We start from the raw sequence: 232,115 nt of genomic DNA, 5'->3' as shown, positions 1-232,115 counted from the left end.
GAGAGGAGCCTGGAGAGAGGAGAAGGGGGAGGAGTGACTGGGAGGCGGGAGACCGAGGAGAGGAGGGGGAGAGGGAGGAGGGACGAGGGAGGAGAGGGAGACGGATGGGAAAAAGATGGAGAGGAGGAGAGACAAGGAGAGGGCAGATGAAGGAGGAGGACACGGTGGGGACAGCCTGCCCCACCGGGCCCAGGGAGGATGCTCGGGGCAATCTGCCGAGCCGGGCTGCCCGGCGGAGGCCCCGAGCCTTCGCGTGGCCGCCTGGGGCAAGCGCCTCAGCCGAGCAGCACCTCAGTTTCTTCCTCTGTTTAAAAAAAAATTAGGGGGGGGGGCAGGAGGGGGCTTCGAGGAGCTAATTGTCAACAAGCCTCTAAGCTCTAGTGATCAATAAGAAAAGCTAAGGCCTCTGGGAGTTCCCAGGAAGGATGGATGAGCCCAGTTCCCCCTCCCCCAGGCCCGAAACTTCAGGGTTTGAGATCTGAGCTCCCCCTGCTGCCACAAGGAAGCATTTTCAGACCAATCAAGTCAGCATTTATTAAGTGCCTACTATGTGCCAAGCCGGGAATTGCCCAGTGCAATTGGCCGAGAGAGGAGACAATCGACTGCCCGCCCGAGCTGTGCCCCAGGAGCCAGGCCGGGGAAGCTTCTGGATGGCCAGGCCGCCCGTTAGCAATTCCCCGGACTCCAGCCAACAACTTTCCACAGTGACCTTGGGCACGCCCTTTGGGGGAGGGAGGGGGCAGAAAATGAAAAGGTGAAGGCTGGAGGGCCCACCCAGCTGCCCTCCTAAGATTGGGAAAACAGGCTGGGGGGGGGGCACCCTCCAGCCCCCAGGCCAAGGGCAAATCCTCCTCTGCTTCCTCCAGCGCCAACCATTCCCTGCCTCCAGGGAAGCATTTTGTAAATCTTGGAGCCATAGATAGGGGGAGAAGGGTGGGCCCTTCACAGAAATGAGTGCAGAGCTTTTTACAATCTGCTTGTGAGATGCTAAGTAGGGTCCTATTTTATTATCCCCTTTTACAGAGGAGGAAACTGAGGCACAGAGGGACAGGAACTTGGCCAAGATCACACAGTCAATCTCAAGCAGATTTTCTCTCTACTTTTCCCCATGCTTCTGCTGAAAGCCAGGGCCCCTGAAGCCAGCCAATCAGCTCCAAGTTTCCTCACCTGGGAAATAGGGATCCTACAACCTGAACCACTTCCCTCACTGGGCTGCTGGGAGACACACCTGAATTGGGGCATGTAATGTACTTAGAAACCTTTAGATATTCTTCGGTTTTATGCAAAGTTACAAATGTGACCCACGCCCTCAAATGAGACTCGAGTCCCTTCGGGGCTACCGTTGGGGTGGTAGATGGCTCCCTGGGCCTGGAGTCAAGAAGATACCCATTCCAATCCGGCCTCTGACATTTACTAACTGTGGGACTTAGGCGAGGCATTTCTTGTCTGCCTCAGTTTCTTTATCTGTAAAATGGGAATAGAGCGGTAGCCACTCCCTCCCCCATTGGAGTGGGATCAAATGAGATCATCTTTGGAACATGCTCTCCACACCTGTCATACTAGCTCTTCCCATTATCCAGTGGGAATAATCTTCTTAATGCCTTTCCCTGCCCCCATCTCCACTCAGAAACCAAACTAGGATGACCTTGGCCCTGAGTGCAGGGTCAGGCCTTGACCAAGCTGGCCCCCACCTACCTTGCCAGCCCTAGGATATAATACTCCCCCCTACTTACTGGATTTCAGCTATTCCCTGGTGAGCACCCCCTCGGCTGGCCATGCCCCAAGCTCAGAATGGCTTCTCCAGCCCCCCATCTACCCCACCCCCATCCCCACCTGCTGAAATCCCATTTTGCTCAGCGACAGCCATCTCCCACCTCCCCCCACCCCCAACCCCCAGTTGGAAGTGAGCCCTTGCTGCTCCATTCTGTCGCCATTGTTGTAGTAATGATGGGGATTTGTGGGTAGTTTTTCTCTCCTCACCAGCCTGAAGGTAAGGGCTGGGGTTTGGGGCCCACTGCTTTCCCATTTCCTCATCTCCCCTCCCCCACCTAGTGCCTGGCATATGGTAGGTGCTTAATAAAGGCCTGTTTTCCATCATTGATTCAATTTGAGCAGAATGTAGTCGAAAATGTTACAAACACAAAGAGGCCTTGTGAGTGTTATCAAAAACCTTGTGGGAAGGCCGAGGCCTTCCAGCTGGCACGGTCTAGGATTTGAGCTGTGCTAGGCACCCAGAGGTGTCTAGAGAGGCCCAGAGGGAAGAGAAGACACCGCTCCAAAGTGGAAAAATCATGTGAGCAAACACTGAGGCTCAGGGAGATCCAACAGCCATTTATTAAGCACTGTCCTGGTGTGGGGAGCCCCTTCTGAGTGGCTATCACACTTAGGCAATGGGGGCAAAGGAGAGGTCTGGCTAGAATGGTTTAAGAAGTGTCAAATTGGTGACATCCTTTTCAGGTGAACTTCCTTCCTTAGTTTGTAGATGGGCTGGCACCTGGGAGGAAGAAGGCCAAGGGCTAGCCTTTTAGGCAGGAGTGGGGGGGAGGTGAAACTGTGTTCCCTTTCATCTGTAAAGTGAATCACTCTGAAATTGTGTCCCTTTTTGATCTGCCAAAGAAGAGAGACTGGGGTCTCCTAGAGTCCAGAGAGTCTATGAGAGAGAGCATGTCCTCCTGGCTGGGCTTTTCTAAGGCAAATCACCCCACTGATCTCTTGGGGATGCAGGCCCTTCTCAGGAAATTCCAAATTCCAGAAGCCTTCAAAATGATTTCCATTCCGTTGGAGATCTAGGCCCCAGACTATGGCTTTCTTTGAAACTTGAGCATCAAAACTCCCCATTAAAGAGCAATTCTAAAACTTACTTCTTCCCAGAATTCCAAAGTATCATGCTTTGCCTCTTCAGCATAACTGTCAGGACCCTGCCTGCTGTGAAGACTTTCTCTTCTCAATGCTAGCCTCTGTTTCCCTAAAAGGACTTTGCCACTAGGAAGTCAGTCTTCTAGCAAAGCTGATTTCTCATCCAACAATAAACTTCCATTTATGGAACTCTTTGGGTTCGTGAATTCTTTCATGAAGGACCTGCACTGACAAAAAGGGGATTCCCACAACTCTCTGACTGCCACTAGAACCCCATCAGGAGGATGGCTGTGAAGGCAGCAAGGAGGGATAGGGCAGAAAGAGATCAGGGCTGCTGATGGACAGGACCATAGGTGGGCAATAGGGACCCCAGATCAGGGATGATCCGAGCAGCCTAGGTGAGCCAGTAAGTAATGGCCTTTAACCACCAGAGTTCCTCAGCAGCAAAATGGAGGGCCCAGGACAAAGTAACCCAAAGATGGCACTCCCATAATGAAAGGTGTCTTTCAACTCTCAGCAGGTCATGCTACTTGCATGGGGGAGGGAAGCATTTATGTCGCTTTGACCATGTGCAAGCACTGGGCTGTTGCACTCTTTATAATGATTATTTTGGTGGATCCTCACAACAACCCTCTGAGTTAGGAGCTATGATTGTGCCCATTTTACAGATAAGGAAGTGACTTGGCCACAGTCACAGATCTAATGTGTCTGAGTCTGCCTCTGCCTGATTTCAGGCCTAGAGTTCTATCCACCGTACTCCCTTAGAGAGCTTGTCAAATTCAACTCAGAGTCAATCATTTGGTTGAATAAGTTTTCCCTATTACAAGAGAAGGCTCTTGGGAAAAGGGCACCTAGAAGAAATGACTATGATATAAAAATAAAAGACATCAATAAAACATTTTAAAATAATGCCATAAAGGAAAAGGAAGGAAGACTGTGTTTTTTTACATTTTTTAAAATTAATTTTATAATTGTAATTTTTTGACAGTATATATGCTGCATGGGTAATTTTTTTATAACATTATTCCTTGTACTCTCTCCTGTTCCGAATTTTCCCCTTTCCCTCTACCCCGTCCCCTAGATGACAGGCAATCCCATACATGTTAAATGTGTTACAGTATATCCTAGATACAATATCTGTGTGCAAAACCGAATTTCTTGTTGCACAGGAAGAATTGGATTCAGAAGGTAAAAGTAACCTGGGAAGAAAGACAATAGTGCAAACAGTTTACACTCAATTCCCAGTGTTCCTTCTCTGGGTGTAGCTAATGCTGTCCATCATTGATCAACTGGAACTGAATTAGATCTTCTCTATATTGAATATATCCACTTCCATCAGAATACATCCTCATACAGTATTGTTGTTGAAGTGTATAATGGTCTCCTGGTTCTGCTCGTTTCACTCAGCATCAGTTGATGTCTCTCCAAGCCTCTCTGTATTCCTCCTGCTGGTCATTTCTTACAGAGCAATAATATTCCATAACATTCATATACCATAGTTTACCCAACCATTCTCCAATGGATGGACATCCATTCATTTTCCAGTTTCTAGCCACTACAAAAAGGGCCGCCACAAACATTTTGGCACATACGGGTCCCGTCCCCTTCTTTAGTATTTCCTTGGGGTATAAGCCCAGGAGTAGCACTTCTGGGTCAAAGGGTATGCACAGTTTGATAACTTTTGGGCATAATTCCAGATTGTTCTCCATAGTGGTTGGATTCTTTCACAACTCCACCAACAATGTATATTGTCCCAGTTTTCTCACATCCCCTCCACCATTCATCATTATTTTTTTTCCTGTCATCTGAGCCAATCTGACAAGTGTGTAGTGGTATCTCAGAGTTGTCTTAATTTGCATTTCACTGATCAATAGTAATTTGAAACACTTTCGTATGAGTGGAAATGGTTTCAATTTCCTCATCTGAAAATTGTCTGTTCATATCCTTTGACCATTTATCCATTGGAGAATGGCTTGATTTCTTATAAATTAGAGTCAATTCTCTGTATATTTTGGAGATGAGGCCTTTATCAAAACCTTTAACTGTAAAAATGTTTTCCCAGTTTGTTACTTCCCTTCTAATCTTGTTTGCATTAGTTTTGTTTGTACAAAGGCTTTTAAATTTTTTTGTAATCAAAATTCTCTATTTTGTGATCAATAATGATCTCTAGTTCTTCTTTGGTCACAAATTCCTTCCTCCTTCACAAGTCTGAGAGGTAAACTATCCTATGTTCCTCTAATCTATGATCTCCTTCTTTATGCCTGAATCATGGACCCATTTTGATCTTATCTTGGAAGTGTGGGTCCATATCTAATTTCTGCCATACTAATTTCCAGTTTTCCCAACAGTTTTTTTCAAATAATGAATTTTTATCCCTAATGTTGGTATCTTTGGGTTTGTCAAAGATTAGATTGCTAGTTGTTCACTATTTTGTCCTGTGAACCTAACCTATTCCACTGATCAACTGTCTATTTCTTAGCCAATACCAAATGGTTTTGGTGACCGCTGCTTTATAATATAGTTTTAAATCAGGTACAGCTAGGCCACCTTTGTTTGATTTTTTTTTCATTAATTCCCTTGAAATTCTTGACCTTTTGTTGGAAGACTGTGTTTTAATTACCAAGAGCATCCACTGTCCTTCCCCTCAGTTTTGTTTCTATTTTTTCACTGTTACCTTCATTCTTTCACATCACTCTTTTGGATCTGTATCACTTGCTACTCGGGGAGGGTATCTTAGCCACTAGGGTCCTAATGTAAGTTCAAAAGATAGATTATGCACTGATGTTGTGGGTACCCAAAGAGGAGGAGAGCAGACTATTGGCCATTCAAAGCTACAGGTATATATGCACTCAGGCCAGCGGCAGATCAAGGTGGGAGTATAGGGGGGAACAGAATGAAGGGCTGATCACAAAGGTGACAAGAGGGCACCGACAAGAAAAAAATTCACAGACTTACCCCTGAAAATGCAAAAAAGGGACAAACCAGCTGGGGATGCAGAATGACCCCTGACCTCCACCTGTTCTCATTCTACTCAAAGGGTTTTTACTCCACTATGAAAACATTCCATGCTCAATAAAGTCTAATCTCTACTGGAAAGGTATACACAGAATACAATTGAATTAATAAATGATAATAGGAGCTGGCTCTTTATTTGGAGGGGAAAATAATAAAATAGATAACTTAGCTAACTCGATTTTAAAAAGAAATAAGAAAAGAAAACCAAATTACCAGTATCAAAAATTTTAAAAGTAAATTTGCAAAGAAAAATGAACTAAATTATGAAAAATTAGTTTGCCCAATTATAGTCCAATGAAACTGACAATTAAAATGAAATAGATTAATATTTACAACAATAGAAAACACCCAGATGAACCAAACAAGTAAAGGAAATGGAACAAGATACAAATGAAATCCCAGAGAAAAAAACCCCAGGATCTTACGGATTTACAAGTGAATTCTACCAAAAATTTAAAGAACAATTAATCCCAATATTATATAAACTGTTTGAAAAAATAGGAAAAGAAGAGGTCTCACCAAATTCCTTCTGTGAAATAAAGATGTTCTTGATGCTTAAACCAGGGAGAGTAAAAACAGAGAAAGAAAACTATAGACCAATATCCCTAATGAACATTAATGTAAAAGTTGTAAATAAAATATTACCTAAGATTATACGCTATGGTCAGGTTGGATTCAGACCAGAAATGCAGGGCGAATTCAATATTAGGAAAACTATAAAATATAGCTGACTAAATTAATAACAAGAACAAGAGAACTCATGTGATCATAGCAAACAATGCAGAGCTTTTAACAAGATATAACACTCACTCTTGTTAAAAACATTCAAAAGCATAGAAATAAATGTATTTTTCCTTAATATGACAAGTAGTATCTAAAACCAAGAGCCACAATCATCTGTAGTGGTGAGAAACTAAATCCAATAAGATCAGGAGTAAAGCAAGGACGTCTATTATCACCATTACTAATCAATATAGTGCTAGAAAAGCAAGTTATGGCAATAAGAAAAATAAATTGAGGAAATTAGTATAGGCAAAGAAACAAAATTAGTGCTTTTTGCAGCTGATATGATGATTTTATTTAAAGAAGCCTAGAGCGTCAACTAAAAAACTATTTGAAGCAAGTAACAGATTCGGCAAAGTTGCAGAATATATAATCAACCTACAAAAATCATTTGTTACAAACAAAAGCCAGGAGGGAGAGATAGAGAAAATCCATTTCAAATAACTGCAAACATTTTACAATACTTGAGTATTGTAAATACTTGAGTTTACTTGCCAAGACACATACCAAGTATTATATAGACATAACTACAAACCACTCTTTACACAAATAAAGGCAGATCTAAATAATTTGGAAAATATAAATTGCTCCTCCGTAGGCTGAGCCAATATAAAAAAATTATAATTCTACCTAAATTAATGACTTTTTCAGTTGCATAACTACCTAATCACTGAAGGATTACTTTATAGAGCTAGATAAAAATAACTAAATTCATCTGAAAGAACAAAAGGTGAAAAAAAATCAAAGGAATAAGTAGGGGAAAAAAGTAGAAAGGAAGAAGGCCAACCAGTACCAGATCTCTAATCTAATTAATCTAATCTAGTTAATCTTCAAAGTAGTTCCATAATGGGTGAGAAGAAGAGAAGATGATCAGTAGAATAGATCAGTACACAATCTACAGAAGCAAATAAGCATAAAAGTCTAGTGGTTTATCCCTTGGGGCAAGAACTCATTTTTTTTTTTTTTTTTTTTTTTACCAGATATATGCGTAGGTAGTTTTTCAGCATTGACAATTGCAAAACCTTTTGTTCCACCTTTTCCCTTCCTTCCCCCCACCCCTTGCCCCTGATGGCAGGTTGATCAATACATGTTAAATATGTTAAAGTATAAGTTAAATACAATATATGTAGACATGTCCAAACAGTTATTTTGCTGTACAAAAAGAATCGGACTTGGAAATAGTGTAAAATTAGCCTGTGAAGGAAATCAAAGAAGCAGGTGGACAAAAATAGAGGGATTGGGAATTCTATGTAGTGGTTCATACTCATTTCCCAGAGTTCTTTCGCTGGGTGTAGCCACATCCATCAGAATTGATCATCATATGGATATGTTTTAGCCTTTATGCAGTATATTTCCCTTATTTAAATTTGACATTGCTTAAATGGAAGCTTTGCATTAGACAAGAAGATTAAGTAGAGGTTAATGCTTCCAATCTCATTTTGTTATATAAGTATGATAAAAGTTAAAAAACATGTATTTCCCAGTATATTTACTTTATTATATGACTTTTACCATAATGTCTTAATCTGAAGAAAAAAATACAATATGATTTGATCTGAAAAAAAAAAAAAAGAATTGATCATCATATAGTATTGTTGTTGAAGTATATAATGATTTCCTGGTCCTGCTCATTTCACTCAGCATCAGTTCGCGTAAGTCTTCCAGGCCTCTCTGAAATTATCCTACTGGTCATTTCTTACAGAACAATGTATCAGCATCCCAGAAGAACTCATTTTTCAACAAAACCAGTTGGGAAATAGGAAAATAGACTTTTATTAATAGGGAGAAGAGAAGGGAAAGAGAATAGTTCTAATTTTCATTGGAAAAAAATACAATTTTTTTACAAAGGTGCTCTGGGGCAACTTGATGGTTCAGTAGATAGAGCACTGGCCCTGGAATTAAAAGGACCTGAGTTCAAATATGACCTCAGACATTTAACACTTACTAGCTTGTGTGATGCTGGGCAAGTCACATAACACTAATTGCCTTGCCAAAAAAAAAAAAAAAAAAAAAAAAAAAAAAAAAAAAGGTTCTCTGCATGTATTATGTTTATAAAGCTCCTCTCCAGTATGAAAGTGAACTAAGGTGTGAGGTCTGACTACAGGTTTTCCCACATCTGTTCTCCTTGCTAGGAAGTACCCATTTGTGATTAAGGCCTGAGTTCCCTGTGAAAACTTTTCCACATTCATGAAATTCATGAGGTTTTTCTCCAACAGGATTTTTCTGTTAATCTTTCAGGTAAGAGATCAGCCTGAAGGCTTTCCCACTTACACAGCATGCAGGTTTCTCTCAGAGATTTAGAATTAACTCTAATCTTCTCCTGAAGGCTTTCCCACAGATCATAAAGTATCTCTCCAATGTGAGCCTTCTGACCTTTAATAATGGAAGAGGGTTGCTTTCCCACATTGATTACATTGATAGGGTTTCTTTCCATGGAGGATTGTCCGATATCCACTTGTGAAGGCTTTCCCTACATGCATTGTATTGCTACAGCTGGCCTTCTCCATCACTAGGAGGCCCCCAGAGAAGCAGGTCCTAATGTCATCATCAACAGCTCCACTTTTTTCTCCTTTTATCTAAAGCTTCAGTACACCTTAGCATGGGAGGAAAACTTTCTTTTCAGGGATGTTGCTTACAAATACAGCCATAGAAGTCAGGAAAAAATATAAAGTAAATACATTTGAGTAATCTGTCCTTACAATCTGTCTCCTTTACAGGAACCAGGATGGCATGAAGAAGGATCCAATATTGTAGATAAATAAAAGGTAAACAAGTATAGCTTTCAACACCCAATTAAAGCGCTAGGCCTTTACTTCCCTCCCTGCTCCATTCCCCGTCCTCTATATATCCAGAATGTAGAATGAGAAGAACAATTTAAACAATAATAAAATTATAGAGAAAAACTACTTGGAAAAACTTTAGAACTCCAATCAATGCAATGATAAACAAGGGTTAAAAAGAACAAAGAGGAACCGGATCACTCAGTTCCTGATTTCTAGCGAGGTCAGGTTTAAAAGGAAGAAAAATGGATATATATATTACATACATATTGATATACTGATATATATGCATATATATGTAAGCATGTATTTTTCCCACATGGCCAATGTGGGAATTTGTTTTTCTGTATTATATTGCTGCATATTGAGAGCTTTTTAAAAAAAATTGCTTTGTGGAGGTGAGGATGTAGTAGGAACAACAGATTAAATTTTTAAAAAGAATATATTATGCTAAATTTATTTCAATATAATTTATTGCCGCATAGTGGTATTGCTGTGAATTAAGATTCAGGCACAGAACCACATTGCCAGAGAGAAAGGATGAAAATACACACCACCACTTTACTACTAGAACAAAGTGTTTCAATGCTCTGTCTTGATAAGCTAGGAGTGCTATTGAGATTGCTATTACTAGGAATAAATGTGGAGTATTTTTTTTTATTTAAAAATGTGTTAACTGCACAGGATGAAAGTGGACACCATTTGTATTTTTAAATCATTACATTGCTAAAATTAGTATGCTATATAATAAAAGAAATTATATTTTGAAAGAAAAAAATAAGAATCTAAAATTGGGGTCTAGGTGAAGAAAAGAGAAGAGGAAAGAAAAATTGTGTCAAGTGTAGTACACTGAGCTGAGCTCACTCCTCTCACTATTCTCTTCTTTGTAAAGGAGTGAGGCTGGGGAGAAGGGAAGGGGGAAGTAAGAGATTAGGATGGAGAGAAAGACATCAGTATCAATCATAAGGGTCAATGTGATCAACTCACCCAAAAAATGGAAGAATGGATTAAAAAGCAGAATCTAATACCACATTGTTTAAAAGAAACATACTAGAAACAAAGACTTACTCAGAGTCCAGATAAGGAGCTGGAACAAAATCTGTTATGATCTGGGTGAAAACCTGCCCCCCCAAAAAAAAAGCAAGCATCATAGTAACTATGATCTCAGGCAAGGCAGGTAGACATCTATATCAGCAAGGAGAATGGGGTGGGGAAAAGGGGCTGGCACTTAAACTTTACTTTCATATGAATTGGTCAAAAGAGGGAACAATACACACTCACATTTTGTATAGAAATACATTTCACTGAGCAGGGAAATAGGAAGGAAAGGGGATAAAATTTAAAAAAAATTAGAGAGAAGATAAAGTAAAGTAAAGTAGTCCTAAGTAAAATAAATTCAGAATATACAAAAATTTTGGTAATTTTTAAAGGTGGCAAAGAATAGGAATCTGAGAGGGTATCCATCAATTGGAAAATGGTTAAACAAAGTACGGTACATGAATGTGATGGAATACTATTGGGCTGATGTAAAAAATTTTTTTTTCCTGAAGCTGGGGTTAAGTGACTTGCCCAGGGTCACACAGCTAAGAAGTGTTAAGTGTCTGAGATTAGATTTGAACTCGGATCCTCCTGAATTCAAGGCTAATGCTCTAGCCACTGTGCCACCTAGCTGCCCCTGATGTAAATGTTGAAGGGACTGGTTTCAGAGAAACAAGAAGACTTATAGGAAGAGTGATGATGCAAAGTGAAATAAACAAAACCAGGAGAACATGGCCAACAACAATATTCTTGCCCTTAACTATGTATGCTTGTAGTATGGGGTTTTACTTTCTTTTCATTCTCAATTGGGAGGAAGAAAAGTTGGAGAGACAAGAGAGAAGAAAGATTTGTACTGATTAAATTTTTTTTCAAATTTCAATATTTTATTTTTCCAAATACACATATAGTTCGCAACATTCATTTTTGTAAGATCTTGCAAGATTTGTAAATTTTTTTCTTCTCTCCCTCCTCCCCAAGACATCAATCAGATACAGGTTATACCTATACAATCATTTTGAACATATATCCAAAGATAATGATGAATGTTGGAGGGGATGTGGGAAAACTGGGACACTGATACATTGTTGGTAGAATTGTGAATTGATCCAATCATTCTGGAGAACTACCTGGAACTAGCCCAAAGGGCTATCAAACTGCACATACCTTTGATTCAGCAGTGTCTCTACTGGGCCTAAATCCCAAAGAGATCATAGAAAAGGGAAAAGGATGCACATGTGCAAAAAGGTGGAAAAGAACTAGAAATTGAGTGGATGGCTGTCAGTGGGGAATGGTTGAATAAGTTCTGGTATATAAATATTATAGAATATTATCGTTCCATAAGAAACGAGGATTTCAGAGAGGCCTGGAGAGACTAATGTGAATTGATACTAAGTGAAGTAAGTAGAACCAAGAGAACATATATGGCAACAAGATTATGCAAAGATCAATTCTGATAGAGGACTGTCGGGACTGAATGTGGATCACAACAGCATACTTTCCCTTTTTCGCTGTTGTTTGTTTGCTTTTTGTTTTCTCTCTCATGTTTTTTTTTTTCCTTTTTGATCTGATTTTTCTTGTGCCACATGCTAATTGTGGAAATACATATAGAAGAATTGTACATGCTTAACATGAACTCTCTAGGGGAGGAAGGGAGGGGAAGGGAGGGAGAAAAATTTGGAACACTAGGTTTTGCAAGGGTGAATGTTGAAAACTATCTTTGCATATATTTTGATAATAAAAAGCTCTTATTTTTTTAAAGAAGAAATCTTCCCATATTAGTCATGTTGTAAAAGAAAAATCAGAACAAAACGGAAAACCAACAACAACAACAAAAAATCAAACAAAAACAAAAAGTGAAAATAGTATGCTTTGATCCACATTTAGTGTCCGGAGTTCATTCTCTGGATGAGGACAGCATTTTCTGTCCCACACCTGTTGGAACTGTATTGGATCCCTGCATTGCTGAGAAGTCAGTCCTAATCGATCATCACACAGCCTTACTATTACTGTGTACAATGTTGTCTGGGTTCTGCTCACTCCACTCAGCATCAGCTTGCATAAGTCTTTCCAGGCTTTTTGGAAATCAGCTTGCTCATTTTTTCTTATCGAATAATAGTATTCCATTACTTTCATTCACCATCCCTTATTCAGCCATTCCCCAATCGACGGACATTTATTCATTTTTTCAAATCTTTGCCCCCACGGAAAGAACTCTTACAAACATTGTTTTCCACATGTGGATCTTTTCTTCTCTTTTCTGACCTCTTTGAGATACAGACTTAGTAGGGTCAGTGCTGGATCAAAGGGTATGCACAGAAAAAAACACTTTTTTTTTTTTTTTTTTTTTTTGCTGAAGCAATTGGGGTTAAGTGACTTGCCCAGGGGTCACACAGCTAGAAAGTGTTAAGTGTCTGAGATCAAATTTGAACACAGGTCCTCCTGACTTCAGGGCTGGTGCTCTGTCCACTGTGCCAAAAACCCACAATTTTTTTTCCAAATTCTTTTTTTTTTAATTTTTTTTATTAATTATAGTTTTTATTTACCAGATATATGCACGGGTAATTTTACAGCATTGACAATGGCCAAACTTTTTGTTCCAATTTTTCCCCCCCAAGATGGTAGGTTGACCAATACATGTTCGATATGTTAAAGTATAAATTAAATACAATATATGTATACATGCCCAAACAGTTGTTTTGCTGTACAAAAAGAATCGAACTTTGAAATAGTGTACAATTAGCCTGTAAAGGAAATCCAAAATGCAGGCGGACAAAATTAGAGGGATTGGGAATTCTATGTAGTGGTTCATAGTTATTGCCCAGAATTCTTTCGCTGGGTGTAGCTGGTTCAGTTCCTTACTGCTCTATTGGAACTGATTTGGTTCATCTCATTGTTGAAGAGGGCCACGTCCATCAGAACTGATCATCATATAGTATCATTGTTGAAGTATATATTGATCTCTTGGTTCTGCTCATTTCACTCAGCATCAGTTGATGTCAGTCTCTCCAGGCCTTTCTGAAATCATCCTGTTGGTCATTTCTTACAGAACAATAATATTCCATAATATTCATAGACCACAATTTATTCAGCCATTCTCCAATGGATGGACATCCACTCAGTTTCCAGTTTCTGGCCACTACAACGAGGGCTGCCTCAAACATTTTGACACATACAGGTCCCTTTCCCTTCTTTAAGATCTCTTTGGGATATAAGCCCAGTAGTAACACTTCTGGGTCAAAGAAACCCACAATTTTTAAAAGGAGAAACACAGTCATACCCCCAAAGCTCCCCAAGTCCTGAAATGTCAAGAACAACCGTAGGACTCAATGCTCCAAGGTACCTCAGAAACAGTCTAATACAAGTAAATAACAAGGCTTATTATGCCCATTTTACTTCCCAGTGATGGGAAGTGACTCAGGGTCATACAGATAGTAAGTGGTAGTGCTTGGATTCAAAGGATCAGAAATTCACAACTAGAGTCACCTTTTGATATCATCTTATCCAAAGGCCTCACTTTGCCAATGATGAAACTGAGGAACAAAAAAAGGGGGACTTGCCCAAATGTGAGATTCAAACCCAGGCCTCTGGACTTCAAGTCCAATGCTCTTTCCAGTATTCCCAATCTGTTCTTCTATCACAGTTATGCTAAGAAAATACTCAAGAACATATGAAGGCTCCAGAGCGTTAGAGTAATTTCCCCAGCATCAATTCTGGGAATACATTTCTTGCACTCGTACGGTAAAGTACAAGGAAGAATCTCAATGCTGATCCTCAGTAATTTATTCATGAACAGCTAATGATATAATTATGAATCTAATGGAGCAGAAGAGAAGTGGTATGACACAGAAACAGGACTCAGCTTCCATTCTCTGTAGCACTTACCCCCCAGGCCAGGAAGGGAAGAATGCAAGGATGATTAACCCCTTGTTAGAGGAAGGATACAGGGACCAAGGCTGTGGAGGCTATCTTTTAAGGCCCTCTGCACTCTGGCCTTGTGGGTAAGTAGCACAATGGACAGTGCCTGGACCTGGAGTCAGGAGAACCTGAGTTTGAGTGGGACCTTGGGCGGGTCACTTAACTCTGTTTACCTCAGTTTCCTCATTGTTAAAATGAGCTAGAGCAGGAAATGGCAAGCCACTGCAGTATCTTTGCCAAGAAAACCTCAAATGGGGTTACATTAGAGCCAACCTTGCCAGTCCAGCTCCAATAGCTATACATTTATTCAGGCTGCCTTCCCTACCACCCCCCTCAGTGTTCATCTCCACCCTTATAAGACTCAGCCATCACTTTTTCAAAGGCTTCCTTCCCACTCCCACCCACCCCCTCCTCCAGTTAAAAGTAGTTTCTCAAACCTCCTCAAATTAGGAGCATTAATGTCAAACTCAAAAGCAATGGAGGTCATGAAATTGGAAGTCAAGATCTCAGCAGACCACATATTGACTTAGAAAACCACACATTACCATTTTCTAGGTTCCATTGTATTTTATCTTCTTAAATATTTTCTAATTCCATTTAATATGATCTGACACTGGTGGAGAGGATGTTAAGGGCCCCTGGGTTTGGCATCCCTTCTGGAGAGGACTTTGAGTCCCCTTTTTGCCTCGGTCACCTCTGACCTTTGATCCTGCTTCTCTGTGGATAGTAAACTTACTGAGAGCAGGGCTCTCTCATTCTCACTTTTTCATCGTTGGTACAGAGCGGGCAAGAGTCACTTAATACATCTTTGCTGGACTGTATTGAATTGAGTTCAAGGGTTTTTCCCAGATCTCCCAGCAGGTTAGCTGGCAAAGCTGAGAACTGACCCCAGATCTCATGACTCCAAGTCCATCGTTCTTTTCACCACATCGTGGGCAACTCCTTTCTTTCCTGAACAAAGTCAAACACAAATTCACGGGTGGACAACCGAGACAGATCCGAAAGGCCAGGGCTAGGGATGCCTTTGACTGAAAATAGTCAGTGTGCCGTCATTCTGGCAAGTCACCCCTTCTCATGCTGAATTTAAAAATCAAGGGCTAACAGAGAAAGAACACTGGGAAATGAGTATGGACCACAACATAGCATTTGCACTCTTTCTGTTATTTGCTTGCATTTTTGTTTTTTCTCCTTAGGTTCAACAAGAGAACTGTATATTGTATATATTGTATTTAACATATACTTTAACACATTTAACATGTATGGGACTGCCTGCCATCTGGGTGAGGGGGTGAAGGGAAGGAGGGGAAAAGTTGAAAGAGAAGTTTTTGCAAGGGCCAATATTGAAAAATTACCCATGTATATGTTTTGCATATAAAAAAGCTATAATTTAAAAAAAAATTAAGGGCTAAGCTGGCCTGTGGCAAGAACAATTTATACAGTTTAAATTATTTCACCTTGGAAACTTCACACTAAGAGATGCTCTACAAGTTAGTTGGCTTTGCTTAAAAAGTTTTCTTTGTTTCGGTGTCTCCTCTGACATAGTCACCTCCATCCCTGCTGCAGAACCTCATTATCTCACACCAGGATTATTGCAATGGGGGGGAAAGAATAGGAGCAGGAAGATAGGGAGGGGGAGAGATCTGAAGCTGTCCAAGACTCTCTCCCCTTCCAGGAGTCTCTGTCTGCCTCAGATCTGTCCCCACTCAGTTCCATCCTCCATTTAGCCCCAGAAGTGATTTTTCTCCACAACCCAGGTCTGACAATGTTTACACCTCCTTTACCGGTCCTTCCCTTCATGGGGCAGGGACCAAGAACAAACCAGAATTCTGTTGCTCAGCACATGCAGTGCCTTCCAGCTAGTTGACAAGAGTTGAGCCCCCAAACTGTCTACTGGAGCTCCAAGCAGGGGCAAGTTTGCAGTTCTCTCTCATACAGACCCAAACCAGGATCAGGAGGTTGCAAAGCTCAGACCAAGAAGACAGCAATCAGACTTCTCCTTAAAACATAATTCTTTGAGCATGCTAGAAGTTAACAGGTCTCCAGTCTGAGGCACTCCTGGTATCCCTGAAGAACAAAGTTCTCAATATACAGAGAAAACAGAATTCTAAATAATACCAAGCAAGGTCCAGACTTTCCCATTAAACATGCACAGAACTTGGGCTTAAAACAAAGTTCAAATATAGGGAAAAAGTTGGAAGGATGGGTAAACAAAATAAGATAATTACAAATAAGAGACATTTAGGAGGAAGGGTTATAGTTAACTCATCAAATCCGAATCCCCCACTACCTCAGCTAAAAACTTTGCCTCTTACTCCACTGAAACAATGAAGGCCATTGATGAAGAGCTCCCTCTTCTCTCTTTTCTCATTTCACATCACTGAAATGCCTTCTGCCACTATTTCCTCCTTCATTCTGTCTCCAGTGAAGAGATGGCCCTTATCTTTTCCTAGGCCAGGGGTGGGGAAGATTGGGCTGTACGTGAAATCATTTGCTAAGGCAACCATAGGAGATGATGAGCTAAAAGCCAGAGACAGCCTCCCACTGCTTGAATTCCATAAGCTGATAATTTTGTGTGGTCCACAAATGATGTTGTAGATATCCAAATGGCCTTTGGCTAACAAAAGGTTCCCCACCCGTGGCCTAGGCTAATCACCCTTACAAACCCTCCAGCCCATCCTATATTCATCTTCTCCAACAGATTGCCCTCTCTATCATCCCCACTTGCTAATCTTTAATCACTTCATGTCTACTAGCTGCTTCCCTACCATCTACAACTCCCCCATTCTCAAAAATCTTCACTTGATCCATCCATCCCCATTAATTACAGTTCTAGAGCTCTCTTCCCTTTTGTAGTTAAACTCCTGGAAGCTGTCCATCTACAATTAGTGTCTTCATTTCCTTTCCCTTCATCCTCTTCTTACATCTCTGCAATCTGGTTTCTGCTATCACTGTTCCAATACCAATGCCACTAATGCTACCAATGATGTCTTCATTGATGAATCTAATGGTCTTTTCTCAATATTCATCCTTTTGGCCTGTCTGCAACCTTTGATACTGTCCTCCTCTTCTCCTTGATACCTTCTTCTCTTTAGGTTTCCATGATACTGTTCTCTCTTGCTTTTACTCCAACCTGTCTGACTATTCTTCAGCCTCCTTAACTGGATTTCTCCAGAATGCATCTGCTAACCATAAATGTCTTTTATGGCTCTGCCTTGGTCCCTTTTCTCTTCCTCTATTCTAATTCACTTACTGATCTCACCATCTCCTATGGATTCAAATTATCACCTCTATGCAGATAATTCTCAGATTTATTCATTTAGCCCGAACTTCTCTCCTGACCCCTGTCTCGCACCTCCAACTGCCTCATACACATCTCAAACTGGACATCCTGTAACCATCTTAAATTTATCACAACTAAAATTGAACTCATTATCTTTCTTCTCCCTAAAATTCTATCTTCTTCCTAACTTCTCTATTACTGTTGAGGGATGCCCCCATTCTCCCAGTTCCCCAGTTTATAACCTAGTCTTTCTCAACTCCTCCCTCTGTATCATCCCACTATATCCAGTGTATTGACAATTTCTGTTAACTCTTTATAATGTTTCTCATCTATACCTCTTCTCTCCTCTGACCCTGCCCTCACACTGGAGCAAGGTACTGTCACCCCATGTGTGGACGACTACAATAGCCCAATGGTGCTTTTGCCTACCACAAGTCTCTCCTAACTACAATTCATATTCCCCTCAGCTGTCAAGGAGATCTTTCTAAAGTACACATCAGACATATCTCTCCTTTAGTTAATAAACCTTAGTAACTATTACCTCCAGGATCAAAATATAAAATCCTGTCTTTTTTTTTTAATTTTATTTATAATTTTTTGACAGTATATATGCATGAGTAATTTTTTTATAACATTATCCCTTGTATTCATTTTTCCAAATTTTCCCCTCCCTCCCTCTACTCCCTCCCCTTGATGACAGGCAATCCCATACATTTTACATGTGTTACAGTATAACCTAGATACAATATATGTGTGTAAATACCATTTTCTTGTTGCACATTAAGTTAAAATCCTGTCTTTTAAAGCCCTTCATTACTTATGCTTCATCCTACCATTCCAGGCTTCTTCTACCTTACTTCCCTATTCTATGAACCAGCGACAGACACTGGGCTGCTTCCTGTTCCTCAAATAAGACACTCCATTTTCTGACTGTATTTTCACTGGCTTTCCCTTATGTGTAGAACTCTCTCCTTCCTCATCTTCACATCCAGGCTTGCTTCCTTTTTTTCTTTCTACCCGACTTTCTTCAGTTCTTATGACAAGAAGCATTTTCCAGTTCTCTTTCATGTTAGTGTCTTACTTCTGAGATTATTTCCAATTTCTTTTGTCTATATCTTGGTTCTTTGCATGCTGTCTCTTCCATTAGATTGAGAGCTCTCTGAACAAAAGGACTGTTTTTGCCTTTCTTTGTATCCTCAATGCTTAGCATAGAGCCCAGAACATACTGCACACTTAATAAATGCACATTGAAATACGGAGCCAGGGACTCTGAAGAAGAGAATAACTCCACAATATCTACAAGCAAAGCCTAACCTGGCTATAAACTCAACTAGAATTCTTTTTTTTTTTTAATTTTTTTATAATATTATCCCTTGTATTCATTTTTCCAAATTATCCCCTCCTCCCTCCACTCCCTCCCCTCAATGACAGGCAATCCCATACATTTTACATGTGTTACAATATAACCCAGATACAATATATGTGTGTAAATACCATTTTCTTGTTGCACATTAATTATTAGATTCCGAAGGTATAAGTAACCTGGGTAGACAGACAGTAGTGCTAACAATTTACATTCACTTGCCAGTGTTCCTTCTCTGGGTGTAGTTGTTTCTGTCCATCATTGATCAGCTGGAAGTGAGTTGGATCTTCTTTATTCAACTAGAATTCTTGAAAGAAATGGAACTAGAGCTTAAAAAAACATCAAAAACAAAATGAGATCTGTCCTCTAAGAAAATGATGGAGAATAACTGAGAATACTAAAGGAAGTTGAATTAATAGCTTAGTACAAGCGGTTAAAACAAAACAAAACAAAAACCTTATCCAAGTAACTGACTCCCTGAAAATTAGAATGGACCATAAAAAAGATTTTTTTTAACATTTTTACCAAAAAAAAATGGACCACACAGAAATGTTTGATTCTTTGAGTCAACAAGAAATATTAAAATAGAGCACCAGCTCTGAAGTCAGGAGGACCTGAGTTCAAATCTGCCCTCAGACGCTTAAGGCTTCCTAACTGTATGACCCTGGGCAAGTCACTTAACCCCAAATGTGTCAGGGAAAAAAAAGAAATTAAAATAAACTCAAAAGACTGAAAAATAAAGTACATTATAAGTTACCTCTTCTCCAAAACAACTGATCTGGGAAATAGGTCGAGAAAACACACACACACACACACACACACATATATATATACATGGATAGATATGTATACATGCATAGACATATATACATGTATGTTGCTGTTGTTATTTGTCCTTAGTTTTTGAAAAGGACTGTGATATCAGGAAGGAGATACCATGACTTGCAAGTGAATTGAATTTTAAGTGAGGGAGGGCTGTGCAGAGTCACTGATCTCACTCTCTCCTCCACAGCCAGTTGGGTCCAGTAGCCAAATATATAGCAGGACAACTGGAAATGGCTCCAGATGCAATAGACAGGCTTTGGTCTTTTCCAGGTTTTGGTTTGTCTGAGGCAACACCCAATCCGTGACTAAGGCTAGGTAAAAATGAGGCAAAGAATGGCCTCTTTTATATACAAATGTAAACCCAACATACACACCCACCCCACCCCTATATATATAAACACACACACACACACACACACACACACACACATACCCATACATAAATAAGACTCATTATATTACCTGAAAGCCATGATCAAAAATAAAGCATGGATAACACAGAGCAAGAACTCATGAATGAGAACTGTTCAGACTTATTAGAACCAGACGGTAAAGTGAAAATCCAGCATTCACCTCCTGAAATAAACCACAAAATCAAAACTCCCAGGAATGTTGTAGACCAAATCCAAAGCTTCCAGGTCCAAGAAAAAAATACCACAAGCAGCCAGTAAGAAAGCATTTAAGCTCTGAAGAGCCAGCATTGGGAGCAGTCAACTAGCATTTAGTATCTGCTGTGTGCCAGGGACTGGGCTAAGTGTTGGGAATGGTACATAATATGGTAGCTATCACTTAAAGTATAGGACAGCTTTTAATGTGATATTACAAAAAGCAAAAGAGTTTACAGTGCAGAATAATTTACCCAGCAAAACAGTCAAATGCTGATGAGAGAGAAGAGGATGCATCTTTAATGAGAAAGACTTCCAACTACTTCTGAGGAAAATATCAGAGCTGAGTAGACAATTTACATTCTTTTTTTCTTTAATCATTTTTATTTTGTTAAATGTTTCCCAATTGTATGGAAAAAAAATTTTTTTAAACAATCATCTTTTAAAATTTTGAGTTCCAAATTGTCTCCCTCCTTCCCTGAGAAAGCAAGCAATTTGATTGTAATTATGTATGTGAAATCATACACAACATATTTCCATATTAGCTAAATTGCTATAAAATTTAAAAATTTAAAATAAAAATTAGGAAAGTAAAAAGAAGTATGTTTCAATCAGCAGTTGGAGTTCATTGGTTCTCTCTCCAGAGGTGTATGTCACTTTTCATGGGTCCTTTGGACTTATCTTGGATCATTGTCTTGGACAGAGTACCTTAATGATAGTTGATCATCCTTAAAATATTACTTTTAGTGTGTACAATGTTCTCTTGGTTCTGCTCGCTTCACTTTGTATCAATTCTTGTAAGTCTTCCTACGTTTTTCTAAAACCATTCTGCTCATCATTTCTTTTTTTGGTATATAGTATTTTATTTTTTCCAATCCTAATTTCCAATTCCAATTTTTCCAATTTTTTTTCAATTTTTTCTGATTCTAATGAAAAGATAGTTTTTGAGATTCTTTTTTTAAATAAGATTTTGAGTTCCAAATTTTTTTTGTCTCAATAGTATCTTATTTTTCCAAGTACATATATAGTATTCAACATCCGGGTTTTTTGTTTGTTTGTTTGTTTGTTTTTTTTGTTGTTGTTGTTTTGGTTTTTTGCTGAGGCAACTGAGGTTAAGTGACTTGCCAAGGTCACATAGCTAGGAAGTATTAAATGTCTGAGGACAGATTTGAACTCAGGTGCTCCTGATTTCAGGGCTAGTATTCTAACCACTGCACCATCTAGCTGCCCCCAACATCCATTTTTGTAAGATTTTGTGTTCCAAATTTTTTCTCCCTCACTCCCTTACCTCCCCAGTCCCTAAGACAGCAAGCAACCTGATAGTTAAATGTGGACAATCCTTTTAAACATATTTCCATATTTTAGACATTTTTAATTCAAACACATTAGTACATTATGCCATTTTGTTGTTGTAAAGTTGTGTTTGACACTTCATGACCCATTTGGGGTTTTCTTTGCAAAGATACTAGAGTGGTTTTCCATTTCCTTCTCCAGTTCATTTTACAGAAGAGGAATTTGTTTTGGCAAGGGTCACACAGCTAGTAAATGACTAAGAACTGGATTTTATTTTCCTGAGGCTGGAGTTAAGTGACTTGCCCAGGGTCACACAGCTAGGAAGTGTTAAGTGTCTGAGATCACATTTGAACTCAGGTCCTCCTTAATTCAGGGCTGGTGCTCTATCCATTGCGCCACCTAGCTGCCCCCTAGAACTGGATTTGAAGTCATGAAGATGAATCTTCCTGATTCCAAAGTTAGTGCTCTAGCCATTGGGCCACCTAGCTGACCCTAAATAATGGGACTAGATTTCAACTATCCAAAGATCTTTGAAGTTTTCCCTGACCAAAGCAGAAGAGATAACACATTCCTGGTTTGCTTAACTTTTTTTTTCCCTTCAAAAGACAGAGAAAGGAGGACAGGATGCTATTTCAGATCTGATTCTCATCCACAAGGAGTAGCTGATTGCTGAATTAGAAATCATGGCAACCTTTGGTGGAGGGAAGTGGCTACTCAATCTTAGACTTCTTGATAAGGAAGGAGAGTAAAGTCAGGTGTAGTTCTAATGCACACTAATTTTTTTTTTTTTTTTAGGTCTACATAATTTTTTATTTGGAATTTTTTTCACAGTATATATGCATGAGTAATTTTTATAATATTATCCCTTGTATTCATTTTTTCAAATTATCCCCCCCTCCCTCCATTCTCTCCCCCCGATGACAGGCAATCCCAGACATTTTACATGTGCTACAGTAAAACCTAGATACAATATATGGCACACTAATATTTTTTAGGAGAATTGATTTTGAAGGACCAGAGGAAGGATAAGTAGGATCCCGTGACCTTAAATTCTGAATGAAATCAACAATACAGATAGGTGTAGCAGTGTTCTGTACAATCCTCATTTTCCATGCTTTGTGGGTGGAAATGTTCCCATTTGTTGATGTTCTCAAATTCGTAATAAGAAAAGGAAAAAAGAAGAATTGAAGAACATATGCTCCTCAAAGTCAGGAGACTACATTAAGGTTTCTTCTATTTTTTTTTTCTTTTAACTTTTTTCCTCTATTTCCCTTCACTTAGCACAATACCTGGAATATAATAAGCCATTAAAAGAGGTTTAAGGAACTTAGAGTTAAAGGTCAATCTAGAGGGAGTGTTTTAGGGGAGCACTCCATGGATTTCCCCTTGGACTAGTTCTGTTGAACATTTTTGTCAGTGACTTGGATGAAAAGAGAGTGACCTAACAAGTATGAAGTAGAGCTGGGTATGCATGTGAGAAGGTGGGAGAGAATGATCAGAAAAGTTGAACCTGAAGTGAATGAACAGTTCTCAGAAGCAAAGAAATGAGGGAAAGAAATGAGCCAGGAAAGGGAACAGAAACATGGGGAAGGAGATGAAGTGCTGAGTATTGCGAAGAGCATTTCCACCACCTGCTTATTGAACCTACTCATCTGTAGCCCAAGACTGTTGAACAAAGTTGGAGAGCTATGCTGACCGTCTCCCCCCAAAAAATTATTATCCATTCTCAACTGAGTTCTCACTGCTGCACAACAATCCTTGTATTCTTCCAGATTGATTCTCTTTAGTCTATTCCCTTCAGCATGTGTGGAATGGAGAGCCAAGGTGAAGAACTTACAGGAATGTTTAAATTCTTTTTCTGAATTTTATCTTGTTTTATTATTATTTCTACGTCTCCGTGACCTACATAAGTATGGTGTGTGCTAGCCAATATTTACTTAACCAGAAATGATGACGTTTATCCTCGTTCAGTATTATCAATATTTAGATTATTAAATGCGGTCAATTCAGTAATCTGAAGTTTGAAGGTCTGATGGATGATTCCTCTCAGAACCAGGGAAACTGAAAGCATTCTGTTCTAATCTGTTTTGGGCACCAATGTTTAATATTCAATTAGGGGAGAGGGCACCTATTTCTCAATGCTCCCCAACTTATGATGTAATCCTTTGTAACAGAACCTACAAAAGCTGTAGATCTTTACTAATTCTTTAGCCCTCCTACCAAGAGCTTTCTCTTTACCTGATCTTGTGATAGAATGGCTCAACTTCTGGAGGTTTTAATAAACAACCTTTCTGCTTTCTATGAGTGATGTCTGAGTAGTCATTTTGGGTAAGGATCTTTTACATCGCACACAAGCACTTGTTTCAAACTTCCTCTCTCCTGGAGCCACCTAAACTACCCTTGTCTTGCTCCTCAAAAGAGAACCGGTTATCATTCTTCACTGGAAAATTTGAGACCATTTATCACAAGCTTCCTTTCCTCCCCAGTTCTCTACTTCAAATCATCTTAGTAACATTTCCTATCCTCTCCTTTGCTCCAGGTTTAAAAGTGGCCTTCCATGGACCCACACTTAACACCATATACCAAGATAAGATCAAAATGGGTCCATGATTCAGGCATAAAGAAGGAGATCATAAATAAATTAGAGGAACATAGGATAGTTGACCTCTCAGACTTGTGGAGGAGAAAGGAATTTGTGACCAAAGAAGAACTAGAGATCATTATTGATCACAAAATAGAAAAATTTGATTACAAAAAAATTTAAAAGCCTTTGTACAAACAAAACTAATGCAAACAAGATTAGAAGGGAAGTAACAAACTGGGAAAACATTTTTACAGTTAAAAGTTTTGATAAAGGCCTCATCTCCAAATATCCAGAGAATTGACTCTAATTTATAAGAAATCAAGCCATTCTCCAATGGATAAATGGTCAAAGGATATGAACAGACAGTCTTTAGATGATGAAATTGAAACCATTTCCACTCATATGAAAGAGTGTTCCAAATCACTACTGATCAGAGAAATGCTAATTAAGACAACTCTGAGATACCCCTACACACCTGTCAGAATGGCTAAGATGACAGGAACAAATAATCATGAATGTTGGAGGGCATGTGGGAAAACTGGGACAATATACATTGTTGGTGGAGTTGTGAAAGAATCCGGCCATTCTGGAGAGCAATCTGGAATTATGCCCCAAAAGTTATCAAACTGTGCATACCCTTTGACCCAGCATTGCTGCTATTGGGCTTATATCCCAAAGAAATACTAAAGAAGGGAAAGGGAGCTGTATGTGCCAAAATGTTTGTGGCAGCCCTTTTTGTAGTGGCCAGAAACTGGAAGATGAATGGATGTCCATCCATTGGAGAATGGTTGGGTAAATTATGGTATATGAAGGTTATGGAATATTATTGTTCTGTAAGAAATGACCAGCAGGAGGAATACAGAGAGGCTTGGAGAGACTTACATCAACTGTTGCTGAGTGAAATGAACAGAACCAGAAGACCGCTGTGCACTTCAATGCTGTATGAAGATGTACTCTGATGGAAGTGGATATCTTCAACATAAAGAAGATCCAACTCACTTCCAGTTGATCAATGATGGACAGAAACAACCACACCCAGAGAAGGAACACTGGGAAGTGAATGTAAATTGTTAGCACTACTGTCTATCTACCCAGGTTACTTATACCTTCGGAATCCAATACTTAATGTGCAACAAGAAAATGGTATTTACACCCATATATTGTATCTAGGTTATATTGTAACACATGTAAAATGTTTGGGATTGCCTGTCATCGAGGGGAGGAGGTGGAGGGAGGGAAGGGAAAATTCGGAACAGAAGTGAGTGCAAGGGATAATGTTATAAAAAATTACCCATGCATATGTACTGTCAAAAAAAAAAGGTTATAATTATAAAATAACAATAAATAAAAGAAAAAAAAAGTGGCCTTCCTCCTTAGCGCTTGTACCCCTAAATCCTACAGTCCTCCATTTTTCTCTGGAAGCTCACCCTGTGGATTTTCTTTTTCCTTTTTTTTTTTTTTTTTTTTTTTTTTTAATTTTCAACTCCTCTAATTCATTCATTCCTCCCCAGATGTCTGCAACAATGACCCGATTCTCCTTCCAGACCACCAATAATGAAATCCAATGATCTTGATCTCTCTGCAAGCACTTAACTCTGCTTCCTACTGTCTTTTCGGACTCTCTCGCCCCCTGGATTTCAAGAAAATGATGTGTCCTTGTTTTTATCCTGCCTTCTGAAAGTTTCATTTATGGTTTCTGTTGCAGAATCATCATTCCTATCTGGCCCGCCATCCCCTGACAGTCACCACCCATGGTTGTATGAACCTAAGGGTTCTCCCATGGTCCATTATCAGCTCCCATGGATGTATCTATACAGATGACACCAAAATCCCCATGTCCTGCCCTTATTGATCTCCCCTCTCCAATTCTTCCTCTTCATAGCTGCCAAACAGATGATCTGCAAGCTTATTTTCCTTCTCCAGAACTAAGATGGCTCCTTATTACTTTAGGATAAAAAAGGATTAGGATTATTACTTTAGGATAAAAAAAAAAACCCACAAAGTCCTGTTTGGCATTTCCAATCGCCTTACAAGCAGATCATCTAACTTCTTTTTAGCCCGTGTATTTTTGAGCAAGACGGCACCGTGGCTGAAAGGCTTCCCTTCCTCCCTTCTGCCTCCTAGAACTGTCGGCCCTCTCCCCATACAGCTCAGCTCAGGTCTGGAGATCTTCCATGATTCCCTCGTTTGTTGCCTCCCGCTACAATTACTTTGTATATATTCCGTGTTTACTCTTGAACATTGTATCCTCTCCTCCAGGACTAGATACTAGATAGTAGATACTTAATACTTAAGTACTGAAAAGCAGGGGCTGTTTAATGGAGCTCAAAGCCTAGCACACAGTAGGCACTTGTGAGGCTCGTAAATTGATTTAGTAATTGGGAAATAGCAAAATGAGAGGGGTTCTCGGAACTGGCATTTACAATACAAATAAAATCTCTAGATTAAATTGTAGCCCTAATTCCTGGGCAGCCCTTATAGAACGGAACAAGGTCGTAGGCATGAGAGATGGTTTTTCGCGCTGGAAGGGAACTTAAAATCAGAGTTAGCTCAACCTCATGTTTACAGATGAGGAAAATAAGGCAGAGACAGGGGAGGATAGCAGGCTAGAGGTTGGAGAAGTCGCAGGGGAAGAGGTCAGTATCTCATACTCTGACCCACTCGGAGGCTCAGTTCAAATATTGCCTCTCCCTCCAGGACTCCATCCCCAGCCACTCAACCCATGTTCAAAAGACGCTTCCTCCTCCTCCTCCGGGAAGCCAGCTCAAACACAACCTCGGTTTTCTTTGTGGCGTGGTCCCCTCCGAGGCCGTTCTGGCACATCCCAGAGGCCCAGCCAACTTTTGGCCCAGGCTTCCGGAAGTGGAGAGGAAGTGGGCCGCTCTAGGAGGCCCGGGAGGCCATAGGAATCGATGGTTCTCTCATTGAAGTTGATCTCAAGAATCAGCTCCGCCCCCCCTCCCCTCCCCATGCAGCCTGCGCCTGCGCCTGCCCAGCCAAACCTGGGAGATGCTCGAGGGCAATGCACCTTGGGAGAGAGGAAGGCCAATTAGCATCTTACTGTGGATTTTATAATGGAAAGAGGGGCTTAGGAGCTATGGCGCGCCACGTCTCCATTTCGTAGATGGAGAAACCCTTCTCCAAGGTCACACACTTTAATGATAGAAGTTCCCCGGCGTCCTGAAAAACAGATTCTGGAGGGTTCAAAGGTGACTGGAGCTCAAATGGAATTCACTTTTCTTAATATTAATTTAAAAATCCATGTCCTGGATTTTGTCATTCTCAACATTTTAAATCTGGGAGTCGGAAGCCGTGGAGGTGAACAACTCTCGTCAAAATCAATCTAAGCCTGAAAGGCGAACGTGGGCCATCCTGCCCTGTTTGGTGCTGGGGTATCCTCCTCTGGATTCTGCCCATGCTCCTCCCAAAGGGCCCATTGGGGTAAACTCATCAGTCAGAACTGGCAGCTTTCTGCTGCCCACAGTACCTGGCTTGGGGGGAGGGATCTGTGCACCTTTTTGAAGGTGTGTATACTCAAAACAATCTACTTGAGGAAGGATTCAGGCCCCATTAAGGAGAAGATAATCTTTAGATTTAGTAACAGCTCACATTTATACGGTATGTCACCATTTACAAAACATTTTCCTCACAACAACCCTGTGAGGTGGGTGTTATCTCCAGATGGAGACGGAGGCTCAGAGAGGCAAAGATATTTTCACACAAGCAAGAAAGTGGTTTAGGCCACACTTGAATACAGGTTCATGTATTCTCTGTTGAAGGTTCATTCCACTACACTTCTTTCCAGATCCAGCTGGTTCTACTTGACTTTCCCTCCTCTTGTAGCCTTTTCTTACATACCTGGGCAGCCCAGGTTCCACTTGAGCTCTAAATATCTTTTAGAACTGCCTCGGATTATCTTTTAGAGCTTAAAGCTAAAGTCGAGATCAACGCCAAATCCTTCATTTTATAGAGGGCAAAAACTAAGGGGCCAGGTGGGATTTGCTCAAGACCTCAGGGTGTCGATTACTGAACAAGGGTCCCAGGCCACCAGAGTCCCAGTTCTTTCGCAAGTACTTTAAATATTTGATCCTTAAAAAATGTGAGTACCACATGTATTATGCCCATGGTTGCAGAGAAGGAAACTGAGGCTCAGAGTTTAAGTGACCTGTCCACACTAGCAGGTGGCAGAGGCATGATTTCTCAGGTCGTTCTTTTTATTAAGGGGCGCTACAGTCAGGAGCCTGGGATTCCACAGCCGGCACTTTGTTTTGCTCTCTATAAAATAACATGATTGAGGTATCTCTAAGGTCCCTTCCAGCTTTAAAATTCTATGATTCTATCTCACATCTATCAGTAGTCTTGCCTTTATTAAAAAATCAACCATCGCTAATTAAGCACCTACTATGTGCGAGGTCCTGTGCTCGGCACTAGGAAATACAAAGACACACAATCCAGACCCTACTCAAGGACTTTACAATATTAATGAGGACACAAATACCACAAAAATCATACAAGGGGGAGTGAACCAAGTGCAAAGGCGAAGTGCAAGCACAGTACATGGGGAATCCAAAGCAAAGCTCCCTAAGGGAAGGCTTCTTGGAGGTGGTACAAGTTGGGCCTTAATGGGAGAAGCTTCCTATTTCAGGCCAGGGAACACTCTTCCCCACCTACTACTGTGCTTGGGCATCCTCCCTACCCCTTTACAGCAGGCTCTCCCCAGACTCAGCTCCAGCTGCCCTACTTCCTTCTCCCTTAACCCAAATGAACCCAGATTGTGTGGGCCCACCACTTCTTCTCCACAGATACACATCATCCCGTGCATGTTTAATGCAAAAGTAGATAACCAAATCAAGTCAGGAGTCAAGATTTTAAGCAAAAATTTAAGTGGGGCTGGATGCCTAGAAAAGAGTTCTGGATGTGGGCAACAGAGTGAGTGAGTGAGTTGACTGGGGGGTTATTTCCATCAGGAAGTATTCATGTTTATTGTTAGGATGGAGAGTATTCCAAAGAATGCTCTCCTTTCCCACAAGGACCAGGAGACCTATGAACATTAGTTCTGCTCATCTGGAGAGGAGGAAATCCTTGAGATTGGACTCTGAACTCCACGAGCTCCTGCCTACATATAGCTCCCTACGTTCTAATAAAACAGATCCCTGTGCTCAGAACGGATAGCTATAGAGGGTATCAAACTGTAAAAAAAACGAAACCTAAACCATCATGATGGAAGAGAGGTGCTGAAGAGGATGAAGGGACAGGCCGTGGACTAAAAGAAAGACCCTCCCCCCCAATCTTTACCCTTTGAATTCAGCAGCCCGCACAAATGACAGGTCTAGGAAATTACCAGGGCTGTCCATGCATCCCCTTCCGTTTCAGTTCCTGACCTAAGAGGCCCATTATGAAAGCTAATAAAGCCAGAGGTGACTCTTGGTAAACATGAATTTTCAATCATCTTGTTCCCTCGTTCTCTAATATTGATCAAATGACCTTTATGATCTGCTACGAGAAGAAGTCATAGAGACTGAAGCCCTGTCTTCAAGGTCCCTAGCACGGACAGGGGATAGTAACACCCCGAAAATCAATCTCTGCTGTGAGTCCTCTGATGTCGAATGAGGCTTGAATTTCGACAGAAGACTTTGTCACATTTGTTGCACTCATAGGGCTTTTCTCCACTATGAATTCTCTGGTGCTGAATAAGGTCTGAGTTCTGCCTGAAGGCTTTGCCACATTCATTACATTCATAAGGTTTCTCATCACTATGAATCCTCAGATGCTGAACGAGGTCTGACCGTGTCCTAAAAGCTTTCTCACATTCATTACATTTAAAAGGTTTCTCTCCACTGTGAATCCTATGGTGCTGAATGAGATCGGATCTCTTCCTGAAGGCTTTGCCACACTGATTACATTCATAGGGCTTTTCTCCACTATGAATCCTCTGATGCAAAATGAGATCTGAGCTCTTCCTAAAGGATTTCTTACATTCGTTACATTCAAAAGGTTTCTCCCCACTATGAATTCTGAGATGTGGAACCAGGTCTGAACACCACCTGAAGGCTTTGCCACATTCATTACACTCATAAGGTTTCTCTCCACTATGGATTCTCTGATGTTCAATCAGGCTCGAGCTGCGACTGAAGGCTTTGCCACATTCGTCGCATTCATAGGGTTTCTCACCACTATGAATTTTCTGATGATTAATAAAAGTAGAGATATCTCTGAAGGCCTTCCCACAAGCGTTACATTCATAGGGTTTCTCGCCACTATGAATTCTTTGATGGCGAATAAGGCTAGAGCTGCGACCAAAGACTTTGCCACAATGACTACATTCATAGGGCTTCTCCCCACTATGAACCCTCTGATGCTGGATAAGGTCTGAGCTTTTCCTGAAGGCTTTGCCACAATCATTACACTGGTAAGGTTTTTCTCCACGGTGAATTCTTTGATGTGACACGACATCTGAATACCACCTGAAGGCTTTGCCACATTCACTACAATCATATGGCTTCTCCCCACTATGAATCCTCTGATGCTCAATAAAGTATGAACGCCGGCTAAAGGCTTTGTCACATTCACTACATTCATAGGGCTTTTTTTCACTATTTACATTCTGCTGTGTTAGAAGCTCTGAATCCTGTCCAAAGCTTTTGTCATATAAATCACATCTCTGGGAGCCTTCTCCTATCGTTTCTATATAACTCACAACAGGCGCTGAGCTCAGATCATAACTTTCTTTCCACATGGTAAATTCATGTCCTCCCTCTTCTTTGGGGATACTCTCTTGGGAGAGAGACAGGGGACTGAAACTACTCTCTTGAGCAGGGGAAGACTGACTTAGTCTCATCAGCACTATGCTTTCCTTCTGCTCCTCTAAGGTGTCCTTAGAGTCACAGCCTTCTTCAAATCCGGGGTCTTGAGGAACAGTCCTTTGCAGGCCCGTCCACAACATGCCCTTGAATTCATCTTCTTCGGAAATTTCCTGCTTTGGAACAACTTCCTTGTTTTCCACCTCAATCCCGTAGTCTGAAATGAGAAATAGAAAACATGGATGCCCTTGCCGGGAAAAGAAAACTGTCGATCTGAAAGAGGAAATAGAATGATTCAAATAAAAATGACTCCTGGGTGTCCCTGATACCCTTTGAAACCAGAAGGAAGACGGGGAAGTGGAACATTCAGCAAGCAAATGTCACACGACACAGACAGCAAGGTGGAGAAAGAGAATGAGGGAGAGTCTTTTGAGAAGAAATGGTGTGACCAATGTAGAGAAGGCAGGAAGCAATAACAGAAAAGAAGCGGTGAGCAGGGAGTTAATATGAGTGGGACCAGACTGTCTTGGAGGTTCCTTCCAATTTTATAGTCTGTGAGTCTATAGAGGTGAGAGAGGATGAAAGATTACACATGGAGGATGCTGGACAAGAAGCCATGGTCTGAGGAAAAGGAGAATCACATAGGGAAGAGAAGGCCAGTCAGTCAATTCTTCTTTCTAGGGCACCAACACACCCAGGACTGGGCAGACTAGGGGGAAAAGGGAAAGCTTACCAATGCTGCCTCATTAGAAAGGGAGGGAGGGTTCTACTTCCCTAAGATCCCTTTACACGACTCCCACAACTCACCTGGATAAGCACCATTCAGGATCTCTTTGTCCTCCTCCATCCCTTGAAGATTCTGGACGCACAGCCTTTTACCTGGATCCATCTGGGAGGTCAGATCAGGTTTTGAGACTGGAAATCCTTCTAATGACAGAGGAAACTGGGGGACGATGGTTTGGGCTAAACATGAAGAGTTCTCCCAGAACTCAGTGCTACCACCTAAGTATGTCAGCATGTGGGAGGACACAAAGAAAAAGAAATTATATTAGAAAAGCCCCTGAAGGGAGGAGAACTAGCCTTCCCATGCGGGTTTGGTAAACCTGGATAAGGAGGATAAGGACTGGCCTTTGCTCACGATATAAAGTTCCAGGGACAGGAACATCCCTCAAGGAGTGAACTAGGCAAATTCACTTGGTGCAAACTCACAGTGAGACATGATTCCATACCAAAAAAAGCTTCCCATTTCAGCTTCTGCCCAGGGCAGGCCTGGCTTTTAGGGATAAGACTAGAAATACTCTAACTGCCCAAAGGAAGTATGTGACTCATGGGCCCAAAGTCAATAACCACAGAAAAGGTCATGGTGAGATGAAGGAGCTCATGGGATGAGTTTCTTCTTTATGAAGTCAAAAGAAAAGATGAGGACTTTCTAAAAGGAAAGGGTCCAGAGTGAAGGCAGGTGTAAACTTCTATAATCATGATGTGGAAAAGACAGAATGTTGATATATACTGGGCCACACCAAGAGCAGGTGTCTGCCAGAAGTGCCAACTGAGTGACAGATGGAGACTGCATGGTAGAAGCATGCACCAATTATCCCAGACTACCCTTCAGTGGGGACCGATGCAGGTCAGCACCATTTCTGCAATTTATAGTCTTTGAGAGCTGCCTAGAGCATGGAGAGGGGACGGGACTTGCCCGGAGTGACGCAGCCAACATGGGGTAGAAATGGCACATACACCTAAGCTTCCTGACTTCCCTGAGGCCAGCTCCTTAACCATTGCAACACACTTCCTTGAGTGAGTATTGGCAAACAATATATCCTTACTTTCACCCCTTGCAGTATAGCCCAACTATGAAGGCGGTCCTTTCCTTCCCCAGGGCTATGATAATAATGATCATAATTGAAATACACTTTATGATTTACAAAGAACTTCATTCCCACTATGTCACTTGACCCTCACAGTAAACAATACCAATAGCACTTCCATTTCACAAAGGAGGAAACCAAGGCTCACAGGCTTCAATCATTTCAACTCTCCTCCTCTGATTCCAAGTCCACCTTGCTGGCCTTGTGACATTGGGAAAATCCTTTCCCTCTGAAAAACGAAAGGGCTGGAGTTGGAAGATTACTGAGGTGCCTACCAGTCCGGCTCTGATCTTTCCTACAAAGTAGGATACCCACCCACAACCACCCAAGGCATGAAGTTGGTCCCCTTGAATTCTTACCCTCTGCACTTGAACTTTCTTATCAACAAAGAAAGAGCATAATGGAATGTTACATATATATACCTAATGATAATAGGCAATGCGGAATATAACACACAATAATACACAAAGACTTAGAACTGTAAGGCTCCCCAAGGGTTATCCAGTTTTACAGAGGAGGAAAATAAGTCCAAGAGAGGATCAATAAAAACACAGGTAATATGTTATAGAGCTGGGCTACCATCTTAGCACAGGGCAAAGAATCCAGTATTATTCCTAAATGTCTGTCTTCAAAAAAAAAACTATCTCTTCCCCCACAATATATTTTTAGTGCAATTATTTTTATTTTTGGTCACAAAATGTTATTTTTATTATTGGTCACATATATTTGTGTCCGTATATATGTGTATATATGTGTGTGTGTGTATATGTGTGTATGTATGTGTATATGTGTGTGTGTGTGTGTGTGTGTGTATATATATATATGTAAATACGCATCTACACATACACACACATATAATGTCTTTGGATTTCTAAACACATCTTATATATTATCTCATTTGAAGCTGAATGGCATGGGACAGGCAGCATGTTAAAGTGGGAAAAACAGGGGATCAGAGGACCAGATTTAAACATCAATTCTGAGCTACAGAACCTCTGAAGTCATCAAAATTGTCTAGGTCTCAGTTTCCTCATTGGTAAAATGGAAGACTGGACTAGATGATACTAAGAGCTCAGATCTTAATTAGTGCTAATCATATGAGTAGAGATCGGAGGCAGAGAGTCAAAGTCCAATTACTCCCATTTTATAAATAAGAACTCCAAGGCTCGGTGGGGCCCAAGGACATACAGCAAATGCAAAGCCATGATTACAAGCCACATCTCTTGATTCCAAGGCTAACGGTCATTCCAGTATATCGGACTGACCTTTTCCAGGCGCTATTAGCCAACAATTCTGGTGACTAGCCAACAGTCAGACACGGTTCCTGTGTCTTGCCCTCAAGACAGAAACAAAAAGATTTTGCCTAAATAAGCTGAGTCTTAGATTATAGCTCTAACACAAGTACCCGCTGGTAAATACCTATTTTTGAAAGGGCCTACATCTTTTTCCAATAGATTTAAATCCCATTCTCATCAATATCATTATTAATCATTCATGTGTACGGCACTTTGAGATTTACAAAGCAAGTTCTGTGCATTGATCTCGGCCAGTCCCTCCAACAGCCTGGGAGGGAAGAAAGTTTAAATATGATTGTCTTCATTTTATAGATACAGAAATAAAGGCCCCCCAAAGCAGCTGACTTCCCATGAGCCCTTTGTGGGATGATGAGGAAAGATGAAGTGCCATCTAAGCAGAACAGGTGGCAAAGGAGATAAGGATTTCGAGGTTACCTGAGATTTGGCTGCTGGGGACATGGCTGTCATCTTCAAATGGCCTGCATTCCCCATCTGGGCAGAGGGTGAGAACCTGGGAAGCGAGGAGGGAAGAGCAAAGGAAAAAGGCACACAGATGAGCATAGGCCTGGTTTGTAGCTCCCCAACAAGTCTCGGCATCTATCCCTCTCTCTCCCTTCCTCCCTCACTCACTCACCTGGGCAGGGCTCACATTATTAGAACTCTCCGTCCTCAGGTCCCTGTATGTACTGGACATAAGGCATTTCCCCTCAAACCAGAGTGGAGACCACATCAGGTCTAGAAACTAGAACCCCTCCTGGTAGAGAAGAAACAAATCAGTGATTTGCTCTGGAGACAAGAAAATTCCCAGAGATCCATCCCAACCCTTGTTCTAATGGTTATCGAGCTCCTGCCTGAACTACTATTGAAGTCAAATGGATCGTCTTCCATCTTATAGCTCCTAAATGAAGTTTCTTAATGAGCAAACCTGACAAGGTTACTGCCCCTATGCAAAAGTGCACAGAGGTTCTATATTCCCTCTAGGAGAAAATAGACTTGTTAGCATGGCATCCGAGGGCCTCTACCATCTGACTCCATCCCGTATTTCTAGACTCATTTCACACTACCACCCATCAAGCCAGATCGCGTCACATCCCTTCCCACTTCAATGAAATTGGCCTTGCTGTCCTGCCATGTCTGGAATGGACTTCCTCCTTATTACAGCCTAACGAGCTCATCTCTTTCAAGACTTAAGTTGTAACTCCTTCACAAAGGGTTCACCAACCACACCAAGGGACCTCCTCATTAGATCTGTTAACAAGGCTCACAAGGCTCTTCGTTCTTGTTAGCCAACCAGCCTACCTCCTTTCCTCATTGTACAGATCCCTGACGACATCCCTTATGCTGTTTCTCCCGGGAATTTCTTCGCTGGTCATGGATAAGAGTCTATACTCATGCCCATCATGCACCTCTCCTTTGCCCTCTGAGTATATGACAATTTGAATTCTTCATAGAGTGGTATTCCAGGACTCAGGGCCATATAGCATAACTGAAAAAATATTGGGATTAAAAAGGTGGACATTGTTTTTAGGGAGAAGTTTAGGGCCATTTGAAAGCACTGCAAAATTTCTCATTTCTTTCTGCTGTTCCACTCTGGGCCCAATCGGCCTTTCAGCTATTGTCTGCCCAAGACAGTGCCTGCCTGCCAAAAGTCTTAGAGCAATCGTAAGCTTTAATAGTTTCTAGATAAAAAGCCTTCTCTGTTGGCTCAAACTCATTGGGAAAGAAGGTAGAGAACTTAAGGAGAACAGTCCCACTCCTCACAAAAGCGTAGGTAGCACTACTAGAAAGCCCTTTCTTCACAATCAAGTTGCCTGACACCGAGAGTTGTGATTTCATGCTGACTCCTCCTTCTGGGTTCTGCTCTAGCATAGGCATGTTTATTTTTGGTGGGTAAGTAAGTCTGAAATTTGAAACAAGGCTCCACTCAAAGCCCAGCTTCTCTGGGAAACCTTTCCCAATCACTCTGCTTGTTAATGCCCTCCCTTTGCAACTCCTCTTGCATCTTCTCTTTCTACATCACACATGGTTCCATTACGGTCAATGAGGGCAGGGACTGTTTTTGCCTTTCCTTGTATCCCTAGTACTGTAGCCCAGAAGCTGGAACATAAAAAGCTCTTACTAAAGGAAGGAAGGAAAGAAGACGGGAGGGAGAAAAGGAGATAAGGAAAAGACTTTCCTCACCATTTTGCAAGCATTTCATTCTGTACGACTTCCATTAGAAACAGGCTGAGTGGAGGATGGAGATGGGGAATGGGGGGCACCCTCAACAGTTAACAAGGATGGTGGAAAAAAGGCACTGTCTTTGCAAAAGCCATCATCCTGCATCTGCGTCAGTTCATAAAACCCAGAATTCTCTAAAATCTTTTTATCATTTTTTTTCCAATGAAAGAAAATCTATTATCTTTCCCTCTCACAAAAACAAAAATCCTTATGACATATTTGCATGGTCAAATCAAACCGCCAAACTGGCCATGCATTTAACAGTTATTATTAACAACGTCCTTCTCTTGCTGCAGCCCGTGAGCCCTCCTCCGTCAGGAGAGAGGAAGCAAGCATCAATGTGGGGCCACTGGAAAGGCGACTGGTCTCTGCCTTAATGGGAGTTCTTATGTCTCTCAGAGCTCTTGTTATCATTGAAACTGGTCTCCTGGTTCTGTGCACTGCACTCTGGGGAGGTGTGAGTTAATCTACATTCCCATAACACCAGCAGGGAAAGGAAGTTTCCACACAAACCTAGAGCAGTGTGACTTAAATTTGCCCCAAGATGGATCAGTCCAGCTACCAATGTGGACAAGAAAAATCTAGAAGCAGCTATCTGGATGAAGGTGGGAGCTCCCAAGGTCGCAGAAACTTCTTTTCTATCTTCCCCTGTTATTTAAAGGCCAATTTGCCTAAGCCGTCAGCTTCCAAGTGATCAGATGTGTGGCAGTCACCCGGCCACAGGCAGATCTGCCTTTTCAGGGCATCCGTTACTTGGCAAGATTTCCCACTTTCTCATCTAATCTTTTTACTCCCTTTCCAAAACTTCCCTTATTAGTTATTATTTTTTTTAAATCTTAGTTAATTTTTAAAAATCTAGTCCCTTGCTTTATTTCTCCTAGATATATTCACGTTCTCTTTGAGGGAAATCCATCTCTTCCTTTCAGAGTCTGCTTGCGGCAGCCATGGACTTATCCTTTCTTTTGAGAGGACCTCCATATTTAGGGTAATTGATACTGGTCAGTGTTTTCTATGAAATAAACTCTCCAACTTTAGTTCCTGAGACAAAAGCTTCAGGCCAGGGTCAGGCTATCTCTTGCTGCTCTTTTGGGCAGAGGTCTAAGCTCTGCTTGTCCTCAACCTGGGACTCCTGGGTTCCTGTACCACTCTCCACCCCCTCCTCCCCCATAGGCTCAAATCTTCAGGGCCCTCTCTGTTACATCAGGACAGCACCGGGCACTTTAGGTTTTTGGTCCATGCCCTGCTCTGTTTTCTGCTACTCTATGGAGCTTCTAAGGTCCCTACCAGGAGTTTTCTCACCATTTAGAAGCCTCCTGACCCTTCTGGGTCTTTATCAAGGGAGCCTCTTTGAAAAGCTACACCTCTCACTGGCTGCTCTTTTGGCCTAGACTGGCTAGCTTGGTTTGCCTGAGATGGTGGCGGCTTTGCAGACAGGGCCCTTTCCTATTTCCCACGGGCTGTTGGGTGGCTTTTTGCGAAGTTCTGTTCTAGGGAGCAACAAACGAAATTTCTGTAGTTTCTCATTGGATTTCTTGATCATTATTCAGTCTGAGGCAAATTTCAGGCTTTTACTAGAGTAGGTATATGAGAACAGTGTTATACTTCCACTTAGGCAGCCCTCCTGGTCAGAAGTCACATAATAAGCTTTTTATAAATGTTTAGTAGTTATTGAGTGGAATAGATCCTTATGAATAAAGAAGAATTTGGGGAAGCTTGGGAAGACTATATAAATTAATGCAACGTAAAGAAAGCAAAATTGGGAAAAACAGTGGCTGTGGAATATTAAATATATCACCAAACATGAGTGAGCCACAGACTGGTTTTTGTTGACTGCATTATTTTTTCTTTGTTGAATATTTTTTAAAAGAAAGATAGAGCAGCATAAGAGATATAAATGAAAATAAAGATGATGTGAAAACAAAAGCTATTCATAAGACTTCCTTAAAATTACAAAGATGACCAATTAAAGTTTTCAAATGTGCCTATCATTTGATTTTCAAATGTTAGATGAAAGCTAGACAGCACAGCGCCTGGAGATAGAAGACCAGGAGTTCAAATGTAGCTTCACAAGTTCACTAGCTGTGTGATGCTGGGCAAGGCACTTGTCCTGTCTGCCTCAGTTTCCTCTGAAGTAAGATGGGGATAATAGCAGCACCTACTTCATGCTGTCATGAAGATCAAATGAGTTAATAATTGCAAAACGCTTGGCACCATGCCAGCCACAGAGAAGGTGCCATAACAGAAAATTTAGTTAGAACTATTACCTGTCAGAGTCTTCAAGTAGTGAGTCCAGATGTGGTCGTAACCAAACTTCTGTCCTAAATTACACCACCCTCAAACAACTAAAGCAAAAAATAAATCTCCATGAGAAAAGTCAATGAGACTCCGAGGAGAAGCAGACAGAAACCCTGCGGAGCCACAAATGAGTTATGTCAAATGTGGAATTACAAAGTCACAGAACTGGAGTCTACCCTCAGAAGACATCTGGTCCAAACTGTACTAAGTAAAGACTTCTGGTATTGGGGAAGTCAATTCACTATCTCCTGGACTAGCTCACTGTATTTTTAAACAGTTCAAATTATAATTTTCCTTTATGCCAAGTCAAAATCTGCCCATCTTCCACTTCTGCCCATGGGGGCCAAGTAAAATAAGTCTAAAGCTCTTCCCAGGCCACCACCAGCAGGTTTCTGCTTTTTCACCATTGCCAAAGGGACTTCATGAGAGTAGGCCATGCTCTTGGCCCTTTCCTGACAGGTATCACGGTAGAGAAGGCCCTTGGTTTTAACAGCACCTGTCAGCCTTAGATTCCTACAAAGAGCTCTACATGGGGCCTGGGCCTGGGAAGTGCCATTTGTGGGTCAAAAGGCATACCCAGTTTGGTAAGTTTGAAGGCAGTTAGATTGCTCCTCAGAATGGCTGGGCTGACTCCCAAGTACACCCATTTTCCCACAGTCCTCCATCACAGGTTATTTCCTTTTGTTACATTTTTTGCCAATTTGACAGATGAGAGGTAGAATTTCTATACTTTCTACTTCTCCCTTTTTTAATGATTTGGAGTAATTTTTTCACACAATTGTTGATAGGTTAGATTTCTTTCTTTTAAAAATCGTGTGACCTTTGAGCATTTATCTATTAGGGAACAGCTTCTAGTTTTATAAATTCAAATACTCTTTCTCTTGCATATGAAATCATTAGCCCTCTTCTTACTGGTAGGTGAGAAACCAACAAAGACAGTAACATAAATGCTAGATCCCTAAGGGGGTCCCAGCACTGCAAGAGGGAATAGGTCAGGATTTACAAGTTTTAAGAAGCAGAAACCTTCAAAAAGACCAGGGAACTGCACTGGCTTTCTAACCTACATATAATTACTTTGAGTGATCCTGGATGTTCAACCCTGTCCCCACCAGCATCAGAGTAACTCCCAAGGCTTAAATTATGGAATCAAATGCTGGAAATAGTATTCTGTGCTCTAAGATATGATGAAGGGGGATAGTGTCAGAAACAAAGCTGGAAAGGCTTATAGGAATCGATGCAGAGTGACATGAGCAGAATCAGAACAATTTTCACAATAACAATGCTATAAAGACAACTTTCTAAGACTTTTTCCTATCTATTCCTATTAATAAAATAATATAATATTATAATAATAAATATATATAATAAATAATATATATAAATATATAATAAATAATATATACAATTATATATATTATTATATAATTATATTACATAATAATTATATATAAATATATAATAAATAATATATATAAATATATATAATAAGTAATATAATAAAAATAAAATTCCTATCAATAAAATGACTTATTACAACTCCAAAGGAACTGCTAATCATTTGTGCTCCTCATTTCCTGCCAGAGGGGATGGACTTCAAACTACAAAATGAAACATTTTTGGACATGGACAATATGAAATTTGTTTTGACAATGCATATTTGTTATAAGGATTTTAATTTTTCTTTTAAATGGGAAGAAATGGGGAAGTGAGCATACTATGGTCCTTACTACTGGATAAACTAAGGCTGGTGGTTCTCTTGAGCTTGGGAGTTGTGAGCTTCAGAGGGCAAGACTGATCAAGTACCCAGCCTAAGTTCAGGAACAATACAGTGACCCCCTAGGAGCAGAGGGTCACCAGGCTGGGAGATAGGATTGGCCAACCCAGTTCAAACAGGTTGCTCAGAGTGAGTCCATAAGTGGCTGTACTAGCTTGGATGAAATGGGGAAAACTGGTCTTAAAAGAGAGAAGGGGAGAGAGGAGGGAAAAAGGGAGGAGGAGGTAAGGGACAGAGAGAAAGGGGAGGAAGGATAAGGAAAGAGGAAAGGGAGGGGAAAGGAAGGGGAAAAAGAGGAAGGGAGGGAAGAGAAATGGAGAAATGGGGTACAGTGGAGAAAAGAAAACACATTTTCACTTGAAAAACAAAAGTTAAAAATAGAAACTAATAGCTGTTTTACACCTGTACAAAAGGTCTAGAAAGGTAGGACTTGTTAGGTCACATAAGGTAGAACCAGGACCATACACAAGGTCTCCTAACTCCTGAATGGGGACTCTTTCTTACTCGTTTTATTTACATACATACACAATTGCAGATGTTCTCACTTTATATAAGTGAACTGTACAGTAGCTTTCTTCATAAAGTGATTTTTACAGGAATTTAAATATGGAACAGAGAACAGGAAAAGGAACTTTTAGGGCCAGGAAGGGGGAAGCAGGCCAGACAGGGACACAGACGGAAGAGGACAGACACAGAGTACTGAGGTAATCAGACCAAAGGGAGATAGACACAGATCACTTGGGTGGCTCCTCTCAGCTTGGAGGTCTCAAGTCAATCTTCTACCTCCCCCCAAGGTAGAAATTGTTTCCCTGCCAATCAGTTCTACTTTCACTTGGAGCCTCAGAAATAAGAGAGATCACAGAATTATAAAGTTAACAGTAGTTTGGAGGGAATGCAGATTTAAGTTAGAATTCTTTAGCCAAATTTGCCCAATGCAAATTTCTGTAGAGCACGAAGTGTTCGTGTAGTTTCAGTCAGTCATCACCTCTTATTCATGCGGCAGTTCACACTCCTCAAAAAAAGCAAAGAAGGCATTACAACTGGACTTGTAGCACGATTATGAGGATGAGGGATTGGGTGAATAATTAAGAAATAGGGGTGATGGTAGCAGGAGATCAGATCTCTGTTGGATATAAGGAAAACCCTTTCAACACTTCCTAGAACAAGCTGGCTCAGGAAGCTGGATGTCCTCTTTCCAGAGGACATATATACCTGACATATTTTGATAACTGTGTTCCAGTAAAATTGTATTCTTTTGTATATCTATGTATTTTATTGTATTCCTTTAAAAGTATTCTTCTGTGAAGGGTCCCAGTGGCTTCCCCGGATACCAAAAGGGCCCAAAACACAAAGGGAAAGTGTCCTATGGAAGAGGGAATTTTTCCTCAGCTGCAGACTCCACTTAGGTCTATTCCAACTTGGAATCTCCTCTAAAGGGACATCTAATGGGGTGTCAGCGGGGTGTAGTGGTGGCTAGATCCAAGAAGTAAGCGATCTGGCAGATCTAACTTGGTGAGGGTCGTGTGTGTTGTCCCAGAGGCGGAGTGGCTAAGCCTGTCTCCAGAGGGTTAGCCACCCATTCCAGTATGCCGTGTGCAGGTAACGGGAAATGTTCTGATTGAAGAATGGCCCCCAATAATGACATCTACAGACTCCGGTAAGGTATGCAAAGTGCTTTACAAACATTATTTCATTTGTTCCTCACAACAACCCTGTGAGGTAGGTCCTGATAATAGCATTCTCGGTTTATACATTGAGGTCATGTCATAAAGGGAAGAAGTGCCAGTGCCAGGATTTGCACTCAGTACCGCCAACTTCTCCTAGAGACCATGCTCCTTTACAATGCTGAAACTGCAAATCATAATTACTTCAGGATTTTAAAGGAAGATATGTTTCATAGCAGAAATCTGCTAGGGACTTGCACTTGAAAAGCACTAAGCTAGTTGGTTAGACTCTATCCTCATCAAGACCATCACTTCACATCCCACAATGCTTTGCCTTTTCACAAAAATCACTGAACAAGGCCACTTCTTTACACAATTCACTTAGAAGAATGGCCATGGTCTCAACTCTTAGAAATCACCCATCTCAATCCCTCATTTTGGAAAGTAATTAGGTGAGATTCTAGACTGTTCGGGGCCCTTAGGGGTTGCGGGGGCTCACCAACTGCCACAGAGCTAGTAACTTCTTTCTACCCTGGGCATCCATTAGCTGCACAACTATCCGTAATAAAGGTGAAAGGGTGGCCCAAGCCCCTTCTGGGGAGTGGCGAGGACAGTCAAGCGTTAATTGATGCATCCGATCCTGTCGCTCAAAAGCCACAGGCTCCTACCCTAAAAGTGGCACTCCTCAGCCCCCCCGCCAAGATGTCCAAAAGCAACATGAAATGAAGATCCAGGCCCGAGCCCCCATTTTTTTTTTTTACAAATGGGGAAAGAGAGCGGCCCCCAAGAGTGTACCGGCTTCGAGTGGGTGGGGACGGGGTAAGGGCAGTTGGCTCTCTTGAGTCTCAGTCCTCCCCAGAGGCTGCTTTACACACAGTAGGCGCTTGATAATGACTAGCGGACTGACTGCGTGCCCCGTGCCTCGGCTTCCACGGTTGGACAGGGGAGGGGCAGGTCCGGGCCCGCTCGCACCCCGGCCCACTTGGCCGGGGCCACTATTGCGCATGTGCGGGCCGTAGGTGGGAGGGGAGGGAAAGAAGGCGAGGAGAAGACTGCCATGGGGAAGGCGCCGACCTCCCCCCCGCCACGCGGTTGGCCGGCCGGCCCTGCCCGACGCGGGCGGATGGAAACGGGGGGTGGAGAGAAAGGAGAGCCCTAACACCCAAGGCCCACCGCCCGCCCCTAGGCCCCTAGCACACTTACCCGAGCACCGGGTAGCGCAAAATGGCACCGCCGGAAGTCCGTCCTCCTCCCCCTGACAGCTCCACCTCACCTCCCAGGGCCATTTCCGGTGCCGCTCTAGGACACGGTGGAGGCCTTCGCGTTGGTTCCTGGTTCAAGCCTGTCCCCTAGAGGCCCTTGGCCTACAGTGCAGATTCAACCTCGCTGGCCATGGTACCCAGAGGAACCCGAGGCCCAGAGCCCGGCCCAGGGGCGCCCGCCTAAGCTCATAGATCATTCCTAGAGAAGTGTGAGTGTGACGATCCATAGTCTCGTCCTAGCACAGTGCCTGGCACACAGTAGGCACCATATAAATGCATATTCCCTTCCCTTCCCCTGCTAAAGAAAGAATTCTGAGCTAGCTCCCTTAAAGCTCCTTGCACAGGTGGAGGAGCTCAGTTTGGGGCTTTGCAAAATAGTTGTGTGAGCTGTTTCTGAGCTTCCAGTGAGGACTAATTCATCAGATAAAGCATGTGGTTATGTTGGTTTAAAAAATAACAGGGAATTTTCTTTTGTTCTTGATTAAAGTGTTCCTCCCCGAACTTGGCATTTCTTTGAATCTGGATGCTTCTCCCTCCTCCCAGGGAGCAGCGTGTGATTTTTCCATTTTTCTTTTTCTTAATCTGTCCTTCCCACTATGTCTCTACTCTGCCCATGGAGCAAATCAAAGGGGGGAAAACCCTTAATCATAAAACCTTTAATACAAAGCTGCATAGTCTACCAAAGAGATGCTCTCCTTGGCGGTGTCTGAAAATGGCTGGCTCTTTCTGCATTGCCAGTTCATCACCTCTCTGGCAGGAGTGGAGGCGGGGGAGTGACATGATTCACCTTCAGTCTTCTGGAATCATTTATCACTGCATTAATCAGAGTTCTAAAGAATTTCAAAATTGTTTTTCTTTATAATATTATTATTGTTCTAATTCTGGTCATTTTGCATTTGTTCTTAAAGGCCTTTCATTTATCTCCTAAACTATCAATTTCATTGATTAATTAATATATTAGCATAGCATGTACTCTCCATCTCACTCTCTGGAGATTAGGCATTGACCTTATGGCCATACGATAACTTTTAATTTATTATTGGATTTATTTATTTTTTATTTATTTTTTTTTTTTGCTGAGGCAATTGAGGTTAAGTGACTTGCTCAGGATCACACAGCCAGGACATGTCAAATGTCTGAGACCAGATTTAAGCTCAGGTCCTGGCGCTCTATCCACTGCACCCCTAGCTGCCTCTTAATTTTTTTTTTAATCTGGCTCTTCTACTACTTTCCTTATAAAGAAAATTTTTAAAATCTCAATTCATATCTACATAGTCAAGCAAAACAAGTCTGCACATTAGCCATGTCTGAAAATGTATGTTTTTGAATTGTAAGTTTCAGCACTTCTGTCGGGAAATGAAGTGAACATTTTAATTTCATTCTTTTGGACTTGTGGTTTATTATTTCATGGAGCAGAGTTCTAAAATCTTTTCAAAGTTGCTTTTCTTTATAAGGATATTATTGTATGAAATATTCTAGTACAAACTTCACTCTGCAAGATGAATACAAATATAAAGGTCTTCCTGGTTTCCTCAGAGTACTAGCTAAGATAATAGTGAGTGAGGCTGAGAATTCAATCCAATTCACAAGCAAATCAAGACATCAACTGGGATGCAATTAGTCAGCTTCTAAAATGAAAGACAAACAACAACAGTAATAATAGCTAGAATTTATATACTACTTACAGGTTTGCAAAATATTTTACAAATGATCCTTACAACCATCCCCAGAGGTAGATGTATTTTACCCCCTTTTTTTGCAGATGAAGAAACTGAGGTAAATGAGGTTAAGTAACATAACATGCTCAAGATCATCTAACTAGTATTTGAGGCAGCAATGCAACTCATCTTTATGACTCCATTCCAGCACTCTAACCATTGTCACTCATCCTCCTCTGAATTTGTCCATTTCATCATTTATTATGACACAATAATATTCCATTACATTCATATAGCATAGAAGGTTTTGCCATTCCCCAATAGGAGCACACTTCCTTAATTTCCAGTTTGTTGCCTCTACAAAAAGAGATGCTACAGATATTTTTGTATAAATAAATCCTTGTCTTTTCTTTGATTTCACAGCTCCACCAACAATGCACCTGTATCCTGTTTCAATCAATAAACATTTATTAAGCACCCACTATATGTCAGGTATAATGCCTCCATCATTTGTTGTTTTCTTCTTTTGTTTTATTTTTGCAGCCTGATGAGAATGGAGAGGCATCTCAAAATTCCCTTCATTTGCATCTCTCTGATTACTAATGATTACAACCTTTTTTCAATGGCATTCTTCATGCTTTGGATTTTTTCCTTAGAAAATTGCCTGTTTATATTCTCTGACCACTTATCTATTGAGCTGTGCCTCATACTCATATTCTTATCAGAGAAACTTGCTGCCAAGATTTTCCCCAATTACCTACTTCCCACATAAGTTTAACTGCACTAGAGATTTTTGTAAAATTGTGCTAAATTTTACAGAATCAGAATTGTCCCTTTTATCCTGTATGAGCCTCTCCATCACTGGTTCCATTGCAAACTCTTCCCTGTCTGTAGATTGGAACGGTCCTCTCTTCCTTGCCCCTCACATTTGTTATGAATGATTTTTAATATCTAAGTCACGGATCCTTTTGGAACTCACATTAGTATTAGGTGTGAGGTGCTGGTCTATCCCTGATTTCTATCAGATTGCCTGCCAGTCTTCCCGGTATATTCTGACAAATAGAGAGTCCTTCCCCTACTACCCGGGTTCTTTAAGTTTATCTAATATAGTTTTCTGTACTACTGTGTTTATTTGCTTTCACATATGTCTTCTATTTTTTGGAGAGCTCCCACAAGGCAAATACTCACACAGAGATCAGAAGGTACAAGGATGCTCTTAAGATGTCTCTTGTAAAGTCTGGCCTAGCTCCCTGGAAGCCTCAGGAAAAGCTGGAGTCAGGATAAATTAAAGTCCTTGATTTTTAGGGGGAGAAATGAAGGAGAAAGACAAAACTGCCAAGAAGCTCCTGGAGTCTTGATTCCAAAGTCACCAACCTCTCTCCTCCTCCTCCTGCAGCCAAATCTGGCTTATTTCACCCCACCCTCTAATCCTATTTTCTGTATACACCAAACATTGAATAAGCACTAATGGTGAGAAGGGCCATTTTCCCAAACATATGCTAATAGAGTCATTGTCAAATAGGTAATTAGCCTTAAGTGTTCGGTTGTCTGATTCAAGCACACCTTTTAAGAGTTTCAGCCCTAATTGTACACTATTTCAAAGTCCTATTCTTTTTGTACAGCAAAACAACTGTATGGACATGTATACATATATTGTATTTAATTTATACTTTAACATATTTAACGTGTATTGGTCAACCTGCCATCTGGGGAAAGAGGGGAAAAATTAGAACAAAAGGTTTGGCAACTGTTGATGTTATAAAATTACCCATGCATATATCTGGTAAATAAAAACTATTTTAAAAAAGAGTTTCAGCCCTTTACAATCTCTGAAGAATCTTGGAATTGATTGTGAGACAGGGGAGACCCTGGTACAGCATGGCATGTTCACATCAGAGAAGGTGTTATGCTTTATAAGCAAAGCAGAATTGCAGTAGCACAAAAGAAACAGGAGATGCACACATTTAGAGATATTTTCCTTCTTGTGTTGGTCATACTATTTATGCCCAACCCCTGGCAGAGCCTTCCAGGCTCATAGTAGTCCAATCAGCCACTGTCAGACAGACACACTGCACCTTGAAGACAGTGATGGCATTTTGGTTCTCTTCTAGCACACAAAGGACAAGCAACTCCCTACTCTGCTTTACTGATTTAACTTACTTTTTTTTTTTTTTTTAAATAATGTCAAATCATTTGTAGTACACATCGAAACCTGATACTTACAAGCCCTGGGTTAAATTTTGAGCTTATATCCACACCTAGACATTGAGATGGTGTATGAGGAACTTATACCCCAGATATGGTAGCGGGAAATGTTTGCATGCTTGTTCTGGCTGTCTTTGAGGTAAATAAAGCTGATCGATATTAAGTGGTTATATGGAACCGGGTTCCTTATAACAATAAGAGGAACAGTTCATGGATGCTGAAGTCACTACTGGTAATAGAAGAAAAAGTAGTGTCCCACACCCCTGAGAAACCTTAAGTGGATATTTAGCTTTCCTGTCTTGAGAGTGTGAGCTATGTTCTCAGCCTGGCCCTCTTCAATAATGAGATGATTCAGACCAGGTCTTGTGATCAAAAGACCCATCTACACCAAGAGAGAGGACTGTGGGAACTGAGTGGGGATCATAACATAGCATTTCCATTCTTTTTGTTGTTGTCTGCTTGCATTTTATTTTCTCCATCATTTTCTTTTCTGGTTTGATTTGATTTTTTTTGTACAACAAGATAATTGTAGAAATATATATGCATATATTGAATTTAACATATACTTCTACCATGTTTAACATACATTGGATTACTTGCCTTCTAGGGGAGAGAGGTGGGAGAAGGCAAAGGGGGGTGAAAACTGGAACACAAGGTTTTGCAAGGGCTAATGTTGCAGAGTTATCCATGCATGTTTTGAAAAATAAAAAGCTTTAATAAAAGAGACGTGTTCTCAGCAATACAACGATTAAAACAATTCCAAAAGATTCATGATGAAAAATGCTATCTACATTCAGATAAAGAACTATGGAGTCTGAATGCAGATCAGAGCTTATTATTTCCACTTTTTGTTATTTCTTTCTCGTGCTTTTCCCCTTTTGTTCTGATTCTTCTTGCACAACATGACTGATGAGGAAATATATTTAATGATTGTACTTGCATAACCTATATCAGATTGCTTGCCGTCTTGGGGGCAGGGAGGAGAAGGGGGGGGAGAAAAAACATTTGGAACTCAAAAATCTTATAAAAGTGAATGTTGAAAAACTATATGTAGTTGGAAAAAATAAACTCCTACAAAAAAAGGGGGGGGCGAGAAAGAGAGTGAGAAAGGAGAAGGTCTCCCACTTTGCTTATATAGTTTATTAAGTTATTAAAGCTGAAAATACACTAAAACTTTTGGGGGGTACTCTGTAAATCTTAGAAACAACACCCTTATCGGAGAAACTTGCTGCAAATATTTTTTACTTAACTACATAGGTTTTGTTTGAGCAAAAATTTTGATTTTTTTAGAATTCAATTTTTAAATTTTATCTTCTGTGTTCTTATTCTGTCCAATTTGTTCAGTTATTCTGTTGTTTTAGTAATTAAATTCTATTTGTTCAGTTATTCAATATTCATTTGCTCTCACTGGAAAAAAAAAAAAAAGAACCTTTAAAAAAAAAACCCTAATCTCTCGCAAAAAAATATGCAGAGTCAAGCAAAACAATTTCGCCTATTCCCAAGTGTGCGTTGCTATAGCACATCTGGAGCTCCTCGTTAGCTAGCCCCGGAGCTGGCCCCATTCCTCTCCAGGCCAATGGGAAGCTTCCAGCGGAGCACCGAGATGCCGGACCTCCGAAGCGTCCTAGAGTAGTACCGGAAGTGCCTCTTACCGGCAGGAGGAGCCAGCGGCGCCAGCACGTCTCGATGGTTCTCACGGCGAGAAGGGGAATTGCGGGACGCCCAGACTCAGGGTTCTGGTGATTCTGGAGTTTCGGGAATCTGGGAGAGAGGGCGGCTTCGGCCCGGTCGCAGCGGAACGTTAGGATCCCAGAGTTCGGGGGACCGGGGGCGGCGGGCCCACCCCTTCCGCTTTCGAGATCCCACCCCTTCCGTTTCCTCGACCCCGCCTCTCCAAATTTTGGGGCCGCCCCTGCCCCACGTCTCCTCTCCCCTCACTCCTTGGACACGTAGGCTGGAGTGTGGGCTGGGCCCTGGGCCCCGCGGCTCTGCCCATGGCCAGACCTAAATGAGGCCGCCCCGGGCCTCGCGGGGCTCACCTTGTGGCGCGGGGGGCCGGGGCGGATCGGTGCCTTGCGGGGGCCGGGATAGGTAAGGTGGCCGTCCTCATGGAGCTGAATCTTGAGGCGTGCCCCAGAGCTGAAGAGTTCCAGACCTGGGCAAAGGCGCCGAGGTCGGAAGGGGGATGTGTGCGAGGAACAGCTGGTAGGCCAGTGTGGCTGGAATGTAAGTAGCGTGGGTGGGGGCAGTTGTGGGAGTTCTGGCTGGAAAGGTGGACTGGGGCCTTAGGGGGAAGCAGCCTGGGGGAGCTCCCCCGGGGCTGGACCGGGGACGTGGCAGCTGTGTGCAGGGGGGGAGGGGAGAGGGGAGACTCCGGGAACCGGCGGACCAGGCGGAGGCTGTGGCAGGACGCGGTTGGGTACCGTTGTACGAATAACACTACTAAGCAGTGTATATAGTGGTAGAGTGCTGACCGGATGGTCAACGTCCCTAGCAACTTTTTCGGCTCGTAAAGGTGCAGGGGGGTGGGGCGCGGTAGGCGTGATTCCTCTACTAGAGCGCCTTAGTTTAGATAAAAGAAAACTTGTGTTTATTGGGACGTGCTCTTGGCTGATGGTCTGACCGATTTCGGATTGGAGGTGGGGGGAGAGGAATAGGAATAAGGGTCTTGGGCATAGATTTGTTCACAAATTAAGACTATATCTAGCGCCTCCCTGTGCTTGGTAATCAAGGATCTGTCCATTTGTCAATTTGGTCTGCCTTCTTGCAGCTCCCCAAAACGGTAACTTCTGTCTTAATGTACGCCAGAATCTGAGACTTAGCATCGAATCCAAGACCTCCCTAAAAACTTTCCCTCTTATAACTAACGTGGTTGACCAGACGTTTTTGACTTCGGTGAGTTGCTGAAGCCAAAAATTGAATTCCCTTCTGACCACCATGGTCGTGAGCCTCTCCAAATTGAGTTTAGCTGGAGTTCTGACAGGAGTCAGGAAATCATCAATCTGGGCATACTTGAAACTTCTCCATTTTGAGAAGTTCTGCTGGAGCTTGTACTCTCCTAGCAGAGCCTTGAAGAACTCAGGCTCACCTCTATTCCCCAATGAGTCATCAAGAGGAGAACTTTGCTCACTTTCTCCTTAATCTGCTTTCCAGTTGTCTTCTGTGACTTTTCCGAAACCTTTCTTTGGTTATTTTTATTCAGTAAGCGTTTACTAAAAGTGATAGGAATTGAGAAACAATGTGGCAGTGGAGTGTTTAGAAGGTAAACATTTACAAAAGTTGATAATAATTGAGAGACAATGGGGCAAAGGAGCATTTAGAAGGTAAACATTTACTAAAGTTGATAATAATTGAGAAACAATGTGGCCGAGGAGTATTTAGAAGGTAAACATTTACTAAAGTTGATAATAATTGAGAGACAATGGGGCAAAGGAGCATTTAGTAGGTAAACATTTACTAAAGTTGATAATAACTGAGAAACAATGTGGCAGAGGAGTATTTAGAAGGTAAACATTTACTAAAGTTGATAATAATTGAGAGACAATGGGGCAGAGGGGTAAAAGAACAACCTTAAAGTTAAGTAAGATCTGACTTCAAGTCCTACTTTTGGCACAAATTAGCTCTTTGTCCTTTTCCCAGCCTGTTAATAACTGTTCTCTCCATGTTGAAGACTAAGTCATAGTGCACGATCCACAGCAGTGGAAGGAGTTTCCATACCACAGACCAACTCCTAAGTTTGGGCCCCCTCCCCCAAAACAACAGCCTGTCACCTTTCTCTAACGGTTCTTGAAAGTTTACAGAGTATTTCTTCATTACAACCTTATGAGGTGGATACTGAAAATTCTGTACTGGAAAAAAAAAAAAGAAAGAAAAGAAAATTCTGTATTTGGCATCAGGGCTACATGCAGCTGGAAGGGAGGGGGAGGTACCTCAGGCCAGGTGGCCGGTAAGAGGAGTATGCAAGAATTAAATTATTCTGCTCCAGCAGCCAGGCTAAAGAAAAAGGATGGAGAAATTGTAAAGAAGTGGTGTTTCTCTTCTTCCCCAGCAGGCCAGGAGACAGGTGGAGGAGGGATTAGATGCTTATGATGGAAGGCCATCTCTCTCTTTCCCGTGCAGGGAACACAATAGAACTATTGAAATAAAATCAATCTCAATTTTCATTGTGTTCTCTCTAATTGTAGTATTTTGGGCTATGGGGGTGTCTATGAGGGGGGAAAAAGAGGGCTTCTCCCTGCAACAGCTGGGCTTTGGCCTTACACCAGCTGATGGTCGATGCTGGGATGAATGCATGGGTCATATTACAGAGACATGTATAACTTGTGATTGAAACTGCCACCCACAATAGGACTGATGCTTTATTCAGGTCTGGATACTGCCCATCTCCAGACAGCCACCTGTTGGCTAGAAGTTGACACAGGGAATTGAAAATCTGTCATGTTCCCTTAAAAACCCTCAGAGATCTTTTGCTTACTAAAATTTTCCCTACAAGGAGAGAGTGTAACAACTACAAATGAAAGGAGGAGTCATTTCAGACCCATGAAGAGTACAGATGTGTCAAGATCAGAAAGATGGTATTGATTAACAGGCGAAATCTGCATGTTCCTTTTTGTAGATCTTTTCTACAGATCTTTTCTGGCTCTGAAACCGGGACTAGAATAGAAATGGTTTCTCTGAGAAATCAGAAATTGACTTGGCTTCTGAAGGGGGCGGGGCACTCAGGAAGACTAGAATCAACAAAGGATTTAGTCTGACTTCTTGGTATCCACTGCTTCTCCCTTCGTGTCACCTAAATGTCGCATCTCTGGACAGTTGCTCCTTGCCATATTTGTCCCTAGCCTTCCCAGAAAATGTCCCTGACTTCTGGAACTACTCTGCCCGAAACAGTGCTCAGCCCAAATTTCTTTCTACTGTTTATTTATTTTCTCCTGACCAGGATTTCCAGTTCCTGAGCCAGACACCATTTTCCAAATGGAGGAAGAAGAAGAAAAACTGCAGATCGTGGAGCCAGAGGAGGATGATGACGGAGATTTCCAGAAGGGAAACACCTGCCCAGGTAAGGGGTGGGGTAAACTGGACAGTGGGCAGTGGTGGGCCTAGATGGGGGCAGGTGGAGATATTGTGATGGCTGCTTGGGCACTTTTGCTATGGATGCAGCTCCTCTGCCTTATTAAGAGGAGCCATAGAAGAAAAAAAAGTCATCCTTTCCTTTTTTCCTTGCTGAATCTTCTGTAATTATGAACTTCATAAAGCCAGCCCTTGTGTTCTCTGCTTCTTTTCATCATCCTTCCTTAGTAGCTCACTGCCTGCCAATATTCACCTTCTCCATTCTTGTCCCTTGGCTATTTCTTCTGCTCTTATACCTTTGTTCTGGTGATCTCATTCACCTCTCGTGGTGGGTTCTTTCATGTTCTGTGCTTTCCTTGCTCTTTGTACCAGCCCCTGGTGATTACTCCCCTCCTTCATCCACCTCTGGCGAAAAATAAAAAGGTTCAGGCTCCCCGTTTTCATTTTAAATTACATGGCTGCCACCATGAGCTTGGAGTTCTAGAAGAGCTTCTTAAAAGCAGTGCTCTTGGCAACATTCGTTTAGGTACCTCTCAGTGTGAGCACCGTCCTAGGGGCTGGGGCACAAAGGTAAAAAAAAAAATCATAGAGATTCTATTTCAGAGAATCAGCAGTCTGATGGGGGATTAAACACATCCACAGTTTAGCATGATATACAAAGCTGAATGTAATAGTCAAAGGAGAGATCCTTTTTAGCAGAATAGAGGAAGTGGCTCCCAAATACAGCCTCCGTGAAAGGTTTCAGTGCAAGATCAGCTTGGAGAGGTAGATCACAGCCAGTTTGAAGGTCTGCAAATGCTGGGCTAAAGATTTTGTGCTCTAGGGGCATTGCTGGAAACTGATACGGTCAGACCTCTTTATTGGGAAGATTTATTTTATAGGATAACTGGAGAAGGGAAAGAGACTGAAGTTGCAAAAACCAGCTAGGAGTCTATAAAATGGTCTAAGTGATGATCATTGGGTTTAAGCTAGGGTGATGATAGTGAGGGAAAACTAGAAAATGAATTTTTGTCTATCCCCCTACTCCGAACCCTTCGTCAGAAGAAATCAGTAGCTTCCTTGAACGTATAAAGAAAGTTATTTTAATACAGATCTGAGAATTTATCAGGAGGGCTGAGGGCTATTACAGAATCCAGCTAAGAACAGCTTCAGAAAGGAATCTGACTTTAGATACTCTATTAGTTCTCAAGGCCATCCCTGCTGTTCCATGACTCCTGAAATACTTCTTCCACATGCTGGGCCTTTGTAGAGGGTTAGTCAAGCCCAGTTTCTTCAGTTGTCCCTCATATGGAATGATTTGTTGGGACCCATCATCAGGGTTGCCCTTCCATAAACACGCTCTCTTATATGTTAAATGACCCATTTTACATGTGGTGTCCAGAAATGAACACAGTGTTCCAGATGTGGCCCGTCCAGCATGGGAGGACCCTCATCTTGTGTCAGGTAACCATTGCTTGGGACATAAGAGGAAAAGATTTTTTGGCCTTCTTAATTTTCATTAGGGACTTTTGCCCTCCTGATGCTATTGTTCTACTTTTAAGAGAACTTGGATAAGAGAGGCAGTGGTTAAGGGGGTAGAACAAAGAGTGAGTGATAAAATGGGAGGGGGAAGCCCCAGCGCCGGTGTGATACTGCTTCTGAAATTTCTAATCAGTGGGTCCCTTTCACACAATGTAGATTTACAATTTTCTTTTTATCATTTCAGAATCTAAGAATGAAACTGAAAATGAAGAAACAAAAGAAGAGTCTGTTTCAAAACAGGAAGTTTCCAAAGTAGAATCACAAGTCAAGTCATTGGTAGGTGACCAGGGGGCCATTTCCCAGGACTCCAAATCTGGAGAAACTTTGGGATCAGAGGACAGCTCAGAGGTACAACAGGAAAAGCCAGAAGGGAAAATACCAGAAGGCTCGCCTAAGCAAGAGAGTGATTTTGATAATGGGACCACCTCCACAAGCGTGCCGCCAGAAGAGAAGGAATGTGGCAAAAGCTCAAGTCCCGATCCACCCGAGACACAACCTGCAGGAGAGAGACCCCCGAGATGTCAGCTGCACAAATATGGCTGCAGGCTAACTTCGGATTATACGAGTAAGTCCAAACCCCACAGTGCGGACAAACCTCATAAGTGTGATCAGTGTGGCAAAGCCTTCAGGAGGAGCTCCAACCTTATTCAGCATCAGAAAATTCATAGTGGAGAGAAGCCCTACAAGTGTAATGAATGTGGCAAAGCCTTCAGTCGTAGCACAACCCTCATTCACCATCAGACGATCCACAGCGGAGAGAAACCTTATGAATGTAACGAATGCGGCAAGGCCTTCATGGCGAGTTCTGCCCTTGTCCGCCACCAGACAATTCACAGTGGAGAGCGACCCTACGAATGTAACGAGTGCGGCAAAGCCTTCAGCCGCAATTCCATCCTTATCGAGCATAAGAGGATTCACAGCGGAGAGAAACCTTACGAATGTAATGAATGTGGAAAAGCCTGCCGGGGGAGTTCCAAACTTATTGAGCACCAGAGAATTCACACTGGAGTGAAACCCTATGAATGTAATGACTGTGGAAAGACTTTCAGTCAGAACTCACACCTCACTCAGCATCAAAGAATCCACACTGGAGTAAAGCCCTATCAGTGCAGTGAGTGTGGCAGGGCCTTCAGGCAGATCGCCACTTTTATTAACCATCAGCGAATTCACAGTGGAGAGAAGCCCTACGAATGCAATGTGTGTGGGAAAGTCTTCAGGGTGAGGTCCGATCTCATTCGCCACCAGAGAATTCATAGTGGAGAGAGACGCTACGAATGTAACGAGTGTGAGAAAACCTTCAGTCAGAGCTCATGCCTTATCCAACACAGGAGGACTCACAGTGGGGAGAAACTCTACGAATGTAATGAGTGCGGGAAGAATTTTAGTCGGAGTTCAAACCTCATTCAACATCAGCGCATTCACAGCGGAGAGAAGCCCTATGAATGTAGTGAATGTGGCAGAGCCTTCAGCAGGAGCTCCAACCTGATTCAGCATCAGATGATGCACACGAGAGTGTAAAGAAGGCTTGTTGGGGATGGAGAGAAAGCTGAAGGACCTGGCAAGTCACCAGACCTTCGTGGCCTCTCCTCAAACCTCCGTAAAATAAGAGCTTGGCCTAGGTCATCGCCAAGCTCTCTTTCTTCTCTGCAGCCTGTCCTCCTATGCGTGAAAATTCACATTGCGGCCTCCTGCGCTCTGTCCCACTGCCGGCTCAGTGACTTGCCAGCCATGATAGTACGGTGGGAAAGAGGGCCTTACCTGGAGGTGGAAGACTCAGCACCTCCTTTGAGCCTGTTCTCTCCATGGAGATGGGGAGAATAACACTTGTTACCTACCTCACAGGGTTGTTGTGAGGAAAGCCCTTCGGAATCCTTAGAGGACTGTAGTGTTGAGGGCCACTGGTACTCCAGTTGAGCACAGTGGCTCCATGGGAATAAGCTAATAAGGGTCTCTTCTCTTCAAAGTGTTGACTTGGGGGAAACCCTCTGTGGCAGTACTGCCAAAGATACTCTATTCGTGGACAAAAGGGAAGGTACAATCCCAGTGGGAGAGGCAGTGTGGTCTGGTGGAAAAAAGCCCCCGTCACGTCTGCCAACCTGGGATGCCTGGGAACCCAGGCTTTTACACTCGCCTTTGTGACCATGGGCAAATCCCCTCCCCTCCTTGAGCCTCAGTTCCCTTCTCTGTAAGAAGGAGATGTTAGTACTTGAACCAATTCCCTCCTGTGGGTTATTGTGAGGAAAGTGCTTTGTAAGTCTTCGACTACCAGAGAAGCGAACTCCCTGGATTGATAATTAGGAGGGCTGGGATTCAAACCCTTGACTCCAAATCTGGGGCGCTTTCCACTGGACCATTCTGCTGGAAGGCTTTAACTGCCAGTTGAGTTTGGCAGATATGGAACCACTGCAGCTCCCTGTGCAAGGAGGGGGAGCAGAGGGGTGTCTCATGGTCAGACCTGCACTTTAGGAAGATTGCTTTGGCAGCTGAGTGGAGGATGGACTGGAGTGGGGAGAGGCTAGAGGCAGGCAGAACCCCTCAGCAGGTATTGCCATGGTCCTGGTGAGAGGGGACTGAAGGGTGGTGTTTTTAGGTGTAGAACGGTGAGAGCTGCTGCAGAAGCAGGAGAACTTGGGGACCCAGTGAGTATTGGGGGTGGGCTGACATGGGGGGGGGAAGGATGTCAGTTTGTAAACTAGAGAAGGTAAAAGGAGAACGGCTATCCCAGACAGAATTTGGAGGGAAGTCAGGAAATGGAAAAAAAGGGGGAGCAGGGAGGTAGTGAGCTCCATTTTGGACGCATCATGTTTGAGGGATGCCCGTGGTTTTCCAATAGAAATAAGATTGTTGATAGTAAACATTTATTAAACATCTGCTGTGTGCCCAGCACTGTGCTAAGTGCTGAGACTACAGACAGAAGGAAAGACAGCCTTTGTCCTCAAGGAGTTGACAAAGAAAGAAAGATAATATACAAGAGCAAACTGAAAGGGGCCACCAGAGGGTACTTGGCAGGATGGCTACCAAGGGATGTGCTGTTTGTGGGAGTAAAAACCAGGCAGAGCAGGAAATGAGTTTGAGAGGCAAGAGCCCCTGTCTTTGGAATGGAAAGCGCACTGGACCGTGAGGCAGGAAACGTAAAAGTGTATTATTCTGGGAGCCTCAGTGTCTCGTCTATAAAACTAGGACAGTAATACTGTTTTCAAGGAGCTCCCCTTTGCACAGGTGTTCTCCAAGAGGAAGGGGGAAGACTAGAAAAAGCACCTTACAGAAAGGGACATTGAAGGAAGCCATGGAGAAGGGAAAGCAGAGGCGAGGAGGGAGTGGGCTCCAGTGAAAAAGGCATTTGGGAGATGGTAATTCGGTGTGTGCCTGGTTGTGACGGGCTCTTGATCACAAAGAAAATTTGATCCCAAAGGGAATAGGAAGACGCTGGAGTTTGAGGAGGGGAGTGACCTGGGCAGACCTGTACTTTGGGGAAATCATTTTGGTAGCTATACGAAAGGTGGTTTGAAGTGGGGAGAGACTTGAGGCAGGGATGCCACCTAGGAGGGAGCAGATGCTTTCAGGCTTTTCAGTGAAATAGGAGATGAGGTCCTCAGTTGAGGGGTTTGGAGAATGAGAAGCTTGAGGAGGAATGGAAAGGAGGACCTGCTGTAGTGAGCAGGAAAGCCAGTGGTTCAATGAGCCGTCAGGAGTCCCTCGCTTGTGGAGCTCCAAGTCTGGGGTGGGGAGAGAAGATGGGTCACTGTGACCCTCCCAGCGTCACCGAAGGACAGCACAGAACTCATTTGAGCCCAGCTGCCATGTTGTGGAGACAGTGCAGGTCTTTTTACTTCTGGCTACCTGTGTACCTCATCCTCCAAATCTGGGCTGGAAGAGACTTTCGGATCAGGTGCAATGTAAACTTGAGCCAGACTCTCCTCTCCAGCCTCCCCCAAGAGTGGGGTACAGAGAAACTGCTCCCACACTGGCGCTCTAGGCCTCCATTACCTCGCTTAGACTAGCTGATCTCTCGGGTCCCCTGGGTCTCGAAGTCCCTAAGCCTCCAAATGCCCATCCCCCCTCGTCACCACCTTGGCTTTCTCTTTTCAGTGTCAGTAGCAGAGTTAGCAATTGCTCCAAAGGTCTTGAATGTAAATATTCAGAAAGCACTAGGAGAGATCTCCCAGGAGGGTTAGCAGTCTTTGCTTCCTGGGGGAGAGTACTGGGCTCGGACTTTAGAAGCACAGAATGGGTCCATACGTGGGGCTGTTCATGTTTGAGGCCCTCCTTAGGTTCTGCAAGTAATGGGCCTGTGATTTTCGAGCTGGAAGAAAGCTTAGGGATCAGCCAGGCTAGTCCAGCCCCCAGAGGCTGAAACTTGCTTGTAGCACAGAAATAGCACTTAGCCAAAGCCGCACCAGTGAAGTTGTAGCTTTAGAACCTGTTAGCAGCTGGAAGGAAGTTGAAACCCGGCACAAAGTGGCACAGCCCGAGTCGGGCCTTCCAGCTCCAAGGCTAGTATGCCGTGCACTAACCCTTGCTTGCTCGCTCAGATGTTTCTGGAGCGACTCGAGGAGGGAGAAGGAGCCCACCCTGTCCTCTGTCGGCCGAGAGTGCCAGAGGCAGGCCCACTTCAGAGGGCCCTGGTGATGGCATATGACACAGCTGTGTGACGGCCAGCACTGCAAAATGAGCCGTGGCCTTTTTGGACATGGCCAATAAGAACTTGTTTTGTTGCTTGACTACGCTTATTTGTTAAGAGGGTTTTGTTTTTGTTTTTTTTTTTGTTTGTTTTTTTATAAGGGGGGGAGGGATAGGAAAATTTTGTTAAGTGGGGAAAAAAAAAAAAAGATAGAAAAATAATACTTGGGGAGTCAGGAGAACGGGGTTTGCATCCTGACTTAAATGTCTTGCCTTTTTCCCTTCTTGGGAGTGAGGCCTGTGGCTGCCTTTCTTGGATCCTCAGTTACTAATGGTGCTGTGCAAAGAGAGGGTGTTTAGTATGTGTCTGTTGCTGGTTGGGTGGGTGAGTGCTGGCCTTGGCCTCAGGAAAACCCAGGATTGATTAGCCTCAGACACTACTAGCAGTGTGACCCTAAGGAAATCACTTAATCTAAGCCTTAGTTTCCTCATCTGTAAAATGGGGATAATAGTTTCGAGGATCAAGCGCAACAATATATGTAAAGTGCTTTATATAACGTTATCTGTTATTGCTCTATTATTATTATTATGTTATTGTTATTATTATTGTTATTATTGAATGGACTCCGGATGGACGAGTGGCTTCATCTCTGAGCCTCAGACACTCTGGATAATGCCTGTAGAACCTACCTCAGGTTTGTTACGAGACTCCAATGAGAAAGCGTCCGATTAAGCACCTTGATGCCTTAAACTATCATACAAATGTAAGCTATTCTTATTTTAATAAATATTATTGATGTTCCTTGGGTTTTGCCCTGTTCTCATTTCCCAACGTCCCCACCCACTCGGCGGAGAACCTCAAGTGTTGTGAGACGCGATGGATGTTGGGGCCTGTGTCCCCTCACCTTCCCCACCCCCAAGCTCGGTCTGGAGCCCTCGGCCCCCCCAGAGGAGGAGGGTGGAGGCGAGGGCGAGCGTGAGCTTGAGCACGGCCGGCACCATCGAGATGCTCGGTCCTCCGCGCATCCTAGAGCGGCGGCGGAAGCTCCCCCGCTAAGGGCCGAAGGCTGCTCGCTCCGCCGGCGCCATCGCGTCCTCTCCCGGGGCCCGGCTCGGGTGAGTGCCTGCGCCCGGGGGTTGCTGCGGGGCTTGGGGGGGCGCGCGGGGCTGGGTCTCGGGCGCGCGGATCGCTCGACCTCTAGGGCCGCTCTCCCTGGCCCGGCATCGCGGGGCGGCTTCCTCCGTGTCGGCCCCTCCCTTCCCCCCCCCCCCACGGGTGCTGATACGCAGGCGCAAGCGCAGGCGCAAGAGCACGATCCGGGAACTGCGGCCCTCCAGCTTCAGTCGGGAGCGCCCCACCTTTGGGGTGGGGGGCGCGGGGGGGCCCGAGTCGGGTCGACGAGTTGAGAGAGGGAACCTCGCATCCTCCTTTACACCCACACTGCTGGCTGCCGCTGCGCTGCGCCTCTCCACAGCATCTCCCATATACCCCTGCCATCGTCTCCCCTTTTCCTCCCTCTCCCTCCAGTCCAGGCATTACAGGAAGCGCGGGGGTGGGGGGGTTGGAGGGGGGTGGGAGGCCCTCAAGTCCCTCCCCAGGCCAGGCCATCCTTTAGCCACCTAAGAGATTTTCCCAAAGTGCCTTGTGACCACGCCCCCCTCCCAGCTCCAGTGACTCCATTGCTCCCATGCTCCCGAACAAGAAGCCCTCCCTGCCCTCAGTCCTCCCTTTCCAGTCTTCTCACACCTTCCAGCCAAACTGACCACCTCCCGGCAGCCCGCTGCCCTCCCCAGCATCCTTCCTGCCCCCCACCTCAAGGCTCTGATGGTTCTGCTCCCACCCCCAGCCCTGAACGACTTCGTAGAGATTCAGTATTGCCCCATGTCCGGATCAAACGGAAATACCTCGCAGTTAGGAACTTTGGGGGCCTTCGAATTCCTTTGACTCCTGCCGAGCTACTAGCATGACACTTGACGAGTTCATAGTTGATGTTGATTGATTGGACTCCCACCGTGACGCAGTTTACCGAGGAGGAAACACCCAAAGTTTCAGCACAAACCAGGCCCAGAGCCAAGATTTGACTTCAGTTCCCCCCTATCAGCTTAGGGTAGTGGGGAGAATATAGGATTCAGAGTGCTAGGACCTGGGTATAAATTGGATAAGGCTCTTAATGTTACTCTTCAGACTTCATTTTCTTTGTAAAATGTATGGCCCATTCAGTTTTCGATTAGATGGCCTCAAGTCTTTTCTAGCTTTCAATCTATGAATCTTAGAAGGAAATGGGAGCTTAGAGAATTGCTGGCCAGGCAAACACAGCCCCCTCACCTTAGAGAGGAAGAAACCTTTCCCCTGAACCTCTGACTCCCAGACCCGGTGAGCGCTCCCTGCGGCAGGAACATCAGAGCCAGGTTAGCCCTAGTTCTCTTCATTTGAAAGAAGACAGGAGGCCGAGTCTCAGACCTCAGGACCGCAGCTTGCAGGCAGTCCGGAGGGCTGAGTGGCAGAAAAATCTGGAAATTTGGATGAGGAAAAGAGTTCAGAGACCACAAAGCAGGTGGGAAGGGACTTCAGAATCCCACCTCATCGACACAGCCAGAATCCCTCCAGTTGAGCATCCTCATTTTACTGGTGAGGAAACTTGAGGCTTGAGAAGGGATTTTCATCCAAGCCTCTCATTCTCAGAGGAGGAAACTGGCCCAGGGAAATGAGTCAGTCACCTAGGCCGTGGACCCCAAGGTGTTCACATTAGAGCTGAAAACACGCCTAGGGAGGGAAAGAACCTGCTCAAGATGACTTTGCATGTTTGCCCATCTGGATCTTCATTTTACAACTGGAAAAACAGTTTACTAATCAAGTCCAGTTTATTTTTTTTTCCATTATCTTTAGGAACAAGAGTTATTAAAATGATATTTATGCTATTTTAACCTTACAGGTAAGTGGCAAAGTGAAAAGAGTGCCAGGTGTGGAGCCAGGAAGACCTGAGTTCAAATCCAGCTTCAGTAACTAGCTTGTGATCCTGGGAAAGTCACTTTACTCTGCCTCAGTTTCCTCATTTGTAAAATGAGCTGAAAAAAAGGAAATGGCAAACCACTCCAGTCCCTTTGCCAAGAAAACTCCCAAGTGGGGTCACAGGGAGTCACACATGGCTGAAATAGATGAACAAACACCTTATTTAATCTTTTTCAGTGCCTACTCCCCTTGATGTCCTTTCTGTTCTCCTTTGTCCACTGACCCCTCTAATTGTGTCTTTTCTTTTAAGTCCTGTTATTTCTCTAGGGATCACAAACATTCTGTAACTTAGTTGATAATCTCATGTGTTGCTGTGACCCAAAGAATGTCACCCAGCTTTCTGGTGATGAACCTTCCCAGACTTAGCTGGTATAAATGGCGCTGTCTGATTTCAAACTCTGTCCCCGCCATTCTCACCTCCCAAAACCATAATAAATTCTACTCTCTGGGTTCCAGTCTCCCTTTCTGTCAAATGGGCATTATACCTTCACCACCTAGCTCAGTGGGCTAGTACTGGGCTATAAAGCAAAGCATAAACAGTTCCACCATCTAACAGGGGAGACAGCATGCAAACAGCTACGTACATACGAGATACGGATGGGGCCAGGGGGAGGTCGTCTCAGAGGGAAGGCCTACAAATCCAGAGGGGCAACAGGGAAAGGCTTTCCACAGAAGGCGGGGATTTAAAATGAGATGAATCGAAAACCATTCAAAATGATAGTGCTCCAACATTGGGAGATATTGCTTCCCACTAGGCCTCAACTGGCAAAGGGATTTTTCCCCAAGGTTTCATAGTGAATGAATGCCAGTGTCAGGAAAAAAAGGCCTCATGACCTCCTCCAGGCTAGGATTCTTTCCCTGTCAGCTCTGTTATGGCTGATCAGATCCCTTGAGCGAAAGCCACCCAAAAAGCCCTGCTTTTTCCTCTTGCAGTGGACTCGTTCCTAGACCTTGTTCATTGCAGGTTCCACTTGGGCCAGCTTGAAAGATGGTGTGGGAGATGCAGGAATTTGGGGGAGCTCCAAATCCCCACTCTTTCTGTAAAACAGATGAGTTCCCATCGGGAGCTTAGGCCACTTAGGGGCAATGCTCTTAGTTCTAACCCCATCTTTGTCCTTAACTTACTGCATTTAACTTGTAATATTTAACTTACTGCATTAACTTTGTCTTTTGTTTTTAACTCGCCACATGATCTTTGGGAAGGCCCTTTCCTTCATTTGTTCTCCATTTCCCCTTCCAGTTCAAGTGTTCTGTGATGGCAAAGATTCCAGTCATTCTCCAGGACCTGAAGTGTTCCCTGCAACTATGTGCAGCTTTCCAATTGGAACAGAGGAGAGGCCATTGGCCTTGTGGGGTGGGTCCAGTTCCTACCACCTGGTTGTTTGTCCTTAGCCTCCTCGCTATCCCCTTCTGTCCACAGCTTCTTTCTCTATAAAGTGAAAGGTCTGGAGCAATTTGCTGAGCCCCTAATATATGTAGAAATCTGCATTTGCCAATGGGGATACAGAGAAGAAAAAAAGTGTGGCCTCTGCCTGCAGAGAGCTTTCCTTCTGGCCACAGCTACAACGTGCCCACCTAAGTATGATAGGAGACAGGATGTGATAGGTGCAGAGGGCAGATGCAAACTGAGCCTGCAGAATTGAGGAAGGAGACAGTGCTCGTGGCTGCTCGGGGCGCGGAGATGATGTCCAAGATTCCTTCTAGGCTCGGGTCCTTGATTATTCCCTCACCAGTTACCTTTTTTCTGTCCAAAAGCCTGGGCAGGAAGGGACAGTCGTTACTGGTCTGTGCTGACACAGGTCTATCATCCCTACTGCTGGTACATAGCTGGAGCTGCAGGAGAGCTACCCATGATTGGATGGCTTCGTTAAAGACATCTCACTAAATCTGGTACCAATAGATGAGGGCCTGAGATGGTGGTGAGAGGAGCCAGGTTACCTAAGGAAGGGTCAGCTTAAATGCTCAGGATTGGAGCAGGTTAAAGCTCCAATGCCAGGCAGCAACGGGGATGGGAGGGAGGCCTAAGAATGGCCACTGCGCTTCAGGCCTGGGCATCAGGAAGCGCCAGTCTCAAAAGAAGTAATTAACACAGGAGAAAAGCACATCACTCTCTGGGCTCCATGGACATTGGAACAGTTCACCCAACTGGAATACCCAGTGGACTCTTGCTTAGTGATTTCACAGCATGTGTTGATTTACTAGAATTTCCTTCTCCAGCTTGTTTTACAGATGAGGAAACTGAGGCAAACAGAGTGAAGGGAATTACCCTGGGCAACACAAGGAGGAAGGAGCTTAAGCCAGATTTCAATCCCCCCAAATGAGCCTGACTGCAGGCCTAGCACTGTATCCACTGGGCCACCTAGCTGCCCGTAGACTCGACTGGTGTGTGATGATTATGATCACTACGAAAAATGATGATGATGAGAACTAAAACTTGAATTTAAAATTTTTTTTCAATTGTATTTTATTTTTCCCAATACATGTGAAGATAGTTTTCAACATTCATTATGTAGTGATCCTCAAACTTTTTAAATAGGGGCCCAGCTCACTGTCCCTCAGACTTTTGGAGGGCCGGACTATAGGAAAAACAAAAGCTCACACTCTGTCTCCGCCCCTCAGCCCATTTGCCATGACCCCATGGGCCGCATCTGGCCCACCTGCCATAGTTTGAGAACCCCTGTAATGTAAGACTTTGTGTTCCCAGTTTTTCTCCCTCTCTCACTCATCCCATCCCTCCCCAAAACAGTAAGCAATCTGATAGTTAAACATATGCAGTTGAATTTCTTTTGTATTCTCGACTTTACAGAGTACCTTCCTCCAGACCCTCAGAAGCAGATAGAAGTTTTGTCACCCTAGTTTTCTGGAGCAAGAAATAAGCTAATTCAAATGACCTGCCTGGTCCCCTAGCCATGAAGGATCAGAACAGGGACTCGAAGATGAGTTTTCTGCCCTCAAAGGCAGTGATTTTTCTTCAAGGGAGTATTTTTAAGTTCACTTCCTTACCCTCTTCCTATGATTTTGCATAGTTCCGATTTTGCCCATCATTGTGGCTCTCCTATAATGGGATTATCTTTGGAACAAAGGAAAGCTGTTGTTTTTAGGAATTAGTGTTATTCAATGATGGAATCATTTATTTCTTGCTTTACCTGGAGTCTACAGGTGCCATTGAGTGAGATAGTCTCCAATAAGAGTCAGAGAAAGAAAGGACCTGAAGGAGTAGTTGGTGATTTCCCTCTGAGGGATTGCTATTTGACAACTCGACATTAAGAACAGAGAGGTCAGCTTTCTGCCCAGGGAGAGTAACTAGAACCCAGCAATCCTTGTGAGACCTGATGTCTGCTACCTCCTCCTGCTGATTCACATGGCCACAAAGGCTGCTGCTGTAAGGAATATAGCAAACATTGCTAAGGATTATGAAATCTTGGGTAAGAAACTCAAGACTTTAGGGATGCAGGTCATTTTTTTTTTTGCTAAGGCAATTGGGGTTAAGTGACTTGCCCAGGATCACACAGCTAGGAAGTACTAAGTGTCTGAAGCCATATTTGAACTCAGGTCCTCCTGACTTCAGGACTGGTACTCTATCCTTTGCTTCAGCTAGTTGCCCCCGGGGTGATTTTTTAAAAAACCCACTACTGCCGATTGAATATTATAAGGTCTTCAGATGAGTAAGGCAAACTTGGGAAGTGAAGAGTTGGTTGAAAGGACAGTGTCTGTCCAAGGCAATCCCAATAGACTTGGGGCAGAAAATGCCATCTGCATCCCAAAAAAGAACTCAGAAGACTGAATGGATATCAACACATGTTATGTTCACGCCTTTTTTTTCCTGATTTTTCCTTTTGCTCTGATTTTTCTCTCCCAACATGATTCATAAAGTAATATGTATTAAAAGTAAAAAAAAAAAAAGAGATAGTTCTTGAGAACAAAATTTACGTTTCTAAGCCCCATATATGATGGGCTTTTGGCTAATACTCAGAAGGAGCTAGTAAGGATACTTGTTTCTCATCCTTCCTCTCAAAGGGGACCAAGGACATCAGAAGGGTGATGACTTGCCCTTGAGTTGAATTTAAATGAGGGACAGCCTCGCTGTCTCTGCCAGTCGTGGAAGCCCAGTGGCAAGATATAAGTCAAGAGGACCAACAAGAGGACTACAGAAAAGAGTCGGAGGCCCTTTTTTGTAGTAATCTTGGGGGGGAGAAGAGGACAAAAAGCGGGAATAGGAGGGACCAGCATATATCCATAGGCAAATAATCTCTGCATGATTTTGGAGAAAGAAAGCTTCCTTCTAGAAAAAAATGAGCAATCTGCTCTTTTTCCAAAGGAAAGAAAATTGGGTCTTCAAACCCAATTATCTTGATGTTGGTTCCTGGAAAAATCCTAAAACATTTGAAAGGGATTGTAAGTGATTTTCTCAGAAAGGAACTGGCACATACAAAGAGCTAACGTGATTTCAGGATTTTTTTTTCATTCTTACACGGACGTCTTTACCACATAGTCTTTACCACAAGTCTAGAAACTTACTCTCCAACCCCAGAGAGGGAGACGCAATCCTCCCTCTTTGCACCACCTCAGTGTATGGGGAAGGGAGGTTGGATTCATAGATGAGCACAGTCTCAGTTCCAAATCCCAAAGCCCCTTCATGCTTCTCTGGCCTCCCTGACACTACAACGTCCCACCTGGAATCCCGGCTCTTCAACTCCCGGATCTGGAGTGGGGTCCCATGGTGGGGCTCATGATCTGCATCTACAATCGAGAAGGCCAAAGGAACCCAAACTAAATAGCCCAGGTCCATTTCTCAGAGTTGGGGTAAAATGGAAAGGGAAGGATGATGTTGCCCCCTCCTGGTTCAGTTCATGGCACCCTGTGGGTGCCTCCAGACCCAGAAGGAGAGGACCCTAGCAGTGTGTCTTCATCAAGAATGGATCATAGGAGCCCAGTCTCCTTTGCTCCCAAGGTTACTGAAGTCATAGACCGGGGGAGTTGGGTAGAGAGATTTTCCATTGATTTTAGCAGAGCACATGGCAAAGTCTCTCATGTCATTTCTATAGACAAAATGGAGAAATGGAGGCCGGCGTGTAGTGCGGGCAGCCACAGTGTTCACTTGGAGGAAATGCTCTAGTGAGAGCACCCTCAAAAGCACTATGGGGCTTTTTTTTTTAACATTTTTCTCTGGAACTTGAATTAAGTACAGTCTGTGTGTTTGTCAGATTTGTGTATGATGCAAAACTAGGAGAAATTACCAACATTAGAGATGAAAGAGACTTGATCCAAAGCAGATTTTGATGGGTTTAGGTTTGGGCTGACTAGGTTTGTTTTTTTGTTTTGTTTTTGGTTTTTGGTTTGAACATGTGATGATCTGGGTATAGAGAACTCTGCATGGGAAAACATCCTTTTCCAGAGCAGGTGGGTGCCTTCTCTGCAGTGAAGTCTTAGAGCCCTGAGGAGGGGGTGACTGCCTCCCACAAACAGGAGGTATCCGGCCTGGCCTTGGACTGGCCATCTGGACTTGGAGGCCAGCCCTCTGTGTTCTTGGCCTCCCTGATGTGGGATTCTGTGGGGATCAATAGTAATTCTTGCATGGCCTTCCACCAGATCTCCTCTTTATGTACTAGTCTGTGTGTCAGGGGACTCTGTATATGGCGGGGATTTTGTATGTGTTTGTGTGACTCTATGTGTGTATCTGTGTGTAGGCGGCGTGTGTGTTTGACAGTGGCTGGGGCTGTATATCAGGTCATCTGAAAAACATCTGGGAGGTTTAGTAAACTCCATGTAGGCGGGGCTCCGGGGTTGCCTTGAGGAGCACATGGTGCAGGACTGGGGAGGAGAGAGAGAGAGTATCTCTATAAGCCGGGGAGCAAGTTGGGGAAGTGGCTCCAAATCCCGATTAAGAACCTGAGAGGCTTGGCTCCAAGTGGAGAGTTGGGGGGCAGGGAGACATAATAATTGTCCTCAGATATTTGCAGGGTTCTCTCAGGAAGGAGGGATTGACCTTGTCCTGGGCCTAGAGAGTGGAGAAGCAATGTGGGGGGGGGGAGATGCTTCAAAGCAAACATCAGGACAAGCTTCCTAGCAGTTAGAGTTCACCAGAAATGAAGGACCGGCCTCTGGAATTGGGAGTTTCCCCTTCTTGGAGGTCTCCAGAAAAATCTTCTACCAGCACTAGTTGTAGATGGAAGTTTTGTTCCCATGTGGGCGTGAGTAGGACCGAGGGAGGGCCGACATTGCCCTCTGGGTTCAAAATTTTTTCGCTTCTATAAGAATTATGGACATGCAGTCTCACCCAAACATGTATGTTAAGCACCTACTACGTGTCAGGACTGGGGATATAAAGGCAGGAGACCAATCCCTTCCCTCACTAAGCTCACAGTCTAATGGGGGAGACAAATAAGATAAAGACAGGATAAACGGGAGGTAATTGTAGAGGGATTGGGGCTGCAGTGCAGAGAGCACTCTGGCCTCAGACACGTCTTAGCTGTGTGACCACAGGCAAGTCACTTGGCCCTGTCTGTCTCAGTTTCCTCACCTGTCAAATGAACTGGAGAAGGAAATGGCCAACCACTCCTGTACCTCTGCCAGGAGAACCCCAAGCAGGCTCCCAGAGAGTCAGATCTGACTGAAAAGCAACCCCCCCAGCAACAGTGTTGGAGAGAAATCACTGACATTAAAAGTTTCTTGCAGAAAAAAGCCACAGAAACAACTAAGGATGAGGAGGGAGGCCCTTCTGGGCAGAGGGAAGAGATGGAAAAAGTAGAAAGTTAAAAAGTGAAGGGTCATGTTCAAGGCACTGAGACCTGTGGGAGAGAGGAAAGGTGAGAGGGGGCAGGACATGAAGGGCTTCAAAAGCCAATCAGAAGACTTGATGCTTGATTGTGCAGGTACTAGGGAGCCATTGAAGTTTATTGCATGTGGGGGGAGGTGACATAGACCTGTACTTTGGAAAGATCACTAGTAGCTGAATGGAGGCTGGACAGGAGTGGGGTAGACCTGAGGCACGTGCCCCCCCAGTAGGTATTAGCATAAGGTGCTGAGGGCTTTCACCAAGGTGATGAGGGAGGGCAGAGTCAGAGAGGAGAAGGAGGGGGTACTCCAGAGATGATGCAGGGGAGAGAGCAACAGCTCAGGTCTGGGGGGGAGAGGCTTAGTGAGGATACCAGGATGCCTTCTGGGTTTGGGACCCAATGGGTGGGGGGAACCTCCACTAAAAAACAATTAGGGAGATTAGGAAGAGGGAAGGCCTTGGGGGAAAGCATGAGTTTGGTTTTGAACACATTGATCTGGAAAGTTCATAACCAGAAACAAAGCAGCTGACCAGAATAGTTTGAGAGGAAAGGCGCAGTGGGAGGGGAGGGGGGGCATGTGGGAAGAGCTTCCCATAGCAGCTGCTGCTGGAGCTGCATCTCAAGGGGAGAGAGTGGCCCTGGGAGTTGGAGGGAAGCAGGGAGTGCATTCTGGGCACGGGGAACGGCCAGGGTAAAGACACGGAGATGGGAGATGCAGGGCCACGTGTGTGAGGGATGGAGAAGGCCAGCTTGGCTGACTCTCAGAGCACAGGAAGGCGAGGAAGTACTTGCCGAGGAGGCCAGAAGGAGAGGTTGGGGCCAAGTTGTGTCATCCCAGAGGCAGCGGGAGCCCCGGGAGGTGACAGAGGGAGGGTGTCACACAGTCAGCACAGGTCTTCAGGAACATCACTCTGGCAGAAGCCAGGTGTGGGATGGACCAGAGTAGGGAGAGATTGGAGGCAGGGCACCCACTCAGGAGGCTGCCGCCAGAGGGAAAGGCAGGGAGGGCCTGAACTAGGCTGGGGACTGGGGGAGTGGACAGGAGGGCTCAAATGCAGGAGCTCTTGGATGTTTCTTCTGGCTGAGACCCCCTCTTCTCCAAGTTGGTAGAAGGTCCCTCCAGGGCCCAAGAACCCCACATTCACTCAATTGCCTGGCATTCCTTGAGTGCCTACTGTGTGCCAGGCTCTGTTGTGGCTTCCAGGGATCCGAAGGCCAATTAAAACAATCCCTGCCTCTGAGGGGTGCACTCTATCTAGCAGGGGAGATGACGTGGGTAGCACGGCATCCCTGCAAGGTGGAGTAAAGCACCAGAAGCTGGGGGGGGTAGGGTCCCCTGAAGAGAGAAGAAAGTAGAGACTGAGCTGAGCCCCAAAAGAATTCAGGAGAGCTGGGAGGCCGAGGTGAGGAGGAAGGGCACGTCAGATGTGGGGGACAGTTGTTGCAGAGGCACGGCAAGAGGAAATGGAGGAACAGCCAAGAGGCCAGATTTGGGCCTTAGCTGAGCAGAACAAAGGAGTGGTGAGAGGGCATGTGGGTCAGTGTCCCCAGGAATGCTGGGAGCAGTCAGTCTCTGGACAGTTCTGCACACCAGAGCAAATGTACCCTGATGGGCTCAAGAACCTTTGAGAACCATGCTTCTCGCCCAAGATCCAGTGTCGGAGGGATCCCACTTCATCACGCTCTCTTTCCATAGGTAGGATCCCACTCTGACCAGACTTTCTACCTTTTCCTTCAGGAAGCCAGAGCTGTGTCCACGTTATGATGCTGCCCCGCAGGATGTTCGTGGGGGACACGGAGTGAGCCCTCTCAAAAGCTAAATGCTGTTCTGGTTGTGCTCTTCTCTCCACTGCCGTAGTAGTGAAATTCCAGGTTCCCAATGGCACCTGACGCCCCATTTTGGTGTAAGAAGACACATTTGAAATCCATGACTTCTGGGAGAGTGAGAACAAGGGAGTCCTGAGAGGTGAGTAAGAAAAGAAGCCCCTGGAGCAGGTGGGGAGAGCCCCGCTGTCTGCAAGGGAGAAGGATTGAATGAACCGGGAGCACTTCTTAAGCACTCCATGGGTGCCAGGTACAAGCTGAAGGCTGAGGGGGCATGTCCAAGCCCTGCCCTCCCAGAGCTTCCTTTCCGAAAGGAGACAATGCCTTCGGGGAGATAAGGTGCAAAGTCAGGGCTCTGCCTGTGGAGTCACAGTCTGGGAAGTCTGGGAAGCCATGTGGCATCTCATTTTGGGGAAAGAGCATGTCACCAAAGAGAGCCCAGAACCCCATGAGCAGGAAGAAAAAGAGGAAAAGAAAGAGGGCCTGGTGAAGAGAGTATGGTTTGGCCCAAGTCCTCAAGTGGCCTACTTTGTTCTAGAGAGGACAAGGTGAAAGGTCCCCATCAGAACTTGTGCTTTAGTCAACAGGCGTCAGTTGGTTAACCACAGCTGTGCCAGAAACAGTAATCACCACGGGCAGGGGAAGTGAAGAACTAAAGGCCATGGGATCCCGTGACAAAGGGTGGCTCCAAAGGCCTCTCCCCCTTCCCCAAGAAAGATCTGTCCCCCTTCCAGTGCCCAGAACTCCCCATTTGTGCAGACCAGGGATACAGAGGTAGAAATGAGCACCTAGCATGTGAGGGCTGGGGGTGGGGGGAAGGGAGGTCACAAGTTCAGTTTTGAATGTTTGCTATTTCCAGGACATCCACTTTGAGGTATCCGTTAGGCAGTCGGAGGTGAGAGACTGAAGGACAGCAGAAACCAGGGATGGAGAAGTAGATGGAGGCCGCTGACCCCTCCGCCCTTCTAGTCATTCTGCTGCTGCCCATAGCCACCATCCCTTCTCTTCTCTGTGTCTTGGCAGAGGTTGTTTATTCCTTCGATCTAAGTCCATTTTTTATTGCCCCACAACCCTAACCCCACAACCCCTCTGTGCTCACTCATTTGGGCTAATCTCAGAGCCGGTAGGGACCTTAGGGGTTAGTGCAATCTGCTCCACCATCCTTGGCACTCATTTAGCCTTCCCTTCAATACCTCCAGTGGTAGAGATTTGCTCCTTGTCTCTAGCTTTTTGCCTGGAACCATTCAGAAGACATCTTCCCTGTAACAACCCTTCAGAAGCATGGAAGCTGTTCTCAGCCTCCCCTTTAGACAAAACATCCTGAGATACTATCTCCCAGAGCTCCCAGTGGCTCCATTTCCATCCTAGATACCACAATATTATAGGTGACAAACTGAAGGAGATTTTGGAAAAGTCACAATCAGCGCTCGGCGGCATGTATTAGCTCTAGAATTACCACAGTTATCCAAGTAGGAGGGAGCGAGCGACCAAAGGAACCATAACGGATTTAATGAGCCATTCGCAGTTTCACTGTCCCGGCCGTGTGTACTTAGACATGCATGGCTTAATCTTTGAGACAAGCATATGCTACTGGCAGTCTTCTCACCTGATAGGGGAGGAAACGGAGACCTACAGCGCCTTTTCATTGTAGCCATCTGCCTCCCATGTTTGTCTGAGACATGGTGCCTTGGAGGCAGCTGTTTTATTGTGGCTAGTTGTGCTGGGGCAACTTAGTCTCTTACAAGACTCGAAGCTCCATGAGGGCAGGGTCTGTGTCTCTTCTAAACTTTTGCTCTTTCCTGGCACAGAGTAGGTGCTTAATAAGTGTTTCTTGAATGAATGAATCAGTAATCAGAGTAAATCCCTTTCAGTTTAGTCCCCAGGAAGGCAGTGAGGCTGGGCTCACCTCCCAAATCTTGCCTGACTTCTTTGTTTTTCTGTAACAACAGCAGCAGCTAAGTTGATATAGTGCCTACTGTGTGCCAAGTGCCATGCTAAGCACTTCACAACAATGATCTCATTTGATCCTTACAACAGCTCTGGGAAGGAAGGGCTGTTATTATTTTTACAGGTAAGAAAACTGAGGCAAACAGGGTGAAGTGGCTTGCCCAGGGTCACACAGCTAGTAAGTGTCTAAGGGCACATTTGAACCCAGATCTTGACTCGGGCCCAGTGCTGTGCATCAGTATCAGAGACCTTTCACTTTCTCATTCCTTCTAGTTTATCACTCTTCCCTCTCATCGCCACTGGATATTTCTTGGCAATTTTTGCAAAGGGGTGTGGGGATCAGAGGAGAGGGCCATTCTCTTCAGTTGAGAAGATGAGAAAGGGCTTCATGGTCTGGGAGGACCAAGAGGGGAATTCACGCTAGAAAGATCCAGATGGGATCCAGATCTTCTCACTTCAGGGGACCTGGCCCCTTGATTCTCCTAACCAAATGGAGGTTATTTTTCTTTTTCTTTTACATTTCAGGTGACAGCACTGAGACAGATGACCAGGAGTTTGTGGCAAAGCACAAGATGTGTGCGGAATTTGATGCCCAAACAACTATGTGGGCAGGTCTTCTGAGAGCCATTCCCCAGGCCCCTGACTTGGGGGAAACCTCTACATATGAGGGCAGTTTAGGGAGCCCAAAAGATGGCCCAGAAGGCACAAACATAAAAGATAGAGGGGGTGGTCAGGTGACCACTGGTCAGAAAACCTGGGAGGGCGCTGGTGATCTGGGCTTAAAAACCGAGCCGACATTTCAGAGAGAGGCCTTTGAAGAGAAAGCCCATCCTTGTGATCCGCGTAGCCCAAGTCCTAAACAGAATTCAGAACTTCGGAAAAACCCGAGACCCCCGAGCGTGAAGAAATCCTACGAATGTCCGGAGTGTAGGAAGCCCTTCAAAGGGAGATCCAGCCTTATTGACCACTTGAGAATTCACAGTGGAGAGAAACCCTACGTATGCCTTGAGTGCGGCAAAGCCTTCATGCAAAACTCAAGCTTTGTTAACCATCGGAGAATCCATACTGGAGAGAGGCCCTATCAGTGTAGCGAGTGTGGCAAGGCCTTCCGGCAGAGATCCAGCTTTATCAACCATAAGAGAATTCACAGTGGAGAGAAACCCTACGAGTGTAACGAATGCGGGAAGACCTTCAGGGGAAGCTCAGACCTTATTAAACATCGGAGAATTCATAGTGGGGAGAAGCCCTACGAATGCAGTGACTGCGGCAAGGCCTTCCGTGGGAGCTCAGCCCTTCTGGAACATCAGCGGATCCACAGAGGGGAAAAGCCGTACAAGTGTCATGAATGTGGCAAAGATTTCAGATGGAGTTCATACCTTATTCAGCATCAGAGAATTCACAGTGGCGAGAAACCCTACAAGTGCTTCGAATGTGGGAAAGACTTCAGGGGAAGATCTCACCTGATTCGCCACCAGAGAATTCACACTGGAGAAAAGCCCTATGGGTGCAATGAATGCGAGAAAGCCTTCAGGGCTAGTTCCGATCTAATTCAACATCAGAGAATACACAGTGGGGAGAAACCTTATGAGTGCCATGAATGTGGAAAAGCCTTCAGATTGATTTCAACCTTTATCAACCATCAGAGAATACACAGTGGAGAAAAGCCCTACGAGTGTATCAAATGTGGGAAGGCTTTCAGAAGGAACGCGTACCTTATTCGGCATCAGAGAATCCATACAGAAGGAAAACCCTATGGTTGTCACGAATGTGGAAGAGCTTTCAGAGGGAGCTCAGCCCTGATGGAACACGAAAGGATTCACAGGGGAGAGAAACCGCACGAGTGTCCCGATTGTGGCAAGGCCTTCAGAGCCAGCTCAGTCCTTATTGACCATCAGCGAATCCACAGCGGGGAGAAACCCTACCAATGTCATGAATGCGGCAAGGCCTTTAGGTGGAGTTCAGATCTCATTCAACATCAGAGAATCCACAGTGGGGAGAAACCTTATAAGTGTAATGAATGCGAGAAAGCTTTCAGGAGGAGCTCTGACCTCATTAAGCATCAGAGAATTCATAGTGGAGAAAAGCCTTTTGAATGTAATGCCTGCGGAAAAGCTTTTAGTGGGAGTTCCAATCTTATTAGACATCAAAGAATTCATATTCGTGAATAATCCCATCAATTTAATGAATAGTGCTTTGGATTTCAGTGCCATAGGGAACTCCCAGATGCCTAAATTCCCTTCTCTGCAATTTACTTAATCCTACAGAGTTGCCTAAATCACTAAAAAAAGAGATGAATTGATTTACCCAAGGTCCCAGCTAGGATGGTAGAGAAGGACTTCAATCCAGGTATGCAAATTCTCTCTACAACTATCTGTTAGGAGTTATTCAATCAGATATGTGGCTTTTTCACTTTTGGCAGCAGGAAGTCACATGGAAACCCTGCCTTCCTAGCTCTGTGGCCCCGGGCAAGGTATCTCATGCCTGTCTGCCTCAGTTTCCCCATCTGCAAAATGAGGGAGTTAGATGTGATGGCCTCCAAACCTAGATGTATTAGAGGCCATTCATTAAACAAACATTTGCTAAGCACCTAACACGTACGGAACAGTTTTGGGCATGAAAAATTCTCAGTTAGGATGGGACACTTACAAGTTAATAAGGAGATAGGGCATATAACACAGAGAACTGTAACCCGTAATGACCTCAGTTTAGAAAGGGTTAGCCACTGAGGATTGAGAGCGTGCGCGCGCTCGTGTGTGTGTATGTGTGTGTGTGTGTGTGTGTGACTAGAGCAGCTCATTAAACCTACTAAGGTAGAAGAGGATCACATATTGGTCGGAGAAGAACAAGGAAAATAACAGGAGGAACGCTTGGGCTGTTGAAGTTGCTGTGGGTAGGAGGGGGATGAAGTGAGCATGACCTCCCATTGTGATGAGCTGGCCTCTGAGCCTTGAGAGATCTTGAAATGCTCTTTGAGTGCTGGACCAATGTCTTTGTAACCTTCCTGTATGTTTCTTAACTGTATAAGAAAAGAGCACTTAATAAAATGCCAAGTTCCCCCATTCCTGCTGTTGTCTGGTCCCGTAAACTCTTGTCACGATTCCTTGGACTCTTTTCCAAAGTTGGCCATGCTCAGGGACTTGGTGAACAATCTGACTCCAAAGCCTGTTCTAGGTCTGACGGGTACGGAATCGGTGGATCGGGTCCCCACAAAGTTTCTCTCTGCAGAGGACTGACCTTGGTGACATTTCAAGGTTCATGTGCAGGAAGCTTGTCCATGTAAACAGCTGGATTTAGAGCGATCTCATCGCAGTCACGTATTAGCTATGTGACCTTCGGTAAGACATCACTTTGAACTTCAATTTCTTCTTCTGTAAACAGGATACCTATTTCATAGATTGCTATAAGGCACTAGTGAAGTAACCTCTCAAATATTTTGCAGGCTTTAAACTAAAGCCCTGAGGGTATGGATGTGCAACGTACTCTTTTCCTGACATTTCTGGCCATTACTGGGTTTTTCCTTGGCAGTGGTAGGGTATCAATCCACAAGGATTTGTGAAATACCTACTGTGGGGGAGCATGTGGCTCTTAAGGGTGATGGGCTGCTTGCCCCGCTCACAGCTTGGGAACTGTGAAAATGGGGTCCTAGATGTAGTTCTGTGCCATTCCCATCCCCCATCTTCCTTCCTTTTTTTAACTGAGAAAACTGAGGAAGAGGATGGAGTAGGTAGAGCCTTGAGGCAGGCTGACCCTCCAGGAGCTACTGCAATGGTCCAGGCATGAGGGGATGAGAGTCAGAGCCACTGTAAGTCTAGGGAAGGAGATTGGAACTCTTGGTCCACACTCCTTTGCCTGGTCCTCTCTCCTGAATTATGCCACCAGTAGCAATACTCTGGAGTGTCAAAGCTAGTTTTTCCCTTGGTTTTGCAGAAGAGGAAACTGAGGCTGAAGACAAAAAGGGCTGTTGTTATGTCTGACTCCATGACCCAGATGCTTGGAAGGGTTTAATTTAATTAATTTAATTCCTTGGAGTTAGTTGATGGCACAGTGGATGGAATACTTGATCCATCATCAGAAAAGCCTGAATTCTTTTTTTTTTTTTTTGAGGTGTAATCGCGGTGGTCTTTATTAGGTCATATTTGGTCTAGGCCGTTAGAAAAGCCTGAATTCGAAACCAGCCTTGCACACTTACTAGCTTGGTGACCCTATATGAGTCACTTAATTTGTTTGCCTCAGTTTCCTCATTTGTAAAATGGGGATGATAAAAGCATCTAATGGGGGGGGGGCGGGGAGACAGCTAGATGGTAAAGTAGATAAAACATTGGTCCTGGAGTCAGAAGACTTTGAGTTCAAATATAGCCTCAGACACTAACTGTCACATCACCCCATTACCTCCAAAGAACAATAACACCTATGTCCTAGAGTAGTTTTGTGTGTGGATCAAATGAAATAATTATGTAGCCTGAAGTCTAAAAGCCATAAATTCTTTTCACGACACGGCTGGCCAGGGAGCAAGGGAAAACCCTGACAAATATGGCATACCCTAGTTCTGCTACATTCACAGGGCTCCTCTCTCCTGTGCACTCTGCTACGGAGCGAGAGCTGATCCCTCACTGAAAACTCTGCCACATCCATTGTGTCTTGTAGGCTTCTGGCCATCAGTATTTACTTCAGATTCCCAATTCTGGCTGAGGCTGTCAGCATCTGAGTCACACTGTCCCCCCCTCAGCTTCTTTCCATCTCTTCGCCATTAGGGTCTCCCATATGTCACTCAAAGCTGTCCTCATGTTCAGATTTCTCTTTTTTTTATGTTCAGATTTCTCAGGCAAGTTGGCAGATAAGTACACTGGGAATTTGTGCCCATGATATTACCTAGAATCCAAGTTCCAAAAGTTTTTATATTTGTTGTTCTTACTTTCATGTGAATTTGAAAATAATAAGTGTCCCATTCAATTTAACAAGCATTTATTAAATTCCTACTATGTGTTGGGCACTGAATGGGACAAAGTGAACCTTTCCTACCCTTAAGGAACTTACATTCTACTCCATATGGACCCAATGCCAGGGAAAAGTTAAACTACTGGCATCAAAAAGAAAGAAAGGGATTGGGAATAAGATAGGTCATATCAACAAATCCTTAGCACCTACTGTATGCTAACCACTAAGCATGGATACCAAGATGACGAAGCTGGAAGCTGGTCCACTCCCTCAAGGAGTTTAAGGCACAAAATGGGAATACAAATGTTTACAAATACATCTCCTACAAGGGAGAATGATCATGATATAGGCAAAGATGAGATGCAGGATATATATATATATATATATATATATATATATATATGGATGCTTTTTTAAAAGACTTGGTTTGAAAGGAAAAAAAACCATTTCAATAAGCAGACATAACAGGATAAACTGGAGCTTGTTGAGAAGATGTGAGCCCATGGCCTCTAAACCAAGATATGCAAGGATCAGTTGAAGGAATGGGAAGGCTTAGTTTGCTCACTTAGTTGGGGGGGACACATGAGCAGGCTTGGAGAAGCCCTAGTAGGCAAAAGTAGGAGCGGCGGGGGGGGAAATTACAAAGATAGATTCAGGCTAGAGATCTCCAAAAGCTTCCCAGTATGGAATGGCTTGTCTCAGGAGGGGGGAGCCAGCCCCTCACTCAAGCAGAGGCTAAATCCAAGGTCACTTTCCACTCTAATTCTATGGGTCACACAGCGAAGAAGTGTCAAAGTCAGGATTCTGACCTCCCAGCTCTCCTCACTCCAGTTGTCCTCTGTTGCTAATCTAGGAGATCAGCTAAGGGCACAAATGATGAGGTTGGGGAAGATTGTTCTGAGCTGGGCCTCAGGCAGCTGGATTGACTCAGGGCCAGTGAGAAGACCCAGCCAATATCCTCTTCCAACAAAAGCTTCCCCTCCAATCAGAGGCAGTTGCTTCCCTCTGAATTTTATATATATTTATATTCCCGCACTCCCAGAAGCAGGGGCCTCTCTTGGCTCATGGACTCTCAATTTCCTGCAGATCTTGGATCCTCAGCATAGTCTCTTATTCCAGCTGGGAGGCCAAGCCCAATTTATAGACTCAAAATCTGGGCAAATGAAGAAAGTGTCATTTTTATTCACTCCCTCAAAAAAAGATGAACATTTTTGATGCAGGACCACACAGATTCAGGCACAGATTGAAATGGACTTTTTTTTTTACACTTTATTTTTCTGGAGGGTTTTTTGGAGGGGGAGATCTATGTTTTCTTTCACAGCATGACTTTTATGGAAATGTTTTATACGGCTTCACATGTGCCTTCTCAGCGGGGTAGGGGGACCAGGAGAAAGGGAGAGGACTCCCAGTGCTGGAACTCAAAAGTTTTAAAAACAATATAAAAATTATTCTACATGTTACCGGGAAGAATAAACATTAAATCAATAGAGACATAGTAGATAAACTCAGTACCTATCCTCAGGAGTCTCCAGGGAGAGGAGTGATAAAAATGGGATTTTTTTTTTGGTGGGGGGTGCAGAGCTGGCACTTTACTGATCCAGGAAACTGCCAGTGAGGAGAACCCCTTTATCAGTAGAAATTCGCAAAGGCTCTGAAACTTAGATTGGAGGTTGCCTGGGGTGATTTTACATCAATTAAATTAAGTAATTACTAAGGGATATCTAAGTGGTAAGGGAATAAGAAGGCAGGTTTTCCTAGCCATAAGGTCAGCTTCCTACAACCCCCTGCCTTTAATCTTATCAACCACCTTGGGCTGGGCTACACTGTGGACAAAATGAACAAGGTGAGGGCCAAGTACCCAGAAGTCATGTGCTCATGGCTGGGGGAAAGTCAAGGACAGCAGATCTCCATGTCACTAAAGACCAGAATCTCATCTATAAAATGGGGAGGATAATATTCTCCCTATTGTGCTCAGACAGTTCTGTTTAATTCCACAAACAGTGAGTAAGCAAAGCCGGAGGCTTTGGGAAAAGTGACAAGTAACATCTAGAATTCATGAAGCTTGAAATTTGGGAGCAGGTGGGGCTACGACACACACACACACACACACACACACACACACACACACACACACACACAAACAGGTAACTGTGAGCCACAGCGTCAAAGAAAAGGATGTCAAAGGTCACGATGAGGCCCATATGGTGTGTGAGAAATCATGGTAAGTCTCAGCCACGTCCTTGGAGCCTTTTCTGTGGTTGTAAGGAATCTCTCTGAATGTCTGCCGTGCCCCTTTGGATAACCTTGTACTGAGAACATAAGAACGTGCTTGCAATTATCTGATGAGATACTGGGAGGCACAGGAAGAGCCGGTCACTTTTTCTTGTGCTTGATTTAAGATCTTCCTTTGAGCCTTGGCTTGTGTTTCACCCTGGAAACCTGGCCAGTTCCCTGAGTGGAACCAGCTGGCTTAAGGGAATAAATAAACTATTCCCCTTGGTGGAAGCCCCCATATCTGAGGAGCTTTTCTGTCCAATGGGTCATATATCACATAATAAACTGGGCATAGTGCCTTCTTTGTTCTTAGTGTGTAAAAACCCTGTACAGGGAGGGGGCTGTTGGAGCCTCAGGCAAGGAAGAGACAGCCTGGCCTGGGATTTCTCCCTCTTTGGGGTACACTCTGACTGGCTGTGTGATGTGGGGCTCCCCCCAGCCTGAAGAGTCAATAGTTGATGTTTTCCAAATTGGTGATGATGTCTGTCTGTCTGTGATACCGGCGCCCAATAAGTTGTATATTATTTTTTTCACTCCGAGTCTTTTTACTCTTATTTCTTGTTTACAAGAGCAATAAATTTCAATTCCCCCCTTTTTTAGTTTGTACCTGTTGAATGTGAAATCCAAACCTAGATTAGCCTTATATGGGGGAGACCCTGCATATCTGCTTAGTCCCATTTTTCTGAGCTCCAGAAATGACTTGATTCTTGTCTCTCTGAGGACTTCAGGGTCAGCAAAAGGCAATTAGTAAATTGGCACCATTTGGAATTCTTCCAGCAGGATCCATGAGATCTCTCCAGGTCCCCAAACATCAGAATACACTAAAGTATAATGTCGGCCTCGTGGCCAAGCCCTTGCAAGGCTGGCCAGACCCCCTGTCCTCTTGGGGCCTTTGTCTAGGAAGATTTCAAGCTTCCCTCTAACATCCCACAAAACACTTTCAAGAGCTGGAAGGCCCGTCCAAGCCCCGACAGTCCCACTCGGTTCATTTCACAGTTACAGAGAGGGAGGTCCAATGAGCAGTCAAGTCACACAGCTAGCCAGCATCAGGGATGGGATTTGAATCCAGGTCCTATAACTCCAGAGCCAATAATCTTTCTCTAAGAAGGTTGGATTTGGATTGAGGGAACTTAGGTTCAAATGTCACCTGCTTCTGACACTTAATACCTCTGTGATTATGAGCAAGTCACTTAGTTGGGGGAATTCAATGATCTCATATGGGAAATGGGAGAGCAGAACTAGATGGGGCCAAATTATATGAGCCCGTTGAGATGTCACAGGAAGGCTATATTATACGACAGGAAATTAAGGAACACTTTATGCAGAAGGCCTTTATGGTGCACAGGCAAGTGCAACTTGGGAGCTCCTAACCTCTGGGGACTGTGAAGTTATTGCAAAGAGCCCTTGAATCCAGTTTGGTCAGGGTGTGAAGTCAGCTCTGGACACTCACTGGCTGTGGGACACTGAGTAAGTCACTTCACCTGCTCTGCCTTGATATCCTCATCTGTAAAATGAGGATCATCATAACACCTACCTTACAGGGTTGTCATGAGGAACAAGAGATAATTGTAAAGCACTTAGAACTGTGCCTGGCACATCATGAGGGATTATATAAATGTTAGGGTTTTTTTTTTTATTTTTAAATATATGCACCAAGAAATGAGCAGAACTAGGGGATCATTATGCACTTCAACAACGATACTGTATGAGGACGTATTCTGATGGAAGTGGCTATCTTCGACACAGAGAAGATCTAATTCAGTTCCAATTAATCAATGATGGACAGAATCAGCTACACCCAGAGAAGGAACGCTGGGAAATGAGTGTGAACTGTTTGCATTTTTGTTTTTCTTCCCAGGTTATTTTTACCTTTAAATCCAATTCCTCCTGTGCAACAAGAGAACTGTTCGGTTCTGCACACATACATTCTATCTAGGATATACTATAACATATATATATACATATACATATATACATATATATACATATACATATATACATATACATACACACACACACACACACACACACACACACACACACACACATATATATATGATACTGCCTGCCATCTAGGGGAGGGGGTGGAAGGAAGGAGGGAAAATTTAGAATAGATGTGAGTGCAAGGGATAATGTTGTAAAAAATGACTCATGCATATGTACTGTCAAATAAAGTTATAATTATAAAATTTACATTTCTTTATTGCTGAGGTTGGGAAGGGACCCCAAAAGGTTGGGGGGTCACAGACCCGTGTCGCTAGGGGTCTTAAAAAAATGTGCAGGATTGAACCCATTCCAAGTCAAGGGGCAAAGTTTCTTGAAATTGTAACACTAACTGGAGTGGGCTGAAGTCCAAGACAATGTAGGACAGCAACAGAAGCAAAGAGCTACATTTAGCTAGCTCCTCATGTTACAGAGTTGCTTATTTTATGGCCCAGAACAGGACCAAGGAGAGGTCTCTGCAATTTGGTTATCAGTACAGTAATGCTGACACATTGTGGTTCTGAGATGGGGTGTGGGAGTTCCCTGAGGCAACCTCTACAATCACTGACTTATTGTGAGAACAGAAGCCCCCTAAGGTCAGGGGACCTCAAAATCATTGCTGTCTCCCCTAGAAGTTATATTACATCTAAACTGCTGAACTTGGGAGTCAGAAAGCCAAGCTCAAGTTCCACCTCAGACGCTAGCTGTGTGACTCTGGGATAGCCATAGTAAAGGCATGACTGTCCCAGGATCATATAGCTAGTAATTGGAAGTAACACAGCACTCATCTCCCAGGGTTGTTGGGATAACAGGTAAAGGGCTTTAAAAATCTTGAAGTGCTATAAAAATGCCTGCTAGTATTTATTATCAGCACAGAAAGCCCACTTTAAAAGTGAGGAAACTGAGGCCCCAGGTCCTTAAGCGATTTGCCCAAAGGCTGCTTTTTTTTTTTTTTTGGGCATTTAAAAAGATATTTCCACAAATGAGCACTGTTGTGCTCTTTGGTTCTGCGTGTCTCAGATTCTATCCAATCTAACTGGTTCATTTTACAGACGCCGAAACTGAGGTCTACAGACCTTGGTCTAGAAGCCTGGGTCTCCAGGACAGGCCACGCAGTGTTAGCGCGTCATTTTACAGAGGGGGAAACTAGGGCCGGGAGGGAGGGAGGACTTTGAGGAGAGCCGGAAGTCAGGCCACCGAGACGCTGGGAACGAGTGGGACGGGAGAGGCAGGCAGGGCGGCTCCGAGGGGCCGGTCCTCACCGGCCCGCTAGGGCTCCCCGACGCAGGCCGGGCCGGGCCGAACCTGCAAAAGACTCGGACCGCCCGGGACACGCCTCGGAACGGCGGGCGCGCGCTCCAAGGGAGAACAAGAGCGCGATGCCACGTACTTCCGGCGGGGAAGGGAGGTGCACTTCCGGCGGGGCCTTTCTAGGCTTGCGGGAAGAATCGCGTCTCGCTGGTAGGCGCTCGCGCGGCCGTGCATGGATGGGGCCGTCACGGCTGCGCAGAGGCAGCTTCCCTGCGGGAAGGCATTGACTGGGGTTCCAGAGCCACCTCTTGACTCCGGCTTTAGGCCAAGAGTGGCCACGCAGCGCTCTTCCCAACGGTCGGGAAAAGGGCCGGGCTGAGGAGGCGGGACTTCCGGTACCTCGGCCGACTACGGAGCGGGATTAGCTCCATTCGAGTTTCCGTTTCCTTCAAGCCTGCCTGCCCGCAAAGATGCCGGAAGCCGCCGCCTCCCTCCACCCTCATCCTCCGCCCTCTTGGTTTTCCGTTATTTGCAAATGGGCAAACTGAGGCCAAAAGCCCAATCCTTTACCGTCCCATCGCGAGCCGGTGTTGGAGTCCCATGAACTCCACTTAGCCCAATCTTTAAACCCCAGCTCCTTGGGAGAGAGCCTGTGTCCCCTTTCCTCTGAACCCTTTTATTTCTCCTACTTGGGGAGGGGGCTCTCTACTTCCTCAGGCATAAATGCTTTTTCAAAGCTTTGGGCACATCCTGTGTCGGGGGGATCAGGGACCACAGCACAGACCTTTCGCCAGGGAGAAGCTGACACTGCCTATGGGGCCCAAAGTCCTCAAATGGGGAGGGATCGCCTAATTCCTCTTCATCCAAATTTCCCCAGCATTTCAAATAGTTAATCAAGACACCGGCCGGCCCTGAGCAAACAGTTTATCCGAGCCACTTCGGGGGCTGATAAGGCCTAATGTGACACCCGAACCGAGGGCCAGGGCTAGGATGCACACTGATTTTCCACTGGGGTGCTTCAGGGTTCTAGGTCAGTCAGTGCTGAGCACTGTCCATGTAAGATCTCATCGGACTCTGACTCCAAATCTAGCACACCCACTGCCTCAATCTATTTAATTCAATAACTGGTTAGACAATTACTACAAATCAGACAAAAAAGGATAAAGAGACAAGGGAGGGCGTCTTATGTTGAAGATACTTCTATATTATCGAAGAGGGGAGACAATATGGAAACTATAAATGCAAGACGATTTGAGAAGGGAGAAAATGCTTTTCATGGAAAGTAGCAACCCAGTTGAAACTCAAATCGTGCTAATATTAATAAGAGCTAATATTTTCCATAGCGCCTTCATCTCCAGATCCTATGCTAACTGTTTTACAATTATTATTAAATAGGATTCTCCCAACAACCCTGGGAGGTAGGTGATATTATTTTACAGAAAAGGAAAACAGGGGCTACGTGACTGGTCCAGAGTCATACAGCTAGTATGTATCTGAAAACATTTTTGAACTTAGGTGTTTCTGACTTAAGTTCTCAGCACTCTAGCCACCATGCCACTCTAAGGGCCCAGGGGTCTAAGAGGTAAAAATGAGGAGGAAATGCATTCCAGGCACAAGGGGGAGTCTGGAAAAACACATGGAGGTGGGAACTTGAACTCTGAAATCATGGAACAATTGGGTCAGTCGGCCTGCAAACATTAATTTAGCAAGTACTGTTTGCCAGACATATTAAGCTTCAGGGATAAAAAGGGAGACAAAAAACCGGCCCTGCCTTCAAAGAGCTCACAATTTAATTGGGAGACACAACAAGCAAAGAATCAAATACAAGATAAATAAGAAATAATCGAGAAGGAAGGCACTGAAGATAAGAAGAGCTGTAAGAAAAGCTTCCTTACAGAAAATGGGAGTTTAGCTAGGACTTTAAGAAAGCCAGGAAAGGCAAGAGACAGTAGGGACACTATTCCAGGCATGAGTGACAGCCAGAGAGGATGCCCGGAGCCAAAAGATGGAGTACTTTATTTATGGAACAGCCAGAAGGCCAGTGTCACAGAATCAAATAAAGCATATTTGATTTGCTCTTGCAGGAAATAGGGAGTGAGTGAAATTTATTAAGTAGGGGAGTAATATAGTGAGACCTAAACTTTAGGAAGATCACTTTGGTAGCTGAATGGAGAATGAGTTGGAATGGTGAGAGTGGAGGCAAGGGAGTCCACATGTTGAAGTTGAGAAGGAACTCCAAAAGTTTGGGGTCACAGACCGGTGTTGGGAGGTGTCTCAAAAGCCATAAGGATTTCAGGGGTGACATATGGGGTTCCTATTGGGGGAAAAGCCATAGCGAGGTAGAGGAGATAAGGGGTTAAAGTCATAACAAGGACACAGTGTTCAGCCAACAACCTTGTGTGTATCTCAAACTGACCAGTACATGACCTTTAATGTCTCAAAATCTAACTGTTTTCCCTGGCCTTGCAGACAAGTTTTGGAACCAGGCCCACCACTGAGCAGTAAATCAAAACTTTAACCAAAATGCATTAATGTATGCATGATACTCTATAACACCTTCTCTGATTGATTTTTATAATTATCCTAGATTTTTTTTGTGTGTGTGGGGGCTGCTTTTGGAGACCCACTGTATAATCTGGCTGCCACCTCAGATTGCATGACAAGGATCAGAGGATCCAATGAATTGTGTGGTAGCTGTCCCAGACAGCCCCTATGTGTATAACCCAGATGATTATTAAAGGATTTCTATACTTATACTGGTTTCTTTCTTCAGAATCAATTTGCCCCTTGCTCAGGAAGGAGGAAGCTAAAAATTCTTTTGTTTGGGGTACTCTGGGCCCTGTGATAGTGAATGCTTTTTTTTGGCATTATTTCTGAGATTCAATTCAGGGCCTTAGATGGAGAAGGTGTTTATCTGTGAAAAAATTGTATTTGGCCAAGAAGGAAATGTATTTTCATAAGAATATATGTGTTTGTGGCAACAAGATTATATGAAGATCAATTCTGATGGATGTGGCTCTTTTCTACAATGAGACAATTCAGGCAGGTTCTAATGATCTTGTGATGAAGAGAGCCATCTGAGAGTATTATGGGAACTGAGCATGGTTCACAACATAGCATTTTCACTCTTTTTGTTGTTGTTGCTGGCTTTTTGTTTCTTTTCTCATTTTACTTTTAGATCTGATTTTTCTTGTGCAGCAAGATTATTGTATAAATATGTATGTATATATTGGATTTAACATATTTTTAAAAAATGTTTAACAAATACTGGATTACTCACCACCTAGGGGAGGGGGTGGAGGGAAGAGGGGGTAATTTGGAACACAAGGTTTTGTGCAGGGGTCGATGCTGAAAAATTACCCAAGTACATGTTTTGAAAATAAAAAGCTTTAATAAGAAAAATAAAATAACGAAAATATAAGTGTGTGGCTTTGATTTGGGTTGTTGGAGAGAAGGAAAAGGTTTGAGAAGGGAAGCATGAGAACTAGGAAAAAGACAAAGGGAAAAGGGAAGGAAGGGAGGGTAAAAGAAAATAGAGATAAGAATATGAGAGGAAGAAAAGATGGGAGAGAGGAGGAGAGAAAGCAAGAAAGAGAAAGATTGGGAGGAGAATAAGAACATGCTATAGGGAGGGGAGAATATTATCTTTTATAAAGGACAAGCTAAATTGGAGATTATGTCATATATATATATATATATATATATATATATATATATATATATATATATATATATATATATATATATATATATATCCATTTGAAGAAAGGAGAAGTTTTTATCCCGTAGGAGAAACATTGTTATATAGAATGGCTGTTATATAGAAGGATTAGTCTTGTCTTACTTGGCCCAGAAGACAGACCTAAGAGTGGAAATTGCAGAGAGGTCAATTTAAATGTCATTTTTGTTATTACAATGACAAAATGAAGATCCTGTTACTTCTCATTCTGCCTTGTCAAAGGAATAGAATATTAGTAGATAAAAGTTTCATTTAAAAGGAAACAAAGTGGGCTGCTTTGATGGGAAATCATGAGTGAGGCCCAAACCAGACACAAATATAATTGGAAAACAGTCAACAAAATAAAAGAAAAATACAATAAAATATATGTTTGAAGCCCAACTCTTATTACTTATGATGTGTATGACTTTTGACCATGTCTAGCTCATTCTGGGCTTGCTTCCTCAACCAGAAGAAATGAACTCTAATGAATTCACTCCTCTAGTTTTATGTCTCATCTTCTCCTTCAGCTCCAAATTTCTATTTGATTTTCCACTTTTTAGAGACATGAATTTAGTATCCTCAAATATACTTCAGCAAGAACCCTTTTTTCTTTTCACTGATACTTGTTCTCTCTCCTGTTGCTGGGCTGAACCTTTGGGCACTGAACTGCACCGCCCCCCCAAGCCAAATCAATTCCTAGTAGGAAAATCTATCATAAGGCTATTCCTGCTACGACTTTCACAGAGGAACCCATGAAAACCTCTATGAACTGACAATGGAGGGACGGGCCCAGAACAATGTATTGGTGATTTCTCCTAGGTTCACATCAGCTGCAAATCTAAAAAATAATTAAAAGTCTAGACTTCTGATCAATGCAATTCCAAATGATAGATGAAGCTCACTACTTATGTCCTGAGAGAGACTGTCTACTTAAGGTACAGAACGAACCATACATTTCTCCATACAGTTGATGTGGCCATGTATTTGCATACAGGAAGATTTTCTTTTGGTTCAATTGAGAGGAAAAGGGAAAGTGCTTTTTAATTGAAAAAATAAATGGAAACACAAAGTGCACTGGATATTACATGAAGATCTGCATTTTCATTCCAATCCCAAAGACTGGGACCCATAGCAAGTTCTTTCTCTCTAAGATCCAATTTCCTTCTCTATGATTTGGGCATAGTGCAATGCCAGAGAAACTGAGGCAAAACAGAGATCGGTTTTTAATCTTTTAATTGTGGAGAGTTTAGGCTAGTTGACTGGGAAGCAGAGAACCTTTATAGCTAACTGGGGTTTGCCAACAGAATAACCCAAGTATACAATCTTATAGGGGAAACAAAGGCAGATAAGGGAGTGAGGAGACTGGGTGAGCGGACAAGCCATAATTCCAGAAGAGGATCATAACTTAGTCCTGACCGGATAAGAGTCAAGATGAGAAGGTTGAGGGCAGGAGACAGTGAGGTGAGGGGCAATACTCAAATGGAGGGGGAATTATCCCGAGATAATGCACCTGGATTTTAAGATACAGTGGACAGAGCTTCAAGGTTTTTCCTGACTCCAGTCCTAATGGCAAGGAAAAAAGGGGTGGGGCTATAAGAATTTTATTCAGGGCATAAGAATAGTAATATTGCAACGGCCCTTCCTCACAGGGGGCATTGTGAAGAAAAATTTTGTAAACCTGGGAATTACTGTCATGATTAAAGAGAGGGATATATGCACAGCAGGAGGAAGATGCTCCATACATGCTCATTTCATTGATGGATATGATCTTGTGATAAGAATTTTTTACCCTTGATATCCTTTTATAATTTTTATTGTTTGGGGCTCAGGGCTATTTCTCCTACAACTGCTGGTTAACTAAAAGTCGGTCTTTTGTTAATATTAACCTCACCTAACCAAGACATGACTTATGGAATAGTAGTAAGGGAAGATGTCTGACATCCTGAGACAAGAAACCCAATGAGAGAAAGAAGGGAACATGGAGTCTATGAAACTTCCCCCTCAATTTTTATTTTATGGAAGAAGTTCCTTGATGCCAAGTTTTTGACATATAAAATCTCTTCCTCTTAATTAACCCACCATGATTTCTTTGAAATGCAGCCTTGTAATTTTGTAAATTAGGATTTTGTACACACAATGTTTCATCTATGCCTCTAGTCCGTTAACTAGGTTTGTTTTTTTAGCAGATGTAAGAAATTATGACCTTGACTTACTAGATTTGTTCAGCTTTCAAAACAATGAAGAAAGTATGGAATTATGACATGTATCTTTTCTGTAGCTTTTATGAGTTAAGAAGAATATACAAGATTGCAATTTGTAAAAGAATTACTTCCGTCACTGATATAATTGTTTTAGAAGAATCCTAATTGGCATTCACTTTTTTTTTGAGATCAAATCTGTGAGTAAGCACAACAAGACCTAGGTTTTTACTTCTAGAATTGCTGCATTGTCATAGATCTATTCTGGAAGGTACTACCTGCCTCATTTCTCATATAACAACTTTGGCAACTATTAGAGGAGGGTAGGAAAGTTGAAAAGTTGAGATGTTCTCCTTTTTGTACAAGAGTAAATTTGCCTTAGAGGTTATGAAGGAGAAAACCAAGTTCAGTTATAAAGACCACGGTCCCAATTGGCAGAAAGCCAGGTAAGTCTGTCTCCTGAGTGTATCCTGTGTACTTCTGTGTATTCGTCTATATTTCTAGCTTTTGTCTAGCATTTGAATAATTGATCTGTTAAAAATGGGGAGGGGGGTTCATCTGGTAGTTTCCCAGACATCCTGATGAACACGGAGAGAAAAACTCTGGATTTTAACAAACATTTTGCTGTGTTTGCCTAATTTTTCTATGGGTATATAACCAAGAGACTGGATTCTGTATTGTGGCTACTATATCTGGTTGGCACCGTGGTTCTGACCACTGGTTAAGTGGTCCTGATTCAGTGGCTCTGATGTGGTATGAAGGACTGCAGTTGGATATTCAGAGATCCCCTTTCTGGTCTGGGTCGGGTTCTGATTACTCAGTGGTTGTGCTCCTGGTAAGAATGCATATCTGGGATATACCTCAGTGTCATATTGAGGATGGGTCAGAAGTTATCTGGGAAATTTTCTTTCTGTTTACTGTCCCAATTATCTATTTTAGTGTGTTGCCATAACCAACAAAGCTTTGGATTGACATAAACATTTATTCAGAGGGGTTGGCTTCAGTGAGTTCATTGTAGCGAATTGGTTTTTAATCTGGTTGAATAATTTGGATCCAAAATAATTCTTTTGGGTCTGTTCAGATTCTGGCTTAAATATTTACGGTAAAATATTTTTTAAAATTTTAAAGTACGGGATATAGTCTGTATGTTCTTAAAGCCCATGGGTTGTCTCCTGATGAAATGGGAAAATATTTCTTTCAAAGAATCCAAATGATCAAAAGTATAGTTTCAATGCTTTCTGTGAAAAAGTTTGGACAGGATTAATGTAAATAGGTAGACTTCCTTTGCTCTGAGAAGAATCCTTTGATTTTAACATCCTGAGTGGGTTTATACTGACTATAGAAAACTAATACCTTTTTATTAGTATAATAATATACTAATTATTAGTATATTTGGGAATATTTGGGAATTTGGGACAATCCCAAGAATCAAAAATTCTGCCCTAAAAATGAAAAACAATTGGTTTTGATCCCCATCACTGCTGGTGTGTCTCTAGGATTTGATAGATAATTCTTATGCATGTGGGAAGCTTGAGTCCTGGCCCCACTCCAGGCACAAAATATACTCCCCTAACTGGTCTCCAGAAAAGAGGGGAGCAATAAGCTTATGCTGATGCTGTTCATTTGGGGTTGCCTTCTTCTAAGTGGCCAGCATCACAAGAGATGGTCATTTTAAAAAATTAAAATCTTGCACAAGCTAATTAATTTGTTTTCTACCTACTTTGGCTCAGTGGGTAGAACACTGGGCCTGGCGTCAGGTTCAAATCTGGCCTCAGATACTTCCTCTGTGTGAGCCTGAGCAAGTCATTTCACCCTGTTTGCCTTAATCCACCGGATAACCCTAAATGGCAAACCATTCCAGAATTTTTGGCAGGAAAACCCCAGGGACAATAAGGTCTGTGAGGTCCTAAAGAGTTGGACCACAAATGAAAGACTGAACAATATATTGAAAATAGCTTACCGTGTTCTCTGTGATGTTCTACGGTTCTGATGCTAAATCTCCTTCTTAATAACCACGGACTTACTTCTGCTGACCCATCAGACTTTAAGAGGACATAGGGAAAACTGCAAGATGGTCTCTTCTGTGTTTTCTCAATCCTGGTCAGTTTGACGTAGCAGAGAACAAAAAGAAATATTTTCCTCAGTTTGTATAAGTTTATGGTATTGTAAAATAGAGACTAACTTTGCAACAAAATGTTAATATCTGCATTGCAGATTTCCAAATCATGGTTTCAATGATATAGTAAATGCTAAAATATATTAGTGTACTTTTTTGGAGGGGTAGAAGAGGAGATTCAAAGCTTTCTAGGACTAAGATTACATGCAAACAGCAATTAAGAGTTTTTTCAATCACTATTTCTTTTGGAGGGCCTAAGAAAGCCTTAAAGCAAAGGAAAAATGTTTTCTGTCTGTAGCCTTTAGGCCTTATCAGGTGAAAATTGAATCTTAGAAGAATCTTTTATCTTCCTACTGCATTTTCTTTGTGAATGATCCAACAGAATTTAGGTGTTTAGATAAATCAGAGGCAAAGTCACTTAAAAGAAACAAATAGAATATACAACTCAAAATGTACAAGTTTTGCAATTAATTGGTACAACATAAGAAAGGAAAGATTCAGTGAAGTGTGAGACTGGGATCTGCTTGGAATATGAAGATGAGATGGAAATAAAGCAAAGTGTGAAGGTAAAGTGTGATATTGAATTAGAGGGTCACCAAAAAAGGGCAATTTTGAATTCAATTTACTCAAAGTCCAATATAAGGGGGACAAGGGAGAAGGTTTAAGCAAGTCTGGATGGGAATTTAAAGAAAGGTGGAGTTCCTTTGAAGCAACACAGTGTTGGAGTTCAAGGACACCCCCAAAACATTGAGGTTCAAGGGACCCCCAAATGTTGGTGGTCCAGACCAGTGTAGTGAGGTATCTCAAGAGAATTCGCAGGCTCAGACTCATCTCCAAGTCAAGGGGCAAGATTTATCATAATTGTAACGCCAAGTAAAATGGGCTAAATTCCAAGAGGAAGATAGCAAAGAACAAAGAACAAGTAGGAAAATTTATTGGGAAAAGTAAGAGAAACCTGGTGTTTCACATCATTGATAAGCTAATTTTATGGCTTAGAGGTGGAGTTGAGGAATGGCCAGGTTGTTACTCTAATTCAGTGGTCCTCAAACTTTTTAAATAGGGGGCCAGTTCACTGTCCCTCAGACTGTGGGAGGGCCGGACTATAGTAAAAACAAAAGCTCTCACTCTATCTCTGCCCCTCAGCCCATTTGCCATAACCCGGCGGGCCACATAAACGTCCTGAACAGGCGCATAGGCCTTTATTTTGAGAACCCCCTGCTCTAATCCATAGTTCCCCTGTGGAGATGGGGAAGAAACTCTTCTGGAGGTGTTAAATCTGCACCTAATTATTGATGTTCATTCGCCTCAGAAGCCCTTTATCACTGCCCAGCAGGCTGTTATCTGACAGACAACCATCTTTTGGGCTCAGAATCCTGTCTTTGTAAAACTAAGGTAAGATAGCTCAAGGGAAGACATACTTCCCAGGGGAAGTATTCCCTAGGCTGGGGATTATTATCACAATCCCAGTGGTACTATTCCTAAAAGCTGCACTACTTTGACAGTGTGAAGAGAGGTTTTGAGAGTCAAGAGTTTAACATTTGGGGAAAAACAGATTTGAGGTTTTTTGTTTTGTTTTTTAAATCTCATTGGAAAAAAAAAGTAATGGGAAACTTTTTGGAGACATGACTGTTAGTCATTTATTAATTGACAAATTTCAATCAAGTTACAAAATTTGCTAAACTAAAGTACCAAAAACTTATAGTACTAACTTTACAGCATGCATTTATTTGAGTAAAGGACATTAAAATTCTGTCCTGGTAGAAATATGTTCCAATGTTTTTATGAGGGGGGACACATATTCACAATATTATTATAATGTTCATATTTTAGGAGAGCCTCATGAGGGAACTGAAAATGTAAGACAAGCCTCATAAATCTCTGAAGCTGAGCTCCATGGAAGGAGTGGGCCCAATAATTTGAAACTGAGATTTTGGTTGGGGCAGCTAGGTGGTAGAGAGAGCACCAGCCCTGAAGTCAGGAGGACCTGAGTTCAAATCTGGCCTCAGTGATTGTCCTGGCTGTGTGACACCCCCCCCCCAAGTCATTTAAGCCCAATTGCCTCAGCAAAAAAAAAAAAAAAAAAAAAAGGAAAGAAATTGAGATTTGGGGATGATTCTATTTGTGACACTCAAATGAAATTGGATTTGAGACAAGTTTATGTTATGCAAATTTGAAACAAATGATACAAATCCAAAATTAGAATGTGGTCTCATTTAAAGTGAGATGCAGCATTCTCTTATTGGGATAATTGTGATGTTTGCTCCTCTATCAGTTATTTTTATAGAGAACTCACACAGGGCAGGTGCTCATCAGATGGTCTGAAAAATCCATACAAGGACACTCTCAAGATGTCTCTGAAGCTCTGACACGGAGACCCTGGCACGGGACTGCCCAGCATGGCGGGCCCTCATCAGAGAAGGGGCTGTGCTCTGTGTGCAAAGCAGAACTGAATTAGTCCAGAAAAGACAGGAGACATTCCCCTAAATGTTCATAGAGGCTACTTGTGCCCAACCTGTGGCAAGACCATCCCGAGCTGCTCCTGGTCTGATCAGCCACAGTCGGACATATTGTATCGGCCACAGTCGGACATAACTGTATCGACCACTCTAAAGTGGTGACGTCACCTTGGCCCTCTTCAGAATGAAGGACAATAACCTCTTTAGGTAGATCGCACCTTAACGTTTGTCATTAAAGTGATAAACTTATATGTCGTTTAACGGATCTGAGGCATAATAATTTCTGGGCCATCCATCAGTTCATTCATTCATTCATTCATTTCATTATTATATTTTATATTTATATTATATTCATTGTTTTAATTAAATATCATATATATTAATTATTTTAACAAATTTAATCAGAGGGTCCTTGGCACTCTGGGATACCAAAGACCTCCCCCCTTCCCTCCCCACGAAATTCACTGCTCTTGGAAGAGGGAAGGCTCGAACTGTTTGGACATGTACACATATATTGTATTTAATTTATACTTTAACATATTGAACATGGATTCGTCATGGGGGGGGAAGGGGGGAAAATAGAACAAGAGGTTTGGCAAGTGCCAATGTTGTAAAATTACCCGTGCAGATATCTGGTAAATAAAAAGTATTATTTAAAAAAAAAAGAAGAGGGAAGGTTCTGAGGGAAGCAAGGGACTCTGATTGGTTAGCAAGTAATGAGCGAAAATGAATTATTAGAATCACAGGCGCGGCTATTCTAATGAGGAGCCGGGGGACTACTTGCTTTTTGCTTCCAAATCACCCCAGTTTGGGGCCTTCTCATCCAATACTTTATCCTTCCACAGAGGGCTTTCCGACTTGGAGGAGGGGAAAGTTCATCCAGTCTCTTTATCAACAGCGGCTCTTAGCCTGGCTTAGTAGGGGGGCACTGGTTAGATTGGAACCTCTGACTCGAAATGCAGAGTTCCCTCCACTGTACCTTGCCGTCTCTCACGAGGAAATAGTACCCTCCGAGAGAGAAAGTCAAAGTTCTAGATGGAGAACGAGGGACACAGCAATACAGGGAGAAGAGAGGTGCAGACGGGGAACTAGGTAGCGAAGGCTGAGGGAAACAATTCGATGGGGAGGCAGCAAGATGGCAGGACGCATGCGCACCGCCCTGGTTCGTCATAGACGCTCCCTCCCCTTTGACCCGGAACTGCTTCTTAGCTCAGCGGTTCTAGAACGCCGCAACTCTTCGCCTACCGTCGGAAAATGAACACACCCTCTGGGGCGGCCCTTGGGATTTGGGCGGCACCGGGCGGAGTCTGCTTCTTCCAGCTCTCCAACTCAGTTTCACCAAGATCCGACCCGTAGTTCCGGTTCCTCCTTCCCTCCCAGAAGGTCGTCCGGGCGCTTTCGCAGCTACTCTAGGACCCCGGAGGTATCTTACGTCTCAGTGGTTTCCTGGCGCCTGGTTACCCGGATAAACTAAGGGCCCGGTGTTGGGAGGGCCTTCCGAGCTGGACATACCCAAGGCGGACAGAGTCTATCTAAATCACCTGTCATACACATGGGGGAACTGAGGCTCTAGGATCGCAAAATGGCTAATAGGGATTGGAAGAAACAGTAATTCCAGCCCCTCGCTTTATGAAAAAAACGGGCCTAGAACAGGAAAGGGACATTTAGGGTTCAGGTTCAAAGGTCCAGTCCCCTGATTTTACAAGGGAAGGGGCAACATGGAGAAAGGTGGAATATTAGAGCAGGGCGGGGCTTGCCGAGCAAGTGCAAAGACGTCAGTTCGGTGAAGGGAGTGGGCGGGGCAGGGGGACGCGGGTGCTCGCCCATATTCCTATCGTGCTGATGAGGGCACGGCGTAACCTCCGTGGTTCCCCCCCTTCGCATGTAAGGAACTATATGCCCCCTCCTACCACAAGGGTCCTTAAGAGACAGCTGGCAGCACCGTGGCCATAGCAATGGATCTGCAGTTGGGAAGATCTCAAGACACAGTGTGCAAGTCACTGAACCTGTTTGCCTCAGTTTCCTCATCTGTCAAATAAAATGACAAATCGCTCCCAGGGTTAGGAGGATCACTTAAGATATTTGTAAAGTGCTTAGTACATTACCTGACATAATAATAGATTAGTAGATAGTAGTTGTGAATTCTATTTCCTCTCCTCCCTTCTGAATCCTGGGGGGAAGTAGGAGACCGAGAGAGAAGTGGGGGTGATGGGCCCTTTTGATAAGCCGCTAAAGCCTTCTCTTCTCAGTGTGTGTTAGAATGTGTTCATTAAACATAGGCTTACCAATGACACTAACGTTTGGTGAAAAATACACGTGGCCTTTTCTCCCCATCCCAAGTTCCCACTTCCCTGAATTGAAATCAGTCCACAGTTGGGAGTCTAACCCTCAAGGTCAAAATCCTGTCCTGCCGAGGAAAAATCCCTTTTCTCACATACCCAGCAATCAGTGGGGTAGACTCCTGGAAAGGTCAGGTGCTTTTTGGTTTTGTCTCTGTAGCTGCTTAATAAATAATAATAATATTTATTTAAATGATTATATATATATATATATTTATATATTATTATATATTTATTTAATAATATTATATATTAATAATAAATAAATAATAAAGAAATTGTCCAGAATGGAATTGGAAAGACAGTGAAATGTACTGGAAAGAGCCCCGACTGTGAAGGCCCAGAGCTTGAGTTAGATTTCCTGGCTCTGTTCAACCAATTACACTGCCATTTCTTAAAGTCAAGATTCTTTTCTGACCCATTTGGTTCTAAGTAAAATTGTATGCTTAACATGAGTGGGAGACAGCACATTTTACCTTCTGAATCCAATTCTTCCTGTGCAACAAGAAAAATGTACAGTTCTGCACACATATATTGTATCTAGGATATACTATAACACATGTAACATGTATGGGACTGCCTGCCGTCTAGGGGAAGGGTGGAGGGAAGGAGGGGAAAAGTCAGAACAGAAGGAAGTACAAGGGATAATGTTGTAAAAAATTACCTATGCATATGTGCTGTCAAAAAAAGTTATAATTATAATAAAATAAAATAAAAATGTTTATTTATAATAAATGTTATAATAAAATAAAATAAAAATGTTATATTTATAATAAAAGTTATAATAAAATAAAATTAAAATGTTATATTTATAATAAAAGTTATAATAAAATAAAAAATGTTATAATTATAATAAAATTAAAATGTTATAATTATAATAAAAGTTATAATAAAATAAAATAAAAAATGTTATAATTATTATAAAAGTTATAATAAAATAAAATAAAATAAAAATGTTATAATTATAAAAGTTATATAAAATAAAAAATGGTTACATTTATAATATAAGTTATAATAAAATAAAAATGTTATAATAATAGTTAAATAAAAATATTATATTTATAATAAAAGTTATAATATAATATAAATATTTATATTTATAATTAATATAATTGATATTAGAAAATGTTATAATATAATAAATTAAATGTTATAATTATTATTAATAATGTTATAATATAATAAAATAAAAATGTTATATTTATAATAAAAGTTATAATAAAATAAAATAAAAATGTTATAATTATAATAAAATAAAAATGTTATAATTATAATAAAAGTTGTAATAAAATGAAATTTAAAATGTTATAATTATAATAAAAGTTAAAATAAAATGAAAATATTATAAGTATAATAAAAGTTATAATAAAATAAAATAAAAATATTATAATTATAATAAAAGTTATAATGAATAAAATAAAAATGTTATAATTATAATAAAAGTTAAAATAAAATAAAATGTTATAATAAAAGTTATAATAAAATTAAATAAAAATATAATTATAATAAAAGTTATAATAAAATAAAATTAAAATGTTATATTTATAATAAGTTATAATAAAATAAATAAAAATGTTATAATTATAATAAAAGTTAAAATAAAATAAAAATGTTGTAATTATAATAAAATAAAATAAAAATGTTATATTAATAATAAAAGTTATAATAAAATAAATAAAAATGTTATAATTGTAATAAAAGTTAAAATAAAATAAAAATGTTATAATAAAATAAAATAAAAATGTTATATTTATAATAAAAGTTATAATAAAATAAAATGAAAAAGTTATAATTATAATAAAAGTTATAATAAAATAAAATAAAGAATGTTATAATTATAATAGTTGTAATAAAATAAAATAAAAATATAATTATAATAAAAGTTGTAATAAAATAAGATAAAGAATGTTATAATTATAATAAAAGTTGTAATAAAATAAGATAAAGAATATTATAATTATAATGAAAGTTGTAATAAAATAAAATAAAAATGTTATAATTATAATAAAAGTTGTAATAAAATAAAAATGTTATAGTTATAAAAAAAATAAAATAAAATGTTAGAATTATAAAATTAACAAAAATAAAAACATTAATTAAAAAAAAGATGAGGGAGAGAAGGAGAGAGGGAGAGAATCCATTTCTTAGGCCCTTTCCAGCTGTCTGTCTTATGATCCTACAAACCAAACCTCAGAACACATGAACAAAAGTCTGGTAGGCAGTCCATTGATCACATAGGTAGCCCTCAGAGGAAGGTGACTAGGATGAGAATTGCAGATATGACAAAGAGGAATTAGGTGCAGAAAATGGAGAGAGGATGGTTTAGGAGGATTGTGACTATTGCCTTCAAATATATGAGAAAGTAGTGTGCACAGGGAAGAACTAGGAATAATGGGAAGAAGTTATGGTACAGCTGATCTTGTGCTACTTATAAATGGAATCGGCTAGATCCATTTCAGAGTTGGAAGGGACTTCCAAGGTCACTTAGGAAAGGATTTCATTTGTTATGGGGATATATTCAGTAAGCAGGAAGATACAAGGTGCTAGGAAGGGATACGTTTGGGGGCTGGTAATAATATCCAAGACCACTTTCAGAAATGTGACCAGAGGCCAGAAGCTGTGACCATGCGGACATCATGGAGGCAGTGTGGTAAGAGATGAGATTTGACTATTTGGGTTCTAAGCCCTGGTTTTCTTATTTACTATGTGACTGAACCCAAGTGGCTACCCTCCTCTGGGATTCAGTTTCGTCATCTGTAAAATGGGGACAACACTTCCATTATGCATCTTACAAAATGATGCAAAAATGGGAGCTTATTGGACAGGGGAAGAAGGAAGAGAGGCAAAGGAGACAGAGTAAAAGAGATACTTAATAATAAATGGTTCCCATCAAATTATATCAATGGACAATGTCCACAGCAACAGTCAGAATTGTTTTGCCCAGCACATGATAGATGTTTAAGAAATCCTTGTTAATCAATTGTTACTTGGAGTCTAATAGTAATAGTAATCATGGTTAACATGAATATAGCACTTTAAAGGTTACAAATCACTTTACATATATCTCTTGATTCTTCCACGGGTCTGCTAAGTATTGTTAGCTCCATTTGACAGATGACAAACCTGAGGCTGAAAGACATTGGCACCTAGCTGATAAATGAGATTCAGGATCTGAACCTATTTCTCTTAACTCTGAGAACACAATTCATTCTTTTTTTTTTCCTCAAAAAACTTACATTTTAACAGTAGAAATAACAAAAACATATGCAAGTACATACAAAATGAATACAAAAAGTAAATACAAGGTAATTAAATAGAAAGTAAAAAGGAAGATGGACATTAGCATTTGGAGTTATTAAGAAAAGTATTGTATAGAAGGTGAAATTTGAGGTTTTTTATGAAGAAAGAAAGCTTCATACAGAAAGTGAAACTTTTTTTTCATAATTTAAAAATTTTTATTATAATTTTTTTTTTTTTTTTTTTGCTGAGGCAATTGGGGTTAAGTGACTTGCCCAGGGTCACATAGCTAGGAAGTTGTTTATTATTATTATTATTATTATAATTACTATTATTATTATAACTTTTAATGACAGTACATATGCATGGGTAATTTTTTTCTTCTTTTTTATTTTATTTATTTATTTTTTATTATTATAGCTTTTTATTTACAATACATATGCATGGGTAATTTTTACAATACTGCCAATTGCCAAGCCTTTTGTTCCAATTTTTCCCCTCCTTCCTCCCACCCTCTTTCCCCCAGTTGGCAGGTTGACCAATACATGTTACATATGTTAAAGTATAAATTAAATACAATATATGTATTCATGTCTAAACAGTTATTTTGCTGTACAAAAAGAATCCTGGGTAATTTTTCACATTATCCCTTGCACTCACTTCTGTTCTGACTTTTCCCTTCCCTCCTTCCACCCCCTCCCCTAGATGGCAGGTAGTATTATACAGTTATACATGTTAAATATGTTATAGTATTTTTTTTTGTTTTTGTTTTTTTTTGGGGGGGTTGTTTGTTTTTATTTTTTATAGTATATTTTAGATACAATATATGAACACAATTCTTTCTACTGTACAAATCAACTTAGTTAAACTGAATCAAGTTGGCTTTTTTTTTTAAGTATTGACAAGCATTGATCCCTGAGTCCTGCCACTAAAGCATTTCACAATTTCATTTGAATCTTTCAAAGGGAACATATTTATAAGTTAGCTTCTCTACATTTATTATGCTTAGAGAATTACTTTCAAGCGTGATGCTGAATAAGATTCAAGTTCTGGCTAAAGATCTTATCACATTCATTGCAATCATAGGGTTTCTTTCCATTATGGATCCTCTGGGGTTTAATAAGGATGGAGTTCCAACCGAAGGTTTTGCTACTATCAAATTGCCATTCATCGCGACTAAAGACCTTTTCTTTTTTTTTTTTTTAATTTAGAATTTTTTCCCACAGTATATATGCATGAGCAATTTTTTTATAACATTATTCCTTGTATTCATTTTTCCAAATTATCCCCCCCTTTCTCCACTCCCTCCCCCTGATGACAGGCAATCCCATACATTTTACATGTGTTACAATATAACCTAGATACAATATATGTGTGTAAATCCCATTTTCTTGTTGCACAGCCACTAAAGACCTTTTCACAAATCTGACACTCATAGGGTTTCTCTCCACTGTGACTTTGCTGATGCTGGACAAGGGCCACGCTCTACCTGAATCCCTTCCAACACCCCTCACTAAGAACTTTCTGATGCTGGCTGACATCTGCTGAACCCTGAAAGGCTTTGCCACATTCACCACACAATTAGGTTTCTCCACACTCTGGCCTTTCTGGTGCTGAATGAGGTCTGGGCTTCTTCTAAAAGCCTTCCTACATTTGTTATATTCAAAGGGTTTCTCTCCACTGTGAATTCACTGATACTGGACAAGGGCCACACTATACCTGAATCCCTTCCCACACTCTCCACTGTGAACTTTCTGTTGCTGGCTGATGTCCAGTGTCCCCTAAGATTTCTCCACACTGTGGCCTTTCTGGTGCTGAATGAGGTCCGAGCTTCCTCCAAAGGCCTGCCTACATTCGGTACATTCAAAGGGTTTCTCTCCACTGCGAATTCTCATATCTTTTATGAAGAAAAAAAACTCAAAACCTTTGGCACATGTGCTGCATTCATAGGGTTTCTCTCCACTGATGATCAGTAAAAACGGAGCTACAATTAAGGCCTCCCCACATTCATTGCTATCATAAGGTTTCTCTCTGCTGTGTGATCTCTGATGGTTAATGAGATTGGAACTCTTACCGAAAGCTTCCCACACTTTTCTCCCACAAGAATCCTATGATTTGGAAGAAACTCTGAACACTTTTTGACACTAAAAATCTGTTATTTGTTTCTCTGGAGTCTCTGTTCCATAAATTCTTTCTCGGGTTATTACGTTTGAAGTTCTCTTATACAATGCTTTGGGGAGGTCTTCCTGTCCCGAGGTCATTTCTCCCCAGGGCCACTGTCCCATGATGGAAACTTCTGTTCTGGGAAGGGGAGAGCCTTAATTTCTTCTGGGAGGCTTTTTCTGCTGCAAATCTACATTTGTATGTTATACTCAAAAGTTTCTCCTAAATTGGGGAGAACAGCCCTTGAAAGTCCTAGCCATAACCTATCCTATGAGGCTACTTCTTCAGAAATGTCTCGCTTCAGAAAAGACCATCTTCTTGCAGTTTTGTCACCTGAAATGACAAAGAAAGAAATCCCACGGGCCATATTCATACAGTGCGTTCATGTTTCTAAAGCGGATTACTTGGAACACATAGGTAGTGTAAGGATTAACATCACCTGACAAGGAAAACTCAGGCCAGCAAAACTCTCCTGCCTCCACTGTGCTATACATCTCCTCTCCCTTTGCATATGCTGTCAGATGTAGTTCATGTTGCTTAACAGTTTTTCACTTAAAGGGAAGAGAGGGAAGGGGAAAGGAGGGAGGGAGGGAGGAAGGAAGGAAGGAAAGAAGGAAGAAAATGAGCAAAAAACAAAAAAGAACCTTGACCACAGAAAGCTGCTATGATGACAGGAACAAAACACATCTATGCAAAACCTCAAAGAGGGATATGAATTGGACCTTTCTGGAAGAGCTCAAAAAGGATTTTAAAAGACAAAAGATGTAGAATACCATTGCCTTTCTCAGGGTAGCTCCTTCCAGTGGCAAGGAGAAAATAAAAGGAGGATGGGCAGGTGACTACAGAGGAAGAGGCATCAGCCCAGGGTCACTTCTGGGGAAAGTTTGGGCTTGGCCCCAGAAGGCAGAACAGAACAATGGGTGCAAGTTATTGGGAGGCAGATTCCCCATCTCCACAACTTGGACAACTTCCCTTAAGTCTTAGTGCAGCCTCAGCTGTTTACCCAACATGGAAATTCTCCAACTTGAGGCGGGAGGAGCACCCCTGCTCAAGGCTTTGAGCTTCCGTTCCACTCTAAGGTTCCTCTATCGGGCCTCAGTTTTCTCCTCTGTAGAATGGTTCCCCTCATTTCTTGACATTTCCTAATCAAAGATAGTGGTGCTCGTTTTTTTTGGTAAATGATTTGCTAATGAAACATAGAGAAGAAGGGGAAGCATTAGACTAGAGAGCCAGAGACAGGCGACCCTGGGAAAGTCCCTCAACCCGTTTGAGTCTGTGTTTCGTAAGTAATGGCGTGAGGGCCATGACTCCTGCACTGGCCTCTGGGAGAACAGCTCTGCCAGATGTGCATGTAGCCTAGAGATGGGAGTGGTGCTTCTGCTGCTGCTTCCTCCAAGGCTCGGCTTCTCATTTCTATCTGCAGCAAGTTAGTTGCCATAGGTCGAAACTCATCTTTCATTTCTGGGCTTTTCTTTCCTGACTTCCGCCTCCTGCTGCACTTTCCGGAGGACATTCTTCCCATCTCTGCCCCTTTGCTTAAGCCGCCTTCCCCACAATCACATCTGGCCCCAGCATAGCTGACTGAAGAGCTTGGCTGCGGCTCTCGGCTCCAAGGGATTTCCTCCTCATTTGATTTCAGGCCGGAACTTTGGAGAAGCTCCATGCTGGGAAGTACCTCCAAGGCCATCCAAACCCACCTGTACCCTGCTGGGAAGTCCTGCTTTTCCTTCTGTACTCAGGGCTTATGAAGCCCCTTCTTGGGGGCTGGTACCCTGTGATGGCAGATACCTTCCCTGGCCTTCACCACCACTGAGCACTGACATCCGAGCTGTTCTCTCTGAGCCTCATCTATCCCGATGTCTCTTTCTTTTACTCACTGGAGAGGGAATTTCTTTTGCTGGTCTCAGGCCCAGCCAGGGGATCCAGAAGCCCATGGCTTTTTCTTTTGTTCCAGCCAATAAATCAGCTCTGCTTCGCAGAATAAGGCCTCCTGAATGGAAATGGAAGTAGAGATCATCACCTGGGATTGGAACACAGCTATTCTGAACCCCTCGGGTGGGAGCAAAGAGAAGAGGGAGCAAAATGCCAGAAGGTACATTAGAGAGGCCCAGGATGGACTCTTAGGGACTCTCAGGTATGCTACCACTGACTAGGATATAGCAAGGGGATTAATGAGCACAATGTGAAAGACCAACTAAGGAGTAGAAAGAAAACAAAGCAATGGATTTGGGTTTGGGGACCCCAGCTTGAATCCCAGCACTATTATGAACTACCTGTGTGACCTTGGACAAATGTTTTCTTTCCCTCAGTTTCCTCATCAATAGGACCAAGAGGCTGGCCTGTGTGATTCCGAAGGCCCTCTCTCTGGCTCTAGGTCCAAGGTATCTTTCCAGACCTATCTATTCCATCCAAGGTCACAGTACTCCAGTAAAGGGGCTGTCCCTCTAGCTTGCTCCCTTCTCTGCCTTGGCTCTCTATCCCCCACCTCAATCAGTTGGACTGTTTCTTAACCTTCAGGGAAACCTTCCCCATCACACTGACCAGCAGAGGAAAAGACAAACAAAACACAGTTTTTTTGGCCTAGACTCTCTGTGTCTATTTTCTGATTATGGCTCTTCCTTCTTACTCTGCCTGTCCTCTGGGAAATCCTCTCCACCTTGCTTCCCCTGGTATCTGGAAACTTTGGTAAACAAAAACATTCGGAACTCAGAAAACAGCCAGCTTCCCCAGAAATATATAAGAGCGAAACCACAGGGCAATGCTGTCAAACTCAAAGAGACAGAGGATCCCTGTGGGCTGCCCAAATACTGACCTATAGAACCATGGATTAACATCAAACAGTCAGCCTTTTTTTAAGTACTTACTATGTGCCAGGCACTGGGCTAAGAGCCGGGGATAACAAAAGAGGCAAAAGGTGGTCCCTGCCCCTCAATCGAATAGGGGAGACCCCACAAAAACCTAGATATCCACACTGAGAAATGCATTGAGGACAGGAGAAATAGTCCATTGAGGACAGGAGAAATAGGAAATAACGGAACAGAGAGAAGGCCTTGGGAATGAAGCAGGGTGGGGGTGGCTTCCTGGAGAAAGGGGCATTTTTAGTTGTGACTTAAAGGGAGCCAGGGAGGTCAGTGGGCAGAGTGGAGAAGGGAGAGTAGAGTACTCCACACCGGGAGGACAGGCAGAGAGAATGCTCAGAGCTGAGAGATGGAGTCATGTTGTATTTTTATTTATTATACTAAACTTTTGCATTTTAATCTGCTTCACCCCGGCTGCTTTGGCAAATGAGTTTGACATGCCTGCTGCAGTGTATCAGCCGCCAGGGGATGTGAGCAGACAGTTCTCAGAAATAGAATCATAAACTAGAAAGAGCCACATGAAACACTGCTCCAAGTCACCACTGGCCTTCAATTAAACAAAAAAGGGCCCAGAAACTGACTGGAGCATCTTATTCTTTTTATAAGCATGGCAGAACATCAGAGCTGAGAGGCGCCTGAGAGAGTATTACACTCCAAGCAACTGACACTTAGGGATAAAGCATCTGTTCAAGGCCACACCCATCAGAAGCAAGAGGGCAGCTTGGGAGTCCCAGCCTCCCTGCCTCCCAGCATGCTGCAGTCTTGGCCTAATGTTCTCACCACATCAGGTCCTTCTCTGCACTGTGCTCAGTGTTCTACACACTGCCTGCAGCTGCTTCCACAAAGAGAAGGCACAGACAAATCTGTGCAGAGCATGATCCTAGAATGAACTCTTATCTCAGAGCCAGCCTCCCTAAAGTCTGGAAGATCCATCACTTTTTTTGCTGCTTTGTAATCCAGTTAACTAAAACCTACCTACCTTATTAGATTGTAAACTATTGGTGGATAAGAATTTTATTTTATTTAGAGTTTTGTTCCTGGATCTTTTAAAGACCTGGTAAACAATCCACAGATCAATAAACATTTTCAACAACCTTTGATTTGGGAATACCAGGAAATAATGATAATGATAATAATCCTTCTACACTACACTCCTTGTAGTGGGAAGGTGATCCTGGGTTCTCAGTGGTCTGCAAACTTTGTCAGGTTTCACCAAGTTTGATGTGTCTTTCCTTGGAGGGCCAGCAGAATTGACTGTGGAGAGGCTCATTACTAGATGAATTTTTCAGCCATGACAACTCACAAGGTCATTTGAGGCAGGCAGGGGTCAATACACGGAAAAGATCAGTTTCTTTTTTTTTTTTTAAACATTAATTATAATTTTATTTTATTTTAAACTAATAGCTTTTTATTTTCCAAATCCATGCAAAGATAGTTTTCAATATTCACCTTTGCAAAACCTTGCCTTCCAAATTTTTTCCCTTTTTTCCTCTTACCCCCTCCCATAAACAACAATCAATCTGATATAGATGAAACGTGCAATTCTTCTAAACACATTTCTAAACATATTTCCATATTCACCATACTGTGCAAGAAAAAATTAGATCAAAAGGTGAAAGAAAAAAAAAAACCAAGCAAACAACAACAGTGAAAATACTATGCTTTGATCCACACTCAGTTCCCACAATCCTCTCTCTGGGGGGCTCTTTCTATCCCAACTCTATTGGAATTGGCCTGAATCACCTCATTGTTGAAAAGAGCCACATCCATCACAATTGATCATCACACAATCTTGTTGATACTTTGTATCCTGTTCTCTTGGTTCTGCTCGCTTCACTCAGCATCAGTTCATGTAAGTCTTTCCAGGCTTTCTGAAATCATCCTGCTCATCATTTTTTATAGAAATTCTTATTCCATTACATTTATATACTGTAGCATCCACTCAACTTCCAGTTCCTTGCCACTACAAATAGAACATGCTACAAACATGTGGGTCTTTCCCCCTTTTATATGAAGATCTTCAATTTCTTAAATTTACTATTTAGCTTTGTTCTTACATTCATTACCACAACCAAATGAGGAAGCTAAGACACAGAGCCTGGATTGCTGGAGGCAGGCTTCGGTTTACCTGGAAGCAGTAAGGGCCCTCTGAGTGGAACCAGCTGCTTCCATTCTTCTGGGGTAAGATACACAGTCACATTATTAAATGAGCCCTGAAACAAGAACTCTTACTGCCCTGTGGATAATCCCTTGGATCTGCCCTGGGTCACTGGCTCCCCTGGGTTGTGGTTCTCTGGAATGATTCCATCTGGTGCACTGAAGGAAAAGGAGTCATGAATGAGATCGAGTTTTTTGTTTAACTCCTCCAGGAAGTGGACTCCCTTTCATACTAAGCAAAGGTGGAAAGCAAAAACAGCCAGCATACTCCTATTTTGGAAGAGATGATCCAACTGGGGTTTGTGGGAATAGGCCTTTTTTTTTGCGAGGCACACACCTAGGGAGCAGCTATGGGCTCCACATGAAAGGGATCCTTGAACTGCAGAAGATGAGGGCCTCCTCACTCAGGTAGGGGGTAGGCACACTTGCATCAGGACCATATCCCCTCTGATCAAGGGCTCAATGAGAGATCTCATCAGGGTCCTGAAGGAGGAAGCTAAGGCAAATTTGCTGAATGGAAAAACAGGGATTTCTCTTCCTTATGCATCAATCTGATTTTTGTGTTCTCTACACTAATCAGCTCAGTGGCTCCCTAGAGCTCCCGGGCAACTCAATTCCCTTCCATGGGAAGGGAATTTCCCCATCTGAAAAATAAGGGTTTGGGACTAAGCAGTTCCTATGTTCCTTTAAATCCCAGTTCCTATGTTCCTTTAAATCCCAGACTCCTTCCAAATAAAGTTCACACTCATTTTCATGGCAGTCTCTGTCCCCTCCCACCTTCTCCAGCTCATTGCTCCCTCAATCACTATCTCTTCACAAATCTTGAACCTATCACTATCTGCTGATTCCTTCCTTTCTGCTTTCAAATATGTCCATCTCCTTCACCTTTAAAAACCCTTCAGTCAAAGTGATGAGGTAAAGTCTAGTTTTTGGGGTTCCCTTTGAAGGAACCAAGAATATGATGAGGTTTAGATTTTGGGATTCCCTTTTGTAGCGAACCAAATGATAAGGTCTAGATTTAGGGAAAATGAGATTAGGGTTTCTGGTGGTCAGGGAGTTAAATGATAAGGTCTAGTGGCAGTTTGGGGTTCAGGGAACCAAATGGAGAGGTTTGGCTCCCCTGCATCCCCTTGGGATTTGGCACAAGGGTAGGGGGTCTGGGGAACCCTCTTCTTGGCGCAGAGATTCTCTGTAAAGGAATTTACAAACCCAAAAACCTAGATTGATAAAAGAGGTTTATTATAGGGATTGGGAAGTAAGGTTAGAAATCCTGACAGAGGCATAAAAGGGAAATAAGTGAGGGTAGCACTGGAAAGGAAATTATCCAGTGGGCAGAGGCTTCCTTAGCACAGCATGGCATAGCATGGCATGCTTAGAACCTCTGCAAAGGGAGGATTTTAGATGGGCTCTTTTATAATAGGAGCTTTGGCTACAAGCTGAAGGGGGCTAATGGGTGGTTCATCCACAAGCTGGGTTTCAGCTTGAGCTGAATTTGAATAGAATTGAATGAGTTTCTTTAATTCCATAGGGTTGGAATTCTTTTTCTCGGGACCGGAAGCAACCCTACCTAGATAAGGGAATGAAATTGTTTGTCCCTTGGGCGGGGTCCCTCACTGTGGCAGAGTTGAAGGAGATTTTCTCCTTCAAGGAGTTTGAGTTTCCCCGTCCCTTCTTCTAAAGCACCGTTTCTTCATAGTTAGCAATAATCTCTTAATTATCAATTTTTTTTAAAACTTCAGTCTTCATCTTCCTCAACCTCTTTGTTGTACCCACATTTGGTGCTGTTGACCCCTTCTCTCCCTGGATAAACTGTCTGCTCACATGTGAATGGAAGACCGTGTCAGAGGGAAGGCATCAGCAGCTAGGGGGTAGGGCAGGAAAGGCCGAATTATCTTGTTTTTAAAGCAGCTTTAAAAACAATTCTCTTTAATACAAAACATCCCCTCCTTTTGTTCTTTTTCACAATTTAGCTTTGAGGTCACAGGTATTTGAGCTGAGACTAGAAGATGGGAGATGGGAGAAGAAGGGAGAGAATATTCCAGCCAGGAGAAACAGCCAAAGGGGCAGAGACTGGAATTGGACTATCAGGATGTGAGTTAATAGAAGGGGATTATAGAGTTTGCAGTGCAAAGTGTTAAAAAAAAAAAAGAAAAAAAAAACTGAAAAGTTAGGAAGGAGTCAAGTCATGAGAGGTTTAAAGTACCAAAAGTAACTATTTTTAAATTTGGGGTAACAGGGAGCTAGTGGCGTTTAAGAGGATGGAGGGGGGTCAGGGTAGACCCCTGGAGTGGAGAGTGGATTGATGTGGGGAAGAGCTTTGAAGCAAGAGAAGAGCATTGAGCCAATGAGATGGCTAGGATGCCATGGACATTTAAAGCTCTTAGGCAGCTGTCCAGCAGGAAGGAGGCTCTCAGGCTGTCCTGGCCTCAGTTTCCCTCTCTATAAACAGGGGATGAGCACAGAGGAGGCACTGACGCTCATTTATGGTTAATGGCCAAGTTCGGGGGGCTGGCATCCGCTGCGGCCCCGCCCTCCACTTAGAGGGTGTCGGAGGACTCCCAGGCTAGCGCAGGGAGGCGGCCCAGAGCGCATCTGCGCAGGCGCGGCTGGGAAATGCTACGGAGCCCCGGAGGGGACGAGAAGGAAGGGGAGTGAGCCCCAGTCAGACCCTGGAGAGCTCCAGGCATCCAGGCCTGCAGCACAGGCGCCTCAGACTCCTGGGGAGGGGGAGGCAGGGAAGGATGAAACTTGCCTCCGCGCTTCATACATTCACACTCCAAGGCCCCGGAAAGCACCGCCGCTACCGGAAGTACTCCCGAATCCATCCCTGCTCTGAGCCGGCTTTCCCGCCTTCCTAGGGGAACTTCCATGCCGCTCTAGGCAGCCAAGGCAGCCAACATCTCGGTGGTGCGCCCTGGCCTCTCCCCGCCCAGCTCGCTTTAGAAGGGGCGGAGCGTTCCCCTCGCCTCCCGTCGCCTTGGAAACTGCTCTGCTCCTATGGCCAAGTTGACAGAGGACCAAAATTGTCGATGCTGTCGCTCAGCGGGGTCGGCTTCGCTGTGATCCCGTTTGGGGTTTTCTTGGTAGAGATACCAGTTTGCCATTTCCTTCTCCATCTCATTTTGCAGATGGGGAAACTGAGGCAAGCAGGGTGACGGGCTTTGGGCAGACAAGCCCATGATTGCATTGCTGGGGGAGCTGTGACCGTTCTCCCACCATTCTGGAGAGAGATTTGGAGTCTGCGCCCCAAAATCACAATCTAGCTAGTCTTTTGGAAGCATTTTGCAAGCCACCCTCACCACCACCTTAGAAAGTAGGTGCTATATAGTCCCTACTGATGAGGCTGCCTGACTTGCCCAGGGTCACACAGCTAATGAGACTCTAAGACTGAATTTGTCTCTCCTGACTGCAAATGCGACACTCCAACCCCTATCCCCAGCTTCTTAAACTGTGCTTCATGACTCCATATGGGGGTCTCATAGCCAAATGTGGGAGTTGAGAAACTCGGCTTTATTATCGTAAATATTTCATTTGTATACCTGTTTTATATACCTATAAACCCAGGGTCATGTAAAAACTTCTCAGGTGCAAAGGGGTCACCAGTTAAAAAAAACTTTAAGAAGCCCCACTCTGTACCACTGCCAGTTACCAAATTATGCACATCCTTTGTTGACTCAGGGATACCGTCACTAGACTTATGTCCCAAAGAACACAAAGAGGAAAGGAACCCATCTGTACAAAGACACTTACAGCAGCTCTTTTTTTTGCTATGGCAAAGAATAGGGCACTGAGGGGGTGCCTGAGAATTGAAAAATAGTTAAGTAATTGTGCTTTATGAATGTGATTCTGTCAGGGATGATGGAGAAAGGAGCTGTGAATAAGATCAAGCTTTTTCTCTTTAACTTCTCCTGGAAGTGGGCTATCTCGTGTTAAACGATGGGGGAAAATAGAGCCATCATACTATTTTAAAAGAAATGATCCAATTGGGGGTCTGTGGAAATGGGCCTATTTTTTGCTAGGCACACCCCTGGGGACCAGCTATGGTCTCCACATGAAAGGGATCCTTGAACTGCAGAAGGTGAGGGCTTCCTCACTCAGGTAGAAGGTAGGCACACTTGCATCAGGACCATATGCCCCCTGATCAGAGGCTCAATGAGAGACCCTGATTTCTGGTGATATCTCATCAGGGCCCTGCAGGAGGCAGCCAAGACAAATTTGCTGAATGGAAAAACAGGGATTTCTCTTCCTTATGCATCAATCTGATTTTTGTGTTTTCTGCTCTCATGGATCCTTAGAGCTCCTGAGCAAGTCAAGTCCTTTCAATAGGTCTCCATTTCCCCATCTGAAAAATAAAGGATTTGGACTAAGTGATCTCTAAGCATTAATACTGTACTATTAGTATATTGTAGGAAGTGAGAAAGGGTGGTTTTAAAGAACCCTAGGAAGACGTTATGAAATGATGCAGAAGGAAGTGAGCAGAACCAGGAGGATAATTTATACAATAACAATAATCCTGTCAAGACAACTTAGAAAGAATCAAGAACTCTGTTCAATTCAATAATCAAGCAGCATTCCAGAGGGCATGTGGTGAAGCGGGCCATCCACCTCTGGAGACAGGCTCAGATAGTTTGGGGTTAATTACTGGGAGGTTTCGCTTGATTGTGCATATTGTACAAGTGGTTTGTTCTTTTTTTCCCCAAAATTAGGAGTGCATGGAAAGAAAAACACAATAAAGAAAATGTTTAGGAAAGTAAAACTTCATTACTCCCATCTCTCACCCATCTTAACGATTGCAAAGCACCTTTTCAAGCACAAACCCCATGAGGCAACTAGAGGAAATACTGTTATCTCCATTTACAGGTGGGGAACTTAAGGCCTGGGAAGGGCAAGGGGCTTACAGATGTGCTTACTAAATAACAAAGAAAGAGAAAGCATTTCTTTTTTCCCTTCCTTGCCCTATCTCTGTAAGGAAACGATTGGGAGCAATTTTTCTATATTTTTGAGGAAGATCAGGCTTGCTGAGACATAACTAATATATATCCAGGACTATGTTTTTGGCCTGAGATCTAATTAGCTCTGGTGCTCAGTGTGACAAAGGCAAGCTGTATAAAGTCATAGAAAGCTCCAACTTGAGGAGTATCCTATTTGATTTGCGGCTTATCAGAAGAAATTAACTGAGATACATCTTAGGCCAAGAGATGTAAGGAGACTGCGAATCCTTCCTTGGATTTGTGCGGAAGCACCCATGGAAGGACTCTTTTATCTGGTCTGTTTGTCAGTATTCTCCACCCTGAGGGGAACCAAACTACTAGCTCAACTCACAGATTGCCCATGTTTATTATGTGTGTAGGGCTCACAACAATGATTTTTCTGGTGTGAACTTTCTGATGATTAATAAGGTTCCCTTTCTGACTGAAAGCTTTCCCACATTCATTACACTCATAGGGCTTCTCTCCACTGTGAATCCTGTGGTGTTTTATTAGGATTGAGCCCTGAGCGAAAGATTTTCCACATATATTACACCCATAAGGCCGCTCTCCACTATGTATTCTCTTGTGGTTAATAAGGTTTGAACTCCAAGTGAAAGTTTTCCCACATACACTACATTCATAAGGCTTCTCTCCTCTATGGATTCTCTTATGATTAGTCAGATCTGAATTCTGACTGAAGGCTTTCCCACATTCATTACATGTATAAGGTTTCTCTCCACTGTGAATCCGAAGATGGAGGACAAACATTGACTTCCACCTGAAGGCTTTCCCACATTCACTGCATTCATAGGGCTTCTCTCTGTGAGGCCCAATCTGATTTCTGGGAAGCTTTGACTTTTGCCTCGTATTGCAATTCTGGGACTCCCCACTCAGGCTACCCTCTCCTGAAGGATCTGCTTCTTGAAGTTTCTTTTCCCAGTCAATATTTTCTTGTTGACATCTTGCTGTGGAGACTGGCCTAGGAGCACCAGCCACACGCATGGATGTGCTCCTGTTCAAGCTGTCCTGTAGTCCGTCTCTACACAATCGTCCCTGTGAAATCCCATCTTCAGGAACGCCTGGCTTTGGCATGGACTCTCTGCTGTCAGTCCTGCCATCTGAAATCACAAAGAAAAGGAATAAATGTCATCAAGATTCCTGTGCTGGGCTGGATGAAGGGCAAGGAGGAAGACGTACGTACGTAGCTTTCCCAATTTTCCATTGGGAAATGAATGTCTTTCACCCATTTGTTATCTCCATTTATGGATGAGGAAATGAAGGCCTGGGAAGAGCAACGGGCTAACAGGAGTAAATAACAAATAACAAATATCTCTGTTTATCTGTGTTAAATAACAGAGAGAAAACATTTTCCTTCTTTGCCTTCCTGGATGGATCTTTGTAAGCAAGAGATTGGGGCCAACTTATCTGTATTTTGGAGGAGAACTGGGGGAGAAGCATCAAGTTGACCCAAAGCAAAAAAGACATTTTACTACAAAGCAATCGGTGATGGTAATTCCCATTTTACAGCTGAGGATATTGGGGATCAGACAAGTTCAGTGACTTGGCTAGGGTCACACAGAAGGAGCCATGACTTGGATGGACAAGCATCACAGGATAACAGGCTTTAAGGCTGGAAGGGACCTCAGAGGTCATCCTGTTCAACACTTGCCTTTTATTAGTGAGAAAAGTTCAGTTATTTGCCCATGGCCGCATGGGTAGCAAGTGGCAGAGCCCAGATTTGGCCAGAGTGACAAAGTTAGAAGAGATGATGGGGAGGAAAGGGAAAAAGAGACTAAGGTGACCGGGGTGAAGATCGGGGATGAGAAAGGAAGGGTTATAAGTAAAAGCAATAAATAAAAGTGCAATCATTTGCCTGGCACCTGGCTGGAACATGCCTTCTTCTGCTTCTAGCTCCCTTTCATACCTGGCCAAGTGCCTCTCCTGGCCTCAAAGGCATCTGTCCCCTGTAGATCCACAGTCCACAGCATTTGTCCTCGTTCCAGTTGTGAGATCCACAAAGGCTTGGGTCCTGTAAACCCTGCCCAAGGGGAAGGAAAGCAGACAGGTGAGTGGTCTAGCTAGAGCATTGGCCCAGTCCCTGGGGCAAGGTCAAGAGCATCCTCCAAAAAAAAAAAAGAGAGAAGGAAAATACTCATAATACCATTTTAAACAAGGTCAGAAAGGATGGGCAGGAGCCTCTCAAACTTGTTGACAGCAACTGGGAGGGAACTGATGATCTGGGAACAGAAGAACAATGAGTAACCTGCCCTCCTCCAGCTAGGAGAAAGGTAGGCAGCATGTGTACAGGAGCCATGGGTATTTAGTGTCTAGTCTGGGGGGAGACAGACAGGGTCTACTTGAAGGGTTCTGTGGGTGAGGAAAGTCAAGTTAACAAGCATTTACAAAGCACTTACTACAGGAGCAGGCTGTCTGCTAAGTGCTGAGGATACAAAAAAGGGAAAAGAGGGTCCCTGTCCTTGAGGAGCTCACAATTTCATTGGGAGAGAGCATGCAAGCAAATATGTACAAAGCAAGTTCTGGACAGGAGAAATTAGAGGCAGTCTCAGAAGGAAGGCACTGGGATTAGAAGAACTGGGAAAGGTTTCTTGCAAAAGGGGTGATTTTAGCTGAGACTGGAAGGAAATCAGGAGGCAGAGATGAGAAAAGACACATGGAAAGGCACAGGGAAGGGTGAGATTAGAAGGGTGTTACAGCCAAGGGGCTAGAGTTCCTGGACCAGAGAGTAATAATGTGTAAGAAGACTAAAAAGAGGGGGCAGCTAGGTGGCGCAGTGGATAGAGCACCAGTCTTGAATTCAGGAGGACCCGAGTTCAAATCTGATGTCAGACACTTAACACTTCCTAGCTGTGTGACCCTGGGCAAGTCACTTAACCCCAGCCTCAGGGGAAAAAAAAAGACTAAAAAGAGAGCAAAGGCCCAGGTTATGAAGGGTCACGAATGCCAAACAGACCATTTTGTATTTGATCGTGGAGATTCTAGGGAGCTACAGAAGTTAATTGATTAGGAAGTGAACGATATGATCAGACCTTTGCTAAGACAATGCCTTTGGGGGATGAATGGACAATGTACTGGAGTGGGAAGAGACCTGAGGCAGGCAGACCCCTCAGCAGCTACTGCAATTATCCAGGCAGGAGGTGATAAGGGCCTGCATCAGGTTGGGGGCACCAGGGTATCAGAGGAGACAAGAGTGCATGTTTGAGACATGTTTCAAGGTAGAAGCCACAGGCTTTTGCAAAAAGAGAGAGAGTGAAGGGTCAAGGATGTGGCAAGCCAGGGTGATTCGGAGGAGAGTGGTACTCTCAACACCAATGGGAAAGAAATAAAAAGGGAAAGCTTGGGAGCAGGGTGGGGGAGATGATGAATTCCATTTTGGATATGTTGACTTTAAGATATTTAGGGAACATTCGCTTCATGATGTCCAAGAGGCAGCTGGAGATGGGACATGGGAGGTCAGCAGAGAGAGCTGAGACTCATCTGCAAAGAATAATTGAATCCATGGGAACCAATGAGACCACTGAGTGAAAGCCTATAGAAGACAGAACCTTGGGAAACTCCCATACATAATCTGGAGGAGGATCCAGCAAAGGAGACTGAGAAGGAGGAAGAGAACCAGGAGAGAGCAGGCTCAGCAAAACCTAGAGAGGAGAGAGTGAGCAACAGTGTCTAAGGCTGCCAAGAGGTGAAGAAGGATGAGGACTGAGAAAAGGTGGTGAGATTTGGCAACTAAGAGAGCACTGGTAACTTTGGAGAGAGGAGTTTCAGTGGAATAGTGAGCTTGGAAGCCAGATGGCAGAGAATTAAGAGAGTAAGAGGAGAAAGGAAGCAGAAGCACCAACTGTAGATGGTTTTCTCCAGGAAATTAACCACAAAAGGGAAAAGAGAGATGGGAAGGTAGTCAGTAGGGATGGACAGGTGAGTGAGGCTTTTTGAAGATGGAGGAGTCATGGCATGTCTGTGGACAGCAAGGGAGCCACCATAGACAGGGAGAGATTAAAGATAGATGAGAGAGCAAGGCCTATAGAAGGGGCGATCTGTTGAAGGAAACAAGATAGATTGGGATCCCTTGTGCAAGTGGAGGGGCTTGCCTTGGCAAAGAGAAGGGCCACCTCTTTGTATGAAAGGGTTGGAGGAGCTGAAAGGAACAGTCCATTCGGTAACTGCCCACTCCCACAAACCCTTCTTAGCTCGGCTCTTCAAATGTCTAATTGATAATTACTTCAAATGCTCACGATAGTAAATCCAGTAGGGGACTGAGATTCCATAAGGCTGGAACAGACCAATCACTTCAAGAGTGACTGAAATAAATTCATAGATACTGATGCTCCAGGAGGTTAGAGACATGAATGACCTAAGGAGCTCGTCGGCCTTTGGCCAGATGTTCCACAGCCTGCCTCCTCTGGCCACTGGAAGACTACGTGATTCATTGCTCCCATTCCTCTTTTCATGTTCACACTTGGGAACAAATTTGGGACTCAAGTGACCCCCAGATATGGGATGGCTGGGTTGCATACTTACCTAGTGAGGCTGCATTCTCATAATTCTCCAGCATCACTTCCCTATACATGGCCCTCTGTGCAAGGTCCAGTTGCCTCCATTCTTCCCATGTGAAGTAAATAGCCACATCTTCAAAGGTCACCGATGTTTCCTAAACAACAAAGACACTTTCCCAGCTCTGTTCAGGGGTGGGTGACGTGAGGCAGCAGAGGGCTTGGACAGAGGTGGCACGCCGAGTCTATTGGTAGGCACGGGTAGGAGTTAGGGTGAGAGGAGCATGATACAGAGGAAATAGAACTTGGCCTAGAGCCAGGAGAAGCAGATTTGACCTCCTTCTAGCACTAAACTGGGGATTCAGGCAAATCCCTGGCCCGAGCTGGACCTTAGTTTCCTTATATCTCAAATTATGGAAGAAATGCTCTCTGAGGGAACAGTGGAGTAGATGGGGAGGACCTTGGACCAGGCATGTGGCTCTGGCCCTTGCTTGTGATCTGGGCAAGTCTCTTTATCATTCTAAGTCTTACTTTGCTCATCTGTAAAATGGGGATAAGAATATTTGCATGAACTACCTCAAGGGGATTTTCTGAGGGAAGAGCTTTGTGAAGCTTGAAGATACAAAGAATTCTAAGTTAATTTTGTTTTCCATTACTGAGATTCTGTGATGATAGGGTTCTGATCTTGGTTCTGCCCCCAACAAATCCCTTGCCTGCCCTGGGCCTTAGTTTCAGAGCTCTGAAATTCTTGGATTCTCTTTGTCTGGAGACTTACATTCTCTTTCTCCCCTCCTCCTCCTTCTCCCTTCTTTGTCCTCATCTCTTCTTCATCTTCCTCTCTTCCCTCACCCCTTCCTCCTCTCCTCTTCTTCCTCTCTTCTTATTCCTCCCCCTCTTCTTCCTCTTCTTGCTCTTCTCTTCTTCCTCTTCCTCCCCCCCTTCTTCCTCTTCCTCTTTCTCCCCCTCTCTTCTTCCTTTTCCAGGAACTTGCTGAATACCACCAGACCAATCACATGCCCAAACTCCTTTGTGGGGACTGCCTTTGCTCCCCAGACAACTCGACTAAGATCAATAGTCCTTGTCCTGCATCCCTGCCTTCCTTCTCCCTGATGCATTTCAAGGGTTAAAGGGAATTGCCTACCGCCCATCTGTCTGGGACCGTCTGTGTCCGAGGCCCTGGAGGAGACTCCCACTGGGGGATGACAAATGCTGTTTGCTGCCCCTAAGGGTCCAGCATTCCGTCAGACAGGGTGGAATGGCCAGATAGGAAGATAAGCACAACACAAGACAGAGTTATGGGGGTCAAGGGACACCAGGGAAATCAAGGGAGGGTGAGAGGGGACGTTTGCAGCTGGGGAGGATATTGAAAAAGCAGTTCAAGTAAAATGCTAAAGGAGAGCACATTGAGCAGGGTGAAGAGGGGAAGAATTCCAAGAAGAAGCTGAGGGGGAGGAAAGGCCCTCCGAGGGGGACGGAATGGCCCAAGGGAAGGCAATGGATCTTAGGTTCTTGGCCGGCGGGACAGGGGAACCCCAGCTTACCTGGGAGCCAACCACAGCCTGGCTTCTGTTGCCTTTTGGTAGTCGGGGTGCAGGTGGAGCTGGGCAAAGAGAAAGGGCCAGTGAGAAGCCAACAAGCCAAGAGAACAGAAATCACTCTTCTCGCCCCCCCACCAATCCCTCTCTTTCTAACCCTAATGCAGCATTCAAGGCCCTCCCAAATCTGGTATATCAAGATCCTTTTCTAACTTTTTCTTGTATTACACCCCATCACACACTCTAAGCACAGGCCAAAATGGATACTCTCTGCACTCCCAAGCCCACACCAACAAGCTCTTCACCCTCCCGTGCCCTGGCCTTTGACCAGCTGCTCCTCTTAATATCTATGATGTTGTCCTTTACTAATGACTTCCTTCCTACCCTTTGCAGCAGGGTTCAATCCATTACCCCTCTTCCCAGAAGTCTGCTCTGCTTCACCAGCAGAGGATAACCTTATCCCTTCAGTCTTGACATAATGCTTTGTGAATACACATGTAATACACGTATCACTTAGACGCCATATTGGTGTTGCTGCTTTATCACCCTTTGGCTGTCACCTCTCTGGGGGAGGAGAAGGAAGTCGAGACTCTGACCTCCTGCTGAGCTGTTCTGCTTGGTGGCTACCACCCCTACCTAGACCAACTCCATGTTCTCCTCAATAATAACAATAGCGACAACAATAATGCACTCATCTAGAACATAAGCGTTTATGTATGTTATCTCCTTTGATTATCACAACAATCAAGTGAGGTACATGCTATTATGACCCCCATTTTATAGAAGGGTCTGCTGATGTGAGGGGCTCTGGGTGTGGAACCATGTATACATTATCAGTGCTTCTTACTTGACGATCTGACCTTTGCATATAGGGCGATGTATACGTTGTCAGATGCAGTTGATGTGATGGTTGGTTTTGTTGAACTTTTTTAATATTCATCTTCTGTCACAAGAAAGAGCTTTTGGGGTGGGGGAAGGGGAACAATATATTGGGAAGCTGGTGGTACTTTCAATAGTTTTAGGAGGCCAAGTTGAGAGGGGAGAGGAGGGGTTCTGTATTGAACATGCTATATACAGAACATACGTTAAAAAGGAAGATGTGATACATACTGAGAAAAAGAACAACTGTTGTTGGAGAAAGAGCTCTGTGCTTGTCACTTAGGCCTTCCAGGGGATGGGCGGAGCTAGGTGCTCCTTGGATATCAAGGCTGTCCCTCTCTCCACCAGGCCACACTGCCTCTCTTAGATACTTCTTTTCTAATTTATATTACTTACACAGCTCTGGATCCATCCTAGATTATAAGCTCCCTGAAGGCAGGTACCACATCTTCCTTATTTTCCCCAAAAACTAATTCACTTTACTCCAACCAACATTTCTGCAGCATCTACTAGGTGTCCACCGCAGTGCTAAATGGAATGGGCCCTGCCTCTACCCCATATTAGCAACATAACAATTTTAGAAAGGAGAAAGTACCGACAATTGGGGTAGACATGAGATGGATTCTGAAGGAAGCTAGGGGTGAGGTGGGGAGAGCATCTCAGACAGAAGAGACAGCCACAAAGGTGTGGAGATGTGGGATGGCACATCGGCCTGGTGGCAAAAAGTGTCTTGAATTAAAGCTGGGAAGGTTATAAGGGAGTCAGACTGCTGAGGGCTTTAAATACAGGTCTCAGGGGCTGATAGATTATCCTGTTAAACAACAGGGGGCCACTGGGCAGGGCTACAAGAGAACCACCCCCCACATTGAACACTCCATTCCTCACTCCAATGAAAGCAATGGCAGCCATGACATGAGGATGGATCGGAAAGGAAAGCTATTAGACAAAGGTCCCAGTTCGTCCACGTGTGATAGCATGAGAGCCTGAGCCAGGTTGGGAGCTGTATAATAGGAAAGGCCCAACTCAATGCAAGAGACAGCATGGTGGTAGAATCCATAAGACTCTGGAAATGACTAGACATTGGGAAGGGCAGAGACGGAGGGGAGGGCTCTGAGTTGGGAAGCTGGTGGTGCTTTCAATAGTTTTAGGAGGCCAAGTTGAGAGGGGAGAGGAGGGGTTCTGTATTGGACATGCTGTATACAGGGCATACAGGTGGCGATGATGGGCATTTGGTGCGGTTGTTGTGGTAATATGAAAGCGTGAACAAAGCTGAATTTATAGATCTAAGAATCTCCAGCATAGATTTAATAATGAAATGACCAAGAGAGAACATTAGTGAGAGAGAGACAAAGAGACATACAGAGATACTAATACCGCCACTACCACCGCCACTGCAGCCATCATTGCTACTGTTGCTGTTGCTACTACTACCACTGATGCCTTAAGGCTCAGGATGTCCTCTTCTTGCTTCTTGCTCGTGAGCTGCCAGTCACCAGGGGAGTTCAGCTGTCCCTAGCTTTGAGGCCAGTACTCTATATTTTTCCACTTATGAAATATACTGCCATATACTAAGTACTGGGGCTACAAAGGTAAACAGTAACAGGCCCCAACTCGTACTTTCTTGATGTGTTTCCGAAACATTCACCAGTCAAGAGGTTTGGCAAAAAGGTGAAGGTTTAGGAAGCGCTGTCCTGTGCCCCAGCTCACAGCACTCACTGTGGCAGCACCTGCTTCTGCCACAGCTATCACTGTGCACCTAAAGCAAATTCAGTATCCACAAATGTACTCACCAGGCCCATGCTTTAGGAGGGAGTTCTTCCCTTTATCCAAGGATTCACCACAGGGTTTCTTTAAATGCTGAGCTCCCATGGTGCACTGGAAATTGGACTCTACTTATGAAAACCTAATAGCACAGCTTTTCACAAAGACATCTATTGTATAAAGCAAGGCTCAACACTATTTGGGGAACAGATCTTCAAGTTTTGGAGAAGCTTAGAGCCAAAAAGGACAACAGTTCGGGGCTGGGTTGGTCTGTAGTGACTTGAGGAGATCAGACCTATAATATGAAAAACAAAAACTATTTATTAGATGCAAGGATGATTCCTCATTAGGAAAACAATCAACATAACTAATCATAATAAAAAGCAAAACATCCAAAATTACATGATTATCTCATAGATGGAGAAGAAGCCTTGGAAAGAGGATGACAATTTTATGCTTAAAAAACCCTACAAAGTATAGGCATAGAAACCATTTTAATATCATAAGAAGCATCCATCTAAGAAATCAAAAGCAAACATCATGTGCCATAGGTAATAAATATGGGAGTGAAGCAAGGATGCCTACTCTCCATGCTGCGTAGTTCTTGAAATATTAGCAATAACAATAAGACAAGAGAAAGAAATAAAAAGCATAAAGCTAGGCAAAAAGGAAATAGACCTATCTTTGCTTAATTGGAAAATCTGAGGGAATTAACAAAGGTATTAGTGGAAATAATGAATAACTTCAGCAAAGTTGCAGGCTAAAAAATACTCAAAATTAAAAAAAAAAATCAAGATGATTTGTCAGAAGCCTAGTAGAGAAGCACCCTGGAAATGCAAAACATAGATAGTACAGTTCCTGGCGATAAGGAGCTTTCCACCTAGTTGGGGGGGGGGGGAGATAAGACCACAATCTTCAGTGGATCAACTAAGTATAATAAGTGATATTTTATGATAAATGCTTTAAAGACTTATAAAACACAAAGTACTATGTGAGCTCTGAGGGAATGGTCATTACTGACCAGATTCATGAGGGAAAACTTCCTGAAGGAGGCGGCATTTGAGTTGGGCTTTAAAGGACTGATAGGAATTCACTGAGAAAAAAGAGATTTTAGGTATAGGTGCTTTTTAGATATTTAGTGATTGCTGACTATACCCCGGGCATGGGGGGGCATTTTATTTAGCCTCCAGTATAGAAGATTCTGGGGGATACAAAGACAGAAACCTAGGCCCTGGAGGGATAAAACTAAGGGGGAGGAAGGAGGAAGCAGTAAAGAGGATTCTAGTTCAGGCTGGTCAGGAGTGTGTGGCAGGTCCCTTTGCCTCTCTAGGCCTCACTTCCCCTCTTCTTCCCCAAGGAAGAGTTTGTGCCTCCGAGATTCTGAGACTTTAGGTCGCCAGATAAAAAGTTTGTGCCTGGCTCTGCCACTATGACCTTGGGCCATTTCTTCCATCTTTGGACCATTCTTTCTCCATCTGCATGAGAGAGGGGTGATTAGGCTAGAAGACCTCACGGTCTTTTTGCTTGGAGATCCTACGAATTTATACCTTAAGGGGAGGTTGTAGAAATCAGGGAAGGCTTCCTGGAGGGCGTGGCAGCTGAGTTAGGGCCTTTAAGGGTAGGAAGACGTCTACAACCTAGAATTTACACTGTGAAAAAGCTATGGGTGGGTCTCAGGGAGATGGCGCTGACCCAGGTGCTGAGCCGGAGCAGAGGGAAGGGTTCGCGCAGGCGTAATAACAATAGTGATTGGGGCAAAGGAGCGCCGCAGCTGGCGCAGGCGCAGGCGCAGGCCCGTGGTCCCCGGAAGGGGCGCTATGGAGGCGAGCGGGCCCTTACCTGCAGCCTTCACGTGGGTCCAGGCTCGGGGATTCCATCCCACCTCCCCAAGCCCCTCCGAGCCCCCCCTCACTCACTCACTCTCGCTTGCTCTAGAAGGCGACTGCGTGTGCGGGAGGGCGTGTGGCCAGGCCCCGAGCTGGGCCCTCGCAGCCTCCGCCTCGCATCCGGCCGCGGCTCAAGGCAGCCCGGAGGTCCGCGGGCCACCGGCCACCGGGGTTGGCTGCACGCCTCACGTTGCATAGCAACGGGGGCGGGCCGGAAGCTGGATGGGGGGGTGGAGGAGATAGAGAATAAGAGTGTGAACGGATGGAGAAGGAAGGGGGCAGGGAACTAAGGAGGAGGGGAAAGGGGTGAAGAGAGAAGGGAGGAAGAAGGAGAGAAAGAAGAGCTGGTTTAGGAAGGAGGGACAGGGGGGAGAGGAGGCCAGACCAGCTTGAAATGCCAGCTCGCAAAAAAATGGCCGCTCCTGCACCATCCTCAGCCCTCGGTTCACGCCCATCCCCCTGGGCTTTCTTTGCACCCCCCCCCCCCCCCAGCGCTTGACCTTTCCTTGGGAGTTTCTTGCTCCAAGGTCACCTCTCTAGTCCCTAATTGTAGCCAAGGCCCCCTCCCCCCCAGGCAGAAGGTAGTACAAGGGACTGAGGATTTGGAGCTGACAAGGCTCTGCATATTCTGCCTGGTCCAGCTCACACTGGAACCATTTCCCCAGCCCATGGAGCATCCCCAATGGGGACAGGCTATCTGCTCTTCACTTGAAGCCTTCAAGGCCCAGGGAGCCTGATGCCTCTCAAAGAAGCCCATTGGGGATGATGCTCATGGGTGGGAAGTTCTTCCCAACCCCAAGTTCAAATCTGGCCCTCTTTATGTTCCACTCACTGATGCTGGTTTAGCCCTTTGGGATCAGTCAGAAAAAGTCGAATCCCTCTTTGAACAGCTGTCTCCTGTTGTTTGAAGGCTACTCACATTCCCCCTTGAGTCTTCTCCACACTAAAACATCCCCACTCTCTTCACTACATCACCTGACCTTAGACTGAGGCCCTTCACCCTCCTCTGGACCCTCTCCAACTTCTGTGTCCTTTCCCTGAACTGAGCATAATATTCTACATATATTCTGACAAAGGGCAGAGTGTGGGGGGACCAGACCTCTCAATGCAGCCTTCGTCAGACAGCCATATCACACCAGCCCCTTGTGTTGGGTTTGCAGCACTCTAATGTGCCCTGATGTTTGTCAGACAAATAATTAGGAAAATACGGAAACCGCATAACCAGCCAGCCAGAGATGCAGGGTTAACTCCAACTTCTTACGTTTACCTGTGAAAAGCTGATCAATTCTCAACCTCCCTGGACCCCAGTTTCCTCATCTGACAAACAACAAGGTTGGATGCGGTGACCTTTGAGGTCAGCTATGACTATTTTTCACTCATGAACCTAAATATCACCTAGAAGGAAAATAGAGGCCAGGTAATCCAAGTCCTCCATTTTACAAATAAGGGAATGATGTTTCCAGAATGGTAGAGACGTGACTAATGAGAGTTCAGCTGAAAAGGTCCGCAAGGCCTTCACAGCCCAGAAACCCAAGGAAAGTCAAGCGCAGGATCTGGCAGAGGCTGGTCTGGCACTGACACTCAGGACTCTCCTGAATCTGAACTTCAGCACTATGTGTGTTCCATCTTCACTGCATCTCAGCCTGTTTTGTCCCCAGATTAGTCTTCCTGCAGCCTAGTTCCAATCTCATCCTTCCTGATTCAAACCCAAACTTCAGGGCTCCTGACTCCTAACACAGTCCAAAGCCCTTCAGAATTTCGCAGTATGGCATTAATGTATGCGTCCAACCCCAACGCTGAATCTCGGGGCTAAAGAGCACCTCACCCTTGGATCCAAACTGCACGATTTGGGCACTCGTTCTTCCATGAAATAGGGTTTGTAAGCTGCTTGAGAGCAGAGTTTGCATCATAACTATCAGTATCTTTGGCAGCGAGCACAGAGCCCGGCGGCCAGAAAGCAGTGAATACGTGTTTGCCGAATGAGTGAATGAACAAGCCAACTGATGGATGTCGGCCAGCAGCTGAGCAGATCAGGCTGGAGAGCGAGAAGGGCCCATTGGGTGGAAAACAGTGGAATTTTTAGAACTGCGAGATGACCGTTAGAGATTAGCTAGGTCAGGTCCACCTCATTTTTCAGAGAAGAAAGCCGAGGCCCAAACAAGGGAAAGAACTTAGGACCAAAGAGTACCAGAGCCAAAACGGCCCTCAGAGGAGATTAATTTCATCTCTTTTCAGAGAGGGAAACTGAGGCCCAGAAAAGAGAAAATACTTGGCTGATGTTTTTTATAGACATTGGTTTTTTCCCCCCTCAATTGCTGTTATTGAGTATTTGTGACCCCATTTGGGGTTTTCTTGGGAAAGATATTGAAGTGCTTGGCCATTTCCTTTTCTAGTTCATGTTACAGTTGAGAAAACTGAGGCAGACAGGGTTAAGTGATGTGTCCGGGATCACACAACTAGGAAGTGTCTGAGACCAGATTGGAACTCAGGAAGAGGAAGCTTCCCAACTCCAGGCCTGGCACCATATCCACTGTGCCACCTCGTTTCTCAAAATACAAATGACATTGTTGTCCACCCATGTTCAACTCTTGGTGACCCCATGGACCAAAGCACGCTCATACTGTTCATGGGGTTTTCTTGGCAAGGACACTGCCATTTATTCCTGCTGCAGCAAACAGAGATTAAGTGACTTGCCAAGGATCACACAACTAATAAGTGTCTGAGTCTGGATTTGAATTTGGATGTTCCTGACTCCAGGCCCAGAACTCTATCCACTGAGCCATCTAGCTGCCTGAAATGTAAATTTATCAATTACATGAGAACAAAACATTTTTAACATTTGGTTTTTTTTAAAATTTGAGTTCCAAACTTCCTCCTCACTTCCTCTTCTCCTCCTTGAGCAGGCAAGCAATTTGATATAGATCATGGAAGTGCAGTCATGCAAAACATTTCCACATTTGCCCAAAGAAAAAACAAAACGAAAGAAAACAGTTGATCTGTTAAAAAGGCTAGCAGTGGTAGAGTTGAAGGAGTGGATGTGAGCATTTTTTGCCTAACTCTTCCAACATGCCCCTCTAAACTACTTTTAAATGCCCATCAAATCAAATTCTGAGTGGCAAAACCAACAAATAGTCACAGTGAGTCATTGTTCCAGCCTAAGGAAGCTTAGGAGGATGAAAAGAAAGCTCTACAGACACATCTGTGGGCCTTAAAGGTGGCACCAGGAGCGCCCAGCAATCAGGGATGATAAGGGGTTCAAAGACTCAATCAGAAACAAATTCCAGGAGAACCCCGTGCTAGTACTGGGTGTAGGATCAGGTGCCATTTGTCAGCTCCCTAGCCTATTACTAGCCTGTGAAATTAGTCCCGGTTCCAGGGCAGAGGAGGCTAGTTTCAGCTGAGAGGGAGTAGGAGCTCTACCTGGGTCCTTAGAACAGAGAAGATAGGATATGGAATGTGCTTTACAAGCCTTGAAGCACTGCTGAATGCTAGCAGTTATTTTTAGTGTTATATTATTGTGGAGAGAAGGTAAAATGATTTGGGGTCTGTGGGCCTTGCAAACACTGTGCAGTGACCCGAATCACCAGGATGATCAGATCATGACTTCCCCTAGAGAAGAAAGGGCTGGGAATATGGAGTGAAGAGATCTGGATTCAAGTCCAACCACAGACATTACCAGGTGTCCTTGGACAAGTATTTTTCCTTTGTCAGGCAGCAGTTACGCCCTTGATAATGATGGGGTTTGACTCTCCTGGGTGGCCACACACAAATCACTCAGCCTCTCTGACCTCGATTTCCTCCTCTGTCAAATGAAGTAAAGTCAGGTGCTCTGTGAGGTCCCTTACATCAGGGCAATTCTCTGCGACTCAGGGGTCTTTAAGGCAAGTCCCTGCTTTGAAAATCTCTGAGTATAAAAATTAAAAAAAGAAAAAAAAAGAAAATCTGTGATTCTTTAAGGAGTCAGTTGGATGGTTTCAAAATCTATAACCCTGGGCTGAAAGGACAGTTATTCCCATCCCCCTCTTCTTACATTCTCAATGATTACAAAGAGATCAAAAGGACTGAGGAATATGAGAACTTACCTGATCAATACCCAAAATTCTGGGGCATCCTATCCCCACAAAGGGCCCCCCGTTGGGTTCTGTCTGCTGCCAGTCCTCCCCTGTGACATACAAGGCCACATCCATATGCAGAGGGAGGAGCTGACAGAGCACCAACCAAGGCTGGAGAGCCAGTGGGGAATCTCCCGGGGCTTCAGCTTCTGTGCCGATACCACCTGAAAAGGAAACAGAAGATGGGCGTCTCACCCAGTAGATGTTAACTGCGAACTGATCAACCGACCCAAGTTCTAGAGTGCTGCTCCGCTTCTACTGGAATTGGAATGGGCACAGGTGTGAGTCACAAGCTCACTCCAGCATCAAGTTCCAGCTCTTCCAAGAATTTCTGGACTAACAAACAATTCACTTGTTCCTAGGCACAAGTACTAAGATTATTCGAATAGCCTAACAGCCTTCCCTGGTTCCACTGAATGATCCCATCAAACTAGGTACTATCAACACCCTGAAGCATCTTCCTTGCTCCTGACAGCCAGGCTCTCCAAAAGTCTGCTGGCTCCCTATTATCTGAGTCAAGTTCCAGTTTCTTTGCCAGGTATTCAAAGTCCTCCACAAACTGGGGGCTCTCTATCTTCATGCTTGTTTCATATGATCCCCCTCTTCCTCCACGTGTCATGCATTGGTTACTTCAGTTAAACTGGACTTCCCTCTAGCCCCTAAACACCCCCTAAACTCTCTTGCAGGTTCTTTGTGGACATTCACCTTTTCTATGTGTTTACCCTTGGATATATTCTAGATTTCTTACAGGAATCAAAGTCTGGCCTATTACTTAAGGACTCCATATTTTCAAAATGGCGTTCCCCCACAGTATCTTTTAAAGATTTCTTGATCATCGTCCAGCAATCGCAGCCACCGATATTTTCAGTGGCCACGCTGACAGGGGGTGTCGACGTTTTTAGATCCCGCTCTCTTATCAGCACAGAATGCTGGGACAGACTCCCAACATGGGTACTGACTGATTTTGAAATTTTCTAATGGACTGCTGTCCTGATATCCTCTATGTCACAAAATACAAAAACCAAATTTTAAAAGGAGCTGAAGTAAATAGGCTTTTAAAAATATGTATTTTATTTAATGTACAAAACACTCTTTCTGGCATCGTTAATGATGTTTTTATTTCATAAAAGTTCCTGTGTATGTCCCAGGGAATAGAGCGAGTGTTACAATTTAATTAATTATTGTTAATTTGATCACTCTGGGGTTAGCCTAGCAAGTACATTTCTATACTGAAAAATTACCACCTTCTCCCAACAGGCCTACCACCTCCCAAGCCCACTAGGCCCACTTTGGAATGGCTCCCCTTGGGAGGATGCTTGGCTCTGCCCAGGGTGACTGCCACCCGGCACAAAAGGGAGCAGAATGTGGGCAGGCGGCTCCTGGGGGCCCACTGCTCTCTCATCACTTCCGAGTCGCAGCCATTTCAATCCTGGTTTGTTTGTTTGTTTGTTTCCTAGTCTAGACATCATTCTCCTTAGCAGAGGAAGTAGAAGAGAAAGAAGGGTCTGGCTGACCTCTGACCTTCCTGTCACCCCTTACCTCAGGCTTGGCCTCCCCAAGCAATGGCCCTCATCCTTGACTCTCCCTTCTTCTTACTGGAATAGTGCTAAAAATAAAGAAGTGAACGACCTGGCACAGAATGACACAATAAAGCATGACCCAGAACAGTTACAAGACAACCCAGCACAACAAAGCACGACAAAACACGACATGACAAAGAGTGACACAGCACAGCACAAAACAACCCAGCTAAACACAGTAGAGTATAAAATAGCACAACACCATCTAGAATATTACAACATGGCACAGGATAACACAATATGACATGACACAGCACAGCACAACACAGCTAACACCACCCAGCTAAACACAACAAAGCACAACACAGCACGGCACAGAGCAAAACAACCCAGCTATATACATCAAAGCACAAAATAACAACACACTAAGCACATCACAATATAACACAACACAGCACAAAACACAACTCAGAACAACACAACATAGCACAGAACACAACCTAGTACACACAAAGAACAAAGCAACACAATGCAGCACAGCCACTGCACAACAGTTAAACATAACAAACCATGACTCAACTAAAAACAATACAACCCAGCACATCACAACCCAGCACAACTCAACCCATCACAATCCAACAAAACACAATGCAAGAAAAAATAATGCAATACAGCACAACACAGCACAGTATAACCCAACCCAACACAATACCATCCAGAACAATGCAACGCAGCACAACCCAGCACAACCCAATCCAGCACAACAATCACATCTTAACCCAACACAGCACAGTATATAACACAACCCAGCACAACAATCACATCTTAACCCAACACAGCACAGTATAACACAACCCAGCACAACAATCACATTATAACCCAACCCAGCACAATACCACTCAGAAAAATACAACTCAGCACAACAATTATATCATAATACAACATGTTGTACATAATACAACAATCACAACACACCCCAGCACAACCCAGCACAACACAATTCAGCACAACAATCACACCAAAGTCCAACCCATAATAATACAACCCAGCACAATAATTATCTTATAACCCAACAAACACAACACAACCCAGGACAACACCAACTAAAACAATCACATCATAACTCAACCCAGCACAACTTAATTCACAATAATACAACCCAGCACAACAATCAGTTTAAAACCCAACAAGCACTATCCCACACAACACATCACAACCCAGCACAATACTACCCAGAATAATACAACTCAGCACAATTATATCATAATACAACAATCACAATACAACATAGCACTTCACAGCACAACACAATTCAGCACAACAATCACACCACAGTCCAACCCAGAATAATACAATCCAGCACAACAATCATTTTATAACCCAACAAACACAACACAACCCATCACAACTCAATCAAGAACAACAATCACATCATAATCCAACACTGCACAGTATAACACAACCCAGCACAACAAACACATAATCCAACCCAGCACAATAACACCCAGAGCAATACAATCCAGCACAACAATTATATTATAATATAACAATCACAACACAACACAGCACTTCACAATTCAGCACAACAATCACACTACAGTCCAACCCAGAATAACACAACCCAGCACAATAATTATCTTATAACCTAACAAACACAACACAACCCAGCACAACAATCACATCATAACTCAACCCAGCACAACTTAACCCATAATAATATAATCCAGCACAACAATCACTTCATAACTCAACAAGCATAACCCAACATAGCACAGCACAACAAAACATGGTACTTCACAACCCAACCCAGGACAGTATAACACAATCCATCACAATCACAACACAACCCAGCACAATACCATTCAGCACGATGCAACACAACACACTACAGCCCAGCACAACACAACCCAGCACAATAATCCCATTATAACCCAACCCAGCACAACTCAACCCAGAACAATATAACCCAGCACAACAATCACACCAAAACACAGCACTTCACAGAACAACCCAGCACAACACAATTCAGCATAACAATCACATCACAGTCTAACCCAGAATAATACAATCCAGCACAACAATCATATTATAACCTAACAAACACAACACAATTCAGCACAATAATCACATCATAACCCAACCTAGCACAATTTAACCCACAATAATACAACCCAGCACAATTTAACCCACAATAATACAACCCAACACAACAATCACTTCATAACCCAATAAGCACAATCCAGAACAGAATAGTATAACACAATTCAGTACAACAAGCACATCATAACCTATAAGTACAACATAACACAGCACAATTCCGTACAACAATCACATCATAACCCACCCCGGCACAGTATAACACAGTCCACCACAAACCCAGCACCATACCACCCTGAATGATGCAACCCAGCACAATACAACCCAGCACAACACAACCCAGCACAATACAACCCAGCACAACACAACCCAGCACAATACAACCCAGCACAACACAACCCAGCACAATAATCACATTATAACCCAACCCAGCACAACTCAACCCAAAACAATATGACCCTGCTAAATAATCACACCACAACACAGCACTTCACAGCACAACACAATTCAGCACAACAATCACATCACAGTCCAACCCAGAATAATACAACCCAGTACAACAATCATATTATAACCCAACAAACCCAACCCAACCCAGCACAATATAATTCAGCAAAATAATCACATCATAACACAACCCAGCACAACTTAACCCACAATAATACAACCCAGCACAACTTAACCCACAATAATACAACCCAGCACAACTTAATCCACAATAATTCAACCCAGCACAACAATTACTTCATAACCCAACACAGCACAGCACAAAACATAGCACTTCACAACCCAACACAGCACACAACAATCACATCACAATCCAACTCAACCCAGCACAACAATTATATTATAACCCAACCCAGTACAACTCAACCCAGAATAATATAGCCCAGCACAACAATCACAACACAACCCAGCACTTCACAGCACAACCCAGCACAACACAATTCAGCATAACAATCACATCACAGTCCAACCCAGAATCATACAACCCAGCACAGCAATCATATTATAACCCAACAAACCCAACCCAACCCAGCACAACACAGTTTTGCACAACAATCATATTATAACTCAACCCAGCACAATTTAACTCAGAACAATACAACCCAGCACAACAATCATTTTATAACCCAACAAGCACAACCCTACAAAACATAGCACTTCACAATACAACTCAGCACAAAACAATCACACCACAACCCAACACACCACAGTACAACATGACCCAGCACAACAATCATATCATAACCCAACAAGCGTAACCCAACCCAGCACAACACAATTCAATACAATAATCACATCAAAACCCAACTCAACCCAACTCAACCCAGAACAATACAACCCAGCAGAACAATAACATTATAATCCAACAAGCACAACACAATTCAGTATAACAATAACATCAAAACTCAATTCAGAACAATAAAACTTAGCACAACAATCACATCATAATCCAAAAAGCACAACATAACACAGCATAGAACAACAAAACACTTCACAACACAACAACCATACCACATCTAACACAGCACAACACAACACAACCCAGTACAATCCAGCACTTCACAATACAACACAGCACAATAATAATATCATAACCCAACCCAGTACAACTTAACCCAGAACAATGCAACCAGCACAATAATCACATCATAACTCAACCCAGCACAACTCAAACCAGAACAATATAACCCAGTACCACGATCACATCATAACACAAGCACAATACAACACAGCACAACATAACACAGCACAGCACAATAATCACATCATGACTCAACCTAGAACAATACAACCCAGTACAACAATCACATCATAATACAAACACAACACGTCACAGCACAGCACAATAATCACATCATAACCCAACCCAACCCAACTTAACCTAGAACAATGCAAACCAGCACAATAATCACATCATAACCCAACCCAGCACAACACAACCCAGAACATATAACCCAGTATGACAATCACATCATAACACAAACACAACACAACACAGCACAGCACAATAATCACATCATAACCCAACCCCACACAACTTAATCTAGAACAATGCAACCCAGCACAATAGTCACATCATAACCCAACCCAGCACAACACAACCCAGAACAATATAACCCAGTATGACAATCACATCATAATATAAGTACAACAGAAAACAGCACAGTACAATAATCACATCATAACCCAACAAACACAGCTCAACCTAGAACAATACAACCCAGTACAACAATCACATCATAACACAACAAACACAACACAACACAGCACAGCACAGCACTTCACAACACAGCACAGCACAATAATCACATCATAACCCAACCCAACTCAACTCAACCCAAAACACAATCCAGCACAACAAAACATAGTACTTCACAACACAAACCAGCACAAAACAACAGTCACACCACAACCCAACAGAACACAGTACAATCCAACCCAGAACAATGTAACCCAGAGCAACCCAACCAAGCACAATAATCACATCATAACACAACCTAACCCAGCACAACAAAACACCAAAGCATAGCACAATGTAACAGAGTACAACAATTACATCACAACTCAACCCAGCACAACACAACAGAAAAAAACAAAACAACCCAGAACAATAAACCTAGGACTTCACAACACAGAACAACACAATAACATCATAACTCGACACCATATGGTACAACATAACACAGAACAAGTAACATAACACAAAACAACCCAGCTTAAACACAACCCAACACAACCTGACCCAGCACAACACAATTCAGCAAAACAATCACATCATAACCTAACCCAGCACAACAAAACAATACAAAACAATACAGCATAGCACAATGCAACAGAGCATAAAAATCATATCATAACCTATGACAGCATAACACAAAAGATCTTTCTTTTCATCTCTCTTGCCTGCCTTTTCCTCCTTGCCGGTATTATCTCTTTTGTATCATCATAATTTCCTTCCAGAAATTCCCTTTCCCCTGAACTGACTTTGCCTTGAAAATTTTAGGGAATGGGATTCTATATGTCTTTGCTTTGATCCCCTTGAATTGTGACCTACCCAGATTTAGGGGATATGTCAGCCTATGCTTCTTTCCTCTCACCTATTCCAAATTCTCTATGGACCAGTCCATTCCCTGCCTGAGTTCCTCTTTGTTGGGGTGCATCACAATAGCTGCCTTTCTTGGTTTGTTCCTTCCACCTTTGGAAGAATGAATTATAGTTAGGTTTGATGAAAGGAAAAACTGCCCGATACTTAAAATTGTCCAAAAGTAAATTGGGGTGCTTTAGGAGGTAGAGAGTTTACTATCTGCATGTCTTAAATCTTGTTACTCCCCTTCTCAAGGATCTTCTGTAGCTCTCTGTTGACTCTAGTAAAAAATTTGGCCCTTCCAAATGTGACTAGTTAGTCTGACCAAACTGATTCTTTTTTCTCTATCCTGAATAATATGTTCTATGGAGGCTAATGGGTGAACCACAGCCATATTGAAAGGGCTTTAAATTCTGCCTCTGACACTAGTTGTGTGAACTTGAGCAAGTCACTTCCCTGCTGTCTACCTCAGTTTCCTTATCTGTCAAATGGGACAATAATAGCACCTCCCTCCTGTAGCTTGTTTATAGGGTTGTTATTGGGCCTAAATGAGATAATACTTGTAAATCATTTTGCAAACCTTAAAGCATTATAGAAATATGAGCTATTTTTATTCCAGTCAAGATAATCTTTTTGCTATTTCTCATATGTGACATTCTGGACTGCTAAGTGGCACCATAGTGTACAGAATGCTGGGCCCAGAGTCAGGAAGATGCATCATGTGGCCTCAGACACTTTCTAGCTGTGTGATCCCAGGCAAATCCCTTCCCCCTGTTTGCCTCAGTTTCTTCATCTGTAAAATGAGCTGGAGAAGGAAATGACAAATTATTCCAGTATCTTTGCCAAGAAAAATTTAAAGGGGATCACAGAGAATAGGACATGACTGAAATGACCGAAGGATAATATTACAACATTCTGTTTCTTGATGCTCTGTCTTTGCTTGGGCTACACCTGATTCCTGGAATGTTCTCCTCTCCTTACTTCTTCCTGTTGGGATTTTGAACTCCCTTCAGGATCGGCTCTAGTATAATAGGAGAAGAAGCCTTTTCTGATTCTCACCCATAGCTGTCAGTGATGTGGCACAGTCAGTAGGAATGATAGAGTTAAAACCCCAAGGCTATCTTGGGAATGAGGGAGTGGAGACCCCAGTAGTCGTAGAGACTCCCTAGACCTTTCAAGAAACCCTAGGCCTTTTGGCCTTGGGAAATGATGAAGTCACCCTGAGAATGTAGCTAATTGGGAGTGATATAGCACAACCTTGGAGAATGTGTGTGAAAGAAAGGGAGTTGGGTCTGATATCTTTATTCTACTGAGTTATTCTTCAAGGATGTCTGATTTGTCTTCCAAGAGTCTGGGCAACTATCTCCCACCTGGACCCGAACAATGAGCGCTTCTGAGTTTTGTGAAAGAAGGGAGTCGTCAGCCTCCATGACCAAACATCCCACTGATTGTGTGAGCCCCAGTCCCATGATGTCATTCACCCTGCTCTGTTCTTTGTTCTGTACTCCCCAACTGCACCTCCAATGGTTTTCCCTTGCCAGCTTGCTCCTTGCTCTTTGCTATCTCCCTCTCTGGGAACTCAGCCCACTTTAATTAGCATTACAATTAGAATCAAAATCTGCCTCTACTAGGAGATAATCTAAGCCTCCAAATTCTTTTGGGATATCCATGTCACTGGCCCAGAATACCAATATTCTGGGGTCCCCCTGGACCCCAACATCAGCACTGGGACCCAGTGACTTTGTATTTACTTTGTATCTACTGTGAATCTCCTTGTATCTACTTATCTGTGTATTTTCCTGGTAGAATGGAAGCTGTAGAAGTCAGGAATTCTCTGGTTTTCCCTTTGTATCTTCAGGATCTGGCACATAGTAGGCGCTTGAATCGAAACGTCTCAGGAGGGGAATCTCCTCAGGATCACAGTCTTCTGACTTCTTTTGTAGTTCTTAGGCTTCTCTGTGACATGAAGGTCAAAAAAACAAAAAGAATTCTAATTTTGGAAGGGGAGGCCTGGGATCCCATCTCAAGCCCTGACTACCCGGCTGATCAGGTCATGTGACTCCTACCTTGAGGTTAAAATGACGATGAGAGTCGCTGGGGAGAGAGCAAGGAAATGAGCATTTATGGCTTATTTAGGCGTGAGTTGTGGTAGAGTATTCCAAGTTCATACAGGGCTGATCAGGCATAGGTGTACCTTACCTTCACCCCAATGTAGTGATGTCATTTTTGTCCTTTTCAAGCACTAAGGACAACAATCAATCATCAAAGAATTACTTTATAGAACTAAAATAATAAAATTCATATGGAGGAAAAATAAGTCAAGACTCTCAAGAGAAACAGTGAAAAGAAATGGAAATGAAGGGGCCTATCAGAGCCAGATCTCAAATTGTATGACAAAGCAGTGATTATTAAAAACAATTTGGTCCTGGTTAAAAGAGTGAAACAGAGGAGATACACACTGTACAGAAGTAAATCTAGATACCTAACACTTAAAATCTAGTAATCAATAAGCACAAAAATCCCCAAGAGCAGGCTGGGTAGACTTTTTTTTTGACAAAACCTTCTGGGAAAATTGAACAACAGTACAGAGAAATTCAATTTTTTCCAACTAAGTACTTTACAAATGTCATCATATTTAATCTTCATAACAACTCTGAGAGGGATGGATTACTATGATTTTTTTTTAATAGATAGGGAAACTGAGGCAGACTGAGGTTATACAACTTGCCTAGTGTCACACACAGCGTGTCTGAGGTCAATTTGAACTCAGGTTTTCCTGTTTCTAGGCCCAATGTGCTCTCCACTGCTTTATCAGGCTCTAAAGTCCTTTCCAACTCCAAGTCCTTTCAGATGGTGGAAGTGATGCTCTCCTAAGCATCCTTCCTGCCTTACAATTTTGGTTTAAGAGACTCGTGATTTCATTGGTCAAGAGAACTCCCTTGGAGGAAGCTTTCCTCCACAAGTGTTCTGCAAGGTATAGTCCCAGAGGATTGCCTGCTAAGGGATGGGATCACGATCATAAAGCTAGTATGGGTCAGAAGAGGAACCTGAAGCAGGGCCACTTTTATATGCTTTCTTTCTCTACTCTGCTACTTTCCTGGACAAGTGATCTTGGACAAGTCATTGTTCTTAAGCCTGTTTTCTCATCTGTAAAACGAGAGGATTGGAAAACAACTGAAACGGAATATGGTCAACTTATAGTGATCGGGTTTGGCCCCGAAGAAGCCACCTCTGGCTCCCCAGATCCTTAGAAGAGGTGACAGTCTACTGGTGTGGAACGCTGCGTCTGCAGTCAGACTTGGGGGTTGATTGGCTTTGCAGCGCGTTTTCATTCTTCTCCCCTCACTCCTCCCGCCCCGAGAGGGGCGCAGAGGAAACGGAGGCAACAGTTAAACAAAATGTAGCAAGGATCAGATACATCATTTTAATGATCTCTAAACATCCTTCCCTCCAGGCAAAAGCTGCCCCTTTCTGGTGGGGAGGCTCGCAGGGGGCCCGGCAGGGAGCGCTAGGTCACCACAGAGCAATGAAATCGAGGCCGGAAGTTGAAGGAAAGAGCCGCAGAGCTCCCAGCATGTACTTCCTGTGCTGCTCTAGGCAGTTTGGAGGACTTTTCGCCTCAGTGGTGTGATGACTGGTCCTCTCATTGTCCTTGTGTTGAAAAAAGTAGGAGGGGATTGAGAGAGGGGAATGCGCCACATCCTGGCCCTTGGGAACACCTGCCAATGGCTTTCTAGGAGTTGAAAGTTCTCTTTGCTGCTTTGTACCCTCCATTGCTCATTAGTCTTTTCTGAGAGCAAGGAGGAAAGTGTCCCTAGATGGAGTCAGAAGTATTACTTTCAAATTCTGCTCTTCATTGCTGCATTCACCTTTTGGGGGACTGTTTTTGCCGATATACAATATGGAGGTGGGACTAGATGACTTCCAAATTCCATTGAAACTCCCAAGTCCAATTATCATTCCAGATCATCGCCTGAGGACCTGAGTTTCTTTGACAACCCCCTCAATTTGGGGAATTCCGGGCTATTCGGAAATAGTAAGGAGGTCCTAGAGCTTGAGTAGCCCCAGAATCCAAGGGCCAGAAGGAGCTACAAGATGATCCTGTTTATCTCTGGGTTTGGAAAGAGATTCCCCAATAAGCAACTAGTTATGATCATCTTGAAGACCTGGGGGGGTGGGGATAGTAATGGGCCACATACACATTTCCTTCTGAAGCAGCCCATGTCCGCCATTCTACTTGTCAGGCACCTTCTCCTAACATCGAGCCTAAATTGCCTCTTGGGAAATTCTGCTCTCTGCAGCTAAGCTGAACAAGTCTATCCTCTTCCCCACGTAGGCCCTTCAAGATGTTGAAGCATCTGCCGTGTCATTCAAATGCTTTGCTATCCCCTATTAAATGACCTTTTTTCTATGAGTTCTCAAGGGTTTGATTCCCACATCAGATGCTAAAGGAAAAGCTGGAGGAAAGACAGAAGGAAATGAAAAGTGGGAGATGACAGAGTGGAATTTGGAAAGAAGGGAACCAAAGAGGAAAGAGAGCAGGAGAAGAGATAGGCAAAAGTGAGACACAAAGATGGAGATATAATGAAAAGGGGGAGATAGCAGGAATAATGGAAGAAGCAAAGAGAAAAGGAAATAGAGGTATTAAGAAAAGGAAAACAAGGGGAGGACTTAGTGAGGGAAGAAAGAGACACAGGAAGATGGAAAAAAGAAGGGGAAAACTGAGTGAGAATGTGAAGAGAAAGAGGGGAGAAGACACCTAATGATTACCCTCTTCTCTCTAGGTCTTTCCTGGTTCTTTTCCTACCTGTCTGTCTGGTGCTTCTCAGTCTCCTTCACTGGATTGTCCTCTAGTCCTGCAACTAACTACAGCCCTCTAATCACAGCTCTACCAACTATAGCCACTATCTATAGCTTCACTAACCATGGCCACTAACCATAACTCCACTAACTATAGTCCACTAGCCATAGCTCCACTAACCACAGCCACTAACTATAACCCACTAACCATAGCTGCCCACTGAGGCTCTGTTTGGGGTTTTTTCTCTCCTTGGTGATCACATCAATTTTCAGGAATTCAATGATCATCTCTTTCCAGATGATTCTCACATCTGTTTAATCCAGCCCCAACTTCTCTCCCGACTTTGTCCAGTGTCACATGTCCAAGTGTTCCGTAGACATCTCAAACTCGACATCCCATAGATGCCTTTAAACACAACATATATAAAACAGAACTCGTCAGCTCTGCTAGGTGTCAGCCTCAGCTCCTCACTTTCTCTCAGCCCACCCCCTTCAGATCCATCCATTACCAAGTCCCACTGGTGCTACCCCCTAGCATCTCTCAGATGTGTCCCTTCGTTTTTCTGACACTTCCATCCCTCTAGTAAAAGCCGTCGTGACCTCCCATATGGACTGCCGCAAGAGCCTTCTGCTTGTTCTTCCTCCCTCACGTCTCTCCTCCCTTCAGCGTATTATCTATTCAGCTACCAAAGTGATCTTCCTAAAGTGCAGGTCTGACCATGTTACCAGCACCCAGTAAGTTACAGTGGCTCCCTATTACCTCCAAAATCAAATATTAAATCTTTCTTCTCTAGCTTTTAAAACATTGTATTAACCCATCACCTTTCTAACTTGCTAGTCTTTGAAAACTTGATTTCCTTCTACATATTCAATAATCAAATGCAACTGGCTTTGCTTTTCCTCACCCAAGGAACTCTTATCTTCTGACTCTGCTTCCTGTGGGCAGTCCCGCACTCTCCTGCCTCAGTTTTACATTTTGACCTTCCTGGCTTCTTTCAAGTCTTAGCTAAAAATCCCACTTCCTGCAAGAAACATTTCCCTCCCCTGAGATTATTTTCCATTTGCCATATACACAAATATGACAAAAGACAACTTAACGACATAATTGTTCATGTGGAGTTTCCTCCAGTACACCGTGATCTCTTTGAAGTTAAGAGCTGGATCTGCCTTTCTTTCTATCCCCAAAACTTAGCTCAGAGTCAGAAGGAAAGGAAAGGCCTAATATAGGCTTGTTGACATGTTGAGCAGAAAAGAGAGGAGACAAGATGGGGGGAGGGGAGATAGGGAGAAATAAAGAAAGGGAGAAAAAGCCTGGGGAAGGCAAAAAGAAATGGAGATGGTATGTTGGATCACTTGCTCTCTAAGGGAGTGGGGTGAGAGGAAGGGAGGGAGAAAGATTTGGAACACAAGATTTTGCAAGGGTGCATGAAAATTGTTTTTGCATGGGTTTTGGAAACAGAGTTATTATTATTATTATTATTATTATTATTATTATTATTTTGAGGCTGGGGTTAAGTGACTTGCCCAGGGTCACACAGCTAGGAAGTGTTAAGTGTCTGAGATCAGATTTGAACCCGGGTCCTCCTGAATTCAAGGCTGGTGCCCTACCCACTGCGCCCCCTAGCTGCCCCCAGAGTTATTATTTTAAAAAAGAAAGAAACGTGGAAAGGGGACAGTGGAATATGGAAGAAGGAGGGCAAAGAGCATCATGGAGGGTTTGGAGGGGAGCTCAGAGGCCGCTTAGTCCATTCCTCTGGTTTGACAGTTGAGGAAGCTGAGGTCCTGGAGGTCGGGTGCCTTTTACAGGGTCCCACAGTATCAGAGGCAGGATGTGAAGCCAAGCGCTCTGACTTCAGAGCTAGGGGTCTGTCATTGTGCAATGGGGTGAGAGATGCACAGATAGGAGATGGAGAGGCAGGTAGATGGAAAAACAAAGACACGGAGAGTGAGCTGGAGAGAGACAGAGATGAGAGAAAGAGAGAGACAGACAGACAGAGAATCAGAGAGACAGACACTGAGTGAGATAACAAGAGATAGAGAAAGAGAGAGACAGAGAGAAACATACAGAGACAGAGGGGAGAGACAAGAGAGAGACAGAGATGAGAGAAAGAGAGAGAGAGACAGACAGAGAATCAGAGAGACAGACACTGAGTGAGATAACAAGAGATAGAGAAAGAGAGAGACAGAGAGAAACATACAGAGACAGAGGGTAGAGACAGGAGAGAGACAGAGAGAGAGGGAGGGAGGGAGACAGGGAAAGACAGAGGGAAAGAGAGGAGAGACAGAAGGAGATGGGGAGGGGAGGAAGAAAAAGAAGAGAGAGAAAGGGAGAAAGAAAGAGAGGGAGAGGGAAAGAGAAAAAGGAGAGATAGAGAGGGAAAGACAGCAACAGAGTGGGTGAGACAAAGATACACAGAGACAAAGAGAAAGAGAGAGACACACACCCAGAAAGAGAGACAAAGAGTCAGAGGGAGACAAAGACAGAGAGAAAGAGAGAAGTAGAGGAAGGGAAAGGAGAAACAGAGACAGACAGAGAGAGAGTGACAAAGACACACACACACACACACACACACAGAAAAAGGGAGACTGAGAGAGGCCAACCTTGGATGCAGTATTGACCAGAGGAGCATGCAGAGTAAGATGACTGGTAGAGTCAAAAGCCTCTCAGGAGATGGAGACTCAGTTGCACCAGTTGGGGGGGGGAAGCTGGGACCAGAAGTGGAGATTGAGTACAGTTTCCCCAAATCTAAAGAGCCCTCGCCAGGAAGAGGCAGAAGCCTCCATCTGCCTGCAGAGGCCGGGATCAGGCGCTATCAGTGAAAGTCATAAAGAGACAAATTTCCGTGGTCAGAAGAGAAAACATGGGAATGAGAGCAAGCGCCAGTGTCTGGAAAGCAGGGCGGGCTGCCAAGGTCTGTGGGTGGCCCCCAGGTCCCTCCCGCCTGGGAGCAGAGGGCACGGCACCGCTAAGTTCCCGGGTGGGCTGGTGCTTCCCGTTGGGCCCAGGCAGCGGGACTGCGGGATTTCTGTGGCAGAACAAGATGAGACAAGGCAGCTTTTGTGTGCTGGGTGGGATTCTCCCAAGCTGGATGTATTTTCCCGGGGGCCCCTATGGCTCATGGAAGGGGCTCTAGGAAAGAGAAGGTCACTCGAATTATTGAGACTATTTTAGTTTCTTTAGTCGCATAATCTCGTCCTACCTGGGAAAACAACTGAAAAACATCCATAATTCCATTCACCCCAAATTTATTCGGGAGCTCCTGCGAACTGGACAGAGGGGGAGGGGGGTGCAGAGAGAAGCACCAGGCCCTCGAATCATTGATGGGGGGAATCTGAACAGATAATGCCAGACATGGAAACTGAAGGAGCAGAAAAAGGCACCTTGTAAGGTCAGAGGTCAGGAAGGGCTCCTGGGAGCTGAGCCTTGGAGGAAGCTGGGAATCTTCCAGGAGAAAGGGCACTGGAGGCAAGGGGAGACCCCCGGCTTAGGCAAAGATGTGGACAGGCAATTGGGTGCCAAGGTAAGGGAACGGAGAGTGCCCGAATGTGCCGCGAAGCTGGAAACAGGCTGCGGACTTGGCGAGGGCTTTGGTGGGTGCCCTTGTTACCAGGAAGGGCTTCTAGTGTACTTAGTGACAGAGATCACAAAGCGCGCATAAAAGAAAGGAAAGCTCGGCAGGACGTTAAAATAGCCGAGGCAAAAATCCCGAGTACGGGAAGTGGCCTTGGAGGGGAGCCAAAGAAAAACGGAGAAGAAGGGAGTGAGAGATGCGAAGTTGGAGTGCTGAAGATTCAGGGGGGCAGAGGGAGGGTGAACGGGGCAGGTGAGAGGAAGGAAAAGAGGCAGATGAATTAAGGGGGACGGAGAACGGCGGGAGGGCAACGGAGGGAGCGCAACAAAGCCAAGCTGAGGGAGAGAGAAAAGGAGCCGGGGGTCAGAGAAGCATCTGGCCACAGTCAACGTCTGGAAATGGGGTAGATGCTAAGAGAGGAGGAGGAGGAGGAACTGAGAGAGTCCGCGAGAAAAAGGAGGCCATGGGCATAGAGCCCTTCTCCCAGGGACACACAGATGCAGAGGCCCGAGGGAGGAGGGGCCAGGGAAGCCCGCAGAGCCCCAGCCCAAGATTTCAGCCTTATCTGTCCTCGGGGCCGATGGGCGGGGCCAGAGACAGAAATACAGGCTCTGGCTTCGGACCTCGCGTTCGTCCTCAGTGCAGGGCAACAGGTAGGACCGTTCGCCCCTCCCTCCCCCGCTGCGCCCCGACCGACCACCGCACTCTGCCTGTGCCTCTGCCTTCGATCTTGGCCATGCTCTCTGATCCTGGCTGGTAGTGTTTGTAGTGACTCTGGGTTGTGTAGTGTTTGTGTAGGGTGTGTGTCTGTAGGGTGTGGTGAGTCTGTGTATATAGGGTGTGTGTGTAGGTAGTGACTGTGTGCAGGGTGTATGTCTGAGTAGTGAGTCTGTGGTGTATAGCGAGCGTGTGTGTGTCTAGTTTCTGTGGCTAGGGTGTGTGTGTGTAGTATCTCAGTGTGTAGGATGTGTGTGTCTGTATGTCTGAGTACGTGTGTGTGTGTAGTGTTTTTGTGTGTCGCATGTGTCTGTGTGTGTATAGTGTTTCTGTTAGGATCTGTGTATAGTGTCTGCGTGTGTAGTGTGTCTATGTGTGTGTGTAGCATCTGTGTGTGTAGTTTGTGTCTCTCTGTGGAGGGTGTGTCTGAGTGTGAAGTGTCTGTGTGTACTGTGTATGTAATATGCGTGCATGTATCTCCGTGTATGTTCACTCCCCTTCCGCCCCCTGCCTTTTTCTCCCCGTTAACCGCTTCTCCATCCCTGGCTCCGAGTCCCCACTAACCAGTTTTTCTTTTCCCGTCCTTCACTCCCTCTCTCCCGCCCGATTCTCCTACTCATCTCTCCAAGCTGGCACCTCGTCTCCGCTCTTCCTCTCCGTCCTGTCTCTGTCTCCCACTCACCTGCCTCTCCCTCGTCTTCCCCCCTTCCTTCTCTCTCAGTCCTTCCTCCTCCCATCTTTTCTCTCTTCTTTCGTCCCTTCCTCCCTCTTTCTGCCTCCCTCCCACTCCTTCTCTCTTCTCTCATTGCCCAGATAACCCTGGGAAAGCTCCTGGCTATATATGATGGAAGTTTATATGAGAGATTCTCTTTGGTGGGGGTGCAGGCAGAGGAAGGGATTGAGGATACTGAGTCAAGGAGAGGTGGAGGGATTTGGGAGCAGTTAGGGGGCCTGGTTTGTGATTAGGGAGGTCAAAGGGCCCTGGATGAGGACGAGATGGGATGCCTCAATTGTGTGGTTGGGACCTTGACTGATTCCTTTCTTATTTCTGAGCCTCAGTTTCCTCTTCCGCCATATACGGGGATTAAATTCAATGGCCACTCGAGTCCCTTTGAATCTGCTGTTCTGTGAACTGGAGTCCCTTGCAGTCTCTGGGCCTCCATTTCCTTTGCTTGGACTTCATACAGTCATAGCTTTTTAGAGCTAGAAGACAGTGGCCCTTCGGACTCATTAAGTCCAACCCCCTCATTTTACAGAAGGGGCCTCGGGGAGCTAGGCTGGTTTTCTGAGGTCTCTTCCAGCTCTGATGTTCTCTGAAAGTTGGAAGACTTTGGAGCCTCGAAAGCCAACCTGAATCTAAAGGGATCCCTTCTGTAATCCATAAGACTTTGCTTTAAGATCTCCATGAGGGGGAGGTCACAGCCTCACTTTGGGGGAGCCAACCAGTGAGCAGCTTTTCCTGACCTCCAGTCTAACTCAGTATCTCTGAATCTTCTCCTCCTAAGTCCTGGAGCTGCCCTCAAAGGGTGAGCAGGACTGAGCCGGCACCTCTTCCCCATGCTAGGCCTCCAGAGATCCGGAGACTCCAAGATCCCAGAATTAAAGGGTCAGACGAATCCAGGAATCTAGGACAGAATGCTAAGATTATCAGACAAGGGCCCAAGATCCTATCATGCGGGGTGCAAGAAGCACCCCGAGTTCCCAATGCTGGCATGCATTGACCACTTCCCCTCCAGAGCCTAACTGATTCTTGCAAAAAGGGAGCCTGGTGGTTTCTTGGGGGCCTAGAGACGGCCAGGGAGGAGGGGCCAGGAGCCACCCATCTGACCTCCCAGGGGCCCAAAACCATGCCATGGAGAAATTCATTCCCCAAGCTTAAGCTTGCAGAGCGACAAAGCAGTCTGGGAGGGGGGTTGGGGAGCCAGAGACCTTGCTATGCTCACTGACTCAGTGTGACCCTGGACAAATCAATTCCTCTCTCTGGAGCTGTTTCTCCTTCTCTAAGTTACAGTCTTGAACAAGAATATGACCTCAAAGTCCTCTTCCAAAGCTAGTATCTACTCTGGATATAGATAGTAGAGACACAGAGTATCTACTCTGGAAGCCGTCTCCTCTTCAGAAGAAACATTCTGGGGCCCACTTGATTTGTTGTCCCAGAAGCCTGAAGGGTCTGGACCTTCCCCTTCGCCTAGGCCTGGGATGGGTGGGGGCCACACAGCTGGACCAGCCTGGGCCCAAAGATAAGCCCCAGGGACGGAGTTATCTGCCCCTGCAGCTTGGGCCTCAGATACCCAGGGGTCTGTGGGCCCCGCCCCCCCACACCTTGGGGGGCTTGGGGACCAGGAGATTGGATGAGGGGCAAAATCTCGCCAGAATTGCTGATTGCCCCCTCTTTTTTGCTACCGTTGGGTTTTTCCGTCCCTCCAGCTTGCTCTTTCTCTCTTCCCCACTCTAGACTTGTCATGATTTTCTTGTTCTCTTGCATATATTTACCATCCTTTCTTTCCCTCTGTCTCTCCTTTCACCTCTTTTCTCTCCCCTTTCCATCCTTCTATCCATCCGTGTCTGTCTCCCTCTTTCCATCCATCTCTGTCTGTCTCTCCTTCCACCTGTCTATTTTCCTCCCTCTCTTCTCTCCCTCTCCATCCCCTCTCTCCCTCCCTTCTTTACTCCATCCATTTGTCTCTGTCTCTACCTTCCTCTCTTTTTCCACCTCTCTTCTCTCCCTCCCTTTCCATCCCTCCATCTGTTGTGTCTCTCTCCCTCCTTCCTCCATCTGTTTCTCCCTCTCCTTTCTCCCGCTGTCTCTTTTCCCTCCTCTGTCTTGCTCTCTCTCCTTCCCATCCCTCCATCTGTCCGTTTCTGTCTCTCCCTCTCTCCATCCATCCATCTGTTGTCTCTGTCTCTCCTCCTTTCCCTGTTTCTCCTTCCACATCTTTCCATCCCTCTCTTTTTCTCCCTCCCTCCCTCTCTCCGTTTCTGCCTCTGTCTTTCTCTCCCTCCTTCCCTTCTGATTCTGAAGGGGGAAAGATTGTCTCCTAAACCTCCTACTCCCCTGCTGGGGAGAACAGGGATGAAGGGCCGTCTTGGGGAATCAAAATGCCCTCATTTTGTAGAGGGGGCCAGAGAGGGCAGGAAGGGAAGAAGCTTTTCCATAGCGCCTACTATGTGCCAGGGGCCGTGCCAAGTGCTTTTAAAAATATCTCATTTGTTCCCCACAACAGCCTTACAAAGGAAGCGGTGTTATTATTTCCAGGTCACAGTAGGGGAAGCTGGGACAGAAGTGAGATGACTTGCTCAGAGTCCCTACTGTTATGTTTACACGGGTTTTTCACTAGATAGAATAAAGTCCCAGAGCCAGCATGGACCCAAAGGGTCCCCAGCTCCCAAAGCCCCCTTGTACCAAAAAAACTCTAGGCTCTCGAGGGGAAGGGCCTTGGCTAATCTTGGCAAGAGTGTGGGCCAGACCCAGGATGAGCGTCCAGGCCCCCATCTGCCCTCCCTTGGATCACAGCCTGTTCTTTTCATCTGGGTCAGTGGTATGGGAGGGAGTTGGTTCTCATGACTGAAGGTATGCAGACAGAAGTGGGATGATTCCTTGTCAAGAGAGGTTTTAGCTCTACCATTTTTTCTCCTGCAGGCCCAATATGGCTTCCTTCCTACAGCGTTGCCCAGCCCTGGCCTGGGACAGAGTCACCTTCCTGAAGAAAATACGGCCCCAGCTGTTACTCAATGCCCATCGCTGCCCTGTCATGGTGGCCCAAGGCCTGGTCACATCCAGCCCAGAGGGCAAAGAGGCAAAGGCCCAAGCTAATGGTAAGAAGCAGAGAGACCCTTTCACCAAGCCCTATTGCCAAATACCTGAGAGTTTACAGGACTTAGCTGAAAGGGGAAGGAAGGGGGCACACAAGTATGTTAGGGAAGAGTGAGGCTAGGGGAGAGAAGGCTGGGCCTCCACCTGGACTCTGGCTCTCTGGGTGTATGAGGAAGGCTCCTGAGGTAGTCCTGAGCCTAGCAGACACAACCTCCCTCCTTCCCTGCCATCACTTTCCCAAAGCAAAGTTCCTCTCCTCAGAGTTCCTTTCTCTGGGGCCCGGGCAGGACTCATTGCTCTTGTTTTGGAATAGGGTCTCTTTCCCTGGCCAAGGGCCAGTGCCCCTTCATGGAGTCTGAGCTCCAGACTGGGAAGAGCAACATTGTACTGAAGGCTGTGCCTGAGATACTGGAGGATGTCAAGCCATTCAAACCAGGTAAGAATCTTGACTCCCGTGAATCTTAGAACCTCAGAAGTATCGGACTGGACACGAGACTCTTGGAACCCCAGAAAACCCCACAAGAGCCACAGAATATCCAAATCACAAAAATTAGAATCAGAGTTAGAGAAACCCAGACCACCTAAGAGTTAGGAGGTCCTGGCCTCAACCCCTGCTTCAGAGACTCATCCACTGCATAATCTTGACACATGTCAGCCTCAAAGTTTCAGATGCCCAGAAGGAATCCTGATAGTTACTGAGCATTCATGTGAACTGGAGCTAAGGCTCACATAGAAATACTGTGCATAAGGTTCTGATGAAGAGCAGTCACGGTTGTTTCCATCATAGTGCTGGAAAACTTCAAGCCCACAGAATCCTAGAATGTCAGAGCAGACGGTGACCTCAGAGTTGAGCCCTGTCAGAGTATAGGAGGCCGGGGAGGGGGGGCATCAAAAAATCTCTAGCTGAAAAAGCTCCAGCATCAAAGGAGTCCCTCCTTCCCAGAGCAGTCCATCCCAATCACCCAAGACCTAGTTCTGCTACTGACTTCCTGTGGGACTTTGGGCAAATTCCTTCCTCTCCCTGGGCCTCAATTTCCTTATCTGTAAAAAGAAATGAGTGGGCTGAACTAGATGATCTCTTCCTCCCTTCCCAGGGGGCCCATCGTGTTATGGGGTGGTGATGATTTGTTCCAAAGTCCCCTCTGTGAAGACTGAAAGTATATCAACACGCGCTATGTTCACTTTTTTTCTTTTTCTTCTGGTTTTTTTCCTCTCATGGCTTTTCTCTTTTGTTCTGATTTTTCTCTCCCGACATGATTCATAAAGAAATGGGTATCTTAAAAAATTAATGCACATGTATAATCAGAAAAAAAAGAAAACAATTTTAAAAAGGAGAAAAATCTGTGAAGACTGAAAGTAAATCAACACGCGCTATGTTCACTTTTTTTTTGTTTCTTCTGGTTTTTTTTCCTCTCATGGCTTTTCTCTTTTGTTCTGATTTTTCTCTCCCAACATGATTCATAAAGAAATGGGTATCTTAAAAAATTAATGCACATGTAATCAGAAAAAAGAGAAAACAATTTTAAAAAGGAGAAAAAAAGTCCTCTCTAACAAGGACTTGGCTGGAGCAGAATTGGAAAGGAACCACTTACGTCAGTTCCTTTATTGAATAAGAGGAAACTAAGGCTCACAGAGGGAGAGTGGAATTGCTGAGGATCCCTGTGGTAGTGAGAGGAAGATCTGCAGTTGGAAGGCCATCTAGCCCAATGCCCTTCCGTTATGAAGAGAGGGTGATGAGAAAAGATGGAGTTAGTGTTCTGCCTCAGGCTCGGCAAGGCCGTGTCACTCAGTCAACGTCAGGCAAGGAGTTAGTGGCTGAGAGGGCAAAGGGGAATGGTACTGAGTAGGAACAGAGATCATTCTAAGGCTGTCACTGCCTTGCTCAAATGAGCAGTGTGCCATATTGGATAGAACACGGCCCGAGCTCACAATGAGCTGGGTCTAAGTGTGCTTCAGATACTCACCAACTGTGGGATTCTGGGCAAGTAACTGAACCAACCTGAGATTGTTTTGTTTGTTTGAAAAAGTGGGAAGGGACCACGGTGATCATGGAATCCAAGCCTCTTACTCTTCAGAGGAGGAAAGAGGCTCAGAGAGGTTGTTCAGATTGCCTCATGTCATACAGCAGTGCATGGTGGGACAGCACTGAAATCCAGATGACTCCTAACCGTTCATCTAGAGCTTGCCCCCATCCAATTCTTACTGGGTTTTGTTTACTTGTTCAAACGGTATTTTTAAAAAATACATATGTATATATTTATTTATATATAAATTTATGTTATATATAATATATATATATATATGTATATATTTGGTTTTGGTATATCAGCTTTGGCTTAGAGCAGAGTCCACTTTTTAAATCACTCTTCCTCTCTAGTACCAATTAATTGCCTGGTCCAGGAGATGCAGTCGAGCCTGAGGAAACAACTTTGGAGCTCCGGGGACCAGAAACTGACCACTGAGAATAAGATCACCCACCTCATCAAGGACAATATGTCTGGTAGGTTACTCCCGAGACAAAAGAGGGCACCTAGAAGAGCTTCAGAGGGAAGCGGCGGCATCTCAGGAACGCGCACAGATGCCCAGTCTTCCCCTGCACTGATCTGGTATAACCAGGGTGAAGCAGGGTTACTGTGTTGGCTGAGACCTCAGGGGCTGCTCCCTGTCCAGGACTAGGGAGAGATGTGGAGGAGAGACACAGAGAAAGAGGCCTTCTGGGAGGCAGAAGGAAGGAGAGGGAAAAAAGAAGAAAGTGAGAGAAGGGAGAAAGGAAGGTGACAGAGAATTTGGGGAGAACAGAGAGGGAGAGAAAGGAAGGGAAACTGAGTTAGAGCAGGGAGCTATGGGGGAAGAGAGAGATCAGACAGACTAAGAGAGACTCACAGAAAGAGAGGGAAGAAGGGAGAGAATTTAAGATGGAGATAGAAAGGGGAGGGGGAATCGGAGAGACACCTAGGGAGTAGAGAGCGAGCGAGGGAAAACAAAATGTTGAGGTGAGAAGAGAAAAGAGATTGTGGGAAGAGAGAAGCCGGGAGGGAAGGAGGCTATATGCCGAGAAGCAGGCCAGGAGGAGCCAGGACGGGAGAGCGGCCTCCTGAATCCTGGGTCTGAGGGACAAGGTCTCCCCGCAGGAAGCCACACTTTTGGCTACGATGCCTTCTTCAGTCACAAGATCGAAGAGAAGAAGAGAGACCATACTTACCGTGTGTTCAAGACCGTCAACCGCAGGGCCGATGCCTACCCCTTCGCCCAGGATTTCTCCGAAGGGGAGAGCTCGGCCACCAAGGAGGTGTCTATCTGGTGCAGCAACGACTACCTGGGCATGAGTCGGCATCCCAGCGTGCTGCAGGCCACACAGTGAGTGTCGAGGGCACCCCTTTCACTAGAATGACTTAGGGTTGCTAAGCAGAACAAGTATCTCTAAACAGGAAGTCAGTCTACATTGATTCAGCACCTACTGTATGCCAGGCCCTATGTTAAGCATTGGGGACAAAAGACAGGCAAAAGACAAGGAAGGACAGCATACAAATAACTGGCTTCCGATGACCCCTATCCCAGATGGAAATAAACAGAAGAAAGGTACTCGAATGAGAAGAAGCTGGGCAGGATTTCCCGTTCAAAGTGGGATTGTAGCTAGGACTTGAAAGAAGCCAGGGAAGCCAGGAGGCAGAGAGAGGAAGGAGAGAAGTGCACACAGGAGGGCTGTAGATCTCCAGGGAGGAGATGGAGGGTCTCGGAGGAACAGCCAGGGGGCCAGTGGCACTGTATCACACTGTGTGTTGGGGACAGAGGTGTAAGAAGTCTGGGCTAAAGCGGGGGCAGGGCAGGCCCAATAGAGGACTTTGTAGGTGATCCTGCAGGCAATAGGGAGCCACTGGGGTTTACTCCCCTGCTTAGTAAAGCAGGGGAGTGAATGCTGTGGTCAGACCTTTGAGGAATGAAAGATGCATTAGAGTAGGGAGAGACTGGAGGCAAGCAGCCCTTCCGGCAGCTGTTGCACTAGTCCAGACGTCAGAGGTTGAAGGCCTTCAAGGAGGGTGAGCAGCGAGATTAGAGAGAAAGGGGTAGATCGAGAGATAGTACAAAGCTGAAATCACAGGCCTTGGCAACAGTTTGGATGAGGCAGAGCGTGAGAGTGAGGAGTCCAGGATGACTCCTGGGGTGTCAGCTGGGTGGTGTCACCCCCCCCAGTCACAGGAAAGGGACGATGAGGAGGGCTCAGGGAAAGATGAGACTCCGGTCTCGGGACCCAGGATCTTGGGCATTTGAGAAGCCTGGGGCAGCAGGCAGGCCTGGATTCAAATCAGCCTGGCTATTTTCTACTGGGGACCTTGTTCTCCTGCTCTGTAAAGTAAGCTGGCAGCCACGAGCCCTTTGGCAGGGGTGGCGGACCCCCAGGACGGGCTTGAGGCCGGAGCCCAAGGACGTCCATCTCTCCCAGCTGCAGAATCTTAGTCTCAGAGCCAGAGAACATCAGAATGAGAGAGCCAGAGGCACCCCGTGTTAGCGTGTTACAGAGTAGCCCAGCAAAACTCCAACTCAGGCCTAGCTCAGGCTCCCGGCTGGGCCTGACAAAGGCAGAAGGCTGCCATGTTGAAAGGAATGGTTTTGGTGTTGAGGAACGGGTTCAAACACTAAGCCCCGTGTGACCTTGGAAAGTCCTTTCCAGACTCGGCCTGTTTTCTGTTCTGTAAATGAGGGCGGTAAGCTCTAAATTCCCCTCCAGTTCTAAATCTATAATCCTTAGAACATTTGATTTCCAGAACCAGAAAACAGACTCAGAATTGGAGCTGAGCCCCGGCCTTCATAACATTAAGCCCAGGGCCCTTAGTACTGTGTCATGCTACCTGGCACATGAAGGAAGAGAACTTCCTGGAGAACATTCAAGCCATAGATGAAAAGGCCCACCTCCTGTGCAGAGAATTCCTAGGTCCTGCTTGGCTTGGCCATGGCCCCCAACCCAAGCTCCTCCACCCAAGGCTCTGTTCTTCTCTGTTTCTTTGCTAGGGACACCCTGAAGCAGCTCGGAGTTGGGGCTGGTGGGACACGTAACATCTCTGGAACAAGCCAGTTCCACGTGGTCCTGGAGCGTGAGCTGGCTGACCTTCACCACAAGGATGCTGCCCTTCTCTTCTCCTCCTGCTTTGTGGCCAACGACTCGACCCTGTTCACCCTTGCGAAGACCCTGCCGGGTGAGCCCCTGGGAAAGTGGCTGTTCAGCCCCATGGTTAACTTGTATGAGTGAATGAATGTCTGTACTGTACTCTCCCCAGGAGAATGTAAGCTTTCTAAGGGCAGGAACTACTTTGTTTTTGTCTTAGAACGGTACCAGGCACACAATAGGTGCCTAATACATGTTTGCTGAATGCGTGGTTAGGTGAACCGGTGAATAAAAGAACGGGTGGAAACGGGACAAACCTGGCGATACGTTTAAAAAGATTGCACGGATTTCACCTGGACTGGAACAAGGGGGAAGGGGTGAGGAGTGGCAGGGAGAAAAGCGTGGCGCACACAGCCTTACAAAAATGAACGCCGGCGATTGGCGTTATGTGTGTTTGGAAAAATAGAACGCTGCTGAGGAAAAAAAAGAACAGCCAGTGGGTGAATCCAGATTTGCTGAACCTGTCCCCAAGGAGGAGCGCCACCATGAAGCGGGTGGGCCGGGTGGTCTGTGGGCAGCAGGAGAACAATTTCTCCGTCCAACTTTGCCATTTCCTCCCATCTGGGACTTTGGGCAAGGGCTTGCCTGGCTCCCAGCCCACTCCCTGACAGATCTCCAAGCACCTTCTTAGTTTTAATAGCTTAAGATTCCATATGTGGAAAAAGCGGGCCCTCAAAGCTGGCTCAGCCCCGCGTAGCCCTGCCTGGCCTCCTCTAGGGCTTGCCAGGGGCCGGGGAGAGATAAGGAACGGGCCAGGGACTGATGGGCTCTTCTCACCCTGCTGCAGGATGTGAGATCTACTCGGATGCAGGCAATCACGCCTCCATGATCCAGGGCATCCGCAACAGTGGGGTGCCCAAGTTTGTTTTTCGTCACAATGACCCCGCACATCTGGAGGAGCTCCTGAGCAAAGCTGAGCCCCTGACGCCTAAGATTGTGGCTTTTGAGACGGTGCACTCCATGGATGGTAAGAGGGGGGCTGGCACCCAAGGCCAGAAGTGTACAGTCACACTGCCTTATTTCTCCACTAGGGACACAGCCTATCCTCTCCCTACTTCATTTCATCAATGATGACAACACTGGCTTATTTTTTCAAGTGTCTTAACTATCCCATGTATCACTCTGAGGGAAAGATACCCAACCATCCCACTGCCATATTTCTTGAACAGCCACTTTTCTTACCCATCCCACTCATTTTTCCAATCCAGCAAGCACAGAAGTCCAACAGTGTCACTCCCCTGCTCAGGAAGCTTCAGTGACTCCCCATTGCCTCTAGGACAAAAGACAGATTCCTCAGTGTAGCATTAAGGCCATTCACGGTTGGATCTGAGTCTCCCTTTCCAGGCTTCCTGCACATCCCTCCCCCGTGTGCATTCTCTGTTCCAGCCAGGGTGGGTTTCTTTGCTGCTCTGCAAACTTGGCATCCCAACACTTGCCACCTTGTAGGAGTCTACTTATCCACGTGAGCACGCTCACCCCTGACCTTCGCCTCTTGGCGCTCTTAGCTGTGGGCAGCTCCTGCGCCACCTCCTATAGGATTTCCTTCTCCATTCTGTTCCTATGCTAGATCCACTCAGTAGAACGGAGAAGGCAGGGGCTGTTTGGAGAGCCCGTGGGGAGCACGTTCATCAGGGTTTGGTAGACTGGACCAGAAAGAGGCCCACATCTTCCCACTGCCCAGGAAACACACGAAATCCTAACTCTCCTACTGCCTTTCCTCAAAGCAAACCAACAGTACCGTAGCCATCCCCCTGCCTCACGGGCCAGATATCAGTTAGTTCCTTTACCCTGATTATGCGCCAGACACCATGCGAAGGGCTGGGGACACGGGGATGACCAAACAAAGCAACCATTCTATGCTCTCTCTTCCAAAGAATTGGTCAACTGGGCATGGAAAGCAACAGCTGAGGCTGGGGTCCGCCTGGGTGACAGAAGGAAGGGCGCTGGGGGAGGAACCTTATCTGGGAGTGGGGAGGGACAAGCCAGTGCTCGCTCTTGCTCTCTCTCTCTCTGTCTCTCTCTCTCTCTGTCTCTCTCTGTCTCGGTCTGTCTCTGTCTCTGCCTGTTTCTCTGGAACCTGGGCTGTTTGCCAGTCTGAGTGCATCATCCAGTTCCTTGGCCTCCCCCCCACCATAGGTGCCATCTGCCCCCTGGAGGAGATGTGCGATATAGCCCACAAATACGGAGCCTTGACTTTTGTGGATGAGGTCCACGCCGTTGGCCTGTATGGTTCGAGGGGTGCCGGGATCGGCGAGCGTGATGGCGTCATGCACAAGATCGACATTGTCTCCGGGACACTGGGTGAGCTTCCTTGGAGGGAGAAGGGTAGATCGTGGGACAGACTGAGGGCCTCTGTGGCCCTTCCCGCCTCCTGCCCGAGACTTCCACAGCTACCAAGTCAGGGGGAGAGGGTGGGCCGAGGTGGAGGCTTTTACATCTCTCTACCTCTCCTTCCAATTCCCATTTCTGGCTGCCCAACAGACGCTGCCCGTGCACATGGATGGCCCGGCCGGGAAGCACATTTTGCTGGAGGCCTTAGAAGCTGGCAGAGACCTTGGGGGGTATCTAGACCAACTGCCTCATTTTTGAGATGAGGGCATCAAGGAGGAATGTAGGAAATCAGTAGCAGAGACAGGATTTGAACCCAGGGCCTCTGACTGTTTCGGGGTGGGTGCAGCTGAAGATCCAGAGAACGCAGCTAGTGATTCCCATGGATTCTTTCCCTGGGAATTCAGTGGGCTTTACCGTGGATTCTGGGAATTGAGCTGGGCATCTGAGCTGGGGGGTGCACAGGATATCAAAGGTGACCAGTCACTTCAAAGGATCTTGCTGGAAACTTAGGAGGTTTATGGGTGAAACCAGAATTTAGGTGGGAGTGCTAAGGCCCGAGGTTAAAGGGCCCCAGGGCACAGTGGCGAGGGGTGCCAAGCCAGGAGGCTCCTATTCTCCCATAGGACGAGAGCCTTGAGGGCATGGCGATTCTCCAAGGGAGGGAGGGAGTCCTCGAGGCTGTGGGAGTCCTGAGCCAAGCTTTAAAGGTCTGGCCCAGAAAAGAGTGGTGACGGGATTCTGCCAGCTTCAGCTGTCTCCACCACATGGGGCCCCAGGGCCGTGGGGAAAGCTCTGGGCCCATCGAACAGCTGGCTGGGCCACGCCCTGGTCCCCTGGCTCCAATCAGCCTGGGCAGACATGGCAGATGAGCTCCTGGGGGCCCGGAGCACCTAATCATCCCCAGACAGGCCCTTATCACAGCTCCTGGGCCCCCGCTGGGGCCTCGAGGAGACGCCATGTATCCCACAGGAGCCTCTAAAGATGGGCCGACTCCTTCCTCCCCCCTCTGACCTTTCTGCAGACCACTGCACTCCCTGCTTTCCCTCCTCCTCCTCGTTTCTTGCTCCTCCAGATTCTGTCATGTCTCACGTTCCTTCTTCTCTTCCGTTTTTCTTGCCTCTCACCTCCTGACTCTGTCAACTCTCCTTCATTCAAGAGCCACTGACTTTTGCCACTTCTCCCTGCTCCTTGTACGTACAGAGGTAGTAAATCCCAAGTGGGGGGAATGGGGGAGAAAATTCTGAGCTGGGGGGAGCCTTGAGGGAAGGCGGAGGCAGGAAGTGTGGCCTCCCTCCTCTGTCTTCTAGGCAGATGACAGACTTCTTCCCCTCCCTCTCTCTCTGTGTCACAGGAAAGGCCTTTGGCTGCATCGGGGGTTACATCGCCAGTACCCGTGACTTGGTGGACACCGTGCGCTCCTATGCCGCCGGCTTCATTTTTACCACCTCCCTGCCCCCCATGGTGCTGGCCGGGGCTCTGGCCTCTGTGCGCATCCTCAAGGGCAGGGAAGGCCAAGCCCTGCGACGTGCTCACCAGCGCAACGTCCGCCACATGCGCCAACTTCTCATGGACAAGGGACTTCCTGTCATTGCTTGCCCCAGTCACATCATCCCTATCCGGGTGAGGAAAGCCCCAGGTGACCTCTCCCCTGCCTCCCCAAACCCCTGCCCCTCCTTTGAAGCTCAGGGCGGGTGCCGGCCTCATCTGTGTATTTTGGAGAAGTCTGCCCCAGCCTCCAGCTCCAAGATCCTTCTCTTCTGAGCTGCTCAGAAAGGGATCGGGGACACCAGGAATAGGCACTGCCCTCCCCCCGAGTCCCGCCTAAACCCGCCGCTCTTCCAGAGCCGAGGCGAAGGCAGGAGGGCCTCGAGGAGGCGTGATGGCTGAATGACTTACCATGGAGTGAATGAATGAGTAGAACAGATGGCTGAGTAAATTAAGGCGCGAAGGAGTGAATGAGTAAAAAGTGTGTGAAATAGTGACGGAAGAAAGGGCGAAGGAAGGAGTTAGTGTCTAAGGGAGCATGGGAAAGAAAAACACTGCCTCAGTCGGGACTGCCAGAGAGCTGGCGGGGCGGGAGGGGCTTGGCGTGAGTGTGGAGGTTGGGGGACCCCCCGGCCTCTTGGCATCTAAGCTTGGGCAAATCACTTCCCGCCTTCGGAATCCAGTTTCTTCCTGTGTAAAGAGTGGGCATTTCTAAGGAGGGAGACCTCACTGACACAAGTGACACACTCACCACACCACACTGTCTCTGTGGGGCTGTCCCGCAGATGAAGGCTTACACCTGTTCTGATTGGCCCAACGGGGCCGTCCGAGAAGCACATTTTACCTCAACGTAGGGAAAAACTTTCTGAAAGTGGAATGGACTCCCTTGGCAGGTAGTGAGTTCCCCATCCCTGAAGGTCTCTAAGAAAAGCTGGATGACCACCTATTGGGTTGTCAGAGAGGGGGCACCTCCTCCTCCTCCAGGAGGCTGAGATCTCATGACAGAAGGGACTAAGGTGGCTGAGCCTATGTCTTCTCCCATGGCCTCAGGTTGGGGATGCTGCCCTCAACAGCCAAATCTGTGACCTGCTCATCTCCAAGCACAACATCTACGTGCAGGCTATCAACTATCCCACAGTGCCCCGGGGTGAGGAGCTACTGAGGCTGGCACCTTCTCCTCACCACACCCCCCAGATGATGGACTACTTCGTGGGTAAGTTTTCACTCCCCACCTAGCTTCCCTACCTACTTCTGTCCTGGTCTGCCACGGCCCTCCTGGGCCCAAGGGTGCTTCTCTTTAACTGAGCCCCAGAGAGAAGAGACTTGATTGAGCCCAGACTTGGATAGACTATGTGTGTAGATACTGAGGAGGGGCGGGGGGGGCTCACAGTGGGAGTGGATGAACCACTGTCCATATTTCCAAAGCTGAGAGGGAGAGGGACAGAGGGGGAGAGAGACAGAGACAGGGGAGGGAGAGAAAGAAAAAGGGAAGGAGAAAGAAAGGAGGAGGAGAGAAAGAGAGGGGGATGACAGAGAGGAGAGAGGGGAGAGAAGGGGAGACAAAGAATAATGGAGCTGAAAGGCCACTCGGAGGTCTGGCTGGAATTCAATCCCCTCATTTCCCAGATGAAGACCTGGGGTCCATGGGTTCAAATCCTGCCCTGGCCCTCTGCGCACGGCTGGGCCTTTCTAGGGCTTTCTCTTCAGTATGATAACATCACAGCTCACATACACTGCACTTCACAATTGGCCGAGCGCTGCCCTCCCAACGACCCCTTGAGCTCCCTATTTTGCAGATGAGAAAACTGAGAATGAGAGTGACTGTCCAGGGTCACACAATTAGTATTGCAAGAGTTGAAATTCAAATCTGGGGCCTTGGACAACAAGAAAGCGGGACAAAGACAGTGAGGGGGCCAGGAGGCAAATGTGGCGGGGAGCTACAGGCAAGGAGGACCTCAGGGAGGAAGGAAAAGAGCATTATGGGAAGAGGACCAGACACTGAGCCAACAGACTTGGGTCCAAATCCTCCTCCAGACCCTAGCTCTGTGGCCACGGGAAAGTTGGTCAGCCTCAGTTTCTTCCTCTGTCAAACGAGAATAAGAGGACCTGCTGCTGGGAGGAAATATGTTTGGCTAAAGAACGGTCTTGGGTGTCATAGAAGTTTTAGTGCAGTCACAAGCTTGAAGAGCTTGGAGACGCCCTGATTCTGTGACGTGATATATGAAAGGGAGGGAGAGAGGCCAGATAGAGGCCAGGCACAGGAGGCAGGGGCACATTTCAGATCTTGGGAGCGATGGACACCAAGAGAACCCCAATGGTCTAGCAGGGACTCAGGGTTTGGGATCACGTACGGGTGGGTACTGGGGGTCGTTGTGGCCCTTCGGGCTCCAAGGGGCTCCTCCATTCCACAGAAATGGAAGGTCTCAGCACAGGAGAGACCATAGGGTGACATTCCCACAGAGCAATGTTGTCAGCGTCAGGCTGTTGGAGCAGAAGGGAGTTTAGAGGAGGTGTGCTTTAATCCCCTCATTTTGCAGAGGGGGAGACTGAGGCCCAGAGACAAGGGCCTCAGCGAGGGGCCCACTAGACACCAAAGGCAGAACCAGCCTGGGGCTTGGCTCTCTGAGCCCATTGCACTTGCCGGGCACGCCATCGACATGGGCAGGATGGCTGCCCTGTCCAGTGGATGAGTCCACTCTGGGTGACCGTGCCCATGCTTGACAACTGAAAAAGATCACGCTGAATTATCTTTTTTTTAAAGAGCCCAGCGCTGTCATGTGTGCAATCTGGCCTTCTCTCTGAACCTCAGTTTGGTTCTCTGTAAAATCGAGATTGGGAAATGGTTTCTAAGGGTCTTTCCGGTACCAACATCATGACCTAACATCATTTCCCTGCACTAGATCTCATCTGTTAAAAAAAAAAAGGGGGGGGCACACACTCACAATCCCGCTTCTGGGAGAAACTGAGGGTAGTGGCTTATCAGGTTTGAGAGCAGAGCCAGGTAAGAGGGCAGCGCCCATTGGGTGAGCCTCGGGGATGGTGGGTGAAGGGGCCACCAGATGGCCTAAGGAGAAGCAAACCAGCCATTGTGGAAGGGGAGCGAGTCTGCTCTCAGGCCCATTGGTGGAAGGATGGCTCTGACAATAAGGAGTGGACTCGGTGATGGCCGCCTGACCTCCCTGAGTCTATAGATGTCTAATGGAGGGTCTCTCTGTTATCGTTCCCACAGACAAACTGCTTGAGGCCTGGATTGAAGTGGGCTTGCCCCTCCAGGATGTCCCCTCTGCCTCCTGCAACTTCTGCCATCGCCCTGTGCACTTTGACCTCATGAGCGAGTGGGAACGCTCCTACTTCGGAAACATGGGCCCCCAATATGTCACCGTGTTTGCCTGATGGCCTAAGAGGGAAGCCCCAGGCCCCTCCAGCCCCCGGGTCCTTTCCAGGGAGTGTGCTGTCTCTGCAAGAGCGGGTCCCTTCTGGACCCGCCTCTCTTGTCATCAGTATTATTTTCATTTTTTTAATGCTTTGAGATTTGCATTGAGCTTTCGATCCAGCCACTCCCAGGGGGTAGTCATCAAAGTCATGTATCCGTTTGCTAATTCGTAGACAATAAACCGCATCCTACAGCCAGATGTCTATTTATTGGGGCGGGGGGCAGGGAGGACACCAAAACACCCATGCAGGATCTGGGGGGACACTAAAACACACATGGTTTTCTAAGTTTACCCTGGGCCTTCGGTCAAAGAGACAGAAGGTCAGAACGGCAAGGAGGATTAGAGAGCACTCATTGGAAAAATTCATTTTACACAGGGGTAAATTGAGGCCCAATAAGGGGTATTCTGGAATTAGGCTTACTAGAAATCAGATTTTGTCGTTGAGTCATTTCAGTCGGATCCAACACTTTGGGATCCTGTTTGGGGCTTTCTGGGTAAAGATGCTGAAGCAGATTGGGTTTTGTCATTCCCTTCTCCAGCTCATTTGACAGATGAGGAAACTGAGGCAAATGCACTTCAGTGACCAGCTTCAGTTAGCACAGCTAGTAAGTGTCTGAAGCCAACTTTAACTGAGAAACATGAGCCTTTCTGCTTCCAGGCCCAGCATTCTCTGTGCTGTAGTGCCACCTAGCTGCCAAACTGTGCCTCAAAGTGAGAGGGACTCAAGAAGGCTTAAGTGGGCTGCAGCCTGTCACTAGTGTCCAGCCATCTTAGGAATGGGGTCAAAGTGCCCAGAGAACGTCCGATCGGCAAGGGATTTGGGCCAATCTGATGGTCGGGGCAGGAGGCCACAGCCAAACGGTGGGCAGAGACCCAGAGAAGGGCCCTCCTGCACTCCGGAACGAGACAAGACTCTAGCAAGAACTGCAGAGGCAAATGGCCACACGAAGAAGGCCACACGTGGAGCCGCTGACGCACGTGGCCAAGTGGAAATCCCTATGAGTGGGAGGACAGAGCAGGGCCTTCTGCCTCCTCAGTACCCACCAAGTGTAGACAGCCCCCACAGCTGTCTCGAGTCCGCTTGTCTTTCCACATGCTCTTGGCCAGCTCACCAGATCCCTAGGGTCTAACTTTCACTCCCAAATCCCCTGCTCTAGCCTGTCCTGAGGCCCAGGCCCAGGACACCCCCCCTCCCCCAGACTCCCCTGTCCCTTATCACAACCTTCCCATTCCTGCTTGAGGCCCTTACCATTTACCACCCCCCCTCCAGGTCTCTGCACAGGCCCCACTTCCACGCAGCACCGGCCACCTGACTCCAGTTCTGCCACTGCTTCCTGAAGCCTTTCTGGAACCTCCAGTTAGTGTTGTTCCTTCCTCCCATTCCTTCCTCCTTACTCTTTTTATATACACCGAGCCCTCCAAAAGCCTGCAGGCTCTCATCACAGGCCCTCAACAGAGCACCTACAGGCTGAGAAAGAGTCCTTCAAAGCCCATCCAGTCTGACAGACTCCCTGCACAGAGACGCCAGGCTGGGCACTCTGACAGCCCGATGGGCTTCTCAGACATTGAGAGCCACCCTCGTGACGACAACTTTGGTTGCTTCTGGGCTTGGCAGACACGGAGGATGGAAGCCCTGGTCACCAGCTCGAGAAAGCGAGGGTGCAGCGCCAAGCTGCGAGCAAGGGCCAGCTGTGCTCAGTCCTGTCTCCCTTCACTGGGCCCTCTTTCAGGGTCCAAGATGGTGGAAAGCAGTATCTCCCTACCCGACCCCTTCTCTGTGCCCGACCTACATGCTCAGCCAATCACCAGTTGGCATCCTGGTCTGGGGCAATCCCCGAGGTAGAGTTCTAGTTTCAGGCAGGGACTCTGACCACAAATTACAGCCACTTCCCTTACAGCTGCCCCCCTTAGGGCTCCTCACTGCTAATGCCAGCCAAAGAGAACGCCTCTAGGCCTACTAAAGATGGGAGAGACAGCAAAGTGAGGCGGGCCTCCGTTCTGTCTATACCTTGGCTCTGTCACCAGGACCCATCACGCAACTGGTCTTCGAGCCATCCGAGGTGGCCCTAGGGCTACTGAAGGCTCCTTGTGGCTTTAGACCAGAAGGCAACTCTACTAGGAAGCCCTGAATGGCAAAGTACCGAGAAAAAGACCCACACGAGAGACCTCCCTTCCTCTCCAACAGTACTATGGGATTGGGTCGTTTTCATGACACACATCATGTACCCAAGATTCCTGAGTCCAGCGGGGCTTTAGTTGGCCGTGAAGCAGCTGCCAAACTCCTCCCAAAAGGAAACCCAACTCGGGGGCCTTCAGAAACCCCACAAAAGGTGCTTCAACAGCTCAAAGATCCAAACTTTATTAATATGAAATTAATTGTGTTTTTTTTTTAAAGTAAAACAAACTCAAGTTTAGAAGCAGCAGCTCCCCTCTTTCCCCCAGCCCCTTTTAGTCCCATTAACACCTGCTCTGGGGTCCCTCGGAGGGGTCCCTTGGCAATCAGCCGCTAAAACACGGTGATGTCCGTAACCTGAGAGCGCCCCACCAAGGGAGCAAGAAGGAGCCCTCAGTGAGGGGCTGGGGTCTTGCTAGAGACCCACAGAAAGAAGTCGCAACGGGCAACGGGATTGCCACTGTGGCCTATGGGCCGAGAACAGACATAGAACTGCCGGCCAAAGTTGGGCCCGGCTTTCCTCACTGTCCGCAGCACACAGGGTTCCCCGTGTCCCTTGCATAGGGGAGGACGAGGGGGGCCTCTCAGAACTGACTTCCAAAACGCTGCCTGGCCCTCGCCTGGCTCAGGGGCTGGGGCTACCGCTCCCCCGGGGTCCCGGCCGGTCAGCTCGGACTCTGGCTCCTGGGCTCCAGTGATGAGGGCTTTTTCTGGGGGACGGCCTGCCTGGAAGAACCTCAGGAGGCTCAGCTGGCCCTGACCTGGGTCCCCACAGGTTCTCTTGGCCCGGTTCTTAGATGCCCCGACACCGTTCTTTTCCTCTCGGTGTTGGGCTGAAGCGGGCCCTGGAAGGTTGGGGTCCACTTTGACCAGGAACCGGGAAAGTTTCTGCTGTCGCCCAGCAAACTCTGGCAGGTACTGGGTACAGAGTGGGGGACATCGGGGTGCTGGGATGAGCTCGGCCCTCAGGGTGGCCCCCACGGGGCAGTGGTCTGAGCCTTCCACCTCAGGCATGAGGAAGGAGTCCTCAAACTCCCCCAGCACCAGGGCTCTGTCGCCGAGGATATAGTCGAGTCGGGTGCCATAGTTAGTGAGGCGTGCCCCTGTAGCGGTTGACCAGCAGGTGAAGGCACCGACTTTGGTCGGGTGGAAGTGACGGAAACTGTCAACGAACAGCCCACTCTCCCCGTCGGGCTGCCACAGGAACTGGGTGAGCCACTGGCGCCCGGGGTTCTCTTCAAAGCACGCCTGGGGTAGGCAATCGAGAGCCAGAGAACATCAGAGGCAGCGAGACCCTGAGCAAGTACCAAGAACAATCCCTCTGTGTGGCCTCGGAACTTGTAATCAGTGAATGGCAGAGCCGGATAGGACTCAAGAGGCCGGCGAGTCTAGGTCGCTTTTTACAAAGAAGGAAAATGAGGCACACAGAAGGGAGACTCCCCTAAAGTCCCCGTAGGCTCCATTCAAGGTGGGCCTTTAACCTCTCGGGCTCAAGTTGTGACGCCCCCCACTGCCTGTGACTTTCCTCCCTTTCGGCTCCAGTTTCCTCCTTTGTAAAGTGAGAACAACCCCACTCACACTCCATTTCTCAGAAGCACCAGACATACAGCACAGCCATTGCTAGCGACCCCACCTGGAAAGCAATCCCTCGGCCTTCTTTTCAGTTTCTTGGGGAAGCCTCCCAAAGCCCCACTGTGGCCTGGGCTGCGACCCCGAGGACACGTTCACTAGTTATCGGCTTTGAATCCCTGTTCCCTCAGCGCCAACAGAAGAGCACTGCATACAGTAGGCTCCTTGAACACAAGAACGTGTGAGTGAAATTCCAGGCCTAGAGCAAGGGATAGAGACTGTGGAGAGCCAATCAGAAGAGCCCACAGTGGAGTAATCCACCTCAGGAGGTAGTGAGTTCCCTGGCCCCGGCATTCTCCCTCACATTGTGGACAAGATGCTCGTTCAAGTATGGGTTAGCCTCAGTGGCTTCTGGGAGGCCTTTCTGTCTCTGGAACTTGAAGAACACAAGGCCCTCCTCAATCTGGTCCCTGCTCACATCTCTAGTTTCCTCTCCCATGATTCCTATCCAGAAAGAGCCTCCATCTCAGCCCATCTTCCCTGGCTGCTGAAAGATACCCTTGCTCAGGCCATCATAAAAGCCAAGAATGCCCGGCTCTCTATCTTCTGAGTACCCGACCTCCAGCCCCCCCATGCAGAGACTGATTCTTAAGCTGGGTGCCTCACAACACAAAGAAGGCCTCCAGGGTCTGTGAGGGAACACCAATACAAACAACAGATTTTCTCTCTAAAATCCTGCATCAAAAACTACTGATTTGGGGCAGCAAGGTGGCTCAGTGGATAGAGCACCAGCGCTGAAGTCAGGAGGACCTGAGTTCAAATATGATCTCAGACCTAGAAAAAATAACAACAGAATTCATATGGAACAACAAAAGGTTGAGAATTTCAAGGGATGTAATGAAAAAAAAATTAAGTGAAGGTGGCCTAGCTGCACCTGATCTAGAACTATATCATAAAGCAGCAGTCCCCAAAACCATTTGGTATTGGCTAAGAAATAGACTAGTTGATCAGTGGAATAGGTTAGGTTAACAAGACAAAATAGTGAATAAAAATAGCAATCTAATCTTTGACAAACCCAAAGATCCCAACTTTTGGGATAAGAATTCATTATTTGACAAAAACTGCTGGGAAAACTGGAAATTAGTATGGCAGAAACTAGGCATGGACCCACACTTAACACCACATGCCAAGATAAGGTCAAAATGGGTCCACGATTTAGGCATAAAGAACAAGATCATAATTAAGTTAGAAGAACATGGGATGGTTTACCTCTCAGACTTGTGGAGGAGGAAGGAGTTTGTGACCAAAGGAGAAGTAGAGATCATTATTGATCACAAAATAGACAATTTTTATTACATCAAATTAAAAAGTTTCTGCACAAACAAATATGATCTCAGACACTTTTCCTGGCTGTGTGACTCTGAGCAAGTCACTTAACCCCCATTGCCTCAGCAAAAAGAAAAAAAAAAAAAACTACTGAGCCTACTTTTTTTTTTTTTTTACATGAAATTAGACCAAATTTCATAAGAACACCGTGTGTCGGAGCTGGAAGGCGTCTTACAAATTTACAACCCCTCATTTTACAGAAAGGGAAACTGAGCCTCAGAAAGGTGATGATACCTGCAATCAAAGAACTGGAAGGAGCTTTCAAGTCCACAGAAATCAACTGACAGCTCCCATTATCAGTAGGGCTCACTAAAGGCCTGATGGCTCAGGGGCCAGAGGAACAGGCTTCAGATCCTGGCTACACCTCTTCCCAGCATGAATTGACTTGAACTCTGGTCACATCCTGACCTCTGAGTCTAGATGGACCTAACTTTTAAGGTCCACCCCCCCCTCCCAGCTCAAATTCTATGATCAGCACAGTAGAGAGTAAGAAAGGACATTGAGAGAGTGTCTGCAGGCACGGATTAAGACAGAGACAGTAAGCTTAGCAGAGAGGCAATCCTCACCAGATCTGCAGGGTCACAGTGGTCTAGAGGCCGGTGAGAGGTGTTCACGTCGCCCAGGATGATCACATGGCTGGGAAAGAAGAAGAGGCCCGTGGCCCGTGAGCCGCGGGCTGACTTTGTGGGGCAGGGGAAAGGGGCCTGGCCTGGGAACTGGGAAGTGCAGGGCATAGGCTTGGCTCTGCCCATTATGAGTTGTGTGGCTGTGGGCAAACTCCTCCACTCCCTCCTCCTCCTTCTGGGGTACAAAGACAAAGGCTCTTCCCCCTACCTCCCCCCCAAAGGAGTCTAAGTCTCTGAGGAGCATTTGATGATCCCAAGGCCTTTCCCCTCTCCAGCCCTTCTTCCCCACCTTGCCCTCCCTCCCCACTGTCCCCAGTGGGAGGAAAGGTTTACAGCTCTGGTCAAAGCAAGTGGCTCGGTCTTCTTGGGCCTTCCTCCATGCTCACACGGGCTACCTGGACCTCCTATGCCTTCCCCTCTGTAAAGCCCAACTTCAGTGCCCTCCCTACTTGAAAACCATCGTCTCCCTCAGCTCTCGCCTCTCTGATGCATTCACTGTCTAAGCTGCCTGTCGGAGGCTCACTCCCCTATCTGACTTGGAAGTCCATGAGAGCCTACTTATCCTCTAGGGACTCTCCCCAGTGGGGAGCACGGTAGAAATGAATGGGGGGGACAAACTTGGGCCACATCCTTTTTCTTGCTTGGGGAGGGGGTAACTCAATGGAGGTGGGGGGCAGCTTGGCCAAGGTTCCTCAGAAAATCAGTGTTTTGCTTTGGAAGGAACCTCAGAGACCCATCTTTTATAAACAAGGAAACTGAGGTCCAGAGAACAAAAAACTTTGCCCCAGGTTACCAGGGAACTAAGGAAAAGCCACTCTAGAGCCCAGGGCCTTTATTCTAGAACTCTCTGCACCATCTTCCCCCCCATTTCTGGCTGCTGGGTTGTTTCTTACCTGCCTGCCCGCAGGAGGGCTTCAGCTCGGAGCTGCAGGAGTCGGTAGAAACGCAGCTTGTAGGTCAATCGTTCTGGCTTGTCGGGGTCCGCATGGGGGCAGTAGACATTGATTATCGTCAAGGTCTTCTCATGCCCATCCGAAGTGCTGCCAAGGAATAACAAGGGTACTATCAATTATCAAAGACAGCTTGTACTATCAACAACACTAAGAAGGTCAGCACTGGAAACTGATAAAGTACTTTGCACACTGCCCTAGCGAAGTGTTTTTCCCCCACAGTTAGTGAAAACTGGTTCCCTGACCACCTCAGATCCATCCTGGCCCTCCCTTTTAAACTTTCAAAGGAGATCAGGAGCCTGTGGAAGGTCCATTTTCTCTGCCAGTGCTCAGCCCATTTCCTAACCTTTTCTCATACAAGCTACCATTCAAAGTCTGGCTCCTTAAGAGGAACAGCCAGACCACCATCTATTAGTAATTGGGTAGTTCAAAAGAAAGATTGGGGTAGAGCTGAATATGAAGTGATTCTAAAAAAGCAAAACCATGTAGGAAAAGGGAAAAAGAGTCACTTTGTTATATGAATGAGGTGTCAGAGCAAGAACTGATACAGAGGAATTAGATGGAGGACAAAAGGCTCATGGTTCTGAAATCCTACTCTCACTGGGAATGTGTTGCAGGGATCTCTCTCTCTCTTTCTCTCTCTCTCTCTATGTATATATGTATATAAAAATAAGATATCTAGATACAGATAGATACCTAGAAGGGTATAAAAGTCCTCAAAATTTATAAAGAAATAAGAAAGGGAAAGAATAAGACAAGAGGGGGGTACATAAAGAGTGTAGATCAAGAGGAATCAGATAAAGAGGAAGGGAAAAGTAGGGGGAGAGGAGAAGGGAGGGATCATTGGTAGGGGATAGGTTAAATAATAACGCAAGGTAGCAAGGGTAGAAGTAAAGCAGAAAAATCAGCAGGGACAGGAAATAAGAGATACACATAAACATAATAATAATGATCAAGAGTAGAATTTATTAGGAAAATAAAGCAGGGGTGGGAATCATTTAATTCAGGCAAAGTTAAAGTTAAAATAGATTTAATCAAGAGAAAAACAGGGAAATTCTACTACATGGCAGTTATATTAATCAATATTGTTATAGACTATTTAAAATAACTACACAGGACAAGGTCAGAATATCGTTGGGGTGTCGGAAATGATGAGTTGGGGGATTTGGAAAAATGTAAGACTACTACAGCCTTACAAAGATGTATGTGAATGTATATGTGGATATATGTGGATGATTATAGATATCTGTGTATGTGTGTGTATGGATACATATGTATGTATGTATAAGTACATCCATGCTTAATTGTAGCCTTCTTAGAAGGGAAAGGGACCTGTATGGGCCAAAATGTTTGTGGCAGCTCTTTTTATTGTAGCTAGAAGCTGGAAGATGAATGGATGTCCATCCATTGGAGAATGGTTGGGTAAATTGTGGTATATGAAGGTTATGGAATATTATTGCTCGGTAAGAAATGACCAGCAGGAGGAATACAGAGAGGCTTGGAGAGACTTACATCAACTGATGCTGAGTGAAACGAGCAGAACTAGAAGATCACTATACACTTCAACAATGATATTGTATGAGGATGTATTCTGATGGAAGTGGATATCTTCAACATAGAGAAGAGCTAATCCAATTCCAATTGATCAATGATGGACAGAATCAGCTACATCCAGAAAAGGAACACAGGGAAATGAGTATAAACTGTGAGCACTGTTTTGTTTTATTTTTCTTCCCAGATTATTTTTAGCTTCCGAATATAATCCTTCCTTTGCAACAACAACAACAACAAAATTCGGTTCTGCACATATATATTGTACCTAGGATATATTATAAGATATTTAATATGTATGGGAATGCCTGCCATCTAGGGGAGGGGATGGAGGGAAGGAGGGGAAAAATTTGGAACAGAAAGGAGTACAAGGGATAATGTTGTAAAAAAAAAATACCTATGAATATGTACTGTCAAAGAAAATGTTATAATTATAAAAATTAATAAAAATTTTTTTTAAAAAATTGTAGCCTTCTTGGGAAGGAAAAGGGAAAAAAATAATAAAAAATGCACAGCAGAGAACAAAAACAATCTACAAGCAAGCCAAGAAAAGATGGCTAGCTCTGAATAAAATGTGCAATATTTATTATATAGGTTTTCTTGAAATGGAAATTTATTGTTTTATATTTTGAATCCTCTATTCTGTTCTGCTGTGCACATGGCAATTTTTTTTCTTTTTTGTATTTAAGTTTTAAATAAATAAAATAAAATATGGTACAGCTAAAAAAAAGAAAGAAAGAAAGAAAATAATACCTGAAAAACAGAATAGGTCAAATGGTGAAAAAGACAAAAATCCAGTAAAGAGAAAATCTCCTTAAAAAGTAGAAATGGACAAGTAGAAACTAATGATTCCATGAGATATTAAAAAAACAATAAAAACAAAATCAAGAGAATAAAAAAAAAAAAGGGAAATCTGTCATTGGAAAAACAACTGACCTGGGGAATAGATCAAGGAGAGAGAATTTAAGAATGATCAGATTACCTGGGAGAGATAAGAAACAGCTAGAGAGAGAGAGACAGAGAGAGCACTTAAATATTATATTTAGAGAAATTATCAAGGTAAACGGCCCTGAAACCAGAGGGTGAAATAGAAATACAAAGAGTCTACCAATCACCTCCTGAACAATTACCCCAAATGAAAACGCCTAGAAATACTCCAGAGCTCTCAAGTCAAGGAGAAAAGATTGCAAGCAGCCAAAAAGAAATAATGCCAAAATCATGGAACCACAGTTAGGCTAACAGAAGATTTAGTATCTTCTACATTAAAGGAGCAGGATAATAGGAATATGATACTCCAGAGGATAAAGGAGCTAGGTTTATAGCTACAAATCACCTACCCTTCCTTCTGGGGAAACAGGAATATTTAATGAAACAGAGGACTTTTGAGCATTCCCGATGAAAATATCAGAGCTGAACAGAAAATCTGACTTTCAAATACAGACACAAGAGAAGCATAAAAAGGTAATCAGAAAAGAGAAATCATAAGGGATTGAATAAGATTAAACTGTTTATGTTCCTACAGGGAAATATGATACTTGTAAACTTTTAAGAACTTTCTCATTATTAGAGCAGTTAGGAGGAGTATACATAGAGGGCATGGGTGGGAGTTGACTATAATGGTATGAAATTTTAAAAAATAAAGTTAAATGATGAGAAAAAAGGATACACTGAGAGAAAAAGAAAGGGAGAGGAAGAACAGGCTACATTATCTCACATAAAAGGGGCACAAAAAAGCTCATACAGAGGAGTGAAACATAGGAGAGTACTAACTCTCACTGTAATTGGCTCAAAGAGGGAATCATGTACATGCTCAGTTGTGTTTAGAAATCTATCTTCTCCTACAGGGTAGGAGGCAGAGAAAGGGATAAGAGAAGGGGAAGGGGGGAGCTGACAGAATGAAGGAGGCAATGGGCAGAAGCAAAACACTTGAGGAGGACGGAATGAAAGGAAAGAGTAAGATAAACGCAGAGGGGAGGAACAGGATGGAGAGAAACAGTCATCGTAACAGTGAAGAAAGGTTTACAGGAAGTTTCTCTGATAAAGGTCTCATTTCTCAAATATATGGAGAACTTTGTCAAGTTTATAAAAAAATACAAGTCAGCCCCCAGTTGATAAATGGGTAAGAAGCAAGAACAAGAAGAAATCAAGGATATGTAAAGCCATGTGGAAAAATATCCTAAGTTACTTATGATTAGGGAACAGCAACTTAAAACAACTCTGAGCTATCACCTCACACACTAAAGACTGGCTAATAGGGCAGAAAGAGAAAATGAGAAATGTTGGAGGGGAGGTTGGGAAAATTGGGACAGAGAGGTACTGTTGGTGGAGTTGTGAACTGATCAAACCATTCTGGAGAACCATCTTGAACTCTGCCCAAAGGGCTATCAAACTGTGTATTTTCTCTGACCCAATCAAGGTCTGTGTTCCAATGAATTCAATCAAAAGAAAAAGGACCTATGTGTACAAAAATATTTATAGCAGCTCTTTTAGTAGCGGCAACCAACTGGAAACTGGGGAGAAGCTCCCTTTGGTTAACAGGACTTCCAAGCATTTCTTATGAGAAGATCAGAGCACCACAGAAACTTTGAAGTAAAAATAAAGGTGCCAAATTGAACAAAAAGGTAATTATATCAATATGAGGGACTAAACAGAGATAACATGTATTTATTTTTGTTTTTGTTTTTCCTGAGGCAACTGGGATTAAGTGACTTGCCCAGGGGCACTCATCCAGGAAGTGTTAAGTGTCTGAGACCAAATTTGAACTCAGGTCCTCCTGACTTCAGGGCTAGTGCTCTAACCACTGCGCCACCTAGCTGCTCTGATAACATGCATTTTAATATGAGGAGATAATATATGTATCTTCTGAGGTGAGGAAGGCATTGGGCAGCTGGATGATGTAGTGCACAGAGTGCTGGGTCTGGAGTCAGGAAGATCTGACTTCAAATGCTTCCTAGCTGTGTGACTCTGGGCAAGTCTCTTCACATCTGCCTGCCTCCATTTCCTCACCTAGAAAATGCTTGCCAAGTCACTTTACTTCTGCCTGCCTCGGTTTCCTCATCTGTAAAATGCTGGTCATAAGAACATCCACCTTCCCAGGGTTGTTGTAAGGATCAAATGAGAACCCGTTTGTGAACTCAAACATTAAAGTGCTATTCTTATGAAAATTCTTTTTTTTTTTATTTTCTTATGAAAATTCTTAATAAAAATAACTGTCTTATTGTTGATGATGATCTTAAAAGCAGAAAGAAAAGGGAGGAGAAAAGGAATATATGGGGGAGCTGGAGAAAGTCTGATCTGAGAGCTAATAGGAAAGTTTAGTGAGGTCGGGAAACTCATGTTAGCAGCTGAGAGCGGAGAAAGATCTGAGGCAGGGAGACCAAAGCTATTTGGTACTGTCCAATGAGATCTTCTAAAAGCCTGAAGGAGCACGCGCATGGGAAGGAGGGGACAGATGGGATTTCATAAATGATGATCAGATAGGACAGTGCTTGAAGTCAGCAAGTCCAGCCTCTCATCCTCAAAAAAGAAACTCCAATTCAGAGGGCTCATTTGACTTGCCCACCGGTACGAAGGGCAGCAGTGGCAGAGATGGGATGTGTACCCATGGCTCCTGCCTCTCCATGGTACCACGCTGCCTTTCCTAATCTACTGGTCTAGAAAGTCTGCATCCCACCCACGAGAAGTGAATTTAGGGCTTCTCAGAAGCAAGTAGCACTCAGGGCAGTGAGGGGCAAACAGGACCAGAAACACTATAGGGTGTCCCCAAAGTGCTGCACTGAGATCTTTGGGACACCCTATATAAGCTTAGAGGAAGTGAAAGACACAATATCCCAATAAACTCTGAAGGGATGTGACCTGAATGATAAAGGATCCAACCACAAAAAAAAAAAAATTAGAAGAGAAAGAGATCAGGGAGCATTTCCACAGTACAATGTCTAGGGACTGAATTCTTAACTGAATGAGGAAGGGACGGAAGTGATTATGAAAGATAAACAATGAATTTCAACTAAATGAAATTGAAAGGTGGTCATCTGAACCAAATGAACACAACTGGAATAAGAAGAGAAGCGTTTGGGTGGGGACAATCTTTGTATCAAATATCTCCGAGGGCGTCCCGATACCCAGGATCCCGAGACAACGGGTAACTGTGTCTGTGTGAGCCGTCCCTCCAGAGACACGTGGACAAAGCAGGTGGAGTTCTCGAAACAACTGCCAACTACTAACGGCTATAAGGAAGAATGCTCCGAATCATTAATAAGAAAACTGTGAATCACAACAACTCAAAGCTTTCTCCTCACTCCCTGCAAGCTGGCCAAAAAGCCCCAGAAGTATAATGAGTGCCAGAGGGCTTGCACCAATGCAGGCAGCTTAATAAAGACAGTGTTTCCTGGAGCTTCTTTCCCTCTTCTGTCTCTCAGCTCTCTCCCTCTGTCCCTTTTCTTCATCTCTTTGCTCTTCCCTCTCCCCATCTCTCTCCCCCTCTCAGTCTCTCTGACTCAACACTCAGAGCAAGTGTTTGCAAAAACAAAATAATGGCATGATTTCACATGTATGACTGATAGCATATTTCCTGCCTTCTCCATAGGTGGGGGAAAGGCGGGAGGGAGAGAATTAAGAACTCAATTTTTTAAAATTAAAGCTAAAAATCTCTCCCTCTCTCTCTGTCCCTTTTCTTCATCTCTTTGCTCTTCCCTCTCCTCCTATTTCTCTGTCCCTCTCTTTCTGTCTCTTTCTTTCTCATTGAATACTCAGAACAAGTGTTTGCAAAAATAAAATAATGGTATGATTTCACATGTATGGCTGATATCATATTTCCTGCCTTCTTTATAGGTGGGGGAGAGGCGGGAGGGAGAAAATAAATAACTCAATTTTTTTAAACTAAAACTAAAAATCTCTCCCTCTCTCTCTGTCCCTTTTCTTCATCTCTTTGCTCTTCCCTCTCCTCCTATTTCTCTGTCCCTCTCTTTCTGTCTCTCTGTCTCTTTCTTTCTCATTGAATACTCAGAGCAAGTGTTTTCAAAAATAAAATAATGGCATGATTTCACATGTATGACTGATATTATATTTCTTGCCTTCTCCATAGGTGAGGGAGAGAATTAAGAACTCAATTTTTTAAAATTAAAGCTAAAAATCTCTCCCTCTCTCTCTGTCCCTTTTCTTCATCTCTTTGCTCTTCCCTCTCCTCCTATTTCTCTGTCCCTCTCTTTCTGTCTCTTTCTTTCTCATTGAATACTCAGAACAAGTGTTTGCAAAAATAAAATAATGGTATGATTTCACATGTATGGCTGATATCATATTTCCTGCCTTCTTTATAGGTGGGGGAGAGGCGGGAGGGAGAAAATAAATAACTCAATTTTTTTAAACTAAAACTAAAAATCTCTTCCTCTCCCTCTGTCCCTTTTCTTTATCTCTTTGCTCTTCCCTCTCCCTCTCTCTCTCTCTCTCTCTCTCTCTCTCTCTCTCTCTCTCTCTCTCTCTCTCTGACTCAACACTCAGAGCAAGTGTTTGCAAAAACAAAATAATGGCATGATTTCATATGTATGGCTGATATCATATTGCCTGCCTTCTCCATAGGTGGGGGAGAGGCAGGAGGGAGAGAACTAAGAACTCAATTTTTTTAAACTAAAGCTAAAATCTTTTCATCTCCCTCCGTCCCTTTTCTTCATCTCTCTGCTCTTCCTCCTCCCCACCTCTCTGTCAACACTCAGAGCAACTGTTTGCAAAAACAAAAAACTGGCATGATTTCACATTTATGATTGATATATTTCTTGCCTTTTCAATGGGTGGGTGGAAGAGAATTAAGAACTTAATTTTTTAAAAAACTAAAGCTAAAATTCTCTTTCTTTTCCTCCATTCCTTTTTTTTTCATCTCTGTGCTCTTTGCTCTCCCCATCTCGTCTCCTTCCTCTCCTCCTCCTCCTCTTCCTCCTCCTCCTCCTCCTTCTTCTTCTTCTTCTCCTCTCTCTCTCTCTCTCTCTCTCTCTCTCTCTCTCTCTCTCTCTCTCTCTCTCTCTCTCTCAACACTCAGAGCAATTGTTTGCAAAAACAAAAAACTGGCATGATTTCACATTTATGATTGATATATTTCTTGCCTTCTCAATGGGTGAGGGAGAGGTGGGAAAGAATTAAGAACTCAATTTTTTTTTTAAACTAAAGCTAAAATTCTCTTCCTTTCCCTCCATTCCTCTTCTTCATGTCTGTGCTCTTGGCTCTCCACATCTCCCTCTGAACACTCAGAGCAATTGTTTGCAAAAATAAAAAACTGGCATGATTTCACATTTATGATTGATATATTTCCTGCCTTCTCAATGGGTAGGGAAGAAGTGGGAGGGAGAGAAGAACTCAAAAAAATTTTTTTTAAACTAAAGCTAAAAATAAATAAATAACAAATTTGGAGGGAAATTGCCGTGATGAAGGAACAAAAGACATCAATAATTTATTTTTAAAAAAGTTCATTTGACTTGCCATGATTTATAAAGAAATGTGCATTTAAAAAGTTAATGTGCATGGATAACCAGAAAAATAAAACCATTGAAATTTCTCATTTGAATAAAAGAAAATATTTAAAAAATTCTAGTCCATGAGTGCACAGACGTGGAGGACAGGATGTGATCAGAGAGATGTATGCCAGGGAAAGAACAGGCTCCCCTAGTGGGCCAAAATGCTTCCCTGGCTTCTCGGCTGGGGAAGCCCTCCTGTGCACAAAGGAGAGATCACGGACAAAAATAACAAAATTGAGGATGTAGCTTTTTATTCACTGGGGCCTGTTATCAAATGTTGCAATTCCCTTTCTGCCCCGTCCATAGCCCCTTGAATCCGGAAGGGAGGAGATAGCTTGTAGCGATTCCAATGCCAGCAAGGGAGGTCTAAGGAAAAGTGGCTTTGGCTGCAGGTCAGGCAAGTGCCAACATTTACCGTATCTGGTGCTGAGTGAGGACTGCCCGGCCTTCGCTGTCCAGAGCCCGCAGCTCATCTTCAGTGAACTCCTCCGTGTTCCCGTAGGCGCCCACGGCACCCTCGTGATTGGTTAGGAGGTTGGTCAGGCCTTCCTCAGCTGCCCCTGGAGTGGCGTTATTTTTACAGAAGGTGGCCACACCTGGTGGAATGGGGGACACAAAGAGAGGATGAGAGAATGAACGCTAAAAGCCAAACGGACCCCGGACTCACCGAGCTTAGAAAGTCAACAGCTCCTGGCTCATTAATTTGGTTTTTTAGAGGGGGGAGGAGGACCAACTTACAGAAAAAGGACTCATCCACGAACAGGAGAGTTCATGAAGAGGGCACAAGAGGCAGGCAATGGATGGATTAACATTCAGTACTGTACTAAAGTGGGGGAGAAAGGCCAAAATAGTCCCTGCCCTCCTGTGTGGAGTGATCAGCTATGAATGACTTGGCCATTCTCAGCAATACAATGATCCAAGACTTCTGAAGGACTTATGATGCAAAATGCCGTCCAGACCCAGAGAAAGGACTGATTGCATCTGCATACAAATGGAAGCATTCTTTTTTGAAAACTAATTTTTTTGGGGGGGAAAATCTATGTTTTCTTGTGAAACATAAGTTTTATAGAAATGTTTTACACACCATCACAAGTGTTATCTCAGTGAGGGGGTGGCGTGGAAAGGAAGGGAAGAATCTGGAACTCAGAGTTTAAAAAAAATGTAAAAAATTGTTTGCCATGTAAGTGGGGAAAAACGAAATGTTCAAAAGATAGTCCCTGCCCTCGAGAAGCTTATTTCAGTGAAGGAGACAGGGATGTAAATAATTAATAACATGCAAAATACATAGAGTGGAGACAGAAGGTATTTTTGGAGAGGAAAATTAGAGAGACAGTTGGATGTAGCAGTAGATAGAGTGCTTGGATTGGAGTCAGGTAGATGTGAGTTCAAATCCTGCCCCCATCCATTTAGTAGCTGTGTGACCTTGAGCAGGTCACTCTCATCCCTCAAAAGGGGAAAATAAAAGCATATCCCTCCCAGAGGATTTGTGAGAACCAAAGTAGATAATATGTGTAAAGCCCTTAATACAGTGTCTGGCATACAGTAGGTGCTTCCTAAATGCGTGACCCTTTGCCTAGCACCTAGGAACATCAGGAATGGCTTCCTGGAAAAAGGAGCAGTCTTGAGGGAACTGAGTCAAAGAGGAAGTGAGGTGATGAGGAAAAATTAGATAGCACCTTCCATACCCACAATGCCTCACTTGTGGGAGGAAGGGAGGAAATAGTTTTTTCTTGGGACCAAGTTCAGTCATTATAATTTCTCAGATTTCATTGTTTTGTCATTCCTTCCATTTACACAGCCGTGGAGTCCAACTTCTTTATTTTACAGAAAGGGAAGTTCTGGACTAGAGAGAGGAAGGGAAAAAGATTTGCCCAATGCCTCACAAGAGCAAATTCGGGTACACAACCGGGGTTCAAATTCCCATCCTCTGCCTTCCAATCAATCCTTTCTTTCCATTACCCTCAGCCTGCCCTTCCTAGCATTACAGATCCCTCCATTCTAGGGGTCCTGGAGTGATTTTTGGTTATAAACCTTGGCCTCCCCTCCCCGGCATTATTGATACTGTCATTCTAGGCCTAGGCCAAAGGTTGACCCGGAGACTCCAAGGAGTCCCTGAGGTCAAAGCCATTTTCCTAATAATATGGAAATGTTCCAGTTTCTAATATAGCAACTCTTCACAGATCCAATACCCGTGAAGAGACGCTCTTTAGGGGGGTCCAAAAAGTTTGAGAACCCTAATTTTGTTAACAGGATTATAGGTTGAAGAAATGAAAAGGCCTCTAGCAGCCATCTAATCCAAGTCCTTCATGTAAAACAGGGGAAAGTGAGGTTCAGAGAAGGGCAGAAACTTTCCTAAAATGGCAAAGTTAGTAGGTGGTAGTGGGGCTGGGAGGCAAAGCCAGGTGGGCTAGGTGGTGAAGTAGACAGAGGGATGGATTTCAACTAAGAAGACCTGAGTTCAAACCCAGCCTTAACTGGAGTGACACCAAACAAGCTAGTGAACTGCTCTGTGCCTCAGTTTCCCTCTCTGTGAAGTGGGGATACTAATTTGTCGAGAGGAGCAAACGAGATTATATTTATAAGGGGCTGTTATTATCTAAGCATACCGAGTGAGCTGTTTCAAGGAGGAAGCTGGCTTATATGCAATTCACTGTCCTACTGCTCATCTAAGCAGAGATTCAAAGGGGGGGAATGTCAAAGGAAGCTTGGAGATGAGCTAATCCTACCCCTTTTATTTCAGAGAAGGAAACTGAGGCCCAGGAAAGGATCTTAGTGTGGTAAACTCTAAGGAGCTTTAAAAGGTATTTTCATTCAACTTTCTAAGGCTATAGACAGGGCCCCAGAAAGGGGACTGGATTCAGGACCCAAATTAGCAATAGTGGCAAGGGGCCTTACACAATTTCAGTCCCAAGTTTCTCATTTTTCGGAGGAAAAAGATCAACCTGAGAAGAAGTGACTTCCTCAGAGTCCAGTATCATTTGGATCAGAAAAAAATCCACCACGGATTCTTGGGTATTCCCTCAAGTGATATGTAATTTTCCCCCAATGTGTAAACTCTTCTAAAAAAAAAAAAAAAAAAGCAAACCAGGAGTGCTCTAATAATAGTGGCGGTAATTATGAACACGGCACCTGTTTCTTGCTCAAAAACTCTGGCTAGGCGGTACCTAGTGCGAGACTTATTAAAGCCACGGGAAACCTGGGCTCCCCAAAGTTCAGTATAGGTGGGCGGCCCTTCCCAAGCCTCCCAGATCCCCCCACACACCTGAGTAGCCACTGCGACCTCGACTGAAGCTAAAGTAGGAGCTGTAGCCCTCCACGATGGCCAGGGGCTCTTCCAGCAGGTCCCCTGGGGGACAGAGAAGGAATAGCCATGGGGGCAGGCTCTGAGCCACAACCCTGCCCCCTGCAGGCTGGCCAGAGGAACTGCCTGGCCCCCTGAGCAAACCCAGACAGTCCTGACTTGGGGGCATCCTATGGTAGAGGGTCAGCTGGGGGGCAGCTGGGGGAGAGAGGGAAGGAGTTCTGTGGAGGGGGAGACATCCTGTGTCTTGGGTCAGCAACTTGGCTGGGGGAGGGGGGTCAGTGTGGTGCTTTGGGGAGGAAGTGACCTTTAGGGCCTAAAGGCTGGCAGAGGGTATCTGTTGGAGGTGGTTCAGAGAACAGTAGGAGGATCCTGTGTGGGGCAGGGCAGATGTGGGCGAGGGGAGTGTCTCTAGGTGGGGAAGCACGCCTCCTAGCGGGCAGGTAGCGCTGGGGTGGTAAGGTGGAAGGGACGAATGGCCTTTGGGGCAGGGAGAGGGTTAGAAGGGGAATCCAGTCCTGGGAGGGCGTATTCAGCCCCTGAGACGTCCTGGGAGGGCCTCCTGGGGAAAGGCCAGGCATGTGGGGGACTCAGGGTGGGAGGGGCGGGGTGTGGGGTGGGGCACGCCTCAGTTCTCACGAGTGACTCGGGTCTCCTGTAGGCAGGTCACATCGGCCCCCAGGGAATCGAGCAGGCGTCTCAGGGCCTCGGGCGCTCGCCGGATCCCATTTATGTTCCAGCTCACCAGCCGCATGTCGCCCCGCGCTTTCTCCGTCAGCGAAGCGCGGGTGCAGGATGGGGCGGGGCGCGGCGGGGTCCGGCGCTTGGACAAGAGAGGCCGGCCGCTTGCCAGGCGCAGGCGTAAGCGCAGGCGCACTCGGGCAGGCCCGTTGACGCCAGGGAGGGGCGTGGCGAAGGCGTGGCGAGGGAGGGACGGCGGCAGTCTTGGTTTACCTTTTCTCCCGGACCTCCGAGCTGGCATCTGGAACCTCGGAGCCCATTGACTCGAACGTCTTCCTTCTATAGAAAGGAAAACTGGGACGTCAGAACGCAGCAGGTATTTACCGCTCGTAGGAGTTGCCAGTATGATGGCTCCTCCGAGTTTGCAAAGTACTTAATATGCATGTTCTCATTTGAGCCTCGCAGCAACCCTGTGTGATTCGGGGCCAATCCGTTCCCTAGCATCTGCTCTCACCCCCTCTGCCCCCACAATGTGGGCATCTCCTGGCTCTCGATGTCAGAATTTACCCAGCATCCTACTTGATGCCGTGATGTCCAATGAATGAAGCCTAGATTTCAAAGGTTTGTGGGATGGTGCCCCTGGAAGGTATCCCGGGCATGTAATCCAGCCCCGGATTCTACAGGTGGGGAAAGTGAGACCCGGAGAGAGGCAGGGACGTGCCTAAGGAGCATCCCCGTGCCCCCAGGCCGTCCCCTCCTCAGCCGTCTCATTGAATCCTGTCTGGCCAGATTCGGCTTCTCAACCGAACTACGCGAAGCCTTTTCTGAACACGGGGGCCCATCTCCTAGGTGGCACCGCGCAGGGGATTGGAGTCGGGAGTCTCTAAGACCCGAGCTTAAATCCAACCTTCGACCGCTGATGCTGGGCCAATCCAGGGGCTCGCTCTCTGCCTCGGTTTCTTCAACTGTAAAACGGACTAATCAGAAGCATCCACCACCCAGGGTTGCTGTCAAGATGAAATATGCGTAAGAGCACTTTGCAAACCTCGAAAGTTAGCTGTTTTATGATGTTGATGATGATTAGTTCCTTCCTTTATCAGAGTATCTGCTGTTTACTGTGTATCTAGTGCTATGTGTTGTCTCTCTTCTTAAGCAGGGCTGTGATATTTTAATCAGTAGCCCAAGGATATAGCAAAGTGCCTGGCACATAAATAAAAACATTTTGCTGATTGTCTGCAGATAAGTTGAGCTGATGATTTTTTAAAAAAAATTTTTCAAGATTGTATTGTTTATCCAATTACAGGTACAGGGTTTTCAGCATTTATTCTCTTAATATTTTCAGTTAAAATTTTTTTTCCTCCCTCCCTTTTTTTCCCCTTTTATTTTCCCCTCCCTAAGACAGGAAACAGTCTGATATAGGTTATATATGTATGATGGTAGTCATGTTGTGAAAGAAGAATCAGGCCAAAAGGGGAAAAATCCAAAAAAAAAAAAAAAAAAAAAAAAAAAAAAAAAAAAGCTAACAAACAGAAAGGGTGAAAATGGTCTGCTTTGATCCATACTCTCTGGATGGGGATGGCCTTTTCCATCTCAGGTCTGTTGGAATTGGTTTGGTATTGCTGAAAAGAGCTAAGTCTATGGTATTTCATTGTCATACAATTTTGCTGTTAACTGTGTACCATGTTCTCCTGTTTCTGCTCCCTGCTCAGCATCAGTCCTTGTGTTTCTAGGCCTTTCTAAAATCAGCTTGTTCATAATTTTGGATAGAACAATAATATTCCATTAAATTCAATATGTGGAAGCTTATTCAGCCATCCCCCAAGTGAGGGGCATCCACTCACTTTCCAATTCCTTACCACTGCACAAAAGGCTGCTGCAAACATTTCTGCACCTGTGGCTGCAGCCCCAGTAGTGAGACTGCTGCAGCAAAGGGGATGCACAGTTTGCTAGCTCTTTGGGCCTAGTTGCCAATTGCTCTCCAGGATGGCTGGATCAGTTCACAAGTAGCCCTTGATTTGATTTGTGCTTTTGATAGGAAAGGCTAACCCATTCCCAAGTTCTGTAATTTACAAACAAACGAGCAGCATCTATGGCTTTTTCTGCATTGTTTAAATGCTTTTTGTGTTCTTTTGGATTTCTTGTCAGTAGGGGTGGCTGGGTAGCCCTGCAGGGGACCAAGCTTTGGGTCATCTTCATATTTAAGTCCAGCTTTGGACTCTTACTAGCTGTGTGACCCTGGGCAAGTCATTCCACCCAGTTTGCCTGGTTTCCTCATCTGTAAAATGTTCTGGAGAAGGGAATAGGAAACCATTCCAGTATCTCTGCCCATTATTTTATTTCATGCAAAATTTTAATTATAATATAATGACAGGATATTCAAAAACTCTGAAAGACAAAACAAAGTCAATGACCACAGTTATTTGCTGTGTTGACTTTGTAGGGAAATTTCATATTCTTTATCTCTATCCCTACTGAGAAAAGCATAATGTTGCAGTTTTTTTTTTTTTAGTACTTGTTGGGAGAGGAATTATAATAAAAATGGTCAGTATGAAATCATTTATTTATGGTTAACAAAATCAAACATATAAAATACCTCCATTTTTTTTTTTGGTATAATAATATTAGGATTGATTACATTTATTTTCAAATTGCAACCACTATTATAAAAGGAGAAATCCTATTGTCTTATTTTCTAAGATACAGATAATAGAGAGCGCAATTTTTTTTTTTTTCTCCAGGAAATTTATGTCAACCATTATAAGGGAAATCTCTTCCGACATGTTAATTTTTCAAAGTCTGAAGGGCACATACTTTCCAAATAAACGATAGTTTCTTCATTTCTATCATCTGGCTATTTCCTCAAGTCCCAGAAGTCATTAAATATCAACTGAGCTATAATAGAATATTTGATGTTTTACTCTTGTCCAACTCATGCCTTCCTGATGTCAGGCTCAGGGTTCTATGCACTAGTGCGCCACCTGGCTGACTTGCAATAGAATATAGAAATGCAAACTTCCCATATAGCAAAGAAAAAGGAGGTGCAATTAGGCCAGTGGGAGGACATCCAAAATGTTCCCATTCCCATGATTCATAATAACCCTTTCAATATGATGGGGATTAGACACCGAGACACAAGGCTACATACGGTGCACTAGCCCATCCTAAGTAAGGCCTACCAACTCCTGGATACAGAAGCCTCCAGACTGATACCAAGGCAAATCCAATAGACTGGCGATGGAAAAGGCCATCCACATCTAGAGAGAGAATTATGGAGAACTATGGTAACCAAAGTATAATATTTTCACCTTTTGTTGTTGTTATTGTTGTTGTTGTTGTTGATGCTTGTTTCCCCCCTTTCCCCCCCTTTTTTTTCTTTTTTTCTTTTTTTTTTTTTTTCCTTTTTGCTGAGGCAATTGGAGTTAAGTGACCAGAGTCACGCACCTAGAAATGTTAAGTGTTTGAAACCAGATTTGAACTCTCGTCCTCCTGACTTCAGGGCTGGTGCTCTATTCACTGCACCACCTGGCTGCCTTTTTCCCCTTTTGATCTGATCTCACTTGCACTGCATGCTGAATACAGAACTGTGTTTAGAAGAATTGTACGTTTAACCTATATCGGATTGCTTGCTGTCTTGGGGAGGGGAATGAGCGAGGAGAAGGAAAAAAAAAAACTTTGTAACAAGGTTTTGCCAAGATGAATGTTGAAAACTATCTTTGCATGTATTTGGAAAAATCAAATACTATTAAAATCTCAGAAATTCAAAAGGAGCACCCAGAGGCTCTTTAATTTTGTAACATTCTACAAATGATTTACACCATTTCCTTGGACAGAAAATTGTTGATATAAGGACAGAAATTGGTAATACCAAATGTAATGTTACCTGCCGTTCCTTGAATGATCCTAGCAATGTCAGAACATCAGTAGGATTCTCAGCAAGACAATGTTGTTGAGGTTGAGCTAAATCTGGCCTTAAGTCCCAATCTGAGATCTTGCATTATGGGGGAAGCTGGCTCAAGCTGGATCTAGGCCTCTGATGTCCTTGCCCCCCTCCACCGGGATTCATGTGATAAAAGGGCAAAACAGCCAGAATGAAGTGGTTGTCCTTGCTCGGACTGCTGAGGGGGGCTGGGATCTCATGACCAGGCCTTGTTGCCTCATGTTATCCCCCCTCCCACCTCCTCCTAAAACTAGAAAAACTTTTGCATGGGTTTTCTTTGGTTGGGAAATCCACTGGACATCCCCTAGGGTGGCAGGTTTGCTACTCTGTTATCTAAATTAAAGACACTTTATTCCTCACCTCAGGGCTTTGATTTATTTCAGGACTTAACAGCTTAGATATAAAGAATATTCTCATTCTCTCTGTTCACAAGATCTTAGGGTTCACATCTATTCACTGGTTCTTGTTTTCATAGTCATCTCGAGTCCATAATTAATCAGGTGATAAACAGTTGCCAGCTCTTTATAAGTTATCAGTAATGAACAAAGAACTAGTGTCTTTCCAGGTTTCCTTTAACCATTTCTTAATGTGCAACAATACTTGTTCTATTGTCTTCCATCCCTGGGCTTCTTCTGGGAAATTAATGAAACCTTGGGAATGATTATATTGTAATCTATTTCCCCCCTTCTTTTCTACTTATGATTTGTGTATAAAATCTCTATCTTTCCTCAACAGGAAGAGGTCTCCTGCCCAGGAGAACTTACACTTTGCAAACTATTCCTCACTCTGAAAGTGATTAATTAAACCGCTACTTGATCTCTAAAACCTGTCTGTAGGCCTGCTTTGTGCAGCTCCAGCTGGTCCCAGTTTAGAGACCAAGTAAATACGGTATGTATCGGTGGCAGCAGTTTTAAGGGGTGGACATAGAAGTGAAGCCTTGAACTCTAGTAGGTGAGGGAAGGGATGAGGTGCCGCTGGACCTTTTCCCTCCCGAGTTTCAACACTTCGCATCTGGCAAGTTCAGCATTCCAATTCTCTGCTCTACCTACCATCAGGCTCGGCCTTTGATCAAGCCCGCCTTTCCCTGTGAGGAACATCCCAGGTACCTTTTTATTGATCCAGATTACTTGGGGAAGGCCTGTTTTGTTTTGGATAGGCTATCGCATGTGTCTTTTCTCTTTGATAAATGCATGTCCTGCTATGGACTATGAGTTCTCCTTTCTTTTATAAATGCGAGTCCAACTGGCTAAGAAGGGGAGTAATAGGTCAGTGGAATAGGTTAGGTTCACAAGACATAGCAGTTAATGACTCTGGTAAACTAGTGTTGGACAAACCCAAAGGCTCTAGCTTCTGGAATGAGAATTTGACAGAAATCGCTGGGAAAATTTGGAAAATAGTATGGCAAAAACTAGGCATTCATCAACATTTCACAGGCTATACTGAGGTTGAAATGGGTTCATGATTTAGACATAAAGGGTGATGCTATAAGCAGATTAATAGAGCAAGTGATAGTCTGCCTGTCAGATCTATGGAGAAGGCAGGAATTGATGGCTAAAGAAGAGCTAAAGAGCATGATGAAATGTAAAATGGTTACTTGATTATAATAAATTAAAAAAAAAGTTTTGCCCAAATAAAACCAATGCAACCAAAATTAGAAAAGAAGACAGAAATTGGGAAACAGTTTTTACAGCCCATGTTTCTGATAAAGATTTAATTTCTAAAATATATAGAGAACTGAATCAAATTTGTAATAATACAAGTCATTCCCCAGTTGATAGATGGTCAAAGGATATGAATAATTTTCAGATGAAGAAATTAAAGCTATTTCTAGTCATATGAAAAAAAATGCTCTGATTCATTATTGAGTTGAGAAATGCAAATTAAAACAACTCTGATGTAATCGCTTTACCCTTCTCAGATTGGCTAAGGTGGCAGGAAAAAATAATGACGAATGTTGGAGGGAATGTGGGAAAGCTGGGACATGAAAGCGTCGTCGGTGGAAACTATCTTTATGTGTATTTGGAAAAATACAATACTGTTGAGAGAAAAAATAAATGCATGTGGAGCTGAGGACTTTGGGTTTTATTTTCTGCAGGAGGTAAATTTTGTTTGTGTAAGAATTACTCACGTGGTTGATAACAGTTTAATTGTGCCCTTGGTTAGAGTTTTGAAATATTTACTCTTGTAATTTAAGTGGATTGCGAGCACAGTAGGGAGGATTATTTGTATCTATGTATTTGTATGTCCTATCCCTTTCCAGGGTACTTGTGTTGGTGTCTTATGTGATCTTGTTAGTTAGATGGTGTGATTATCTTTGAATCTGAATTACCTCGAAGAGCTGACAGAGATGTGGTAAGGTAAAAGGAAGGTCAAGGCAGTTCCCATTGACTCTTCCCCAGAATGAACATGCGCCTTTCAAACGCATGAGACATAGAGTTCTGCTTGTTCCCCCATATCTCCAGGATTGGGTAGATTTGACTAATGGTGATCTCAAAGTCTGCTGGCTCATTGGGGGCAGCTTTGAGAGGATTAAATTAGAGCATCTAAGACAAAAACTGATGAATAAGGAACCTCAGCCTCTTGAATGGGACAGCTATAATAAATTATATTCAGAGGCAAAGGAAAGACAATATAGGTCTAAGTTAGAATCAATGAAAGGAAAGATTAAATTATTTTAAAATCTCCTTACTCCAAACTACCTAAACTATATCCATTCACCAGATCCCCAGCTTCTATGTTCCCTTTCAAGATGTAAGCCCAAATTTTCCCAGGAAGACCTTGATGTCAGGACCTCCGGTTGGAAGGTCTGGCAGCATGGAGAACTGCAGACTATTGCCAAAGAGTATCCCCAGCCCCACTGAGGATCCCATAGGCTTTGCTGAGCAGTTTCAACTCACCCTGTCTTCATACAGACTTGGACAGGAAAGGGGAGATGACAAATTGGTGTCAAAAAGGTGGTTTAGAAGATCTAGAGTGGATCTTAAGATAGATCGGTTCCTTTCCTACTTTGTTTATAATCTTCACCCACCCATCCCTAAAATAAATTAAGCTGCTTTTGATTGGCAACACTTCTGATACTGGGTTTCTCCTTGAGACCGCAGCATGAATGGCAGCTACCCTGGCAGAGGAGGATAAAAACAAGAAAAAGGAACTTAGGGAAGCCCCAAAGAAATGATTCCTTGCAACTCCTTGGTAGCGGCAGCAAGCCATGTCTTATAGCCCCACCCCATACCATCCAAATCCATAGGCCAGGAGTTTGATTTACTCAGCCACTGAGGAAAGGATGTAAAAGGGGAGCTGGAGGAGATGCTGAAGAAAAAAAAGAGAAAGCACTCCAGAAAACATTGAGGGCCCCTCCCTATAATTCCAATCCCTCAGCATGGCTTGGCTCCAAGGAGGCTGGTAGGAGGGCTGGCACAAGGAGGGGGATATTCAGGCCATGCCCCTTGTCCCCATGACTCCTCCTGGGGATGCTTCCTTGCTCATCCAGGGGCAAGAGGCATTTGCTCTACTGGACACCCATGACACACTCTCAATTTTAAACCCCTGTGCCTTCCCTACTCCCCTCCCCTGAAGTCAAAGATATATCTCAGTTGGGGGATTGTTAATAAGACCATTGTAGCCCATATCTCTCCCTTTTTATCGGAGGGATCGGTGCCTTTCACCCCTTTGCCCTGGTTCCTGAGGCTCCTAGACATTCATCAGGATGTGATGCTCCATAAATTACCAGGCCACTGTTTCATTTGACCCAAGAGGGACCATTTCCTTGTGTCATTAATCCCCAACACCCTTCACTTTTTTTTAAAAATCTCTTTATTTGATAAGTTTTTATTTTCAAAATACATGCAAAGATAGTTTCCAGCATTCACCCTTGCAAAACTTTGTGTTCCACATTTTTTTTCTCCCTTCCTTCCCCCACTCCTCCCCTAGACAGCAAATAATCCAATATAGGTTAAATGTGCAATTCTTCTATCTGTATTTTCACAATTATCAGGCTGCCCAAGAAAAATCAAATGAAAAAGGGAAAAAATGAGAAGGGGAAAAAAAGCAAGCAAGCAACAACAAAGGTTGGGATCCATACCCAGTTCCCACAATCCTCCCTCTGGATACAGATGGCTCTCTCCATCACAAGTCTATTAAAACTGGTCTGAATCACCTTGCTGGTGAAAAGAGCCACTTGCATGAGAGCTAATGATCACATCCTTTTCTTGGTGTTGTTTACAAGGTTCTCTTGTTCTACTCACTTCACTTCTCATCAATTCATGGGAGTCTTTCCAGGAGGTCCACAGAGTCCCTGACACAAATGTCTTGGGAGTGGGGAACAAAAGAGATCCTCACCATACTGGAGGACAGAGTCCTCCAAACCTGAGGAGGACAAGTCATATTTTAATATCTGTGAAAAATAGGATGGTGACTCGTTGACTTCCTGAGGCAGGGCCATCGGGGGATTGTCATCCCTCTCAGTTAAAAGCAAAGAAGAATTGGCTTTCAGGGGTAACTGGGATTGAAAAGAAGGCCCTATAGAGGTTCATCCTATTGATCATTTCTTATAGCACAATAATATTCTTTTTTAAAATTTTATTTATAATTTTTTTCACAATATATATGCATGAGTAATTTTTTTCACAATAATATTCCATAACACTCATACATCATTCCCCAGCTGATGGGCATCCACTCACTTTCCAGTTTCTCGCCACTCCAAAACACCCTCCACTTCTGAGAGTGCCCTCCTTTCCCTTAAACCCCTTCTGACCATGGGACCCTTAAGCAAGTTCCCCCCAGTTTGTGGACTTCAGAGGTTACTGACCAAGGCCAGTTATCAGTGTCCCCCTATGGCTGTGTAGCTGGACTCATCTTAACCCCTGCCTTGCATGTGCAATACCCACTCAGCACTGAGGCCCTGGAGGGAGTCGGCTCCTCCTCAGTGCCTACCTATCTAAGGGTCCCATTATTCTCTGTACTTCCCACATGAACACACCCATTTTCTCATCTGGAAGTCTAGTGGTTGGAGTTGGCAACTTGTGCATGATCCCCAAGCATACCCAGAACAGCTGTCCTCCCAGACCCCCACACTCTGCTTCACCTTGCACCACTGGGGCCATTCTGGGGAGTGCTTTCTTTTCAATCTCAGTTGCCCCTGAAAGCCAATTCTTCTTTGCTTTTATCTGAGAGGGGATGGCCCTGCCTCAGGAAGTCACCGAGTCACCATCCTATTTTTCACAGATATTAAAATACGACGTGTCCTCCTTAGGTTTGGAGGACTCTGTCCTCCTCTAGTGTGGTGAGGATCTCCTTTGCTCCCCCCCCTCCAGTGACATTTCTGTCAGCGACTCTGCAGACCTCCCTAGTGGTTTAGCACCAACAGGCCAGTTGTAGCTAGGGACAAACCTCCATTTGCCTTCCCCTCTGTGAAGTTCCCTGGACATCCCCTCTGTGCCTCCGGCCTTTGCCTAGATTTGAACCTCCCTAGAGCCCTCACTCAGTTTCCTGTACCCATCACCAAACATCAGCTCCGTGCCTTCCTGCCTCTGGCAGGTTATTGACCTCTCCAGATCCCTGACCTCTCAGATATTGCCCTTCCCCTTTATGGACTCCTAAAGGATCCGGAACCTGGGTTCTTAGCTTTTTTTTTTTTTTTCTGGCGCTCAGAAGTCTGATTCTTTGAAGTCTGCCCTCCAACATCCCCCAACTTGAGACCTCCCCAGCTATTCTCTCCCATTGAATCTATCCCTGTGTCAGGGAAAGCTGTTGGTGCACTACCATGGAAAGGTGGTGAAGATTTTCGCCTCATGGGATAATTATACTTAAAACTTTGGGCAACTGGGATGTCTTGCTTCCTCCCTGGGAGGACCTGAAGGAAACCCTCTTGGAGGGAGCAGACGGAGGAAGGAGATTTGGTTGCGCAATAGGGTAACCCCATTCCCACGGAAGTGGCTGAATGTACCCATGGGGTACAACAAGTGGAAGTGGAGGCAGTAGCCAGGGCTTGGGAATTAGGAGAAGGGAAAAAGGATCAATGTCTACAATGCCAGCAGCTATGCTTTTAGGCTTTGGGATTCTGGGGAAACTTTGGGATTTGCTCACCTCCTCAGGGCAGATTAGACTGTTTGCTGTTTCCCAAGGCCTTAGCAGTAATCCAAACTCCAGGGCACAGCCCAGAAAAGGACTTTCATTCACTTGGAGAAGACTGGCTGAGCAAGCAGCTAAAATCCCAGCTTTTACTTTCCAAATTCCCCCAGGCCCAAGTGGCCCAGCAGGAGTCCCTCGGAACTTTCACTTTGCCCCCTAGGTTCGGCCTTAGCTTTCTCTCTGCCCACGCCTGGCAGCCTAATGAAACCATAGCCCCCGCCCAGAAGAGAAAGCTGATTCCAAAGCCAGCTAAGCTTGGGTTGGCTCAAGCGGGCCTGTAGTACTCCCTAAGAAGTCTTCCCTTGGTATGATGGAATATCTTCATTCACTCAACCTGCAAAGTTGGCGGAAGTAGCCCAAACTGGGGTGGGGGTGGGGGTGGGGTCCTAGGGCAGCTGTCACCGCCTCTGAGACGTGTCCTTCTTGCCCCAAGCAAAATGTATGGGAGCCTCTGCCGCCAGCTCGTGGGCAGTTTCCTTTCCTAGATGTAGCCTTTGAAGCCTGGCAGATTGACTTTATTCCATTTCCACCCACCCGTGGTTACAAATATGTTTTGGTTGTGGTCTGTATGTTTTCCCAGTGGGTGGAAGTGTTCCCCTGTCGTACCGCCACAGCTTTTGGGGTGGCAAAAATCCTCCTAGAAAAAAAAACCTCATTCCTTCTTGAGGGGTTCCTCAAAAACTACACAGTAGCAGAGGGCCCCATTCCACAGGAGCTCAATTAGCGAGGCTGCTAGTGTCCTGGCCCATTACCCCCCTCCCCTGTCATCAGAAACGTTTGGAAGAGTTTTGACAATTACTTTATTATTGTTTTCATTTGATATTAATCTTAAGAGCAAAACCTTCCTTGCCAAATTCTCCTGGCCCAAGGCCCTTCTTCCTTTAGCCCTACTAAGCCTCACAGCTAAACCATTTGGTTCCCCTAAGCTCAGGCCCTATGAGATTGTAACAGGACGCTCCATGCTGCTGTCCCCATGGCTGGGAAGCAGAGCAGTTAGCTCCGAGCCTTACCAACTTGTCTCCCAAACCCACCTGAGGGTTAGCTCCTCATCCAACCGGGTGACTCAGTTTACCGGAAATGCTCAATGTGTTTTCAGCTTCCTTGCAACCGCTATCTGACCCAGAAAGCCGTCCCCCCCCAACTGAAAGTGGGCTGAAAGTTGCAGTGACTCTTTAAACAAAACCTTTTCTCTCCTTGCTCCTGTCCTCTCAGCGCCCATGTCTGAGTTCAGGAAAGTAGCCGTTTTCTTCTTTCCCCTTTCACATTGGATGCATCTCAAACTTGTATGCTTTAGGATGTTTATTCTAGTTTTAGTTCCCTGCCTTTGATGGACAGGTGAGGCTGCCCTGCTCCCCCTGAAGCATCCACTCGGGAGCCCCCTAGAACACTTCTCTGAGATGCTCAGATTAAATAATTGGGTGTGTCGTTCAAGGCCCCAACACCTAACCATTGTCCCCCCCCCCCCCATTAGAAGCCTGGATCGTGACCCCCGTGGGAGGGTTCTGTTTCACTGGCCTCCAAAACCTGGTGCTCCTCTCCCAGTGCCAGGCTGCTTCCCAGAGCAGCAGCAGATGGGAAGGGAGCAGCCAGTGGCCCTTCCTGTTATGTCTCTCCTCATTCTCAGAACATGACCATAGGAGGCCCTGGAAGGAAATCTGCTGGGGCGGCCAGGTGGTGCAGTGGATAGAGCACCGGCCCCAGAATCAGGAGAACCGCAATTCAAATTCTGCTCGGACGCTTCCCACAACACTTCCTAACGGTGACCCTGCAAGTCATTTAATCCCATTTGCCTTGCCAACCACCACCACCACCACAAAGGAAATTTACCGAGAACCAATCCCAGGTTTTAGGGTCCCGGGCGTATCAGACCCTCCTCCACAGGCTCCATTTCACTTAGCAGTCTCTCTAAAAAGTCCGAGGCCACATGGGCCCTCCCCTTGGATCACTAAATCCCACGCAGAATCATTCTCCCTTTATTCTGGATTCTAGATGGGCTGCTTTCCTAAATGCCTCATTTGAGTCCTCTGGCCAGCTCCCGCAGCCACGGGGGCATCTCACGCAGGGCAGAAGCCCCCGTAGCCCGTGGAGTGTGGCAACCTGTCCTAACAAATCAGACAGCAGACCTCTGACCTTTTTGTACAAGAAATGCACCTCTCAAGGCATCTTTTCCACTGCTCCATCAGTGTGGGAATCCCGGGAAGGCTTCTTGCTCCATGACATTGCCAGAGCTGAAAAGCCCTGCCTGGAAGCTAGCACCCTTACCTTTGCTGTCGAAGTGCCTCCTGTCACACTTCTCTTCTTCTTAGGGAGCTCTCCACTCCCCTTTCTGGGAAAGTCTCTGTGCTTTTGTCTACACTATGCCCAAATTGTCCCTATTTCCAGGGAAGCACTCCGCTGAGGCTCCTCTCCCTCCATCAGCCACACAGGCTTGCTTTCTTGCCCAGGGCAGCCCTGTTGCCCTCTGGTGGATTCCTGACCGGGACCACTGCCACTCTGGGCACGCCGTACCCCATCTGCCAGGGCCCAGGATCGTACAGGGAAGCTTGTCACCGGCCTCCAAATGCCCTCATCGTATTGCAAAACCGTAGGGTGCTGGCTACCCTAACGGCAGGGGGGAGGGAGGGAGGGGGGAAGGGGGGAGGGCACTGTCATTAAGAGGGAATGTTGTTTCTATGTCAACCAATCCTCTCAAATACAAGAAGACCTTAGTGCTCTAAACAAGAAAGCTGAAGATTTATGGAACAGGGATCAGAACATCTCTGAAGCATGTCTTCCCCTCACGTTTCTTTAATCTACTCTCCTGGTTGCCTGGAAACTTTGGCAGCATAGTCCCTTCTGTCCTTCCTGGTCTGTTGTTTGTCTTCTTTATTTGCCTTGCCATCTGCCTTACCATTCACTTTGTAACTCACTTATTTGTACGTAACACCCAAATCATGTCTCAAATGAATGTCCCTCATCCGTCTTCGGGGTCGTCTCGACCTTCGGTCAGAAGGAAGGAACATGAAAAGGAGTTTGATTTTTGGAATTATTGGTATGGTATATATAATGAAAAGATTAGTAATCTAGATTTCTCCGAGCCCACCATTTCCTCAGCAGACTCTGACTTAAATGATCACCCAGTTCTTCACGCTGCTCCCCTGTGTATATCAAGTGAAGTGAAATCAAAGATTGCAGAACCCATTCCCCAGGCAGAACTTTGGGCCTGCCCCCCACCAAGTAAAGAACTCCAGAATTTGAAATGATCACATAAGAACCGTTCCCATAGGCCTGGAGAACATCCATATTGGCCTGCACTCATGGGCTTGTCATGGGAAACCAATCAAACCCTGGAAATGATTGTATTATAATCCACCTTTCCACTTAGGTTTTGTGTATAAAATCTCTACCTTTCCTGCTCCAGGAAGAGGTCTCCCGCACGGGACGACTTCCAGTTTACAAACTCTATTCCTCACCCTGAAAGTGAGGAGTTAAATTGCTACTGGAGCTCTAAAATGTGTCTCCAGGCCTGCTTTGTGCAGTTCTAGCTCTTTATCATTTAGAGACCGATACAGTACGATTCTGTTAATGGTGCTTACTAAATGACTGTGGCCTGACTGCTAGAAAATTTGTTAAATACTTATGGCAAAGATCTCATGTATTTATCCTGGGTCTGATCCGTTTAGAGGGGACAAGGTAACATTTACTCTTGGAGGAATCTATCTAGTTCTCGGTTTCAGAGATCTGAACTTGTCTTGATGTGGTTCTTTCTGGTTTGAACACTTTGTCTGTGGTCCTGGTGTTTAAACAAATGATTGGCACTCTGGTTTTTGCTTTGACCACTGAGAAGTGGTTCTGGCTCTGGTTTGCTAGCAATGCTGCAGTGGTTTAATCAGGGATCTTTGTCTGGTGTGATTTTGCTTCTGATACTGGGATTTGAGAATACACATCTGGCATAGACCTCAATGTCACAGGGAAGAGTCAGTCCAAAATCACCTGGAGATCTCATTCTTTCTGATTACTGTCTCAGTGATCTGTTTTGCAGTGTTATTGCAGCTGCCAGCAACAAAGCTTTTCTTTGGACTGATAGAAAATTTTTATTTTGATGTATTCAGGGAACTGACTTCTTTCTTTCTTTTCTTTTCTTTGTTTTCTTTCCCTCCCTCCCTCCCTTCCTTCCTTCCTTCTTTCCTTCCTTCTTTCTTTCCTTCCTTCCTTCCTTCCTTCCTTCCTTCCTTCCTTCCTTCTTTCCTTCCTTCCTTCCTTCTTTCCTTCCTTCTTTCCTTCCTTCTTTTCTTCCTTCTTTCTTTCCTTCCTTCCTTCCTTCCTTCTTTTCTTCCTTCTTTCTTTCCTTCCTTCCTTCCTTCCTTCCTTCCTTCCTTCCTTCCTTCCTTCCTTCCTTCCTTCCTTCCTTCCTTCTTTTCTTTTTCTTTCTTTCTTTTTTTTCAAATAATAGCTTTCTATTTTCAAAATATATGCAAAGATAGTTTTCAACATTCACCCTTGCAAAACTTTGAGTTCCAAATTTTTTCTCCCTCTCTTCCCCCATCCCTCCCCTGGACAGCAAGTAATTTATGTTAAACGTGTAATTCTTCTATACATTTTCCCACATTTATCATGCTGCATAAGAAAAATCAGATCAATAAGGAAAAAAAATGAGAAAGCATTTTCACCTTTTTTGTTGTATTTTTTGGGGGGGCTTGCTTTTTTTCTATGTGATCCCCACTCAGTCCCCACAATCCTCTCTCTGGAGGTAGATGGCTCTCTTCTTCACAAGTCTGTTGGAATTGTCCTGAACCATCTCATTGTTGAAAAAAGCCACTTCCTGTCAGAGTTGATCATGAAATAATCTCGTCGTTGCTGTGTACAATGTTCTCTTGACTGTACTCATTTCACTGGACATCAGTTCATGTAAGTCTCTCCAGGTCATCCTGTTAGTTGCTTCTTACAGAACAATAATATTCCATAACATTCACATAGCATAACTTATTCAGCCATTCTTCAACTGATTGGCATTCACTCGGTTTCCAGTTCCTTGCCACTACAAAAAGGTCGCCACAAACATTTTTGCACATGGAGGTCCTTTTCCCTTTTTTATGATCTCTTTGGGATACAGACTCCCTGCTGGGTCAAAGGATATGCAGAGGTTGATAGCACTTTGGGCATAGTTCCAAATTGCTCCCCAGAATGGTTGGATCAGTTCACAACTCTATCAGTGATGTATCAGTGTCCCAGTTTTCCCACATCTTCTCCAACATTCATCATTATCTTTTCCTGTCATCTTAGCCAATTTGAGAGATGTGTGGTGGTACTTTAGAGTCATCTTAATTTGCATTTCTCCAATCAATAGTGATTGAGAGCATTTTTTTTTCAAATGAATAGAAATGGTTTTAAATTCTTCATCTGAAAATTGTCAGTTCATATCTTTTGAGCCTTTATCAGCTGGAGAATGGCTTATATTCTTATAAATTTGAGTCAATTCTCTGTTTCTAAAAATGAGACCTTTATCAGAACCCTTGGATATACACATTTCCCCTTAGTTTTCTGCTTCCCTTCTAATCTTGGCTACATTGGTTTTGTTAGTACAAAATCTTTTAAATTTAATATAATCAAATTATCTATTTTGCATGTCATAATGTTCTCTAGTTCTTTTTTGGCCATAAATTCCTTCCTTCTCTAGAGATCTGAGAGGTAGACTATCCCTTGTTTTCTTAATTTGTTTATAGTATCACCCCGTATGTCTAAATCATGAACCCTGACCTTATCTTGGTATAGAGTATTTGGAATTGATCAGTGCCTAGTTTCTGCCATACTGTTTTCCAATTTTCCCAGAAATTTTTGTCAAAGAGTGAGTTCTTATCCCAGAAGCTGGGTTCTTTGGGTTTATCAAACATTAGATTACCATAGTCATTGACTGTTTTGTCCTGTGAACCTAACCTTTTCCACAGATCAATTACTCTATTTCTTAGCCAGTACCAAATGGTTTTGATAACCTCTGCTTTATAATACTATGTTTAGGTCTGATACAGCTAGGTCATCTTCATTTGCATTTTTTCTTTAGTTTTTTTGAAACTCTTGGCCCTTTGTTCTTCCAGATGAACTTTGTTGTTATTTTTTCTAGGTCTATAAAGTAATTTCTTGGAAGTTTGATTGGGATGGCATTGAATAAGTAGATTAATTCAGGTAGAATTGTTGTTTTTTATTATGTTTTGTTTTTATTATGTTATGTTTTATTATATGAGCACTTGATATTCTCCCAGTTGTTTAGATCTAACTTTGTGTGGAAAATGTTTTATAATTGTGTTTGTATAGTTCCTGATTTTGTCTTGGCAGACAGACTCCCAAATATATATATTTTTTATTATCTACAGTTATTTTAAATGAAATTTCTCCTTGTATCTCTTGCTGCTGTTGCTGTTGGTAACTTATAGAAATGCTGATGATTGATGTGGATTTATTTTGTACTCTGCAGCTTTGCTAAAGTTGTGAATTGTTTTCTATGTGTTTTTTAGTTGATTCTCTAAGTATACTATTATATCATCTACAAAGTGATCATTTGCTTTCCTCATTACCTACTCTAAGTCCTTTAATTTCTTTTTCTTCTCTTATCAACAAAGCTACCATTTCTAATACAGTCTTATTTGGAGTGCTTCTAGTTTATCCCCATTTACATATGGTGCTTGCTAATGGTTTCAGGTATTTATTATTGCTTTAATTTCCTCTTCTAATATTGTATTTACCTCTTTGACTTCTTTCTTATTTTGTGGTTTGATTTATCTAGTTTTGATACACCAAGGTTGAGACCCTCCCATCCCTAGTATATTTTGCTGTCTATTTCTTCTTGCAGCTCTCTTAATTACTGATGCTTATACTACTTGGTGTATATATATATATTTAGTACTGATATTGCTTCATTATCTGTGGTCTCCTTTGGCAAAATACAGTTTCCTTCCTTAACTCTTTTAATTAGATCAGTTTTTGCTTTAGCAAGATACAGTTTTCTTCCTTATCTCTGTTAATTAGATGGATTTTTGCTTTTGCTTGATCTGAGATTAGGATGGCTGCCCCTGCTCTTTATTTATTTATTTATTTATTTATTTTTATTTCACCTGAAGAATAATAGATTCTGCTCCAGCCTTTTACCTTTACTTTGTATGTATCATTCTGCTTTAAATGTGTTTCTTGTAAACAAGATATTGTGGGATTCTGGCTTTTAATCCTGTCTGCTATCCGCTTGTTTTATGGGACAGTTCATGTCATTCACATTCCCTGTTAAAATTACTAACTGTATCCTTCCATCTTATTTTCCCAAGTTATAGCTTTCTCTTTCCTTTTGGGAACTGGTTTCAATGATTCTTACCTGATAAAATTTCCTTCCAAAATAATTTCACTTTTGGATCCTCCAAATTTTTGATCCAATGATTCCTGGCTTTTTAAAAATTAAAATGTATAAAATAAAAATTAAAATGTATTAAAATGCTTAAACTTAAATACAAAATAGAAAAAGAAAAAAAATGCATGTGCATAGCAGACCAAAAGAGAGAATATGAAATATAAAGCAATAAATTTCCATTTCAAAAAAGTCTCTAAGTATATATAAACCTATACAATAAGTTCAGAGCTGTCCTTCTTGTCTTTGCTTCCTTGTAGATTTTTTTTTTGTTCCCTGCTGTGCACTTATGACTATTCTTTTTCACTTTTCTTTCCCCCCCCTCTCCCCAGCATGCTACAATTATGGTCGGATATATATATATACACACACACACACACACACACACACACACACACACACACACACACAAACATATACACAGATATCTATAATCATACACATTTATACATGTTTATGCATCTGTGTAATACCCATATTATGTTTGCTTGTTCTTTGTTTCTCTGAAGGTGGATAACATCATCTTTCTTAAGTTTTTCCATACTTTTCTAAATCCCCCAACTCATCATTTCCTACACCACAGCAATATTACAATTTCATACTGTGTAGTTATTTTAAATGGTATAAAATAATATTGAATGATATGGTTGACTAGTATAGTTTCCTTATTTTTCTCTTTTGAGTGAATCTACTTTAGCTTTGACTTTGCATATATTTTGAAAATAAAAAGCAAAATAAATTTTTAAAAAATTTCCTTTCCAAGGGAAGAAAAGAATCTGTGTAATGACTGAGTTACATACAAAAAGTATTCGGACTTTTTTTTTTTTTAAACAGTTTTCTGTCCTTGAGAGGGATAGATTAATTGTTTTAGTGTAGGGAAAGAAGATGACTTCACTGTGTGAAAATGCTAAAAAAGCTTTAAAGTAGGAAAAATCAAAAGGAAGGGATTTATAATCAGCAGTTTATAAACTCAGTCTTTGAGAACCATCTTAGTCTTGTTTCAATCAGGAAGCAATTTTAATATAGCAAAATTTAATTTCAGGAAAATGTTTTACTTTACCACAATATTTTTGTCTGTGAATGATTTAACAGAAGTTAATCATTTAGGTAAATTAGAAGCAGTATGCACGGTATGAATGTGAGGCAAAATGAGAGAGCAGTGAGAAGTATAGTTTGTATTTATGGAAAGAGGTTTGAAGAGGGTTTTTGTTTGTTTGTTTGTTTTGTTTTGTTTTGTTTAATCTCATTGTGAGAGGAGGATAAGGAATTTTAAATATTTGGCAGAATTTACTTGTAAATCCATGTGGTCCTGATTTTTTTTTTTTTTCCCTTTAGAAGCTCATTTATAGCCTGTTGAATTTCTTTTTTCTAAAATAGGTTTATTTAGATATTCGATTTCTTTTTCTTTTAATCTAGGCAGTTTATATTTTTGTAAGTATGTCTATTTCACTTAAGTTTGTAAATTTATTGGCATATAATTAGGTAAAATAACTCTTAATAATTCCTTTGGTTTCTTCTTCATTAGTGGCATATTTACTCTTTTCATTTTTGATACTAGTGATTTGTTTTTCTCCTCTTTTTTTTTAATCATGTTAACCAATAGCTTATCTCTTTATTTCATTTTATTATTGTTATGTACAAAACCAGCTCTTATTATTTTTTATTTATTTAATTTATTATCTATTATTTGTATTTATTATATAAGTTAATATATTTCATTAATCAGTAAACTAATCATTAATTAATTAATGATCAGTTGTTCACAATATAGATCAATTTTTAATTTAAATTAATAAACAATTAAATATTAAAAATTTTAGCTAATTAATAATTGATATTTTATTATATACAATAATTTATTGTTTAATAATAAAATTATTTTTTAATTGAGTGGTTTTTGTTTTTATTTTTACCGTTCTGAATTTATGGTCACTCTTTATTTCAAATTCTTAACTTAAGCAGCTAGGAAAATCAGTCCTCAGGCTTCCCATCCATTCCTTTTTTAATAAGTGTTTATTCATGTATAGCATCAGGTCTGCACAGGGTTACAATCTTTTTTAGGTGATCTGGTGATAGTTATATATCTGTATTTTTTTTTCTCTCTGTCCCCTTAAAGGAAGGAGAGAACAAAGATGGAGTGTGATAAAATATGTAAAAGTTTTAAGTTTTATTTAAATTTTTATGGACTTAACTTTGAGAAATAGAACAAGAGAAAACCTTTTCACTGACAACTAAAATATATGATTGACTTTTAAATATTTCTTTTTTGTTTTATTGTTTAATATTTAATATTTCATTTTCTCCAGTTACATGTAAAACATTTTTTTACATTTGTTTTTGAAACTTTGATTTCCAGATTCTCTCCTTTCCTCCCTATCCCACCCCCCATTAAGAAGGCACATGTGAAGTTATGTAAAACATTTCTATAAAAGTCACATTGTGAAAGAAAACATAGATTCCCCCTCCTCCTCCAAATAACCCTCAATAAAAATAAAGTAAGGGAAATAAAAAAGAGTATGTTTTCATCTGTATCCAGACACAATCAGTTCTTTCTCTGGATATGGAGAGCATTTTTTCATATAGTCTTTCAGAGCAGTCCTGGATCATTTTATTACTGAGAAAAGCAGTCATTCATAGCTGCTGGTCAGACAGCAGTGTTCCTACTTTGTACTGCAAAACATTTCACTTTTCTTGAGTTCATGGAAGACTTTGCAGGTTTTTTTCTGAGAGCATTCTACTCCTCATTTCACAGAAAACAATAATATTGCATCACAATCATACACCACAGTTTATTCAGCCATTACCCAAGTGATGAGCATCCCCCTCAATTTCCAATTCTTTGCCCTGAGAAGAGAGCTGCTATAAATATTTTTGTAAATATAGGTCCTTCTCCTTAAAAAAAAAAAAATCTCTTTTGGGAAAATAATGCATGATTTTAGAGCCCTGTGGACATAGTTGATATCTTTTGTTCATTTATCATTTGGGGAATGGTTCTTTCTTTCTTTTATAAATTTAACTCAGTTCCTTATGCATTTGAGAACTGAGGATTTCATCAGAGAAACTTGCTTCAAAATTATTTTCCCAATGACGATTACTTTTATTTCCCCCATGGATTCTACCCTCTCTCCTTTCACCCTGACCCACGTCAAAAGTGTTTTGCTACTGACTACCTCTTCCCCTCAACTTTCAAATATTTTCATTAAAAACAAGTGATAAAAGTAAAAACGAAAGTGACATTCTTGGGGAAATGTTTTTAATATTTCTTTTGATACGGAAGGTAGTAAAGAACAAGATTGGAAAAGTAGAGCAAAGTGCTGCACTTCTGTCAGGTCCAATTAAATAAGCACACTAGAATTAATATCATCATATTAATAAATTAATATAGGAAGAGGGAAGGTCAATTTCAAGACGTGCTTTAGGTTTCGCCAATTTGTATCTCTTAGCACTAGCAGGTTTTAGTAGCATTGCTTAGGTCACTTAGTTATGAGACATGTGGACCTGCTCTTCGAGATCTATAGGGGAATATGTTCCCCTACCATTCTTTCTCCTTTCCTTGTTCATTGTGTGAGAGATTCTGGCTCCATTGTAAAGGTTATAAAACAAATGATTTCTTTGCCTTTTGGACATAATTGGCAACTCCATAAGCTTGGGTAGAGTTCTGATCAATATTCATTTTTTTTTTTGTTTGTTTGTTTGTTTGTTTTTGAGTTTTGAACTTGTATGTCGGCTGGGAAAAAACCAAAACAAAACAAGCCAAATTTGAAACTTTTAAGAGCCCCACTGGCTTTTGCCTAGTTTGGCCACCACGAAGTCAGGGTAACAATTTTCCCAAATCACTGCACTCCTTCCCCTTATTGCTCTTACTCCCACCCCCCCACCCCCACGCCGGGTCCTCACCACAGCCCCTGTCGGGTTCCCCTCCTCCCCCCTGAAGGGGGTAGGGTGGGAAAGAGATCTTTTTCCAGCCCTAGCTGAAGGCAAGTCCGGGGAGAGCCCCTTGCTTGCAAGCCTCACTTTGGCCAGGATGATTCTGGGGGTCCCCCCCTCCCGCCATGCTTGAATTTGAGGTCAGAGGCAGAAAAGGCGCCAGAATCTTTAACTTTGCTGCTCCTTCACCTTGATATTAACCTTATTTGCGCAAGCTGGTGCATGTTACTGTGTAGACCTGTCCTACATTGAGTGGGAAGGTGGGCCCAGGACTGGGGAGCCCTAAGTTTTCCCACTACAGACTAATAAAGCGGCCTATTAGGGATCGAAGCACCAGCTCAGCGTCCACTGCCCCCTCCCTCACTTCTTTCCCCAAGTTTGTTTGGCTACGCCCTGCCTCTGGGCCATCCCCCACCCCAGAACTTCGGGCTACGCAAGCAGCCCTGTATGAGCGGGAACTTAAGGCTCCGCCCCCTGGCTTTCCGTGCGCAGTCGTGAGCTGGCAGTGCTAGGGTACAGACCTCCGCCTCGTGCTCCCGGAGCTCGCCAGGTGGTTCTCCGCAGCCCTTGCCTGGTCCGGTACGCGGACCTTAGTTTTTTGGTCGCTGTCTTTTCTGAAGGTCCTTTGGGGGGCCTTCACTTCGCCCAGTTATGGAAGAAAACGAACCACAACCCGGGCCGTCAAGACCCAGGTAAATTGATGGGGAGGGAGGCAGGCCGAGGGACCCGCGGGCGTGGGTCTTGTGCCAAGGGGTGCCCAGCGGGCATTGGGGCCGAGCCGAGGCAGAACGGGGTCCGGCCCTCCAGAATTTCTGAAGCTTTTCTGCCCCGTTCTACCCTCAACCCCCTGCATGGGAGGCGATGGCGGAATCACCTTATGGGATATTATATTATATTATATTATATTATATTATATTATATTATATTATATTATATATGTTATATATGCTAATTTTAATTTTTGCCACCATCCCGGGAGGTTGGGTCTAGTATGTCTCCCATGTTGCGGTTGCCCTAAATCGTCATAATAAGCAGGGACGCCAGAGACTTCAAGTCTCGTGCCCTACCCACCGTAAGACCTAGCGGCTCCTAAGCAACTAATCCAAAGCTTAGCCCATTTTGCAGAAGAGAGTGAGGGGAGGGTGCTAGAGGGCAGTCTGGAAAACCCAAATTCAAATCCAGCCTCAAACGCTTCTTGGGGAGGGGGGGGCGGTAATCGTCAGCAAGTCACTTAAAAATCTCTATTTGGCTCAGTTTCCTCTATTGTAAAATAAGAATAAATAATATATAAAAATCAATGTATATTTATATATCAATAAGATATATAAAAATAAATATATATTTATATATAAATAAGATATAAAAATAGCTATTTATATATAAATAAAATATAAAAATCAATATATATTTATATATGATATATAAAAACAAATAGATATTTATATATAAGATATATAAAGATCAATGTATATTTATATATAAATAAGATACATAATAATAAATAGATATTTATATATAAATAAGATATATAAAAATCAATGTATATTTATATATATATGATACATAAATATCAATATATAAATAAGATATATAAAATAAATATATATTTATATATAAATAAGATATATAAAAATAAATGTATATTTATATATAAATAAGATATATAAAAATAAATAAATATTTATATAAAAATCAATGTATATTTATATATAAATAAGATAAATAAGAATAAATATATTTATATATAAATAAGATATATAAAATAAATATATATTTATATATAAATAATATATTAAAAATAAATATTTATATATAAATAAGACATATTAAAAATAAACATATATTTATATATAAATAAAATATAAAAAAAGATTTATATATAAAATATATAAAAAGATTTATATATAAATAAAAAATATAAAAATAAATATATATAATATATAAATATAATATATAAACATACAAAATATATAATATATACAAATGAAGAATAATAGCATCGTCATCATAATCAGGATAATTAAGGATAATGGGGATAATATTTGGAAACAATGCTTAGCATAGTGGGCTGTATAAATGGTTATTGCTATCCCTTTGAATGGTTTTCTAGTACATGAGCTAGAATTTGAGGCCAGTTTAGGGACCTGGAGCCCATGCTCCTGGAGTAATACTTTTTTTCCTTTAGTCCTCTCTCCATTAGTCTCCTCCCCAACACCCTCCTCCTGTTCCACTCTTCCTTCTCGGCTCCCCGCCATGTGCTCTTTCCCCAGCTCCCCGCCATGTGCTCTTCCCCACTCCTCACCATGTGCTCTTTCCCCAGCTCCCTGCCATGTGCTCTTCCCCGCTCCCCGCCATGTGCTCTTTCCCCAGCTCTCTGCCATGTGCTCTTCCCCGCTCCCCGCCATGTGCTCTTTCCCCAGCTCCCCGCCATGTGCTCTTCCCCGCTCCCTGCCATGTGCTCTTTCCCCACTCCTTACTATGTGCTCTTTCCCCAGCTCCCTGCCATGTGCTCTTTCCCCATTCCCCGCCATGTGCTCTTCCCCGCTCCCCGCCATGTGCTCGCTCCTCGCCATGTGCTCTTCCCCACTCCCTGCCATGTGTTTTTCCTGTTCCCTGCCATGTGCTCTTTCCCCATTCCCCGCCATGTGCTCTTCCCCGCTCCCCGCCATGTGCTCGCTCCTCGCCATGTGCTCTTCCCCACTCCCTGCCATGTGTTTTTCCGGTTCCCTGCCATGTGCTCTTTCCCCAGCTCCCCACCATGTGCTCTTCCCCATTCCCCGCCATGTGCTCGCTCCTCGCCATGTGCTCTTCCCCATTCCCCGCCATGTGCTCGCTCCTCGCCATGTGCTCTTCCCCAGCTCCCTGTCTAGTGTTCTGCCCCAGTTCCTTGTCCTGTATTCTAGCCCCGCCCCCTCCCAGGGTTTTTCCACTGTTCCCCTTCCCCAGGTTCTACCCTCGCTCCCTTTCCCATATTTTCCCCCCTGCCCCCATGTTCTTCCCCCACTCCCTTCCCTGCTACTATTCCTCCTCTCCTCCCTGCTCTCTTCCCCGTGTTCTATCCTCTGTTACCTGCCCAACCCCACTGTTCTTCCCCCCCCTCCCCTTCCTCATGTTCTACCCTCGCTCCCCTTCCCTGTGTTCTTCCCTGCTCTCTTCCCCGTATTCTATCCCTTACTCCCTGCCCACCCCCAGTGTTCTTCCCCTGTTCCCTTCCCCATGTTCTTAATCGTTCCCTGCCATGTGTTGTTTTCCGCTCCCTGCCATGTGTTTTTCTCGTTCCGTACTATGTGTTCTTACCCCACTCCCTGCCATGTGCTCTTCCCCTCTCCCTGCCATGTGTTCTTCCCCGCTCCTTTCCGCGTCCCTTCCCTGTGTTCTTACTTGCTCCCTGCCATGTGCTCTTCCCCTCTCCCTGCCATGTGTTGTTCTCTGCTCCCTGCCATGTGTTTTTCTCGTTCTGTACTGTGTTCTTGCTTACTCTCTGCCATGTGTTCTTCCCCGCTCCCTGCCATGTGTTCCCTGCCATGTGTTCTTCTCCACTCTCTGCCATTTTCCCGTTCCCTGCCATGTGTTCTTGCCTGCTCCCTACCATGTGTTCTTTCCCAGCTCCCTAAGCAGGTTCTTCCCCGCTCCCTGCGATGTATTCTTGTCGCGCTCCCTTCCCTGGGTTCTTCCCCATTCCTTCCCTGGGTTCTTATTCCTCCCTGCCATGAGTTCTTGCCCTTGCTCCCTGTCCCGTTTTCTTCCCCAATTCCCTGTCCAGTGTTCTTCCCTGCTCCCTACCATGTGGTCTTGCCCTGCTCCCTACTATGTGTTCTTATCCCTCTCCTGTGTTCTTACCTCCCTCCTTTTCCTGCTCCCTTCTCCTCCCCTTCCTTGTTGTCCCTCACCTTCCCTGGTGCCTTTCCCCTTCCCTGCTGCCCTTCCCTGCACCTCCTCTCCCTCCCTGCTCTCTTCTGTGTTCTTCCCCCTGCTCCCTTCCCTGTGTTCTTCCCCCCTCCCTTCCCCATGCTTCCCCCCCCCCTTCCCGTTCCTCCTTCCCTCGGGCTTCCCGTTCCTCCTTCCCTCGGGCTTCCCGTTCCTCCTTCCCTCGGGCTTCCCGTTCCTCCTTCCCTCGGGCTTCCCGTTCCTCCTTCACTGGCGCTTCCCGTTCCTCCTTCACTGGCGCTTCCCGTACCTCCTTCCCTCGGGCTTCCCGTTCCTCCTTCACTGGCGCTTCCCGTTCCTCCTTCACTGGCGCTTCCCGTTCCTCCTTCACTGGCGCTTCCCGTTCCTCCTTCCCTCGGGCTTCCCGTTCCTCCTTCACTGGCGCTTCCCGTACCTCCTTCACTCGCGCTTCCCGTTCCTCCTTCCCTCGGGCTTCCCGTTCCTCCTTCCCTCGGGCTTCCCGTTCCTCCTTCCCTCGGGCTTCCCGTTCCTCCTTCCCTCGGGCTTCCCGTTCCTCCTTCCCTCGGGCTTCCCGTTCCTCCTTCCCTCGGGCTTCCCGTTCCTCCTTCCCTCGGGCTTCCCGTTCCTCCTTCACTGGCGCTTCCCGTTCCTCCTTCACTGGCGCTTCCCGTACCTCCTTCCCTCGGGCTTCCCGTTCCTCCTTCACTGGCGCTTCCCGTTCCTCCTTCACTGGCGCTTCCCGTTCCTCCTTCACTGGCGCTTCCCGTACCTCCTTCCCTCGGGCTTCCCGTTCCTCCTTCACTGGCGCTTCCCGTACCTCCTTCACTGGCGCTTCCCGTTCCTCCTTCACTCACGCTTCCCGTTCCTCCTTCACTCGGGCTTCCCGTTCCTCCTTCCCTCGGGCTTCCCGTTCCTCCTTCACTGGCGCTTCCCGTACCTCCTTCACTGGCGCTTCCCGTTCCTCCTTCACTCACGCTTCCCGTTCCTCCTTCACTCGGGCTTCCCGTTCCTCCTTCCCTCGGGCTTCCCGTTCCTCCTTCACTGGCGCTTCCCGTTCCTCCTTCCCTCGGGCTTCCCGTTCCTCCTTCACTCACGCTTCCCGTTCCTCCTTCACTCGGGCTTCCTGTTCCTCCTTCACTCACGCTTCCCGTTCCTCCTTCACTGGCGCTTCCCGTTCCTCCTTCCCTCGGGCTTCCCGTTCCTCCTTCACTGGCGCTTCCCGTACCTCCTTCACTGGCGCTTCCCGTTCCTCCTTCCCTCGGGCTTCCCGTTCCTCCTTCCCTCGGGCTTCCCGTTCCTCCTTCACTGGCGCTTCCCGTTCCTCCTTCACTCACGCTTCCCGTACCTCCTTCACTGGCACTTCCCGTTCCTCCTTCCCTCGGGCTTCCCGTTCCTCCTTCCCTCGGGCTTCCCGTTCCTCCTTCCCTCGGGCTTCCCGTTCCTCCTTCCCTCGGGCTTCCCGTTCCTCCTTCCCTCGGGCTTCCCGTACCTCCTTCACTGGCACTTCCCGTTCCTCCTTCACTCGGGCTTCCTGTTCCTCCTTCCCTCGGGCTTCCCGTTCCTCCTTCACTGGCGCCTCCCGTTCCTCCTTCCCTCAGGCTTCTAGCAGCCCTTCCCTCTCCTTCCCTCCCCCCTTCCTCCCTCTCCCTTCCCCCTTGCCCCTCCTCCACTTAAATTTGCTCTTCTTCCTTCCTCCTTCTCAGTCTTCCTCATCCCTGTCTTCCCTCCTCCCCTTCCCTTTCCCCTTCTCCCCTTGTGTACCTCTCCCTCCCTTCTTCTTGCCCTTCTTTTCCTACTCTTCTTCCTCCTCTCTCCCTGCCCTCCTCTCCCTTTCCACTCCTCCCCTTTTCCTTGATCCTCCCTGTCTTCTCCCTCTTTGCCCCTCTTTCATCTCTCCCTCCCAACTCCTTGCCCCTCCCTCTCTATTCTTTACTCACTCCTCCTTCCCCTCCTCTCTTACCCTTCCCCCCCTCCTTGTTCCTCCCCTTCTTCTTCCACTTCTCACCCCCTTCCTCCCCTTCCCCCTTTACCTCCCCTTCTACTCTTGCCCTTTCTGATCCTTCCTCTCCCCTATCTTTCCTCCCCTTCTCTTTTCCCCTGTCCGCTCTCCTTTCCTCCTCCTTTCTGCTTTCTCCCTTTATCCTGTACTGCTGTGTTTCCCCCCCCACCCCCAATTTCCCGGGCTCTTCTATTTACTGTGGGTCAGTGCCAGAATGTGTACTTCCTGGGATTTTCAGCGATGTTTGGCCAGCGCTGCTCTTTCTCCTAGCTCTGGACACCGGTTCCTCTCTTCCTCTTCCTAGGATAGTGCTTCCCCTGCCTGCTTTTCTAAACTTGGCTTAGAAATGGCGTTAAGAGCACCGTTGTTGCTTTAGTCCCAGGGAATACTATTGGACCACAGATGGCGAGGATGAAGTTTTTCAGGTGGTGTTTCTAGTATGGTGTAGACCATGAGAAGTCACGGTCTTCAGGAAATACTGTACAGCCAAGGGAACGTAGGGAGCCAAGCCCAGTCTTCATTCTGCTCCCTTACCTAACTGAGCCTAACGGGATTTATATGTACATATCTGTGTAGACACACGCACACATGCATATAGGCCAAAGATCCATTTAAAGACTGGTTTCTAAATAGCTTAGTTCTTTCTGTGGCAATCTTCTGGATCCAGAAGAATGGATTGGCCTGTGGGATTCAACAAGGATTATGGTGGAACCAAGGATGGGCTTGGGCATCTAGTTCCTCTCTGAACTGTTGATCATCTGCAGGCAGACATCATTTTTATCCTAAAGTATCTCTGAGACAGAAGCACCTTGGGGTTTTTTTGGCTGTCCCAGTGACCAGGAACCAGCCAGGATATCTAAGGGCCCTTTTGGCTGTAGTAGTTCACTTGAACCTACCTCTTCTTGGCCAAAGACAGTTTATATTCCTTATCTTTTCCTAAATACTGTCTAGAATTCTCTTCCTCCTGGACATCTTTTCTCACAGATTATAAAGATTACAGACCCTGAACTCTCTGTCCACTTTTAAGAACCCCTGTTCTGGTCTAGAGAACGGGGGAGCCTTGAAGGCAGGCACTCTTATTTGCTTTTGTATTCCTAGTGCTTACTGAAGAGCTCTGGCCCGTTGGCTTCTGGGAAGTATTTGGTGATGTATGCCACCTCCCAGTGCTTAGCCAGGAGGCCCCATCTCTGGTGCTGGGAAAGTTCTTCATCACGCAAGGCTTTGAGATGAACATTCAAGTTAGCACAGAATTCTGATCACATGATGTGAAAAAGCTTTGTATAGAAAAGCAAAACCTCAGCCTGGCCTTTAATTCCCAGGTTCCTGTAGCCTTGTTCCCTGACATTTGTCCAGGGACATTGAACAGGAGCCCTCCTGTGGAGGGAGCAACAAATGGGTCAGGCTTAAAGACCCAGTGCACAAAAGCAGACAAACAAGTAGTAGAGCTAGAAAGCCCAGGCCTGGAGTTCCACTGCCAGGATTTGAACCCCAAGACAATAACAAATGTCCCTCCCTTCTTAAATAAGGGAGTAACATGGTCCAAGCGGCGCTGTGGGTGTTCCATAACCTTTACATAAGCAGCCAGGAATCCTTTTAGGCGGCCTTCTTACAGAATGCTGTAATAATAACCGTTATTATCGGTTCTGAATTATTGAATTATTATCAAGCTTCCTCAAGCCAAAGCTGCTCTTCATTGGAAGTGATCAATAGGTTTCAGAGACTTTCAGCAAAATACTAAGCCATCTGTGACAGTGTCTGTAATAAACAATTCAAGGCCCCAGGGTGACCGGCCAGGTCCTCTGAAGTTCTTTACCGGCCACAGGGGAGGAAACCTGTCCATTCTAGGTGGTCTTCATGTGAATTAGACTTTTTTAAGCACCTCCAAATCCAATGGAGGGCAAATTGGAAATCCATAAGGAGAACCTGGATTCAGCAGATCCGAGTACTTGCGGATTGTTTTACAATAAGCCAGCTTTTCTCCACCTAAAGTTTCAGAAGGAAAATCTTCTGTGCCATCATGTCCGGGAGTTCAGATCTTGTTTATTTCGTGATGACATGGGGGACCTTAGCTGTACAATGCAGGCCACTGGGTGGTATCTGCTCACCTGCCACTTGTCATTTCCTTGGCCATCTTGGGGATCTAGAAGTAATTGGCACCGGACACAGTCATCACGCCAGGGCACTAATTAAAGCAGTTCTTTCTGACAGTGGGGGAGGGGGACAGAGGGAAAAGGTATGACTCTCCCTGGTCTCATTCAAGGAACCCAACATTCTGTACCTGCTTCTGCTGAGGAAATGCTTCATCTCCAAAAAGCATGTCAGGCAGTCCCACGGTAACCCACCCCATTCTGGGGGTAGGTGACTTTGGGCCTCGGCCCCGGCACATGAGACCCGCCTTAGCGTCTCTGTCCAAAACCTTGCCGACTGTGGCACGCCAGGCCAGGGAGACTGACTGGCCCTGAGTCCCTGAAGTCAAAGAGCTAAAAGCTTTGAGTAGAATTTGCGTGGCCTGCTGGGGCGGCACAAGACAGTTCAGTGGCTCGGGGTGCAGGCAGTGTCCATAGGTGGCGTCCCACTGAGGCCCATCACTGAACCACTCTAAGAAAGCTGTTAAAGAATCGCAGATGAGAAAATGCAATTGAAGGTTTAGTTCCTTTCCATCTTCTACAAAATTCTAGAACTTTAAGTGTTATGTTCTGAGCAGTTAGAAGTCCCTGCCTCCTTTCTAGGAGCCAGGCCATATGGTTTCCACTAAAAATAAATCAGAAATCTTAGAATTGAGAGTTGCCAGAAATCCTAGAGGTCAGCTAATTCAACCCCTTTGTTTTCATGCCGTACTAACTTCCTTTCCTTGTTTTTTCCCCCAACAGGGTGATCTAGATTATCTCTCTAGCATTTCTGGATTCCAACAAGGCATTCAACAGGGGCTCTTGTGGGGCCCTGTAGAAAAGCTAGAGAGATGTTTGCTAGAGAGTTCAGTTAGTCTGCTCGGTATCTGCTTGAGTTAACTGCTAGCTCTGAGTCTCTGGCTCCAGGGCTCCGTCCTCAGCCCTGTTCTGTTGGACATTTCTGTCAAGGCAGGAAAGCAGGAAAGGAAATTAGATGATCGAATGCTCACACAAAAAGGCCTTGATGGGCCTGGGTGATGACCCAAACCCAATTGGGTGGTCACTGCGTGGTGTACTGAGTTTTAAAAAGAGAAATCAGCTATTTCAGTTGAGGAGGGAGAGAACCTGCGTTCTTGCAGGTTGTGTCTTAAAGACTTGAGTGTTTTCTTATGACTGTCACAGGCTCAAAATGTATCCACGGTATGAGACGGCGGCCCCAAACCTCTGAAGTGATCTCAGACCACACTAGTAGAAGTGTGTTGTCTGTAGAGCACATGCGTCTGGATTTTCAGGACGGGAGGCTTCCCGTGTCATGCGTGGGTACCCCAGGACAGGAGGTCCAGGACCTCCCGATTGTCTTCCTTCTCTTTTCCCTTCCTCTTCCTCTTCGTCAGCACGCTCTGCACTTGAATACAGAGGGGCCTTCCTCTGCCGCTCAGGAGAAGGCTGGCCTGTGAAGCCCCATGTGTACATTTTGAACTGGGGCCCTCTTTCCCAGGTAGAACTCTGATGTCCCCAGGAGCTTCAGGTCTTCTACTCTGGAGCCTTTTGGGTCATCAGAGCACAGTCACTTGGCTATTCCGGTTGTTTGAGGTGTTGAATAAAGAGAGGGGGATTAGAAGAAGAAAAACAACTGGTCCTTTGAGCCCAATGAGCACCTAAATGGTGTGGTCATGGATCTCAACAGTCTCAGGAAAGTTGATGAGTTATCCTCATTTCGTTCCCTCACCCAGGGAAAATCAATCAACTTTCTCCATCAGACACTTCACCAGGACCAGAGAGATGACTGCTGGTCCAAGGACTTCAGGTGAAGGTAAAGGGGTGAGAGGGCCCCTAACTGGGGAGAGATTTGCGAGTGAAAATAGAGCCCCCGGTGGTGAGTTGTGGGTGGAGGGGGAGAGAGAAAGTAAGGGGAGAGGGAGCTCAAGAGAATAGGAGGCTGTAAAGGTGAGAGTTTTGGGAAATGGCCCGGATCCTTTTCCCTAAGAACTTGGGAAGATGACTGTCCCATCCATGACTGGTCCCCACAAGGCTTCCTGTTGGTAAGCACCCGAGAGCACATGGTGCCTGCGCTACTCTTGTAGGAATGGCCCAAACCCTTGAGTTGAGGTTAAATGGGGCTGCTTTTGATTGCACACAAGTGTGGTCTTTAGGATGGAACTTTTGTGGATGTCTTGGGGAAATGGGATTGGAGGAAAGAGGAAGAGGTCGGTTGGGCCCATGGAGAGGAACTGAAAAGACCCTGAAGATCTAGGTGACAGCATAAGAGATGGTGTGAAATCCTGGGGCATTTGGACCTCCTCTTGAGTTCTGGGCAGACCTAGTAGTAATCTGGAGAGAGCTTCAGTTTCCTCTGAACTGCCAGCGATAGGGGCAGATGGAAGGGAAGTGAGGTGAGACTGAGCCTCGGGGAGCTTCATCAAATTAAAACCCCGGGCCTTTGCTTACTCACCGAATTCTGTCCTCCATGTTAAGAACATTGTCATCGTTTGACAATTGTCCTCACACCCCCGCCCCCCCCTCCCGCAGTGACTGTCACCTGGTGGTATATTAGTGGATTCTCTCTCGGCTGGTTTTCAGGATCTGCTACCCAGAGTTCCATATTCCTCCCAGACTCCCACGCAGCCTTGAGTGCCTCAGTCTCTATTTTCCCTATTATTCTTGGCACCAGGTCTCTAGACCGGAGGGTAATCCTGTCTCTTTACGACCTTATGAGCCGGTCTTCCTTACGGTTCTGTGTTCTTTTTGGTTCTAGTTTTTTGTTTGGTTTTTATTTTACGAGGCTTTGTTTCTCCATCTCGCCCGGGCTGGAAGCGGTGCAGCTACTCACGGGCCGATGTGAATAGCCATTGGCGTTAACGTGCTCGGTTTTTTCCACCCAGTGCTGGTTCACTCCTGACTTAGGCAGCCTGGTGGCCCTCATGTTCCTGGAGTTGCTGAGAGTTGTGTCACACTAGTCTAAACACCTGATCTGCTTTACTCCTCAGATCAAGTGGTCCTCCTGGCAGCCTCCAGGCCAGTGTGCTGCCACAGCCGGCTTTCTGTTTAGGTTGTGTCCTCCGTCCTCTACCACTTAGCTAGATCGCCCCAATTCAAATTATTGTGCCTTGGTGATCTGGGAGCTTCCAGCTCTCTCCATGTGTCAGTGAGTTGGTTTCCATTCCCCTGCATGACTACGGGAAGGTTAGGGCAAGGACGTATCCAGTCTCTTGGTGTTCTCCTTCAATAAGGGCTCTGCATTTGGAGGACTCAGGTTGAATGATGAGTACCATCCATGTGGCCTTCAGACAAGTCATTGCCCCTGTGTAGGCCTCAGTTTCCTTAGCTGGAACATCATGACTTGGGACTTTGTGGGCTCTTCTGGCTTTAGATCTATGTTCCCCCTCAGGATTCCGAAGACAGTTGTTGGTGATCTTCATGGAAGTAGCTGTTGGGGGTAGAATTAAATGGGCCCACATCTGTTTGGGAAAGACTGAGGGAGAGGATTGGTCCTGGAAGGAGTTGAGACCCAGTGACCTTAGCATATTTAAGCAATCTGCAGGGAACATGGATCGTAGATCTAGAGCTGGAGGGACCTTGGAAGTCCCAATGACCAGAAGACCCGTTTTTTCAGGAAAAGAGACTAAGGTGTAGACGCTTACAAATTGTGTCAGTGCTTTTGTTGGTTCTTGTCTCTACCCGCTTCCAGATATCCGGCCCCCATGTCCGTTGGATGCTCTCTCGCAAATAAAACAAAATTAACCCAATCCAAGTGTCAGAACGAGTGCCAGCTTCAACACATCCCACTCTAGCGCTCCAAGGACATGGGGGAAGGCTGTACTGGAGCCAGCTGTCCCTGGCAGTGACGGGTTAGGTGTCAGCGTGAGCCTTTCCACCACCGAAATCTCACTCCAAATCAAGACTTAGTTTCTTGTTTGGTTAATGATCGTCTCGACCAGTGGCATCCCTCCAGGCGGCAGAGGAGAAGTCAGGGAGACAGAAGTGTCCTTGATCTGTGACCCTGCTGTTGGGAGGGGGGGCAGGCTGGTATCACCTGGAGCTTGGCTTCCATGGTGCTCAGTGTCTCTCTGGTAGAGGAGGCAGAGATTAGGGGAGTGAGTCTGTCTTTGGAGTCTTACCCTGGGCTTTCGGATACCCCTTCTCCCTCCAGACAGCAGAGAGGCTGCTGAAGAGCATGGCCATGGGAGCGAAACACCGGGGAGGCGGGAGCGCAAGAGGAGGAGATACGAATGGACTGTTACCGAAGTAAAGGATACTGGAATCAAGATGAAGAGAAGAAGAGTGGCTCCCTTCAACTCCAGGGACCTTGTGGTTCTCTACCAGCTTCTGAGTGAGTAGTTTGGAGAACAGGAAACTCCAGGGGAGGGGTTTTTCTTCCAAGGCTTGTTGAATGGAGTCCCATTGATTGAGGAACTAACCCATAATCCCATGGAAGTGATGGGCTGATTGAGTCAGCTGAAGGGTGAAAGAGATAGTGGTGTGTCTGGGGCCGCCCCCGCTTGCGGAGTCTCCTTGATTACTCGGTGACCCTTCTGGAGGATGGCTCCTTCCTTTCTGTTGAGGAATGGCCTTGGAGTTCCCACATGACTCTGGGGACCCCAGTGGGCTGCTCCTTTTTAAGATTCTTCAAGGAAGATCAAAGGGTGGGACCTCCATGGCCCTTGATTTCCCTGCAAAAGCTGTTTGTCTCCACTCGGAGATGGGGGTAGGGTGGAGTTGATAGGGGGCTGTCTAGGGTTCGACCTGCCCAGCTCTCTCAGCACTGGTGACACAAAACTTGTCCTTTTCCTCCCCAGAAAATCCAATCATCAAGAAATTTTTGAAGACTGATGTGAAATATTTGACCAACCCTAAGGTGAGTGCAGTCCCCCAGGTGGAACCAGGGTGAGAAAATCGAAAGGAGGGGAGGCCTTCTTCAGACCTGCCTCTTCCCAGGGAGAGTTAGTGCTAGAGCATACAGATTGAGGCAGGGAGGTCTCAAGGCAAGTTGCAGTTCCCCATCTTGCTCAAGCTGCTGCGACGGAGAGAAGGCCATGCCGCATGAAGCCCCTGAAGGGACGGGGAGGAATCATTGAAGAGAAATTGGTCCCAGACAGGCAGGAGTGAGGGCTGTGTCTGCAGAGCGAGGAGTGGTCAATCCTACCTTTGCCCATTTGTCCCTTGCTGTGGTGGCTTGGTCCTTCCTGCATTGCTCCTGGGTCCCCCCATCCCCCCGCTGGTGCTCCTAGTTAAACCTCCTTGATCATTCTGGCCCCTGGAATTGTCATTCTGCATGACACTTGTCATTCTGTGTGACGTCTTTCTCTGGACGAGAACCTGCCTCTGTGCTCCTGACTCTCTTTCCCTCTGCTTTGGTTAGACTCTCTTGTCTCTGGTAGTGGACTATTTTGGCCTTCTGGGGTTTCGTGACCAGCCTTACAGCAGCGTACATTTCTGCATGGCCCTGTGAGTACCTCTGACGGATTTGGTGAGGGGAAGGTTGTTTGGGATAGGATGGGTGAGGAAGAATCATGCTTATCCCTCCAAGTCAAAAAGACAGTTAAGATCCCAGTAGCCCAAGATGGGTGTGGGGTCAAAGCAACTGGCTATCTTTTGGAGACTCCAGCCTGTGGCCCGAGAACTTAGTCATCTGTAGAGATGTGGTCCAAGCTGGTGTCTGTGGGCCTTCGTCACGCAGGCCTTTGGGGCCTACCTTGATTTGTCCAGACTATATCCTTTTATTTTCAGGATGGTACTATGATTTCTTGGGAGTAGAGCACTCCCAGCTTGGGAATTCTCTCCACCCATGCAGATCGGCAACCCACCCCACTCCCCCACCTCCAATATTCTGCCCGGCCCCCCTCCCTAGCCCACATTTCTACATGGCCACAAAGGATTTTCTGTGGTGCTAGGAGGTTCACTGATTTGATCACGGGCCCTCAGGGTGTTTAGCAAAGGCAGGAATTGACCCCAGACCTTTGATCCCAAGGCCAGCCAGCACTCTTTCAGCTGGGCCACCACCGCCTGGTCCTTCGGAGCTCAGAAGAGTACCGTTCTCTTTGCAGTCAAAACTAGAAAGGTCTCAGCTTTTCAGAGCCAGCCTTAGTTAGTCTGCATGTTGGGGAGGAAGGGAGATCCTGGGCTGCCTCCTTCTCTTTGGGCCTGCCACACCCCCTACGGCCCAGAGTCTGTGCCTCTCCCCTCCTTGGAGTCCTCAGGGCTGACGGGAAGACGTCCTCTCCTGTTATACGGGGCTCCGAGCTTCTCAGCAGTGAGCTGGGCCCTGGGTTCCATGATTGAGGCTGAGTGTGGGAAAGGGAGGGCTGGATTCAAGGGTGGGGCCCGGCCTGCATCCCCTCACTATGCGTTTCTCCTTTCTCTTGGACAGCTACTCTGCCTGTCAGCTGGACAAGGTCGATCAGTCCTTCAAATGGTACATGCTGTCTGTCATTCTGGGAAGCAACTGGCCCAAAAGATCCTCCAAAAAGAAATGGCCCATGCAGATTGAAATTCTTATGGTCATCGTCTGGAAAGCCTGGGTGAAGCAGGTCGTCTCTAACGAGGTCAACGTTCAGGACAGCGACGAGGACCTGGGTTAAAGTGTTCCCAACATGCTTCTGTAGTTTGCCCTGCTGGTCAGAAAGTCTCTGTTCATACCACATGTATTGCTGTTGTTTGAGGGCTAATACACATTGCCAGCCCATATAAGTGTTTTATCGCTTAATAAAAGTTGTTGAACCAATACAGTGTGGCAGCTCATTTCCACCCACACACAGCAGCGGCAAGCGACAGTGACATCATATCGGGTGCCCGGTTGTTTATTGAGCCATTCTCCAACTGACGGGCATCCCCTCAGTTTTCAGTATTTTTTTCAATTGCCCTCAGAAGAGAGTTGGCTATGAATATTATTTTCCTTTTTTTTTTTTGATTCTCTTGGTATTCAAAGGTCAAAGGATAAAAACATGTATTTATAGGCCTCATTTTTTATAAATTTGACTCATTTCCCTCTATGTTTGAGAAATGAGGCCTTATCAAAGAAAGATACCTTGAAATTCTTTTGACCATTATTGTTAACTACCCCCCACACTTTATTCTCTCTCTCCTTTCACTCCATCCCTTCTTACAAGTGTTTTGATACTGATTTCTTCCACTGATACATCTTTTTTTATCTCCTTCCTCCTTCCCACATCCTATTCTCCTGTTTTCCTGTGGATAGATTTCTATACCCATATTGAGTATAAATGTGATTTCCTTTTGGACAGGGAAAACTTGGAGTGATAGAATGGATTGGTCCAAGTTCATATTCTGTCCGATACTCCTGGTCTTCATAAATCATCTATTTGAAATCTAGTTCCAGGCCCGTGACCCCACCCCGCCAATCAGGAATTGAGGGTGAGCCCTCTTTGCAAGAAATAATCAACAGGATCCTTTTGGAAAGGGGGATATAAGGGGTTACCAGCCACGTCAACACAAACATAACTTGCCAGGGCCCCAAGGGTGAGAAATCTGGGGAGAAAACAAGTCTTGGGATTCTCTTCTCAAAAGGACCGATTAAGGAAAAATGAACAAGGGGGATGATGTCAGGAGTGAAAATTCTATTATATTGCTGGCTAAACCTAACAGTCTCCCCTAACCTTGCTGCCTTCCCAGATTGGCTGTGCTGAGACGTGCTGCCCTGCCGGGCTGGGCACTTGGGAACTTTGCCCTCTCAGCCTAGGAGCTGCAGCTGATGGCCTCCCCCACCACTCCCACCCTGATGCTCATGGCCAATTGTCTCTTGCTTCTTGTGGCTCCCTCTTATGAGATTTTTGTGTTTTTTGTGTCCTTGCTCCTGTGATAGCTTGTGACCCCCAGCAGGGAAGGACCAGATCTTACCTTGGTTTTAATTACCATAAATTTTGTAAAAATAAAAAACAACCACCAAAAAAAAACATTTACCAAAGAGATCTGAATGAAGGCCAGCCCACTGATATCTCTCCACAGGAGGGATAGCAATTTGAGCCCTTGCTATGCTGAAAGGTGATTCTGCTCACATCATTCGGTCCCTCATCATGTATCTACTCTGAACTCAGCATTACACTTTGCACTGCACATACAAGAAAGAAACTTAAAAATGGTCCCTGCCCAGCAAGATGAGTCATCTAGCTTTGATGAAGTGCCATGGGTCAGGCGCTACACCAAGTGAGGGGGATGCACAGAAAGGCAAATGTTGTCCCTGCTTTTGTGGAGCTTGCTGTCTAATAGGGGAGAAAACTTAGAAACAATCTTGATCACATAAGATATATATGGGATGGGGGCAGCTAGGTGGTGCAGTGGTTAGAGCACCAGCCCTGAAGTCAGGAGGACCCGAGTTCAAATCTGATCTCCAACAAGTTACTTCCTGGCTGCGTGACTTAGGCAAGTTACCTAACTCCAACTTCCTCAGGAAAAAAAAAAGAGAGATATACAGGATAAATTGCAGAGAAAAGAGACACTTAACATCAAGAAGTACCACGGAAGGTGAATTTCCTTCCCTCTTTGCATGAATTTTGTCTTCATATCCTTTTGACCCTTATAGGGAAAGGGACCAAGTGAAAATCCTCAGGGAAAGATTCTTCAGCGGAGAGAAGAAGAGGATGTGGAGGAACTGGTCAGATATGCTAAAAGTACAGTGGGAAAGAGAATAATATGAGGGAGAGAACTGGGAGGTGTATGACCTTGGGGGGAGGGAGGGAGCGTTCTGAAAAGGAGCAGACAAATGCAGGAGATGAGGAAGGAATGGGAGAGCTTTTAGCTCTCTGGAAGGAAACATTTTGGCCTTTTGGTGTACACCTCAAATTTAGAGAGGTGCTGGGAAAATAGGAACTTAAGAGGGGAGCCCGACTCTTGTTCTGATTTAGAAGAGGTGATGCTTTCCACTTGGCTTTATCTAGATATTGCCTACTTCCATATTGTTTTTAATTCATCCAAGTCCACCAGGGAAGAGATTTCCCCTAAGTCCAGCTCCAGGACACAGGAGGAGGCCAGTGGAGGGGGTGGAGGAGGTGACCCATTTGCCAAGAGGGGCGTTGTAAAGAAAAAAAAAGAGTCCTTATCCACAGAATCCCCCAGCTCAGGGGGTGTACTCCTGTGGCACTGGAAGGTGGGGGGCCAGTGACGACTAAGGGTAGATGGAGCCCAAAGGGCCCGTGGACGGACTGGCTAGCTAGGTGGCCAGTTGGGAGAGATGTCAGAAGCCACTGAGTCCAGCCTGGCCCCCCCACAGGTGAATACATGGATGTCTACCTAGCTGCATCTATGGAGAGCACACGGGCAACTGGGAATTTTTCCCAAGGGGCAACATAGCTGTTGGACAAAGGCAGGAGGGACGAGGGGGAGACGACCCAGGGCAGTGTTGTGGAAGGGCAGGGCAAAGGAATAGAGAGCCCACCTAGTGGGAGCAGGGGGGGAAGATGGAGGCAGGAGGCCAGATGGCTAGGACCCCTAGCCATGAGAAAACAAAGGGCCAACTGAATTCTGGGGAAGAATGAGCCAATGGGCACCAAATCTCTCCCAGCATGAATACTCCATCCTAGCCCTAATCAAGTGTACTTGAAATTGAATAATTATTAGCATTTGCACTGTTAACAATGGTCGTGATCATGGTAACGGTGATAACAATATCTTACATTCATAGACATGCCCATATATGTACCACACATATAAATAGCACTTTTAAAAAAGTGAATTAAAGATTTTTCAGACAGAGCAATTTAAAATGAAGGGTAGCTAGGTGGCACAGTGGCTAGAGCACAGGAAGACTACTCTGGGAGTCCAAATCTGACCTCAGACACCTCCTCACTGTGCGACCCTGAACAAGTCCATTTAACCCTGTTTGCCTCAGTTTCCTCCTTCTATTACGATGAGCCAGAGGAAGAAATGGCAAGCCACAGGAGTATCTTTGCCAGGAAAACCCCAAAGTTGGACAAGCCTGAAAAAGGCCAAAGAACTTGCAACATAGTTCGAGTTGGGTCATCTTTACAGACAAAAGAAGCCGTCCTTTTGTCTCTTACTAGCTGTATGATGTTAGGCAAACCACTGACTCCCTCAGCGTATCAGTATATTCAAGAATACGGGGACTTACGAAGAGTTGCCAGTCTGGATTGTCAGAAGGAGTTTACACACCAGGAGTTCCTCACACTGATGAAATCATGGGCTTTGGACAAATTGGGGGCAAGTTTGAAAAGAAATCCCAATATCCCTAAATGAGTCTGAGTTCAGTGGGAATATCAGTGTGTTAAATCATCAGTGATGTTACTCTATTTATAAAAGCAGAAGAAAAAAGAGGGGAAAAAAAGTGTGATAAAGATACTGGAGGAGAAAAGAATAGAGAAGCAGAGAAGCTGGTATTTTCAGCTGGGAGCTATGGATCCTCCACTTGGGAGAGAGGAAAAGTAACCTCTCTTCAGGATACATTTGGGAGCATTTATTTTGCACTTACTATGAGTCAGGCACAGGGCTAAGTGTTGGGAATAAAGAGGAAGTTAAAGCTATCATTCCTATCCTCTAGGAGCTTACTTTCTTTTTAAAATTATATATATATATATATATATATATATTTATTAATTAAAATTTTTTATTTACAAAGCATACGCATGGGTAATTTTCCAACATTGACCCTTGCAAAAACTTCCTCCTTCCCCCCAGCCTCTCCCCTAGCTGGCAGGTAGACCAATACACATTAAATGTGTTAAAATGTTAAATCCAATATATGTATATATATTTATACAGTTATTTTTCTGCATAAGAAAAATCAGATTTAGAAAGAAGGTAAAAATAACCTGAGAAAGAAAACAAAATGCAAGCAAACAACAACAGAAAGAGTAAGAATGCTCTGGTGTGGTCCACACTCAGTTCCCATAATCCTCTCTGGGTGTGGATGGCTCTCTTCATCACTGAACAGTTGGAACTGGTCTGAATCATCTCATTGTTGAAGGGAACCGCGTAGGAACTTACCTCTTTTTTTTTCTTAAATAAACCCATTTTTAAAATTTTATAATTATAAAATTTTTTTGACAGTATATATGCATGAGTAATTTTTTTTATAACATTATCCCTTGTATTCATTTTTCCAGATTTTCCCCTCCCTCCCTCTACTCCCTCCCCTAGATGACAGGCAATCCCATACATTTTACGTGTGTTACAATATAACCTAGATACAATATATGTGTGTAAATCCAATTTTCCTGTTGCACATTAAGTATTAGCTTCCGAAGGTATAAGTAACCTGGGCAGATAGACAGTAGTGCTAACAGTTTACATTCACTTCCCAGTGTTCCTTCTCTGGGTGTAGTTATTTCTGTCCGTCATTGATCAGCTGGAAGTGAGTTGGATCTTCTCTATGTTGAAGATTTCCACTTCCATCAGAATACATCCTCGTACAGTATCATTGTTGAAGTGTATAGTGATCTTCTGGTTCTGCTCATTTCACTCAGCATCAGTTGATGTAAGTCTCTCCAAGCCTCTCTGTATTCCTCCTGTTGGTCATTTCTTACAGAACAATAATATTCCATCACATTCATATACCACAATTTACCCAACCATTCTCCAACTGATGGACATCCATTCATCTTCCAGTTTCTAGCTACTACAAAAACAGCTGCCACAAACATTTTGGCACATATGGGTCCCTTTCCCCTCTTTAGTATTTCTTTGGGATATAAGCCCAATAGCAGCAATGCTGGGTCAAAGGGTATGCACAGTTTGATAACTTTTTGGGCATAGGAACTTACCTCTTAAAGGGGGAGAGGAGGTGCAAACTTTGGATGATATATGTAATACAGTGGAAGTGGAAGGGAATTCACGGAGGAAGGCAACAACAGTTGGGGCAGGGGGGGGTGAGGGAGGGAGACTGGAAAAGCCTCTTACAGGAGGTCAAATTTGTACTGTATTTGGAAGGAAATCAGAGGAATGAATTGGAAGAAGTGAGCAGAGAGAGCTCTCCAGGTCTGAGTGAAGGCTGGGGCAAAGGCATGAAAACAAGAACTATGGTGGAGGCCCAGTGAGGAGGCTGGTGGAGGCCCAGTGAAGAGGCCCATGGAGCTAGAACACCGAGTGCCTTGAGGAGACTAAGGTCTAAGACTGGAAAGGTAAGAAGGGAGCAGTTTGTGAAGGGCTTTCAATGCTAAACATTTTGTATTTGATGTCTGAGGTGAGAGGGAGGCAGCAGGGAGTCTAACCTGTGCTTAAGGAAGATCACTTGGGCAACCGGATGGAGAACAGATTGGAGTGAGTGAATACAGGAGCGTGTGTGCATGTGCATGTGCGTGCAAGTATGTGTGTGTGCACGCCTGTGCAGATGTGTGTGTGGGAACTTGAGGCAGACACCTCCAACCAAAAGATCATCTAGAAGTCATCAGGAGGGAGGTGATGTGAGCCTGCCACAAACTGACAACAACTGGGTGAGTAGAGAGAAGGAGATGCTTCTGGGACATGTTGGAAAGCTCGAAACAAGGACTGATAACAGAAAAGATATATAGAATGATTGCAAAAAAGGAGTAAGGGAAGTCGCAGAAGCGGGGAACTTAGGTGATTGGGAGGGTGCTGCTGCTGTACACTATACTAGGAAAGTGAGGAAAATAATAAGCTTTGAGAGGAAAGATCGTAAGGTTCATTTTGCACACGAGTTTGAGATACCTATAAGCCATCCATTTTGAAACGTTCAAAAGATAGTTGTGAATGAGAGAATGGAGCTCAAGAGAGATATTAGGGCTGGTAACACAGATGAGATTCATCTTCAGGGAGAGAGGAATTGGTCATTTCTTACAGAGCAATAATAAGATTGCCCAGGGAGAGAAGCAAGTCCAGGAAAGAATGTTGGGGCACACCCAGGGTTAGTGGACATGAGCCACAAAAGGATACTGAGGAGTGGCCAGAAAGGTAGCAAGAGAAACAAGAGGAGGTGTAGACAGGAAAAAGGATCCAAGAAGAGGGTGGTCAATGGCTTCCCAGGCCACGAAAATATCAACAAATGTGACTCTTGAGAAAAGGCCGGTACCTCTGAGATGATTGATGATGTTGGAAGGTAGCCAGTGTGGTGACTTTCTCAAGGAATTGAGACGGAAAGGAGAAGAAAGATGGATAATCCTTAGTGGTGATGTTGGTGAAAGTAGGGAGCTGGCTTGTTTTTGTTTGAGCTCAGGGAAGCTCTGAGCATGTTTGTGGACAGCAGGGAAACACAGCAGATAGGGAGAGACTGAAGACCAAAGAGCATGGATGGACAGAGGGAGCCCTCTTGCTGGGGAAGATGGGATAGGTTGAGCCAAAAGATGCCCATTAGCTGGTTGGCCTTGGCAAGGAGAAGGGTCACTTCTTCATTTTAGGCCTGAGGAAAGGGAATGACATGAGATGAGAAAAGGGACCTCATGACTCAAGGTAATTCCAATAGACTTGCGATGGAGAGAGCCACCCTCATCCAGAGAGAGTCTATGGAGACTTAAATGGATCACAACATAGTATGTTCACCTTTTTGTTGTTGTTGTTGTTGTTTGCTTGGTTTTTTTTTCCTTTCTCATTTTTCCCTTTTTGATCTGATTTTTCTTGTACAGCATGGGAAATGTGGAAGTGTGTTTAGAAGAATTGCACATGTTTAACATAGATTTCTTGCAGTCTGGGGAGGGAAATGTTGAAAACTCTCTTTGCATGTATTTTGAAAACTAAAAAGCTATTTAAAAATTAATTTTCACATTTATATATTTATTTATCCAATCATTACCATTTTAATTATGAAATTTAATTAATCAATTTATTATTTGTTAATAAATATGATTAATTATTCTATCTTTAGATATTTTGAGATTATTATCATAAATAAAAATTAATTAATTAATTAATTAATTATTTTTTTTTTAAAGAAAAGGGACCTCAGTATTTCACATTAAATGAAATCTCTTGTGAGAATGGGAGAAGGGGAAACAATGGGAACATTAAGGAGGAAGAAAAGATTTGGAAGTAGATGATGGAATTGTAAAAGATAATTTCCAGGATCAGAAAAGGAGGTGGGTTGGTTATATAGCCAGTGTGGTATAGACTGAAGCCTGATCTTTGATTCAGTAGGAGCCTGAATTTGTATCCTATCCTTGATACTGGCAAGACATTTAGGTAAGCTGAACTTGTTTCTTCCTGTGTAACTTGGGGATAATGATCCTTATGGTACTTATCTCTCAAGGCTTCTTGGGAGATTCCAGATAGCTAGGAGCATTTTGCAAAGCTCAAGGCCCTCTGCCAATGTCAGCTGTTAGGCTGATGGGAGACAGGAGGGATAGTAATCTTGGTTAGCCAACACTTGCAAAGAACCTTGAGGTTTGTGAAGTACTTTATGTTTTCTCATCTGATAACCGGTGCTCATTAATGGTCTATCAAGTAATCCAGGCTTTCACTGCGCCCCCCCCCTCAATTCTTTTAGATATGATCTGAGCCCCCCCAGGTGCAGGCCACAGTGATGGGAATTTGCACACCTAACAATCAGAGCCCACCAAAAGCAGAATGGGCTGATTGCTGCAAGAGGTGGTGAATCCCATTGGAAAGTCCATAGTGCCCCCTGGGCAAGCTTTCTGGAAGTTTCCTGGGAAAACATGGGCAAGGATCACATGTGATTTTTTTTTTAGCTTTTTATGGACAGAACAAATGCATGGGTAATTTTTCAACATTGACCCTTGCAAAAACTTCTGTTCCAACATTTCCCCTCCTTCCCCCATCCCATCCCCTAGATGGCAGGTAGTCTCATACATGTTAAACATGTTAAAGTATATCTTAAATACAATATATGTGTACATATTTATACAGTTCTCTTGTTGCACAAGAAAAATCAGATTTAGAAAGGTAAAAATAACCTGGGAAGAAAAACAAAAATGCAAGCAGTCCACATCCATTTCCCAGTGTGCTTTTGCTGGGCAAAGCTGGTTTGTTCACTGATCAATTGGAATTGAATTGGATCTTCTCATTGCCAAAGATAGCCACATCCATCAGAATCCATCCTCATACAGTATCATTGTTGAAGTATAAAATGATCTTCTGGTTCTGCTCGTTTCCCTCAGCATCAGTGGATGTCAGTCTCTCCAGGCCTCTCTGTATTCCTCCTGCTGGTCATTTCTTACAGAGCAATAATATTCCATAACCTTCATATACCACAATTTACCCAACCATTCTCCAATGGATGGGCATCCATTCATCTTCCAGCTTCTAGCCACTATGAAAAGGGCTGCCACAAACATTTTGGCACATACAGGTCCCTTTCCCTTCTTTAGTATTTCTTTGGGATATAAGCCCAGTAGTAGCACTGCTGGGTCAAAGAGTATGCACATTTTGATAACTTTTTGGGCATAGTTCCAAATTGCTCTCCAGAATGGCTGGATTCTTTCACAACTCCACCAATAATGTATCAGTGTCCCAGTTTTCCCACAGCCCCTCCAACATTCATCATTATTTGTTCCTGTCATCTTAGCCAATCTGACAGGTGTGTAGTGGTATCTCAGAGTTGTCTTAATTTGCATTTCTCTGATCAATAGTGATTTGGAACACTCTTTCATGTGAGTGGAAATAGTTTCAATTTCACCATCTGAGAATTGTCTGTTCATGTCCTTTGACCATTTATCCATTGGAGAATGGCTTGATTTCTTATAAATTAGAGTCAATTTTCCATAAAGAAGATCCCACTCACTTCCAGCTGGTCAATGATGGACAGAAAAACTACACCCAGAGAAGAAACACTGGGACTACTGTCTATCTACCCAGGTTACTTATACATTTGGAATCCAATACTTTTTTTTATTAATTTTTATAATTATAACATTTTCTTTGACAGTACATATGCATAGGTATTTTTTTTTTTACATTATCCCTTGTACTCCCTTCTGTTCTGAGTTTTTCCCCTCCTTCCCTCCACCCCCTCTCGTAGATGGCAGGCAGTCCCATACATATTAAATATCTTATAGTATATCCTAGGTACAATATATATGTGCAGAACCGAATTTTGTTGTTGTTGTTGTTGTTGCAAAGGAAGGATTATATTCGAAGCTAAAAATAATCTGGGAAGAAAAACAAAACAAAACAAAACAAAACAGCGCTCACAGTTTATACTCATTTCCCAGTGTTCCTTCTCTGGGTGTAGCTGATTCTGTCCATCATTGATCCATTGGAACTGAATTAGCTCTTCTCTATGTTGAAGATTTCCACTTCCATCAGAATACATCCTCATACAGTATCATTGTTGAAGTGTATAATGATCTCCTGGTTCTGCTCATTTCACTCAGCATCAGTTCCTGTCAGTCTCTCCAAGCCTGTCTGTATTCCTCCTGCTGGTCACTGGAATCCAACACTTAACGTGCAACAAGAAAATTGGATTTACACACATATATTGTATCTAGGTTGTACGGTAACACATGTAACATGTATGGGATTGCCTGTCATCTAGGAGAGGGAGTAGAGGGAGGGAGGGGAAAATCTGGAAAAATGAATACAAGGGATAATGTTATAAAAAATTACTCATGCATATATACTGTCAAAAATGTATAATTATAAAATTAATTTAAAAAAAGAAAAATAAATAAATTAGAGTCAGTTCTCTATATATTTTGGAAATGAGGCCTTTATCAGAACCTTTAACTGTAAAAATGTTTTCCCAGTTTGTTACTTCCCTTCTAATCTTGTTTGCATTAGTTTTGTTTGTACAAAAGCTTTTTAATTTGATGCCCCCTTTCAGGATACTCAGAACTCACGGTTCTTTATACAACCGAAGCCAGTGATGCTCAGATTGGAATAAGAGGCTCCAGCCTTCCTGGGAAGAGAAGAGGAGCACCAGAATCAAGGAAGCAGGAGAGGGCTGAGCACTCCAAGGGAAGAGGAAGAAAAAGGAAACTCATGACTTTCCACTTTCTTGGAGCAAACCCTTGGCATTTACTCCCATGGGAAAGTCCCTCTTGTCCCCAAGGTAGCATGGCTGAAACCTAGCCCACACCTTGGGGGAAGAGGAGGCTCACTGAACATCTCATCTCTGATCTCAGGAAGGGCAGAGTGGAACAAAGGGCTCCCTCTGCATGGAAGGTTCAGTCCAAGTTCTGGAAACTTGTGCTGAGAGAGGAGAAAGGGCACCCAGGACAGAGAAGGCTCATGGGACACACACAACGGCCATCCCCCGGCCTGTGAGAAGGGCTATCACGGGCAATTATGCTTACCTGGAATTGCCCCAGATGAGAAGGGTAGGGGGAGAAGAGGACAGCTCTCAGGATCTCTTAGTACTCAGAGCTGGCCGACCATGGAATGGGCGGCCCGCCTCCCGATGTCAAAGGAAGGATTCCAGGGCAAAGAGACTGGAAGAGCATCTTTCAGGGATGTGGTAAAAGGGATTACGGGGTCAGAGAGATTTCCAACAAGAAAGGGCCTTAGGGAGCATTCAGTCCCATCTGCCTCATTTGGCAGAGTGAGGCTGCCCAGAAAGTTGCTGGCGTGCCCAAGACTTTGATTGCAGTTAATCAAGGTGTGAAATTGTAGGACTAAGCAAGTCTCTTGGGGAACAACAGCTTCTTCCTCTAGGGGACGGTACCATCCTTCCAGCTTTGAGTCATTCTGGAAGCCTCTTTGTCACCCCCCTTCCCATATCCAAGCTGTTACCCCAAGTTGTAAATTTTACTTTCAGAACACCTCTCAAATATGCTCCTTTCTTTCCTCTGACAATACCCCTACTCTAGTGCAGCTCCATGGATAAGCTCACGCTTGTACTACTGCAATAGCTTCTGGGGGGGTCTGCCTGCCTTAAGTCTCTCCCCAGCCCAATCCATCCTCTATTTAGCCACAAAAGGGACTTTCCCAAAGCACAGGTCCCACAATGTCACCCCCCTACTCAAACTCAAACTTCCATGGCTCCCTATTGCCTCCAGAATCCATAATCGTCAACATTTGCCATTCAAAGATTTTCATCCAAAATTTAAAAAAAAAAAAAATTAAAAAAAAAAAAAGATTTTCATCCCCTGTCCCCTCATACCACTCGGGTTTTCTCTATTTATTTCCCAAGGGGTACTCTTTGATTCAATAACCCCGGCCTCCTGGCTGGACACCAACAAGCCCCTGGGATTCTGGGCTCTATGCATTCTGTCTGGCTGTTCCCCCAAACGCTCTCCTTCCTCCGCATTAACTACTGAGATCTTTGGCTTGTTGAAGTCCCAACAAAATCCCATCTTGTCTAGGAAGTTTCCTCCAACTCTTCTTCATTCTGGCACCTCTCCTCTATTCATTATTTCTCATTTATCCCACATATAGCTTGATATACATGGATACACCCCTATATTTGCACATACATGTATGTATATGCTCACATATGTATACATGCACAGGCACCCATACTCCCATGCTGTCTCCCCCTTAGACTGTAAGCTCCTGGAGGGCAGGCAATTTTGCCGCTCTACGTATCCTAAGTGCTCAGTGCCCGGCCCGGAATGGGCACCCCATAAATGTCGATTGATTTAATGTGGTGAGACTCAGATAAGGTCGGGAGCGTATTAAGCGCTTTGCAAATCTTGGCCACCTTGTGCTATGAGTTGAAGTGAGAGGAAAAGCAGCACCAGGACTCTCTGGAGGGTGGGCAGCAGGGGCAGCTGGCAGAATCATTTTATGAAGAGCCCTGGATTTTGCAAGGAGGGGCAACAGAGAGCCGTCAGGGGAAGGACTGAGACTCCTTTCTGGGGCCCCAGCCATGCAGGTCCCTGAGGGAAGGTGGCCCACCGAGGAGCCCTCCTCTGACACCCCCAAAAGGGAAAGGTGCCTCCAGATGCGGCTCATACTGACAATGAGCCGCTGCTAGAGAAGGAGATCTCCAGTGAGTCTGTCTCCCCCCCTCTCTCTTGCTCTCCCTTCCTCCCTCTCCCTCTCTTTCTCATTTGTCTTCCCTAGCTCATTCCTCTCTGGTTGTTTCCCTTCCTCTCTCTACCTCTGGCTCAGGTCCCTCCCAATCTCTCTCACTTCCTCACCAGAATTAAACCCCCCCCCCCCCCCCCCGCCCCAACCCGTTGCCTTCTCCCTGTTCCCACATGGCTGCTTCTGCTTCCCTAATGGCCTTTCTCTATGTGCACTTCCGCCCTCCTCTCTCTTTGCCCCCTCCATCTTCCCCTCTCTGGGTCACGGCCCCTCCAGGAGGGAGCTCATTCCTTCCCTTCCCATCTCTGTTCTCTGAGTAGCTTTTCTTTTTGTCTCCCCACTCTTTTCTCCCTTCTTCCTCCTCCTCCCTTTTGTTGCCTTTTCCCCCTTTGCCATTTCTGTTCTTCTGTTCTTCTTGCTTGCCCCCCCTCCCTCCTGCCCTCTTTCTCCCCCTCCCATCCAGCTCTTGTGGCTTCCCCTCTGATCTCTGTGTTCCTGGTACCCTCACCTCCCATCTAACTCCCTCTTGCTCTCCTCCCTCCCATTTTCCCCCTGCTGCCCTCCCCTCCTGCCCTTTTTCTCCCCCTCCCATCCAGCTCTTGTGGCTTCCACTCTCTTGATACCTAGCCTTCCATCTCCTTCTAGCTCCATCCCCCTCCCATCTATCTCCCTCTTGCTGCATGCCCCCTCCCATCTCCCTCCTGCAGTATCCCCCTCCCATTTTCCTCCCTGTTGCTATCCCCCTCCCATCTCCTTCCCTCTTGCTATCTTCCCTCCCATCTCCCTCCTGCAGTATCCCCCTCCCATTTTCCTCCCTGTTGCTATCCCCCTCCCATCTCCTTCCCTCTTGCTATCTTCCCTCCCATCTCCCTCCTGCAGTATCCCCCTCCCATATTTCTCCCTGTTGCTATCCCCCTCCCATTTCCTTCCCTCTTGTTATCCCCCCTGCCATCTCCCTCCTGCTGCATACCCCCCTCCCATCTCCCTCCTGCAGCATCCCCCCTCCCATTTTCCTCCCTCTTGCTATCTCCCCTCCTATCTCACTCCTGCAGCAAGTCCCCTCCCATTTTCCTCCCTCTTGTTCTCCCCCTCCCATCTCCCTCCTGCTGCATGCCCCCTCCCATCTCCCTCCTGCAGCATCCCCTTCCCATTTTCCTCCCTCTTGTTCATTCTCCCCCTCCCGTCTCCCCTCTTGCTGCATTCCCCCTCCCTTCTGTCTTCTTTTTCCCTTCCCATGTCTGCTCTCCCATCCAGCTCTGGCTGCCTCCTCCTCCTCCCACCATTCTTTTGTTTTTTCCTTTCCCAGCTCCTCTCTCTTCGTACCTAGCCTCCCATCTCCTAGCTCCATCCCCCTGCCATCTCCCTCCTGCTGCATCCCCCCTCCCATCTCCCTCCTGCTGTATCCCCCCTCCCATCTCACTCCTGCTGTATTCCCCCTCCCATCTCACTCCTGCTGTATCCCTCCTCCATCTCACTCCTGCTGTATCCTCCCCCTCCCATCTCACTCCTGCTTGTATCCCCCCTCCCATCTCACTCCTGCTGTATCCTCCCCCTCCCATCTCACTCCTGCTGTATCCCCCCTCCCATCTCACTCCTGCTGTATCCCCCCTCCCATCTCACTCCTGCTGTATCCCCCCTCCCATCTCACTCCTGCTGTATCCCCCCTCCCATCTCCCTCCTTCTGTATCCCCCCTCTCCATCTCACTCCTGCTGTATCCTCCCCTCCCATCTCACTCCTGCTGTATCCCCCCTCCCCATCTCACTCCTGCTGTATCCCCCCTCCCATCTCACTCCTGCTGTATCCCCCCTCCCATCTCACTCCTGCTGTATCCCCCCCTCCCATCTCACTCCTGCTGTATCCCCCCTCCCATCTCACTCCTGCTGCATTCCCCCTCCCTTCTGCCTTCTTTTTCCCTTCCCATATTTGCTCTCCCATCCAGCTCCTGCCATCTCTTCCTTCCGCCATTCTCCTATTATTTCTATTATTTCTCTTTTGGTACTTAGCCTCCCCTATCCTGCCAGCTACCTCCCCTTGTGACTCCTTTTCTCCCCCTCCCACTCAACCTGGGATGGCTCCCATCCCATCCCCCTCCTGCTCTTCTCCTCAGCTCCTGCTTGCTCCCCCTTACATCTCCATCCTGTTGCCCCCTCCCATCTCAGCCCTCTTTAGATCTTCCTCTTTTATCTCCCCCTCTCGCTACCCCACCCCATCTCCTTCCAGTTGTGTCTCCCTCACTTCTCCTCTCTCCCTGCTTTTTGCCCCCTCTAGCTTCTGGTCCCCAGTGAGCTCCCCTTCCAGTCTGCTTCCTGGTTCCACCCTGTTGCATCATTCCTTTGTCTCTTCTCTCTCTCTCTCTCTACTCTCTCTCTCTCTCTCTCTCTCTCTCTCTCTCTCTCTCTCTCTCTCTCTCTATTCTCTCTCTCCTCTCTCTCATCTCTCTCTCTCTCTCTCTCTCTCTCTCTTTCTCTCTCTCTCTCTCTCTCTCTCTCTCTCTCTCTCTCTCTCTCTCTCTCTCTCTCTCTCTCTCTCTCTCTCTCTCTCTCTCTCTCTCTGTTCTTCCTGGCTCTCACTGTGTCCAGCAGCCCACTGTACTACTCTTCCTTTCCTCTCAGACAGCTCCTCCTCCAGATCACACCCTCTTGCCACAGGTGTCCCTCAGGTTCTGTCCCGGTCCTCTTCCCTTCTTCCTCTGTACGGCTTTGGTGCTCGCCTCAGTCCCCAAAGATCTCATGCCCATCCCTATGCTGCGCACTCCCATCCTGCCTCAGACCCTCTGCCGATTTCCCGACTCTGCCTGCCTCTAAGACATCTTGCACCAGATGCTCAGTAGGCGACAAAATCTGTCTGGATGGAGTTCCTGATCTTTTCCCCCAAGCCCTTTCCTTTCAGTGTCCCAGACAGCACCAATCTCCCAGGCCCTCAGGCTCACAATCGAGGAGGCTTCTGGGTTCTTCACTATCCCTCATCCCCCAGGACCAATCTGGTGCTAAAGCCTTTTTTTGCAACACTCTCCAATATGCCCCCCATCTCTAAACCTAACCCCAAACCCCCCTGCCCCCCCTACTCCATCCTGGAGCAAGCCCTCATCTCCTCAGGCCTGGACTATTATAATAGTTGTTGGGGATGGAGGGAGCAAAAATCTTCCTGCCTACCTCAAGTTCCTCCCCACTCCAGTCCATTCTCCATTCATCCATTAAACTAATCCTTCCAAAGGGCAGGTCCCATACAGGTAAGCACCCTGCTCAGTAATCTCAAATGGCTCTCTATTGCCTCCAGGATCAACAAATACTCACTGTTGGGCATTTGAGGCCTTTCACCAACTGTCCCCCCTTTCACTTTCACCCCCTAAGCCAGGTACTCTGAGCCTGTGACTCTAGGTTCCTAACTGTTCCACAAACAAGACCCTTCCTCTCTGGTCTTCTGGGTATTCTCTCTGGCTGTCTAGAATGCGCTCCCTCTTCTGGGCTCACTAGTGACCTCCCTGATTTCATTTATGCCCTTATTAAAATCCCATCTTCTCCAGGAAGACTTCCTAGTCTACTTTTGTAAGAGTTCCAAATTTCCCCCCTTCCCAAGACAGCCAGCAATCTCTCATATTGACTTGACCAAGATCACACAGACAGTAGGTGCCAAGGCTAGATCCAAACTCCTTTCCTGGCTCTAAGTCTAGCCACCTTGCTGCCTCAAGACACTTCTGATTAATATTATGTTTAATGAAAATCAGTTCCCAGATTGGATTCAAGATTTTACATATAAAATTATATTGATAATTGTAAAGACAGTGAAATTATATTCCCATTTTAAAACATGGAAGAGATCATTTTATGATAATCGTAAAGAAATGAAATTATGTTCCCATTTTAAAACACAGAAAAATTTATTTTATAAGTTAGACTCTTAGGAATTTTAAAAAGATTCTTATATGTTCTTTTTTTCCTTTTTAAAAATTAATTTTATAATTATAACGTTTTTTTTTTTAACAGTACATATGCATAGGTAATTTTTTTACATTATCCCTTGCACTCACTTCTATTCTGAATTTTCCCTCCTGCCCTCCACCCTCTCCCCTAGATGGCAGGCTTTCTCATACATGTTAAATATGTTATGGTATATCCTAGATACAATATATGTGTGCAGAACCAAACAGTTCTCTTGTTGCACAGGGAGAATTGCATCCACAAGGTAAAAATAACCTGGGGAGAAAAACAAAAGTGCAAACAGTTTACACTCATTTCCCAGTGTTCCTTCTCTGGTTGTAGCTGATTCTGTCCATCATTGATCCATTGGAACTGAATTAGATCTTCTCTTTGTCGAAGATATCCACTTGCATCAGAATACATCTTCATACAGCATTGAAGTGTACAGAGATCCCCTGGTTCTGCTCGTTTCACTCAGCATCAGTTGATGTAAGTCTCTCCAAGCCTCTCTGTATTCCTCCTGCTGGTCATTTCTTACAGAGCAATAATATTCCATAACCTTCATATACCATAATTTACCCAACCATTCTCCAATGGATGGACATCCATTCATCTTCCAGTTTCTAGCCACTACAAAAAGAGCCGCCATAAACATTTTAGCACATACAGGTCCCTTTCCCTTCTTTAGTATTTCTTTGGGATGTAAGCCCAGTAGTAGGTTCTTATATTTTCAAAATGATTCTTATATCGGGTACAAGGTTTAGGTAAAGATAGAAATAGCAAAGGTATATCAGAAACCAAAATGCTCTGCAGTTTCAGGATAGAACCAAATAGAAGAGATTGTCCTAAATTATATTGTCTTGTCCCCTTGTAGATTTGACCAGAATGATCTAGGAACCTCTATGTGTGATCTGGAACCAGAAACGCAGAGTTCCCTCCAGAACTGTCCTGAAAAGGAAGCCTTTTCCAGAATGTTCAAGAGCAGATATCCGAGGATTATTTATGTGTGTCATGGAAAAGTGCTGAGAAGACCAGCTCGATTTCTTGACTTCCCTATTTTTATCTATGATACCAAGTCCTGGTAAATCTTTCCTTGAGATGTCTCCTCCAATCATCTTTGCTGAATTCTCACTGTTGGCTGCTACTCCAAACCTAGGCGCTCAGAAGCAGCTGGGTATCAAAGTGGGTGGCGAGCTGGATCTGGAACCCAGAAAACCGGAGTTCCTTTCCAACTTCAGAAACTTCCTAGCTCTGTGACCCTGGGCAGGGCAGGTCCCTGCTGCCTGCCTCCATTTCCTCTGAAATGTGGACAAAATGTGGACAAAATGTGGACAAAATGTGGACAAAAATAGCTCCAACCTCCCAGGGTGGTCATTAGGATTAAAAAAGCTCTTATTTCTTTTTTGTTTTGTTGGCTTGGTGAGGTAAGGTTATAATTTTCTTTTTTATATTAAGTTATTTTATTTTATTTTTCCAAAGATAATTTTCAACATTCACCCCTGCAAAATCTTGTTTCTCCCTCTCCTCCCTCATCCGTCCTTCCCAAGACAGCAAACAATATGATATAGTTTAAATATATGAAATTCTTCTAAACGTGTCTCCACATGTCATTTTCTTAAAGACAAAATTAATTTCTGCATCAGTCATGATCACACTTATGAGTAATCAATAAATCTGTATTAATCAATTAACTTAATCAGAAGAACTTATTTTGATGAGTTGAAAGTGTTAAACGGTTTGGATTCTGGCAAAGGGCTTTCTAATATGGACAGAAAGCAAGACCTAGAGCCAGGAAGATCTAAGTTCAAATCTCTATCCAGGTATTTTCTAGCTGTGTGACTGTGCAAGTCCTTTAACCCCCTTTTCCTCAATTTTCTCATCTGTAAAATGGGGATAACAATGGCGCTCAACAGGGTTATTGTGAGGATTAGGTGAGATAATAATTGTAAAGTGTTTTACACGGTGCTTGACACATAGTAAATGCCACATAAATGTTAGCTATTTTACAGTATTTAAAGTCAAAAATCAGTTTAACAAAACCTGAAGAATTATTAAAATTATTTCTAGCTAGAATTGATTTCATGAAATAGAAAGAGCTTTTATTCGTATAAAGTGCTTAGCATGGGCAGAGAGGAAGGAAAATGAGGCTCCGCAAGCAGGCGGAGGTCTATTCTACGGCCTAGAATTCAGGGACTTTAAGGGACTTTTCAGAGGGCCGGCAGACCCCTTGCGTAGGACTTGGGAAATAAAGGCAGGATAGGGCGTGGCAAGCGCGTCATGGAAGGCCTTAACAGAATGGTCCCGTAGGTCTAGCCACACCCCCAAAGAAGGCCGGGGCTCCCGATTTTGCCCCCCCCACCCAGGATCTCCGAGTGGTTCTAAGGAATCAAGGACCGGCAGTCTTTTCCCACATCCCAAACCCATCATTCTCTTGTTCCGAGTCAGCCTCCACTTTCCCTCGGCCCTTCCCGAGAGCATCTTGGCGCCCGAAGCTCCTTCCCAGAGTTCCAGTCTCCTGGACGAAAACGAAAGGTTTGAATCATGTCAGAGTTTTGGTTAGTTTCTGTCCCTGGAAACAAGGACGATTTGCAGATCCTGGAGCAGGTGCTCAATTTCACCTCCAAGTCCAATCTGTCCGTCAATACCAACTTCGAGATTCCGGATTTCAAGGTGGGCACTTTAGACTCTCTTATTAGCCTTTCAGACGAATTGGGGAGACTCGATCCCTTTGCCGAAAGCCTAATGAAGAAAATGGCTCAGTGTGTTCTAGAAGTGACGGAAGCCAAGAAAGGTGAAGTACAGGAGTACCTCTTGGCCCCTGGAGTCACCTTAGCTTCTTTTGTGACTCACTTTGAATGGGATTTGATCAAATATCCACCTAAACAGCCGTTGGGGGAGATAGCCGAAGCGTTAAGGAAGCAGCTGACCCAAGTGGAGACCGATCTGAAAACCAGAATCTCGGCCTACAAGAAACTGAAAAGAAACCTAGAGACTATGGAAAAGAAACGGTTGGGGGGCCTTTTCACTCGGTCACTGTCAGATATTGTGAGCAAAGAGGATTTCGTATTGGATTCTAAGTACCTTGTCACCCTTCTGGTCATCGTTCCCAAGACGAGTTATCCTCTGTGGCAGAAAACCTACGAATCCCTCTCTGACATGGTGGTCCCTCGATCGACCAAGCTGATTGCCGAAGACAACGAGAGCGGCCTCTTTACCGTCACCATGTTCCGGAAAGTGATCGAGGAGTTCAAAGTCAAGGCCATGGCCAACAAGTTCAAGATTCGAGACTTTTTTTATGACGAAAAAGAAATCGAAAGCGAAAGGGAAGAAATGACCAAGTTGCTTTCAGCGAAGAAACAACAAGACAGCTCCCGAAGGGTTCAGAAAAAGCAATCTTTTTCCCTCTTAGATCTCTTTGTGAAGGCTGCCACTTTGGTTATTCCCCGGAAGTATCAGAAAGAACCGAAAGAAAAAACTGAAGAGACCGAGATGGAGGCTGAGGGTGAAGGCTACTGGGAAAATCCATATTTGCAATGGCTCAAGGTGAGCTTTGGTGAAGTATTTATCATCTGGCTTCACATAAAGACCTTAAGAGTGTTTTCCGAATCTGTATTAAGATATGGCCTACCAGTGAATTTTAAGGCAGTACTGCTACAGCCCCAGAAGAAATCTCCCAAACGGCTCCGGGACACCCTCAATTCAGCTTTCAAGCATCTGGATGAAGTGGCAGCCAGTATAATGGATACCTCTCTAGAT

The 232,115-nt window shown here is 44.7% G+C and overlaps 6 protein-coding genes, 1 long non-coding RNA gene and 1 pseudogene across 22 annotated transcripts; 4 read left to right on the top strand and 4 right to left on the bottom strand.

Annotated features, from left to right (window-relative positions):
• Window positions 1-27,826: 27,826 nt before the first annotated feature.
• Window positions 27,827-43,525, bottom strand: LOC141548216 (uncharacterized). 5 transcript variants are annotated; one of them, XM_074276935.1, is made up of 7 exons: window positions 43,457-43,481; window positions 38,785-38,862; window positions 35,600-35,786; window positions 34,935-35,054; window positions 34,736-34,811; window positions 31,945-32,139; window positions 27,828-31,354 (listed from the first exon to the last, which is right to left on the bottom strand). In XM_074276935.1, exons 4-7 carry the CDS (start codon window positions 35,028-35,030, stop codon window positions 29,913-29,915), a joined length of 1,809 nt encoding a protein of 602 aa, XP_074133036.1. In that variant the 5' UTR covers window positions 35,031-35,054; window positions 35,600-35,786; window positions 38,785-38,862; window positions 43,457-43,481; the 3' UTR covers window positions 27,828-29,912. The 5 variants fall into 5 exon arrangements, with proteins under 5 accessions (XP_074133038.1, XP_074133039.1, XP_074133036.1 ...); XM_074276937.1 differs by lacking the exon at window positions 38,785-38,862 and having other exon boundaries at window positions 27,827-31,354; window positions 34,950-35,054; window positions 43,457-43,525; XM_074276934.1 differs by lacking the exon at window positions 38,785-38,862 and having other exon boundaries at window positions 43,457-43,525.
• Window positions 43,526-49,273: 5,748 nt separating this feature from the next.
• Window positions 49,274-75,202, top strand: LOC141548651 (uncharacterized). Its single transcript, XM_074277672.1, has 5 exons — window positions 49,274-49,604; window positions 52,315-52,434; window positions 54,151-55,480; window positions 55,931-55,998; window positions 72,669-75,202. Exons 2-5 carry the CDS (start codon window positions 52,350-52,352, stop codon window positions 74,309-74,311), a joined length of 3,126 nt encoding a protein of 1,041 aa, XP_074133773.1. The 5' UTR covers window positions 49,274-49,604; window positions 52,315-52,349; the 3' UTR covers window positions 74,312-75,202.
• Window positions 75,203-86,349: 11,147 nt separating this feature from the next.
• Window positions 86,350-94,192, bottom strand: LOC141548712 (uncharacterized). Its single transcript, XR_012484040.1, has 3 exons — window positions 94,057-94,192; window positions 92,915-93,050; window positions 86,350-90,602 (listed from the first exon to the last, which is right to left on the bottom strand). It is a non-coding gene; the product is annotated as an uncharacterized LOC141548712 (long non-coding RNA).
• ALAS2 (5'-aminolevulinate synthase 2) lies at window positions 88,676-157,696 on the top strand. Of its 2 annotated transcripts, none has more exons than XM_074277779.1 (11): window positions 88,676-88,951; window positions 144,920-145,095; window positions 145,407-145,529; window positions 147,471-147,593; window positions 148,225-148,450; window positions 150,101-150,285; window positions 151,042-151,221; window positions 152,391-152,555; window positions 153,937-154,205; window positions 155,121-155,283; window positions 157,300-157,696. In XM_074277779.1, the coding sequence occupies exons 1-11, from the start codon at window positions 88,851-88,853 to the stop codon at window positions 157,461-157,463; spliced, it is 1,875 nt and encodes a 624-aa protein (XP_074133880.1). In that variant the 5' UTR covers window positions 88,676-88,850; the 3' UTR covers window positions 157,464-157,696. The 2 variants fall into 2 exon arrangements, with proteins under 2 accessions (XP_074133880.1, XP_074133879.1); XM_074277778.1 differs by lacking the exon at window positions 88,676-88,951 and adding an exon at window positions 141,114-141,318.
• Window positions 110,571-134,100, bottom strand: LOC141548710 (zinc finger protein 251-like). Of its 5 annotated transcripts, none has more exons than XM_074277785.1 (8): window positions 125,453-134,100; window positions 125,047-125,274; window positions 121,401-121,588; window positions 119,514-119,779; window positions 116,851-116,909; window positions 115,338-115,467; window positions 112,726-112,839; window positions 110,571-111,919 (listed from the first exon to the last, which is right to left on the bottom strand). In XM_074277785.1, the coding sequence occupies exons 4-8, from the start codon at window positions 119,590-119,592 to the stop codon at window positions 111,150-111,152; spliced, it is 1,152 nt and encodes a 383-aa protein (XP_074133886.1). In that variant the 5' UTR covers window positions 119,593-119,779; window positions 121,401-121,588; window positions 125,047-125,274; window positions 125,453-134,100; the 3' UTR covers window positions 110,571-111,149. The 5 variants fall into 5 exon arrangements, with proteins under 5 accessions (XP_074133886.1, XP_074133884.1, XP_074133887.1 ...); XM_074277783.1 differs by having other exon boundaries at window positions 121,405-121,588; XM_074277786.1 differs by lacking the exon at window positions 121,401-121,588.
• A 2,151-nt stretch (window positions 157,697-159,847) lies between the features above and the next one.
• Window positions 159,848-176,542, bottom strand: APEX2 (apurinic/apyrimidinic endodeoxyribonuclease 2). Of its 2 annotated transcripts, XM_074277781.1 has the most exons (6): window positions 176,200-176,542; window positions 175,522-175,605; window positions 172,675-172,855; window positions 164,152-164,298; window positions 163,199-163,268; window positions 159,848-160,925 (listed from the first exon to the last, which is right to left on the bottom strand). In XM_074277781.1, the coding sequence occupies exons 1-6, from the start codon at window positions 176,540-176,542 to the stop codon at window positions 160,071-160,073; spliced, it is 1,680 nt and encodes a 559-aa protein (XP_074133882.1). In that variant the 3' UTR covers window positions 159,848-160,070. The 2 variants fall into 2 exon arrangements, with proteins under 2 accessions (XP_074133882.1, XP_074133883.1); XM_074277782.1 differs by lacking the exon at window positions 175,522-175,605.
• LOC141548711 (speedy protein E4A-like) lies at window positions 176,485-212,319 on the top strand. 6 transcript variants are annotated; one of them, XM_074277789.1, is made up of 7 exons: window positions 176,485-176,617; window positions 177,091-177,267; window positions 207,332-207,405; window positions 209,749-209,928; window positions 210,395-210,453; window positions 210,958-211,043; window positions 211,966-212,319. In XM_074277789.1, the coding sequence occupies exons 2-7, from the start codon at window positions 177,161-177,163 to the stop codon at window positions 212,174-212,176; spliced, it is 717 nt and encodes a 238-aa protein (XP_074133890.1). In that variant the 5' UTR covers window positions 176,485-176,617; window positions 177,091-177,160; the 3' UTR covers window positions 212,177-212,319. The 6 variants fall into 6 exon arrangements, with proteins under 6 accessions (XP_074133890.1, XP_074133889.1, XP_074133894.1 ...); XM_074277788.1 differs by having other exon boundaries at window positions 207,332-207,411; XM_074277792.1 differs by lacking the exon at window positions 177,091-177,267 and adding an exon at window positions 180,914-181,066 and having other exon boundaries at window positions 176,488-176,617; window positions 207,332-207,411.
• An 18,368-nt stretch (window positions 212,320-230,687) lies between these two features.
• LOC141548876 (V-type proton ATPase subunit C 2 pseudogene) overlaps window positions 230,688-232,115 on the top strand; it is a 1,546-nt pseudogene continuing 118 nt past the window's right edge.

Source organism: Sminthopsis crassicaudata, chromosome X (assembly GCF_048593235.1).
Source record: "Sminthopsis crassicaudata isolate SCR6 chromosome X, ASM4859323v1, whole genome shotgun sequence".
NCBI classification, from domain to species: Eukaryota; Metazoa; Chordata; class Mammalia; order Dasyuromorphia; family Dasyuridae; genus Sminthopsis; species Sminthopsis crassicaudata.
This window is presented reverse-complemented; position numbering and strand designations above follow the sequence as displayed.

Coding starts and splice junctions, on each gene's coding strand:
- LOC141548216 (XM_074276934.1), bottom strand. CDS start 35,030: ATGTGGTCTCCACTCTGGTTTGAGGGGAAATGCCTTATGTCCAGTACA. Junction 34,812..34,934: donor ATAATGTGAGCCCTGCCCAG/GTGAGTGAGTGA, acceptor CTCGCTTCCCAG/GTTCTCACCCTCTGCCCAGA. Junction 31,355..31,944: donor CCTGAATGGTGCTTATCCAG/GTGAGTTGTGGG, acceptor TTCTCATTTCAG/ACTACGGGATTGAGGTGGAA.
- LOC141548651 (XM_074277672.1), top strand. CDS start 52,350: ATGGAGGAAGAAGAAGAAAAACTGCAGATCGTGGAGCCAGAGGAGGAT. Junction 52,435..54,150: donor GAAGGGAAACACCTGCCCAG/GTAAGGGGTGGG, acceptor TTATCATTTCAG/AATCTAAGAATGAAACTGAA. Junction 55,999..72,668: donor ATTCGTGGACAAAAGGGAAG/GTACAATCCCAG, acceptor TTTACATTTCAG/GTGACAGCACTGAGACAGAT.
- LOC141548710 (XM_074277785.1), bottom strand. CDS start 119,592: ATGGGAGCTCAGCATTTAAAGAAACCCTGTGGTGAATCCTTGGATAAA. Junction 112,840..115,337: donor TGAGAATGCAGCCTCACTAG/GTAAGTATGCAA, acceptor CCCCTTGGGCAG/GGTTTACAGGACCCAAGCCT. Junction 111,920..112,725: donor CAGGAGAGGCACTTGGCCAG/GTATGAAAGGGA, acceptor TTGTGATTTCAG/ATGGCAGGACTGACAGCAGA.
- ALAS2 (XM_074277778.1), top strand. CDS start 141,143: ATGGGCGGGGCCAGAGACAGAAATACAGGCTCTGGCTTCGGACCTCGC. Junction 147,594..148,224: donor CATCAAGGACAATATGTCTG/GTAGGTTACTCC, acceptor GTCTCCCCGCAG/GAAGCCACACTTTTGGCTAC. Junction 150,286..151,041: donor CCTTGCGAAGACCCTGCCGG/GTGAGCCCCTGG, acceptor ACCCTGCTGCAG/GATGTGAGATCTACTCGGAT.
- APEX2 (XM_074277781.1), bottom strand. CDS start 176,542: ATGCCAGCTCGGAGGTCCGGGAGAAAAGGTAAACCAAGACTGCCGCCG. Junction 172,856..175,521: donor AGGTCGCAGTGGCTACTCAG/GTGTGTGGGGGG, acceptor CCATTCCACCAG/GTGTGGCCACCTTCTGTAAA. Junction 163,269..164,151: donor GCCCTCCTGCGGGCAGGCAG/GTAAGAAACAAC, acceptor CTTCTTTCCCAG/CCATGTGATCATCCTGGGCG.
- LOC141548711 (XM_074277788.1), top strand. CDS start 177,161: ATGCTGGGCCAATCCAGGGGCTCGCTCTCTGCCTCGGTTTCTTCAACT. Junction 177,268..207,331: donor GCTGTCAAGATGAAATATGC/GTAAGAGCACTT, acceptor TCCCTCACCCAG/GGAAAATCAATCAACTTTCT. Junction 210,454..210,957: donor AATATTTGACCAACCCTAAG/GTGAGTGCAGTC, acceptor TGCTTTGGTTAG/ACTCTCTTGTCTCTGGTAGT.